This window comes from Taudactylus pleione, unplaced genomic scaffold (genome assembly GCF_031769625.1).
Source record: "Taudactylus pleione unplaced genomic scaffold, aTauple2 ptg000814l, whole genome shotgun sequence".
Lineage (NCBI taxonomy): Eukaryota > Metazoa > Chordata > Amphibia > Anura > Myobatrachidae > Taudactylus > Taudactylus pleione.
In genome coordinates, this window is record NW_028285216.1 from 2,378,499 (window position 1) to 2,666,856 (window position 288,358).

The 288,358-nt window shown below is 43.3% G+C and overlaps 1 protein-coding gene across 3 annotated transcripts; it reads right to left on the reverse strand.

Moving 5' to 3' along the window:
- Nucleotides 1-29,385: 29,385 nt before the first annotated feature.
- On the reverse strand, nucleotides 29,386-231,843 carry PIK3C2B (phosphatidylinositol-4-phosphate 3-kinase catalytic subunit type 2 beta). 3 transcript variants are annotated; one of them, XM_088458178.1, is made up of 33 exons: nucleotides 231,688-231,843; nucleotides 187,952-188,777; nucleotides 185,284-185,384; nucleotides 184,784-184,938; nucleotides 183,280-183,400; nucleotides 160,132-160,243; nucleotides 159,062-159,141; nucleotides 158,716-158,779; nucleotides 156,374-156,520; nucleotides 155,521-155,554; nucleotides 135,108-135,303; nucleotides 129,657-129,779; nucleotides 120,558-120,725; nucleotides 119,747-119,855; nucleotides 108,223-108,365; nucleotides 97,669-97,857; nucleotides 96,594-96,687; nucleotides 93,966-94,060; nucleotides 92,032-92,212; nucleotides 89,693-89,800; nucleotides 88,625-88,717; nucleotides 82,648-82,777; nucleotides 78,683-78,819; nucleotides 76,547-76,716; nucleotides 69,678-69,834; nucleotides 58,473-58,582; nucleotides 56,016-56,217; nucleotides 55,386-55,510; nucleotides 51,424-51,541; nucleotides 42,095-42,176; nucleotides 39,915-40,021; nucleotides 34,023-34,148; nucleotides 29,386-31,014 (listed from the first exon to the last, which is right to left on the reverse strand). In XM_088458178.1, exons 2-33 carry the CDS (start codon nucleotides 188,681-188,683, stop codon nucleotides 30,826-30,828), a joined length of 4,698 nt encoding a protein of 1,565 aa, XP_088314304.1. In that variant the 5' UTR covers nucleotides 188,684-188,777; nucleotides 231,688-231,843; the 3' UTR covers nucleotides 29,386-30,825. The 3 variants fall into 3 exon arrangements, with proteins under 3 accessions (XP_088314304.1, XP_088314306.1, XP_088314303.1); XM_088458180.1 differs by lacking the exon at nucleotides 231,688-231,843 and adding an exon at nucleotides 231,479-231,549; XM_088458177.1 differs by lacking the exon at nucleotides 231,688-231,843 and adding an exon at nucleotides 231,179-231,193.
- Nucleotides 231,844-288,358: the final 56,515 nt, after the last annotated feature.

Genomic DNA, 288,358 nt, shown 5'->3' on the forward strand with positions numbered 1-288,358 from the left:
TTACACATATTCCTGAATTAGTTCATCTGATTAAGTTCAGATGTTGCTGCCAAATCAGACTGCAGCATCCCACATATTCCTACATTCACTGCTACTTCAAGTTCATCTCAAGTTGCTCCTTAATCAGACTGCAGCATCCCACATAACCCTGCATTTACTGCTACAGTACTTCAAGTTCATCTCAAGTTGCTCCTTAATCAGACTGCAGCATCCCACATAACGCTGCATTTACTGCTACAGTACTTCAAGTTCAACTCAAGTTGCTCCTTAATCAGACTGAAGCATTCCACATATTCCTGCTACTTTAAGTTCATCTCAAATTGCTGCCTAATCAGACTATTGCATTCCACATATTCCTGCATTTACTGCTACTTCAAGTTCAACTTAAAAGCTCCTTAAACAGACTGCAGCATTCCACTAATTTCTGCATTATCCCAAATTGCTGCTCAGTCAAATTGAAGAATTCCGCATATTCCTGAACTAACAGTTTTTACAAGATTATCTGAGTAAGTCCCTGCATCATTTCACCTATTCCTGCATTCACTGCTACTTCAAGTTCAACTTAAAAGCTCCTTAAACAGACTGCAGCATTCCACTAATTTCTGCATTATCCCAAGTTGCTGCTCAGTCAAATTGAAGAATTCCGCATATTCCTGAACTAACAGTTTTTACAAGATTATCTGAGTAAGTTCCTGCATCATTTCACCTATTCCTGCATTCACTGCTACTTAACGTTCATCCTAAATTCCGGTGTAGATCATCTCAGGAGCCTGCAAATCCCAGTGTATTGTGACATGCTAGAACAACGGGCGCTTCTACTGGATTCCTGCCATACTGAGAAATTGGGCCAAGCGTAGTCAATCATGGTACCAGAAATAAAGATGGCTGCCGTCTTCTGGTCTACAGCACTAGTAATAGGGTGTTTTGTTAAACCCACCTGGCGTTTGTTTAAAGGATTTTTTCATTCTTGTGTATTTCTTTAACAATAAACAATACCAATAAAAGTATTTTTATATTTCTAACCTTGTCTGACTGATAAAGATGATTCATCGCACAACCTATTCTGCATCTCACACATAATGGAGTGATTTTTCTAATAGTTCATCTCAGCCCAAGAAGTTTTTTCTATTGTAATCGACACCGGCACTAGTTTATCATAATACAGCTGATGCAGCTTATTGTAGAATGTAAAAGACTATGTAATGTGCATATAATGTATGCTGGTGGACCAAAAAAGCTATCACCACACCACATATACACAATATATAATATTGTGTATATGTGCACTCCATTGTGTGACTGTACCAGTGCCTATATAAAGGAGTCTTCTTATCACTCAGAGGACAAAGGAATAAAATAGGCAGAGTCTTCCTCACTGCTCCCCAAAGAGAAAGAGACCATCTGTGTGTATATACAGGATGTAGTTATAATCCCAACAGTTGGTGCCGGCATCTTGGCGGTATGTACTGGGGTTAGGGGGAGCGTTAAATTTAGGCAGCAGAGATGGAGGGTCAGGGAGAGGGGGAGGGTAAGGATACTGACTGACAGGTGTCAGTATCCTAACCCTGTCGAGATGCTTGTTCCAGGTTCCTAAGCGCTGGCATCCCATACCCAACTCATATAGACTGTTATCACAACATCACTGCCTCCATTTTTAATGTTATTCACAATATGATTTCTTGATAACTTGCATATCACAATAATATTGTTCCCCAGGGTTTCATCCTCTCTAAACAGGGATGTACAGGACCATTCCTATAAATCCAAATTACAAAGGATGCTATTGTGTATTACCCTGAACATTTATGGGTTCTGGACTATAGATAGACAGTAATTAGACAATGTCTTGATAGACACCAGATGTTAGACAGTCAATAGTTAGACAGGGACAAAAGGCAGACAGGGTCAGGCACACTAAAGTTAGACATGTATTAAGGTCGACAAATACAAAAGGTCGACAGGCTCAAAAGTTCAACTTGAAAATGGTCGACACATATATATAAATATATATATATATTTATTTTTGTTGTTGTTGTTGTTTAGGTTTAGGGTTAGGCACTTACTGGAGTGTTAGGGTTAGGCACTTACCCAGACAGTTAAGGTTAGGCACCAGGAGGGAGGGTTAGGGTTAGGCACCAAAGGGAGGGTTAGGGTTAGGGTGAAGATTAGGGCTAAAAAAAAAAACACTGTCGACCATTTTTGTGTCGTACTTTTGACCCTATCGACATTTTGTACCTGTCGACCTTTTTACATGTCTGACTTTAGTGTGTCTGACATTTGTCCCTGTCGACCTTTTGGTCCTGTCTAACTATTGACTGTCTAACATCTGGTGTCTATCTAGACATTGTTTATCTAATTACTGTCTATCTCTTATACCACACCCAACATTTATTACAGTACAATACAAAACAAGTAGAATAAAATCTCCCACCCAATGGGGATATTGTGCCTACCGGAATCCAGCAGAACAGTAATAATCACAGTATTCCCCTGATGAATGTCCCGGGATAAGGGGTAATAAACTGCCACAGTCACCACTCCAGCTTAGTGTCCGGAGAGCTGGATCACCTCAGTCCACCACTGATGCATTTCCAGCTGCTGTCTCTGCCAAGGTTATCCTAGAACCTACATAACATATAGAGATGTTGCAGACCGTGAAAGCCACACAGTCCTTATGGTCATATCAGTGTCAGATTATGGTTCATAATCTGGAGCTAAATTTATGAAGGGCGAGAGGGTATGACTAGTGATCTGGGGGTAACACCAGAGTTGCAGGGTGTGGTCTGCACAGGGGGTGTGGCCTCTGTCATGGGTGAGACTAGCACCCACCTTCAGAAACCTCAATCTCCCTCCCATATTCACTTATATCTGTAGTGTAATGTGAGAGTCTACAAATTAACAAAAGGGAAACCCCCTTAGGGAAGGCCATCAATACTCAACTTTTTAACTGTTATCAAAGGTTTTCTACTGATGGTCGTATTTTCACCATTGGATGGCGGATTTCTGATGGCTGCCGCCATCCAATGGTGTGGAGGCGATGACCATCTGATGTTATAATTCAGTTGAATTCAATTGTTTAACATGAAGAGCAGCCACAGGTGGCTGTTACGCATATGCAGACTTGGGTTTTGCGCTTCTGTAAACCATTGCAATGTTTTTTTAATCAAATTCTTTTTATGTGATGGGTAGTTACCATAGCATAGAAAGTTTTAATGGCAGAAGCCCAGCCACCATTTCATGGTGGGCTTCCAAGTATCATCCATAAAGACTACTTGTCTCGGTGACCCTAATATGAAAAAAATAAACATGTCACTTAATGAAGACATAAACTACTACTTTAACTTGTACATATATAGAATAATCATTAGTATGGCATTGGTACAGATTATTTTTCCACACAATCCCCAAACCTCTCTAAGCATTTGTTCCAATGGTTCACCAAGGCATTTATCCCGACATCGAAGAAGTCTGTGTCAAGTGCCTGAAGCCAGGACATGATGGCTTGCTGAGCTTCACTGTTGGTTGCAATTCGCGTTCCACCCAGGTGCTTCTTCAATGGTTCAAAGAGATGGAAACCACTCGGGACCAGGGCAGGGATACCAGGGGTGCCTTGCGCCCTGGAGCTTGCACACCCCTCCCTACGGCCCTGCTAGGGTAGTCTTTAATTAGTGAAGAAGTCAGGAAGTCAGCATCAAGAATGGGATCGGATGCGTCTGGGGAAAAGTCCAGTCAGTCTTCAGGCATAAATCTGTCAGAGAATGTGGCTTTTGCGGAGCTAGGAACAAAGCAAAAAGGGGCTGCAAAGGTAAAATGAGTAGAGAAATTTAGAGTTTTAAACTCTGTCCTAGCTCCATTGCAAGTGTCAGTGTAGAAACAAACCTACCCCAATATGCTAAGCCAATACAAAGGAGGAATATTGAATCCATGAATATTGGTTTAAGATCTGATGCCCTAAGTGTTTTATACGCTATGGGCCCTGATCCCAAACACAGATTGTGACTATGGGGTTTGTTTATGATGTGTTGGTTTGTAAAACCCAGCACTTCTATTCCTATTTATGCCCGATATTTAAAAGGACAATGCCTTTACTAGCAAAACACAGCTAGTAAAAGCATTGCCCTGTTAAATATCGGGCAGAAATACGTATAGAAGTGTAAAGTTTTACAAACCGACACTTCGTATATAAACCCCTATATATCAAACGTGCATTACGTGGCTGATGCTATTACACTGGGGAACAGTCAATCTGTTACCAGGGATTTAAGAGTCAATTTCGATTAATTTTGTGCTCCTGACCATGAATATACCATGCTTATTTTTCAGTTGGCTCTAGATTTTGAGATATGCATATGTATTTAATATTTATGAAAAATTAAATTAAACAATGTTAAAAATAGTTAAAAAGATTTTTGTTTTTTTTCTGATTAAGTTTGATTCATAAAATGTTACAAAAAGACACAGGATAATTACATACATAAGTGTTAGGAAGCTATGAGAACCATTTTTTGTAGGATTTTCTTTTCTATTCTTGTTGCGGGCAGTCCCTCTGCAGACTCCAACAGTAATCAGCCATCATGTGACGATCCCATCTTCCTTGATATCTCTTTTCCATTACCTGAATATCCTGGTGGAACCGTTCATCCTGTTCTTCACTTAAATCTCCTAGATTGGATTGTAAATGGCTGTACAAAAAATGGACTTTAATACTCATGTTGGCACCTACTTTCTCTAAACATTTTAGCATGTTGTGAACTAATTCATGATAGTTGTCCGATTGCCTAAAAACTTTTGAATGACAGACACATAACTCAGCCATGCTTCAGATTCGGTTTCAGTCATAGATGTGATAAAATTTGGATCCTTCACCAGTTTTCGTATCTGTGGGCCATCAAAAATTCCTGTCTTTAATGTTTCAATACTAAGAGATGGAAATGTTCTAGAAATATACTTGAAACAATCATCTGACTTGTCCAATGCTTTTGCAAATTGTTTCATTAAACCCAGGCTCTGATTCAGAGCCGGACGCTCTGACAGATCGCTCGCTCTGAATCAGGGCCAGGCATTTTTTTTTTTCAGAACGGCCTCCTGTGCCGCTCGCATAGCTGTGGGTGACCACCCACAGCTATAGCGAGCAGCCATGATGATGGTCGCGATGGTCGTGACCATCGGGCTTGCGACGAGACCCTTGTGGTAGGGTCTCGTTGCCGAAAGCCCCAGAGAGCTTTCGGCTCTAACAGATGATTGTTTCAAATTTATTTGGAATAGAGGGACTTTCTTCAAAATCACTTTCATCTTTGTTGTCACTTGCACTGGATAAAATTAACATTTCCACATCATCACATTCATCTTCACACAAAGAACTGAATGATGGTACAGGTAAATCTTCGCTATGTGGTATCGGTTGTTTTGCAGAATTCATACTTGTGTATTCCCATTTGCGTTTCTTAAATCGATTCATACCCTTCACATTTACAGCACAAAAATAGCAGTCACTCAAGTGATTTTTTTGGCTCACACCACATCATAGGTAAGCTGAAATTAAGTCCTTTTTGATCACCTTTAGTCCAATTGCGGAGTGATTCCACGCAGGTTTTACAAACTTTGTGAGGAACCCAAATCTTGTCTTGCTGGCTCATGTGACCTCCAAAATAAGCCTGATATGCTTGTTTTACGAATACAGTTATATTTTTTCTTTCTTTTGCAACACTATATTTGCCACAAATATAACAAAAAACATCAGGGTTGTTAGTACAATGTCTCCGAGAAGAACTAATTTTTACCGCAAAAATGTTTTGTTTCACACATTCAGTACTAACTCCCAACAAAAGCTGACAACGTACTGAACAAAACAAGCCCAACTGGTGGGAAATTGGTTGTGGTGGGACAGAGAGAGGGCCGAACAAAGGAACGGGAGGTGTGCTAACTGCGTCACTCGGTCCTCTCCGTTGTTCCTCTCTGTATGCTGGGAGGAGGTGTGGCTGTGGTTGGTGTGAGGATGTCCCAGCAGGCTAAGCAGTCGCTAGGGATGGTCGATGAGGTGCTGCTTATGGATGGGCTGACTGGATTGGCAAGGTACATAATGAATGTGAAGTATGGCGTGTACGCAACAGCATACTGCATCATATGGGTCAAGATGACCAAAGGATGTATGAAACCCTTTCCAAAAGTTGGCAGTTTCGATTCAGAGGTACTGAGTAATGTTAGAGACAACATATGTTTATTCAAATCTTTGAAGAAAAAAGTAAAGTATAATGATTGTTTAAAGTTGTGGCTGCATGAAGGGAACACGTGGCAAAATAGCACGCTGCCAGGTAGCGTACCCATGCTGCAAGGTACCGTTACCGCGCATAAAGAAGATAACGCATGCAGACCTCCACTGCCATATGCGGCTGCAGGTGAAAGTACAGCCGATACCAAAAATAAAAAAATCGTATTAAGTAACTTATACCCTGTTTTAAGTCACCTCAAGGAAAATGTTATTGTAGAAGATGACAAACCTACTGTAATTGTAGCCATTGCACATGCTGTTAATATATTAGATGTTCCACAGAGAGGAAAGGCAGTGATCCAACCAGCAGGGCCAGCAGCTGAAATTAGAGAGATTAGTGGAGACCGTAATAGTAGAGGTAACATCCCTAGTACCGAAACAATAAGTCCAATTATTAATCCTGAACATAGTGATGTGGTAGGTGCACATCCTGTCTGTACAATTGCAGTTCCCAATGGGAAACCGGACAAAGATGGTATAATTCCCATCAGGAATGTAGCAATGCATTGTCCATGGACGAGAGCAGAATTGCATTCAATTATGTCAGACTTCCCAGACCCTAGGAAAGAGTTAGCCAAATGCCAGAAATTTGTTAAAGATTTAGGTAATGCTCATGAGCCAGCTAATAAAGATTGGCGAGTGGTGTTAAGGGCCTGTCTCTCTTCCAATACTGATGTACAAAAGTTTATTAAGGATTGTGCATTGGAGGAGGATGAATCCTTAATGGATGAGGATAACTAGGTAAATATAAAACGTATAATCACACAATTGGCTATATATTTTCCAGTGGTAGTGAACTGGAGTAAAATTTTCACTATTAAACAAAAAGATAGTGAAGCTGCAGCAGATTATTTCGCCAGAGAACGTCTGCTAGCAATAACCCAGTACACCGGGATAGCAGATATTGAGGATGATGTACACCACAGGGAAGTAGCTGTAATGGCACTAATTGATGGTCTCAAAGATAGTCTAAAGACCAGGGAGCAAACCTCTCTACCTAACTGGAGAGGAATTACTGTAGATGCACTTAGAGAATCTGCCATAGAACATGATAAGAACATTTTGAAAAAGGAAAGAAGCACAGAGTGAGAAGTTAATTGCAGTGAGCATTCAGGCTTTAGAGGGGTTACCCACACAGTCACATAACTACAACACATACCAGCAACGAAGTTATACAGTAAGGTGTTATAATTTCAGTAAAGAAGGACACATAAAAAGGGACTGTAAAGTGAGAAATTGGGAACCACCAAAGAAGGGAACACCTAGGCACACTCAGAGAGGGCACTCACAAGATTCAGGAAATTTCCAGCGGTTACCCACTCACATAGTGACAGCCAACGCTCTGCTGGAGGATGATAGTCAGTGCTAGGGGTCAGGTCATACCTGTATCTACCACCAGTCGGGTTAACTGAGAATACTAGGGAAGAACCTACAATGACAGTCGATATATCTGGTACTAAACATACTTTTCTTGTAGTTTTAGGGGCGACCAGATCCATGATAACTTCTCCATTTAATTTACAGCTTACCAACAAGACCATACCAGCAATGCGAGTAACGGGGAGGGTACAGCATTACCCTTTAACCAGATCTGCAGATGTTACTATCGGGCCGCTTCAAACCAATCATTCCTTTCTCCTGGCAGCGGCGGCTCCTACTAACCTGCTGGGAAGGGATTTGCTGTGTAAAATGACATGTGTCATATATTGTACCCCTGATGGTATATTCCTAGATATACCAGAAAAGGTTGCGCATGAGGTACAGGATATATTGGACACACCACAAAGATTAATGTTGCACTCTGCCATTCTAGAATAAAGTCCATCTCAGGTAAAAGAGATGTTATTGCAAATACCGGGTTCCCCCTGGCCCAAAGATGGACAGGACACTGGATTGATGGCAAATGTAGCCCCTGTAATGGTTAACTTGAAGAGTGGTAGGCAGGCTCCAAAAATCCCTCAGTACCCATTAAAGCCTGGAGGTGGAGCTAGGGGTGTATCCCATAATTGCGAGGTTATTGCAACAAGGGATTTTAATTCGTACAGCTAGTCCAGCCAACAGTCCCATTTTTCCAGTGAAGAAGACTGGGGGGAGGGGCTATAGATTAGTACAGGATCTTAGGGGGTTAGCAAAGTTGTTGAAGCCAATTCCCCGTAGTACCCAATCCAGCTGTCATCCTCATGCAGATTCCATCATCTGCTACCCATTTTACTGTCATTGATTTAGGTTCTGCTTTCTTCACTGTTCCTCTTCACCCTGACTGTCAATATCTATTTGCATTTTCCTACAGAAGGGTACAATAAACATGGACATGATTGCTCCAGGGTTTCATAGACAGCCCCAATATTTTCTCTCAGGCCTTACACGACTGTTTGCAATCTTTTCAACCAAGCAATGGGTCTGTCCTCATTCACTATGTAGATGATTTGTTGTTGTGCTCTGATTCGTTTATGTCATGTTTAAATGATTCTAAACTGTTGTTGCTTCATCTTTCATAAACAGGGCACAAGGTTGCAAAGGACAAATATTAGCCATGCCAGACTAGGGTCAAACACTTGGGCCACTGTCTAACCCAGGGGCTAAGACACCTGACAATGGACAGAATTCAGGCCATACAGACCATGATACTGATGACACTGCCGCAAAACTAGCAGCAAATCCATACCTTCTTGGGCATGTGTGGATACTGCAGGACATGGATCCCAGGTTTTTCTATTTTGGCATTACCATTGCAGGACTTCGTTTAATCCTCAAAATTCGACCGTGTCATATACACTGAGGAGACAGAGCAGGCTTTCCTTAACCTTAAGGATAGTCTGACAAGAGCACCTGCCTTGGGAATACCAGATTATGAAAAACCCTTTGAGTTATATTGTACGGAAGCTGATTGCTGTGCAGCAGGTGTCCTCACACAGAAACATGGTGATGCTAGCAGACCTGTAGGATACTACAGTGCACAATTGGACACTGTAGCAAGATCACTCCCGACGTGTTTAAGAAGTGTAGCTGCAACTGCTCTTCTGGTAAATAAGAGCGAGGATGTAGTATTAGGGCATGATACAATTGTCTATACACTGCATGCAGTATTTGCTTTGATAAATTCTGCCCAAACCAGACAGGTCTCTTCAGCAAGGTTCACGAAATGTGAACTAGCACTGATGGCACCTGCAAATATTACCATTAAACAGTGCAATACATTAAATCCAGCAACGTACTTACCATATGTGCCTCGAGATGCACATAGGGTGGAGGAAGGTGAGTCTTTGGTTGAAGGTGAGTTTTGCAGGTATACTGACACACATGATTGTATGGAATATTTGAATCAGACCTTTACTGCAAGACCAGACATATGTGACACACCGTTAGAAGATGTAGATTTGATGTTTTACATGGATGGAAGTTGTCATAGACAGACAGACACAGGAGAATTATGCACAGGTTATGCTGTTGTAAATGACGAGGATGTTGTAGAAGCTGAACCACTTGGTCCACCTCACTCAGCCCAGGTGGCTGAACTGGTGACATTAAGGAGAGCATGTGAACTGGCAGAAGGTAAATCAGCTAACATATACACAGACTCGAGGTACGCCTTCGGTGTAGTACATGATTTTGGGGCTCTTTGGCGTCTTAGGAACTTTGACAGCAGCACACCAGTAGCACATTCACAACACATAAAAGGACTTCTGACAGCAATCCAGCTACCAAAGTCAGTAGCTGTCATCAAATGCAAAGTCCACACATGCGAAGACCCGGTGTCAATGGCAGCAGGGTTATGCATAAACATAATAACTAACGAAGTGATGGTCTTCCAAACAATAGACACACAGAAATTAATTGAAATGCAAGATTTGTGTTCCCTACAGGAAAAGGTGGTCTGGAGATCGAAGGGATGCTCCCAAGGCATACTACCCAAGCTTGGCTGAGGTAGTGCGTGGTCTGACTCACCAGGGAGAAGAAGGTATGTGCAAGTTGTTCAGAGCATATTGGTGTGCACCAGGCTTGTTTTCTCAAGCTGGAAAGAAAGCAATGTATTGTCTGACTTGTTTGAGGAAAAATGTCAGGAAGACAATACCAACCAAGCCATCTCATATCCCTCCAACAGATGGTCCTTTTAAGGTAATACAAATTGACTTCATTCAATTACCACCTTGCAGGAATCTCAAGTATGTATTAGTTTGTACTGATGTATTTTCTAATTGTGTAGAGGCATATCCAGCTGCCACTAATACTGCTGTTTTTACTGCTAAGAAGATTGTTCAGGAGTTTGTATGCAGATATGGTATCCCTAGAATCATAGAAAGTGATAGGGGTACTCATTTCACTGGTGATGTGTTCCAGAACATGTGTAAGCTTATGGGAATCAATAGTAGACTTCAATAGTAGACTTCACACCCCCTATCGACCGCAAGCCAGTGCAAAGGTGGAGAGAGTGAATGGTACTATTAAGAATAAACTGAGTAAGATCATGGCTGAAACTGGATTAGGATGGCCAGAAGCCTAACTGCTAGTCCTCCATAGCATCAGAACCACTCCCAGATCTCCTCTTAATCTGTCCCCCTTTGAGATACTGTTTGGAAGGCAACCTCATTTGATTATAAGTCCATAGGATGAGTTGAAGAGTAATAATGAGGCTACTGTGCGATATTTTACAAAAATGAGTAGACAGTTGAAACAACAGCAACAGAATCTGAAAATGTTGTTACCTGATATACCAGAAACAAACTGTCATGATGTTGAACCTGGAGAATATGTTATGATACGAAATTTCTTATGCTCAGGTTGTTTGACAGACCGGTGGGAAGGTCCTTACCAGGTGTTAATGACAAGTACCACATCGTTGAAGGTAGCAGAAAGAGATACCTGGATCCATTCCACTCACTACAGAAAGGTCAACCACCCAAAGGAAGTACAAGGCGAAGTCGAGACAGACTAAAGACTGCAGTGAAAATACCTAAGCCAGAGACGCATACAGATTACTATTCCAGCAATGGATTGGCGATCTGTTTCTTTATTTCGTTCCAGGGTTCTTCTCATTCTTATTTGTTTCAGGATGTCTTATTTCTGTGACGGAGAACAGATGACGGATATGGAGGCCGATAGTGATGTCGATGGAGTGGAGTCGGAGGAGAGAGCAATAAAACGATTAGGGCAACCTATGGTCAAACTCAGTTTAGGGATTGTTAAGAGATCTGTTAGCCATGTAACTCGGAGACAGTGTGAGAAGCAATTGTCTGAGGAATACTGTATTTGTGAGTGCTGTGGATCCCTAGTTGATGAGAAGTGCATCCAACGATGCCAGTCCAAGAGTAATCTGTATTTGGGCGAGCATCCTTTAGAGGATTACCATTCCTTAGTGGGTAAGGCCTTAAACAAACAGAATGTTGGGTGTGTTCACAAGTACCTCAAGGACAGAGTAATTTGGGATTAATGCCATAGCCATTAAAGTTAGCAGAGGTGCTTGAATTACATGGGGGGTAGAGCGGGGGGAGAAGAAATATAATATATCTAGATGCCCTAGCCTTAAGCTCCACTAGTACTATGTAGATAGATCCCTGGTATGCTTAAATCTCACAAATTTCAGAAAACCAGGAAATTGGGAGGTGATCTGGAACAATCAGACAATGACCTATTCACGCAGAGCTGGTAATGAGCCTATCGATTCTGAACTTCTACGCAGAATTACTGCAAATGGGAGATACTTCCGGTATAGGAACATGCGTAGTTACGTCAAAGTAATGGTTGGCAGAGTATCATTAGGGTACTGTGCAAATATTATAAAACCAGAAAGGAGGGCAGGATTCTTTGTCAGAATAATGTGTTCAATGATAATCATACATTCTGTTCCTTACGTTCTCTCAGATGATGTGTATTTCATATGTGGAAGAAAAGCATACAAGTGGCTCTCTCCGAACTCTGAAGGTTTGTGTTATCTTGAAAGGGTGGTACCAGAAATCATGACCCTTATACATGATGAAATGATTGGTATCCATAAAACTGCACCAATTCCATACATACACACGCAGTATGAACATCATGACACAAGAAATATGATCCCTTGTGAAGAACATATAGCCACACAGTTGATTAGTGAAACAACTGGCTTCCAAATTTTGGTAGCATTAGATCCCACCAGGATCACTCGGGGAACTTTAAAGTTTAGATATATCCAAGACCTGGCTAAATTAATAGACAACATCACCGAGATGTATGATGACACTTTCAGGTATACGGGTAAGGAGCTACAGGCTTATAAAAAGGAATTGGTACAACACAGGGTAGTGTTAAACTATCTGACAGCTATTACTGGTGGATATTGTGTGACTTTGGCCACCCAATTTGGTGTCAAGTGTTGCACGTACATCACCAATAATACTAGTGACCCCAAAGAGGTGATTGACCGGAAACATGGATGAAATCCTACAACTGAAGTGGGAATTTCAGAAGGACCATAATACTTCCTTGTATGAGACTGAGGTAAAGGTAGAGAAGTGGTTCTCGTGGTTAAACCCTGTCACATGGTTAGCCGGTCTGGGAGAGTGGGTAAAGGAGATGGTTGCTAGTATAGGTAAGCTCCTTATTCTTATACTTGTTGTTATTTTAGTAATTGGTTTATGTGTCAGATGTGTTTTTATTGTGGTAAAATGTGGAAAACATACCACCAAGTTAAACCGTGAAAATTAAATCATGATGGTGGTGAGTGGTGGTGGTATAGGTACTAAGGTTGATAAAGAACTGCATTGCAATCCTGAAATTGAATGTACCATCAGATAAATAACATGTGAATAGGCTTGGTCATGTATAATAAAATGTATTGTAAATGTTCCGTTAAACATCATAGATAATGTAGTCTCAATTCCCCCCAAACTTCCTTTATAGGTTCGATGAGGTCCCACATCCTACCAATGGTCCCCTATAGATCCGCAGATGGCGTATAAGGGTTGTTTTACCCTTTCTTGAAGCACATTATTGACAGTTCAATGACCAAGTTGTGTCATACCGTTTAGAACATTGAATACTAATTAATTATGCATGACTAAAAAGGTTAAGAATAAAATGTGATAGTCTTATGTTTGCTATCAAAGGGTGGACTGTCAAAGTCAAATAATTGTATATGATCGCTTACAATTATTATCTGACAATATAGTCCTCAATTGTCGGATGATGTGTTACTAGGACGCTACTTCGCAACGCGCAATCCAATGCGCACAAATGCAAATCCACAACACACACATAACGCATATATATATATATATATATATATATACACACACACACACACATACATACATACCCACATTTGCTATTTCAATACACAGACGCACATATGCGAACGCATACATATGAAATGGTTCCCACACATTATAGTTAATAACCAGGAGTTATTAAAGGTTTTGTTAGCTAATAATTATGATGTAATATGTACTTAAACGAGATCTAAGGTTCAGAATACAGTGGACATGTCATGTTTGGTATCATACTAAATCCCTGTTTATTTGCAGACATCCGTTTCTATCGGCAAAGAAGTCGCATCATGCGTCTGCTAGTTATGGATGTTAGGGTGGTGGTGATTTAATATCAATTCCTATAGCTGGGAATACCTCATCTGTAACCTGATCTCACAGACCTGACATGGAACGTATGTGACATATATGGGGCAGATTTACTAAGCTCTAGAAAGTGATCAAATACCAAAAAATCAGCTTCTAACTATCATTTCTCAAACACAGCATGTAACATAACAATTAGGAGCTGATTGGTTGGTAGTTTATCACTTTCCAAAGCTTAGTACATCTCCACTACAAACTCAGGAAAGAAAACAGTCCTTGTGGTGTAATAGCTTTTAAGCAGAGTTTAACAAGCAGGCTACAGGTAAGACAGTCTTTGCAAAGTAACACTTTTAACAGAGAGTTCAATAACAAGCAGGCCATTGTAGTACTTGTAGTGCACCAAGGTAGCTGCAGTGGCAAACGCAGGATTTCTAGAGGGGGGTTTCCAAATGCTTGATTTTAGAGCGAGTGTGGCCAGTCCATGAAGAGGGCAGAATTAGTACTTAAACAGCTTTATTATGCGTCATACATACTGTATTGTGTGTGATAATTCCAGCGATCACAGTAACCCATTATATGCAGCAGTAGGGCCATCCTGCCTGAGCTGAATGTTTTTATTTTAGATGTGTGCACCATTCCAGAGCATTGGAGCAAGTTCAGGAGCCTGGAGGAGCAGCAGAAGGACCTAGCACTGCCCTGGACATATATGTACACTTTGGGCTCTATAGCAGTGCATCCTTAACATTACATGTTTTCCAGATCTCCTAGTTGGTGCACAGGGTATTTATCACTGGCTGATACATGTTAAAAGATCCACAGGTGGTGCTAATTATTTTATTTGTGATACTGAGAATAAAACGCAGCACTAGTAACATTCTATTATATTACTATTTCTATTGTGGTCATGGTGTGGGCTGGGGAGGGGGGTTTCCAGGCAGACGGAAAGTCCCCCTGCGCTTGCCTATGAGCTAAGGAAAAAAAAAAAACAGTCTTTGCGGTGCAATAGCTTTTAAGCAGAGTTTAATAACAAGCAGGCTGTTGTAGTACTTTTAGTGCACCAAGGTAGCTATGAGAAAACAGTCTTTGCAAAGTAACACTGTTAAGCAGAGAGTTCTATAACAAGCAGGCTATTGTAGTACTTGTAGTGCCCCAAGGTAGCTACGGTAAAACCAGTCCTTGTAATGTAACAGCTTCTCAGGTAAAAACATTTAAGTATAACCATTTAAAGAAACCAGTAGCATTTGGTATAACACATAACACATGTTTCTCAAACCCCTATCTGTGGGCGATATTAACTAAAAACTCTGAAGATGGGAGTACAAAGTGGGAACACTCTAGCAAACCTCCCAGTAAAACCCCATTTCCACTCTCTAAGGCAGGGATGGGGAACCTCCGGCCCGGGGGCCGTATAAGGCCCGCAGAATCATTTGGTCTGACCCTCTGGGTATTTATCTGCTAGACTCATCTGGCCAGCAGGGTGCCTAGAATGGCACCCTGCAGCCAGAATCTATGCAGCAGTGCTGCCTGGAGTGTCCTTAGGATGATTCAGATGGTCACACCGCTGCCCTTACAGCTCCCCGGAGTATTCTCAGGATGCTCCAGGCATTGCTGTAATCACCGGCGATTGTGGCGTGTCCCTGTGTGATGACAAGCAGAGGGGGCGTGGCCAACACCGGCCCGCGAATAATGTTATATATATCAAAATGGCCCTCGGCAGATAAAAGGCTCCTCACCCCTGCTCTAATGGATGAATGCCTAAACAGTGAGAGATGATTCCGCACCGGACCACAAAAATTTTACAATTCAAGAATAGTTTTATATGTAAAAAAAACAACAATATCCAAAATCAGAATCCTACAAAAGGATCATATAAATGCAGGTGTTGGTGGTGGGCCCATAGTCAGTAATGTGCAGCTATCACAATTGGAGGAAAAAGAAAGACTGTTTGTTGGGGCGCTCTTCAATTGTAAAGCCGCGTATCCACTACGCGATGTTACTGAGCAATTGCACGATTACGACATCATAATCGTGCAATCGCTCAGTAATCGTGCACAAATCGGGCACTATTATGTCGGAAATGACCAGCGATGCACGCTTCCGCTGGCCGTTTCCGACATCAATCATCTACCGAACATGCTGGTCAATCTGCTGATAACGACAGATTGCCCATGTTCAGAGATGATTGATGTGTCTACACTGAACAATCAGGCTAAGAGGGAAGGGGAACGACGGTACGATTACAATGTCGGAATCGTACTGTCGTGCCGGTATATGCTAGTGGATACGCGGCTTTAAACAAGACATAAATAAAATATAACTTTTATTGCGTTGATGTAAAACTTATTAATATTAGTATCCATTACTTAATAAGGGAAAATAAAATGGGAAAACAAAATTGAGCAAATACTTAGGTGGACATTCAAATTTACTGTATATTAATTATAATCCCCTCTAATGTCAGAAAATTAGACCATGTGTGACGAACAGGGAACTATTCTTTCACAAATTGGGTGTTAATCTGATTTGGTAATAATATGTTAAGAATGGTGTAATATAGTTCTTATATTTCATGTCCGTATATATATATATATATATATATATATATATATATACACACACACAAACACACCAACGGGGGGAGGGGGTCGTAGCACTCCAGGCGCTTTTAAAATGACACGACACCGGCATAAAGATAGCAACTTTTCAGTGCACGTTTAACCAGGCATGGTCATCAGGCTAGCAAACAATATACAGCATTCACCTTAAATAGACATATAAACCACACCATGTGCATACTGGTGCCGGACACGGTATCACTCACCCGTCACAGTCGCGCACAATATGTGACGTCATCGTACCCGCTGCGTCACTAGTAACATACCCATCACCATAACAACGCTAAACAACTTGAGCAACAATATATATAATATATTATAAACATAACACCTAGGCATCACTAGGTACCATATCTTTTTTTAGAAAAGCTGTACTGCCATATAGTACAGTATATACGTATAGTATAGTGACTCATAATACACATAAAGAAAGCAACATGTTATATAGTACATAATTACTAATGGTACTATAAACATAAATCACAATAATAAAAGTATACCAACATAAATAAAACTCCTAATAGCTATTACACGAAAGTAAGCCCAGCTAGATAAGTAAACTTATAAGAAGTAATGGAAACCTGTTTGCTCATTTTGGGGTCTATTTACAAAGCTGTGTTAGGAGATAAAGGGGTCTATTTACTAAGCAGTGTTAGGAGACAGAGTGAAAAGTGATAAGGTGCCAGCCAATCAGCTCCCAACTGTCATCTCACAGGCTGTGTTTGAAAAATGACAGTTGGGAGCTGATTGGCTGGCACCTTATCACTTTACACTCTGTCTCCTAACACTGCTTAGAATAGACCCCAAAGTGAATGGTGTTTAGGTACCAGCCAGTCAGCTACTAACTGCCATGTCACAGGCTGTGTTTGAAAAATGACAGTTAGGAGCTGATTGGCTGGTACCTTATCACCGTTCACTTTATCTCCTAACAAAGCTTAGTAAATAGACCCCTAAGCCCCTTGGGAACAAGGGTTCCAAACCTGTGGATCCATCTGCTTTCGACTTTCAATCATTTGAGACCTCGATTACGACCCCGTATATCTCAAGAGATATGGTCAATCATTCTATAGCGGAGTGATGAAAAAGTTTGCTTGGCTTTCAGAAAGTGCTTGCCAACGTGCTGATCACTATTCCCGCTGTTAAGTCCTGCACTTATTGCAGATCTGTGGACTGTCATACATTGTTTAAAGGAACACTCTGTCTTCCCTATGTACGACAGCCCACAGGAGCAAATAACCTGATAGATGATAAATTTAGAAGTGCAAGTTAATGCATGATTAATGTGATATTAGTTTTAAGAAGACGATCTCTAGATTATGGCCTTTTCTATAACTCACCATCAATTTAACATGTTGGAGCCCCAATTCACTATCAGGCTGTATCATAGGCCATAGATTTTTCGAGGCCCTGTTAAGAATACCACTAGTGGGGTTATATTGTGTTACCGATTGCAGACTGAGTCCCTACCCGATGGTTAGCGCACATCTCCAATGTTTGGAGGACTGTCCATGCGCAGCAGGTGTACTGCGCATGTCCAGCCCTCTGATTGTGAGCCCACTCTCAGTGTGTTCCAGCCGCAGCCTGATTGACTGGCTGCGGCATTTGGGAGGCGGAGCGGGGGAGTTCTCTGGCAGCGTTCCCAGAAATGGGGGGGGGTCACCCCCCAGTTTTCCAGGAGGGATGATGACAGAGTCTGCGTGGGTGCACGCTAGCTACCAGGTCCCAGCCAGGCTGCGGGAAGTTTTGGCTCCCGCAAGGCTGGCCAATGGTACATCAACAAAAATCACGACCGATGGTCGCGATTGTTTTGATAGTGACCGCAGGCTGCGACCTGGGTCGCAGCACTGGAATCACACAAATGTAGCAAGGAGGTATGCGACACCTCCTTCTGCATTTGCATTTTAAATGGACGGAATTAAATAGCTGCTTGTGCGAGGCTGTGCAATTCCGTCCATCTCTGGATCAGGCCCTAAGTCTTTATTCTTATCCAATGCTTGATGTTCCATTTTACTGAAATAGTTTCTCAATGGTGAAGTCATTTTGGTTTGTGCATCAACTTCCAGGTCAAGTAACCGCATGAATGTCTTGATCGTTGCATTGGATGATGGAGGATCAAATGACGATTTAGGTAATAATTTAGTTAATGTTGGAGGTATAGGAGTTTTGGTAGAAGGTGGTGTGGGAGATTTAGTAAAAATTAGAGTTATGGTAGACTCCTTTATTTCAAGGTCCATAGGGTCCACAGGGATACTATGGGGATATTATGGTTGGAGAGATCCAGGCACTAAACATTTAAAGCTTCAGCTCCCAGGGTCCTCCTCTATATATAACCCACCTCTAGCCATAGGCTTTCAGTTTAGTTAACAAGCCTCAAGGAAGGAGAAGGAAAGAGAAGGAAGAGCAATCATACACCAGAAACAAGCACAAAATGAAGAAATCTGTGACCGAAAGAAAAACAACTACCCATGCAACCAGGTGCATCAGGGTGGGTGCCCTGTGGACCCTATGGACCTCGAAGAAAAGGAGTTATCTAGGTAAGTCTACCATAACTCAAATTTTCTTCTTCAGGCTGCATAGGGATCCACAGGGATACCATGGGGATGTCCTAAGTAGTTCCCCTAGGGTGGGCGACGCTCCTGAGCAGAAAGGAGAACTCGTAGCCCAAAGGAAACATCCTGAGAGGCAAAAGTATCAAAGGCATAGAACCTAAGTGTGGAGAGAAGACCACATGGCTGCCTTGCACAACTGTTCAGCAGAGGCACCACGACTAAATGCCCATGATGACCCTACAGACTGAGTAGAATGTGCTTTCAACCATGCTTGGGACAGGGAGATCAGCCTGTGTTTACACCTGAGAGATAGTGATGCGTAGCCATCTCACCAGAGTCTGCTTTTTAGCTGGCCATCCTCGTTTATGAAATCCATATAATACAAAAAAAGCATCTGATTTCTAACAGAGTTTGTGCGCTCCACATAGATGGAGAGCATGAACTACATCCAGGGAGGCTTCACCTACAGAAAGATCTGGAGCCTGAAAAGCTGGAACTATAATGTCTTCATTTACATTTCCTTTGTATGAAGAACAGCTTTATCCTGGTGAAAAATCAAAATGGAGAATGAAAACAAAACATTGCCAAATTAAAGAATCTACGAGCAGAAGAGATAGCAAGAAGAAAATGTGTCTTCGCTCTCAACCACTTCAAATCTACAGAGTCCGTTCAAATATGGAAGCTTGTAGTCCCTTAAGAACCAAAGACAAATCTGACGGTGCTACCGGTAGACCAAAAGGAGACTGAACTCGCAGATCTCCTTGAAAAAAATTCTAACATCTGGTAATGAGGCAATCTTCCTCTGGAACAAGACTGAGTGCAGAAACCTGCACTATCAAAGTGGCCAGGTAGAGACTGCTGTCTAACCCTGCCTGAAGAAAAGCCAGTACCCTGGAAATCCTGAACACATTAGGATCATACTTCCTATGGGAACACCTTTGACCAAAAGAATGCCAAACTTTGCAATAGATGCTGGGAGAGGCAGGCTTCCCTGCCCTAAGCATTGTTTGAATTGCTGAACTAGAAAAACCTTTGCTCTTAGGATGGAAGATTCAAGAGTCACGCCATCAAAGCCAGATAAGGTAAGTCCGAATGCCGGCAGGGACCCTGCGTTAGCAGATCCTGACATAGAGGAAGAGGATATGGACTGTCTACGGACAGATTCTGTATGTCGGTGAACCAATGTTTGTGCTAACCCGGAGCCATCCGTATTACTGTTCCGCCTTCCTGCTTGAATATCCTGAGAACTCTTGGAAGGAGAGAAATCGGAGGAAAGAGATACGCCAGTTTGAAGTCCCATCTTACTGCCAGTGCATCCAAGAAAGCTGCTGATGGGTCTCTGGACCTGGACCCATACCTAGGGACCTTGTGGTTGTGACATGATGCCATGAGATCTATTTCTGGTAGAGCCCATTTGTTTACCAGTATCTGAAACACTCCTGGATGGAGAGACCACTCTCCAGCGTGTATGTCCTGGCAACTTAGGAAGTCTGCTTCCCAATTGAGTGCTCCCGGTATGAATATTGCAGAGATGGCCGTAAAATGACGTTCTACCAAAATCAGAACCTTTGCCACTACTTTCATGGTTGCGTAACTTCTTGTGCCTCCCTGATGATTGAGGTAGGCCACTGTAGTCGCATTGTCGAGCTGAATCTAGACCGGCCTGCCCTGGAGCAGGTCCTGTGCCATGATAAGTGCCTTGTACACTGCTCGCCGTTCCAGAATGTATATTTGCAGATGATTTTCCTGATTTGTCCATCTTCTCTGAAAGATGTGATGACCTGTCACTGCCCCCCATCCACGTAGACTGGCGCCTGCAGTGAGAAGCACCCAATTTTGAATCCAGAATGGGCGCCATTTGTTCAGATGATCCTTTCTTAGCCACTATTAGAGAGTGACGAACCTCTGGAGAGAGAATGATCCTCTGAGACCTTATTAGATGATACTGTCTGTTCCACTTGGAAAGAATCAACTTTTGCAGAAACCTGGAATGGAAGTGAGCATACCCCGCCATGTCGAAGGTGGATACCATTGATCCCAGGACCCGCATTGCTAACAGAATGGATACCCTTCGCTTGCGTATTCATAATGATAGTGCCACAATCTTGTCCTCTGACAGAAACACTGTTTGTGCCCGAGAATCTAGCAACGCTCCCAGATGTACCATCTACTGTGTTGGAGAAAGTGATTATCCAGCCATGCTTTCGTAGGCAAGCTATGATCAGTTGAAGATGGCTTTGTAAAACAACCAGAATCTGTGCCAATATCAGAAGGTCATCCAGATATGGCAGAATTCTGACTCCCTGACGCCTGAGATAAGCCGTCATGACTGCCATTATTTGAACCATAGATAGGCCAAAGGATAGAGTCTGAAATTGGTAATGCTGCTGAAGGACAGCAAACCGTAAAAATTGTTGGTGGGATGGTACAGTATAATAGGAACATGCAGATATACATCCTGAATGTCCAGGGAAACCATGTAATCCCCTGGCTCCATTGACAAAATTATTGACAGGAGAGTTTCCATACAGAACTTGAGTACATGGATAAGCTTGTTGATGGGTTTTAGATTTAGTAAAGGGTGATAAGCCCCATTCAGTTTCTGAACCAGAAATAGATTGGAATAATAACCCCATGCCTGTTGCAACACAGGAACTGGGACTATTACCCCCACCTGCAGCAGGGAGTGAATGGCTTCCTGAAAGGCCAAGGCCTTGACCGCATCTGATATAGGATCTGTGCAAAGGAACTTCTGGGGAGGATGCCTCCTGAAAGTGAGGGTATACCCCTCAGAGCCCACTTCTCAGACCCAGGCATCTGTTGTTGCTTGATGCTAATAATCCGCAAACTGAAGAAGTCGGCCTCCCACCCTGGGATCCCCCAGGAGGAGGCCCACCCCATCAGGCCGAAGGTTTGTCATCCGGTTTAGAAGATGGATGTCTTGCCGAGCCAGATCTCTTAGTTTGTCGCCTTGTTGTCTTGCGAAAACTAGTTGACCTAGAGGAAGTCTGTTCCCTTGCTCGTCCCTGAGGACGGAAGGACCGAAAAGAAACCTACCTAGACTTTAGTCACCGTATATGGCAGACCTGCTGATTTTGAAGCCGCCTAATATCTATAATTTTATCCAACTCTGCTCCAAAAAGTACCTTTCCATAGAAATTTAAGACTTCTATTGCCCTCTTTGATTCTGTATTAGCTTTCCAGGATCTTAACCAAAGGGCCCTGCATGCCACTATTGAAGCTGCTGATGCTTTAGAAGCTAAAATTCCAGCATCTACTGCAGCTCCTCCAAGATAGGAAGCTGCTTCCCGAATGTGGGAGGTATACATCCTCTGTTCTCTGGTAGCATCTGGTAGAGAGTCTTCCAATGTCCCCATCCATTCATCAACAGCTTTGACTACCCAGGCTCCAGTCATAGCTGGAAAAGTAACAGCTCCAGATGGTGAAAATATTGCCATAAGATACTCTGCAATCCTCTCATCTGTGGAAACCTTCAGAGAAGATGCTGACGGAGTAGCCAATGTAGCACTTCTGATTAAATGCATTGCATGATTTTCCACAGTAGGAGGTATCTCCCGCTTAGTACATACAGAACCTGGGAAAGGGTACAACGATGTTATTCTTATATTCACATAAAATGGTTTATCTGGGTTACCCCATGCCTCATCCATAAGCTCAGTGAGCTGTTCAGATACAGGAAACTCCATCTTGACCCTTCTGGTGATGATTAAATGTTGGAGCCTACTTACTATGAGCTGGTTCATCATTTTAAATATCTAGGACTGATTTAACTGCCCTCATCAAAGAAGGAACATCTACTGTGGATGGATGGTTCTCCTCTACCGAGCTAGACCCTGGAAAAGAACCCTGTGCATCATCGGATTCCTCTGATGATGTGTCTGAATCCAAAAAGAGAACTTGCGCTTATGCGCCTTAGTAACTACCAGTCTGCTTTCAACATTAGATGGTGCCATACTCTGACTAGAATGGCCATAAACATCTTCCAGGAAGGTGCAAACTTAGCATGCTGTGGACACACCATCCAAGGAGGCATTGTGGGAGTAGCCATACGATCCACAAACTGCTTCATTACCTGAGACAAAGAGGATACCCAAGATGGCTCTTGTCCAGAGACAGGTAAACTAGACTGGTGAGATGGCTCTTTATAACAGACAACACACAAACCATCCTTTACATCCTGAGAGGACATATAGGCCATACATGATTTACATGAAACCAGGACAGGGGGGCTCCCCCTCCTGTCTCCCTTTATCCTTTGACATGTTCATAAAAGGTAATAAATGCAGTCTCAAATGAATGTGAAGTACTCAAAAAAAAACCCTCCACCCCAAAGGATGGAGAGAAAAAATAGTAATAGTTATAATTGACAGACAGAAATAAAAGACAGTGTCAATAGCAGCTAGCAAACAGTCACATACAATGCATATGTAATATAATTACAATGGACTCTAAATCAACTACACAAACACCAGGAATGTTATGATATAGAGACCTGTATACCTTAACCACAGGAGAGGTATACACGGAGACTGACCCAAATCCTCCTGAGACCAACAGCTACAGCAGCGCACTGATAGTGGACCGTGAGCGTCTCATATACACATGGAGGGTAGACGGAGCAACCCAGATGCGTGAAACCCTTAGTAGGGACTGCGTCTGTGTTGGAGGAGGAGCTGCCGGGGAGTGCCTACTTCCCCTAAGCTGCGTTAACCAGCCAGGTATGCTGGCCTCATGGCAGCAGAAGCCTCTGCTGCCGATCCCCGGTGTCAGATGATAAGGCCCCGGTGGTGTAGTGAGGATGCAGATAATCCTTGACCCTGACTGCAGCAGTCAGGGTCAAGGATTATCTGCATCTCTGCATCTCTGACACCAGAAGCATGGACAGCCACGTGCGATTCCCCGTAAGCAAGGAACCACCTTACCCGACATCTCCGTGCGTGCGGTTGCAGTCCAGGTCGCATTACTGCTAGCAATCTCAGTTGCAACCCGCTGAAATCACCAGCCCAGATATTGGTGTTGCGGCCTGGCGGAGGTAGATGGAGTCGCAGTATATGAGTCTTAATTCAGACGCTTAGTACTGACAACCCAAAAACAAATATAAAATAAAAGCTTAGGACTGCCTGAGCAGTCCCCTGTTAAAAAGGTGCATCTTGATCCTGCCGCACCAAAAGTACAACTGAAGGTCTATGGCTTGAGGTGGGGTATATATGAAGGAGGACCCGAGGCATCCTGGGAGCTGTTTGGTACCTGGATCTCTCCAACCATAATATCCCCATGGTATCCTATGGACCCTGAAGAAGAGAACTCTTTTAATCTCAATTGACGTTGCAGCCGGTGTTTTTCAATAGCCCCTTAGACAAAGGTTGGTTCTCTAAGGGAGATAACTCATAACTGGATAAATTAATGACTAAATTTTGCAACTCCGTTGTGGCATTCCACCACGTCCTCTGCCTCTTCCATTGTTCTCCGCGTCTGGTATAGCGTCTGCACCTTCTCCCAGCCTCTTTGCCCTTGTTGTAACACCAGGAGATAGCGCCTATTTTTTTGTTCCCGCTGGAGTGTCTGGTTCACTATTACATGCTGTGAATTCAGTAGATGGCTTCAGGTCATGACTGCAAAATCATTTTCTCTGGCAGAATGCATTTCTAGACTCAGCAGGGCGGGTATTATCTTTCCATCATTATACATAGTGATTGTCATAGTCTAAGTAAACCTTAATGCGTTTATCCTTTTTGAATATTATGAGGTCTCTCTTATAGATTTGTAATTAATTATTCAATTTTTCATACCAATGGGTATCGGTGTCATTTTCAAGGTTAGGTACTTTAAAAAAGGTTAATTTTACTTTTCATAGAATTCATTTCTTTTGTAGACTTTGATAATTAATATGAGATCCATTGAGCATTTATTAAAAATGCCAACACATTTTTTTTTACAAAAGGTTGGATCATTACGGCCGATTGTAGAGCAATTGCGCACTCGCAGACCCCGAGGAATTTTTTTAGTCCTGTAATAGTCACTTAGGGAGATACATTGATAATAGAATTCAACTTTTTTTTTTTCATTCTGATAAGTTTACTTGTATAGCTGGTCTTACTTTTGTGTAATAGCTATTAGGAGTTTTGTTTATGTTGGTATACTTTCATTACATATTTATAGTACCATTAGTAACTATGTTATGTATAACATGGTGCCTTCTTTATGTGTATTATGAGTTTGCTATATGGCAGTACAGCTTTTCTACAAAAAAAATATGGTACCTAGTGATGCCTAGGTGTTATGCTTATAATATGTAGTCTATATTCTTGGTTAAGGAATGAGTAGAATATCAAGGTGTATGTTTAGATGGCATTTTGGTATGTATTGCGTTACATGCTTATTTATTTCCCAATATGTATGCTCTATGTATCCAGAATCATTAATTACTTCCAAGCATTTTAGATACATTTTGGCACGAGTATACTTAGTATCATCATGCATAGGACTGCTGCTATATTATTGCTCAAGTTGTTTAGCGTTGTTGTGGTGATGGGTATGTTACTAGTGTCGAATCGGACGCTATGACGTCACATATTGTGCGAGACCGTACCGGGTCCAGCACCAGCGCACGTGGTGTGGTTTATAAGTCTATTTAAGGTGAGTGTTGTACATTGTTTGTTAGCCGGATGACAGCGCCCGCCCCCGTTGATATATGAAATGTTTGAACAGGAGAGATGGACCATAACTTTAATGTATGTGTGTGTATATATGTATACATAGATGGTCCGGCACTCCGAGAAACTCACTGTAACTGCAGCCGGTGCCCTCACTATAATGGTAAGATAATTGGCAGAAGGTGCGGCACTCTTGGCATAATAAAATAGGAATGTTTCTATTTTATTATGTCAAGAGTGCCTCTCCTTCTGAGATATATATATATATAGTAATTTTTGGCTCGAGGAATCTGCACACTGCACGCGCCGAGTATCAAGCATCTGGTTTTTCCTTCTTCTCCCTGATGTCACATTGAGATAATACATACCTCTGTTTCTTTCTCGGTGACTAAGCCATACAATATTGAAGATGCAATCCAAATTCAACCTGTAGTTTTTGCGTGATGTCGGAGCGAACAGACCAACAAAAATTCCGATTTTTTGTTTTTAACTCCATAGTTTAAACACAGTCCCAAGGAGTACATTTCTGCTAAAAATGTCTATGTACAGACACAACCATTACAACTTCATTATAAGTATAGATTAAAATGCTTGCCAGGCCGTTTCATGGTTTAGATAAAAAAAAAAAAAAATACAAATGAATAACCGTCATCTGAGAGAAAACGCATCTGCCTACTGTGGGATATTACAAGTTGATTTCCTTATGACTAAAGGCCCCTACACACTGAACAATATTGCACACGATCCGACGCATTGGAACTACAAAACAGCAATATCGTTCTCTGTGTATGCACAATATCATACATTGCACGCTCCCATTGGGTTGTCCATCGTTTCGCCTGATCTTTCTGCGTGTAGAACTGATCAGGCGAAGCGACTGACGATCCCATGCAGTGCACTGCGGGGGGGGCAGCATATCGAGCGGTCGGGCGCCGGATAGCCCCGTGTGTAGGGGACTGTCCGATGTCGGCCCTCGGATCGTCGGTCGCATCGGTGGGTACACAATGTGTTTCCACCTTAAGATTTTATCTTACTTGCTAGTGCTTAATTTTTTTTATTTTCACAGCAACTATTTACTATCAGTTGTTGCCTGTTTTTTCTCACTCTTTAGATCTCTCCCCTCCTTTTTTACTCCTTGCTTCTTACTCCATCCTTCTCCTCTCAGTCTATTTCTTTCTCTCCCCATCTTTCTCGCACACAAAAAATTCTGTCTCTCTTGCCTCCTCTCTCACTTTACCCCTTGTGTCTTGATTTATTACCCCCTTTCACTCTCCTGCTCCTATGTTTCTCTACAGCCCCTGCTTCTTGCTCACTCCTCTTTTTTTTTTTTCTAAAGACTTCAGTACCACCACCTTCTTGCAGTTGTTGTGCTGTTCAGACACCGGCTGCGGCATGCACATCACTGCGGACAGAACACGTGCATGCCTAGATTGTGTTTTTTAACTTTATGGTGGGCTAGTGTAATTATTTAGTATTTTTTTTTAGGTGGGAGCAGGGGTGGGTGTGGGGGCGCTGAGGGTGTGTGGAGTTTCTTTGTCTAATAAGACTTCGCAGTAGGCATGCAGACTGCAAGTTAGATCCAATGTGCACACAGCAACGTGATGACATACTTTTAGCAGCACTTTATTTTATTGTATAGATTATCCTTAGCATTATCAGTTTTGTTCTCTATATGACAACAAAACATTCAGTGAAAGTGCTCCAAACTGACAGCTACTTCTTCAACCTCTGACTAAAACCACAAATTCAGCAAAGACCTATGTAAACAGAAAAAACAAGGTAGAGTAATGCGCGCTAGTGAAAAAAAACCGCACAAAAACAATGAAATGATAGAATGACAGATCGCGGCTGCTTGTGCATTATCTTAAGTCAAAAATGTATTCACAAACACATGTAAAGTAAAAGTGGAAATGACTACAATCCCCAACTAGAGTAAATGAGGGTACTCCTACCAGAGTGTGATGGTAAAATAGCATATAGGTAGAAGTCCAGGACCCAGGATTACACCACGACAACCATGCTGATCACTCCTGAAAACTGACCTTCCAAGTAAAGGAACAAGGAACACTGTATCTACCACTGGTGCGTTTGACAAAGACACCTAGAGAGTAGAAACGCGTCAGCATAGATGCAGTGTCTTGCTCCTTTACTGGGAGGGTCCTTATGCAGGACTTAAAATAATGCACAAACAGTCACTGTCATTATATCAACCTCTGCATTAGGTGCCACAAAGACATTTGAGAGATGACGTTTATCATATCACCTGTATACTTTAACATGTCTACAAAGCATTTTGCTAGCAAACTTTGAATTGGAGGTACTTTGTTTTCCATCTATTATATCATTCTTTCACCAGCTCTCATAACTCATGTCTCATTTTCTTTAGAAGATATTAACATCTGAAGAACTTATTCATAGACATGGATTCATCTATTTCTTTCATTCATTGACACTCATTTATTTAGGTGTTGTTTCCACTTTATTTTTCCTCCACTAGCGCTCATTACTCCACCTTGTTTTTGTGTTTACATGTGTTTTCTTTTCATGTTTGCTATTGTATATTTTGGGTAGTCCTCACCTTTTCTCCTATATACGGTTATACAATTGTTGGTTGTGGATGTTTTTCTTGGTTGATTTTCAGGAGTGTGTTTAATTTATCATGAGATGGTATGTAATGAGAAAGGTGGCTATTAAATTAGCCAAAGGACTTACCACAGGTTTTAGCTCCTGGGTTAAATGCCTGGAGCTATTCAATTACTTCCAGTGATCAGCCCTTCGGGAACGACGGATTGGGCATACACACTATACGATGTGCATGATATATCATTCCAATCAAAGTCAGAACGATATATTGTATGGTGTTCCCAGATTTAGCTGAAGGTGCCTATGCTCACCTAACGTTACCAGCTGACACAAGATTCAGAATAGCTTCCACGCTCTAGACAAGTCTTCAGTTGCTTATTTTATTAATTTTTTTTTAAATGATTTCACTGATTTCCAGAAATACTTATATGGATTACCAATTAGACAATAAAAGGTGCTGGTACCCCAGAAAAGAAATAACGCTGTTATTAGCCAAACACCAAGAACCAGCTTATAATGATGGTTATTCCAATATTTTTTTGGGATTATCCACTTTGTCATTGAGACTTTAACGCACTAGTAATAGTCTTTCACTTTAGAAAAGTTTGTTATTGTGTATTCATGTTGATATTTGATATGATTACTATATGAGTATATTGTCTATGTTTTTTATTATGCCCCATGGGACCCATGCATTAATGTGATCATTATTATATTTCTGAATAAATCATTCAATTATTTTAAACCATTGTGTACACATGGTGATTGGTCAAGCGCAGGTCGTTATTCACAATTTATGGTTATAATTTTCTTTGGAGAAACTACGTAGTTTCTTTGGAACAGCAGCTGTATCGATCCCATTGTATCAAGTCCTGCTCCACTTTCTGATAACTAGCGCTGACTGGTTTATTTCACTGATTTCTTCTGGTTTCCAGAAGTACTTCTATGGATTACCAATTATACAATAAAAGGTGCTGGTACCCCAGAAAAGAAATAACCACCAAGAACCAACTCATAATGATGGTTATTCAGATATAACCATAAGGACATACAATGTGATTTGTAATTGAAAACCTTCCCTAGGATTATTATAGGACAAATACTGTGGAAATGAAACACAAATTTTGTTGAAATTAGAACAGCAGCTCATTTATTCAACACATACACATCATCATAAACTTTGCATTAGTGGTCAGTAACAGGCAGGAACCAATACACTACTGCCCTCTATAAAGAAGCTCTCCTTGGGAAGCACTGTCTTTAACTTGTCCACAGCATTAGAGCACAAAATCCTGCCATACAAGAATCACCGATCCAACTTCCACCTCACAAACCCCAGGATGTCTTCATATGTTAGAGAGACTGTACTATTATTACCTGCAGGCATTTCACTGCGTGGTGAAGTTTAGGTGAGCTAAACATAAGTGTATGTCACGTATGTCAGAAATGTCCTGATATTCTTTCAAGTATAACATTTCAATAAGTTTCTTGTTCTTATAAACTGTCACAATTTCTTGGCATCCTAGGAGTGCAATCACTTTTGCAAAGTCAATACCACTCTGGAGATCACTGAAATGGTCCCCTTGATTCTCCCAACATATTTATTATTTTATCATGTACTTGCACTAACAAAAAAAGTAATATTTCTAAATACATCTATAAAAAGCAGTGCTATTGGATGAGTAATGGGTGTTTATTACGGTCCATGTAAGGGAACCTCAAAATTAGAACAATGCAGGATTCACGTATCCCACAGAGCTCAAAGAAATACAGGTTGGAAGCCTATGTCTAATTGCAACCTTACGGTTGTACATAACGATTTGTAAGTGAGGTACTAGCCCTAATAGAAACAAATGTTCTGCATGACACATTATGCTATGCTAGGTACAGTTCTTATTGGTCCTATTATATACTGTCAATTTTCACTGTTTTTACTTTCAAGAACTTATTTTGGTTAGATTAAGGGGACAAATCTACTTAACAGAAGTAGTTTCGCACAAACTATGGAAATTAAATAAATAAGGAAACAATGACACAACAAAATTTACAGAGTAGGTGTAAAACATACATACATACATCTTCAATGCAACTGCATTAAAAAGGTGCTTAGATCTGCCTGCACTAGTAATTTTACTCACAATTTCCAGGAGAAAATTCATGAACTGCTAAACTGTTCCCACCCACCCCAATGCCATGTTATGGACAAATCCCATTGACATATTTAAAATAAAATGAATTGCAATTCTAGACTACTACATCCCCCCTCACCCCAGAAAAGTAATGGCTAGTAAGCGATTTCTGCACTAGCCTGGTTCCCTTGACACAAGGTAAACTTATTTATGTTACTGTAATATTTCCAGTCTTTCTTTGAAACCCTTCTCTAGAAGGAAGCCTGTAATTATTTGCAGTTTCTTGAATTCCCTTGGAAAAAAAATATAATATATATTAATATTAGCTGTCAATTAAAATGAAAACTCCTTGAGCTCGTTTCTGGATACAATAACCTTATAAACAAAACAAGGCATTGTAGAGCTGTCACCAAAGAGGTGACACATGCTATTTTCCATGGTAGAATTTGCTCAGTGTTATTTAGTTAGCCGTTTGGCTAGCAGAACCAAGCTTGAACCAGCACATTTTCTCTTGACTGAGATCCAGGTCTCTGAGCAAAATGGTGACTTCTCCGAGCAGGATGTTTTCCCAAATTCCTTCCTCGCTAAGCACAGTCAGCCAGATCTCACGTTGTTTAAGATCTCCTTTAGGAATTCCATCATAAACTAACTGTAAAACAGAATTAAGAGACTGTTTTTTTAAAGAAATAAATAAGACATTAGTTGTACTACAAACAACGGTTTGACAGTATCCTGATTCCACGGCACTAAGGGCCTGATTCATCATGGATCGCAATTGCAACTGCGTAGGCAGATTGGTCGATGTTGTGTACACACCACAGTGCGCATGCATGAGTTAGAATTACGATCGCTCTGCGAATACCTACGCAGATACAAAGCCATCGCAGTGTGAGTGACGTCAGGTCAGCGTTTGGGGGTGGTGATGGGAGTGGTCGAAGAAACGCAGATGTGCCTGTCCGTTTGAACGCTGTTACTTGGGCTTGCATTAGCCACTGCGATGGCATACGCAGCTTGTATACTCCCTGCCTGCGATGGGGTTAGCAATTTCTGTGTAAGGTCAGACCTGTTGTAATTGTAAACGTGAGGCGCCGATATTACTCGATGGTAGCAATGTATATGCAGGTTTGCAAGGTATTACGGACGTGCGAAAGCGGTAGTGGGCTTCTCTATGCTGGCTTTGGGCGTCTCTATACTAGCTTTGCGATTGGAGTCATTAGCATATTGTGCAGCATACCTGCATGCATAATGGCAGCTGCGATCTGTAGTGAATCAGGCCCTAAGTCGCCTTTCCTAAATTTAGTACAATGAACGGTGGCAGTGAAACCTGAACAGTTTGTTACCTACTTACAATAATAACATCTCTAAACGGCTGAAAGGCAGAACAGAGAGAAACCAATTAATTCAGTTAGAAAACTAATCACATTTAGAGGATGAGTCGCACTAAGTTTTTTTTAATTTTCAAAAGAGACCCAAATAATTGTATTATTTATACTTGTAATTTTCTGGTGCTGCTACCCTACCTAGATTACCAACATCAAAAGAAAATTAGAAAAGAATAGGTATTAGGTATTATGGTTGCACACCTTCTCTTAAAACATAATTTTTATTACATTTCATAAAATGTAGTCAACCAATAATTAAAAATGAAATAGAAGTGAACAAAATATAAAGTGATTAAATAAACCCAAACAACTTAAGACTTGCAGTAATCTAGTGACCGGTATCCTGACACACAGCTTTTATTTTAGTCAGTTTTCTCCCATAAAGACATCTATCTATCTAATTATTAGGATTGTTTTATTTGTGTATATGTGTGTATATATATATATATATATATATTTTTTTTTTTTTCAAATATCAAAATTAGTTTGTAAAGTTCTCCCTTCTTCCATTGCTCCATGGTTCAGTTCTAACACTCATGTGTCCATTGTAGGCTCTTTCGGCAGTGGACAGGGGTCAGCATGGGCACTCTGACGCCTTTCTATCATAGCCAGCATTCATTATTTCAAATCTTTTTGCTATACTAGCTCTTCTATGGGCTCAAACCAGACAGGTTACCCTTCACTCCCTATGAACATCATTGAGCCTTGGAGGCTAATTAACCTGTCTCCGGTTCACCAGTTGTATTTCCTTGGACCACTTTTGCTAGGTACTAACCACTTCATTGCGGGAACACCCCACAAAACTTGGAGTTTTGGAGATGCCCTGACCCGATCATCTAGCCATCACAATTTGTCCCTTGTCAAAGTCGTTCAGATCCGTACGCATGCCCATTTTTCCTGCTTCTAACTTCTTATCTTTAAGAACGGACTGTTCACTTGCTGCTTAATATTTCCCACCCTAGAGAAGTGCCAATGTAACTAGATAATCAGTTCACTTCACCTGTCATGAAAGGCGTCGGAACGGGGTGGGCAACATTTGAAAAGCGTCAAGCCGGCTGCTGACAGTCAGGGGCTGTGCTTTAAAGGCCCTGCACTGCAAAGAGGTGGTGTAATGTGCGGCCTTTAAGTTAAAAGACAGCAAATACACCTCCTCCATGCGGTGCAGGGGAGCACAGCCTCTGTCTGCGGCCACTGTTCATCCAGTCCCGTCCCGAGTGTGAGGGTGGAGGTGCGGTTTCATGGACACGGTGGGGGTTCATTCCCACGGAGCTCTGGCGCAACAGGTAAGTTGGGGGTGGGGTGCGGCGAGGGGAGGAATGATTTTATGTTGCCCCCTCCAACATAAAATCGTTCCGACGCCCCTGTCACACACACACACATATATATATATATAACAAACTATCAGGAACATAAATATGTTAAATTAACCCACACCTTTGTATTCCTACATTGGGTCATCTAGTTACATCTGTATTTGTATCATGGATCTATTATTGATAGACTATGTGGACATCTTTATCAAAATTTATATATACTTTGTTTAAAATTTCACCAATGTTTTACAGTACTAACATATCAAATGGAGAGAGGAATATAAATGGTGTACAGTTCATGTATACCACCTTTAGCCCACACAAATAAAAGGTTCAGTAGTGATGGAGGAAAAAAGTTTTTAAACAAATTTTATATATTGCAAAATTGATTTATATTATGTATAACATATACAGGGGCAGATGTATCAAACCTTGGAGATAAAGTGGAGAGAGATAAACACAGCATGTAAAATGACAGTTAGAAGCCGATTGGCTGGTACTTTTTCTCTCTCCACCTTATCTCTCTCCAAGCTTTGAAAAATCTCCTCTACAATGAGCAATTCCACAAAGCTGAATAACATACTGAATAATAACTACTGAAAATTGTACCATCATGAGCATAAAACAGAAAGATTATTTACAGTGGGCAATATCTCCCAGTAGTGTACATGTGACTTAATTACTAATTCTGCTGATGATCAGTGCTCATGTCTCACTGACTCCTGCATGCTCTACCCGATATGCACAGGAGGCACCTGATTGGATGGAGCACTGGGCAGTCATTGCTGACCACTGAGCTGGAATGTTGACGTCACCAAAACTAGATTTTACATCCCATCCTGTTATATTTAAACTGCCAGAATGAATGTGCTTAGTCCGTGCCCCACCCTGTCTACCAGAACCGGTGTGCCTGCTTAAGCTTTTGCCAGACAGTTTGTAAGCACTCATATGCAAATAAATACCATTTCATTATATGTTGGGTTGCAAGTTTTCTTTGCCACTTTAGTTTTCCTCTTTGTTGTTTTTTGTGGATCTGGTAAAAGATAAATCTTCACATATGGATTTGGCTCATTGTTATCCTGAAGAGGCTGCTCAGAGAAAAATGTTTAAAATAAAAAAGAACAGATGAAAGTGACATTAGTAAGTATAATGTCATCAGAGCATACAATTAATACAGTCTTAATATTACTCTAATGATGCAGTACCACCTAAGAAAATTGACTATAATGTCCCCACCTGGGGTTCTGCCATTTCTGTAAGACAGAGCCAATAATTCAAACAAACTAGCCATGTTCAAATGGGGCAAATACAAGCTAAGATTGTTTTTTATTCACAATTTTAGTTGTTTAATATTTGAAAGTAGGAAGGCAACAAGACTGAATAGATAAACCTCTTTCACTTTCATTAGTTACAGTAATGCTGCAAATTAATCATAAAAAAACCTCTCTTTTAAAAAGTGTCTCTATTAAGATGGTCAGGACGAGTTACTAAGCAAGAGGAGTAAGCTTTCTACTAGCTGCTCCATGAGCGAGATACATGGAAACTCTAAGGATCTTGCAAAGAGCATGCAGATTAAGCAAGGGAATGTTCAGGACTGAATCACAATTATTTCCTGTCAGAATTCCGGCGCCGGCATCCCGAAGGTAAGTAGCGGGGTTAGGTTAAGGTTAGGCACTAGGGGGGGGTAAGGTTTAGGCATTAGGGGGTGTGCTTAGGTTCAGGCACCGGGGAGGGAGGGTTAGGGTAGGTAGTCTGTATCCTAACCCTGTCGAGATGCCAACATCCAGCTTTTGACCCCCAGGATCCCAAGCATCAGCATCCAGTCCCCATCCCATTTTTCGCACTTGGATTCAAGCTTTTTTTTTTGCTATTTTTTTCTTTGAAAAGCTTTCCCAATTCCTTTATATAAGATCAATGACAAAATTTTTAATTGAATATAACATAAGCTATGTTGAAATATTTTTTTTTCAATTTACCCTTAAATAAAAATAGTCAAAAGTTGAAAATTTGGCCTTTTAAGAAAATGGAGGATGGATCTAGAACACAGCAAGCACAACTTTTTGCCAGAATAGATCCATTCTCAATTATTAAAAACAAGTGCACAGTGAAGATTTGTCTAATACTGTAGAAAAGGATTTCTGTTCCTGAAGCCAATCGGCTGCTGTATTGCTGCATTTACATGGGGTATAATGCAGCATTGAAAAGGCAATGAAACAGCGACTGTGTCCAAGGCTGTGACCTTTCAAACAAGAGTTTGAGGCTAACTCAAACGTATATGGAAAATAGAGACTGACCATTTTATTTTATTAGCCAATAAGTTTATTTTTTTTATGAACTGCAAAATCTGCAGCCCCCAAAGCTTGTTTATGTGCGCAATTGCATCTTTCCTTGGGAACACCTCTGTAGTAGCGAAAAACATCTCATCAAAATCCACACTTTTCCGTTTTTCTCCTATACTGCTCCTTGGTGCAGGCTCATATACAGTGTATTGGCCCCGATATTTGTGTAGCGCCCCTGGGAGGAGACATTTCCCCATTCCTTCCCTCTAAGGGAACAGGGGAAATGTCTGTCAGTCGGCCGTGGCTGGGCATACAACTTACAAAATATCGCATCGGACGGGCATGTTGGACGATCCGGCATGCCCGACTGATAGATATTTTACCATCGGTCGCCCGCACACACAGTACAATTATCGGGGCGATCCGCTAATATCGGGATGATCGCCCTGATAATTGTATAGTGTAGGTCCAGCATAACTTGTATGTTTTGGCATTTTTGTAACATGGGTCTGAAAGCATGCTTTCCTGTAAATGTAGAAACTGAAAGTATAAAATATGTGTCCTGTTCCATGTATAGCACTGGTCCTCAACCTAGGGAACCCCACAGGGGTACTCGCTGTGATATTCAGGGTTATTTCAACAATGTTCTGTTATGGTGCGGTGGGACTAGTTTTATTGTCAATTTCACATTCTTTATAAACTGTAATATGTAGGAGAAACACACACACACACATATATATATATATATATATATATATACACACATACATATACACTGTACATATACCACAATATAGTCTATTAATTTATTACTGTCATTTAAAAAAAAAAAAAAATTCTTCTATATGGTGTCTAAACATTTTATCTAATAGCAATTATTTTTTATTACAAATGTATTGTTTGGAAATGTTGGGGGTACAAATAATGCGAAAGGCCTGCCAGGAGGTACCCTGATTGAAAATGATGGAGAACCACTAATTTACAGAGATGAGAACTTATCTCTGGCATCTCTGAAGTCATAGAGAATTCAAGGCTTACAAAAAGTCTATATACCCTTGTGCCAATCAGAAAACGCTCCTTTAAATCACCTTCTCCATCCAAATTAGGGGCATATTTATTAAGTGGAGAAAAGCCCTTTCTCTGGTGATGACAGAGCATCGCAGGTGGTAACCATCGCTGTCAGCAGAAACGTACTTGATTAGTTAAATAAAGCATTTATTATTTTTTTTATTATTTTTTCTATTTTCTTCATCTATTTTTTGTTTTATTTTTTAAAACTTTTTTTTTTTTTTTTAAACAAAAATGGTACTGGAAGGCCAAGCTGGTCTTGCAGTTTCAATGTGCATGTGTGAACCAGTAATGTGGGCACACACATATGCAGAGACTGCCAGCCCTAAGCCAGGCAAGTCCTAATGGTAAGAAACACAAGGAAAGAATTGTCCTGTGTGGTGTATGTGCTATACTATTTAAAACATAACTTTTATTGTACCTTTAATAGAACTATATAAAAGCCAGCAAAATAAAATGGATAGAAAGTAGAAAATGTGAAGAAAAAAAATGTGATTAAAAAAAGCTATGCACTCCTTACATATTCTGCCCATCACCACATGAAATACAATTATATTCTGCATTTTTTAACTATTCTTGAGTCTGTTTCAGGAAGAGCAGACTTATTTATTGATTGTTTTTTATGTATCATTATTACTATCATACTAAGCGCAGTGAATTCTGTTCATATTGTTTTAAAAAAAAAATATTTTGAAGCTTCAGCACAAACGTCTTTCATTTGCTGCATGTATGCTATACAAACATAACTAATTTATTGGAGTGCTAGGTTGTTCCATTATTATTTGTTATGATTTTGTTAAAGGTTTCTACCCTTTCTATAAATAATAGTCTGCTTAGAAAAATACATTTGTATTTAATTTCCCTAACATTTTTTATACTTTTGCACCTTTCCCATTTCTGCCAAAGCTTCAATAAAATTGTATTGATGGAAAAGTGTCTAATAAGGTTTCTTACGAAATCCCTTTTCTGTTTGCAAGCTCACACTTTCTGCCCCACCGGGTGCTGGCTATTCCCTTGTGATTTTTTGATCTTGCTGCTATATGATGTCATTATAGAGCAATACACAAAACAAAGCAGCTGATGTAATTAACCTGAGTAAGTATAGAGCAACATCAGTGTAAGTCGCAGCAGATTATTTGTGCCTGACACATGCAGCTTCCCTAGGAACTCACACTGTGCCACAGTGTAGGTGAGCAGTAATCAGGACATCACACACGAGTAGAACGGAAGTTGTCACCACTGCTATTTATACATCATTAAATGAAAATGTAAGCTGCCTTTAGGATTATTCAGGGCCTGATTCAGAGGACGCAGTGTTGATGACGTATGCAAGTGGCTGATGTATTCAATCTGCGCATGTGTAAGCGTTGCACTGAGCAGTGTATCCCCATAGTTACCATCGGGAGACGCAGATGGAAATTGCACACAGAGATGCCATTTCGGTGGGCATTTCAGGGCGGTATCGGGGTGGCTAGCCAAAAGTGGGCATGTTGCATTCAGTGACCGTGTCTGCACAGTTGCATTGACACCGGCAGCCATGTTTAGACAGAGAAACTGAACCTGCCATAGGGTAGGTGCAATTTCCGATGGTGCTTCTTAATCTGCTACAGTAGCGTGCATCTCTGAATCAGGCCCTCAAAGTTATACATGGCTACCAGTTTTAGAAGCTTTTTGGAAGTGAAGATATTGCTGATGTTAAAGGTGCGTACACACTAGACGATTCGCTCCATGAGCGATATTGTCTAGTTTGTCCCTGGCAGGGGTGTGCTCAATGTTACTAACAACATTGAGCACACATACTGAACGATATCATTCAGTGTCGGGCACCCTCCCTCATCCCCGAACATGCAACAACCTGACAATATCGTCAGGTTGGCCTGCATGTTCGGGCGATGAATGACAATGACCAACAACCCGCGGGAGCGCGCATCGCTGGTTTTCCGTCGTCATCAATCATATCGTTTTAGCGTACACAACTGGCCGATATAGTGAATGACTGAACGATAATGATATCGTTATCATTCAGTCGTTTAAAATATCGGCAAGTGTGTACGCACCTTAATTTATCTTAAAGGAGATGCCCACAAAACTAAATGAAAGACCAGCTTCTCTGCAGGTCGTAACAAACTAACAAGAGTTGTGGCTGCCATGTTCCATTGTAGTGAATAAGGAAACAAGAGGCCTGACTAGGACCTCTTCCATCAGCACGTTACCCACTATCTGTAACACACAAGTAATCTTGTGTTTACTATTCACAAAGCAGGAGCAGAAACTACAGAATTGACTCTTTTTTTTTTTATAAACTGGAGAAAATTAATTTGAAACAATACTGAGCCTAGTGTTCCCTTTTTAACTCGTGCGATCTCCATGCCCGCTCCCCATGTTGGATAGGGGAGGGTGTTTGTGGGTGGGGCTACACAGCGTTGCTGTAGGCACTGGGCGGGGGCACTAGCTCCAAGTGGTAATAGGTGTCTTCCCCACTTTCATATCTGTGTCCATCACCCCATCTTTATCTCTCATCTCTGTTCATATTTCATCCCTCACCGTGTCTTTTCCCTCTCTGCCTCCCTATACCCATCCCATTCTTCTTTGCCCCCCCCCCCCCCTTCCTCCATCTCTATTTCCAACACCCTCTCCCTTTCAGAAGTTGAACTGCATATAGTGGTTTACAGGCTACACTACAAAATTTACACTTAGAAGCTGATTGGTTGATATTTTATCTCTTGCCACTTTATCTGCCTCCAAGATTTGAGTAATCTCGCTCTAGGGGGACATGCATCAAGCCTTGGAGAAAGATAAAGTGGAACAGTTGCCCAAAGCAACAAATCATCTTATTACTGCCATTTATCCGGCACAGTCTATAAAATGACAGAAGCTGATTAGTTGCTTTGAGCAACTTCTCCACTTTATCTCTCTCCAAGTCTTGGTACATCTCCCCTTAAGATAGTAATAGAAAGACCTCTGCCATATCTGTCCTTACAATCAACACTCCCCTAATCACTCTTATCCCCAACACTTTAACCTCTCCATTTCATATGCCTCCACACTGTTTAGGAAAACCATTTCTTACTACTGTAATATTTGTGTTATTCTATTATTTAATACTAATTGTCCGGGTTTAAATTCTACAAGTTATTATGTGATGTCATCCTAATCCATCCAGTGGAAGGCCCAGAACAGGCTCCTGGAGTTATTCTGCCTGGCGCACTCTGCTATGAGGTCTGACCGAGACCCAAACCACTCCATTAGGCATCCCAGACCAATTGCCACCCCTCTGTGACGTTTTCATCCAGTGGAAGGACCAGAACAATCTCCCCGGGTCAAAGTTCTGCCCAGCACACACTAACGGGCGGTCCAACCGGGACCCTAACCCCCCTAAAACCTGGCCGGAATACAACTGGAACACCTTGCATTGGTTTCATCCCAATCGGTGCAGGGGTGTCCGAATGCATAACCGTACAAACAAACAGACCAAGTTTATATACAAGATACTATGTATATATTTACCAGGCTACGGATATGCATCACCATAATGAACAACTGGTCATTCTTATAGGAGATGGAAAGTTTGACCTCCCCTCCAACTTTGCCCACTGGCACATACCATGTTGCATCTGTGAATACAAACCAAAAAGGTTTATTAAGCAGAAAAAAAAAAAAAAGATTTAACTTTCCAACAATAAAAAAAGTTCCATATATACTGGATGTATTATTATTATTTTATTTTTAAATTGTGACAAATTTTTTACTGGCATAAAAAAAAATAAAAAATCAATAAATAATAAACAAAACTACACAAGAAAAGTTGCAGCATTTATCAAATTTGCAAACAAAAATACAAAATCTCTTCATATCCGACACATGTCTGATGTGAGACCATGTATTCTTTACTTTATTAGTGTGTTTTATGGTTTTCTAATGTGTGCACCCCTCCATACTTTTAAATGGATATATACACCGAAGAGCCAAAAGTCATGGGATAGACGCCTTGTATAGTGTAGGACCCCCTCTAGCCCGGCAGCAACATAATGAGGTATCAGTTCCACAAGTGGATAGAAGACCACTGTAAAAATGATGATCCATGTTGTGTTGATAGCTTCCCACAGCTCCCTGATATTTGTAGGTGCAGGATCTTGGGTGCAAATGGACACACCATTCGTTGGAACTCTCCACGAACCAATTCTGGACAACTTGGGACCGATGACACGGGGCATTATCCATCGTTGTGGGAGTACATGAAGTCCATAAATGACTGCAAATGGTCAAAAAATCAATTACCGGTCAATTACGTGTTCAGGCGGACCAACGGACCCAACCCATGTCACGTGAACACACCCCACACCATTATGGAACCACCACCAGCCTGCACAGTGCCTTGTTGAGAACTGGGGTCCAGGGCCTTGTGTGGTCTGCGCCACACCCGCCCCCTACCATCAGCCTGAAATAACTGGAACCATGACTCTTTGAACCATGGGCACATGTTGCCAGTCCTCCCGGGTCCAATCAGCAACATTACAAAGCCAGGTGAGGCGCTGTGTCTGGTGTCACAGTGTTAACAGGGACACTCTGGTGGGTCTTCTGCTCCCATATCCTATGGAAGCTAAAGAATGCTGGATATGAGTCTAGTACCTCCTGCATTGAATGTGGATGCGATTTGAGTCAGTGTTGCTTGTCTGTTACCTGGACAATCCTGGCCAGATGACGCTGGTCACGATCATTAAGCACCAGTGGTCGGCCACTGTGCTGTCCATGGTGGGTGGTAATACCTTCCATGAGGTATTCCAGGTGCACATGTAACACCAAAGATCGAGGAATGCTGAATGTCCGCACAACTTCAGAAATGGAATGTCCCATCCGTTGGGCACCCACTATAATGCCCCGTTCGTACTCGGATAATTCACATCACCTTGCCATGAGCAGCCTAGCCGGTGTTCAAACTGACTCTCGAGATATCTGTTTACAACTGATGCAGGTATGGGCATTTCCAAGATGTCACAGTACGGTGATGCCACCTGCCATTACCTTTACATACTGCTATCCCAGTGTATTCCTTGTCCATATCGAACAGTTGGGCTGGCAGTACTGATAATTTTAGGTGGCCTTATTTAAAATGGTCATTGAAAATATACCAATCCTCCCAAATCTATAATTCAAATCGTAATAGTTTAGAATATACAGTATCTCAGCAGTGTGTGGAACCCTAATAGAAATAATGTGGGTGACTGAGTCACATGGATCTCTCTTCACGAATGTAGATGGCGAGTTTCTACAAACAGTGCAAGTGCAAAAACGACTTTACGAATTTTAGCTCTGCGCGATTCTCAGTTGGGCGTACAGGGGAAGGGAAGCCTGTTTGTGACACACCTCTTGCACCTACTGTAGCATAGGGCTTGGGCAAGTGCAAATACTATTAATGACGGTTGCAGCTCCCGGTGTAAACTCAATAGGTGGCATGGGTTTCCTCTTGCACGCGTACAAACACCAACATAAGTTGAACTAATACTCGTATTAGTATACGATAGTAAATCAGGCTTCCGCGGCTGCCTGCAAATACAGTCACTCTGAGTGAGACTAGGAATCAGTCCCAATGTGTTCAGTTCAGCGTGTCTGGTCTATTTTTACTGTGTTCTTTTTGTTCACTTGTGTGTTATAAGTGAGGGATACAAAGCAAAGAAAACACAATTCACCTGATGGCCTATGTGCTATAGTGTTGCTGATGTTCTTCTCATCACGAGGGAGGGAGTGGAAAAAAGTGTAAACCAGATCACACTGTAAAAAGAAGATTGAGGATTGAGCGAATTAAAAAAAGCAAAAAAAACCCAGTGATATAGTTATAGAGCAGAAACAAGATTTAGTTTTGCGGATTGGGACCAGGTGCTGGAGTATGAGATTGTAGATGTGGCTAACAATAAGGAATACAAGCAACTTTAGAATTAGTCATTTTCATTATACTTACAACTATGATGAACACAACAAATGAAGAGAGCTACATTTCCCTTTAACACACTTTTAAGGCAACACAGTACAGAATCTTTTTTATTTTTAAAAGGGATATAAACCTTTATGAAATCATTAACAATAAAGCAAAATATAAACCCAATACAGCCCCATGTTGAATGATTATCCTTTCCTGCCTGCTGACTCTCCACCTATCACATACTGCATTGTCACTGCTGGTCGTTGCCTGCCTCATACTGCATGTCACTGCTGGAAGCTGCAGTCCTGCCTGCTGACTCTCCACCTGTCACATACTGCATTGTCACTGCTGGATGCTGCAGTCCTGCCTGCTGACTCTCCACCTGTCACATACTGCATTGTCACTGCTGGTCGTTGCCTGCCTCATACTGCATTGTAACTGCTGGATGCTGCATTCCTGCCTGCTGACTCTCCACCTGTCACATACTGCATTGTCACTGCTGGAAGCTGCAGTCCTGCCTGCTGACTCTCCACCTGTCACATACTGCATTGTCACTGCTGGAAGCTGCAGTCCTGCTTGCTGACTCTCCACCTGTCACATACTGCCTTGTCACTGCTGGATGCTGCAGTCCTGCCTGCTGACTCTCCACCTGTCACATACTGCATTGTCACTGCTGGAAGCTGCAGTCCTGCCTGCTGACTCTCCACCTGTCACATACTGCATTGTCACTGCTGGAAGCTGCAGTCCTGCCTGCTGACTCTCCACCTGTCACATACTGCCTTGTCACTGCTGGATGCTGCAGTCCTGCCTGCTGACTCTCCACCTGTCACATACTGCATTGTCACTGCTGGAAGCTGCAGTCCTGCCTGCTGACTCTCCACCTGTCACATACTGCCTTGTCACTGCTGGATGCTGCAGTCCTGCCTGCTGACTCTCCACCTGTCACATACTGCATTGTCACTGCTGGAAGCTGCAGTCCTGCCTGCTGACTCTCCACCTGTCACATACTGCCTTGTCACTGCTGGATGCTGCAGTCCTGCCTGCTGACTCTCCACCTGTCACATACTGCATTGTCACTGCTGGAAGCTGCAGTCCTGCCTGCTGACTCTCCACCTGTCACATACTGCATGTCACTGCTGGAAGCTGCAGTCCTGCCTGCTGACTCTCCACCTGTCACATACTGCATTGTCACTGCTGGATGCTGCAGTCCTGCCTGCTGACTCTCCATCTGTCACATACTGCATTGTCACTGCTGGTCGTTGCCTGCCTCATACTGCATTGTCACTGCTGGATGCTGCAGTCCTACCTGCTGACTCTCCACCTGTCACATACTGCATGTCACTGCTGGAAGCTGCAGTCCTGCCTGCTGACTCTCCATCTGTCACATACTGCATTGTCACTGCTGGAAGCTGCAAGTCCTGCCTGCTGACTCTCCATCTGTCACATACTGCATTGTCACTGCTGCAGTCCTGCCTGCTGACTCTCCACCTGTCACATACTGCATGTCACTGCTGGAAGCTGCAGTCCTGCCTGCTGACTCTCCACCTGTCACATACTGCCTTGTCACTGCTGGAAGCTGCAGTCCTGCCTGCTGACTCTCCACCTGTCACATACTGCATTGTCACTGCTGCAGTCCTGCCTGCTGACTCTCCACCTGTCACATACTGCATTGTCACTGCTGGAAGCTGCAGTCCTGCCTGCTGACTCTCCACCTGTCACATACTGCATTGTCACTGCTGGATGCTGCAGTCCTGCCTGCTGACTCTCCATCTGTCACATACTGCATTGTCACTGCTGGTCGTTGCCTGCCTCATACTGCATTGTCACTGCTGGATGCTGCAGTCCTGCCTGCTGACTCTCCACCTGTCACATACTGCATGTCACTGCTGGAAGCTGCAGTCCTGCCTGCTGACTCTCCATCTGTCACATACTGCATTGTCACTGCTGCAGTCCTGCCTGCTGACTCTCCATCTGTCACATACTGCATTGTCACTGCTGGAAGCTGCAGTCCTGCCTGCTGACTCTCCACCTGTCACATACTGCCTTGTCACTGCTGGAAGCTGCAGTCCTGCCTGCTGACTCTCCACCTGTCACATACTGCATTGTCACTGCTGCAGTCCTGCCTGCTGACTCTCCACCTGTCACATACTGCATTGTCACTGCTGGAAGCTGCAGTCCTGCCTGCTGACTCTCCACCTGTCACATACTGCATTGTCACTGCTGGATGCTGCAGTCCTGCCTGCTGACTCTCCATCTGTCACATACTGCATTGTCACTGCTGGTCGTTGCCTGCCTCATACTGCATTGTCACTGCTGGATGCTGCAGTCCTGCCTGCTGACTCTCCACCTGTCACATACTGCATGTCACTGCTGGAAGCTGCAGTCCTGCCTGCTGACTCTCCATCTGTCACATACTGCATTGTCACTGCTGCAGTCCTGCCTGCTGACTCTCCACCTGTCACATACTGCATGTCACTGCTGGAAGCTGCAGTCCTGCCTGCTGACTCTCCATCTGTCACATACTGCATTGTCACTGCTGCAGTCCTGCCTGCTGACTCTCCACCTGTCACATACTGCATTGTCACTGCTGGAAGCTGCAGTCCTGCCTGCTGACTCTCCACCTGTCACATACTGCATTGTCACTGCTGGAAGCTGCAGTCCTGCCTGCTGACTCTCCACCTGTCACATACTGCATTGTCACTGCTGGATGCTGCAGTCCTGCCTGCTGACTCTCCATCTGTCACATACTGCATTGTCACTGCTGGTCGTTGCCTGCCTCATACTGCATTGTCACTGCTGGATGCTGCAGTCCTGCCTGCTGACTCTCCACCTGTCACATACTGCATGTCACTGCTGGAAGCTGCAGTCCTGCCTGCTGACTCTCCATCTGTCACATACTGCATTGTCACTGCTGCAGTCCTGCCTGCTGACTCTCCACCTGTCACATACTGCATGTCACTGCTAGTTGTTGCCTGCCTCATACTGCATTGTAACTGCTGGATGCTGCATTCCTGCCTGCTGACTCTCCATCTGTCACATACTGCATTGTCACTGCTGGAAGCCGCAGTCCTGCCTGCGGACTCTCCACCTGTCACATACTGCCTTGTCACTGCTGGAAGCTGCAGTCCTGCCTGCTGACTCTCCATCTGTCACAACCCGCAGTACTTCACTATCATTGCTTGATGCTGCTGTCCAAAATTTAAGGAGAGAATCTGGAACAAGCATACCCCTTTCAAAGGTCTTATGCACATATATGATGTCACATACTAATTCTGTGCCTATTCACCCATTCTTATGGGCAAGCACATGACTTTGCAGCCCAAGAAAGATGGCGTATTTTAGAACTTTTGCTAGAAAAAGGTTGGCTGCCCAGGGGAATTGTTGCTGAGGGCTGGCTTTTGCTATGCATTCACATGCAAAAATATATTTGTTTCTGCAGGGGTGGAGAAGTCACTGTTATTGGTATTTCTGGTTTAGCAAAAGTGTGTTCTTCACTCTGTAATTTTTTTTTAATTAGATATCCTCAGAAGTGGTGAAAACCAAGTATCAGGAGAGGCTTACAAAGTCAGTAAGTACGGCCGAAGCTTTCATATAGGACATCTTTTGCACCTTCCAGGTGCATTTCAACTACTGTAATAAGAACTGTAAAAACGCATAAAAGTGAAGAATGACCTTAAAGAGGGAACCTTTCCACAATGCACATTTCCAGCAGAGAATTCAGCCGGTTGATGGGGTTTATTGGGATAAGTGTACGTTTCTAATGGTCTTTGTGTCGTTAAAAATATTTGGTTCACACACCTATGTGCCCCCTCCCTCAGCTGTGTGTATCCTATTTCCCGAACTACCTCCTTATGGCTGCACTGTGTTTTTATTCCCAGCCACTTGGACTGTGTGACAGGTGTCCGTGGAAGTCTCTTGCTCCCACTGTAGAATGGGATAAGCTCTCTTCACTTGTTAATAAAGAGATGAAAAGTGCATCAAAATAGGAATCAATGGTGTCGTTCCCACCATTGTGTTTCTAAATTAAAATGCCACATCTTAAAACTTAGATGGCATAATTCCCTATTTATCATGTATTAACAGGAGCTACCAGTGCAATAGCCTATGTTGGTAAACCCGCATAGCATGGAAAATGTGTTACCATACAGCATATTAAGTTTCCATGCATACATTTTTTTTTGCTTAAATAAATCACATTTGCACAATTGAGTTTAAAAAAAAAAGAATATGAGAATTTAGTCATGCAAAAAGCATAGTGCATTGTGTGTAGGAGGCCACAAGGGAAGTGTTCAGCCCGGTCTCTAGTAACAACAGACAATGGAAAGTCTCTTCATGTAAATGAGGTAGGATTACAGTGCAGTGGTACAGCACAGGCAAACAATGTGACAGGTGCAGCTTAGTCAGAAGGAAAATGTGGTGAGAAAATCGGGAATCGCTATATTTCTCTGTGAAGAATGCATTTTGCTTAAATATTTATGAAAATAATATTAAAAAAAGAATCTAATCTAAATATGATATACTTTAATTAAATATGTATTTTATTTTGAAACGGCTATCAGAAATGAGTGTTTCCCTATCAAGAAGATGTGTACAAAACATGCATTTTCCGGAACAGTATTTTTAGCACTGCAGACATTTACGAATCAACTTGTGTACTATCGTTTCAACACGTTTACGGTTATTCCATTGCACTAATAAATATTCAGGGAGAGGTGTATCATGCAAAAAAAAGAGTGGAGAAGTGGGCCAGTGGAGAAGTTGCCCATAGCAATCAATCAGCTTTTACCTATCATTTTATAGAACAACTGATCAATGCTACCTCAAAGCTAATTGGTTGCTATGGGCATCTACACTATTATCACTGCTTGATACATTTCCTCTCAGTTCTAAGCAGGGCCGGATTAAGGGAGAGGCGACAGGGGCGGTTGTCCCTGGGCCCCCACACACAGAGGGCCCCCACACTACTGCATGTAGCAGCACAGTCAGTGCTGCTGCATCAGCTTGGGGCAGGACGGTAGTGTGGACGGCACATAAGTGCCGCCCGCACTACACAGCACAAACACACAGCCGCCGGCGCCAGCAGCTGTGTGTTTGTTTTAGCAGCCGATGAGAGTCACACAGACTCTCATCGGCTGCTGCGCTGTTGCCGAAGCCTCCGTCTTCCGGCTCCCGCAGTGGCTGATGGGAGAGACAATGACGTCTCACCCATCATGCAGAGCGGGCCGGCCTGGGAGGATGCCGGAGCGGGGCTTAAGGTAAGTGGAGAATTTTTTTTTTTTTTTTCAGTGTGTGTGTCTGGGGGTGGGGACAACTACTCCTAAGCCCAAGGGCACTGCTGCATTTGGACCACTACTGGGGGCACTGCTGTGTGTGTGTGTGTGGGGGGGGGGGGGGGGGGGGGGGAGTACTACTAGGGGCACTGCTGTGGGGGGGGGGGGGGAAGTACTACTAGGGGCACTGCTGTGGGGGGGGGGGAAGTACTACTAGGGGCACTGCTGTGGGGGGGGGGGGGGGGAAGTACTACTAGGGGCACTGCTGGGGGGGGGAGGTACTACTATGGGCACTGCTGTGGTAGGTGGGTAAATACTACTAGGGGCACTGCTGTGGGAGGGGGGGTAATACTACTAGGGGCACTGCTGTGTGGGGGGGGGGGGAAGTACTACTAGGGGCACTACTGTGAGGGGGGGGAAAGGACGACTACTACTAGGGGCACTGCTGGGGGGGGGAAGGATGACTACTACTAGGGGCACTGCTGTGGGAGGGGGAGGGCTACTACTAGGGACTTCTGGGGGTACTACTAGGGGCACTGCTGGGGGGGGATTGGACTATTACTAGGGACACTGCTGGGGGTACTACTAGGGGCACTGCTGGGGATACTACTGGGGGCAATGCACACTGCTGCGACCACTACTGGGGGACACAGCATAGAGGGTGATTATTACTAGGGGTACTCCTGGGGGGACTACTGTTGAGGGGGGACTGCTACTGGGGGCATGGCTGGGCGGCTTGAAGGGGGCCCCCGCAACTTAGTTGCCCTGGGGCCCCCACAAGCCTTAATCCGGCCCTGGTTCTAAGAAACAAAAAATCAAAGTGCTATTTTTTTGCTACTACAAAAGAAAGCTGTTAAGCTAGGATCAGGTGTTTAACGAAATAAATATATTTACACTCTTATTTAACTGTATTCAATTGTAGGCGGGATTTTGAAAACCCCAGTAGCCGCAAGGTTTTTCCTATTCAATTGCCTGCGAGAAAATGATTCACGTTAATTTTGTATAGAAATTACAGCTGCTTTTTTCTCGCAGCTTCAGAGCAAGTCCAATTTTTCCTAAAATCTCTATCTTAAAGAAAAATTATCTGGACTGGTTTTAGAACCCCAAAGACAACCCCCTACTGCAGTGGTTCCCAAACTGTGTACCGTGGCACCCTAGGGTGCCTCGGGACACTTGCAGGGGTGCCTCAGGTTGGTGCTCCAGCACAAAATCTAAAAATTTATGGTCAATGTAATGTAAATGTGTGGACAAACAGACGTGCAAACCTGTGCACCATTACATAACTGAACCTAAGGATGACAGGTAAGCACAATTTACTTCACTTTACAACATTTTTTTCTTTATTTCTCAATAACAAACTTTTGACTTAGGGGTGCCGTGGAAACAATGGTGACATTCTAGGGCGCCATGATTCAAAAAAGTTTGAGAACCACTGCCCTAATGACTAATTAATCAATTGGTAGTTTCCAATAAGCTTAATTAGTCCAATAATCACATGTCATAATTGGTTGTTAAAACCAATAATGGCCTTAAATCACCCCCAAATCAAATTTTTCATTAATTTATGCACCCCAAACTTAATTGAAGCATTTAATCTGAAAATAATTGCTTTATATTTAAAAAATAAATAAAAATTGGCCTAAATATACCCTTAAGCGCCTTTTTTTTTTTGTTTTATTAGTTTGTAATAAAACAAAAATGGTTAGCTTTTAAGCATTTTTTCACTTAAAAAAATGCTCAAAACAGCCATTTAATGTTTTTTTTTAAATCTATTTTTCTCTGAGGCATTAATAACCCTTATTACTGTTACCCAATATATAGATTTAAAAAAAAAAAAAGTCCTGCTGGACTTTACCTGGAAAATAATTTGTAAACAATTTTTTTTCCCATTGGTTAAATGCATGTTCCCGAAAGCTAAATTTAGGCCAGTATTCAATTTGAAGCGCTAAGTTCGGATCCGCGTTGCGTTACCGCCGATGACGTCATTATCGCCTGTTTTGGTTTTACCCTGTATTCAATTTGAAAGACTTTCCGCCTAGGCGGAAAGTCAATGCAATGTAATAGGCGGTAAAGTATCACCTATGAATGGCAGGTGGAAAATAGTGCAGAATTGGGGTTTTGGGGTGCAACGTTTCGGGAACCCCCGTGCAGCCTTCAGACAGTCCCCCCCAAAGGTAATCTGTGTCGAAAAAAACCCCAAAAACTTAAGGACACCCCAAAAATTTACTTTGTACCCCAACATAATTTTTTTCGCCCCCTTTTTCAAAGTTAAAAACTAGCGAACTTGACTCAGGGGGGGTCCCCAAGTATGCCCCAGGTGTTTTTTTTATTGCAGGTGTTTGCGGCAGGTGAATTTTTCACTATTTTTTCAACTTTAAATATGCTGACCCCCATTTTCAAGTATTCCAAATTTGCTGGGATAAGTTCTTTTCTGGAAAAAATACTCCTAAATATTATTTATTCGGCATCAGGTATAGAAAAACGCTATGTAGCAGCTATTGAGCCCATTTAAAAACACCAAATACCTTCAGCAAGCCAAATCGGGGGGTACCATAGTGAACCCCCATGTCAGAGCATCATTTGGGGGGTGACAGGCTGATTTCCCCAAAAATGACAGTACTTTCCACTTGTTACAGTATCGCCAGGTGCCATTTACGCGTACTTTGAAATTGAATATGGGGTAAAGCATGCGTGCGCGCGATACTTTAACGCCTACAAAACAGGCGAAGTCGGTGTTAAGTCCAGGCCCGCTTTAGCTTAACGCAGCTCGGCTCAAATCGAATACGGCTCTTAGTCGGAAAAAAAAACGGTCCCAAATCTTTTTCAGTCACAATAGAAAATTAGTTGCGATACCCACGTGAAAACAGGGAAAACCTTGTGGCCAACTGAATATGCCCCACTGACTTTTTTATAACCTTTATGTCCTGGGGCCCAGAATTAAAATTCATATACCACTACAAAGAGTACAAACTACACAACTAGTCAATATCTGATGAAGTACACATATAATTAATCTTAGTGCACTTTGACAGATTGGATGACTAGCAATTTAGAAACAGAAATAAACACAACCAGTAAGAACAACCTGCCTCAAAGCAGAATAAGGAAGTAAAGTATCAGTGTGCGGTTGTGTTACTTAGTACATCTGCTGATGCACTGAGCCATCACACTACAGTGCACACTCCCTATGACACATGATTGCATCAGATGTACTTACATGTATCCAGAGCAACTCCCTAGACATACAGCCTAGAATATCACTTTTCATCATTTAGCTAGATCCATATGTGTAAGACTTAAGGCGAATCAACAGCAAATAAAGTAAGAGTTTTCCTTAGAAACTGATCAGAAAGCACCAATATGCGTCATTCTTAGTTCTAAATTGACTTGAACAAAGACAATTTCATGTAAGCAATGACTAAGGTTAATTGTAAGCAAATCTATAGGTCAGCGTTTTTCAACCACTGTGAAGCGGGACACTAGTGTGCCTCGAGCGATTGTCAAGTGTGCCGCGGAGGTCAGCTCAGAGCACTTGTACTGTAGTGTGTTTTATTGCTAAGGAGGCCAAAGTAGTGTGTTTTATTCCTATAGAGCCAATGTAGTGTGTTTTATTCCTGTGGAGGCTAATATGTGTGTATTTTTTTTTATGTGGGAGCTAATGTGTATGTTTTTTCATTGGTCACGCATGCCGCATCGCCGGATAGTGTGCCTTGGCAATTTTAAATCTTGTGTAGTGTGCCTCGAGTCGAAAAAGGTTGAAAATCACTGCTATAGGTCATTAACTTCTGTCCTGTGAAAGGCACTGGCTACAGCAATACTTTTGTCTCACCTCCGCCACTTGAGGGGGTGCATGGATCAAGTGCCAAACATATCCATTTAATTCTTCTTTTCGGCGCTCTGCTGCAGCCTCTCCACGGGACCGGCCAATCACAAAGCGGCTTGGGAAACTGAAAAAGATGTAAACATTGGTTACAAAATCTAATGTTTCAAGAGAAATACAACACGAGTTCTTACTAACAATATACAAAAATGCACTGACCCAGAGCAACTATTTAGAGATTTGATTTCAATGTGCAATTTGCACTAGACCATTACTTCTCAAACAATGTATTGAGATACATTTTGTATAAGCATAATATGCTAGATTGGGATTGCAAGTCTTATAAGAGAAACCTCCTAAAATAGGTTGAAATAATGCAATGGGGTTGTTAGGGGCTATTGTGCTGTGTGTCACAACATTATGAGGTTGGGGGCAGCTACACCTGACTGGTCAATGCTATTTGCTGATTGTTTCCTACTGCTTACAATGCATTCGCATTTTGTTATTAAAGAAGCCATAGTAAGAAAATGTAACTGTATATAGTATGTTTTCCTGGAATGTGCATCAATGCGTTGTATGTAATTATGACAAAGTGGTACTATACGCTAACCAGAAGGAGAAATCACAAAATGATACATTACTTTGAAAGGTAATACACTGTTTTGATGGAGCATAAGTACTATTTTCCCATTCAAAGCAGGAGAATCCTATTGTTTCAGCCTCTCGACTAGCAGCTTGCAGCATGGTGGTGTGTCGCAGGCTCGGACTGAGCCACTGGGGATTCGTGGAAATCCCAGATGCCCCCCCCGGACTTGTAGCTCTGTCCACTCACATGGGTGGGCGGGGCCAAGCTTGCCTAACATCTTTCACATCCAGCCAGCGCATGCATGCTGCAAGCTGCCACTGGCCGGTGAATGAAGTGTCACTCATCTCCACTCTGCTCTGAGGGTTGTCACCCGTCCCTCCCACCCCAATTGTAGCTCCGCCCACTTCGGTGAGTTGATGGGGCCAGGACTGCCTCCCTTCATTCACAACCCAGCCGGCAGGGAAACAGCTGCACTTACAGTAATATAGTGGTGCAAGCTGCCGCCGGCTTGTGAATGAAGTGTGACCTCAACTCTCCTCTGAGGAGTGCCCCAGACTTATAGCTCCGCCCACTTCCGCACAGTTCATTCACCACATCCGTCACACCAACAGGGAGATCAGCTGACAGCCAAGTTCACCAGTTGGATCAGAAGACGGGATATGGACTTGGAGCCAATAAAAAGGTAAGCATTATACTGTAGGCTGATGGAACCAGGTAACACGGCAGCGGGGGGCCAGTGGCCAGTGAGGGTGAGGGGGCAAGTGCTTTTAAAACTCTCAGGAGTCTGCCACTGCTGGGATTGATGGCTTTGGTTCCTCTCTGCAGTGAGTCAGGTTACTCTCTCCCTGTCTGTGAGAGCTCACAATGGGAGCAAGGAACAAGCAAACTACATGCCACTTTGCAAGTATATTTAAACACTGTTGAATACACATGAATAGTGGCAAGTAGTTTTTCTGACTGCCCCTTGCTCCCAGCATGAGCTTTTGCAGACAGGGAATATGCAGAGAAGCTGCCCAGTAGCCAGCCATTATTACCAGTGTAATGGGCATTTGTGGATTCAGGAGAGCAGAGGGGGGTCATATGTCATTCTGTGCTTCTATCCCATCAACCTGTGCTAAATCCAGATTACCTCTGTGTTCCTACTACTGCCCCGCCTAGCCCCTCCTATGACTAAGACCATCACAAACTCCTTCCCTTGTGTACATCCGTGTGGCGGAGTGTGCAAGAACCACTTTTAGCAAGCTGTGATACTGATTGGGGCATCCTTATATGCCATCGGTTGCACCATCCATAGTATAACGCTCCTATGATGGCTGGCCACACCCCTTAGTGGGCCCCTATGATTGCATTCCGGGGTGGGGTGGGGTGGGGTGGGGTGGGGTGGGGTGGGGGGGGTGTGTGTGTGTGTGTGTGTGTGTGTGTGTGTGTGTGTGTGTGTGTGTGTGTGTGTGTGTGTGTGTGTGTGTGTGTGTGTGTGTGTGTGTGTGTGTGTGTGTGTGTGTGTGTGTGTGTGTGTGTGTGTGTGTGTGTGTGTGTTGTCAGCTCCAATTAGGCAGGGGCTGATGTGAATAATTACATAGACCAGAAACTGAGCAGGCTCAAGATGGCTGCCTCCCTCACAGCAATAATGCAAAGTGCTTTTGGTCCTACTGGAAGAAAGGCGCGATATAAACAAAGTGAATAAATATCATTCTGCTTAAAAGCGCCAGTGAGCAACGCCTTTAGCTATTGAAAGAACCTAGGGACTGGTTAAAAAAGGGGAAAATGGGCAATAATTAACAACCTCTGCCCTTTTTTTCCCCCACAAGTCATTATTAAAGGGAGAAAAACATTCGAAATATATAAAGATTTATCACTAATATGACAAAGCATAAATATGTCGTATCATCTATTGCAGGTAGCAATAAATAGATTAAAGTGCCTACTTGGTTATGAATAAGACATATAACCAGTACTCTAGAGGATTCCTCTATTTCAGAGGTTCTCAAACTCTGTCCTCAGGACCCCACACAGGTCATGTTTTATAGGTCACCCAGCAGGCAGGTGCACGGGTGTACTCATTACTCACTGACACATTTTAAAAGATCCACGGGTGGAGCTAATTATTTCACTTGTGATTCTGTGAGGAGACTTGGAAAACATGCACTGTTTGGGGTCCTGAGGACCGAGTTTGAGAACCTGTGCTCTATTGGTTATAGTCACCCACAATAGAATGTAATATAATAAGACAAGATGTATCAGCTATGCACAAAAACAAAAAAATGTTTAACAATACACAAATTAATTTGTACATAAACTTCCAAACTTCATGAGCTCAAACAACAAACCTAGCTTTGTTCACACTAAAATGGGCATACTGCAAGTCTTGACTTACCTGTAACTAGAAATTCTGTATACAGAGATCAATGCAGATGTTTATGGATTAGAGTAGCAAAGTTCTCTTTAGGATGTAAAGCATAAGGCAATATAATAAAATGATCTCCCAGCTGTGTTAGTCCGCACATACTGTACAATCACTGGTTATTCACTCAAAGTGATACCACAGCAGGCAACTGTATAATCCTGCACCATCATGCAGAAAAATATACAAATCAGACCGTATAGCACAGAATAAAATCTCCTTTCCCAAGGAAAGATAATCAGCAGCTAAGGTATACACAGGAACCACAATTCATGCTGGGCAATTGGAGTCTGCCATCAGTCATTAAAAATAGCAACTCACTGGATAAAAAAGGTACATTGATACCACAAAAAGGTTCAAATTACCCGGGAAAGAAAGGTATTAGTTATGCTGGGCATACACTAGACAATTATTGAGCCGATCCGCCCGATATTGGCAGATTGCCCCAATAATTGCACTGTGCGCGCGGCCAACTAATGCCAAAACATCGATCAGTTGGGCATACCAGATCTGGCCAGCATGTCCGTCGCAATATTTTGTAAGTTAAAAGTGATAATAAGGTTACACATCTCATTTAGGGTCTGGTTCTGAGTCAGGTCCAAATACGCACAGATCCCGTGGATACCTGTAAACTATGCATGCAATGCAGAAAATAATCGCACAGTGCAGACAGACTGATTGTCTGTTGAGGGATCACTATTTCTGTGAAATTGTGTTTCTGGGTGGCAACCATGCGGTCACATGGAACTGATCCACCCTGTGGGGGGAGTCATGGGGGTGTAGGCAGACTTCCCTGCACATTTGTAGAATGTATACGCAGATGGGACATCTGTTTCAGACAGATATTTTGCACCCAGCAGGAGGTGCTGCTGTGGACAGAACAACAGTGGGCGGCCTGGCCTTTCATGTGAAGATGGACGGATACACGCATTAACTTAAGGTATCACTGGAGAGCGTGATCCAAAGACCCTGCTTCTAAGTTACCTGGGAAGTTGAGATGATGGGAAAAGGAGCCTGAGTTTGCTGTGCAGCTCCTGGAATTCCTCAAAGGACCTCTGGATGTAAGTGGTGGTGTGGGGGCTCTCTCGTTCCACCTTAATTACATAAACCTGCGGAAAGAACAAACATCTATTATATACAAGAGATATATATATATATATATATATATATATACATACACACATATATACACACACATACATACACACACACACACGTAGACAGTCCCCTGACGAAGGAGGTATGCAAAACAGCTGTCGGGACTTGCTGGGATACTGAGCATTGCTCCCCAGCTTCTTTCTCTATTGCTTACTATGTGTCAAGTACCATGCTAAGTATCATGCAAATCGTGCAAAGTGATCTGTAAGATGGCATGTTTTATTCTGAATTGTTTTTGGATTGTTAAATTTGTGGCTATTTTTCAAATGGTGTGCTGGTTCCGGTCCTTGCTAAAATTGGACTATATATCACTTATATGAAAGTTATAACAACTGATGGTGGAAAGTCTATGAAGCTGGTGCCACTTGGGGAAGAATGACATTTATGTTTGCTAAATGCAAACTAACACCCAAAATAGTTTGAAAGACAAAGATATAGTAAGAGGCATTAACTCACATATCCTTTGTTAGGATTAAATATCTTCTTATATCTGGTCAGGAAAACGTCACAGATTCTTCCATTCATCTTCATTGTGTGAGTCCTTGGAGCAAAGGAAAGTGCTAACCGCTCATCTGAGCCGCTAAACTTCAGCTGGGCCAAGTTGTGAATGAAGAAATTCAACTTTGTGGCCACTGATCCCAGACTGGACTCAATGAGACTGGTGCAGGAAAACAAGACAGGGGAGTTGTACAATACAATACTCTGTAATTATTGGAGAAAGAAAAATTCTGCCGAGCTGTGGCAATAAATTAGACGTTCTATCAAAAGTATTACAATTGTCTCTCTTCTTACATCCCTCAATACTTTTTCTTCTTTTATACTTTCTCAAAGTGTCATAGGTGGGAATTCAATTAGACCTGATAACTTTGCACACGTGAAAAAGGGAGGTAGCCTCGGGCTTTATTGCCTGAGGCTATTCAATCAGACTCCCTATTTCAACAGAGTCACTTTTTTACAAGTGTCAGAAAGGGGTGTTGAGTACGGTTAACGGGTATTAACGCAGAGTGTCCATGTTCCCGTATCTATGCATTAACTGCATGCTTATCGGGGATTTCTGTGTCTTATGAGACCCAAAAAGCAATCCCTGTTAAATCAGGCTAACTGAATAGCCTCCGGCGCTCAATTAGCACCAGTTAATTTAATGGGGCTAAATGAATTCCGCCCATAATGGTAAGATAATCTATATATAAGCAAGAAAGTGTGTCTGTCTGTTCTTTATGCATGGCCAGATTTTTGGACCAAGTGCCACGAAATTTGGCATGATAGTGTAAGTTGACCAGGATTAGGTTTTTGCCTAGGTTTGAATTTCATCAGGGTTACACACTGTCACAAAATCCCTAAAAATGGGGACACTTTAATTTCAGTTCCAAATTGGCAGTCTACAAAAAACCTGTGTGAAAGCTATAAAAGTATCCTTTTAACCACAGTCTGAGCAAGTGTCAAACTTTAGGACTCATGCAAGTTCACTTTAAATCCAAAGTTAGTCCTTTTTAAAGTGACCATACATATTAGTCAGCCCTCTGTATTTACATGCAAGGGCATAACTAGAACTTTGTGGGCCACATAGCAAGGTCATAAAAGGCCGCCCCAGGTAAAAATAAATTTTGCCCCCAAACAGAGCCCATTTTTGCTATGCATTCAGGTTATGTCACACAGTAGTGCCCCTTATACGCATTATGCCATGCAGTAGTACTACTACTGCAGTAGTAGTAGTAGTGTCCCTTACACATCATGCCACACAGTAATGCCCCTTACACTGCACAGTGATGCACCTTACACATTATACCACACAGTAATGCCCTTTACAGATTATTCCACACAATAGTAGTACCCCTTACACATTATGCCACACAATAATGCTCCTTACACACTATTCCACCCCCCCCACACACACACACAGAAACTCACCTCCTAGTTTACCCTCAGCAGCCAATCACCTCCCCCTGTGTGCCATCAGCAGACAACAGGTGTGAACTTGGTGCCGGGCCACCAGCTAATTCTAGCTGGTGCACTGGCAGGCAGCGGCAGACATGGACAGACAGCATCGGTGCAATTCAAATTTGGCGCCGATTGCAAGCCAATCGAAGCTCGAGGATGGGCAGCCAATCAGGAGCCGCCATTGCCGATTGGCTGCCAGTCTGCAAGCTCTGATTGCCTTGCGTCCAGCAGCGCTGTCTCTCCAGGTCTTCCTGCTGGTGCAAATCAACACCGCTGACACCCAGGCACCCCTCCGCAACACTGACTGGACCGGCCCACAATGTGTGCGTGACTGGGTGCAGGAGGAGTCGTGGGTCACAGAGGCAGCTTGGGCACCAAAGCAGCCGCACCCCTCGCACCCACAGTAGTTACGTCACTGTTTGCATGCATGTTATCAAACAGTGGGGTCCTTTTCAGGATCAATGGAATGAGGTTATAGGCGAGAACAATGTAAACAAATAAAAGCTGCAGGTGTACTTCAGGGTCCAGCCTTCAACACGAGCAACGCATCAGGCAGTGTATGCCCAGCCGCAGCCGACCAACAGACAGACATTTCCCCTGTTCCTTCCCTGCCCCCTTCCCAGGGGCGGAGCGCAGATATCGGGACCAATACACTGCGAGATATCTCAGTGTATGCCCGTGATATCTGCTGGGTGTCAGGCTGACAGATAAAATGTCTGTCGATCTGACAGACACTTTATCTGGCAGTGTTTGCCCAGCATTACTAACAATTTGCAGTAGGTGATAGTGTAGCTTTAGCACTGCCTGTCATCTCACCATCTTAACTTGTTTGTAGGAACACTCCTGATTGGTAAACTGGTATTGCAGTTAAACTTGTTTCTAAACTGCAATACTGTATTGCACCCTCAGCATATCTGTTATTCAGTACATCATGCAAACAAAATGCAGCTAGAGTGTGTTTCTCTCTCTGATTACCGGGTAAAATAGGTGGTGGCATCGGCTTCAGAATCTTGTGGGCGCAGAGCATCATAGACATACTTCAAATCTTGCAGGTCAGACAATTCCGGAATCCCACACGACAGCATCTAAATGCAGACAGACGGAGGTCAGGCCAAGAGCTAATATTTCAATAATCATAGGCTGGAGAGGCATTACTGAAATGGTTAGAATAGTACTTAAGAAAATAAATTGTCTGCTGGCTGTGGTAGCTCAGCCCCAAATGAATACAATAAAGCAGTGACAATCTGTACAGAACATGTAACCCTTTCAGTATGTTACAAAATATTATCCAGTACTTTTTGGCGCTAAACAGAAATTTTGGGGACTAAAATATTTACCCAGTCTAGTGGCTAATCATTAAAAGTAGGCATTCATTCTAATAATGAAGCCTCATTTATACATCTCTGGTGTATAGTAGTTATATCAGATATCCAATCTGTTGGCTAGTATAATAGCAGTACCAATCTAATAACTAGTATACAAGGCAGTCCTCCAATATGACGTATAGTTTATGAAAATATGGTGGAAAGTATATAAAGCAGACCTTCAATCTAGTGTAGAACTTCAATTGCTGGTTAGTGTACAACACACAACTATTGTTATAGTTAGAATACAGCAGATCTCCAATCTGGTTGCTTGTACGTCTTCCTATGAAGAGTACACTGAGCCCCATTCTGCCATTTCACCATTACTATTTGCAGTAGGCACTTAAAGTAGTCAGTAACATCTAAGAGACAGCTCTCCGTATGCTGATTTGGTCAGAGTCAGAGGGGTGTGGTATATTTTGTAGACCTTCATAATGTTGAAATGAGAATGTCAACATGGTCGTCGCTATGCAGTACTTTAACTTCGACCATGTTGGCATTTATCATGTCGACAATGATGAAATGTCGACAAATTGGAGTGAATCGCCTGGTTTAGCGGCTCCAGCATTATTTTCTGGGTCCGGCAGTGACGTTATGATGACTTTCGGCGGCTCCTGCGGTGAAAAATCGCTAACACCTAACTCTCCCCTAGTAGAGGGGTTTTGAAGGTGCTTGTGTGGGCGCTTCTAGCGTTAAAGCAAGCCTAGCTATGACTGTGGGTTTCCCTAATAAAACTCACAGGGATAACAATAACAGGCAAGAAAACATGTCGTCATAGATAAATGGCGCTGCCCAGTAAACCACATGAAGAAAAGCTTAAAATAGAATGAGGTATTTTATCTTGTAAGTTTTTTTTTTTTTTTATACAAGAAATCAAATACCTCATTATACATCAGGTGTGGTATATACACAACAAACATAGGGTAGCAGTAGAATATAATATATAAAAATGAGATCAGAAAATATGAACGTGTAGAAAACACAATCATTCTATTTTGAGACTTTTTTCATATGGTTTACTGGGCAGCGCCATTTATCTATGACACAATTTTTTCTTAACTCTCCCCTACTGCCTAACCCTAACCTCTCCTCCGGCAACCTAACCCTCCCTTCCTGTAGCCTAACCCTCCGCTGCTGCAGCCTACCCCTAACACTCCAATGTTGTAATTTCAACATGTCAACATCATAACTTTTGACATTGTGGTGTCAACATTACAGCCCGTGTTGGATAGGAAATTTTATACTGTTTTCTATCTGATAATTAACAAATCAAAACACAGGGTGTGGCTCTGCCCCATAGCAATAAATAAGCAGCAGAACAAAGGCCCAATGCTACTAACATAAGGAAGCCGACTATTGCCAAATTCTGAGGCTTATTAACGAGCTGAACCCATCACCTCTCTGTGGTAGCCTTGGATAATTTCTTTAACTACATTGTTTGAAAATATGCAATGCGTCATCCCTTACCCTTATCAAACGAAGCTATAACAAGAACTATAAATAGATGCAAATAGAAAGTGTATTTGCATTAAACACCATAAGATTTTGAAGTTTTTTATAATACCTAGAGGTAAGTTGGTACAATACCTAGAGGTAAGTTGGTACAATACCTAGAGGTAAGTTGGTACAATACCTAGAGGTAAGTTGGTACAATACCTAGAGGTAAGTTGGTACAATACCTAGAGGTAAGTTGGTACAATACCTAGAGGTAAGTTGGTACAATACCTAGAGGTAAGTTGGTACAATACCTAGAGGTAAGTTGGTACAATACCTAGAGGTAAGTTGGTACAATACCTAGAGGTAAGTTGGTACAATACCTAGAGGTAAGTTGGTACAATACCTAGAGGTAAGTTGGTACAATACCTAGAGGTAAGTTGGTACAATACCTAGAGGTAAGTTGGTACAATACCTAGAACTTGGTACAATAACTAGAAATAAGTTGGTACAATAACTAGAAGTAAATTGTTACAATACCTAGAAGTTGGTACAATACCTGGAAGTAAGTTGGTACAATACCTGGAAGTAAATTGGTACAATACCTGGAAGCAAATTGGTACAATACCTAGAAGTAAGTTGGTACAATACCTAGAAGTAAGTTGGTACAATACCTAGAAGTAAGTTGGTACAATACCTGGAAGTAAATTGGTACAATACCTAGAAGTAAGTTGGTACAATACCTAGAAGTAAATTGGTACAATACCTAGAAGTAAGTTGGTACAATACCTGGAAGCAAATTGGTACAATACCTAGAAGTAAGTTGGTACAATACCTAGAAGTAAGTTGGTACAATACCTAGAAGTAAGTTGGTACAATACCTGGAAGTAAATTGGTACAATACCTAGAAGTAAGTTGGTACAATACCTAGAAGTAAATTGGTACAATACCTAGAAGTAAGTTGAGCACACTCTCTAGATCCAAAAAAATCTGGTAGCGTGGCACTTCAAAATTTCCAATTGTATTACTACATATCTCAGTTGACACATTTATGAAGCAGTGGGGATCAGAAATTACACTCTTTGCTGGTGCGACAGGGTTACAGTGTAGGTGTTGTTGGATAAAGCAATTCAGGTGCATCACCCAATTGTGCAGATGGGTGGTGATTAACACATACCTTATTGGGTGGTAGTTGTGGTATATACCATTCTGTCCCTTAGTGGGGATCCTTCTGGTTGTGTAAGATGAAATCTAAGGGAGGTTTTACTCTCTGGCCTCAGAATGGTGTGGTGGGACAAATGTTTGTGCACAATACTCTGAATATGTTTGACCAACTTAGGGGAGAATTTGATGTACCTATTCTTTAGATATCTCCAGCATAGGCACACACTGGTGGTACAATTTGGGGGTGAGGCGTTTGTTATACTGGAGTCACCATAAAGATTTGCCTGTGAGCTGTAGGCTAAAAGTGATTTGTATATCAGAATACAGTAAATATACCTTTACAACTCTTAGACTGCAATGGAGGGAAATTTAGTCCCTGTATCAGATGAGGATTGGACAACAGTGTTATTGCAAAATTCTACATCGTCCACTACATTTCATCAGATTCAATTAGTGTACTACACCTGTTAATATAGTTAAATTTGGGGCTGGATATAGCTCACAATATCTGTATTGGGGATGCCTGGTTGGTTTGTTTGGACATCTTTTATAGTCATTTCCAGTCTAAGGTTACTGGGTGCATTGCCAACACAGATTATTATACGAAGGCGGAATAAGCGTGAGTATAACTAAGAATACTATGTTTTTTGCTGTATGGCTGTTGATGACAGCCTTGTTGCTGGGCAGATTATAAGGCTGTCTGGTCAGCTGGTTGGGTGAGCCAATGATATGGCTTGAAGGAGTGGTCAGATGATCAGTATATATTGGGCTGTGTGAGCATGGACAGCCTCTTGGTTCCTGGATCTTTGAAACAGGATCAGGCTGAGTATCTTAGCCCTTTTTATACATTCTTTCTTTCTTTGTATTAACAGTTTTATATGCCTTTCTTTGGTCTCCGTGTCCCTGCTTTCTCACTTGTGCTATCTTTAAGCCAGCTATAGTGTCCACGCCGGCTGTCCCATCCCACCCATCTACACCTCCTTGTCTTAGTTCCCCACCTGCTTCTCTTCTTTCACGTCCCCCCCCCCCCTCTCCTGCCCAGGTTTTCCCTGGCGCCTGCCTGCGCAAGCCCCAGCAGCTCACTCGCTGACACCCTGCATTTGTGCCAGTGGGAGCGTCCGCTTCCGCATCTCCCCCTGACTCTGCATTTGTTACCCCCCCCCCGGAGGTTAGCGCCATTGCGCATCTCTCAGATCCCTCACTTACCCTCTGTCTGCCGCCGGCCCGGGCCCTGCCCGCGCGGCGGGCTCGGCGGACATTTTCTCTCCCGGCGGCCATTTTGTCGGCGCTCCTCCAGCATTATCCCGGCGGCCAGTACAGCGGTCCCCTCCCCCTCCTCCATCGCCCAGTGCGCTCCTCCGCCCTGCCCTCCAGACTCCCTGTCACATACCTCTCCGGCGGGCGTGAGCTCCCCCGCTGCGTCCCCCTCAGGCCTCCGCCGCTATTCTTTCTCCTCGACGCCCCGCCCACTCGGCGGCTCCCTCGCTGTCCGGGTCCCCTGCACTTGGCGGGCCTTTCTTTCTTCCCCAGTTCACCAGCGGCCCTGCTTTATCTACATGCCCAGTGGCCATTTTACATGGCGGCCGTTTTGGGTCCCACATTTGTAGGGGGACCCAGCCCCAGCGTGTAATCCCAGGCTGTTTCCCCAGCTGCGCTGTCAGCTCATCTACACACCTGCCGCCCACCCTAGCCACCGCCCCAGTTTTTCTCCCCCCATCTCCTGCTCCCTGTCTTTTTTATGTCATCCTCACTGCCTCTTACCCCTTTTTCTCTTCCACCAGCCCCCCCCGTTCCCCCCCATCCTAGGTTTATGTGTTTTTGTTTCTGCCCCCCCCCCCCATATTTTTCTTCTGTTGCATCGCTCCCCCCCATTCTTTTGGCTAACCTTCCTTCCACCTTTATCCCTGCCTTATTTGTTTACCCCATTGGCACACTGCCCCTTATTTCGGGTCTGCCGCCCGGCATTTTCGCACCCCATCTTCCTATTTCGTTTCAGCATTCTTCCACCCCGGTTGGTCCCCTGTACCCCCTCTGCTTGCAACCCCTGCTCCTGCACCTAATGTTTCCCCCCCCCTGTGCCTGCACCCTTTTCTTCTGCTCACCTTTCTCCTTTAGTTACAGGTCTGCCGGACTCAGATGTGGTCACTCAAGTCAATGCAGTAGTTTGTACGGCTGCTGTTACAGTGCGCGTCGAGATGGCCCGGGATTACGGAAGAGTGTTGGGAGTAGACTCTAGTGATCCGGTGCGTTTGGAGACGGTTATGGTGGTCGAGCTGGTGGCTCCGCCGCGTTAAAACATCAAAGATGGCGCCTTGCAGAAGCATGGTAGAGGAGGTTCTGGGTCCACCTGGTGCTGGCGAGTATGATTGTGTCACAAATTTTGTTATGACTCCAGTTTTTGTTTTACATCTAACATTTGCCTGGCGCGCTCGCGTTAGATTGACAGGAGTGTTGCGCAGAGGTTAGAAAGGGGGTTAGGCGGTAATTACAGGGAGGCTTATGACACAGTTATGGGGGTTAGGAAACAGGGGTACTGTTCATTGTGTGAATTCAGCTTTTGCTGTGCTTTTTGCGTTTCAGCGAATAAGGATCTGCAGAAGTAAATTTGCTGATTTTTCTTGTGCAATTTTGGGATGTCATAGTGTGGAATCAGGCGACTTAGGCGAGTGTCGCAATTTTTGTGAATATAATAAATTGGGTTGGGAGTGGAGTTACATTCTCATCTGTGCCATGGGCTATTTGTTGAACAGAGTGCGGATCACAGGTGGATTTATTATACATTTGTGTTGTAGTAACATGTTTGTCTAGTCCAGGAATTTGGCATGGGGCGATTTCGATGCCCAATGTGGGCGGAACCATGGCGGTAGGGTGGTTATGCCTTTTGGGTACAAAGGGTGTTTCAATTTGTTTATAGGTCACGGAGTAGCGTCGACCCTCCTTGGTCACGGGGCTGCCTCCGCATTACCTCTTCGAAACAGGGGTAATCCTGGTTTATTAAGGTATATATTTCGCCAGTTATGGTCCCCGATGCGTTGTAGGTTGGGCTGTCGTTTGCCCTCATGCCGCACTTGCGGGGGTAGCTCCTGTCCAAGGATAGCCTATGTGTATAGGTGGTTTTATCTCCCGTCTCAGGGGTTAGCTCTAAGTTAGCTAGTCGGGGTCAGGCGCCTTTTTGTTTGGCTGTTTTTCTCTGTGCAGCGCAGGTGGTGTGGTGGTTAGCGTTCCTCCCTCCCAGCGAAGAGGTTATGGGTTCGGTTTCCACCTTGGCCTGATATCTCCCTCTGTTTGTGTTCCTACATGTATTCTGTTTCAATGCGTGGGGTTTTAGTGGTGTTCAGGTGAATTAGCAAAATAATGTTTCCTTTCAGGCGGTGCGGTTTCCGGGACCTATATGGAGAAAGCCATTTTTCTTACTTTCGCATGTTCAGGCCGGCACTGACCAGGTCGGTGTAGCACATCGTCCGTACGGATTTCTCTTCATGGGGGCGGGAAGGAGTGACGTCTGTTTGGACCTCCTCTTTTGGCACAGTCACCTTTTTTCCGTGTGGGTGTTCCAGTTGCGCGTGATATGTTGATAGGTTTTTGTGTCCAGTTGGTAGGTTGGAGAAGGAGATAGTCACGATAGCAGGTTATGGTTGTTTGGTAGATTTTGTAGCGTAGTGGGAAATGTACTACATATCACACTAGGCATTTAAGGTTTTGAGCCTCAGTGGAAACATATAAAAAAAAAAAAAAGAATGATGTACGGGGTTGGTAAGTTGTTTGTTAAAATGCGGCTGATTTATAGGTTTACACAGTTTGAGCAAGCATTTCGTTGTTAGGCATGGTTTCTTGTTCAATTTAACGTGAACTAATTTGTACTTCAGCGGCAGTTGTTGCTGCAATTTGTTTACCAATGCGGCTGGCGGGCCAGGTGTTTTGGGCTTTCAATTGGAGGGAAATTTTTCAGCGTGGTTTATTACGATACAGGTTTTTTCGAGTAATTGTTGCTGTTGGAGCCGTTCCCAATTTTCATGGCCATATAAGGCTGGTCAGTGCGCTGAGGATTAATTATTTTCTAATCTACGGAATTGGGTGCAGCTCATGCCATCTACAACCGAAACTCGTTCCTTTTGCATTTGTTTTGTCATTTAATTTTGTGCGTTTAGGTTCAGAATATTATATTTCTACATACAAATTGCACTTCGGTCTCTCGTCCCAATGATACCTAGGAGGTATTCGTCTAACTGGCAATTTTGGTGAGTTTATGGGCTCAGCCATCTACGTTTTTTCAATATTTGCTTTACTTCTTTGTTTGGAGCCATTCATAGTGGAGCGGCTTCAAAGTCTCTGCGGTGGCGGCGCCAGCGGGGATCTCATCTATTGTAAGCTTAAATGTATTCATGTACATACCCAGTCAGTTATTACATGTTGGGTGAATGGTTTCCCCGTTCGCGTCGTCTCCCGGCGGCTTTTTGATGTGCATTTTTGATGCGTTGCTTGTGGTTAGGGGCAGGTGGCTTCTGACGGGTGGTAGGCCTCGTTTTTACATTTGAACTTTCCAGCTGCAATTTTGGAGTTTTTAGTTTCTTCAGGGATTTTGTGTAAAGATATTGTTTTTCAGGAGATTAGTGGTGCTTTGCAAGTTTTTATTGGGCAGTTCAGACCATAAAGGTGGGGGTGGATAGTTTCCGTTTCTCAACATCCAGAGGTTTATTTGCCCAGTACACCTTGCGGTGCATTACAGATGCGGTGCCCTGTTAGTGAACACAAGGAAAGTTTACATGCCAATCTTACCCTGCATTCTACAGTTCACCTAGAGCACGAGGGTGGTTTACAAGCCACTCTTATCCTACGTACTACATGTTAGTTTTCTGCGGTTTTTGGCCTAAGTTTTTATTGGGGCAGTTTCTATGCTTCAGTTTCTAGTACTCATTTTCTTCGAATCGGCGCAGCGATTGCGGGGGCATTTTCCTGCAGAGTTTAGGGCGTACAAATGGCTTCCTATGAGACAAGTATTCAGTTGCGAATAGAACTAGTTGCGCACCTGGCGACAACCTGAAACGTTGTTTACCAACCAATCATTGAACGACTAGCATTCAACAATTGGGGGGTGGTGAAGGGATTTTTTAATTTTTCCTCCCGGAAGCCTTGATCCGGCCCAATTTGGTTCACGGGTAGGTTTTTTAGTTTTTCCCCTTCACTCGGGTTACTTGTTTCCCCTCTTATGCATCCCTGCTATTTAGTTGCTATGTGTTTTTTAAAGTTGTGCCGGGATGGTTTGGGTTTGGTGCGATACTCATGGTACAGGTCTTTGTGGCTCACTGGGATTGCAGCAGTTGACAATTTGGGTTGTGAATGATGTGCGCGGTTTTGGTGTTGAGTTTCCTGCTTGGGTTTCTTGTGTCCTCAGTGACTAAATAGGATGTGTCTGACTAGGAGGTGTTGCCTGTCAGGAGCAACAAGGTGCGTCAGCAGAAAGGTGCGAGGTGATCGTTCGTAGTGAGAGATTTTGTGGGCTTCAAGCCAAATGGGAGGATGTATGATCTGTATGGTGCATAGTTTGACTTGGAGAGTGGTGTATAAGCACGGTGCGTTAGACAGGACGAAGAAGAAGGTGAATGTGTCAGAAGACTGTCATTAGGAGTCACTGGGTGGCTTGGTTGTGAGTCATAGCTTTTAGTTGGAGATTTAACTCGGTATTTTTCAATCCTGATTGAGGGCATCTTGAGGACTTGGATTCAGTTTCCTTATTTAGGAATTCTTGTTTTGGGCTAGGTCGTGTTGGGTGGCGGGCCAGTTTCCTTTGGAGTCTGGCTTTGGCGGGAGTACGCTGCAGCTCAGTGGCTTTATGTGGCGTAAGATACGTTGTGGGGGCACTTGCCCTCGATGAACCTGGCGAATTTGTCCTGCTCCGCACGGGGGGACCCGGGCGCTTTTTGGTACGGAAGCGCCTCGGATTGGCCCAGGAGGGAAGTGGGACCCTCGCAGCGTTAGTGCGTCTAGAGGGGGGACGTGTCAGTCGTTCCCCGAGTATTTGAGCAAAGAAAAAGCTAGAACTGAGTCTGCAGCGTCTCTTTGCCACCCTGGTTAGGTTAATTCATTATAAATAAAAGCTGTGACCTTTTTAGCCAAGCTCTTGTTGTCTGTGTCGTTATTTATTAGTTTAAGTTAAGTAAGCTATACAAGGTTGTTAAGGGTTAGAAGCAATAAACCAATGTATTTCTTAGTTTCTTATCTGTTTATTCCTTGGATTTGTATATTTGGATTGACTATGTGGAAACAGGTTAATAGGGATGTTGCTCAGTATGTTCTCTTTGTGGATGCTGACCAAGGTGTGTATTGCAAGAAAATGGATGGCACTGATCGTTCCCAGTCTTTCAGAGTAGGTGCCCTTACTGAATGATACAACTAGTCATGGTAGATGTGCATATACCATCAGGAACTGTGTCCCTGAGTATGACCATATCTGGAGCCATTGGTTCAATTCCTTGTATATATCGGGGTTGCCGGGCAGTGATCTGACAGTGGATGGGGCTTTGAAGTCATCCTGGAGCATAGCTTCATAGGTAATGTGATAATATTTTTACGTTCTGTATATACTATAGAACTTAAATGTCCCTTACATATAAACTATCCAGTATTCATTGCTATAAATGAAGATGTGTTGTTTCTTGCACAACTGTAGATAACATAATAAGTGATACATCTCTTCTTTTTATGTGTATTGAGGGAGTGTTTGGGGTTTTGACTGTAGTGTTATGTGCTTGGATAAAATTAACAAAAAATAAACTTGATAAACCAAAAAAAGTGTAATACTCTATGCAGTCAGTTCCGTCAGTATTACTATGGGCAGCTTACCAAGGAGCAGATAATTGAATACTTTCAACCACTGACTGAATGGGAGATTTGGTCACTCTTATGATATAAGGGAAAGACTTTAATTTACCATCAGACAATTCTTCCTACTCTGCCTCCAAACTTGCAATTTATGCTGCAACACAAATTTTAAATGTCAAAGAGGGGTATTCAATATTAAACGTTAACTGTCGAAGTTACCGTTTCATATCAGAGTTTTTTTCTGCGTTAAGTCTGGTGCGCGATCCCGCTTATCCCCGTATTCAATATAAAATTAACGAAAACGGGAAACTCCAAAGTTGGATTTGCATAAAGTTACGAATTTTTCCTTAAAATAATTGTAAGACCCCCCTAAAGTTGTAAAAACATGGGGGAACACTATGGGTACCCCCATTTTAGCCTTTAATTGAAAGTCGGGGATTTAAATAGCCGCAGCAGGTGTCTTTTTCCCGACATTGAAGAAGTGATGCAGAAGAGCACTTAGGTTATTTTTTTAGTTTTTTTAAGTGGTCCCATCAAATTTGGGGTACATGAAAATGGGTACTAGCATATTTTGATGTCCCTAAAGTCAGTTTTTAAAAATTCTGCATTTGTGCACCTGCCGCTATAATTCTATTCTTCAAAACACCTTCCGCATACATGCAGAATAGCCCTGAACCTATTTCCCTATTGTTTAACAATTTTTCCCCATTTTTTTTTTGCACCCCAATTTTTAAGTTTATTTTTTGGGGTGTCCCTATTTTATTTTTTTTTACTTTTTTTGACACAGTTCTTTTTTAAATGTCATTCTCATGGGTGCAGGCTATTTTTTTTAAGCCTGCACCCTAAACCCCAATTCTGCACTTTTTTTCGACACCTATTCAATGGTGAAAACTTATCACCGTTTTTTATCAAAGACTTGTCAAAACTGCGATAAGTCTTTGAAATTGAATAGGGTGTAAAAGTAAAACCTGCGATAATGACGTCATCATTGCGATATTAACGCAAAAACGATGTGTAAATATTGAATACCCCTGTAAGAGACTTTTTACAAGACTTATGATGCATTTATAAGCTGACAATCTGTTTATGATATTCTCTATGCTGAATTCTGATATATGAAGTCTGCTTTCTGCTACTAATTAGTGTGACAAAATTTAACAACATTGTTATGAATGAATATTATGTGTATCTATTCTAATACGAATGAATTTGATTGTTACCAATATATTAGAGATTTTTACATTTAATTCTTTCCATTCGTTTATACTTGTTGTGGATTACCAGCGCAGTTCTTTTTCTATATTTGCTTATTGTAGGGTTTGCAATTTCCCTTTCTTTATACTGCGGCAGGTAATTCCTCCCCATAGATGTGACTCAGGCGCTGAGAAATTAAGCTTACCAATCCCAGCAGGTTGAGAAAAAGGTGAGTATGCTTGCGGATGAGGTTGTAAGCCTGGCAGCACAAGTCTACAAAGTCATGGAAACGGCTGGAAGTCTTGTCTCCTCCATTAATAACATATGCCATGTCTGATGTGAAGACAAAAGGGGCACGGTCCCTGCAGTGACAAAATAAAGTGTTTTGATTTGTTTATCAAACAGAGAAGACTCGTGTGCGCAGAAGTATTTTTCTCATGTACAGTATGTTTTGTTCAGGTACATTCCTTGTCACATGACGTCTACATTGAGAATTTAATTTCATGCACAGGACTAGTCCTAGAACAACAAAAATATGAGATATGGCAAGAACTTACCCTTGTTATCTCTATTTCTACGAAGTCCATAGGGTTCCACAGGATTCCTTGGGGTATAGGTGATGACGTCAGGCATCGGGCACCATAGAGTTAAGTTTTCAGCCTCCCAGGATGCACTAGGGTCCCCCTCCTATACCCCACCCTCGAGCCAAGGCTTCTCAGTTATGTACCAAGCCATAGGCCGGAGGAGGAGAAGGAAGAGAGAGAAAAAAGATCTGGACACACACAAGAATCACATTCTCACCAGAGGGAGACGGAAAAACCGGTGACCAGAGTAAAGCCCATCTGCAGCACAGGTGCGACAGGGCAGGAGTCCTGTGGAACCCTATGGACTTCGTAGAAATAGAGATAACAAGGGTAAGTTCTTACCATATCTCATATTTTCTACTTCAGGGTCCATAGGGTATCCACAGGATACCTTGGGGATGTCCCAAAGCAGTATCCTTCAAGGGTGGGGACGCACCTGTGCTGAAAGGAGAATCCGCCGCTCGAAGGAAGCATCCTGAGAGGCAAAGGTGTCAAACGCGTAATACCTCACAAATGTATGGACCGAGGACCACGTGGCAGCCTTGCAGATCTGGACTGCAGAGGCACCACGTCGAGCTGCCCACGAAGGACCCACAGACCTAGTGGAATGAGCCCTCACAGAGGATGGAACCGGCAGGCCTTCATGAAGATAAGCTTCTGAAATGGCCATACGGATCCAAGCTGCCAAAGTTTGCTTTGAAGCAGGCCAACCCTTTTTACGGAAGCCATAGAGGACAAACAAGGAGTCCGACTTCCTAAACGAAGAAGTGTGGTCAACATAAATCCTTAAGGCCCGCACAACGTCCAAAGTGGCCTCACCCACCAACAGGTCAGGTGAGTTAAAAGCCGGCACAACTATTTCCTCGTTGATATGAAAACGGGAAACAACTTTGGGAAGAAGATCAGGATGAGTGAGCAGCACCGCCCTGTTCCCATGAAAAATCAAGAAAAGGGGGTCTACAAGAGAGAGCCCCTAAATCAGAAACACGTCTGGCTGAAGTGATGGCCAGAAGGAAAATTGTTTTAGCTGTCAGCCATTTAAGATCCACTGAGCCCAGTGGTTCAAACGGCGGTCCCTGAAGAGCCACAGCTAAATCCCAAGGCGCCACCTGTGGAACAAATGGCGGCTGAATTCTAAGAACACCTTGCATAAAGGTGCGCACATCAGGGATTGTAGCAATCCTACGATGGAACCAGACAGACAGGGCAGACACCTGCACCTTCAAAGAAGCAAGGCGAAGCCCATGGTCTAGTCCCGCCTGTAGGAAGGCTAGCACTCTAGACAGACGGAACTCCCGAGGTGCAATGGAAGAACGTATGCCACACACGATGGTATATTCTTGCAGAAGACAGTTTAAGAGCTCTCAGCATAGTGCGTACTTCAGAGCTGGAAAACCCTCTGGACCTTAACATGGCCGTCTCAACAGCTACGCCGTCAAAGACAGCCGAGTCAGGTCCAGGTGAAGACAAGGAACCCGTGACAGTAGGTCCGGTCGTAGCGGCAACCGCAGAGGGATGTCCACGGACAGACCCTGGAGGTCTGAGAACCAGTGCCGTCTGGGCCACGCGGGAGCTATCAACAGAAGCGTCACTCCTTCCTGTTTGAATTTCCGGATTACCCGTGGAAGAAGGGAAAACGGAGGAAAGACATAAGCAAACCGGAACGTCCACTGGACGGACAGAGCATCCACCAGAGACGCCTTTTCGTCTCTTGTGCGAGACCCGTACACCGGCAACTTGTTGTTGTGCCGTGACGCCATAAGGTCGATCTCTGGAAGACCCCACCTGTCCACCAGAAGTTGAAAGACGTCCTGGTGCAGAGACCATTCCCCCGGATGAACGTCCTGGCGACTGAGAAAGTCGGCCTCCCAGTTGAGGACTCCCGGGATGAATACTGCTGATATGGCCGGGAGATTGCGCTCCGCCCAAATCAGGATGCGGGACACCACTACGAGTGCAGCCAGACTTCGGGTTCCTCCTTGCCGATTTATGTAGGCCATGGTGGTGGCGTTGTCCGACTGGACCTGCACGGGATGACCGTGGAGAACCCGGTGGGCGTGCTGGAGAGCATTGAAAACGACGCAGAGTTCCAAGATGTTTATCGGAAGCTCCTTTTCTGCCTGAGTCCATCTGCCCTGGAACAAGTGTGGACCCGAGACCGCTCCCCAGCCCCGAAGACTGGCGTCCATCGTCAATAGGACCCAGTTCGCCACCCAAAACGGACGACCCTTGTTGAGATGGGTCGTCTGCAACCACCAGGCAAGGGACAGGCGAACCTCCAGAGTGAGCACCATCGTCTGGGACTTGAGACTCTGAGGCATTCCATTCCATTTGGACAGGATCAATTGCTGCAGAGGTCTGGAGTGAAACTGGGCATATTCCACCATGTCGAATATGGACACAATGGAGCCCAGTAACCTCATCGCCGAATGCAGAGACACCCGGCGACTCTGCAGACAACTGCGCACCCTCAACTGTAAGGCAGAGATCTTTTCCCTTGTCACAAAGATCCTTTGCTGTCCGGAGTCCAATAAGGCTCCGAGGTGCAGAATCCTCTGAGACGGGATCAGGGTGGACTTCTGCCAGTTTATTAACCAGCCGTGCCGTTGGAGTACCGCAATCGTCAGGTCCAAGTGGCGTAGAAGGAGCTCTGGAGATCCTGCTACCAACAGAAGCTCGTCCAGATACGGCAACATGCGGACTCCCTGCAGGTGCAGGGAAGCCGCCATGACCGCCATAACCTTGGTGAACACACGTGGTGCTGTCGCCAGCCCAAAAGTTAACGCCCGGAACTGGAAATGATCGTTGCGGATTGCAAACCTGAGGAACTGTTGATGGCGTAAAAGAATAGGGACAGGCATGTAAGCGTCCTGTATGTCCAACGACACCATGTAATCCCCAGGTTCCAGCGCCAGGATGATGGACCGTAGGGTCTCCATCCGAAACCTCGGCACCCGCAAGGACTTTTTGAGTGCTTTGAGGTTGAGGATCGGACGGTACGACCCATTGGGTTTCTGCACCAAAAACAGATTGGAATAGAAACCCTGGCCCCTCTGGGAGAATGGAACAGGCACTATAACTCCAGCCTGGAGCATAGTGTGCAAAACCTTCCGCAGTTCCATGGCTTTTTTTCCGGTCTGATGGAAGACCCGTGGTGAAGAATCGGGATGGGGGCCTGTGCCGGAAGGAGAGGGCATACCCGTGAGAAACCACCTCGAGAACCCAAGTGTCTGCGTGGTAACCGACCAACACTGGGCGAACTGCAGCAGGCGGCCTCCCACTCTGGGATCCCCCAAAGGGAGGCCCGGACCGTCAGGCCGCAGGTTTGTCATCGGACTTAGATGAAAGGACGACGTACCTGAACTGGAAGGAACTGCAGCAGATGGGAGACATGCCGATTTGGCTGCCGCCAGCGTGGCTACAATTTTGTCCAGATCCGGAACAAATAGGACTGCTCCATTAAAAGGCAAAGCTTCCAAACCCTTTTTGGAATCAGCGTCCGCCTTCCAAGATCGCAACCATAAGGTGCGACGAGCCGCCACAGCTGCCAAAGAAACCCGGGAAGTCAGGGTACTGATATCTAAAGCCGCTTCGTTAATGTAAGTGGCCGAATCCCGGAGATTGCCTATCAACTCGGTCTGTTCAGCCGAACAGTCGGAATCGAGAGACGCCTCCAAACTATCAGCCCAGCGCTCCATAGCTCTGGCTACCCAACAAATGGCCATAGCCGGCCTGGCTGCCCCCCCCCCCCCCCCCCCCCCCCCGCCCGCGAGGGAATAAGCGGACTTCAGGCAGATTTCCACCTTGCGGTCCGTGGCATCCTTTAAGGAGGACATGGAGGGCATGGGCAACGTGGCACTTCGGACCAGGCGTGTCACATGAGAATCCATCTGTGGCGGGGATTCCCACTTAGCAAAATAATTGTCCGCAAACGGATAAGCCACTGCTAAACGTTTTTGAGGCTGATACCGTCTGCCAGGATGTTTCCACGCTTTCTCTAAGTGGTCCACCAATTGACCCGAAAGAGGAAACACTGTGGCGTCACCCGTAACATCTTTGAAAAAGGCATATTTGGATTTTGAGACCGGAGGTTCATCATCCTCAATAACTAAAGCTGTGCGGACTGCACGAATAAGGCCAGGTATATAAACCTTACACTTAGCGTCCGACTCTTTAGTACGGAGAGGTTCTTGGTCCGACAGATCCAGAATCTCCCCATCATCGGTCGTCCCCTCGTCATCCTCATAAGGAGTAGACAGAGACGCCACCGGCCGCTTGTGAGGCCGTAACACGGACTTCCCTTGTAACACTTCTGACAAATGCTGCACAGAACTTGTCAGAGAATTAACCCACGCGGGCTCCTGAGAGACCTGAGGGGAAATAGGGAGACTGTGGGGTACCATCAGTTGTCTCGGGGACCCCTGCATGGGTGACGACACCACTGACTGCTGGGACAATCCCATTTGAGGCAACGCAGGTTGCGGAGCTAACTGGCCCACTAGGGTTGTAAGCGCTTTAGCGAAACAAGCCCAGGGCGGTTCCTGTACCGGAGCCGTGACAGTAATTGGCCGCGTCAATAAAAAACACGGCCGACATAGCCCCTCCGCACTACCCTCCCCCTCAACTATAGGTACCTTACATGTAGTACACAGAAGCTGGAGAGGAAAATCACTTTCAGACATGATGGCAAGTATGTGACCCCTCTCACTGATACGCGTTAGTATAGTGAGAGAACCGCCCTGCAATCACCGCACCACAAGGGCTTTAGCAGAAGAAGATCAGGGACAGTGAAAAGGCTGACAGTAGAAAGTGAAAGTACAGGCAGCAGATGCTAGCAGCAGTCACATACAATGCAAAGAAATCAATACCTGCACTATCAGCGCTGATCCTCAACTACGCAGACACAGGGCCTGGTAGGACTCAGCGCTGCATACACAGACCTGTTCCAACGGAGGAGAGGGACCCAGACCACGATGCCACCAATCAGCAGCTTCCAACAGCGTTCCCCATGTTCCATAAAGATGGCCACCGAGGAGCAGAGAGGAGGCCGGCTTGGGGGAGGAGCGCTGCCACAGGGCCAATCGGCAGGTGCAGAGAGGGCTGTGTGCAGCGGGGGAGGCGCCGGCTGTGTACAGCGAAGGCACGCTCCCCTGGCATGGAATTAACCCCTGGGACGCGGCAGCGCTACCGCTAAGCTGCGGTCCGCTGTCCCAGGCGGGTAGTGGAAGCGCAGGTCCGAAACCTGGCTCCACGCTGCAGCCAGTCCTCAGGGAGCCCCCTGCCTGGGGACTCTGGACCATGTTCCAGCGGGGACCCACCGCGGGACCCCGCTTGCTTACCTGCTGTCCCCCTTGAATCCGGCCATGGTCCCAAACATCTGGGGTCACCGCTAGCTGTGACCCTAGATGCCTACCAGCATCCCCGGATCAGTACCGGCGGGGGTGTAGGGAAGACAGCATGGACGTCAAGAATGACTGTCCATGCTGTACCTCCAGATGTGCAGCCACAGCTGCCTAGTAGAAAACTTCAGGGGCTATCCTTAGCCTCCCTCTAAACAGGTGCATCCGACTCCGGCCGGGCACCAACGAAACAGATGCCTTGGCTCGGGGGCGGGGTATAGGAGGGGGACCTTAGTGCATCCTGGGAGGCTGAAAACTTAACTCTATGGTGCCCGATGCCTGACGTCATCACCTATACCCCAAGGTATCCTATGGACCCTGAAGTAGAAAATAATTATTATTCACATATGACACTTTCTATACTTTTTGTTAACCATTTAAGTACTGGATTGAATAAGCACCATTTTTATGTCTTGCAGATCTTTGTGTTTAACGGATGTGATGTCAAAGACACACATATTTGCTGGTACTGGGGTTTTTATTAGACATTTGGCCAACACTATTGAATGTCTGCTCAGCTTATTGATAGCATGGAAGTATTCTCACACCGTCCACGGAACTACCATAGTATTGGATTGTATGATACAGGACTGTGCGAACTCTAGCAAGATTTATATGTGCAGGAATGAGATCTTTATCCATTGGGCAGTCAGTTTGTCCATGTGAGAGCCTACCCCTTTTCTCAGGGCATCTAGCTGGTAACACACCTTCATACCTCAGCATCATACAGTTTGCCAGGACAAGGGATCTATACATTGCGGTCAGGGACTCTTGCTAATGAACCATCGTTAAGAATTCCTCATACATAACTTGGGACACTGGCTCATGCTTCTCATAATACAGCTTACAATACATTTCTGCCGGTGTGGTACTATTACACTGCTTTCTTATTTATTTAGATTTATTTTTTCTTTATACTAGAGTGTTGGCCTCATGTTACTGATTTATTTGTTCTTATATGTTGTTTTTCGTATCATGTGCTTGTTCAATAAATAGTCTTGTTCAAAGTGATATAATCACAGTCTGTAGTTTTCACTGGATTGCAGTGCTGTGGTGCTCCTCTTTTTTGTCATACATGATCTTGCACTCACCGTTTTATGTTCCCAAACATCTGTGCATGTCCCAGGAAGCGGCCAAAGTCTATGTGAAACATATGGCCACTGGTCTTCAGCATGATGTTGTCGTTGTGTCGATCACAGATCCCAAGCACGTAGGTGGCTACACAACATCCTGCACATGAGTAGATGAAATTCTCCACTGCCTGTGAAATACAAAGATTGCCATGGTTACCAACATCTATCTGTACAGGTTCTATTTGGAGTAGGATTTACACCTGTTTATTTGATTAATGATATATGGAGTGTGAAGGAATATAACAAGTAGATAAACTATATTTATGTGATAATGTAAGAGTTTCTCTTGCAGATTTTGGGGCTTTAGACTCTTATCTGTTATTTTAGAAGGACACTAAATAATCCTGTCAGTGATGTGGGCTGATTGTGAACCTCATGGTGTAATCACACCCTTTTCAAATTTGTGCAATGCATCAGTTTCACCAGGAATAATTTGATTTTGTATTTGAGCTAAGCAAGCTTTTTTCCCTGTAAGATAGGGCTTTATTTTGTTGCAATAGATGCGAAAACATCTTTTGCATTGATAGGAAGAATATAGGCATAAAGTAAAAAAATAAAATCTGCGACATAGAGGCTAACTTCGTTAATTGCAATGTGCTGCCAGTACAGCTTCTGGGGGGTTTACAGGATTGGTCTCTCTAGCTGGAGGCACGAGTAGAAACACAGCTACTGTAATTGTGCCCCATAATATTTATAGCAATATTAGATAGGCCAAGCTTTTTAAAAATACTTATGTTTGCAGGCTATAATAAAGTGTAAAATAATACACAATTTTTTTCTGTGTGTTTATGGGCTTTTGTTAAACTTTGCATCACCAATAAATTTCCAATAAATGACATACATTTATATTAAACAGAACTTCTTAAGATGCTATAACATAGGCTTGTACACATGATCTAAGATCATTAGAAATACTGTGGGGTACCAAAATAATCCCACTATAACCTTCATGTAGTGGTTTCAAAACAGAATCATTACCACTTTGTTCACACTTCGGCCTCTTGCATTTTCTGTACGACACTCATTTGTAATAGATCTAACCTTTTAGGTCTTCTGCACATTTATTAGGCTAAATTATTTTCTACTGGTAAAACAATACTTATTGAATGTCCTGAATCTTGCCTCTTTAGCACTGTGCCTGTTTGTCCAGTATGTCTTCATACAGCTCTGCAAAGTTATGTGGCCCCCATATAAATAATAAGTGTTCCCTATGACCCTTAAAGTATTGGTAACTGGACATATCACTGCTTTATAGCTTCTTTGTTAGAAGATTGGGGGGGCTCTATAACATTGAGGACAACATTGGAAGTATCCCTGGTGCAGATACCTCTCTGAAAGCACACACAATTCCTTCCTGTATGTGTGCTGGGTTCATCACCGAACCTCACAATAGTGGTTTAATGACTGATCATTAGAACCTTGAGGATAAACTCGTAGGACGTAGCATGCAGGTGTATGACAATCAAAGGGTTAACACATTACATACATCTTGATATAATTCAACCTACAGGACAATAGCTATAGTAAGCAGGTGTGCTCAACAGGTCTTCTTACGTTAGCTATAAAATGGGTCAAACACTAAAGTATGACATCGGATTTAAAATTACATGTAAAGGTTGTTACATGTGAATATGCTAACAGGAACGCTACACAAACCACCGCTATAAAGCACATCTGAATTAAGTTAAGATTTAAGTTAACTTTCAACCTGCTATAACACAAAACTACATTCCAATTAATAGTACTCCCGAGATGTCAGAATCAACTAGGGAAGCATTATGTTCTAATTATGGGAAGTAGTCAGGATCCCGACGGTCAGAATGTTGATGGTCACAATACTGACAGTGGCATCCTGACGGTCACAATCCTGTCAGATTCCAATGGTGAGTATTAAGGTTAGGCACTAGGGGGAGGGTTAGGCTGCGGGATGGGACGGTCAGGGTTAGGATTGGAGTTACCAAAATCCATCAGAATATTGATGCTGCTGTGAGTATTCTAACTGCCAGTATTCTGACTGTCGGCATTATGAACTTCGGGATCCCATACCAAATCCTTAATCATAGGCTGCTACCAGAACAGAACATATCACATCACCTTGTCATACTCATCCTCTGTGGGATTGTGCTTCTGTAGCCAATCAGCTAGTGGTCGGTCTTTAAATGAACCAGTCACTCCATGCTCCACCTGGATTTTCCTCAGGGTTTCTGCAGATGGGATCATCTCAACCATACCTGCAAAAATGAAAATCAAACTACTGACATGGATCTACACAAGTGAATTGGACATATTTTATGAGGACAGCATTTTATATTAATATGAATAATTTATGAGACTTCAGAAAACAAAAAGGTATTATATGACTAGGACAATTAGAAACAAATGCTCCACACTGCTGTTTCTGAAAGTCATTATATTTAATTAAATGCATCATATTGTCGATCTATTGTTCAACTAAAATCACAGTAATTTTAGTCGACAGCAAATGGAATTACCAGGGCCGGCTTGAGGCACGTTCAACCAGTGCGGTCGAACAGGGGCGCCACCCCATAGAGGGCGCACCCCTACCAATTTCAGCAGGACAGTCCCATTTTTCGGGCACTGCCCCGCAGTTGTTTCACCCGCGGGCCGAAGTGTCCCGCCGCTGGTCGGGAAATTGGGTCCCGAAGAAGAGGAATGGATGCCGTGCGCATGTGTGCGGCACCCATTCGGTGCAGAGAGAGGACTGCGGGCAGCACAGCTACTGACGGAGTGCTTGGCTCGCCCCAACCTGATGTTAAATGGGAGGCGTGCCATACGGGCACGCCCCCAAGTAGCGTCATTTAGGGGAGTGTACCTGTGGTAATTAGGCCATGTCCCCTTTTCGGACGCTCGCAGGGTAAAGGGGCGTCGGATTCCCTGTCTGCACAGGGCGCGGATCTTCCTGGAGCCAGCCCTGGGATTTACTCATATAAATAACATATAAAATTATAGTAATGTTTAAAAACTGCACCTCACTTCAGGTGTGCAGTGTAATATGCAGGGGAGGCATTGACTATAGATGACACTGTTCATACAGCAGCAGAGCAGACACTTAGTTTTATTAATTGTATTTATTTTTCATTTTACTGATGTTTTGATGCAGCCATGACCAGGGGTAGTTGCCCATTTCTCCATACAATAGATACACTAAGCATTGAAGCACAAGATTTGGATATGAACACTAAAGCAGCAGAAATTGGCGTGTCTCTGGGCTTAGCATGAGTAGGTTGTGTAGACAGAGGGAGCGCTCCTGCTAAATATCTGCCAACTTATTATGTTTTACGGAAATATTCCCAGATTTCAACACACGGAATGGAATCACTTACTAACCTGCCTCTATCTTTTTTAGCATTCCATTATTTGTGGCTCCCAGTGGCTGCCCATTTTTCTCTGGCTAATGATATTGCACTGATTGGCTCTACTGCCTGAAGACTGATCAATATGGCGGCTCCTTCTCTCAGAGCCGCCGCCACTTCCTGGCTGCTGATCAGCTTCTGCCTTTCCTCTGACCTGCCTGTCTGGACCCTGGCTTGTGTGGACATCCCCTGTGTTGTGTGCACTCCTGCTAGAGACACCATCTTGGAAGCACAGGCTACTGTACTTCTTGTTTACTATTGGCTCTCCTCAGCCGCTGACCAATGGCTGGGATTCCAGCAGTTGGCCTTCAGGTCTTGTCATTTTAAAGGTCTGTGCCCTGCAGTGTGAATTTAATGAGGCTGATCTGGTGCTGTCCTGGGACTGCTGATCGCGGGCCTAACCTGTGGCTGCTGAAGGGTGTATATCCTCACCACAGCTACGTCTGTGCTAATTCTTCTGCTACAATATCCTGCAGATGTTTCTACATGATATCCTCAGTATTCCCGAGTCCAGCTGCTGTTTATTGTGTGCTGCCCTGTCTGTGTCCGTGGTGTTGCTACCTCCGTTGGTGAACCCATGTTGGTCAGAATGGGCAAACCAGGTCATGCTGCAGTTGCAGCCTCCAAACTAAGAAAGTAAGCTGGGCAACCTGCTGCAACTCCCCCCGAGGTGCCTGCCATTCAGGATGAGCGTGCACCTGTAGCTGCCCCTCTTGTGGATGTTGGTGTCCCAACTCTGCAACAAGTGTTGTAGGAGTAGAGGGTCACGGACAAGTTTGGCAAGGTGCAGATAATGTGGACCTCTCTCTTATATGCCATCACCTACAGAAAATGAGGGAGAGAATGGGTGAGGCTGAACATCCAATCTACACTTGAGGATTTCATAGCCCCTATGCAAGTTCAAATCTGGTCTCTCAGATGTCTAGGTCCGACATCAAAAGATGTTGGACCTGGTGGCACGGCTTTGGAAAAATAATGTTCGTCTTGTTGGTCTGCTAGAGCGGACTGAGGGATCTGCCTGGAGGACTGGCTTGTACAGGCATATGGAAAAGACACTATGTTTTCTCACTTTGCTGTGGAATGGGCACATTGCTTGCTAACACAGTCACCTCATCCAGTTGCAGCTGCTCACATTTTCCTGGCTGTATTGCTACATTTTCGAGATGGTGATGCTGTTTGTCTAAAAGGCCTCCTCAGGGGGTTTTGTAAATTTGTTAGACATTCCTAATGTCGACACACTGTTTTTCTTGTCCTTCTGTTCTTAACCCTAACCCGCATGGAAATTATGTGATTTTGACAGTGTCGACATTTCCAATGCCAATATTCAGTAAATGATGACATTTTGTATGTGGCGAGATTATGTCAATATTTTAACCATGTCAACATCATTAATGTCTACCTTTCCTAGCCTGATGTCCACAAAACTTAGGGCCTGATTCATCTTTGGGAATAGAGTGAGAATTAGCACTTAACTGTGAACCTGGACAAACCATATTGCAAAGCAAGGGGTGTAAATATATAAAAAAAAAAATTGCATGTGGGGTAAATACTGGCTGCTTTTGAATGTAGCCTACAAATATTGCACAGTTTTATTATTACTTTACTATTTACATGTCAGTTTGGACACCTCCCTCCCACATCTAAATCTCCCTGCACATTTTAAATCTGCCCCACCTGCAGTGCAGCCTGGTTTCACTAAGATGATCAGTTGAGTGAGATATTTCACTCTATTTCCAAAGCTGAATCAGGCCCTTAGTTCTTTCTGGGAGCCGGCTTTAACTGACAATTGTTTCTGTTTATTTATTTTCATTGTGATTTCTTCTCTTGGATGTATCACAAATGTTAGATATGTTCTTTCAGCAGGAGAGTTCTTACTAATGCTGGCCATACACGCTACAATTATCGAGGCGATCCGCCTGATATCGGCGGATCGCCCCGATAATTGTAGTGCGTGTGCGGGCGACCGAGGGTTAAATATTGCTTGGTCGGGCATGCAGGATAGTCCAGCATGCCCGTCCGATGCGATATTTACCCGGTAACTGTCGGCCACATTGGGCAGTGTATGCCCAGCGCGGCCGACAGACAGACATTTCCTGTGTTCCTTCCTACGGAAGGAACAGGGAAATGTCTCCTCCCCCGGGGGCAGAGCGCGGATGTCGAGCTATACACTGTGAGATTTCTCTCACAGTGTATGCCGGCGACTCTGCGGCTGGCAACCGGCCAGATAAAATGTCTGTCGGTCTGACAGACATTTTATCTGGCTGTGTATGCCCAGCATAAGGATAGCTTTATCTGTTTAGTCCGCCTCTCCCTTGGGTATGCTGAAAAGTGCTCTGGACTTGTACTTTATTTTCCAGGGGATTACTAGTGTCTAATTATGGCTGTGAATAGCAATGGTGTGAGGGGATTCCATATGCTTGCTTGTAACATACAAGACTTAATGATCAGGTTAAATGCTCCCTTGTTATGGCTCAACTTAAAAAATATAATTCCGATACCACTTGTGTCTTAGAGATAACTTGTTATTTTGACTGAAAATTCTTTTAATTCTTTGTCAAAATGACAATGGGTATATTGTCAGACTACACTTGTAATGACAGAGATAGAAACAACTCCTGGAGAAATAAAATGCATCCATGTACCATGCCTCTTAGATTATTAGAGAATGTGGTGCATTGTAGGTACCTCGCCCCCGGCCTGTGGAGAAGCAGCGGAAAATCACCATGCGCATATCTAGACCCTCTTGAATCCAGATTTTATTCATGATTCTGATCATCTGCAAGGTCAGCATGTCCTGTCGGAGGTCATCTCCACACTGGCAAAGAAAGGATAGCATTTTATTAAAATTATTTCACATTTTCAGGGCAATGCACAATATCACAAATAAATAGAAACCCCAATATACTGCATCTACACTGTAAAACATCACAGCAGAAGGGGCTGATACGGAGCTGAACGTTACCACGTTTGAGGAGCGTATCTACACATGCTCCGGAACCAAACGTATACAAGTCTTAGCGATGCAGCTGTGATTGAAGAGGCGTCACTAGGCTGCAACCAGGTGTTCCCACACAGACAAAGCTCAGGCAGGGGGTTCTGATGGAACAGCAGGATATGCAGAGATGGGCAGAACCATAAATACACCTGTTTTAGATGGAGCTTTTGCATCAGGGATAGGGCTGCTGCAAATGTGCACTGATCATAATGATGGATATCACACACATGAATGGGGCGGTCCCCTTGACCAGATAAGTACAACGCTGCATATAGTTCTATATATGCTTTAAACAGGAGCAATTATGGCCGCCTTATGTTCCCTAGACATACACTGAATAGAAACATAAGCTGATCACTGCTAACTAGTCAGGATATACAAATAGCCAATGGGATGATTCATTTGTATGGCTACTACCACATGAGAACTGTGTGACTGCGGTTTCCTTGCATGTGAATGTAAAGAGCAGCTATGATGCAATGCACAAAGAAGCCTTTGACCATTTGCATTGCCAATGCCATTTACACGTGTTCAACCTGCAGCTGATTCATGTAAATACACGGCTGAGAAAATATGCTTTAGCCACTACTTGTAATAAACAGTCCCAAAGCTGTCCCAAACACAGGAAGAAAAATATATTATTTTTCACTGTAGCTGAAGAATAAACCACAAGGGTATAGAGCTACCGGGTTGCAGTTATTATACCTCTGCATGGGATGCCGGCTGTAGAAACCCCGGTGTCTCCCATACCCAACCCGAGCTATCGTGCAAGAAACGTATTGGGAGCTAGTGCAGTGTGACTAGTGGAGCTTTTTGTTGCTGCAAATATAATGCAGCTTTCACATCCAGTGTCCAATGGCTCCATAGCTGTGAAATGTGCAGCGTTTGGCAAGCAGTAAAGGTGGACGCAAACGTTTTGCAGACAACGTTGAGCAGTTGAGAGACTCAGTAGCTCATAGCTGCCATCTCGTTCTGGTTTCTGCAATCTTGCTCCTAAATAGATTGTGGATATACAGCTGCTCTGACAGCCAGAGACTGGAATGCTTGTTGAACAACTTTCAGTATAATGTAAGGGGCTCCTAGGACACCTGCCGATAATGTTGCATTATGCGTTTTTATTTTCAAGTTGCTTTACTTTTGTTATTGCATATATTTTGTATGTATTTATATTATTCAATGTATTGATTTTAGCATATCTGCAGCAAATATTTTATTTTATTATGTATTTTATTATCTCTATACAGTTTCTAATTATTGATTTTTAGATTTGTTAGATGTACGCAGCCCTGTTTTTTTCTTTCATTCACATTTTAAAATAAGCTTTAACTGAACAAAATGTTTAGAGTGGTGCTGGTGGTCTCGGTGGGAATACAGGCAGCCTTATGGTAATGAACACGTGATCAACAGCCATTCCAACTATGCATCTAACAATTCTATTAGTGTCATTGGACTTTCTATTTACAGCAGACAACATTCTTCATCACATAATAAGGAAATGTTACAAAACAACTTTGCATGTAACCTTGACCACAATAAGGAAACAAACATATTTTATTTGCATTCCAAACATTCTAAAATGAAACTGTAGAAGTACAAACAGCTGCACCTTTACCATTCTTACATAATTTAACCTAAATGATCACTTTCTATCAATCTAATTGTATTGGTGTGAGGGCTGAGAGATGGAACTCAATTTTAAAAAAATATGAACATATTTCACAGCGGTTAAGTGCATCTAACAGAATACACCAAAGCCGGAACACAATGTACAATGGTTAGAATCACAAAGAACGTTAAAAAACATTAAGGATGATGTAGTATACCAGGCATAGGCACCCGGTGGCACATTAAGGCATGCTAAATATGTGACAAGTAATGCTGGGATGTGTAGTTCCACAGCAGTATTGCCAAGCGTTCCTACCCCTTATAGTATCACAGATCTTTATAAATGTATGCATGGCTAAAACAACTATATGTGTGAGAAGGCTGGTTGAGGAGTTGTATTTCAAAACCTATTAACAACTAACTCCCTTATTCCTTCATCCTGAAAACACTACTAATGTACCTTGGTGCCATCTGAACACACATCACATGCAGTTGCAAACGCTTCAGTGTAAATTTCCAGGCAAGGTATTGAGGTTTATCATTACAAAAGTAAAACACAACAATCAACTATTTAGCATAATTGTTATTATTGCTATTTTTAACCTACTTTTAAAAGTTTAACCGCCATTTAATGAACTGATAAAGTTGACTCAATAGTATGGATATGTTGTGTCACATGGCTTTAAATACCTACTTCATAGAATGAAATACAGGTTGAGTCTCCCATATCCAAAATAGTTGGGACCAGAAGTATTTTGGATATCAGATTTTTCCGTATTTTAGAATAATTGCATGCCATAATGAGATTTCTAGGGGATGGGAACCAAGTCTAAACACAGAAACATTTATGTTTCATATACTCCTTATACACACAGCCTGAAAGTACTTTTATACAATATTTTTAATAATTTTGTGCATCAAACAAAGTTTGTGTACATTCACGAAATTCATTTGTTTCATATACAGAAAAAACACTCACAACAATGAAGAGCGCTGTGATTACAACAATAATAAAATAATGATCCATCTGCTGCTCTCTGAGTGGTGACTAACCACTCTAATGGAATAAACCAAAATAATAGAAATGGAAGAAAGTGCAATGGAATCAACAATACTATGAAAATAAATTTAAACATCAAAATACATATAAAATAAATATACTGTATGAAGTTTAGTGGTCAGATTATAACTCTGAATATATATCTGTGGAACATATGTCCTTATACCTCAATCCAATCTTAGAGGAGTATAAATGTTCCCAGATGATGAGAAAGGAAAACTATTGAATAGCTTGATCACTTGTATATATTACACTATGAATGTTAGTTTGAATGGTGGTATTGTGCACAATACAAGTTGACCTGTTTGTTGGCTCCCAATTTTTCCTCCAAATAAGAACAGAGAGCAGTGTCCGGAATGCCACTTTGATGTTTATTGTCACCGCACAGGGGGATAGTCTCCTAATGGTGTGATGGAGATGATAAAGCACCAGGAATGAAACAGTCCGGGATAACCACTAGTAGTGGAGCCGCCTGATGGGAGACCTCCGACTGGTCTGTGTTTCCTCACAATAGCCGCGGCAGCTGATAATCATTGCGGTCAGCGATCGGAGCTCCGTGTAGAGGAGAGCCAAAAGGAATGACAAGCCGGGTATCAGCTGGTCTGCGGCTGCTGCTGATCGCTGTGGTCAGCGGTCGGAGCTCCGTGTATAGGAGAGCCAGGAGAAAAGACAAGCAGAGTGTCAGCTGGTGTGCGGCTGCTAAATAAGAGCTATATTACTGCTCCATGTTCCGTCTGGAACTCAGCCGCAGAGGATAATAATGAGCTACCACAGTAGATGATCAAATGATCCTTATGGTGAATGAAGAAATAAGGTGGTCTAACGCGTCTCTTAGCCCTCTTGTGTCTGGCCATTTCCTCAGAGACAATGATCCTTATTTCACATGGAGTCCAATATATACCTTCAGTCATTAGTAAAGTATATGCAGGTGGAATCTCTGCTGATATCTATTAGTTAACAATCCTAGCCTTAGATTAGCCCAGGTCTCATAGCCAGTGTGTTTCAGTAAATAGAAAACCTGGGACCCACACACTAAATAAATATTACATATAGATATTTATATACAGTGCATAATTAATAGGGACAAATATATATATATATATATATATATATATATATATGTAATAAACCCATTATAAATTAGACTATTAATAAACAAACCTCCTCCCAAATATTTAATAATGTAAATATATCTCTCTGTACTTTACAATTTGAATAAATAAAAAATATGAAAAATAATAAATGATAATTAAAAATATATAATAAATACAAAATGTATAAGATATAAAAAATAAAAATGAAACAATGGTCAAATTACTGATGTGATTAAATCTATAGAACTCACATGTACATGGAAATTAATGATATATATATATGAGACAATATCTATAAAGATTATTCTAAAGGGACATACACTCCCAATTGATGTCAGTAACTCAATTAAAGCAGGGAAAAAACAGATATAGGAACTGGGTATAAACATGCAATAGTCCTATATATGGGCAATAATCTATGTAAAGAAGGGGATACAAACGCCTAAACAATGTCTAATTTCATATCGATATCTGATTTACAATAACCACAAAATATATACAGCAAAAAGAAATGTGATGTAATATAAATGTAGCAGATATACATTTTTTATTTATTTCATATTTTTTATTTATGCCAATTGTAAAGTACAGAGATATATTTACAGTATTAATTATTAAATATTTGGGAGGAGGTTTGTTTATTAATAGTTTAATTTATAATGTGTTTATTACATATATATATATATATATATATATTTGTCCCTATTAATTATGCACTGTGTATAAATATCTATATGTAATATTTATTTAGTGTGTGGGTCCCAGGTTCTCCATTTACTGAAACACACTGGCTATGAGACCTGGGCTAATCAAACGCTAGGATTGTTAACTAATAGATATCAGCAGAGATTCCACCTGCATATACTTTACTAATGACTGAAGGTATATCTTGGGCTCCATGTGAAATAAGGATCATTGTCTCTGAGGAAACGACCAGACACAAGAGGGCTGAGAAACGTGTTAGACCACCTTATTTCTTCATTCACCATAAGGATCATTTGACCATCTACTATGGTAGCTCATTATTATCCTCTGCGGCTGAGTTCCAGACGGAACATGGAGCAATAATATAGCTCTTATTTAGCAGCCGCACACCAGCTGACACTCGAGTTGTCTTTTCTCCTGGCTCTCCTACACACGGAGCTCCGACCGCTGACCGCAGCGATCAGCAGCAGCCGCAGACCAGCTGATAACCGGCTTGTCATTCCTTTTGGCTCTCCTCAACACGGAGCTCCGATCGCTGACCACAATGATTATCAGCTGCCGCGGCTATTGTGAGGAAACACAGACCAGTCGAAGGTCTCCCATCAGGCGGCTCCACTACTAGTGGTTATCCCGCACTGTTTCATTCCTGGTGCTTTATCATCTCCATCACACCATTAGGAGACTATCCCCCTGTGCGGTGACAATAAACATCAGAGTGGCATTCCGGACACTGCTCTCTGTTCTTATTTGGAGTAAAAATCGGGAGCCAACAAACAGGTCAGCTTGTATTGTGCACGATACCACCGTTCAAACTAACTTTCATAGTGTAATATATACAAGTGATTAAGCTATTCATTAGTTTTCCTTTCTCATCATCTGGGAACATTTATACTCCTCTAAGATTGGATTGAGGTATAAGGATATATGTTCCACAGAGATATATTGAGATTTTAATCTGACCACTAAACTTCATATAGTATATTTATTTTGTTTCATATACACCCTATACACACAGCCTAAAGGTAATTTTATACAATATTTTTAAGAATTTTGTGCCTTAAACAAAGCTTGTGTACACTGAACCATCAGAAAACAAAAGGTATCACTACATCAGCCGTGCTAAAAAAAATCCGGATTTTGGAATATTTGGATATGGGAGACTCAACCTGTAACCATTTATCCATTTTAATGGAGGGAAAATACCTTAAATATTATGGGGATATTCTCTCCAAGTGGGTCCACGTTCTGGAACGTAAGCTTTAGAGGTACAGCATTCGAGTTGAAGTGTGAGCAGCCCTGGGAATACATATACACAATTATTGCAGGTAGTGTATTTGCAACTAGTTATTTCATCAAAATACAGAAGAAGCAGTATTTAGAGGAGAAGCATTCTGTAGGGGGCTCTCCACATAGGAAACTACACTGTTATTGGAATGTAACCTCCAGCACTGGAAGCCAAAAGAGAGACAAGCTCTCAGTTCTTTCCAGCAGAAGTGGAGGAATAAACTTGGTTCCTGACTGTATTAGCTATAATTCTGTTTAACTAAAAGCTGCCATTACTGTATACATTCTGATTCAGAGAATTGCTACTATCTCTCACTTTTTTATTATCTTGCCTTAATTATTCCGGTCTCACAGTCAGTATGTTGACAATGATAATGTCGATAGTTATGATGTCGATGCCATAAAAGTCGACATTATCATTGGGGTATGGGTTACCTTCAAAAATAGACTTAAGTAAAAAACAGTGTCGACATTCTGGCTATGTTGACATTTCATCAGTGATTTGATGAATATCGACCCAATATACCGAACCTGTTGTCACACCCTACTATGTTATTGATTTATTTTACTACCAGTTTTCATTGCGTTCCATCTCCAGGCTATCACTGCAATCTTGTAGTTGTAACAATAAGTGGACATAACCATTTAACAAAAAACAATTCATATAGTTAGATTAAAAAAAATTATACAGGTAAAAAAATAGCGACTAGTAGAAAGGTGTAACAGTGATATTTCTGGGTTTGAGTAGCTGCATTTAAATTAAAACACTGTAATGTAACTGTGATGTATTATTCTGAGCATCCACCATACATAAGGTTTCTTTTTCCAGCTATTCAGTTTACTATTAATGAGAATTAAAGGACATTAGTTTGCTGAAAGTCAGTGAAAATGCTCAGTTTGTTAATCCTGTGACCACTGGCAGAACCCAGTTAAGCTGCAGGATCAATATATGTGCTTAAAAATCTAAATAGAAATGGAAACACATACCTGTGGCACAATGCCTTTCACAAGGAGGCTGGGGCTTAGCGGGAGACGGCATGATCCATTCAGAGCAAAGAACTGCTTGACATCCTCTAAGCCATTCTTCAGTATATCCTGCGAGAAGTGAACCACCGCTACTAGTTACTTGTATACAAAATACGATGATTGGCTGTAAGATACTCAGGATAATAAAAAGGGCTTTCTATTTATCTGTTTTTTATTCTCTCACACAAGTCTGGAGGGTGTTTGGATGCGTTTCAGAGGACAGTTGATATATGATGTTGCTCAACCTTTCCCACTGTGTTTCTCTCGCTTTATGGACCTCATGCAGAGTTGGACAGGAACACAACTTGTCCCTTTTTATCCCCGCACTTTGCTCTTGCATCTTTGGCTGGGTACACACTGACAAATATATCGCCAGTTCCATTGAACAGAAGATATATCTGTAGTGCATAAGCGGGTGTGTACAGACAATATGTTTGCGAAAGACGTCGTTCACCTAATATCGCATCTGCCCTGCAGCACAGCCGATGCATTTTGCAGAAATATTGCCCGCCGACCGCCCGTACACTTACTGCAGGGACCCACCGGTGACTGACATCTCCACTAGGCAGGCAAATTTAAATGCCCACCCAGTTGTGATGTCAGTGCAGACACATCGGTGGAATGTATGGTAAGTGTGTATGCACTTACCAATTGTTATGTAAGTCAGCAGGTCGTCCCACCCGTCGGCCAGGTGTGTACTCCCCATCTTAAGACACACTCAATTAGGAACATATAATATAAGTCCTGTGGCTACAATCTGATAGATGGATTGCAGTATATGGAACACAAGTTTTTAAAAAATAAAGCCGATTTCCTACCCAGTTTGGTAAAGGCTGCTGATATGCTTACTAGGGTGGACTTAACATTTTTTATAAAAATAATAGATGCATTTGTGACCTGTGTAATTACTTTTAACAAACCCCTTGCAACTTGGGTATTTACATTTATTAGCCACATCTTCCTGCCACTTACTGTAATGTGTAAGAACTGTGTTTTGCGTGTTACCCATCTTTTATACTCTCAGTGATACTACATCTCCTGTCATATACCTGGCACACCTGCTGCTGTTACTTGCATGGGGAGGGACGCTCGTCTGCTTCCTATACAGAGTTGGTTGTATCTCACGTTTGCGCCCAACTCTGCATAGGTAGAAAAATGTAGCTCTGAATGAGGCCCAATGCCTATCAATATTTACTCCATTTACAACATTGTTTTCTCTGTTTAAGGTTCTTGCTCTGGCCTCCCCCAAGCACCAGGTTCCATCTTCCTGCTCAAATCAAGCCATTTGGTTCCACTATTGGGGCCTTTTAATCATCAGTGCCTGTAGTTTTGAAGTCTAAAGCAGTGAATGCAAAATGTTGGAAACCTCAAAAGTTAATGCTGGGGGACCGAAGCCAAAAGGGCAGCATTCAAGACCAATTATGTGAGAGGCATAAACTTAATACAGCACCTAATGGGATAGCTGCAGCAGTCTGACATGTTTATTACCTGCTTGAGACCTGTTATATATATATAATGAACGGTAACATACAGAAGTGAATCTGTGTAAACAAGCTTATCAGTGGCAGTACCATGTGTAAAATTCTAAACTAAGGGTTAATTACTGCTTGCTAGCAGATACACATTCAGAACGATACGGTGTCTATATTATTGTTGGACAGACAGCTTGTCATATATAATCATTGTTTTCTGAATCTTTAGCTAATGTGTTAACTACAATAATATGTTATCGGGATTGACATTTAAACAATGTTACTTACCATTGGATACTACAATTGCTACTAATGGAAACAAGTTGCAAAACAGTTAAATTATGCTCAGAGATCAGTGCGCCTTTTAGCTATCAGATACCTACACTGAGGGCAAGTGTTTTTGAATCATAGGCAATCAAACCCTCTAAGAGAGTACCTTAAATTGAGTATGCTTCTGACACACATGAAATAAGGGATTACTTTATAGCACAAGCAACCGGAATTAACAAAAAAAATATTTTACTGAGATTCCAATATAAATGCTCGTTGTGATACTTACCTGGATTTGAATCACAATCATAATTCGCTATTATTTCATATAATTCACAATTGGTTAAATAATTATACTTCAATATATAATTAATGTATATTTGTTTATTATGTTTGTTTTTTACCCACTAGTTTAAGTGACTTAATAAAAGTTAGATTTTAATTCTGCAAATAACTCAAATAAAGTGCGTCCTAATCAAGAGTCTGTCTTTCTCTTTTACTGTATATTTAATATGGTACGTAGTTTGTCAGATATAAAAATCAAACACCGATACTTACTGGTCTGGCTGACGGAGTTCCCTCTCTGACCTTCTGAGCCAATTTAGTTAATGTGTTCACCAACCAGCATTGACGGTCAAATTCCTCTCTCAGGCCTTTCCCGCAACAGCAAAGGAGTGCAGCAAGCAGGTACTGATAGCGGATACTGAACTGAGAATCCTTCAGACAATCCTTCAGCAGCCTGTGAGTAGCAGTCATAGTCTCAACATCATAACACTATACACACAAACATATATACAGTATAAAAACACACACAAACTATATTTTATATATATTATATTCACACACAATACCTTTCAAAAGTTTGGGGTCACTTGGAAATCTTGTTATTTTTGAAAGAAAAGCACTGTTTTTTTCAATGAAGGTAACATTAAATTAATTAGAAATACACTCTATACATTGTTATTGTGGTAAATGACTATACTAGCTGCAAATGTCTGGTTTTTAAAGGAATATCTACATATGTGTATAGAGGCCCATTTCCAGCAACCATCACTCCAGTGTTCTAATGGTACATTGTGTTTGTTAAGCGCGTTAGAAAACTAATGGATTATTTGAAAACCCTTGAAAACATTTGTGCAATTATTTTAGCACAGCTGAAAACGGTTGCTTGTTAGAGAAGCTATAAAACTGGCCTTCCTTTGAGCTAGTTGAGTATCTGGAGCATCACATTTCTGGGTTCGATTATATACTCTCCAAATGGCCAGAAAAAGAGAACTTTCATGTGAAACTCGACAGTCTATTCTTGTTCTTAAAAACAAAGGCTATTACATGCGAGAAATTGCCAAGAAACTGAACATTTCCTACAACGGTGTACTACTCCCTTCAGAGAACAGCACAAACAGGCTCTAACCAGAGTAGAAAGAGAAGTGGGAAGCCCCGATGCACAACTGTGCAAGAAAACATGTACATTAGAGTCTCCAGTTTTGAGAAATAGACGCCTCACAAGTCCTCAACTGGCAGCTTCATTAAATGGTACCCGCAAAATACCAGTATCAACATATACAGTGAAGAGGCGACTCCGGGATGCTGGCCGTCTAGGCAGAGTGGCAAAGAAAAAGCCATATCTGAGACTGGCCAATAAAAGGAAAAGATTAATATGGCCAAAAAAAAAACAGACATTGGATAGAGGAAGATTGGAAAAAAGTGTTATGGACAGACGAATCGAAGTTTCAGGTATTTGGATCACACAGAAGAACATTTATGAGACGCAGAACAAGTGAAAAGATGCTGGAAGAGTGCCTGACGCCATCTGTCAAGCATGGTGGAGGTAATATGATGGTCTGGGGCTGCTTTGGTTCTGGTAAAGAGGGAGATTTGTACAAGGTAAAAGGGATTTTGAATAAGGAAGGCTATCACTCCATTTTGCAACGCCATGCCATACCCTGTGGACAGTGTTTGATTGGAGCCAATTTCCTCCTCCAACAGGACAATGACCCAAAGCACACCTCCAAATTATGCAAGAACTATTTAGGGAAGAAGCAGGCAGCTGTTATTCAGTCTGTAATGGAGTGGCCAGCACAGTCACCAGATCTCAACCCCATTGAGCTGTTGTGGGAGCAACTTGACCGTATTGTACGCAAGAAGTGCCCATCAAGCCAATCCAACTTGTGGGAGGTGCTTCAGGAAGCGTGGGGTGAAATTTCTTCAGATAACCTCAACAAATTAACAGCTAGAATGCCAAAGGTCTGCAATGCTGTAATTGCTGCAAAAGGAGCATTCTGTGACGAAAGCAAAGTTTGAAGGACAAAATTATTCTTTCAAATAAAAATCATTATTTCTAACCTTGCCAATGTCTTGACTATATGTTCTGTTCATTTTGCAACTCATTTGTTAAATAAGTCAGTTTTCATGTATGTATCTCCAGTCGATCCATATTATATATATATATATATATATATTACAGACACACACACACACACATTACGACTCACCAAAAGAAGTAGTGTGTGATCCTTAGGTCACAGATGGCTCTTTTCAGTAGGAACCTGACAAGTGGGCTATCCAGGTAACATTCATATTTCAAAGCCTGAGTGGGAAAGCGACAGAATAGATTAGGAAAAATAAACAACCTTAAACCTAGATATTAAATATAAGCAATGCAATTTTTTCGTCCTGATGCAATCATGTTGCACTAAAGCAGGTGTGGAACAGAGTTAGCATTAGGAGGGGGTTGCATCCTAGCTCAAACCTACATTATAGTGTAAAACCAAAGCTGCTCAATAAGGGGCTGATCTAGAGTTGAAAATACGCCCATTTGCAGGACATATCTTGGGAGATGCAGAAATGTACGCATTAAGCTCGCATCTACACTTAAAACCGTAGAAGCGGACCTAGTGTTATGCTAGGCTATGATATCACAGCCAAGCACCACACACCCAAAAAAAATAAATTGCCATCCCACCCGAGTCTAAACTAGGGATGTGCAGGCTCGGTTCTACTCGGTTCCGTTCGGTTCTTTTTACCGAATCTTATTGGCTATCCAAAACTCGTGACAGCTGAAACCCAATAAGATCCGGTAAAAAGAACCGAACGGAACCGAGTAGAACCGAGCCTGCACATCCCTAGTCTAAACTACATAAGTAGTGTATGTGTGAGGGGGCACAGAGGACCTACACACTGGCCCTGTCTATTACATAGGGCACTATGCAAACTATAAATGCACCTAGGTATGTTGGTAAGCAATAGTCCTGAATTGTGCATAGTTCTGCAGTTTATATACAGTGTAGCCAATTTTTAAAGGTTAACCTCTTTTAAAAAAAAAATGACATTTACTGATTTTAAGGGTTTATATTATATAAAAATCATTACCTACCTATATATTGGTTATGCTGGGCATACACAGCAGATAAAATGCTTGTCAGGCCGACAGACATTTTACATGGCACCCTGACACCTTTCAGATATCGCGATAATACACTGAGATAGCTCTGTGTATTGGCCCTGATATCTGTGCTCCTTCCCTGGGGAGGAGACATTTCCCCATTTCTTCATTGTGAAGGAACAGGGGAAATGTCTGTCGGTCAGCTGCGGCCAGGCATACACTGCTCGATGCGGCCAACTTTTAACTTAAAAAATATTTAATCGGACAGATGAGCTGGACGATCCGGCATGTCTGACTGGTTGGATGCACATCGGCCAAATAATTGTATAGTGTATGCCCAGCATTAGATATATTGTAGTCATTGGGCATGCCCCATTATTTGTGGTTTTTGGCTTCAAGTACATGCCTACTCTATTGCTAATGTGGTTAATTATGTCCCTTTTACGCCGGAATGGGCCTTGTTTGGTATAATTCCTCCCAACATTCGTATTACTCAAGGTAGCAGATGCCTTTTATTGGCATTAAGTGCAGCAGCTTGTAAGGCTGCTCTACACACCTGGATAAACCCTCTCCCACCCTCACTTTCTCTTTTTAAAGCCAAATTACATTACTTGTTTAGAATGAATTGGGTTGAAGCCATTTTAGATAAAGACCTTAAAACTGAGAAATTCTTCCTTATATGGGAAAGTTATATAGACACACTTTTTACCTCTATGCGTTCCCAAATCCATAATAGTCTACAGAACTCGTCCTGGAATCTGTTACAACTTGCAGCTAATGACCGTCCGATAAGATTGCAGTATTGATTTTTCTTTTCAATAACTTGTTATACAGTCAAGTGCATAAATATTGGGACATTGACAGAATTTTCATATTTTGGCCTCTATTCACCACCACAATGGCTTTGAAATGAAACAAACAAGATGTGCTTTAACTGCAGACTTTCAGATTTAATTTGAGGGTAATTACATCCAAATCAGGTGAACGGTGTAGGAATTACAACAGTTTCTATATGTGCCTCCCACTTTTTAAGGGGCCAAAAGTAATGGGACAAACTAAACAATCCTAAATCTAACTTTCACTGTTTAATACTTTGTTGCAAATCCTTTGCAGGCAATTACAGCCTGAAGTCTGGAACGCATAGATATCACCAGATGCTCTGTTTCATCCCTGGTGATGCTCTGCCAGGCCTCTGCTGCAAATGTCTTCAGTTCCTGCTTGTTCTTGGGGGCATTTTCCCTTCAGTTTTGTCTTCATCAAGTGAAATGCATGCTCAATCGGATTCAGGTCAGGGGATTGACTTGGCCATTGCATAACATTCCACTTTTTAGCCTTAAAAAAACTCTTTGGTTGCTTTTGCAGTATGCTATAGAGGCCAAAATATGAAAATTCTGTCAATGTCCCAATATTTATGCATCTGACTGTATGTACATTTGGTGGAGTATGGGGGGGCGGGAGGGATGGCGAGCTATCTAGTTTATTTATATTTCTACTGTGTCCTTACAATGATTTGTTGTACTATTCTAATTTTCTTATGTATGGCAATTATTCCATATGTAAATAGAACCTCTTTGCTGTTCGGATAATATTATACACCATTTGCACTACAATACAACTATTGTGATCATTGCATTTGTATCACGGTGATGTCTGTAAATGATACAGTACATTGTATTCAGAGGGTGGGAATACTTCAATGATGATCATGTGAATCTGCATGGTTGGGAAACATATTCACCTGTACAAGCTGTGGTAGGTAATCCAGGAGCTCAGCATCAGATATGGAATCGATCCACTGCACGGCTGTACGTCTCACTTCTTGATCCGGGAACCTGGTTAAAAATAAGGTAAGTCACAGATCAAAATAAAACGCAGGATTTAGAATTAGCTGCCAAACATCTATGATAATATTGATTAAAAAGTGATTCAATAAGCCACCGATACCACTTCCACCAGCTTTATATGTTAGGACAGATCGCGTGTAATTGAATCTGCCCCTTTTATGCCCATTTGGTATCCATTTTTTACATGTTTAATTACAGAAATTTATATTGCTAGAAAAGCAAAATAGGTATGATAAATATAACAGATCAGTTGACAAATCACAGACATAACAGAAGAATACAGGTTTAATCAGCTGTACGTCATCCATATTGCAGAGCTGATGGGCCCCATTCATCTGCGATGGATTGCTGCGATCCTGCGATGCTGCAACCCGGCATCGCAGAAATGTTGGATTTTCCCAATATGACGATCGCGATCAAAAATGTATCGCGATTGTCAAATCGGAGACATTTAACATGTAATATTTCAGCGATCCTGCGACGGATTGCTGAACATCGATGTTGGCCGGCGTTTCCACCCAGCAGATCGGCATTTCCGATCGCGTCGCAGGATCGCGGCAATACCTGTCAGATGTATGGACACCTTGAGTTAGATTGGAAGCAGTCAGAAACACCTGTGTGGAGGAGTCCATTATATCCCTTAACAATTAGCAGCATCCAGACACCAGGAAGGGGACAGTATGAAAATACTCATCCAACATTTAGAAGTATGTTGCAAGACCTGTTTCTGATCCTTGTACAGCAGAGCAGATTGCTAATGCTATAGGTTAACACTTAATGTAAAATTTATTTTAAGGATGTTATGTTCCTACTCCTGATAAAATACATGAAACTGAAACAGTCGATATATGATGGCCAGTTTATAAAACACACAGATGTGGGAGGTGAGACATTTTCCAGCCAGTTACAGTTAATCATTGCCGCAAACTAGAGATAGATAGATAGATAGATATCTGTACTTGTACATACGTAGCATGAAGCAGACCCAGCGCATCCTGATGTTTCATATGAGTCCATTGGCCTAGTAAAGCGTAGATGTCTGGTAGGCATGCCCACTGCCAGCTAGGTGCACTGGCCAACACCAAAGGAAGGGAGCTAATCTCAGAGTGACAGTAGTAGCGCATCTCCCACAATCGTTTCTTATCCACATCTGTTAGCCTGAGAATGAAAATCAGAAGGTAATGTAATTCCATGCCTGATAAACACACCTGCAATCTCTGCTATTCTGATCCAAGCCACCCTGCTGTATTACATTTAATATGAAGCATAAGATCACATAATACTGTATTAATAACCCAAATTTTCCCAACATGGAGAGGAAACTATACTTTGTGTTATAAAGTCTACAATTATCTGTAGAACGTAACTAGACACAGTAATAAAAAGAAAAATAATAAAATACAATATTAATAGAGCAAGACAACTTATAATGGCTTTAACAGTTCATGAAGGCGCCGAGCATGGGGACTAGAGATCTGAAGTCTCAGACTGACCTGAACTAACAATACCAGATACTCTGGGAAGCAGATTTTGTTCATTCTACTCATAACTTGACCCAGAAAAGGTTGAAAACACAGTTATTTAATGAATGGCTTGTACATACTTGGCATGAGGCAGGCAGAAATGTACATCTGGTATAGTAGTTGCATAAGGCATGCACAAGGTTGTATTTATCAAAAGCAATTTATCACAGCCCCTGTTGGTGAAGACTGTACGTCTATAATATATATATATATATATATATTAATACAGGCTTCCGGTTACAGTACGCAGGAGCTCTAACTTTAAAACGTTCAAACAAACAGATTCACATAAATTTCTTCATTCTAAATCTCACTGTACTGAAGATATTTTATAAACAATACATTTTTTCATAGCTCTTCTTCCTGCATAATGTCTGAGATTGTTCACTTAAAGAGGAACTAAACCCAAAATGCTCCATTTAATAATCATTGCTGAGTGGAGTCATTTACAATTGTTTTGCTTATTCTCCATCAAAATTATGTCCCTGACAGTTTTTTTTCTCAGAATCAATTGCATATTCAATTACTGTATTATTTTGCAATAAGGATTATTATTACTGAGGTCTACTTTTTTCCATTAAGGGGTACAGGCTATTCATGCAGTGCTAAGGTTAAAAGTCTGTCCAAAATACGACTTATACATATTGCAGAGTGTACCACAAAGGCCTGTGTCTTGCCTGTCACACAGATGCAATGCAGGTGATGTGCCGCCCAGTCATTAGTCAGATGGAAAAGCTTTTGGACAACAGACTGTCTAAAATTGGCGAACGGTGACCCCCACACTGGAAACACATGTAAATATCACACAAAGCTACATAGCAAGTAATAAATTAATTCATTCCTAGGACCATTATACATTTATATTGTATGTTCTATAATTTTAGAAATGTTCAGCAAATTACTCTGTCACGATCCTGACAAATTTTTCCCATATTCGCTTATGTTTTACCTCTTCGGTGCTGTTCCAGCTAGCGCCGAGGTCCGCTCACGCTGTGACCGCACATCACTCCCGGATGAGACAGAGGCCCGCCTGCACAGCACATCGCATCCAGCTAACTATGAGGTCTGTCCACACGGTTCCTGCTCTGCGCTTTCACTGTGTTTACCCGGCATGCTGCACACCAGAGTTCCCTCCAAACTCAGTATGGGCGCAGCCATGTTGGATTCAGTCACCTGACTCTCCTCCACCACTCAGAGTTCTGCTCCCAGACCAACTGATCACAACATCCAATCCCTGGGGATCCACCTCTATCGCTTCCATTTCCTGACTGGCCTCCACTGCCAGTACAACATCGCTTCTGCTGAAGTTACAGCTCCCTACTAAGCTCCCAGGTACTCTGTATTTGAGCAGTTCCAGTCCGTGTGATTCCAGTTTCAAGTATGGTTGCAAGTCTCCATTCCATCTGTGCTCCAGTCTGGGTTATCCACGGACACTTGTTCCCAAGTACAACCATTGGTCCCATTCGATCTCTCAAACATCGGTCCCAGCTGATATTTCCAAACATCGGTCCAGACGATATCTCCAACCATCGGTCCCATCCAATACTTCCATAATCTGTTCCAAACCGACCCAGTAATGCAACTCATCATCATTGGTCCCAAACTGATCAAGTTCATCAATTCTTCAACATCGTATTCAATTCCATCAAGTTCTTCAAATCAATATCGGTCTCAAACCGATCCAGCTCTTAATCCAGCATCATCGGTCCCAATTCCGATTCTGCTCATTCACTCAGTATTATACATTCAGTTCCATTCCAACCTGCTGTCGAAGCCGGATAATTGGCAGGATCGGTTTAAAATTAGATTGGGACGACACCATTTTGTGACTGGCCGCCTAGCGCCATTTTAGTGAATCTCGCCATTATAAGTACATACGGCGATGTTATTATATAGCGTCGTGCGATTCCCACGCAATAGAAAGAAGTTAAAAGTCCTCACCATGTAAATACAGTCATTAAAACATATAAAATGATTAACCCTGCAAAACACGTACCATGGTGTACTCAACAAAACACAGTCGCACAGCGCTAACTAGCATCTTTTCTCAATTCCCCAATACTTACACACTTCACACTTACATAAAAGGTTCCCTAGCATTAAAGTGTAATATTCAAGGTTTATTCAGTAATTATTAATGTTGTGAAATAAAGGTTATTTGATATCTAAGGTTTAGTACATGGTAAGCAGACCGTGTTTGGTGTTGTACTGATCCACTTTGTCTCAACAGATTTCCGGTATCATCGGTGAGAAGATCGCAACATGCGTCTGCAAACTATGGACTATAGAGAGTTAAAACATTAAAATATACTCTGTAATGTTATCAGCTTAGACTAACAAGCAGCGGGAAAAAGGACACAAAGGGCTGTTGGAGGCTGACTTGTGTCAATTTGAATTGACCTATGAACTATCCTGTAACAGAAGCACCTTTAAGAAGAACCAATGGAATCATGCCAAACTTGTCTATTGTATTGCCTATCCCTGTAAAGAGTATATATGTGGGCTCTCTGAACTCAGACCTCAGTCTTCTTGCTGTGCTGTTGACGGAGGTTTCTTTTACTGATGCCGGTATCTGGGCCCAAAGCGCGTGCGTATGTAACAACTGAACCTTGGTTCTGTATGATTTATTTGTGCTAATTGTCTTTAGATCACAGCGTGTAACCATCTGTTTTTATATTCAATAATAACTTTTTGTGCTTTGGAACCACACCCAAAGTCTGAGACCATTTATTTACTGTGCGACTCATTACTCTAAATAGCGACAATTTTAGAAGGTATAGACAGGTTTGCATAGAGGTTTTAAATAGGTATTGATACTGCTGTTGGGAGGTATCCAATTAGCTCCGAAACATTTTCGGCCGCAAAAAACCCCAGTGTTTTTTGCAACTGATGTTCGGGTCTTTTTTGACGATTATTTTTTGTGCTATCCAATTAAATTCCGTTTTTTACATGTGAAAATGTTCTGTTTTTTTCACGAAAAGACATAGGATCCGCGAAAAAGTCGCAGGCCTATTTATTTTCACTGCCGCGATCAGGGGGAAAAATAGCTTCTTACCAGGGATATCAGAATCCGGATAAGTGCCGGCATCGGAGCTAATTGGATAGCCCTAGGAGAGGTAATTTACCGCGGCTAATTGGACATCCCCCATTATATTTCTGTCTTCGTGTCTATGATCTACTGTAGTGGTTCTAAAACTTGGTCCTCAGGACCCCAAACAGTTCACGTTTTCCAGGTCACCCAGCAGGTGCACAGGTGTACTCAATACTTACTGACACATTTTAACAGATCCACAGGGGGAGCTAATTAATTCACTTGTGATTTTGTGAGGAGACCTGGGAAATATGCACTGTTTGGGGTCCTGAGGACAGAGTTTGTGAACCTGTGATCTACTGCCATATCTCGATCTCCTCACATCATTACATGAGGAAGCCCTAGCTCAAGCCACCCAAGTTCCTTTATGCATCTCTAAACTCCCTTTCAGCCTCCCACGCCTGTTCCTACCCAAACTAACCCTCAGGCGTGACATTCTCCAGTTGACAAGGCAATTGCTCATGTAAGTTAGACCATTGGGAAGCACTATTCCTTTCTATGAATATTTATTTCACCTTGCCAAAGTAAAAGGTAATACAGTATGTCAGCTTCCATTCATAGTATACAAAAAATATTCAGATAAATATGGCTTTATATAGAATATTCATGAATTATTCTATACATAAACACATACAAGACCAAGTTTCTGAATGCCAAATATTCTTACTTTTGATACAAGAGATATGCTAACAATGGGTGGGACATGTTTTCAGGGTTCCTATATTAAAATGATGGCATCAGAATACAGTGAAGGCATGGACAGACCTCAGTTTACAGTTTCCCAGAACCCCTCTGACTACCCCATTCCTGGTCCAGGACACAGTTTGCTCCCTCTCCTGGGACCTCCATACTGTATGGGGCAGTGGATGGTCCTGATCGTTTTTTTCCCTCCCATTCTTAACTTGTTGAAAACTCAAAAAATACACAGCTACATATTTTTTTACAGTGTCGCATACTGTATGGGACATTTCATGGAATGGCACTACTCCATTTGTCTTCATTTAATAGTATGTATCCATAATTTTAGGAAAAAGTCAGTGTATAAAGAACAACCGTATTTACACTACCGTTCAAAAGTTTGGGGGTCACTTAGAAATTTCCTTGTTTTTTTTTTTTCAATGAAGACAGCATTAAATTAATCAGAAATACTTTATACGTTGTTAATGTGGTAAATGACTATACTAGCTGCAACCGTCTGGTTTTTAAAGGAATATCTACATAGGTGTATAGAGGCCCATTACCAGCAACCATCACTCCAGTGTTCTAATGGTACATTGTGTTTGCTAAGCGCGTTAGAAGACTAATGGATGATTAGAAAACCCTTGTGTAATTATGTTAGCACAGCTGAAAACGGGTTTGCTCATTAGAGAAGCTATAAAACTGGCCTTTCTTTGAGCTAGTTGAGTATCTGGAGCATCACATTTGTGGGTTCGATTATATTCTCCAAATGGCCAGAAAAAGAGAACTTTCATGTGAAACTCGACAGTCTATTCTTGTTCTTAGAAATGAAGGCTATTCCATGCGAGAAATTGCCAAGAAACTGAACATTTCCTACAATGGTGTGTACTACTCCCTTCAGAGAACAGCACAAACAGGCTCTAACCAGAGTAGAAAGAGAAGTGGGAGGCCCCGATGCACAACTGTGCAAGAAGACATGTATATTAGAGTCTCTAGTTTGAGAAATAGACGCCTCACAAGTCCTCAACTGGCAGTTTCATTAAATGGTACCCTCAAAAAACCAGTGTCAAAGTCGAACAGTGAAGAGGCGACTCCGGGATGCTAGCTTTCTATGCAGAGTGGCAAAGAAAAAGCCATATCCACTTAAAGGAAAAGATTAATATGGGCAAAATAACCCAGACATTGGACAGAGGAAGATTGGAAAAAAGTGTTATGGACAGACGAATCGAAGTTTGAGGTGTTTGGATCACATAGAAGAACATTTGTGAGATGCAGAACAAATGAAAATATGCTGGAAGAGTGCCTGACTCCATCTGTCAAGCATGGTGGAGGTAATGTGATGGTCTGGGGCTGCTTTGGTGCTGGTAAAGTGGGAGATATGTACAAGGTAAAAGGGATTTTGAATAAGGAAGGCTATCACTCCATTTTGCAACGCCATGCCATACCCTGTCGACAGCACTTGATTGGAGCCAATTTCCTCCTCCAACAGGACAATGCCCAAAGCACACCTCCAAATTATGCAAGAACTATTTAGGGAAGAAGCAGGCAGCTGGTATTCTGTCTGTAATGGAATGGCCAGCGCAGTCACCAGATCTCAACCCCATTGAGCTGTTGTGGGAGCATCTTGACCGTATGGTACCCACGAAGTGTCCATCAAGCCAATCCAACTTGTGGGAGGTGCTTCAGGAAGTGTGGGTTGAAATTTCTTCAGATTACCTCAACAAATTAACAGCTAGAATGCCAAAGGTCTTCATTATTGTAATTGCTGAAAAAGGAGCATAATTTGACGAAAGCGAAGTTTGAAGGGCAAAATTATTATTTCAAATAAAAATCATTATTTCTAACCTTGCCAATGTCTTGACTATATGTTCTATTCATTTTGCAACTCATTTGATAAACAAAAGTCAGTTTTCATGTAAAACACGAAATTGTCTGGGTGACCACAAACTTTTGAACGGTAGTGTATATCTACATATCTAGTCAAAATTTATAGAAAACTATAGTGAAACTAGGCTTTGAATATAAATAGCATATTCTTTTTAGCATTGAAGGAATGGCAAGAATTCTTATAAAAAGTGCAGTAATGTGATGTCTTGGGCCACTAGAGGGCAGTATACATGTACATCTGCAGAAGATGGGCCCATGACTAACCTGACAAGAACAATCTGACAGGTTCATGTCACAGAATGAGGTTACAGGAAGCGACTGTTACACCTGCTTTTACCATATTTAGAAAGTATTAAAGTACAAAAACGGTTTATAACCAGAATTTCTTTAAAAGCAAAGACTACTATTTCAAAACGTGGAAACTATTTTTGACAAACTGCTTAGGTGTAAAAGTGACCAGGATTATAACATACAGTACAAGCCTAATACAAACAAAGACAACAAAACTGAAATGAGGATCATTGAGAACCAGAAGTCTGAGCTATCACTTTCAATCTCAATATCGCAGGAGTATTTAATTACAGGTTTTGAAGTCACAGAGACAATGTCTTTGTGAAACATGTTACAATCTTTCTTGCTGTATTCCCAGACCAGTCTGGGTGTTGCGTTACCAGGAAACAGCTGCAACATGCATGGGAGTGTGTGTAACTCTCAGATCACACCCATGACATGTCACAAACTGCCCAACGTTTGACATCTGTAGTCAGCTATTGGGCACATTTGTACAGAACTGGAGAAGCGTGGGGAGACTAGTGTAGAGGGCCTGAAGTTGAAGTGTTTGTAGCTATGGAAGAGGGAAGTTCACTAGTTCCCTATAGTAATATTACATACAGCAGCCAGGTAATACTGGTGATACTTAATCTGGCAAAAGTTGCTGGCATCTCAAATCTGGGTCATTTCACAATTCCAAACTATTATAAATACAGGCTGGGAATACACTAGACATGTGTAGTCCCCATAACATCATTTGTTAAGGTCCCAATAAATAAAATTGAGAGCATAAAATATTGATCTGTATGAAAAACACAGCCAGTGAAAAGTGCATTATTAATCGGAGAAGTAAAAGCACACTGCTGTATTTTAAGAGAAAGAAAATATTGTGCAATAAAATCATTGGTAAAAGCTATGGTGGAAGTAAAATACATTGCTCGGCGCTACTTTACATTTTAACACGGCTCCAGTGAATAGCAAAGTATTATCTCCCTGCTCCCTTACAGATAGCTGAAACTCTCTCTACAGTGTATTAATGTGATCATACAGATCAAAAAGCTGATCCTGCAGGCACTTTAGTTGGCCCTGCCACTGTGTGGATCTACAAACACATTCAGGAACCCACGGAGAGAGAGCATTGTACCTGAGCGCGTAGTATAAATTGATGAAATTTTGCTCTGCGCATGCCCGGAAAAGTGATGCAGGCAGATGCGCCCATGTAGATTTGTGTGGTTCTGCCACTCACACGTGAATGGGCGAGGCAGAGATGACATAGGCTAAGTTCAGTAAATAAGGGCCTGATTCACTACCGATCACAACTGCGAATGCAACAGCGATTACGCTCATTCATTGCGATCGCTATGCCGTTGCAGCACTACACAAGGACGCCCACTTTACCTTACACATATCCGTAATGTTTAGCATGTCTGCGAAACCATCGGTACAATCGAGTACCATCGCAGCCTCAAGCAGACTTGCACCAGCTCTGACCTTCTCAGAAATTGCTAACCTTGCCACACGCTATGAGACCTCAGGCTGCGTAGGACATCGCAGTGGCTAATTTATGCACTCCCCTACAACAGTGTTGAAACGCACTGGCACTCCTGCATTATCGCCGACCACCCCCGTCACCACCCACAAATGGCACTTCCTGTCACTTTGCTATGTCACTGCGATCACAGTCCCAATCACAGTGGCCTGCTTCGCACACTTCGATGCATACGCAGAACGCAACAATCGGATGATTGCGTGCATAATAGCAGTTGTGAACGCTAATGAATCAGGCCCTAAGTGTCCTCACAAATTGTGAATACATTGAGACCAGGCAACAAATGCATATATGCCTGAGACAATCGTATCTGCGGGGTGGTCAGGGGAAAGTGCAAATAGCAGATGATAAGGATGGCTGTTTGTAAATGTTCTGCTGAAGCTAATTGGTGTTTTCTTTGTTACTAGTTTAGTGCATATATTATGCTTTTGTATTTATGTTTAAGCAAATGTTTTGGGGGGTTTATTTGATACATGAGGTAGGAAATTGCTTGTGCTGCACTAGAGAGGTTTTCAGAAGTTTTATGGATACCGAATATAAAAAGCATTTGTTACAAAAAAAGAATGGTTAAAACTATGGGCACAAGTGGGACATACAACTATGCAACGGGTACAGGATGCCGGCGGTCAGAATAACCGACAGCAGCATCCCGACAGAATCTCGTCGCATGCAGGTAAATACCCTAAAATCCTCCCCCTAACCCACCTTCCCCACAGCCTAACCCGAACCCTCCCTTCCCACTGCCTAACCCTAACCCTCCCCCCCGCAGTCTAACCCTAACACTCCCCCCGCAGTCTAACCCTAACCCTCCCCCAGCAGTCTAACCCTAACCCTCCCCCCGCAGCCTAATCCTATTCCTCCCCTCCCACAGCCTAATCCTAACCCTTCCCTCCCACAGCCTAACCCTAACCCTCCCCCCACAGCCTGATCCTAACCCTCCCCACCCACAGCCTAGCCTTAACACTCCCCCCTAGTGCCTAACTCTAACCCCAACCCTCTCTCTAACCCTAATACTTACCGTCGGGATGTCAGTGGTTGAGATTCTGGATCCGGGATTCCGACTGCCGTCGGGATTCTGACACCAGTATTCTGACGGCTGGTATGCAGACTACATCCCATATGCAACACATTTCTGGTGTAGATAGGACACATACGCTACTGTTGTACACTGGCAAACATCTTTAGATAGTTGCAACTTGGCATACAGTCGCAATTGCAGCTTTTTGAATAAACGCAAATTTTACCTATTTGCTGCAATTGTGCGAAAAACACCTTAACGACAGTGCGACACAGTGACCCGATGTAACGATATATTACATCTCAGTACACACTATATGATCTGTCATACGACAACGTAATATTTTGTTACATGCATCATGTAACACCACGTCGTCCGTGGAATCGTCCCATTGATCATACAGAACCACCTATGGGACGATGCAACGAACAACAGGTGAAAAACGACAGATCGGGGGTACACATTATAAGATGGTCTTGCAAATTGGTCGAAAGTACATAGTGTGTATTCAGCTTAACTCTGCATTAGTACAACAATAGATTTCTGCAAAGCCAGACTGCAAAGATGTTGCTCAAACTCTGCATGCTCAGGTAAAGTATCACCTCCCTTCTAACAAGGCACCCTGTGGCACAGCAATAAGAGAGTATGGTGGACATAAACATAGTTATTTCAGTTATATTAATCTGCTCGTAGTACACAGCCTTTGCTATATATTAATGTCAAATAATGGTTTTACATACTTTTAAACAGTCCTTAAAATGGAGCTAAAATATCTCCAGGGCACACCAAAGCTGTGCTAAGCTGCAGATTGTGCAATGATATATTGTTATATTCCAGAATATGTCATTCATTTAACACAAATTTAAATCAGTTTATCTCCACTTTCTGGTTTCTTGACTCTTATAGAATACACCCATTAATACAATTACTCTCACCAAGGTAAGAGGTATCACTACTTGGAGAGAGAGAAAGTGGAGAAGTTGCCCAAAGCAACCAATCAGATTCTGTCATTTCCAATCCTGTGCTAGATAAATAACAAAAGCTGGGGTCCAAGCTGATCTGTACCTAACTGGTACATGGCATTCAATTAGTCATCTGAGATTGCTCTACAAAGTGTAGAAATATTACCTCTCAAAAAAGGATCCTGCTCAATGTAGGGAAATCTACCAAATTCTAAACTCTGAACCTCCATATAAAATGGTAAAAAAATCTTATAGTGAAAAAAAAAATGTTGTCTTTATTAAATGGCCTTAGGGCTAATCAACGTGATCCCGGAATTCTGAGACTTCATTGCCCCTTCTCCCTGCTCTAAGCTCAGCATCATCCACTATTACAGATCGAGACAGTAATCCAGCAGAGCAGCCCAGCTGTTAGTACATTTTACGCTACCATTAGGCAAATGTCTAATAAATATAAATGCTCTTTTTAACTATTACCAAAGTGCTAATTTGTAAGCTTTTAACCAAATGAAAAAATTCAGTTCTTGTGATGGAATCCAGGAACGCACCAGTATAAGGACTCTTTCTGCATGGCCTCACGCAGCTTGTTCCTGTCCTCCTCAGACAAGCTGGACAAGTCGTAACTGGGACTAAAAGCCTCAATTTCTGGCTTTGTGAATTTCACATCAAATGCAGAAGTAGGGAAGTCGATCTGTAGAGAGATAAAAGGGGAGAGAGAGGGGAAGTTGTTTAGGAAGTTTAGGCAGCCTAGGGAAAAACAAAATCTCAGAAAACCAATACTCACACAAGTTTTATGTACAGATGCAGGGATATAGTCAGTACCAAACTAGTCGGTAAGACCGAAGCCTTACATTACTACCACTGTGCTACTGGATGGCAATACTCCTTTCTCTGTCTAAGTCGGTAACTTGCCATTGGCCTATATTCCCACTCTTTATGCCCCTGCCCCTTGAAACCTGTTCTCAACAACAACATTACTTGAATAAATAGGTCACTGCCTACCGTGTGAACAGCTCACGGTATCCCTAGTCTAAATGTTATTAATTGAGAAATTTTGCAAAATGTTTAAATTAAGTAAATTGTGCTTATATGTCTTCCTCAGGTTCAGAAACGTGATGGTAAACAGGGTTGTGCTCAGTTTGTCCAAATATTTTATGATTGGCAGCCACCAGAACTGGTTTTGCCTATCACACTGACCATAAATAATTTGATTTGGTTTTGGAACACCAACCTGTGGCACCCCTGCAAGTGACCCGAGGCATCCCAGGGTGCTACGACACTCAGTTTGTGAACCACTGTATTAATGGGCAAATTAGTGTCTGCTTTTATCATTATTATTTATGAATTATATTATTTGTTGTTTAAAAATATTTTTTAATGACGAGGGAGGCATTCATTATTTAAATGCTCTAAAAATTGTGCCCACAGCATAAAATAAAAAAATGCTTCTCCCCATCCTGAGAAATATTTTTAAACCCCCAATTATCAATTAATTAATATTGACCTTTTAATATAATTCATGAAGAATATTGCTCTCAATAAAATGAAGCATAATTTTCCCCCAATTTATAAATAAAATAAAAATTATTAATGTATATGCAACCTTATTCAATACATAATGATGGCCTTCATTATAAGTGTATTGTGATTTTTTCTCCTTTTGAATGAAACTGGTATTTCTATACATATATAAATGGTGCGTCGAAGTTCTATTGCAGTCTAAAGTCTGGATTCTCGGAGGTTGTCTGGCGGTTTAGGCTCTAGTAAATCAGACGGATGCAATCCTGCCAGTAAACCACCAAAAATTAAAAAAACACCGCTTAGTAAATATACTCAGTAGATATCTAACAAAATGCTGCTCTCCAGCTAAATGCATCTTAAAATTAAAAAAAATATGTTGCTGCATCATAAAGCTTGGAGACTGTGAGCAAAACCTCAGCAATTATGTTTGAAGTATAATCCATGCTTATGCCCATTTAATGTTTATACAGAGTACAAAGAACACACTTATTGTGTTCCATACTTTGAAGTCTATTTTTTTTCCCCTGTAAATGCATAAACCAGTGGAATTTCTAATTATATTACATCACATCACATGTCGCACGTGACCCCTTTGTGCTGGGCCTGATTGGCTGAAACCAGATAGGGCTTTCAGTGTTCATCTAAACAAACAGTCAGAGGTGACCATTCAAGAGGCACATAATAAATGTTAAGTTTACATTTCTATGGACAATGATGTATGGGATTATCTTTACTTCTAAAGTAAATCTTGTGTATATTTACTATAGATCACTCTATCACCTGTCATAAGAATGAAGGAGACTGGTTGTTTTCTGCCCCATGCAAGAATAATAAACATAACCAGAGCATGGCTCACAGCTACTTTACTGAGATTATATAATAAATATCAAAACCTAGATGGAGCTTAGTCATTTTTAGCAATGCAGCAGTTAAAGAGGACAGACTAGTTTCTTGGTAATAAAAGTCTGGTTTTGTCAAAAATTTTAATATTACACTCAGAAGACCTTGTACTTTCTGTTTCCTGGCAGGGGAACCTTAGCAGCTGTTTTATATTCACTCTTAATCCAGGGAATTACTGCTCCAATTCCAGATACAAAGAGTGGAAGACGTGGCAGCATGCAGCCTGTATTTAACCTCAACCTGGAGACTAAGGTCCTTTTGACACAGGTAATTGAGGCCGGTTTTCATTTGCACAGGTAACAAAGTGTTGTTTGCCTCCTATTTGCAGTATCATCAACTACATTTAATTATTTGTACCATTGTAGTACATTGTAAGAAATTAGAGACAGCTGTCAATGTAAGGATACTCTGGACACTGTTAGACACCTTTGAAAAAGCTGCATGATAGCAGCGAAACGCGTCTGTGATTAGACCTTGGCACCAGACACTTCTTGTGAGAAGCTTCTCCACGCAAACGATGACACGGTCCATTATTGGGTTTACCAGCACATGACCTTCAGGACTGTGGATTTCCTCTGCAGCATAGGACCACCACTAATTAGGATTCCACCCAACCAATTCCATGAATTGCATATTGTGCACGAACTGCATATCGAATTGTGCCTTGGTTCCATTGAACTTTTTTTGAGTATCATATTTTAATGTTAGCTACTGTCTAAGTTTATGTATCATTGTGCTATTAGTCATAACTTATTTTATTACAATCTTTGATTGTTAGCACTGTTTTTTTATATTTCTAACACTTTAGTTATCTGCCCATATGAACTTCCTTATAACCCCATCAATTTTTGTTGCTCCTCAAAGTTAATTTATTTTATTATTATAAGCTTTATTTATATAGTGCCAACACATTATACAGCAGCTTGTGTTAGTTACCATCTTCTTAGGATGACAGTGTAGTATAATTCCTACATAATTCCTGCAATCTACACTCAGGCCTACAGTGTGTAATAACAATACTTTCCAATGTTATATGTACACTATCATTGCAATCAAATATATTTTTATAGTTTGATCCATAGAGTTTGGCAGACTGTAGATAATGTCACTTGCCCCTAAAAAGGAAAGACTGCTGAACCCAAAGGCAGACGTAGTGAGGCGCTTACACAATTTGCCTGCATCCAGAGTATGGTAAACACATAAAATAAAGCTGTGAAAACACCAATGCAAGCTGGGTACACACTAGACAAGATTATGTTGTCAGATCCAGCGGATCGGAGCAACATATTAGGCACATTGTATAGCGTACCTGCTATGTGCGCTCCCACGCATCGTAAGCAACATTCTCCGTCGGCACCTACATGCAGGGCCAACAGGGGACGTCATTAGCGAGGGCCATGCTTTCGAATGCAGCATGGCTCCCGCTGTTGCTGCCCGCAGTGTGTGTGCACTTGCCGATGCTGGCTCCCTCGCCAGGTCCAGTCGCTGCCGAAGTCTGGCTGGGTACACATCGTCTAGTGTGTATATCCAGCCTTACAATAATTATTTAGTTTACTGGAGACTTCTTACTTTGCATCCAGATATATACAGTATATAATGCACCACAGGCTCTGGAGGACCAAGGAAATGGAAGAACTGTTCGTCAGGAGTTGGAAGCTAGTTTTGGAGACCTTACAGTAACTCCCTAACTTGTCAGACTGCATACCTTTTAAGCCACACACTTTAGGAAAAAAATAATTATATTAAAAGCTATATAGCCAGGGAAGGATGCCAGCCTAGGCCATGTTCCATGTTTTGTCTGCCAGCTCAGCAATAGATGAAAGAGAGATAATTATGAGAATGCTGAAGCCCAGCAAAGTCTTAACATCTACCCCAATGTAACGTAAAGGGTGAGTTACATGTCTCTGTCATACCTAGTGCCACCAGCATGTAGAACAGTTAGTAAGTGCTGGAATCTTTAATAGTTTTTCTTTTATTCATGTTTCTCTCCCAGGATGAAGAGATGCGAATCAAACTACATGATGGAATGATGATGTCTGCTGCTAGCCAGGCAAGAAATAAATACAGGGAAACAGTGACTAAAGAGGCTTATAAGTGAAAAGGAGTCTGAAACTGTTTTATTGATGAGTATAACTTCCATAACAAAACACATGGGGAAGACGTACTAAGCTTTGGAGAGTGATAAACGACCAACCAATCAGCTCCTAACTGTCATTTTTCAAGCTAAGCCTGTAAGATGACCGTTCGGAGCCGAGTGGTTGGTATATCACTCCCCAATTTATCACTTTCCTGAGCTTAGTACATCTCCCCCTCCACTGCCCACTATATAAATAAATGTTGAAAAAATAAATATATATATATATATGTGAAAATGTGTGAAGGGACAGCGCACAAATAAAAGGATTCTCTCAGGTTAAGTTAAATAATAGATACCATGCAACTCGTGCAATATATTGATTAAATAATGTTATAAAGTCAAATAAAAGTCACTGATCCTTAAAATAAAAGGCGGCAGCAGTCTTCTTGAGGTCCCGTTTGGCCAACGGTTGGAGTGGTTCTGGAAGGAGGGTTAAAAAGACATGCGTCTGATAGAGTAATATTGTTGATTAAAGTGAAAATCAGTGCTCAAAATAATTGTGCGTGCTAAAAAGAAAATCTTTAAAGCTTATCTGAATTCCAAAAGGTACAGGGCTCACACTGGATAGGGTGGACAAGATGTCATCTGCTGGATCACCTTAGGAAGAGCCCATTCAAGCCCAGAGGAAAGGAATGATATGGTGTAGGACAGAACTACAAATAATATGAGATATGGTAAGAACTTACCCTTGTTATCTTTATTTCTACTAAGTCCATAGGGTTCCACAGGATACCTTGGGGTATAGGTGTGACGTCAGTCATCGGGCACCAAAGAGTTAAGCTTTCAGCCTCCCAGGATGCACTAGGTCCCCCTCCTATACCCCGCCCCCGAGCCAAGGCACCTCAGTTAGTTACCAAGCCATAGGCCGGAGGAGGAGAAGGAAGAGAGAGAAAAAAGATCTGGACACACACAAAAATCACATTCTCACCAGAGGGAGACGGAAAAACCGGTGACCAGAGCAAAGCCCATCTGCAGCACAGGTGCGACAGGGCGGGAGTCCTGTGGAACCCTATGGACTTCGTAGAAATAGAGATAACAAGGGTAAGTTCTTACCATATCTCATATTTTCTACTTCAGGGTCCATAGGGTATCCACAGGATACCTTGGGGATGTCCCAAAGCAGTATCCTTTAAGGGTGGGGACGCTCCTGTGCAGAAAGGAGAATCCGCCGCCCGAAGGAAGCATCCTGAGAGGCGAAGGTGTCAAACCTGTAATACCTCACGAAGGTATGGACAGAGGACCACGTAGCAGCCTTGCAGATCTGGACTGCAGAGGCACCACGTCGAGCTGCCCACGAAGGACCCACAGACCTAGTGGAATGAGCCTTCAGAGAAGGAGGAACCGGTAGGCCTTCATGAAGATAAGCTTCAGAAATAGCCATACGGATCCAGGCTGCCAAAGTTTGCTTTGAGGCAGGCCAACCCTTTTTACGGAAGCCATAGAGGACAAACAAAGCGTCCGACTTCCTAAACGAAGAAGTGCGGTCAACATAAGTCCTTAAGGCCCGCACAACATCCAAAGAGGCCTCACCCACGGAAAGACTCGGTGAGTTAAAGGCCGGAAACAACGATTTCCTCGTTAACATGAAACTGGGAAACAACTTTGGGAAGAAACTCGGGCCGAGTGCGGAGCACTGCCCTGTTCCCATGAAAAACCAAGAAAGGGGGTCTACAAGAAAGAGCCCCTAAATCAGAAACACGTCTGGCCGAAGCAATAGCCAGAAGGAAAACAGTCTTAGCTGTCAGCCATTTAAGATCCACTGAGCCCAGTGGTTCAAACGGCGGTCCTTGGAGAGCCCTCAGGACCACAGCCAAATCCCAAGGCGCCACAGGTGGAACAAAGGGCGTCTGAATGCGGAGAACACCTTGCATAAAGGTGCGCACATCCGGGATTGTAGCAATCCTACGGTGAAACCAGACAGACAGGGCCGAAACCTGTACCTTCAAAGAAGCAAGGCGAAGCCCATGATCTAGTCCCGCTTGCAGGAAGGCGAGAATCCGAGACAGACGAAACTCCCGCGGTGCATAACCTCTCGGTCGACACCACTGGAAGAACGTATGCCACACGCGATGGTATAACCTCGCGGAAGACGGTTTCCGAGCTCGCAACATGGTACGCACTACAGAGCTGGAAAACGCCCGGGACCTCAGCATGGCGTCTCAACAGCCACGCCGTCAAAGACAGCCCAGTCAGGTCCAGGTGAAGGAAAGGACCCTGAGACAGAAGGTCCAGTCGTAGCGGCAACCGCAGAGGACTGTCCACGGACAGACCCTGAAGGTCTGAGAACCAGTGCCGTCTGGGCCACGCGGGAGCTATCAACAGGAGCGTCCCTCCTTCCTGTTTGAATTTCCGGATTACCCGTGGAAGAAGGGAGACCAGAGGGAACAGGTATGCGAACCGGAACGTCCACCGGACGGACAGAGCATCCACCAGAGACACCCCTTCGTCTCTTGTGCGAGACCCGTACACCGGCAACTTGTTGTTGTGCCGGGACGCCATGAGGTCGGTCTCTGGAAGACCCCATCTGTCCACCAGCAGTTGAAAAAAGTCCGGGTGCAGGGACCATTCCCCCGGATGAACGTCATGGCGACTTAGAAAGTCCGACTCCCAATTTAGCACTCCCGGGATGAAGACCGCTGATATGGCCGGAAGATTGCGCTCCGCCCATACCAGGATCCGAGAGACCTCCACGAGAGCCGCCCGACTTCGGGTTCCTCCTTGCCTGTTTATGTAGGCCACGGTGGTAGCGTTGTCCGACTGGACCTGTACCGGCCGACCCTGGAGAACCCGATGTGCCTGCTGGAGAGCATTGAAGACCGCACGGAGTTCCAAGATATTGATTGGAAGCTCCGCTTCTGTCGGCGTCCACCTGCCCTGGAACAAGTGTGGACCCGAAACTGCTCCCCAGCCCCGAAGACTGGCGTCCGTTGTCAACAGGACCCAATTTGGAACCCAGAACGGACGTCCCCCGCTGAGATGGGTCGTCTGTAACCACCAGGCAAGGCAAAGGCGAACCTTGTCTGGGACTTCAGAGACTGCGGCAGCCCGTTCCACTTGGACAGAATCAGGTGCTGCAGAGGTCTGGAGTGAAACTGGGCATATTCCACCATGTCGAACACCGACACCATTGAGCCCAGTAACCTCATCGCCGAGTGTAGAGACACCCGGCGACTGAGCAGACAACTGCGCACCAACGACTGTAAAGCAGAGATCTTTTCCTCCGTCACGAAGATCCTCTGCTGTTCCGAGTCCAATAAGGCTCCGAGGTGCAGAATCCTCCGAGACGGGATTAGAGTGGACTTCTGCCAGTTGATTATCCAGCCGTGCCGTTGCAGTAGCGCAATGGTCAGGCCCAAGTGGCGTAGAAGGAGCTTTGGAGATCCTGCCACTAATAAAAGGTCGTCCAAGTACGGCAACATGCGGACTTCCTGCAGCCGCAGAGAAGCCGCCATGACCGCCATCACCTTGGTGAACACACGTGGTGCTGTCACCAGGCCAAAAGGTAACGCTGAAACTGGAAGTGGTCGCTGCGGATTGCAAACCTGAGGAACTGTTGATGGCGCAAAAGAATAGGGACATGCAGGTAAGCGTCCTGTATGTCCAATGACACCATGTAGTCCCCAGGTTCCAGCGCCAGAATGATGGACCGTAGGGTCTCCATCCGAAACTTCGGTACCCACAAAGACCTGTTGAGAGCTTTGAGGTTGAGAATCGGACGATACGACCCATTGGGTTTCTGTACCAAAAAAAGATTTGAATAGAAACCCTGGCCCCTCTGGGAGAATGGACCAGGCTCTATAACTCCAGCCTGGAGCATAGTGTGCAATACCTTCCACAGCTCCGTAGCCTTGTTCCGGTCTGATGGTAGACCCGTGGTGAAGAATCAAGCCGGGGGTCTGTGCCGGAAGGAGAGGGCGTACCCGTGGGAGACCACCTCGAGAACCCAAGTGTCTGTCGTAGTGACCGACTAACACTGGGCGAACTGCAGCAGGCGGCCTCCCACTTTGGGATCCCCCAAAGGGAGGCCCGGACCGTCAGGCCGCAGGCTTGTCATCTGGCTTGGGGGCCGGACGTCTGGTACTCCATGCCTGCTTCCGGGGCTTGGCCGATTTCTTAGGGCCAGCCTGTCGAGGAAAAGACTGTGGTTTGGGCCTGCCCTGGGCCCTAGATGACCGAAAGGACGATGGTCCAGAACCAGAAGGAGCAGCGGCCGACGGGAGACAAGCCGATTTGGCTGCCGCCAGCGTGGCCACAATCTTATCCAGATCCGGACCGAAGAGAACTTCTCCGGTAAATGGCAACGCCTCCAGACCCCTTTTGGAATCTGCGTCCGCCTTCCAGGATCGCAGTCACAAGGTGCGACGAGCAGCCACCGCTGCTGAAGAAATTCTAGACACCAGAGTACTAATGTCTAAGGCCGCCTCGTTGATATAAGTGGCCGAATCACGGAGATTACCAATCAACTCCGCCTGTTCGGCCAGACAGTCGGAAACAAAATTTGCTTCTAATGAATCCGCCCAGCGCTCCATCGCTCTGGCAACCCAGCAAATGGCCATAGCCGGTCGTGCTGCCCCCCCCCCCCCCGCAAGGGAATAAGCGGACTTCAGGCAGGTCTCCACCTTGCGGTCCGTAGCATCCTTAAGGGAGGACACGGATGGCATCGGCAATGTGGCACTACGGACAAGACGGGTCACGTGAGAATCCACCTGTGGAGGGGATTCCCACTTTGCAAAATAATTATCCGCGAACGGATAAGCCACCGCCAGGCGCCTCTGCGGCTGGTATCTTTTGCCAGGCTGTTTCCACGCCTCCTCTAAATGGTCCACTAACTGACCTGAAAGAGGAAAGACTGTGGCATCGCCCTTCACATCTTTAAAAAAGGCGTACTTAGATTTAGCCGCTGGGGGAACTTCGTCCTCAATCACCAAGGCTGTGCGGACTGCCCGAATAAGTCCAGGAATATATAACTTGGACTTAGCGTCAGCGTCCTTAGTATGGAGAGGTTCCTGATCGTAAGGATCCAGAATCTCCCCATCATCAGACGTCCCCTCGTCATCCTCATAAGGAGCCGACAGAGACGCCATCGGCCGTTTATGTGGCCGGATCACAGACTCCCCTTGCAACACATCCGACAAGTGCTGTACAGAACTCGTCAGGGAGTTAACCCACGCCGGCTCCTGAGAAACCGGGAGCGGGGAAATAGGGAGACTGTGGGGTACCACCAATTGTCGTGGGAAACCCTGCATGGGTGACGACACCACTGACTGCTGGGACAAACCCATCGGTGAAAACGCGGGTTGCGGAGCTAACTGGCCTACTAAGGTTGTAAGTGCCTGAGCGAAACAAGCCCAGGGCGGCTCCTGTACCGGTGCTGTAACCGTAAGAGGCCGCGCCATGGACAAACACTGCCGGCAGAGGCCCTCCGCGCTACCCTCCCTATACGCTAACGGTACTTTACACGTAGTACACTGTAGCCGGAGAGGAAAATCACTTTCAGACATGATGGCACCAAGTATGTGACCCCTCTCACCAATTATATATCAAATAGGCGAGAGACCACCCTGCAGCACCGCACCGCAAGGGCTTAGCAGAAAGAACAGGGATAGTAATAAAGCTGACAGTTTAGAAGAAAAGTTACAGGCAGCAGCGCTAGCACAGTCACATACAATGCAAAGAAATATCAATTCCTTCACTAACAGCGCTGATCAATCAACTACGCAGACACAGGGCCTGGTAGGACACAGCGCAGCATACACAGACCTGACCCAAATCGGAGGAGAGGTATGCGGGGGGACCCAGACCACGATGCTTCCGTCCAGGCTTCCAGCAGCGTTCACCATGCGTTCAGAGGAAGATGGCCGCCGAGGAGCAGAGAGGAGGCTGGCCTGGGGGAGGAGCGCTGCCACAGGACCAGTCAGCAGCGTGCAGAGAGGGCTGTGTGCAGCGGGGGAGGTGCCGGCTGTGAGACAGGGAAGGCGTGCTCCCCTGGCATGCATTTAACCCCTGGGACGCCGCAGCGTTACCGCTCTGCTGCGGTCCGCTGTCCCAGGGGGTAGTGGAAGCGCAGGTTGGTCGCCTGGCTCCACGCTGCAGCCAGTCCCCAGGGAGCCCCCTGTCTGGGGACTCAGGACCATGTGATTAGCGGGGACCCACCGCGGGACCCCGCTGCTTACCTTTGTCCCCCTTGAATCCGGCCATGGTCCGGAACATCTGGGGTCACCGCTAGCTGTGACCCCAGATGCTCACCAGCATCCCCGGATCGGTACCGGCGTTCTGGTACCGGTGGGGGTGTAGGGAAGACAGCATGGACGTCAGGACTGACTGTCCATGCTGTACATCCAGATGTGCAGCCACAGCTGCATAGAAGAAAGCTTCAGGGGATCTTCTAGCCCCCACTCCGACAGATGCACCCGACTCCGGCCGGGCACCAAACTAAACTGAGGTGCCTTGGCTCGGGGGCGGGGTATAGGAGGGGGACCTAGTGCATCCTGGGAGGCTGAAAGCTTAACTCTTTGGTGCCCGATGACTGACGTCACACCTATACCCCAAGGTATCCTGTGGATACCCTATGGACCCTGAAGTAGAAAATGCTGTATTTAAAGCCTGGAGTATGTGATTCCAAAGTATCTCCTAGTATCCCTTTTTCCTCAGTATTTCTTGGAAATGTGTGTGGTGAATACACACAAGCTGAGGTGACAAACACAGTGGGCAGAGCGTTACAGAGCCCTGTACCTTTGGAATTCAGATAAGCTTTAAAGATATCTTTTTGCTACACACAATTATTTTGAGCACTGGTTTCCACTTTAATCAACAATATTACACACACAGGCACATGTCTTTATAACCCTCCTTCCATATATACTGTATAATATATATATATATATATATATATATATATATATATATATATATATAATTTCCTATGATAATGGTACAATGTGTCCAAACTCATGCAATTGTACCTATAGATAAAAAAGGTATGCAGGGTCGGATGTACCACCGCCCAGACCAGTACCAATGCTAGACCCCCATAGTTACAGCTATATTACATACACCAGTGATTTGGGTGTAATGCAGGGACAAGAGCAGACTGGGGTCTCTTGTGTTGTTTGTAATTAATGTGTGCCTCATGCGAGGTATTGTTGCTGGGTAAATTAATACTTTTATTTATCAAATCCATCATCATTATTTGTTTATTTATTTGGAAGGGGGGGGGGGGGGCGCACTGTGTTATTCTTTGCACTCTATAACCTAAAGCTTCTAAGATGTTTTATAATTTGCAGAACAGCCAGCAAAATATATTTTTAGGGATCAGGAACATTGACAGAGGGCTACAAGTTAACTTTAGTTATTTGTAATTCTTACCAGTAGATCTGTGTAATCTGATCCAGTAACAACTGGGGAAAGAGTATGTTGAGTACAAAGCTAGTCATTTTGGACTAATTAATTTATTGTGCGCTACAAACACACAAACTATAAGCTACACATTCATTATGCGTATATGTCAGTTTTACCTGAAGAATGATGCTGTCCGGCTGGTTCACATTTGGTGTACTGAAGCTAGTGCTGCCATGCTTTGCAGTCGGCCAGAGACCCAGTAGGCGACGGCCACAAGTTAAAAGTCTTCAGGAGATTAAACAAAAAAAATAATGGTGTTATGAAGATATGTGGAGGCCTAGTGGACAATAACCCTTCTTCAACCACATCTTTGCAGTATTGTCCACAAACACACAACTTGGCAAAGGTGACTATCTAAAGTGCTAGACAATTTCAAGAGAGAATTCATGTAAGTTTTATCACTTGGAAATAAAGATCCCACAACATAATCGTCTTTGTCTCGCATACCCTTACCAAATAATGACCATGGTAATGGCTGCAAGTTGCACTTTTCAAAACCAGATTTTCTAATAGCACTTACAGTTTAAACCAATCAGTTTTGCATCTCCTGCAGGACTATATAGAAATGTAAAACGTGACAGCTGGAAAAAGAACCTCTTGATCAAACCTTTCCATTATTATGCTTATCCACTATTGTTTTTCCCATCTTGATTTTCTTTGTACATATTGTAGGTTCACATCTAACCCACAGTCTATACAAGCTGACAATCACAGGAGACCTTTGTTCCTAGAGAACACAGACTCAGCACCAGTGGGAGAGATTACATCCCTGCAATCACCCTTTGTGTATAAAAAAAATGCTTCCCCTCCATTTACACCTTTAGAGATTCATCCGTAATATGATTTTGTTCTAGATGGAGACAAGTAGTTCAAAGTATTTTGGATGATTGTGGGTGGTACTGAAGGGAAATAAATGAAATGACTTACTGCCTAAAGTTAAACAGAGGAGTAGTAACCCAGCCCAGTGACTGAGGACTTCGCCTTTGCTTGCTGGCTTCAGAGGAGCTCCCAGGATGGGCAACAGGGACGGCAAACAGTGTAACCGTCAACAGAGTCTCTCGGGGAAGGTGGTTTATCTGGACCGGAAAACAGATCCTAAGCAGAAGAAAAGAGCCTGTGAAATCCAGGTGGTCCCAGCCTCACACAGGACTGTGCTGTGCTGATGCAGATTTTACTTCACTCTAACATCAGTAGAAAAGTCACAAAGACATAGCAATAAGTAAATTATGAAATGCTTCTAAACAATTTAGCAGTAAAAAGTGTCTATTTTTGTACTATTCTAACTTCAAAGATGTTACCAAATCCCTTGGAAGCACTACTCTGTAACAGCAGAGTTTTCTCTGACTACAGATTTCTCCCATTATTCTAAACAAATGTTTCATTTTCAGAACATAATATTATTTGTTACTCTCTTGTGAAACACAGACATGTGGATATTATTGAATACAGGAAGGAAGTGAAAACAATGAAAGAAAAATCAAACACATGGAAGCTATAAATGTAATAACAGCATTTCTGACAGATCATTACATAGTACCCTCTTGTGCATCTCCTTACTATATCTTCATCTACTTCTTACTCTCTACCAGGGCACCTAACACTTGATTGCTTTGCATTGTTGCTTATCTGGGTGTTATGGTTGTGAATGTAGCAATGTATATTATCCATGTCCTGTAATGTATTGTATTGTATTGTACTGTAAGTCACTGTAAATCAATCTATTTGTTTATGTACTTTGTAAGGCGCTGCGGAAAACTTGTGGTGCCATATAAATAAACAATGATAATAATAATAATAATATGAGACTAAAGGGAAATCACAGGCAGAAATAATCTCATGAGCTCAAATCTGGGATTAAGTATGGGCATGGAGAGGGGTTTGGTTACTTTCTGACAAATTAGGGAAAATGTAATTCTAAAATCTGACACCCACGTGAGATAGCCACTCAATGTTGTTATACCTTATTATAACATTGTTCAAAAAGAGAAAACAAGAAGGCGCACCATAGTGTAGTAATTTACAAGTATAATGTTTTACGCAAAGGAATAAAAAACTCAAATAGGTGTATGTGATAGTGTATAAAATATTGCAACAAACGCTCAGTAACACAAAACCCGGTCCACAGCAACGGCCGGACCCCCAGGCGTCCTTTCGTGCTTCCAAGTTTCGCTCTGGACTATGACGTCATCATGTCCACATCTCAGTTAGCTCCGCCCAAATGCATTTCGTCACAGGTGGACTTCGTCAGTGGGTATGTTAGGGCTGAGCCCTGGCCGCGCTTATATACCCATGTCACGATACAGTCAATCAAGATACAGCCACATGATCTCAACAACCAATTGGGCTAAGCTATAGGCATTCACTGGAGGGAAAACCAATATATTTAATTATAGGTGCCATATTGTTGTAGATCAACCATGTTTCAGCATGGTATACTACGGCCGCCATTTTGTTGTGGTATTAAATAACAATAATTTAAAACAAAAATTATTCAATTTTTACAAGCAAACCACCCATTGCCCACATCTTAATTGATTAAAAAAAATTATTTCATGTACCTAAAACCATCGCAAAACACATTCTAAAAAGATCTAAAAACAAATATAAACTTGAATACCTAGAGCGGCTTGATTGTTTATTATATTGCATACTGTGTAATGTGAATACTGTTTTTTACACAGATAAATAATTCTAAAAATATATACTCTTTCAAATATTAATATAATTGGACCACTACGAAAATGTGCCATTTACACAGGGATTAATTCATCCAACAACTGTGTTACACAATCGTAGCGGTCACAATTACCAAAAGGGAAGAAAAAAGAGAAAAAGGATAAAATAATACTGTAGAAGCAAATCAACTTGTCAAAAAGGGTACAATGTCACAGTTCTCATTTAAACCACAGGGAATTAACGTATTTAACCTGTGTATCCACCATGTTTCTCGTTTAGCTAGTTTTTTTCAAAAGATCTCCATTTCTTTCATCTTGCACGACATGCTCAATTGATTTGAATGTGAAATTGGCCAATGAGAAGTTTTGACACCTCGCAAAGTGTTATGGGACACTAGGATTCGTTACCTTGTTTAGTACCTTTCTCATATGCTCCAAAATGCATCAATTTAGCTGACGCTTCGACCTTTGAAGAAAGGTTATGAAGGGGAGCAGTACTGTATTTTAAAGCTTTCTGGATGAAATATTGTGAATATACCAGACTGTGTGCAATAATAGGAACCTATGTTTTATATATATCTTATTATAACATATTGACCAGTTATAGCTGAAAATACAGGGGCAAAAGCGCAAACACAAACACACACATTATTATTATAAAAAAAAGACAGAATGGGGCTTAAATTTGTCCTTGGCATTCTTAACATGTGTAAACGTGAAAGGGGTGCATGGTCATGTATCATGGAGTCATGGCCGCATGTCACGGGGACATAGCCTCGCGACACACACTCCATCTAAGCATGCCAGCCAAGAACAGCGCCGGGAGGCGGAACTGCGTGTCCAGGCCTTCAGGCGGCTGCATGGGCCCATCAGCACTGCTGGCATTTGCCAGATGGCTTGCCCGGCCATGATTTTAATCCTTTTCTTTTATAAATAGCCGACATGTTACGGCAACAGAATAGTAAACCAATTTATGTACAAGGACATAATGAGACTCTGCCCAGGGTCAGTGTAAGAGCCATGGACTAGAACAAATGTTGTTGTAAAAGTGCTCTACTGCAAGTATGTGTGTGTATAAACAAATAAGGGTAGAGAGGGGTCTACTTTTACAGCAAATAGTGTTCAAAATATGAAATAGGCCTCATTCTGAGTCACAAGCAGAAGCGTACACAACAGTGTCTATAGTGGTCATCCGTCCTCGGGTATGCAAATGCTGCTACAAAATCCTTCACTCGTGTACGAATATGCAAGGACTGACATTGCTCACTTTAGCAACCATGCATGCTGTCATACCGATTGGTACATCTTGATACGCCACTACAGCTGACACTCCCATAACACTCCAAGTGAACGTACCATTTGTGTGTGCATTTCTAACCACCGCCCAGGAATGCCCATCATTTCTGCACAACATTTCAGATCCCATCTGTCTCAATCGCAACAGCGGTTTTGTTTATACACACTGTGCAACGCATTAGTTGTAGGAGATTTTATTTTTTACGCGTGTGCAGTTGGGAAAAATGTTCTCAACTACATTAAAATTGGCATTGCATGTAGCTCTGAAACAGGCCCATACAGAGTAAAAACACCCAGTAGAGAACAAAGAGCAAGGGTAGTCCCAAAAAGTATAACCGTAAAGATGAAAAGAAACCAAGTAATATTAAGAATAATCTATAGAATAAAATAAAGTGCTGGTAAACATCATGTCATCATGGTGCTGTGTGTGTGTGTGTGTGTGTACATGTTGGACCTAAAGTGATTGGCATTCACCTATTGTTGAGTGTTATAAAAAAAAAACTTCAACACACAATTGGCACCTCACAAATCTGCCCCCACTCCCACCTAAACAAAGTAACTATACAAGCCTGCTATAAATTTGAAAAACACAATGCAGGCCAACGAAGTGATGTGCACTGCGCGTGCTGCAGTTAATGTCAGGTTGGCATGACAACAACTGGAAGTACTGAAAACGGAAGAGAAAAAAAAAAAGAGGGGGGAAAAGGGGAATGTCAGAAGGAAAGAGAGAAATAGAGGAGATGGAGAAGAAACAGATGGAGTGAGAGGGGGAAAGAGAGGTGAGGAGAGTGCTGAAGTAATAGAGAGGAGGGTACATTGGCTGAAATCTCCAGCTTCCAAGTAGATCATTAGGATGCTCACACACATTCTGTAAGACTGGTGCATGCACCCTGAACATCCTAAGCGCCACTCTACTGCTTCTAACGTTATGTGGAGTAAGGTGGCATATTCTCCTTTTGGGAGTGTGGCCATGGGCTATGACATAATATAAATGGGATTATGCTTTAGAAGAACTGTGCGCAGCAGCCGTGATGTGTGTTAACCTAAACAAGTCACCCAATTTTTCAAAATAATACAATAAAATCCCCTCTCCAGCTTAAATGGGAGACAGATCTTCAACATTTTTTCACCCATAAACAATGAGAATCTATTAATCTTTCTTCTTTCTCCCTATCTAAATGTACCAACCACACCAAAATGCATGTAAAACATTTAAATAGACTGTATTTGACCCCTACTAGACTACATAAGATATGGCCCAATGTTTCCAAACTCTGCTGGCATCTTTGCAACTCTGACGGTACCATTTACCATGGTTTTTGGTATTGCCCCATCTTGCGCCCTTTTTGGACGGAGGGATTTGCACTTATACAAGATGATTTAGGTCTCACACTACCCCCATACTCCTATTTAGCCCTTTTACATTTTTATCCCACCACTTTTCCTAAATATGCCCATTATGTTCTTGGTCACATATTAATTTCTGCTAGGGCTACCATAGCTCAACATTGGAAATCTCCTCCCCCCACCCTCCTCCTTCATTTGCTAAGGTTATAATGCAATTTCATTCTGAAATGGAGACGAGAGAGGCTTCTTACTCCATGGCCCCCTCCTCCCCTACAGTGACATGGTATCCATGGCATTTGTATGTCACAGGTGATTAGGATGCACCCCCTGGATACCCTACCTCACAGAGTCCTACCTCCTCCCCCTTTAAGCTTAATCAACCTCAAATGGTGGATTTGGATGCTTGATTTATCTATTATAATGTAACTATAGATTTAATGTTCGTTTGATGTCTGTAGATGACCTGTTACCCTTCCTTTTATTTATTCCCCTTTTCCTTCCCCCTTTGTTATTTTCTTTTCTTTTTTTCTGTATCCCTATAATTGTTTGCATATAATCAATAAAAATGTATTGATGGGAAAAAAAAACCTCAAGATTATCAATGTTTTATTTGCCAGCACAAAGTGAATGGTTAAGTATGGCTAGCATGAATAAGATAGGGGAATTCAATTAGCCACGATAACCCATTAACAGGTATAAATGTGACTTTTTACAGGAGACGCAAATTTGAAACTATTCAAATATAACGTTAGTTAATTCATCTTTTTATCCTGGACCTTCTGTGCAGGTGAATAGTTGGAGAACCACTAGGACACCCTCCTTAATGATTAATTAGGTACTTAGATGTTTTTAATTAGATTCATTTGGCCAATAATTACATGTCACTTTGGGACAAAATTCAGCAAATTGCAGAATAATGGGTTACAAAATGTTGGTCAGGTATAAGGGGTGCTCTATGAATGGGGCATTTACTTTGCAGAAAAACACTTGCTCTCTAACTTTTTCACTGTTTTTGAAAAATACAAATAACAGGTATTTGACACACTTTAAGAACACCAAATACTTTGCTTTTAGCCGCTTACAGACTTTTATGCTGTTATCCAATATTAGTTTGCATTTTTTGGGGTGCAGGCTGATTTCACCATTTCACCCACACTTAACATGGGTATTACCAGCAAGAATTACAGAGCGAACGCCAGAATAAACATTTTATAATTGAATTGTGCATTAAACGGGAGCGCGCGAGTGAAATTACTGTCTGGTATGCCCGATCATTTTTTTATAGCAGCTAATTGAATATAATTAGTCGACAGTTATCATGTTGACATTTATGTCTACACGAATGATATGTTGACATGAAGAACTGTCCACAAACTGTCCCTGGTGGTCTAGTGAGGTCTTAACTTTTCCTGACTCTAGCGACAACTCCAGTGTCTTCTTCTGGCCCCCGGTGGTCACATATGTTGCAGTTCCAGCAGCAACGTCTCAGCAGCGGCATTCCAGTGAGTATTCTACCCCCAATCACTAACCATCCCCCTAGTGCCTAACACTAACACCCCGCCTCTCCCATAGCCTAACCCTATCCTCCACAAGCAGCCCAACGCTCGGCATCCTTAGAATGGCGACAATCCACATTGAGAATGTCGACAATCTGAGGATGTCAACATGGAGCCTGTCGATATTCTAATGTCGACTTGATTACTGTTGACCACCTGACCGGATAACACATAATGGGGCAGATGTATGAAGCTGTCGAAAGTGATAAAGTGCAGAGTGATAAACGACCAACCAATCAGCTCACAACTGTCATGTTACAGGCTGTGTTTGAAAAATGAGAGGTGGGAGCGGATTGGTTGGTCATTTATCACTCTGCACTTTATCACTTTCCACAGCTTCATACATCTGCCCCAATGGATTTACCCTTTTAAAGCATAGTTGTTCTCAGCACCTTACTTACAATATTACAGTTTATTTATAATGAATTCTCCCTGGAAGCTGATTCAGTTGCAGGATACCTGAATATTGCATCAGCCACTGCACTATCTGCTGCTCTCCCACATCGGTAAAGGGAAACCTGGACATGAGTCAGCAAGATCTGCCATAGTGAGAAGTAGGTTTGTTTTTCTATTTACACATAGGGCCTAGTTCAAAAATAGAATAAATATAGTTAGAAAGTGTAATTTTGCATATTGGAAAAATCATGTTGTGCTGCAACTGAGAGTGAAATGGATGGATGGAGGGAAGTGCTACCCAAATAATTCTCTCTGCATGCAGCCAAAAAGCTGCATGTCCAAGTGCAAATTTGCTGGATATGCTCTTTAAATTATATCCGCAGGTCTCTATAAACAAGTGATGTAGATATGTAAATGTAGTAAATCTCTGTGGTTCCTGAAAAAAACACTGCATTTTACCTATGCTACATACATAAAATGCAAACAGATTTTTATATACATATGTGTGTTCATGTGTTTTTTTTTATAAGTTGGCTCATTTATGTATTTCAAAACACTATACAAAGCCACAGACTGGCCTAATAAAAGAAAACAAATGGGTAGTCGTGTATCTCACATAAGTTTAGGAATGGTTCGCATCCAAGCATGCAAGTCATTTAGGACAATGTAAGCGTTCTGTGATATGTGTACAGACAAACTCTGTAACCTCAAGAGAAATGAACATTATATAACTGAACAAAAATCATACAAACAGCTGGATAGAAATCAAAGCAAGAATAAATAAAAAAAAAAAAAGACTATATGGGTGTTGAGATGAATAAAACTATAGGGTACAAACACACACACACACATATATATATATATATATATTAGTGTGTGTAACCAGGTATCCCAGATGACGGGCTTGAGTCCGAAACGTCGGATTGAATTATATTGACCATTAACTAAGTCGCGGAGAGCTGGCACTAATAAATATATATATATATATATATATATATATATATATATATATATAGTGGCAGCTCTCCGCGACTTAGTTAATGGTCAATATAATTTAATCCGACGTTTCGGACTCAAGCCCGTCATCTGGGATACCTGGACTTGAGCCCAAAACGTCGGATTACATTCTATTGATCATTAACTTAGTCGTGGAGTGCCGCCATTTGTTGATCGTTACTATGGAAGGCACAGACACGGTAATATACCTTGTTTAATGAGTGCCGGGACTTTGCTGCGCTATATTATATATATATACACACACACACACATATATATATATATATATATATATATATATATATATATATACATACACATATATACACACACACATTATATATATATGTGTATATATATATATATATATATATATATATATACACACACATATATACACACACACACACACTGACAGGGCATGTCATGAGATACCAAAAACTTATTTTTGGCGCATTCACACAACCATACTATACTTCCCGGAATAATACATTATAACCTTACTTATAACCAGTAAAGTAAGATAAGCCACACTGTATAGCAGGTATTTAATGTATGAATTAGATATTTCTGGTGACCTCCCTGCTGAACTTTTGAACAATTCTCTACAAAAAAAATCAGATGTTTGATGAAAGCTTCCCAGTTGAATCCAGAGAGAAACTCAATTACTACACACAATGTCATTACCTTAATACAGGCTGGCTGCCCTCCCAGTGTCAGGGACAGTAGGGTTAATCTCATTAAACATCAAATTGAAAATCTGGGAGAGCTACAGGGAACCACCATATCTTCTGATCCCTTTAAATCAATCCCAAGGTTACATGAGGCCCAGTTTAGTAAAGTTTTGGAAGCAGAAAAATACTGAACAGCTTTCAGCACAGTCCTACACAACATCAGACGCTGCTAGTCTTGTATTCTCACCAGAAGGAAGCAGCAGTACTTCATTTGTCTTCACAGGACGGTAAAAGTCTCCATGGTGTATTTATAGCTCTCTCAAATCTGCCTAGGTTATTTTGCTATACACCCTGCCGTTCTGCTGCTATAGTCTCCTGCAGCACTGCCTTCTCCTTTCTCGTCCTCTGTATCAGGTCCTCTCTTCTTCCAGCTGAAGTCCTCTTTCTATCTGTTTCTCCTCTTTATCTTCCCCACTATTCTTCTAGAAGGCCATCAAGCACCTTCTAAATTTAAATGTTTTCCTTATGCTGCCCGTTACTCCTCACAGGATTGGGAGGGAAGAGGGCTTGGACTGAGTCAATCCCTGGCAGGCTATTTTGGGAGCACAGCTGAGATCAAAGACACTTTGGGGGACAGAATTAAAAAGGTGCAGCTCAGACACTCCTAACAGGATAAATATAAAGTGTCTGAGCTCTACTACCAATGTAGGAAGGACAGGACAGCAGGTATTGTTCTTGGAGCGTAGCAAGGGCTGAAGTTCAGCAGGCTGTGCTACAGAAAGGTATTTCTGGGTGCAAGCACAGATAAATCAGATCACCAACACATTCACATGTGGTTATGGGAAAGAATGCATGTGCACATACATATGTAGAGCCTGAAGCTATCCCCTCCTGCAGGATAGCCATTGGCTAGTTCCTCACCTGCAGCATGGTGGGAAAATCTCCTTGTGTGACTGCGGATATGTCAAGAGCCTAATAGATACATTACAAAGTGGCTGCACTGCAAAGTACATAAAAATTCCACCCTATTGATCTACATAATCTCCATCAGAAGATAAGTACATCATTACATTAGTATATACTTACATCTGATCCCAAACAATGAGGTGGAACAGGTATTTGTACACGTGGATCTTACGGGTCTGCAGGGGACTGCACAGCTCCTTCCCACCATGACTCAGGGAGCAGGATACATAGAAATCCTCATAACTGCAATGACACAATACAAGGAAGACATTGTATCAATAACATTTCTATTGCCTGTGACAAAAGAACAGATTACAGTTTTGAAATGTTGGAACATTGGTACCATCCACTGTTTGTGTGATTGCTCTGCTCTGATTGTATACCTACTTTACTCTTTAAACATATTCTGCATGTACAGCCTCCTTATAATTTATTATTTTCCTTACTCTAGTAATGTTTATTAGCATTTTAATAATATACAACAAAACCCCTGGTACACTTATGTTAATCAACAAAATACAAGGTACTAAGAACAGTCAGACAAGAATCGGAAAATATACATCCATGCAACAAGACATGCAGCAAAATACAGAGTTTGATTCAGAGTTCATGAAAAAGGAGTGACAAATACAAGGGCAAGCCATGACAGATAATGGCACCAGCAAAAAGACAGTCACTGTATTTAATGAAGAAACCAAAGATCACAGACAGATAAATCCATGAGGATTGTGAGAACACCATCACTGAAGCCAATTTAGACAGACAGCTATGAGAAATGACAAGCGAAAAGAAAACCAGCAGACTGAGAGCAGGTAACCTACTGTATGCAGAGGGTTCATCTCTTGACCATACCAGATTTTGTGCTATGTTGATATGGAAATCCTGCTAGAGCAAGTAAATGCCCCACTGTCATTCACCAACACCATAAACCTATGGCTACACAGACTTTCAGTGGCCATCCAGGTTCTAGCTGCAATTACTGTGGCTAAAACCAGTAAGCTAAGCAGATACCAAGAGGCTGATTAGTCTAAAATGAGACCAAGAGAGACTCGGGTAGAGAAGAGAAATATCAAAACTAGGGGTGAGCGGATTCGGTTCTACTCGGTTCCATTCGGATTTAAATACCGAATCTTATTGGCTATCAGCTGTCATGAGTTTTGGATAGCCAATAAGATTCGGTTTTTAAATCCGAACGGAACCGAGTAGAACCGAATCCGCTCACCCCTAATCAAAACCGGTATTCTGAATTCCATATACCACAGCTGACCAAAACAACTGTAACCCCAGGGTGCATTCTACCTTTTGGACAATCAAAGTTACTGTTTCTATCAGATTGAAGGAGACGTAGAGGAGTGTAATACACCCTATGTAAAATGTTTACATGCATCTGCCCACAGATGTGTCCTCTCTCATCTTTGCCGCTGATGTGGCAAATGTGCGCATACACTGCGGCATGCAATTTGCCGTACACGTGTATGCCACAGTAAGCCAAAGAGTGGAAGCATTCGCACCATGACAAATGAGGCGAAAATGTAGAAAGTGTTGGAAATCTTTTGGTTTGGTGGGCTATATGGATGAGACAGGTGCTTTTGAGATTGCAGGCGGCTGCAGCAGGTGTGTTTTTACGTTATTTTAAATCTTCATTTTAGAGACATCAAAATATACTAGTACCCATTTTCATGTACCCCAAATTTAACTACAGAACTTATTATTCTGAAAAAAACAATCTCATTTTTCCCACACAAATGCAAATATGTTAAAACAGCCCTTTGCCTCAAAATAAGTTCACTAAATATTTTCCTTAGGGCTCTAATACTATTCTACACTGATTCCCAGGGTCACAAGCTGTTTATGGGGTACAGACTGAATTCCCTCCATTTCGCTAGTTTTACTTTGTAAAACATTCGCCTATCCACGTTTTCGCCTGTTTTACAATTGAATAGGGTGAAAAGCGGGGACGCGCATGGAGAATACATTGCGGCAAAACAGGCAAATGAGGCGAATTCATTCCACTTTTCACCAGACGGCACTTTTCGTGGCTAATTGAATTCGGCCCTATGTTGTAATGCGATGGGGATGTACCAGCAGACTGTACTGATCAGGGCCGCAATTGGGTGGGCGTGGGGGACATGTGCCCTAGGCGCTAGACTTGGGGACGCAGAGAAAAGGCCCAGGTAGCTGCCTGCAAGTGTGGCGTTTTGGAGATGCACTCAGGGACCTGGAGGCAGCCGACCACAGCCCTTGAGAGACACAGGGGCATTACCGTCATACTCATGTGGCGCCGTTCACGAGCCAATCAGAGCTTGCGGACCGGCCGCCAATCAGCAGCTGCAGGTCCGTCCGCGACCGGCGCCATGAGAATGACTGTGGTGCCGCTGTGTCTCTCAAGTGCTGCGGGCGGCTGTCTGCGGCTCCAAATCCTGGGGACAAAAGGAGAAGCTTTAAGGTGGGTGGGGACATAAAAGTGTAAGGGTCATTACTGTGGCACAATGTTTAAGGAGTATTAAGGTGGCTTAATGTGTACGGTGTATTAAGGTGGCTTAATGTGTAAGAAGCATTAATGTGGCTTCATATGTAAGAGGCATTACTGTATGGCATAATGTATTGTAAGGGGCATTACTGTGTGGCATAATGTGTTGTAAGGGGCTTAACTGTTTAACGAAACCACGCATCCTTTTCAGGAGCGCGCGCACACGCGCTAAAAGATTGCGCAGATAAATGTCCTTTTTGTTTGTTTTTTGGGTGTGGGTGGGCGACAAATTACTGCCTTGCTCCGGGTGACAAAAATCCTAGTTTCGGCCCTGTGATGATCAATTTGATATGCGACACTTGTATATCTGTGTGCGACAGAGTCTGTATATGAAGCAAAACGGAACTTGGAATGAAAAAAGCTGCGGCAGCTACATTGTAGAACTTTGCATACAGATTCAGAGACTCAGTCGCACACAGACATATAAGTGATATACAAGTGTTGCATATCAAATTAATCTGCACAGTCTGCTGGTGCGTCATAGTCGCATAAAATTGCAACTTAGATGCAGTTTTGCCAAAAATTACGTGAAAAAGGCGCCCAAGCGTGCCAAGAGGAGTTTTTTGGCGTGATTGCAGCAAATATGTGTAAGGACACATCTGTAGGTGCTGGCATGCAGGGACCTCTGGCACTGTGTGTGAGCAGGGCACATGTGCTGGCATGCAGAGATCTCTGGCACACTCTGTATGTGAGCGAAGCACACATCTAAACCGAAGGAGAGACAGAAAGGAGACAAGAGAGACTGATATGGGACAGCATGCACGTTAGATGTGGTAGTGGCAAGTGGAGCCAGTGCCCAGCTGCATGCCGCACTTCCCCACCCCTTCCAAACACATACACACAAGGCAAGTTATAACAGATTTATTAAGGGAGGGTGAGGTTGTAGAAAGAAATACCAAAGGTCACACTATCCTCTATTTCTTCACCTCTTCTAGTCTCCTCCTCTTCAAATAGCACAACAGAGAGAATAAAAGGAACCTTTAAACAAAGGGGATCCCCCACCCACTTTTCAACCTCCCTGATGCAGCAGCCTGGGACAAGCAGAGCCTGGAACTGACCATCTGTCACTGCACATTGAGAGGGGGGAGGGCTGGAAAACTGAGTGGAGGGAAAGGCTGAGAGAATGAGGAAGCTGTGGAATAAGACCAGAGAATTCCAGCACAGCTGTGAGCGGAGGGGAGCGGTTGAATAAAGTGCTCCCTATTCATTCCATGACAGTCATGGTTGGGGGAGAGAAAGACTGATCACATGGGGAGCGACTGGCAACATCTACACTCTTCATCAACCCCCTGCAGTCAGCGATCCAACGATGCATTACAGCATTTATACTCACAGAAGCAAATCTCCTGTGCTCATTACCTTTTATCCTTTCATTTAAATCAGCACTGACTAACTTGACAAGGAAATACAGTATCTGAGTCCATATATAATATATTAATAGGAAGTTAGAAAATTCAGAAACAAGAAAATAAACAGCAGGATTACCCGAGTGACCTGAACTTTGTTCAGTATATAAAAGCCACCTCATGCCAGATACTGTAAAAGAGCTACAGGAGACTATTTCTACTAATTATAGTAACCTGGATGCAGTCTGAATTCCAAAAGAGTAAAAGAACACAGATTAGAGACTCCCATAGAGGAAACCATGGCCTTTACAGAGAAAAAGAGGACAAGTGAGCACATTCTATCAAACTTCGCATATATTACTACCTTACAAAATTATAAATTGGTATTAAACATAGACTTATGCAGGTTACAAAGTCTAACCGTTTGGCACCACCGAGGCCGACTAAACTCTACAGGTATAAATAATTATTCGGCAATCAGGCCATATTACTATATCACATGTGTGGCAAACAGTGTCACGACCTAACAGTTGCACACAAAATAAGAGAGCGGTTATTGGCCAAAGACTTATTCCAGTATGTTTGATAAAACCTTCACTGATCCAGGTCATGTTAGGTTTTTCTTCTTGTTTTGTCATTATATAAAGAAAAGTCTGGGCAGTTTGAGTTCCAGTCAATAGACAGTAAAAAAATGTATACCTAGATAGAAAGAAGTTGGACAGGCAATAGTTCGACATGGATAATAGGTTGACAGGGACAAAAGGTCTACATGATCAAAATGTCGACATTAAAATGGTCGACATAAAATGGTTGACACAAACATGGCCGCCACATGTTTTTTAGGGTTAGGCACTAGAATGGATGGTTAGAAAAAAATAAAACGCGTTGACCTTTGTACCTGTCTACCTTCATCCATGTTGATCTTTATGGTGTCAACCTTTTGTCCCTGTCGACCTAATGTCTGTCTTATGCTGTGTACACACTGGCATATATATTGGCTGATCAAATATAATGAGTGCCCGTCAGCCAGTGTGTACCAGTGATATGTCTGAACGATGTCATTCACAGGCATATCCCGTCGGTTCTGCTGCACAGCCGATTAAATATATATCTGCAGATATATCTGTCCATCGCACAGTGTGTACGGGCGGTCTGCAGACTGTACGTAGCTTACAGCAGATGCACGGGGAGGGGGAGAAAAGATGATGGTTGTTCTCACACACTCAATAACCATAATCTGCAATCACTCGATCTGCAGATATAGCTGACAGGTTATTACCCAGCTTAACATCTGTTGTCTATCTAATTCCTGTCTATCTTTTATACCAACCCTGAGCACTTTTGCCAAAAACAATCACTCCATATCTGTGCAGCTTTAAATTGGTTCTACACTTTAACCTTTAAAAATTGCTGTACAATAAAAGGTTCTACTTACAAACATACGTTCACAGAAATATGGATGAATCCCGAAAAAAAACAAAAAACTTTTAAAGTACTTTTAAAATACAGTCCCTTTCCATTACAACATGTGAAAAATATGTATTTTTCAATTAGTTTCTGTTTAAGGAACTCTTGTGAACTGTGATACTGTCACACATACCTGGGGATGGTAAACGTTCCATAACCTGTCTAGCAACATCAGACTTTAATAGGTAGAAACATTTTTTTCAGGACAGCAGTTACCCTGCATCTCACCTGGCAGCCCATGTAATAGGGATGCGATGTGCAGCATAGATAGTGAAGGCGAGGGGGCTGGTGAGGAGTGACGCGTCCTGAGTCATACTTTGCTTGCGTTCAGCATGTACCACTGTCTGGAAGTCGGCATTGAATGTACTGCAATATAGCTGTACCAAATCCAAGATGGCTGCCGTAAGGCTCTCTACAACTTTCTCTATAGGACAGAAACATATTTGTGAGATCTAGGCTTATAAAAATGTGCATCAATATAAATACAGTTTAAAGAAAGACTGTCACATGCTACAATTTATAAGGAAAGTTCAGTTTGTCTCACATTTTTACATATACAAAGACCATTTCAGGTGACTGGGGTTACAAAGGGTGTACTAGATATTTATTTTATACTGACTTTCTAACAAAGTCTAATAAAAGGAAATTATCGTATTTTCATTGTAAATGTGTCCTATTAAAGTTTAATAGATTTGACAAATAAAAATATATTTTGCATTAGATAGATATAACAATACTCAATCTTTGTATTCTGAAGCATTTATGCTCATGTTGTGTCAATAGATATTTGTGATGCTTAAGATAAACTAACTGAGTACTGAACATACTGTGACCAGGTACAAACAAAATGATTATATAGATAGTTGATGGGCATTTGCAGTGTATTTCCACATTGTCCAGTATGGTATGATGATACCTGACCTAACATACGTCACTCCCATAAAATGATTTCAGCAAAATAATTATAAACGAAACAGTCAAGTGTTACAAACTCTCCTTGCACTTTAACCACTAGCACCACCCACCTTCCCAGTGTTCTAGTGACCCCATTGTAATATTACCGTCCCCCCCCCCTCTGGTGGCAATAGACCCCCACCACACCTTCCGTGCCTTTATGTAGCCATTTAAGCATTAGCCCCTCCCAGTGGCAATAAACTTCTGTGGTAGTAGTAACCTTACCCGAGTGGTAAAAAATAGTGCTAAGAAGGGAACTTTAGACCCTCTTTGCACTACATCATTGCTGGGTGGGGGTGAGGGTGGGGGCGTGGCTGGAACAGAGCAGGAAATCAGTTTTGCACAAATGTACAACTGATTTACATTTGAAACCATGGGGGATGGAGGAGCAGGCGTGGTCGCATGGTATGCTACTGTGTCAGAGAAAGCCCATCTAGTAGCAGGCACTGCCCATGTGATCATGACAGTTAATTGGTTAAGGCAGGGGTGGGGAACCTTTTTTCTGCCGAGGGCCATTTTGATATATATAACATTATTCGCGGGCCTGATGCAGACCACGGCCCCTCTCCGCATGATGGTACAAGGGGCGGCGCCACAATCACTCGTGATTACAGCAATGCCCGGAACATCCTCAGGATGCTCCGGGAAGCTGTAAGGGCAGCTGTGTGACTGAAGCATTCTAAGGACGCTACAGGCAGCACTGCTGCATAGATTCTGTGTGCAGGGTGCCATTCTAGGCAAAGCTCCAAGGGCCAGACCAAATGGCTCTGAGGGCCTTATACGGCCCCCGGTTCCCCATCTCTGGGTTAAGGGGTCACGTATGCTTAAAAATTAATTTACAAATGAAAGTGACATAAAAGGGCTGATTCTGAGTCGCACACAGCTCTGTAGGTGGCTGCATTCGGGATGTATATATTTTGCTAACGTAATGCTAATGCAACTATACACGTGTACTCATGTACCATTCACTGTTTTCTGTTAGCAGACGCAACCATCATCACTAGTATTGAGACTTACATATACTGGGTGCAAGAGATCCATATTAAAAAGGCGTCCTTTTGTCATAAGCACGCAACTCTGGCTACACGCCCGCAACACTCCACACAACACTCCCGGAATTTTCTAGAGAACGCAAAGGTTTGTGTTCTCTCCAAAGTGTATGCAGAATTTGCTGACATTCGATAGATGCAGCTGCATAACGAGCTGCGTGTGACTCGGTATGTCCAAAGTGTTTAAAGGGGCATTACAAGGAAATATGTGTATTCAGAAAATATGTAGACTAACCTTATACAGTATGTACAATACCAACTTTTATTTTACTTTATAATTGACAAAAGATAAGATAAAATGTTGCACATACTGCAGTGATGAGTACAGGATTATATACACAATACATTTCATTGAACATTTAAAGAAAATGCATAAATATACAATGTATTTGTAGCTAATATACTAAGGCTATAACAGGATGACTTATTTTGGAACTTATTAGAACAATGACACTTTATAAAAGCATATATTATACTGCCAATTTCAGAGTTTAACTATAGGTGGAACATTATGTTTCTTGGAAATATTAAAGTAGTGTTCAATTACACCACCACCCTCATGTAATAACCACCCAATGTAACAATGATATCTGCTCATCCCATGGCATTTACAATGTTATTACCTGATGCCACGAGATAGATTGTTCTGTTTGAGAGATCGTAAAGAATGCAATTTTCAGAGCAGGACAGCCAAACATGCAGTTAAAATATAACCAGGTATGAATACTACAGAGCACTTTATTGTTCCCCCTCCAATTCAGGGTTCACATTTACTTCTTCCTGCTCATCCTAGCTGATCCAGTCATTCGCATGGTATCAGCCCATCAGCTTAAAAAGCTGTTTTAGGGGTCTATTTACTAAGCAGTGTTAGGAGAAGTGAAAAGTGATAAGTGATAAGGTGCCAGCCAATCAGCTCCTAACTGCCATCTCACAGGCGGTGTTTGAAAAATGACAGTTGGGAGCTGATTGGCTGGCACCTTATCACATTTCACTTCTCCTAAAACTGCTTAGTAAATAGACCCCTAAGTCTTTAAAAATCAAAGTCCAGCTGCTATCTCTCGGACTCTCATGCTACCCTTTGAAATAGGATAACCTCTCTAAGGTACCTTTAAGAACCTTTAAAGGTGCCCATCCACTAGAAGAAAGACAAAATACTGCACGATTACAACATTGTAATCGTGCAGTCGTTTGTCAGTCTGTGATGTGCCTACACTGAAAGAGCAGTCGTTCAGTGTAGGCATAATCAATCATCTGCAAACATGCTGAACCTGACGTTATTGTCAGGTTGACCAGCATGTTTGCACGATGATAGATGTCTAAAAGACCAAGGGGTCTATTTACTAAGCAGTGTTAGGAGACAGAGTGAAAAGTGATAAGGTGCCAGCCAATCAGTTCCCAACTGTCATCTCACAGGCTGTGTTTGAAAAATGCCAGTTGGGAGCGGATTGGTTGGCACCTTATCACTTTTCACTCTGTCTCCTAACACTGCTTAGTAAATAGACCCCCAATTTTTTAAACAATCTGCAAACGATTTTCAAACTATTATCGAACGATATAGTTATCATTCAATCACTCATTTTAATTGTCTATTGGATTGGCACCTTAAGAATGGCACTTAAATGTCAAAGCAATCACATTCAAAAAGCAGTGTTTGTATGATAGTATAAAAAAAAAATGTTGAGCATGCACAGTAGGGAAATCGCAGGGAAAAAAGCTGTAGTGCCATTTTTCCGGAGACCTGCGCATATGCAGTAGACTCTGGCAAAGCGCTAGAGTCTACTGGTGCACAGAGTTTACTGCGCTGACGTGTAGAGAGGAGGGGGCCTTGGCTGGAGACTGCACACGGGACTCCTTCTCTCTTAACACGCCCCTGGCTTGCAGTTGGCCCCTTGTTGGTGATGGGCTGGCACATGGCCCATTTGAGCAAGATGGCAATACTGTGTGTAGGGCCATTCTTTCTTCGCCGCCATGCTTTTTCCCTCCTTTCAGTAAAGAATTAAACTTGACCCTTTTCTAAGTCAATATGTCTGTCTTTATTGTAGGTATGTTTTTTCTCTATTCAGCTGGTATAGAAATGTATGCAGACATCAGCCAATAGAAAGTTCTACATATGTAAGCATAAAAAAGTAAAAGTTTATAATTTCCCATTAGGTGTATTTTTTTGTGCAATTTTATGGTCAGCATATATTAATGAAGCATCCTTACATTATGATTAACAGACACCTCTCAAAAGGACAATTTTGGAGGTTACGACTCCAGCAAAGTCTGTGAGACTCCGATTGTGTCTTACAATAAGTTGGTCACTATATAAGAGGAATTTGGCTGTTACAGCATCTACACTATTTGTTTTACACAGATTAGAATTCAAAATGGTCAACTTTATAATAATAATATTTATAGGAATAAAAGAAATGAACATAAAAACAAAGCAGACTAAAAAAAAAAATATATATATATATATATATATATATATATATAGTGGAGGTAAAAACAAAACAAGGAGGGGCGCTGCATAGTGCATAAAAGTATTTAATAGATTGCTAGCAGAAATAAATAAAAACCACAGTAAGAGATGTACTCGTACCAAGTGCAAAAACGCTGTGGACTGATTACCACATGGCAATATTGTGAAACAACCAGGCAAGCACCAACCGTCAGCCAGGGGAATTCCAAGGACACACACCCCACGCTCCAAGCCACTGGAAGAAGCAGGATCGTGCCGGTGCCACGGAGACCGAGGAGACAGGAGGAGATGCCGGGCAGTCTGTAGGTTGCGTCACTAAGGCCATGCCCTAACGCGTTTCATCAGATGACTTCGTCAGAGGGCTGGCCTTAGTGACGCTAGGTTTCAGTTTTAACCTGGCGTGCAGACAATCAGGCCGTTAGTTGGGCGGTATTACTAATGTAAACAGCGCGTACATTTACATGGTACGCTCGTGTATACCAATCTCAGCCCATTGATAAACTCCATAATGCAACACTATTAGATCGCTTAGTCTAATAGATTAGCACATCTACAGAACAATGGTACAATAATAACACATTTACATCAACTAAAAATTTTTGCATGCTAATATCAGTTCAATCATACCAATATCAGCCAATTCAATATACAGCAGGCTTGATGGTACAATCCAATCAAATAGTATTAGATTACATAAAGATATACAACAGGATTACAGTAATACATACATACATATAAATACAGATGATATCATAAAAAAATACATAAAATAATACATAAAATACAATATAACACATCTAATAGACCAAAATTGAAGGAGCAAAAGGATATAGACAGCATATCTACTTAAATGAAAGGAGTGATCTCATAACCCTCATTGAGACCAACCGGTGTCAGAGTATTTAATGTTAAGATCCAAAATGTTTCTCTTTTTAGTAAAGCCTTCTCTCTATCACCCCCTCTCCTAGTCGGGGGAACTAGTTCAATACCCTTGATTTTCATACCGTGAGGATTACAGACATGACACATTTTAAAATGCTTAGAAACACTATGATTAGTCACACCGTTCTTAATATTACGCATATGCTCAAGTATACGTATTTTGAGCATACGCTTAGTTTTACCAATATACCTCTTCCCGTAAGGGCAGGTAATAAGGTAAATCACAAAGGTCGAATTACAATTTATAAAACTCTTAATAAATCTATTTGAATAACCCTCACCTTTATCCACAATTTGAGGGCCTTTATCTATAAAAGGACAGACTTTACATTTGCTACAGGGAAAACAACCTGAAATTTCCAAGAAACTTTTAGAAATCCGATTGCTAGATATTTTTAATGGTTCTAACTGGCTCTTAGATAGAATAGATTTAATATTTTTAGCCTTCTTAAAGATTATATTTGGATGTCTTGGGAATTGATCAGATAGAATAGGGTCCAATTTAAGGATATGCCAGTTGTTATTCAAAATGTTAAGGATTTTATCAGAATTATGATATTGGGTAACAAAGCAACAATCCCTATTCTTATTCTCTAAAAGTTGATCTCTGGTAATAGCCCTTGCTCTCTTAATAGATGAGCTAATCACTTTCTCTGGGTACCATCTTTCCTCGAATCTCGTTTTATATACTTGAGCTTGTCTGTCAAATTTATCTAGATCTGAACAGTTCCTTCTCAACCGAGAGAATTGAGAAAAAGGAATATTATCTTTCCATCTAGGTAAATGGCAACTAGAATATTCCAAATAGCTATTGCTATCTACATTTTTAAAGTGAGTATAGGACTCAACAGTTTTTATTTAAGGAAAATTCTCAACATCCAACACTAAGTCAAGGAATTCAATTTTTCTTGGATTAAAATGGGAAGTGAATTTAAGATTAAATTAGTTAATGTTTAGGTTATCAACAAATACATTAAACTCATCCTCGGTCCCCTTCCAGATGATTATAATATCGTCGATGTAGCGTTTAAATACTACAATGTGTTCCATCATGTCATCCACAAGGGTACAGTTTTCCCATTCCCCCATATATATGTTTGCCAGACTTGGCGCACAAATCGTCCCCAATGCCTTGCCGCACACTTGGAGGAACCACTCCCCCAAGAACTCAAAATAATTGAATTTGAGTACCAAATTCAAACAGTCACATATAAAATTAGTCAGATCATCTGAAATATTCTCGTCCTTAGAAAGAGTTTTCCGAATAGCACTAATCCCTTGAATATGGGATATAAAGATATAAAAGATAAAGATTATATATAAAGATTGTATATAAAGATTGTTCGTCGATGGTACCCCATTTAAACTCTTGTTCCCATTTTACATTATTGATTATTTGAAGCATATGGGTAGAGTCTCTGACGTATGATGGTATGTTAGGTACATATTTCTTAATAAAAACATCAACGTACTCGATACTCTAGAAGTCAGTGACCCAATCCCAGCCACTATAGGGCGGCCTGGTGGTTGGGTAAGATGTTTGTGTAATTTCGGCAAATGATAGAATGTAGCAATGTTGGGGGTAGTATTGTACAAATATTTAAATTCCTCCATTGTTAATACCTTATTTTCAAGTCCTTTTTTAAGAAGTTTATATAATTCTTCCACAAAAGGTCCTGTGGGGTCTTTCTCAAGTTTAATATAAGACTTTTCATCGGACAGCAAATTATATGCCTGTTTCTCATAGTAGTCCCGATCCATGACTACTATGCCACCCCCTTTATCGGCATTTTTAATAACTATATTCGTATTAGCCACTAAACCTTTTAGGGCATCAAATTCTTTTTTTGTTAAATTGTTATATTTTTTATTACCATTAATAGAGGACATTTTTTCAATTTCTGTTTTTACCAATTGTGAAAACATTTCCACATATGGACCCTTTGATTCTATTGGAAAGAAAGTGGATTTTGGTTTAAGACCAGAGAGAGAATTAAATTTTTCACTTTCCCAATTCCTAACGGGTGCATCATCTTTTTTAAGAAAATTACGCTTCAAGGTAAGTTTCCTAACAAAAAGATTAAGGTCAATATAAAGGTCAAATTTATTCGGTCCTCGTGATGGAGCAAATGAAAGGCCCTTCTTAAGAACCTGTATTTCTATGTGTTTTAGATCAACTTTAGAGATGTTAAAAATTCCCTCTGTCTTTATCATAGGTGTCTTATTTTGGGGGGTTTTCTTGGTAGCCCTCTTTCCTCTCTTTCTTTTTCTCCCCATCGTCTCTTTATACTGACTAGGGTTCTGTAGATGGAAGGGGCAGACTACTGACCGGGGCCAGACTTTCTTTATTACTTATACAACAATTAAATTGATACAGAAAAAAAAGACATTTAACTTAAGTCAATATGATAATAGTGACTCCGACTACATAAGAGATTTATAAAAGAATATATATTTGAGCAGAAATCAGTAATGTTGTATATAAACTACCAACCCGGGTCTAGAACTCGTACTTCATTCATACTCAACCTTCTTGGATCCCGTGTCCGCTTTCCAGGACCATAGCCAAAAGGACCTGGCGGGCGACTACCGAGGTCGCAGATGCCTTAGAGGCAAGGAGTCCAGTATCCATGGCAGCTTCTCCCAAATAAGAGGCCGCTTCCTGAATATGAGAGATTTGGGCCAGTTGTTCCCTGGTAGCATCTGATGTCAGGCTGTCTTCCAATGCCTCTGTCCATCCTTTGATAGCCTTAGCTACTCAGGATGCTTACCTGCATGTGCCTATTACTCCAACCCACAAACGGTTCCTACAATTTGCTGTCCTGCAGCAACATTACCAGTTTCGGGTGCTGCCTTTTGGTCTGTCAACAGCCCCTTGGGTCTTTACCAAAATAATGGCAGTTATGGAGGTCCACCTCAGGCATCAGGTAGTCAGAATCCTGTCATACCTAGACAACCTCTTAATCTTGGCACATTCACCGGCTGTATTACAGCCGCCAGAAAGCAAGTAAACTGACTTGAGACAAGTTTCCAGTTTTCGATCCGTGGCATCCTTAATGGAGGATGTAGACGATAAAGGCAACGTAGAGCTTCTGGCTAAGCATGCCACATGCGAATCAACAGTAGGAGGGACTTCCTACTTAGTACACTCACCAGTGTGACAAGGGTAAAAAGACACTAGTCTTTTTGGGACCTGGAACCATTTGCCAGGAGTACCCCAAGCTTCCCCCATGAGCTCAGTAAGCTGCTCTGATTGAGGGAATACAGCATTAACCACCTTTTGACGTTTTAAACATCGGGGCTTTAGGCTTAGGGGCCAGTTCAGCATCCGCTATATTCAGGAACAATTTAACCGCCCTCACTAGTGAAGGGACATCCACTGTTAAATGACGATCCTCCTTGCCCAAGAGCGACCTGGGGAGAGAACCTTGTGCATTATCTGCCTCCTCAGATGATGAGTGAGAATCCGAGAGCTGGGTGGACTGAGAGGATGATACAGTCCGCCTATGTGCTTTGGTGGCTAACGGTCTGTCCGCCTGTAACATTTGCTAATAGGGGGCAGATGTTTGAGCCATATTTTGAACTGAGTGGGCAAAAACATCCGTCCAAGGAGGAGGGGGTACCCACATAGTAGGCTGTAACAGCTGTGGGTACCCCATGGTGAGAGGCAGCGTGGGGGCTGCTGAGCGGTCCACTAGCTGCGTCATAACCTGTGATAAGGAGGACACCCAAGGTGGCTCCTGGACAGGGACTGGTAAGGCGGACTGGAGAGGTGGTACATAACAAATAGCACAGACCATCCTGTACGGAATCCTGAGGGGACAAGCCAGCTGAGGAGGATCTGCAAGTAACCAGCATAGGGGCCGCAGGTCCTGTTTACCCTTGCCTTTAGAATATCTAGTAATAACCAGCCAGCATCACACAATCAGTGTATAGCTAGTAATGCAGTGTGACAGACTTCACAAATACATGTAAATGTGAAGTAATAATGAACCCCTACACACCTGGTAGTTGAAGATTAAAAAAGAGCAGCAGGGATAGATATAACAGAGTCAGAAAGTTTTAAGACAGTATATTACAACAGCAGAGCTAGCACAAGTCACATACAATGCATACAAATATACTTGTAATGGGCACTGAATCAACTACTCAAGCCTCAAAAAGCTGTTAAGATTGTGTGCTGTATAACATGGCCACGGGGAGAGGTACACAAGGAGACTGGACCCGAATCTCCGGAGACCTGTTGCTTCAGAAAATCCCTGAGTAATGGCTGAATGAGTGTCTCATATTGTGAGGAGGAGGAGGAGCAGATCAGAGGTGAGAACCTCTTGTGAGGGACTACGCTCTGGGCTGGAAGAGGGGCTTCAGGGGGAGAGCCTACCCCTCCACTGCTGTAACACCCGCCGGCCTCAATATGGTCCCCGACACCAGACTTAACTGCCCCGGTGGTTTAGTAGGTATGCGGACGAACAGAACGCCCCACTACAGCTTCCTCCGGCTGGTCTCCACAACCAGAGGTAAGGAACTGCATAAACATGCGATTCCCCACAAGTGGCCTTCCCAGTTTGTCCAGCTGCAGCCCTGGGATCCAGTGAAGCGGCTAGCTCTCCGTAATCACCAGAAAGCTCACCGCTGTTGATGGAGCAGTAGCGCAGGCGCCCATCAGGACGTCTAGCGCTACTTGCTCTGATGTAAAAAAGAAAATAAACTCCTAAATATAAAGCTTGGGGCTGCCGAAACAGTCCCCCAGTCTAAAGGTGTGACTGTTCCTGCCGGCACCAAACGTAAAAACTGTGTGCCTGTGGCTGGGTATATGTGGAGGAGGACCGATGCATCCTGGAAGCTAAAGCTTTGACTGATTGGTGCCCGGATCACTCCAACCACACACACCCCATGGTATCCATGTGGATCCCTATGGACCCTGAAGAAGAAAGTGTGTGTGTGTGTGTGTGTGGTGTGTCTCTCTCTCTCTTTCTGTCCTTTATGCATGGCCAGAATTTTATACCTAGCTTCACATTTGTCAAGGTCATGGAGGTCTACATGGTGCCCATTGGCATCAGAACAGTCTTATGAAACGTTTTGTTTTTTTGTGTGTGGGGGGTATGTCGATCCTCGCCCCCTCCCCCCAAAAAAACATTTCAACGGACTGTCAGGGCTGTGTAGCTTTACAGTAATAGGCAGCAGAGCCACTGCACCGCATGGAGGAGGAAGAGGTGTATTTGAAGTCTTTACGTTAAAAAAACTGCACATTACACTTCCTCCTCCATACTGTGCAGGGCTGTGCAGCCTATTACTATAAAGCACAGCCCCTGACGTCCGCGGCCACTGCTTAGATAAGATGAAGAGGATGTTGCCTTCCAAGTTGGCCATGGAGTCTCTGATTTGAAATTTTTGTTTAAGCAAGTTCACTCAGGATGTCTTCCAGTGCCTAAAGCCACATACACACTACACGATAAGTTGGACGATATGAATGATAACGATATTGTTATTGGTCACTATCGTTCAGTGTGTATGCAAGACATTGTTAACGATGAGCGCTCCCGCGGATGGTTAATGATGTCTTTCATCTCTCGTACTTGCAGGGTAACCTGACGAGATAGTCAGGTTCTGCAAGTACGGGGATGAGGGAGGGTGCGGTCACTGAACAATGTACTGTAGTTAACAATATCATTCAGTGTGTTAACGACATTGAGCCCGGCAGTGGAGGGGAGACACTTAACGGTATTGCTCATGGAGCACTTCGTTAAGTGTGTATGCGGCTTAAAACTGCACTGATCTGAAGGTACAGGCAGAGCTCCAACAGAAGAACAGTGAATTGGAGGATCAACTGTCACACTGCACCGACAGTTACTAATTTCCTCCAAGCACATTTTCATATGCCATAGAGAGAGAGAGAGAGAGAAAATACCAGCCAATTAGCTCCTGTCATTTTTCAAACACAGCCTGTAAAATTACAGTTAGGAGCTGAGTAGTTGGTACCTTATCTCTCTCCACGGCTTATTACATCTCCCCCATGCGGGCATATTCAATTAGACGTGAAAAGAAAGGTTTCGCCTGCCGTATTTTTCGCCGCCTTCGCGTGTTTTGCCGGCTAAAACTTTTCGTGCGCGTCCCCACTTTTCAATACCAAGGAACGCAAAATCAGGACCCGGCGACTCGCAAACAGGTGAAAAGCAAATCAGCCTGACACCCCCCAAAAGATGCAATAACATTGAGGATTAATGTAGTTGCCCCCGAATAGCCCTACCGAAGCTATTTGGGGTACTTAAATGCTCTCAATAGCTGCTAATTAGCATCTTTGCACAAGTGGTGAAGAATAGCATTTAGCAGTTTTTTTCGGGTAAAAATAACTAGTCCCAGCAAATTTGGGGTACATGAAAATGTGTGCAAGCATTGTTAAAAATCGCAAAAGTGACATTTTAAAAAATTTGAAAAACGCACCTTCAGCAAGCAAATGCAATCAAATACCTCTCCCATACTTGCAGACCCCCCAAAAGTCTATTTAGCTAGTTTTTAAGTTTGTACCCCAACTTTGTACTTTTTCACCCCCATTTTCAAAGTAATTTTTTGGGGGTGTTCTTCAAATATTTTTAGGATTTTTTTGATGGTTAACCTGTGGGGACCTGTCCCAAGGGAGCAGGGAGCTCCGTCGTGCGCATGCGCGAGACCCGGCGAGCGAAGGACTTTCCATCGCTCCGGGTCTCGCACCAAAGGGGGCGTGCTGTCGATGTTGATGGTAGGCGTTCCCATGGGAACGCCTACCGTCTGAAGCCGGCCCCACTGACATCATTAGTGATGTCACTAGTGATGTCAGTGGGAGTGATTTTGTCTCTGATAAGAGCCAAAATCACTCCTGGGCTTGTGGTTGAGAAACCCGACCACAGGGTTTCACTCGCAAGTCCAATGGTCGCGATGGTCAAGACCATCGCGACCATCTTGTTGCACGCTCGTATATGCTGTGGGTGGTGACCCACAGCTATACGAGCGTCCAGGAGGATGCTCCATATTAATGGAGGAGGGCCCTGATTCAGAGCGAGCGCTCTGGTCAGAGCGTCCGGCTCTGAATCAGGGCCCATGTTAGCAAACAGTGGGGTTCTTTTCAGGATCAATGGAATGGGGTTATATGCGAGGACAATGTAAAAAATGAAGACTGCATATGTACTTGAATGTCCATTCTTCAACCCGGGCAACGCCGGGTATCCCAGCTAGTGCTTAATAAATCTGTTACAATCTCACCAATCCTGAACTTTTTTTTACCTATTATTTGCACTTGAACAACTAACCAGGATAATAAAAATAATAGTTTATATTCAATCACCGGTGATCACCACAATGCTAGAATAACATTTTGAATGAAAATTAAACCTTGTACTTATAAAAGTACATTTCAACTGCAATACATTTGTCTGTTCATTTCAAACCAACCTTTAATGTAAATCTTAGATTTGTTGATTTTAAATCCATATTTCACTTAATTGTATATTTTGTTTGGTCACTCAACATTCACACTGATCTAGCCATAAAATAATCCTGCTTTACCGGTTTCACTACTGTATGAGTCAGTTTTAACTGGTAAATACTGAGAAGGGTAAGACGTGGATATACAGTACAACCTGTATTAGTGGTGTAGATTTTATCTACTGTTCATCTCTGTGATGAGTACTTCAGATCTCATCATTTTATATCTACGTAATAATGTTTTGTTCCATTCTGAAAAGCATGTCAAGTGCATCTAAAGCACATAGATGTAAAAAGGCTCTGGAGAGGCAAAAATGCTGTATACACACAGAGGCATATGCACTTCTATGTATACTGCATCTATGGGATATGTAGTGCACACAATACTTTACCGTCCAGCACAACGTTGTCTCTATAAATGACACTACAATACGCCATCAATATCATCACCAACACATCACTCAAAAGTGCAACGTACTAAAATCCACATAATCAACACTGACACAATGGAATATGTTACCTACACTAACAAAATTAGAACATTTTGAAAGAATTATAGACCATACCACCCTAGGAAAAATTTGCAAGTGATCCTCTTCAAAAGGATCAGCGACTGAGAGTTTATATATATTATGTACTATAACATACTTTAAAAACACAGGCCTTCTAAATCAAAATAAGGGTGCTACTTATTGCTCTCTTTTTTTCAGTATTTGTATATTATTATCGGATGCCCTTAAATAGGGTCACATAAAGCGACATATAAAAGGAGTAGATATAAAGGTAAAGACTGAAAAAGAATGAAATGAATGTGAAGGAAATAAAGTTTAAAAACAAAGCTGTGCGTTGTCCATATTTATAAACATGTGATACGGTTCTCTGAACTGTGTGTGTTTTAAGCACAAAGAAAATTATCAATCCTGAGTGTTAATATCACAGTTTACTTATCATGACATTCATGAGATATAGAAACCGTTGTAATTCCTACATCGTTCACCTGATTTGGATGTAATTACCCTCAAATTAAATCTGAAAGTCTGCAGTTAAAGCACATCTTGTTTGTTTCATTTCAAAGCCATTGTGATGGTGAATAGAGGCCAAAATATGAAAATTCTGTCAATGTCCCAATATTTATGCACCTGACTGTATGTCCTTGTTTAACGACCGATTTGTTTAATGACCGAGTCGTAGGAACAGAACTCGGTTGTTAAGTGAGGAATGTCTGTATGTGAAAACCACACATTATGATGGTATAACCTGCACTCTGTTACATGTGATGTATAATCCAATGTATGTATAGTAAGACTCAGTCTATGAGACAGGCAATATTGAAGGGATATCAGCCACTAATACGGGGATAATACAGACCCGACTATATGCTGATACTAATTACAACATGTAATTATCTAATATAAATCGAATTTGAAATACGTGAAACCTCAAATTGCACAGACACTGTGCCAGTTGAAATATTATAATTCATGACCAAATGAATATTAAATATAAAGTCCACTTAATTACTGGATTATTTATGCCATGTTATATACATTGGACCATAAGTGTGCAGCAGATCAAGGGCCTGATTCAGAGCCGGACGCTATTTGCGGTCGTTCGTCCAGAAAGTAGGGGTGGCTATTCAAATGAACCGGTCGCTCTTTGCGGTCTGTTCACGCCTCTATGTCTGAACGAGCGAACAAAACTTGCGGTCGTTTTTTTAAAAAATACGCCCCCTGGCCGCTTGCATCCTACGTCATGTCCGCTATTTATTAGATTAATCGAGTACATCGACCAGCGTATGAACTGCTCGCTATTCTTGTGGTTGGTTTTTGCTACCACAATCTTGCGAGCAGTTCTGGCTATAAAATAACCCAGTGACGTGGTCAATGACGCTGTTGTATTAATTATGCACACCCTTAAAACGCCCGTTTTGACCTTTAAGCACGCCTGCGTTCGGATCTCAACTCCCCGTTTTCAAGCACCTTCCCGTTACCACCCACATACGCCTCATTCTGTCACTCAAAATAGCAGCAACGATTTTCGGCCGCACTGACTGGTTCGCGCATGCGTATTACGATCCGTACGCATGCGCAGTTGGGCAAACATCGCTCGGAGCGTACGAGCGGCTCTGAATCAGGCCCCAAGTCTGAATTTTGAACAACTAAACATTGATCTTCATTTTACAGCTAATAAGCCCACTATATTATATTAGAAACTCAGCTAAGATATCTGTATGGTATCCTGAAAATTATGAATAAAATCTAGGAACTGATAATAGTGTGCAGTAGTTTTTTTCACTACATGATCATTGTAAGAACTTAACACTATACTTGCTAAACTTTGTCCCACCTCTCTGATTACACAAGACCTCAAAGCTCACTGTATTCTGTACCAATTTCAGTTTTCTTCTAAAGCTGGGCATACACGGCAAGATAAAATGTCTGTCAGACCGACAGACATTTTATCTGGCCGGCTGCCAGCCGCAGATGTCCGCGGCATACACTGTGAGAGAAATCTCACAGTGTATAGCCCGACATCTGCGCTCCACCCCCGGGAGAGGAGACATTTCCCTGTTCCTTCCGTAGGAAAGAACACAGGAAATGTCTGTCTGTCGGCCGCGCTGGGCATACACTGCCCGATGCGGCCGACAGTTACCGGGTAAATATCGCATCGGACGGGCATGCTGGACAAACCAGCATGCCCGACCAAGCAATATTTAACCCTCGGTCGCCCCCCCCACGCTACAATTATCGCGGCGATCCGCGGATATCGGGCGGATCGTCCCGATAATTGCAGCGTGTATGGCCAGCATTAGAAATAATGTCTTGTTACCCAAGTCCTATGCCCTGCCACATGTAATCTAGCTTCTAAAACAGTCTACTTTAACATTCATTTTCTCCACCTATTAAATCTCCACTTTTACTCCCCTCAGTAAAAAACTTTTGTTATTGTGCAGACACATTTTATCCACTGTATTCTCACTTGCTTTTCTGCAAAACTCCTGCACTGTCACTCACATTCATACTTTATTCCTTCTTCCAGTTTTCCTCCCCCTAACCACCTCTGCCACACCATGACCATGTTTTCTTCCACTTCTACCCTCACTCAGTGTGTCTACCTAATCCTCTGTTCTGCCCCCTTCTTCCACCTTTATCCTTTTCCCTTTTCCTCCTTCACCTTCTCCTTCCCTTATCTTCCCTCCTCTGTCTGCCTTTCTCCCTCTCCTCTCCCACTAATACACTTGTATTCTCTTCTACCCCCACTATTGTCCTACTCTACCCCACTGCTAATCTCTCCTCCAACCCTCCTCTCCATGCCACCTCATCCCACCTCCATCCACATCTCGTTAAACTCCCTCCCTACTCACCACCTAAAAGTTCCCTTCCCAGCATTGGTGCCCGCACAATCTCTCCACTCTATTCATCTTGGTCCCCAAAATTAATCTCACATACTCGTTACAGTAATCCTGAAAATCTCATTCACATCTCTCCCACAAACACTGTCCCTTGACCCTGTGCCCTCTGGAACGCCGGATCGGTCTGTAATAAACTGGTTCCCACCCATGACCTTTTCATCTTCAACAACTTGCATCTCCTAGCCATTACTGAAACCTGGATTTCACCTTCTGACACCACTTCTGCTGCAGCCCTCTCCTCTGGGGGACTTACCTTCTCTCACACCCCTCGACCTGGGGGTCGCCATGGTGGTGGTGTTGGTGTCCTTCTATCCCCTGGTTACACCTACAACTTATATCCCTTGAACCATCCCTTACATTCTCTACATTTGAGGCTCATGCTATACATCTTTTACAACCAGTACACCTGCGAGTAGCTATCATTTACCGTCCCCTGACCCTTCCTCCAAATTCCTTGACAACTTTGCTTCCTGGCTCCCTCATTTTCTCCCCTCAGACCTTCCCTCCATTATCCTAGGTGACTTCAATATTCCAATTGATATAACCACTGAATCCTCTGCTTCCAAATTCCTTACCCTCACATCCTCATTTGGTCTCTCCCAATGGACCTCCTCATCCTCCCATGTGAGTGGGTATTTGCGTGATCTGGTCTTCACTCACCGTTGTGATATTTCTGATTATTCCAATTCCCCATTCCTGGCTATCCTCCTACCTCTCTGACTGATCCTTCTCTGTCTCCTCTCATGACTTATCTTACCCCCACATCCTCTCACAGTAGGTGTTCCCCAAGGTTCTGTTCTTGGACCACTCCTTTTCTCCCTCTATATGTCCTCTCTAGTTGAACTTATCAGCTCTTTTCACCTCCATTATCATCTCTATGCTGATGACACTCAGATCTACCTTTCCTCCCCTGACATATCTCCCTCTCTCCTCTCTCCAACTGTCTCTCTGCTATATCTTCCTGGATGTCCCAGCGATTTCTTAAACTTAATATGTCTAAGACTGAGATGATCATCTTCCCACCCTCCCACAGAACCTCAATTCCCACTATTTCTTCTTCAGTTCAGTTGATGGCACAACTATCTCCTCTAGCCCCAAAGTGCGCTGTCTTGGAGTTATCCTGGACTCCTCCCTCTCCTTCAAACCACATATCCAGAACCTCTCACAATCCTGTCGTTTCCATCTTAAAAATATTTCCAGGATCAGACCCTTTCTCACCCAGGATGCTACTAAGACCCTAATACGCTCACTGGTCATCTCCAGATTGGATTACTGTAACCTTCTCCTATCTGGCCTCCCCAACTCCGACCTCTCTCCTCTCCAGTCTGTCCTCAATGCTGCCGCTCGACTCATCTTTCTCTCCAAACGCTCTACATCTGCCTCCCCTCTCTTACAAGCCCTTCACTGCCTCCCCTTCCCCTTCAGAACCCAATTCAAGGTTCTCACACTTGTTTACAAAGCCCTCACACACTCTTCTCCCATTTACATATCTGACCTCATCTCCCTTCACTCTCCTGTCCGCCCTCTTCGTTCAACAAATGCACACCGTCTCTCATGCCAACTGATTACTTCCTCCAACTCCAAGACCTTGCCCGTGCTGTTCCACACCTTTGGAACTCTCTCCCTCTCCCCAACAGACTCTCCACCTCTCTACAATCCTTCAAACGGACCCACTACTTCATCAATGCTTTCCAACTCTCATCCTAACTTGCTACTACATGCTCCCTCCTCCCTGTGTTCCCCATCTGTATCATGCCCGTCTGTCTGCCCATCCCCTTGAGAATGTAAGCTCTTGCAAGCAGGGCCCTCTACCCTCTTGTGCTTCTCCTTACTTTATTTTCATATACTTCTTACTCACCACTAGGACACTGTTGCTTAATTGGGTGTTATGGCCACCAATGTACCAATGAATATTATCCATGTCCTTGTTCTTCATTTTACTGTAAGTCACTTTTTTTGGTTATAAACCTTGTAAAGGCGATATAAACGATAATAATAATAATAATAATACTAATAATAATACAAACCCTTTATTCCTGTGATAAAGAATAGCTGGCCTTTACTCCATTTGTAGGATTTTGGCAACAACTGTATCAATACCTGACAGTGTATAATTTAATAGATACTGTTTACACTAAATGTAACAATACCACATAGTTGAATCTCATAAGTAAACTTATATTTACACTGATATTAACACTCAGAATTGCTATTTTTTTTCATGATTAAAGCACACACAATTCATAGAACCGTATCACATATTTATAAATAAGGACAGCGCACAGCTTTGTTTCTAAACTTCATTTCCTTCACATTAATTTTATTCTTTATCACTCTAAACCTTTATAATATGTACTGATTTTATATTTTGCTTTATGTGACCCTATTTAACAGCATACGATAATAATATACAAATACTGAAAAAGAGAGAGCAATAAGTAGCACCCTTATTTTGATTTAGCAGGCCTGTGTTTTTAAAGTATACCCAATAAAAATTTGATTTCATTATTCATTATGAGGGATTGAGTGCACCCAATCTATGACTGATTCCCTTTTTTCTCTGCATCAATTGTACAGATATTCTCTAATCAGTGAGTGTCACCTGAATTGCACCTATAGAAATATATAACTTTATTCTATAGGGAAAGACCAAAAGAAGACATTCCTCATGTGTAAATATTATTTACTCTTAGTAATCTGGTGCGGGATGTTCATTTTCTATAAAAAAAAAAAATCATAAACAGTGCCAAAGGGTACAGTTTCCTGGCCATCCCTTGACTCAGTCACTCTGGTGTGGCAAGGGTCTTCAGATCCTCATTCACTGCAAGCTTCAGCTGGTCTTTTACACTAATGCTGCTTTTATACCTAAATTCCGGGTCTGACCCGGAGGTTGGACCATGGTTCCAAACCGGATCAGACCCAGAATTTAGCTGGCGCCAACCCAGGAAATTCCCGAGTCGGCGCCGTTCACACCGAAGCCGGGTCTGCAGTGACCCAGCTCTTCTGGCGTGTAAGTTTCGAGATGACATCATCTCCAAGCGCCACTGAAGCCGGCATGCGGCCAGCTGCAGTTCATTGTGATCCGGATCACGCAGTTTACACTGCAAGGTTTCACAGGTCTTTCCCATGTTAAACCCTGCAAGTTACGTGGAATGGATTACCGTGTCACTCAAACGGGAATCCAATCCTGTCCCCTTTTATACCAAGGAGCTACCCGGGTTAACCCTGCAATAACCCGGGTTTTAGCTCTAGTGTAAAAGGGGTATAAAATTCACTGAAGTGTTACCCAGAAAAAAAAAAAATCTCCAGCTTCTCCAAAATGAGGTCAGGAACGTGGGAATGTCAGGGTCACACCACCTCTTCTAGTACTAAAGGATGGCATTCATAATGGTAAACAATGGCCATCAATTCCAACTTAATTTCAAGGCTACATCTCTCTAGGAACAACATGCTAATATGCCTCTGTATAAAATAATCCTCAGTAATACCATTTACATGGCATGTATTTGCGTAAATGCATTATCCAGACATTCACATGCTAACACCCCCATAACACACACGTGCCGCTACCCTTACAACTGAGAGATGCCATCACCAGCACTCCAATAATGCCACCTCAATACCTGACACAGCAACTAGACACTGCCCTGCAATCTACACTAATCTCAACTCACACTGCAGATAAAGGCTGCCACAAAAACAGAAACAATAGGCCACTACCATCAAAGATTAACACAATCCTGATTCTTACTCAGATCGAGCTATTTTTTGCCATTGCACATGCGTGTAAGCCACAATGCACATGCGCTGCAATTGTTTTGCTATTACGTCCGCATAGAGCATGCATTTGCTTATTGGTTTGTGACTGGTCAGACTAGACGCATATGCTGCTTGGCTGCAGAGTCTGCATCGATATTCCCGATGTTTACGCTGATGCACGTCGTCGGACGGATATGAGAAGGACGGATATGAGAAGGCAGAAGTGGGCATCCCTATGCTCGGGTAAGCTTTAGAGACATTAGCATTTTTTCACAGCTGCGATTGCATTAGTGTATATCTCTGAATCATGCCCACAATGAGAGGCAACACTGTAGTCATGAGTAATTTTCTAATATAAAGGCAATCCCCTACAATCAACCTTATCATATCACTGACTGCCTTAACTGGCACCATTACCCTAAATGTGACATGTAGGTAACCGCAAGACACTGAAACAACCCACGCAAGTACCATCCACACTTGCCACATTCAGGCATCCTATAACAAATACCGCTAAACTATGAAACTATGACAACAAAAATAATCTGTGCTTGAATTCTGTAAAAAATTATAATATAAACCACACATATAATATAGTATTACCTCTGTTCTCTCTTTGGCCCAGAAAGTTGGGATCCTGCAAAAACAAATTATTAAAAAAAAATAAAAATTAAAACACATGTATTGTAAATTAGTTTGTTTGGCAAGATGAGAAAATACAATCTGTAAGCCTTTACACATACCTTGTTGATTGCCTCGCCTAAAAACATGTAAATTATCTGAAAGAGTCAGCAGCCTTGATACAAAAATGCCAACTATATGCAGCTGAGTGAATAAGACCTGTAGCAGGCCATACACGGTGCAATAAAAAGACGTACAATAGGTCTTATAAGATTTCTCTTTAAATTTTCCCTTGAAATTTTACATACGATGTGTTCAAAAGGAGTACGATTTTTCATACAATCATACGATCCGATGCTTCGTTTCACAACGCCGGCTAGGGATTTTTATACACCTCGTAATCAGACATCAGATCATCTGCCAAAAGTGATACGATGTGTGTCACATCGTGGTAAGATAGGTCGCACTCATACGGTTTTCCCGATACGAGAGGCGATTCAATTGTACGACTGCGGGGACGCGCATCGCCATCATATGTACACCAAAACAACATACATGTGTACGATCGCTCATTACTATCGATCGAAATCGTACACATCGTATAAAAAAATCTTACCGTGTATGGCTGCCCTTTCTGTATTCAACTTGCCAGTCGGTGCCCACCCACCATTTAGTTTCTCCAGGCATTAGCAGATGTAAGGAGACATGCATACCCATTTAAGGTGCTCATGCAAAGTATGTCCAGCATATGCCCGATTGTAAATGAGCCCTTCATAAACAATTGTTTATATTTTATTGCCCTGAATGGTTGTGTTTCAAACCCAACATTCTGCACCTTATTGAACTTGATTTGGACTCTCGAAGGACAGGGAGGCAGCTGGTTGAGGGCATTGCTGATTTCCAGGGTCTCAACGGCTGCCAGTGCATTGCAGATTGCTTTCACCGACTGTACCACCCTCTCTGCTCGTAGGTGGAAGTCTACCTATTGGTAAGGAAAATGAGACATGGAACATTGCATCACAGACAGTTCTGGACAATAGTGGAGAACATAAAAGCAGTGAGATTAATAATGGAAAAAACAAACAAGAGTTGGATTTTAGGAAATGGACAGCAGGAAACTATTAAAAGAAATCTTTTGTGATACCTATTTTTATTTTCACATGGCTGGATTGTCAAACTGCATTTTATATAAAGTTGTGATATTGGGGACAATTTTATATATGAATACACATACATGTACGTGTTTGTGTGTGTTTGTCAGTGGATCCTGAAAGAGTATGGGCTTGCAGGAGCTCTGTAGGGAGACTCCCTGAAATAGTAGCACTCTCCCTGACTCCCTGAAGTGTCTGCCAATCTCCCTGATTGCACCTTACCCCCATTATGTAGCTGTTATATATAAAAAAAAAAACAGAGATATATACATTCAAATGGGATCATTAGTATAATTTCTCTGCATTGGTTATAAGGTACAATGATCCCTATAGGTACATGCATTTTCTGAAAAGTATCAGTGTGTTTTCATCAACAAGTTGACTTTACTAACTGCTTTGGGGCTCAGTTGCATTTGGATGTAAATCAGTCTATGACACCTCTCAGATGTAGCAGTACACGCCCATTTTAACGCCGTGCGCATGGTGTTACTTTCACAATCTCTCTGAAATGCATTTTCAAAAGTAGGAAAGCACGCTCTGCTTTCTTGTGCTAATCACTTCATTATATATATATATCTATATATATGTATATATATATATCTATATATATGTGGTGTACACGTTGGATGTTTTTCATACTTGCCTACTCTCCCGGGTAGGTCGGTAGCCTCACGAAAATTAGGTGGCGCTCCCAGTGCCCCCGGAAAGGTGGCCAAGTCTCCCGGCCTGGCGCCACATCCCCCTGCACACCCTCCGCCGGTGTCCGCTCCGGCTTGTAAGTGCCAAAGTTGGCGGTCCGGGGGAGCCGGTGATGCGATTCGCGAACGAATCGCGTAATCGTGGCCCCACCCCCGGCTGCACAATGCCGGTAATCTTGGCATCGTGTGGCGGGGGTGTGGCCGTGATCGCACACACCCTCGATCCACCCCCAAATTAGCATCACGCCCCCCTGCTGTGCAGATTGACAGCCTCCTCCCGGAGGAGGCAGCCACATTGTCGGCATGTATGATATTTTTAGAGCTGCTCTTTATACCATACAGATTTATTTCACTTTGACTATAGATCTGCTAAGCTGGAATCTGATTAAAGAGGGGAATCTGCAGGTCTATATTTCCTGTTATTACGATACAGTAAACATTGCCTTTATGAGGTGGGAGCAAAACTAAACAATGTTTTATTACCATAACATCCTAAGGTACCTTGTCTTTAATTGACTCTCCCCCTAGTGTTGGTTGGATTTTTCAATGAAACTTTAAATTTTAAAGAAACATTTGGGGGGAGATATATGAAACGTAACAAAAGAAAATAATTGGAGAAATTGCTCAAAGCAACCAATCAGCTTTTAGCTATCATTTATCCAGCACAGTCCATAAAATGAGTTAAAAGCTGATTGGTTGGTATGGGTAACTTCCCTTTATCTCTTGAAGATTTGATACATCTCCCCCTTAGACTAAACAGTTTTACTGAATGACTAGTCACATGCAGAATTTGTTACACTCATTTCTGCATTAATTATTGCCTTTTCATGACAGTAGTTATATTTTATATGTATTATTTCATTTTTAATATAGAATAAAATGATGGGGGGGGGGGAATTCAATAAGCTATGGTAATGAACCACCAGGGCCTATTCAATTAGCCCCAAAGCACAGCCGCCGGCAGCCCTTATCTGGGATTATTTCCAAGAGCTCAGCAGGCTCTGAAAAAAAAAACCCATCCCCGATAATGACCCTGTTAGTGGGAAGCTGGCTCATGGATCTTATGTGTATTCGCCTGAAAACAGGTCATTTTTTTGGCGGATAAAACAGGCTTTAATTGAATTGCCCTAAGGTAACAAAAAAAATAAATTCCGTAAGTCCCGTTTTATCCACCCGAAAAATTATCAGGGCTAATTGAATTCCCCCCAAGCGTGTTACATATTTATTACAAAACATATTGCACTATGGAACGTCACCCTTTCTTATCCTTATATAGAATACAATACAATATACACAAAGAATTAAAGGAATGCAGTGAATACACTCACGTCTGATGCAACAAATTCATCCACCTCATTATGAAAGGTATCAAAGAGCAGAGATAGCGCCTGTCTGAAAGGAGACACATCAGGTTCATCCACAGAGGTTCCCAACTACACATCTTATTACAAAATTCTGCAAATGCATAGACTACAGGAAACAAGAAGCAGAGCCTTGCAGTAACACTAAACATAATAAAACCACTACTGATTTATCTACAAGAGAGCAACAACATGTAAAACAATAATATATCAATTATAGTTTAAGAAAATATTTAGACATACAGTTCTCGTGTAAAATAGCAGAATGAGACTGCGTGCCTGTGAGATGTCTCAGACATCCTGTGTCTCCTACCTGGTGATGGTCTGTTTGACTGGTCTCTCCTGGAGATGGACATGATGGTTCAGAGTAGATGGGCTCTGGATGTCACTGGCCTGGGAAAAGAGGATTTTAATTGTACACAATACACACTTAGTTCCTTAGTCTGTAAGCTCTCACAAGCAGGGCCCTCCTCCCCCTTGTTCTCTCCCTGCAATATCCATGCCCTCAGGATTTGTCCTGTTCGGTATTTAACTTGGAATATTACTGTCCAAGAATTGAGTCTCCACCTGCATTTATCACCGCAAAGTAAAAGGGAGATAATTATAGACTGAGCAAACCCATGTCACTTGTGCTTCTCAGTGTTTTATATCTGAAAAGAAGGCCCGAGTTTGGTTCTTCAAACCCAAGCCATATCGTTCTTTACAGCAAGAGACACGTAAAGTAGTGCAATCCTGATATTAATTCACATGTCAAAGCAATGCCCTGCCATTCCAGCTGTGATTACTGAAAAGATATCAGCATTTCACATAGGGAGTAACCAGGTCTGACATTTTGGTAGCTCTCAACCAAATTTAGGTGACATCACCACACAGCTGATTCATTTTAGTGTGCAGGAAATATCTGCACATGTTTTGTCATCAAACCATCCAATAGGATCTCTTATTAGGGCAATCTGGCAAACCTTGTGTATGGTCAAACTGGACCGGGATTGCTTGCTTGTGAATTACACCAAACAGGATCTGCATAATCAGTTATAGGTTGTTAAGTCCTGCAATGATGGGACATTTATAAAAGCTATCACAGGAGTCTGTATCTAAAATGAAAAAAGTAGGAGCAGTAATTAAAGTGTAACACCTATATTTATAATAGTAGTTACATTTGTGAAAAATATACACCAAAATGCACTTCGCACAATATTTGTGATATGTACTATAGTAAATGGGCACCTAAAAGCTAGGCAAAGCATTTCTAGGTAGGGGTATGAGGATTCTCACTGATCACTGTAAACAGAGTGTCTAATACTGGAGGAATTTATTGCCAGACAGGCAGAGAGCTTAGAATTTAGTATGACACAATATTTGTTAGGTGTGTTCTCCTCTTACCGATCTTGCAAGATCACCCAGCACCATCTCCTTTTTAATCAGCTGAAGCCGGACGTCTGTGTTAAATTTCCTGCATTGTTGGATGTATTCATGACTACCAAGAGGCTGTTCACTGTAGAGAAAACCACATACTTTACATTAGGAGGGCAATTAGAATCTATATAATGAGCAAGTTGTGGTAAATGTATTCCATTAGAAAAGGACAAAGAAGTGTGTGAAATAGAGCAGAGATTTTAAAGGGACACTTTTATAAAAAAAACAAACAAAAAAAAAAAAACAGACTTTACTGATTTGGAATCATGGTGTGTACAGCTGTAGTGTCGCTCTACAATAGACTTGTACACAAATCAGGTGATGTAACACTGTAATATCGCTTTATACACTCGCTGATAATGTCGAAATTCATGTATATTTTTAGGTTTCCTAAAAAGCAGCTCAATGATGATTCTGATTATCCGGATGTATCAAATTTGACCACCCACACGTGACCAACACTGGTAACAGATTCCACTGATCAAAGCTCAGACTGCACAACTTCATGCATATGGTCAGATTAACGCTGTTTGTGTAGAAAAAAATTAGACAACATTCAGACAAGTAAAATCTTTTCTTTTTCTACATATTATAAATGATATGCATTAGTTATAATGGGTAAACAGTCCCACATTATAAATAATGCACATCTGACAATGTAGTGTGATGTAAAACACAGGGCTTTTTTCTTTCACAAAATACTGTTAACAGTTATTCCCCCTACAAACCTATGTTTAACCCAAAAGCAATAAACTTTGGAGAGTTTTGTATAAAGTCTATCTTTAAAATGTAAAACCAAAGGGAGATGGGGGATACGTATTTACTAAATTTACCTTTAGCAAATATACTTCAATGTGGTCAATCCAATTAGGAGCGATGTTCTCACCCCCGTGCTAAGTGCAGCTGGATGTTGCACTTACAGTACTTTTGGACCCGTATTTGCAGCCCCATAGGACTGCAAGCAAAAAAGTGCGAGTCCGACGTGAGATTGGGCCGCGATGGGAGGTGAATTGCCGCACCGTTGCCGACGTTTCTATGCCATTGCAACGGCAATTTGCCTTCTTTGGTCCTAAATGGACTGACCCCAATGAATCATTGTTATTAGAGGTACAGCAGTGGTGCCAGGCAGAATATTGACATTCAGAACATGGTCAAAATGTCGACATGTTCATATGTCGACTTCAAAATATCGACAGTACATTTAGGTGTTACTTTTAGGGTTAGGTTTAGACTAAAATATGCAAAAAACTGTGTGTCGATATTTAACAATGTCGACATTTGTGAATGATGACATTTTTCCTGTTGAACTAGCGTACATGACAACATTCTGAATGTCAACTTTTCATACCACATCCACAGCAGTAAAAGTAGCACCTGCTATATGCTGCACAGAGTAAGGGCTGCTTCTGTTTCTCGGTCTCCGAGATCACACAAGCTACTGTACTATTACCATCATAGGGTATTGTCATTTTGAAGTTACCAGAAATGCAAGCAACAATGGAAAAACATCTGTGTGTGGTGGGTGTTATTAGAGGTGGGAAGATGTGAGGGGCTCTGGTTTAGGCTTTCACTGAGGACTATACTTTATACTGATTTATGATTGTTATTTAGCAGAGTAGAGAAAGTCACTGTTATCTACCACTACCTAAAACCCAGGTCTGGCGTATGCATGAAAGGTGTGACGAGGGTTGACAGTCGCAGGTTCGCAACCTTGCTCACTAGCAGAGTTTGAAAGGTGCAACCCGGGTCACGCCTGACACAAATTGACTGGCCGGGGACAGTGGCGCTTGGAGATATCATGAATGCTGGAAGACCCAGGAATAAACCGGGACATCCCTCTAAGAGTGAAAGGGGTAACATAGCTTTAACGTGTGATCTGTGTCTTGGATGCGAGACGGGTTGAAGCCGGAAATTTATGTCTGAAAGAGGTATAAGTCATTACAGGCTTTGGCTTGCTTTCCATAGATTTTATTCAATAAACTTAATACAGGGTTTTTGATATGCATAAAAATTAGGGGTGAGCGGGTTCGGATTTCTGAAATCCGAACCCCCCCCGATCCGAGGCAGATCCGAGTCAGGCTCGACTTTTCCCGCCTGACTCGGATCTGAAATCGAGGCAAAACGTCATCATCCCGCCTTCCGAGTCTCGCGGGTTTTGGAACCTATATAAGGTACCCGCGTCGGCGCCATTTTCTCACTCGGCTGTGGACAGTGAAGAGGGAGGGTGGGAGTTAGGGCTGGCTGGGCTGTGTAGTGTAGTGCAGACTAGTGTTGTGCTGTGCTGCTGTTGTCCAATACTTCAAAGTCCATAGGGGCTGGCTGTGTTGTGCTGTGCTGCTGTTGTTAATAGGGGCTGTGTCCACTACTTCAAAGTCCATAGGGGCTGGCTGGACTGTGTTGTGCAGTCAGTTCTCCATAGGGGCTGTGTCCACTCCAAAGTCCTGTGCAGTGTCCCAGTCCTAAAGGGGTGCTGTAGTGTTGTCCAAGGGGTGCTCTGTCCATCAGGGGTGCTCCCCCCAAGTGCTAAAAAAATAATATTTTTTGTGTGTTTGTGAATTGTGTGCGCAGTAGCCGCACGTGCATCAACAAAGTAGTGCCAAGCGTGCACCTGTGTCATAAGTAAAGGGCCGGCTGGCTTGACCGTTAAAGGGTGCTGTAACCCCCAAAGTACACTCCAGTCCAAACCAAAAAAAAAATTATTTTCTGTGTTTGTGAATTGTGTGCACTGTGGCTGCACGTGCATCAACAAAGGAGCAGCGCCAAGCGTGCGCCTGTGTCCCATAAGTAAAGAGCCGGCTGGCTCATTTCTTAAAGGGTGGTGTAACCCACAAAGTGCACTACTCTCCAGCAAAAATAAAAAAATATTTTCTGTGTTTGTGTGCGCTTTAGCCGCACGTATATATCAATATAACATAAATGGAGGAACAAACTTTCTCCGATAAAAATAAAATAGGGAAAGATCAAGAACCACTTCCTCCTAGTGCTGTTGCTGCTGCTGGGAGTTGTTCATCATCCCAGAGAGGAAGTAGGAACATCACTACTTTTACTAAACAATTGACCCTCCAACAGTCCCTAGCGATGAGGATGAAGTACAACAGCAGTCATCCTGAAGCAAAACGTATAACTGAGGCCTTGACTGCTATGTTGGTGTTAGACGTGCGTCCGGTATCCGCCATTAGTGCAGTGGGATTTAGACAATTGATGGAGGTAGTGTGTCCCCGGTTCCAAATCCCGTCTAGATTCCACCTGCATCCTCAAAGCAGCAGCGACAAGCGTGCGTCTGTCTGTTAAAGGGTGGTGACACCCTCAAAGTGTGCTACACAAACAATAAAAATATTGTTCTTTTTTTTTCTGTCTTTGTGAAATGTGTGGGCTGTAGCCGCACCTGCATCCTTAAAGCAGCAGCGACAAGCGTGCGTCTGTCTGTTAAAGGGTGGTGTAACTCTCAAAGTGCTCCAAAAAATAAAAAACTATTTTTTTAATGTGTTTGTGACTTGTGTGCGATGTAGCCGCACTTGCATCCTCAAAGCAGCAGCGACAAGCGTGCGTCTGTCTGTTAAAGGATTACATCGGTGACAGCATCCAAGTAGGCATGTCAGACAGTCCGTACCTGTACTGGCAGGAAAAAGAAGCAATTTGGAGGTCCCTGTACAAACTGGCTCTATTTTACCTGAGTTGCCCCCCCTCCAGTGTGTACTCCGAAAGAGTATTTAGTGCAGCCGGGAACCTTGTCAGCGAAAGGCGTAGGAGGTTGCTTCCACAAAATGTGGAGAAGATGATGTTCATAAAATGAATTATCAACTCTTCCAGGGAGACCAGCCTCCAGAACGTACAGAGGGACCTGTGGTTGTGGATTCCAGCGGGGACGAATTAATACTCTGTGAGGATGAGGATGTACACAACACTGAAGAGGGTGAGGAATCGGTGGATGAGGAGGATGAGGACGACATCTTGCCTCCGTAGAGCCAGTTTGTGCAGGGACAGATTAATTGCCAGCTTGATTTGTGGGGGCCCAAACGAACCAATCATTTCAGCCACAGTCGTGTGGCAGACCCTGGCGCTGAAATGTTTGGTTTGTTAAAGTGTGCATGTCCTGTTTATACAACATAAGGGTGGGTGGGAGGGCCCAAGGACAATTCCATCTTGCACCTCTTTTTTTTCTTTGCATTATGTATAGTTTGGGGCCTAGTTTTTCAAACTGCCATCCTGTCTGCCACTGCAGTGCCACTCCTAGATGGACCACGTGTTTGTGCCGCCCACTCGTATCTCTTAGCATAGTCATCCAGCTACCTCGATGCAACCTTTTGGACATAAAAACACTATTGTGAGGTGTGAGGTGTTCAGAATAGACTGGAAATGAGTGGAAATTAAGGTTATTGAGGTTAATAATAGCATAGGAGCAGAAAAACCCACAAATTCTGTGATTTTAGCTGTTTTTATGCTTTTTTTCAAAAAAATACAGATCCAAAACACAAAACCCAGAACCCAAAACACGGAAGGGTGGTTTTGGCAAAACCAATCCAGATCCAAAACACGAAGAAAGATCCAGATCCAAAACCAAAACACAAAACACGAAAAGTGGCCGGTGCACACCCCTAATAAAAATACAATTCCTTCACAAATCACATGACTTAACATACCTTTCACACATAGACCAAAATCTGGGTTTTTGCACATGAACGCACATCGACCCAGGTTTTCTGCTCTTTTCAAGGGTCGGACTGAGACCCGAGGAAATTCACTTGTTGATGGACCTGTGTATTTCCCAGGTAGTTGGTCTGTTAGTTGCGCTTTTTGTCTAAGCAACTTGCCAGGTGGTTCTTTGAAGAAAACACACTGAGATAATGAAAGAGAGGCCAGCATAATTCAAGTGTCTGTATTCAGGAGGGACAGTCCTTCTTTGGATAAAAAATCTGCCAGTCGGTTTTCACCTCTTATAGTTCTGTATAGACACACTCCTGTAGCTCTAGCTCCTAAATGTGACATATTGGAGAGCTGTCAGTTGCCTGTTGCTGCACGCAGTAAGATAAGCTATGTGATCTTGTTGTAAGCTTTCTTTTCTAACCAATTTTATACAGAGAGCAATTAAAGATCTTTTTATAACAAATATGAAATGTCCATCTTTGGCCATAGTTTTTTTCTTAATATTAAATTTGCAAAAATCTCAAAAAAACTTTTTACATGTCATTATGGGGTATTACGTGTAGAATTTTGTGGACAAAAATATGAGATATGGTAAGAACTTACCCTTGTTATCTCTATTTCTACAAAGTCCATAGGGTTCCACAGGATACCTTGGGGTATAGGTGTGACGTCAGTCGCAGGGCACCAAAGAGTTAAGCTTTCAGCCTCCCAGGATGCACTAGGTCCCCCTCCTATACCCCGCCCCCGGGCCAAGGCACCTCAGTTAGTTACCAAGCCATAGGCCGGAGGAGGAGAAGGAAGAGAGAGAACAAAGATCTGGACACATACAAGAATCACATTCTCACCAGAGGGAGACGGAAAACCGGTGACCAGAGCAAAGCCCATCTGCAGCACAGGTGCGACAGGGCGGGAGTCCTGTGGAACCCTATGGACTTCGTAGAAATAGAGATAACAAGGGTAAGTTCTTACCATATCTCATATTTTCTACTTCAGGGTCCATAGGGTATCCACAGGATACCTTGGGGATGTCCCAAAGCAGTATCCTTTAAGGGTGGGGACGCTCCTGTGCAGAAAGGAGAATCCGCCGCCCGAAGGAAGCATCCTGAGAGGCGAAGGTGTCAAACCTGTAATACCTCACGAAGGTATGGACAGAAGACCACGTAGCAGCCTTGCAGATCTGAACTGCCGAGGCACCACGTCGAGCTGCCCACGAAGGACCCACAGACCTAGTGGAATGAGCCTTCAGAGAAGGAGGGACCGGTAGGCCTTCATGAAGATAAGCTTCAGAAATAGCCATACGGATCCAGGCTGCCAAAGTTTGCTTTGAAGCAGGCCAACCCTTTTTACGGAAGCCATAGAGGACAAACAAAGCGTCCGACTTCCTAAACGAAGAAGTGCGGTCAACATAAGTCCTTAAGGCCCGCACAACATCCAAAGAGGCCTCACCCACGGAAAGACCCGGTGAGTTAAAGGCCGGAACAACTATTTCCTCGTTAACATGAAACTGGGAAACAACTTTGGGAAGAAACTCGGGCCGAGTGCGGAGCACTGCCCTGTTCCCATAAAAAACCAAGAAAGGGGGTCTACAAGAAAGAGCCCCTAACTCAGAAACACGTCTGGCCGAAGCAATGGCCAGAAGGAAAACAGTCTTAGCTGTTAGCCATTTAAGATCCACTGAGCCCAGTGGTTCAAACGGCGGTCCTTGGAGAGCCCTCAGGACCACAGCCAAATCCCAAGGCGCCACAGGTGGAACAAAGGGCGGCTGAATGCGGAGAACACCCTGCATAAAGGTGCGCACATCCGGGATTGTAGCAATCCTACGGTGAAACCAGACAGATAGGGCCGAAACCTGTACCTTCAAAGAAGCAAGGCGAAGCCCATGATCTAGTCCCGCTTGCAGGAAGGCGAGAATCCGAGACAGACGAAACTCCCGCGGTGCATAACCTCTCGGTCGACACCACTGGAAGAACGTATGCCACACGCGATGGTATATCCTCGCGGAAGACGGTTTCCGAGCTCGTAACATGGTACGCACCACAGAGCTGGAAAACCCCCGGGACCTCAGCATGGCCGTCTCAACAGCCACGCCGTCAAAGACAGCCGAGTCAGGTCCGGGTGAAGGCAAGGACCCTGAGACAGAAGGTCCGGTCGTAGCGGCAACCGCAGAGGAATGTCCACGGACAGACCCTGAAGGTCTGAGAACCAGTGCCGTCTGGGCCACGCGGGAGCTATCAACAGGAGCGTCCCTCCTTCCTGTTTGAATTTCCGGATTACCCGTGGAAGAAGGGAGACCGGAGGGAACAGGTATGCGAACCGGAACGTCCACCGGACGGACAGAGCATCCACCAGAGACGCCCCTTCGTCTCTTGTGCGAGACCCGTACACCGGCAACTTGTTGTTGTGCCGGGACGCCATGAGGTCGATTTCTGGAAGACCCCACCTGTCCACCAGTAGTTGAAAAACGTCCGGGTGCAGGGACCATTCCCCCGGATGAACGTCCTGGCGACTTAGAAAGTCCGCCTCCCAATTTAGCACTCCCGGGATGAAGACCGCTGATATGGCCGGAAGATTGCGCTCCGCCCAAACCAGGATCCGAGAGACCTCTACGAGAGCCGCCCGACTGCGAGTTCCTCCTTGCCTGTTTATGTAGGCCACGGTGGTAGCGTTGTCCGACTGGACCTGCACCGGGCGACCCTGGAGAAACCGCTGTTGCTGCTGGAGAGCATTGAAGACCGCACGGAGTTCCAAGATATTTATTGGAAGCTCCGCTTCTGTCGGCGTCCACCTGCCCTGGAACAAGTGTGGACCCGAAACTGCTCCCCAGCCCCGAAGACTGGCGTCCGTTGTCAACAGGACCCAATTTGGAACCCAGAACGGACGTCCCTTGTTGAGGTGGGCCGTCTGTAACCACCACGCAAGGGACAGGCGAACCTCCTGGGTGAGCACAATCGTCTGGGACTTCAAAGACTGAGTCAGCCCGTTCCACTTGGACAGGATCAGGTGCTGCAGAGGTCTGGAGTGAAACTGGGCGTATTCCACCATGTCGAACACCGACACCATGGAGCCCAGTAACCTCATCGCCGAGTGTAAGGACACCCGGCGGCTGTGCAGGCAACTGCGCACCCTTGACTGTAAAGCAGAGATCTTGTCCTCCGTCACGAAGATCCTTTGCTGTCCCGAGTCCAATAAGGCTCCAAGATGCAGAATCCTCCGAGACGGGATTAGAGTGGACTTCTGCCATTTGATTAGCCAGCCGTGCCGTTGCAGCAGTGCAATGGTCAGGTCCAAGTGGCGTAACAGGAGCTCTGGAGATCCTGCCACCAATAACAGGTCGTCCAAATACGGCAACATGCGGACTCCCTGCAGCCGCAGAGAAGCCGCCATGACCGCCATCACCTTGGTGAAAACACGTGGTGCTGTTGCCAGGCCAAAAGGTAACGCCCGAAACTGGAAGTGGTCGCTGCGGATTGCAAACCTGAGGAACTGTTGATGGCGCCAAAGAATAGGGACATGCAGGTAAGCGTCCTGTATGTCCAATGACACCAAGTAGTCCCCAGGTTCCAGCGCCAGAATGATGGACCGTAGGGTCTCCATCCGAAACTTCGGGACCCGCAAAGACTTGTTGAGTGCTTTGAGGTTGAGAATCGGACGATATGACCCATTGGGTTTCTGTACCAAAAATAGATTTGAATAGAAACCCTGGCCCCTCTGGGAGAATGGAACCGCCACTATAACTCCAGCCTGGAGCATAGTGTGCAATACCTTCCGCAGCTCCGTAGCCTTGTTCCGGTCTGATGGGAGACCCGTGGTGAAGAAGCGAGCCGGGGGTCTGTGCCGGAAGGAGAGGGCGTATCCGTGGGAAACCACCTCCAGAACCCAAGTGTCTGTCGTAGTGGTCGACCAACACTGGGCGAACTGTAGCAGGCGGCCTCCCACCCTGGGATCCCCCAAAGGGAGGCCCGGACCGTCAGGCCGCAGGCTTGTCATCTGGCTTGGGGGCCGGACGTCTGGTACTCCATGCCTGCTTCCGGGGCTTGACCGATTTCTTAGGGCCAGCCTGTCGAGGAAACGACTGTGGTTTGGGCCTGCCCTGGGCCCTAGATGACCGAAAGGACGATGGTCCCGAACCAGAAGGAGCAGCGGCCGACGGGAGACAAGCAGATTTGGCTGCCGCCAGCGTGGCCACAATCTTATCCAGATCCGGACCGAAGAGAACTTCTCCGGTAAACGGCAACGCTTCCAGACCTTTCTTGGAATCTGCGTCCGCCTTCCAGGATCGCAGCCACAAGGTGCGACGAGCAGCTACCGCTGCTGAAGAAATTCTAGACACCAGAGTACTAATGTCTAGAGCCGCCTCGTTGATGTAGGTGGCCGAATCACGGAGATTGCCAATCAACTCCGCCTGTTCGGCCGGACAGTCGGATTCAAAAGAAGCCTCTAATGAATCCGCCCAGCGCGCCATCGCTCTGGCAACCCAGCAAATGGCCATAGCCGGCCGTGCTGCCCCCCCTGCAAGGGAATAAGCGGACTTCAGGCAGATTTCTACCTTGCGGTCCGTAGCATCCTTAAGGGAGGACATGGATGGCATCGGCAATGTGGCACTACGGACAAGACGGGTCACGTGAGAATCCACCTGTGGAGGGGATTCCCACTTAGCAAAATAATTATCCGCGAACGGATAAGCCACCGCCAGGCGTCTCTGCGGCTGGTATCTTTTGCCAGGTTGTTTCCACGCCTCCTCTAAATGGTCCACCAACTGACCCGAAAGAGGAAAGACTGTGGCATCGCCCTTCACATCTTTGAAAAAGGCATACTTAGATTTAGCCGCTGGGGGAACTTCGTCCTCAATCACCAAGGCTGTGCGGACCGCCCGAATAAGTCCAGGAATATATACTTTGGACTTAGCATCAGCGTCCTTAGTATGGAGAGGTTCCTGATCGTAAGGATCAAGAATCTCCCCATCATCAGACGTCCCTTCGTCATCCTCATAAGGAGCGGACAGAGACGCCACCGGCCTTTTATGAGGCCGCATCACAGACTCCCCTTGCAACACATCCGACAAGTGCTGTACAGAACTCGTCAGGGAGTTAACCCACGCTGGCTCCTGAGAACCCGGGAGCGGGGAAATAGGGAGACTGTGGGGTACCACCAATTGTCGTGGGAACCCCTGCATGGGTGACGACACCACAGACTGCTGGGACAAACCCCTCGGAGTAAACGCGGGCTGCGGAGCTAACTGGCCCACTAAAGCTGTTAACGCCTGAGCGAAACAAGCCCAGGGCGGCTCCTGTACCGGTGCTGTAACCGTAATAGGCCGCGCCATGGACAAACACTGCCGGCAAAGGCCCTCCGCGCTACCCTCCCCCTCCGCTAACGGTACTTTGCACGTGGTACACTGAAGCCGGAGGGGAAAATCACTTTCAGACATGATGGCACCACGTATGTGACCTCTCTCACCAATTAAGTATTAAATAGGCGAGAGACCACCCTGCAGCACCGCACCGCAAGGGCTTTAGCAGAAGAACAGGGACAGTAATAAAGCTGACAGTTTAGAGAAGAAAAGTTACAGGCAGCAGCGCTAGCACAGTCACATACAATGCAGAGAAATAACAATTCCTGCACTAACAGCGCTGATCACTCAACTACACAGACACAGGGCCTGGTAGGACACAGCGCTGCATACACAGACCTGACCACAGCGGAGGAGAGGTATGCGGGGGGACCCAGACCACGATGCTTCCGTCCAGCGCTTCCAGCAGCGTTCACCATGCGTTCTGGAGAAGATGGCCGCCGAGGAGCAGAGAGGAGGCTGGCCTGGGGGAGGAGCGCTGCCACAGGACCAGTCGGCAGCATGCAGAGAGGGCTGTGTGCAGCGGGGGAGGCGCCGGCTGTGAGACAGGGAAGGCGCGCTCCCCTGGCATGCATTTAACCCCTGGGACGCCGCAGCGCTACCGCTCTGCTGCGGTCCGCTGTCCCAGGGGGTAGTGGAAGCGCAGGTTGGTCGCCTGGCTCCACGCTGCAGCCAGTCCCCAGGGAGCCCCCTGCCTGGGGACTTAGGACCATGTGATCAGCGGGGACCCACCGCGGGACCCCGCTGCTTACCTCTGTCCCCCTTGAATCCGGCCATGGTCCGGAGCATCTGGGGTCACCGCTAGCTGTGACCCCAGACGCCCACCAGCATCCCCGGATCAGTACCGGCGTTCTGGTACCGGCGGGGTGTAGGGAAGACAGCATGGACGTCAGGACTGACTGTCCATGCTGTTCATCCAGATGTGCAGCCACAGGTGCATGAAGAATAAGCTTCAGGGGCTCTTCTAGCCCCCACTCCAACAGGTGCACCCGACTCCGGCCGGGCACCAAACTAAACTGAGGTGCCTTGGCCCGGGGGCGGGGTATAGGAGGGGGACCTAGTGCATCCTGGGAGGCTGAAAGCTTAACTCTTTGGTGCCCTGCGACTGACGTCACACCTATACCCCAAGGTATCCTGTGGACCCTGAAGTAGAAAATGAATTTATTCCATTTTGGAATAAGGCTGTAACATAACAAAATGTGGAAAAAGTGAAGCGCTGTGAAAATACTTTCCGAATGCACTGTATACGGCGCCACAAGTGTTCCGCAGCGCCTTACAGAGTACATAAAATCATAAGTGAAAAAGAAACGAATAACTTACAGTACATTACAGTGCAGGACAAGGACACGATTTATATACATTGCTGCAATAGCGATTAAAGCACTCACAATAAGCAGCAGGGAGTTAGCAGTCACCTGTTAGGTGCCCTTATGGGAAGTAAGGAGTGGAAGAAACTGTAAAGAGAAGCACATGAGGGAAGAGGTCCCTGCTCGTGAGAGCTTACATTCTAAAGGGCAGACAGACAGGCGTGACACAGAAGGGCTAGATAGGGAGGAAAGAGCATGAAGTGGGTTAGAATGTTCTATAGCTTTGTGCTAAGGTCAGGGCAGAGTTACCATGAGGATAATAAAACATGCAGAACTCGCATTTCAATATAAAAGCTAAACACATTGTTGTCACTAAGTGACAAAGCTGTTTGTGGGTGGTGATAATGGCTGGTCGATGAAAATGGAGGTGTGGTGGTGCGAACGCAGGAGTGTCTGAGCGTCTTAACGCCGTTTAAGAGGCGTGCATATTAATACATGTCACATGGTTGAAATTCACACTGAAGCACTCGCAGTGCTTACAGTAGGGTATGGTCAGCCACAAGTGCTGCGATCGCTTCCGATGGTACTCGATGTTACCGATGGTTGCATACACTTCCTGGAGATGAAGTGCATAAGTGGGCGTCTTCAGACAGTCTGGTGGGCATCTGCATACACACCGTGATCGCACACCAGGACACAGTGGGCGTGTTAATGCCTTGCCGTGCGATCGCGGATTTGCATACTTTCGCTCCGTGCGAACCCATCTAGCGAGCGGGTCTGAATCGAGCCCTCTGTTCCTAGTAATTCATGCTTTCTAGACCACCTCTTTTAAATGTGATATATGTGAGTTAGTAATGTATACATTTGTGCACCAGCTAGGAAAACGTGAACGAGTTAGGGGTCCTGAGCACCCAGGGGGTGAATACCTAACAGTGAACAGAGTGGAAAAGTGGACAAGTGAAGAAAATGCCCATAGTAACAAATCAGCTTTGAGGTAACATTTATCAAGTACATAAGGCCCCCATACATCAGCAATCTAAAAACCACATTTGAACAATTTGAAGATGTAATGCCTGATCTTAGGATTTCCCAATCTAGCAATCTGCGCCCATACATTACAGATCTTTTCAGTAATTTGCAGATAGTTTTCAGCAAACACAGATCAGCCAATCTTGATATACCCATCATTTTACTAGTAAAGGTCTGTAAATCTGCTGATCATCTCCATACACTAGCAATCTACAGCCCCAATTGATCTGTGAAATCCAACACGTTGGACAATCTGATATACCAATTCCAATCACTTTTTGGTTGAAATCTGCGAAGCCGATACATTGCAGATATTTTTGTACACAATCATCTGCAAATTCCACGATCGATTGCTGATGTATGGGGACCTTTAGAAGCTGATTAGTTGCTATATGCAATTTCTATGCTGGTAAATTTTTACACTGTTTTCACTGCTTGATACATCAACCTTCAAGCTTGAGAAACACTGCAGTAATCTTTCCTGTTCAACATCTCTTAACATCAACATGCAAAGTAGCATATCATTTACCTACATATTAAAGTCATAACCCACCCTCTACGACTTCTCTGGAAAGGGGTGGGGATCGGTAATGACTGTGCCACATTAGGAGCATGCCCATGTTAAACTGGGCATGGCTACACTCAGGGGGCATGTATTGCTCTTCTGAATCCGTAGGCAGCCCCCAAACCACATCACCTGTCAAGAAATAATCTTGAATTGCCACACGTACCATTGGCACCTACCTCTATTGCAAGCAGTACCAGCTCCCTCACTTCGTCCTAAATTCCTGTGAGCAAAAACACAAAATGTGTCAACCCACAGAACAACAGTATGGCCCCCCTCAAACCGGGACTGGCTTGCCAAAACAGAGATAGTTGCGAGGTATTCAGTAATGATGTACTACCATGTGATTCTCACAATACCACAGCTCCACTTGTTAAAAGGAACAAGGAAAACACATCCCGTTAATCATAACAAGTATAATTACAAGTACAAATTTGCACAGTCCCATAAAATGGAAATGTCGCTATGCTAATAATGAATCAGAATTTGTGAAAATAAATTCAGATCCTAGCACTTGCTCTATATATGGATGGTTATCTAATGCAGGAACTGGGTGGTACACCAGAAATTGTTTGCCTAGACTTAAATCGCAGCACCTCCTGCATCCTGAGGTGAGCAGCCTTGAAAATATAGGGGCGGTGTATTTTTACTGCCGTCCATGACAACAAATTATTACTATAATATTTCTAAAAAATATCATACAAACTCGGCACTCACATGCTTTTCAAACTGCAACTCCTTTGAACATAGGGAATGTTGGTTCCAAAATATTGCAATAATTTGTTAAGCTGGCCACCACTTAGGTGATCAGTGTAGGGACTGGCTAGATGGGAATGACCGTGAAGCGGTGGCCAGCTTAACAAATTATTGCAATATTTTGGAACCAACATTCCCTATGTTCAAAGGAATTGCAGTTTGAAAAGCATGTGAGTGCCGAGTTTGTATGAGATATACATATATATACATACACACACACACATATACATACATACATACATACACACACACAGTCAGGTGCATAAATATTGGGACATTGACAGAATTTTCATATTTTGTCCTCTATTCACCACCACAATGGCTTTGAAATGAAACAAACAAGATATGCTTTACCTGCAGACTTTCAGATTTAATTTGAGGGTAATTACATCCAAATCAGGTGAACGGTGTAGGAATTACAACGGTTTCTAAAAGTGCCTCCCACTTTTTAAGGGGCCAAAAGTAATGGGACTATCAACTCAAAAGCTATTTCATGGACAGGTGTGGGCTATTCCCTCGTTATTTCATTATCAATTAAGCAGGTAAAAGGTCTGGAGTTGATTCTAGGTGTGACATTTGCATTTGGAATCAGTTGCTGTTGACTCTCAATATGAGATCCAAAGAGCTGTCACCATCAGTGAAGCAAGCCATCATTAGGCTGAAAAATCTAAACAAACCCATCAGAGAGATAGCAAAAACATTAGGTGTGGCCAAATCAACTGTTTGGAACATTCTTAAAAAGAAAGAACGCACCAGAGAGCTCAGCAACACCAAAAGACTCGGAAGACCACGGAAAATAACTATGGTGGATGACAGAAGAATTATTTCCCTGGTGAAGAAAAACCTTTTACAACAGTTGGCCAAATCAAGAACACTCTCCAGGAGGTAGGTATATAGGTGTCAAAGTCAACAATCAAGAGAAGACTTCACAAGAGTGAATATAGAGGGTTCACCACAAGATGTAAACCATTGGTGTGCCTCAAAAACAGGAAGACCAGATTAGAGTTTGCCAAACAACATCTAAAAAAGCCATTACAGTTCGGGAACAACATCATATGGACAGATGAGACAAAGATCAACTTGTACCAGAGTGATGGGAAGAGAAGAGTATGGAGAAGGAAAGGAACTGCTCATGATCCAAAACATACCACCTCATCAGTGAAGCATGGTGGTGGTAGTGTCATGGCTTGGGCATGTATGTCTGCCAACGGAACTGGTTCCCTTGTATTTATTGATGATGTGACTGCTGACAAAAGCAGCAGAATGAATGCTGAAGTGTTTTGGGCAATATTATATGCTCATATTCAGTCAAATGCTTCAGAACTCATTGGACGACGCTTCACAGTGCAGATGGACAATGACCCGAAGCATACTGCAAAAGCAACCAAAGAGTTTTTAAGGCTGAAAAGTGGAATGTTATGCAATGGCCAAGTCAATCCCCTGACCTGAATCCGATTGAGCATGCATTTCACTTGATGAAGACAAAACTGAAGGCATTTTCGCCCCAAGAACAAGCAGGAACTGACGACATTTGCAGTAGAGGCCTGGCAGAGCATCACCAGGGATGAAACCCAGCGTCTGGTGATGTCTATGCGTTCCAGACTTCAGGCTGTAATTGCCTGCAAAGGATTTGCAACAAAGTATTAAAAAGTGAAAGTTAGATTTAGGATTGTTTAGTTTGTCCCATTACTTTTGGCCCCTTAAAAAGGGGGAGGCACATATAGAAACCGTTGTAATTCCTACACCATTCACCTGATTTGGATGTAATTACCCTCAAATTAAATCTGAAAGTCTGCAGTTAAAGCACATCTTGTTTGTTTCATTTCAAAGCCAATGTGGTGGCGAATAGAGGCCAAAATATGAAAATTCTGTCAATGTCCCAATATTTATGCACCTGACTGTATATATGTATATATATATATATATATATATATATATATATATATATATATATATAGTAAGCAAGAACGGTCACACAATCCCATATACCTGAGACAGACACTCTTAAATTACACAAGTTCTGGGACTGAGGGGCTGGCTTCATACACACAATGTTACACTCTCATCTCTTCCAAAGTGCTGTGTTATATCATCACTTTTCCAACAGCCACATACATGAAATACGCAGTTAGTCAGTGCTCTGTGTTTACATGCTAAACTTTGACATAAACAGTGTGAATTATCAGCATTTCACTCACTGTCTCATCTTACAGCAACAGTCCCGGGGTCTTGGCAGAGTGCCTGGCAGGCTCATGAGCAGCTCAGCACATGAACCATTCAAAATGTGGCATACAGTATAATCAATCCACAATCTTTGATCCTGGCAAAGCTTAGTATACAGAGATTACAAACAGCAAGGTAGATTGATTGCACCCACACAGTGCCACTGCGGACAGGCTCCCTTCTGTCCGGGACTCAAGTCCCAGCATTTACCGCCTGATGATCCCACACGCAATCTGACTGTCAGTCTACTGCTGTTTCTGGGCAGGGAGGGGGCAGCGATGGCCTCCATTTCCCAAAATAGAGGCATGTTGCTGCCATTGGGGTGGGGTCTGTGGAGTGGAGAGGCCAGGATCTCTGTCGGCTGACGGAGCTTTCCTGGCTTCTTCTACTTATCTGCTGTGGCCGGCTTGCGTGACCCCATGGTCATTACTATATTACAGCTGTTAGCAACTGCGATAACATTTCCGTCTGCAGCTGAATCACCCCCTCTGTTCTGCAGTGATTTGTGAAACTCAAGTGATTTTGAAAGCTACACTGATTTCTGTTCTGTAAGTCAGTCTGCTGCTGACATGCCCCATTCCAAACGGTATGAGAATACGCCTGCCTGCACTGTCATTTACTCCAAATTTGCAGAGTTATCCAGGTTACATCCCCAGTATCATACAATCTAACGTGTATGTAGTGTGATCGATGTGTTAGAAGAGTATCAAGGAGGAGAGTCCTGATCCATCTCCCAGTTACCTACATTAGCATGCTACTCTCCCACATCTTAGACTCTTTCTACAAAGGTCCCAAAGTTCAGCAAACAGTACCTGCTCAGATATCAGAAAAGGTCTCTCCATGTTTTCAATGGACCCCAGTGTTGCCAGTTGCTCATTCAGATCCAGAATCTGAGATTTGCTCACATCTTGCATAGCGCAGTTTTAGCTGTACAATGTATGGCATTACTAATCACGAAAGATGTCTGGCCAGCAACTGGGCCAGTTGTCAAAGAATACCCCACAGACTTCAGAGCAATTTTTGAATCATGAATTTAAAATGTATTGTACTTTGTGTTTGTGCCACAGCCCTGGGCTGACTAGAGCAGCTGCTGAGATTCAGTGAGGGAAAGCAAATGTATGCTACTGGCATGAGTGTGGGCTACCAAACAATGGGGGACCGTATACACCCTGAGCGCTGGAGAATGGAGGTCCCAGCGCATTGGCATGAAACCCAGTGCGATGTATTTTATTGAGGAAAGATGGGGACTGTAGGACTAGCTTATGGTGCCCCAGCACTTAATTGATTGAAGTCCAATAATTATAGACTAGTGCAGTCCGAGTGTTAATTGAATGTACACTACTTTACGTGTTGGACAGAGTCAAGTACTGCGGCAGTGAGAGGGTGTCTCAGTTAGCTAAAATATTAATCCCAAAGCTGTGTAGTAATAGCTGAGTGCAGGGTAAAGGAGAACTTGTGCTTGCTGACCAATGTAGGTGCTGCAGTCGGGAAAGTAGGTCCCTGGCTACAGTGCCGAGAAGGTTAAAGGCTTGTGCTGTGCACCATGCACAGTGTGTGAATAGCGGTGTCCCAAGTATCACATGTAAATAAAATGGATTAAAATGGATTTTACTGTAAAGCAATCCTCCTTATTTTGTAAAGCCTGGTAAAGAGGGTTTACATCAGAGGTTCCCAAACGCGGTCCTCAAGACTCACCAACAGATCAGGTTTTAGAGATATCCATGGTTAAGCATAGGTGGTTAAATCAAATTGACTGAGGTATTAATTAAATCACCTTTGCTCAACCATGGATACCTCTAAAACCTGAACTGTTGGGGAGCCTTGAGGACCATGATTAGGAACCTCTGGTTTACATATTTAACATGTAGTTATGTATTGAAGTTATCAAGTAAAATTGTGCTTACATTTTCCCTGGTGGTGTAGGGGGACCTGGAGCCCTCTGTGGGGTGCTAGTCCCGCCAGTCCCCACATCACGTTACTGGAATGCCTCACATTGGAACCTCCTGAGTCTGAGTGTCTTTAAGATGTGCATAGAGAGCTGCCCATCAGTGTCAGCTAATTGCTACACCGGTACCATTAAAAACTTCAGCTCAGTAACAGGGAGTCTCCTGCCTGTGGAACTGGTCACCCTGCCTCTGGAGCCCAAAATCATCTATAGGATGTGATTAGATCACAAAGCAGAATCCTGGAAGTATTGGCAGGATCCCCTCCCCTCTTTCCAGACTTACAGGCACCAGAGGAGCAACTACTCCCCACTGTCCATTAGAGACAATGGGCCTTGTTCAGAGTTGTACGCTATGCCGATATTTTCGCAGTTGAGTGATTACCAGTACACTGCCCATGCTTGCAGCGACTATTTACTCGGAGTGTGACCGACAGTCGGGAAGCATTTGGCAGTGGTAACAGGTAGTGGCAGCAAAGAACACAGGCGTGTTTGCAATCCTGTACACAAGAAATATGGCTCCAGTGTCTCAGTTCCCGCACCCATTCTGTGCTACCATAGGGTTACTCAGAAGATCTATAAAACAAAGGATCTGCGACCGTTGCTGCGACTTTGTATGGAGATGCATGGATTTGCAAAGCCGCAGGCGGGCGTCTCAGTATATTCACTGGCTTCTGCGATATTCGCGTATTTTCGCACATCAGTTGCATACAAAGACGCAGCAGCAGCGGTGGCATCAGCGTACAACTCTGAATCAGGCCCAATGTTAAATGTCCAAGCTAACTGCACAGACACAGCGAATGCACATAGTTTGATTGAGTAAAGAGACCATGGCGTGCTTACACCCTACAGTATTGTGTGTTGAAAATGAAAAAAAGGGGCTTTGTGAGCTCTTCAAATAAATCTCCTTTGACCATCCTGAGAGTAGTGTACATACACCTAACCTAAGGGTTTGCATCATATGGCACAATGCTCATGGGTTGTACTTTTTCCTCAACTCTGCAAAATTTTCCTTAATTGTGTGTCTTAGTTTTGCAAATAGTGTACTAGGCACTACGGATATCTTTTGGAACAAAATAATTAGTTGAAAGTTTCAGATTCTCAGATTAAGCATATGATTCATGGCGAGGGTCACTCCAATGGACCTATCTATTTAGCCTGGATTGTCTACTTTTTACTCCATTTTGTGTCTTAATCCGTGTATATTGTAATAGGCATTTGGAATTAGCATTTAGGCATGGCTAAATAGCAAAGGCCGTTTCACGTTGAAATGGGAAATTTGGAGCGATATGAGGTTAGGTGTATGTGGATATATCTGTTTCATCTTGTATGCTATGGGGCATACATACTACACGATAAAAGTGAACGATATGAACGATATCGTTGAACAACATATTGTTCATATCGTCCAGTGTGTATGCACCAAACGACAACAATGTTTGCTGTCGTACAAACATGCAGGCCAATCTGACGATAGTGTCAGAAAGTGCCTGTTCAGGGATGTGGCAGGATGACGTCACAGAACGATATTGTTCAGCGTGTACACCCAATATCTTTCACCAAAGTCTTTCACCAATATCGCTAAGCACATCGTCTAGTGTGTATGAGCCTGTACAGAGATAACGGTCTTCTGAAAGACATCTCATTGGAGCATTAAACTTAAACTTCTTGCAAGAGCATATCAGGCTTGCATCCTGTGACCACCAGTGCAAACCGCTATTCCGCGCTCCATCTGTCTGTTCAACCCAGTGCCTCCATGCTCAAGTCTGCTTGCTATCAAGCGCACACTGGTCCATTGTGAGGGACCACTGGGAATTAGCGAACACCAATCAGGAGGTTTTGCTACAGTGTAACCACACATACCCAGAAGTAAGCGATTGTAGATGCTGGTAGTAGGAGCCTGGAAGAAGTGGTTCCAGGTGCCCGTGTAGCAGCCTGGGCGGAACAAATGGTTTCAGGTGCCAGGGAGGTACCCACGATGCAGTGGGAGGAGACAGTAACAGGGTGGTATACTGATGGTAAAAGGGAATTCCTAGGAGTGGTAAAGTAAGTCCACTGAGACTGCTCAAGGACAAATAACCTCCTCTATGTACGACACAAATCTGTGATCAGTTGGCGAAATGAGGTCATTCGGTTACAGACTGCAATCCACTTTTTTATTAGGGGGAACACTTGTCCTAAAATGAGAAGTAATTACCTTGAACGAGATTACCTACAAACTACAAAAGTAATATTTGAAAATGTACATTAGAAAAAAAAAAAAAGCAACACACCAATAGGAGTACAAAAATAAAATCACAACAGTTTACATAAAGTAATGAGGATGAAAAGTAAAAATATATCTCGCTTTCGTTCTTCCTTGTGTTGATCTCTGTCCTTGTTATTCTATGCATTTCTGAGAAACATTTGCATTTTTCCCACAAATGCCAGGAAGTGAGATACCCTGCACATCAACTTATTTTTGCACTTACAGATATGTCCACATACACCTATCCTCAAATCACGATGAATAGCCCCATTTAGCACGCCGCGAACTTTGCAACTTAGCCGCGCCAAAACTCTAATCCCAAGTACAGTACTTGGGCTTCATTCAGAGTTGGGAATAGAGTAGGAAAGTACAAGTAACTGTGCATCTTGGTAAAACCATACTGCACCGCATATTTAAATGTGCAGAGAGATTAGATTTGGAAGAAATCCAAACTGAAAACTAAATTGCAGTGTAAAAATAAAGCTGTCCAGCATTTGTGGGCTACATGCAAAAGCAGCCAGTATTTACCCCACATGCAAAAAAAATTATGTATTTGCAAACTTTGTCCAGGTATACAGTAACTTGCTCTATCTTACTCTATTCCCAAGTCTGAATCAGGCCAATAGTACACTATAAGCAAACTAAGGCGCTAAATTAAGGTAAAACTATGCAGTATGCTGTAGAACATACTTGCCGACATTCAGTAAGAAGTCGGAGCTGAATGCCTGCATACAACGGGGGCGTAGCCGGGCAATGGGTCCGTATTGGGCGTGGGACCGGGGCGGGGCCACATGATCGAGTCATCGTGGCCCCACCCCCTCCTCACATTGCCGAAAATAAAGGCATTGTGAAGCAGGGGGCGGAGCCACGATGACGCGATTTAGCGCGAATCGAGTCATTGGGCCCCCTCCGCTGCGGGGGGTTTCTAGTAGGTAGTCGGGGGGGCAGGCGGCAGGCTTGCCAGCCTTTCTGGGGGGTCGGGAGCGGCACCCGATATTCGGGAGGCTCCTGACCAAGTTAGGCAAGCCTGCTGTAAAGAGAAAAAAAAGACAGGTCCAATACGAGTAACCTGTGCAATGCATTGTAATGCTTAATCTGCAACTTGATGCCAATTCTTTTGCTACAAAAATACTTATTCCAAGTTCCTCATTAACTAAAAGCAAAGTAAGATGCAAAATTTGCAGAAAGGAGCAAAGTTGAGGAATTAGTATACAGTAAAAAGACGGGTCCGACATGAGTGACCTGCGCCATCTGTATGGTTTATCTGTGACTTTATAATTCCTTTGCGGCAAAGAAGAAAAATGAATCCCAAGTACCTAATACACTATATATAATATAAAAAGGCGCAATAGTTAGGAAGAAGTAGAAAAATTGAGGCAGGCAACTCGCTCCATTTGGTGCAAAAACATAGGTGTACGAGGACACATCTGTGAATTGTAGTCTGTTAGATAAAGTTAAATGTTACTGATAGACCGTGAAGTGTTTCAGTGGTCAAATGTAAATCTTGGAGATTGTATAGGGCTGATATAGAAGCACAGAGTGCACATCTAAATTAATGCCCTCAAGGGGAAAAAACATTGTGAGGTTCACATTTGCTGTAAGAAGTTTTTAAATTACAAAAGTTTATTTTATTACAAAGATAAACAAAGAAACTCTCCATGGAAAAATACAAGGAAAATACATATCCAAAGAGATTATGGGATATATACTGAAGTGCCAAAAGTCATGGGATAGCAGTATGTAATGCAATTTTAGGTGGCGTCATCATACTGTGACATCCTGGAATTGCCCAGACCTGCATCAGTTGTTTTCTGACATCTTGTGAGTCCGTTTGTACATTGGCAAGGCTGCTCATTGCAAGGCGACGTGAATTATCAGAGTCCGAATGTGACATGATAGTGGGTGCTCGATGCAAGGGATATTCCATTTCCGAAGTTGTGCGGTCAATCAAAATTCCTCGATCTACAGTGCCACATGTGTACCAAGAATACCTCATGGAAGACATCATCACCCACCATGGACAGCGCAGTGGTCGACCATGGGTGCTTAATGATCGTGACCAGCAGCACCTGGCCAGAACTGTCTGTGGTAACAGACAAGCGAAACTGGCTTAAATCACATCCATATTCAATGCAGGATGTACCAGACGCATATCTAACAAGTCAGTGCAGCATTCTGTAACTTCCATTGGATATGGGAGCAGGAGACCCACCAGAGTGCCGCTGTTAACACTACGACAACGAACATAGCACCTCACCTGGGTTTGTGATGTTGCTAAGTGTACCCTGGAGGACTGTCAACATGTGGCGTGGTCATACAAGTCATGGTTCCAGTTGTTTCGGTCTGATGGTAGGGTTTGGGTGTGGTGCGGACCCCATGGGGCCATGGACCCTAGCAGTCGTCAAGGCACCATGCAGGCTGGTGGTGGTTCCATAATGGTGTGGGTTGTGTTCACATGGCACGTGTTGGGTCCGCCTGAACACATCATTGACCGGTAACCGCTACGTTGCATTGCTTGATGACCATTTGCAGCCCTTCATGAACTTCATATACCCCCACAATGATGGAATATTCCAGCAGAATAATGCGCCGTGTCATCAAGCCCAAATTGTTGTTCCAGGAGCATTCTTTAGAAATCTGACTAATGGTGTGGCCACCACAGTCGCCCCAACATGAATCCAGTCGAGTATTTATGGGACATGGTGAATAGGTCCATTCGCACCCAAGATCCTACACCTACCAAAATCAGAGAGCTGTGGGAAACCAGACAGATTGGGTCAACATCTCTCCAGAGGGCTTCCATTCACGTGTGGAATCGATGCCACGTCAAGTTGCTGCACTTCGTTGGGCTAGAGGGGGTCCTACAAAGTACTAGGAACTTATCCCATGACTTTTGGCTCTTCAATGTATTTTAACATGTTCCAATTTGCAGGAACTGGCATGATTTTGGTGATATAGCCATAACTTCAAAGAGGTAATGTGGCTTAAGGCAAAACTAGGTAATTCCTATAACTCATCTATACCTTAGCATTGATTACTTATGGTACTTACTTCTGCAGGAACTCCTCCAAGCCACAGAGTTTGAGCACATAGTCAGATACACTGAGATCCTTCAAATCATCAATAGTGTAGCAAAGAGTCTGGTATATAAGTAGATCTACAGTAGAAGAACCTGGGAGACAAACAGTGGATATCATTAAAGCAGCATGCCCACTTACTAGCATTTTCCCTTAGTGGAGGCCTATGAGCTACATGCAGAACTAGTGTTCGCTCCATCATTGGGCGGTAAACCACTGAGAGGGTGTAAGAGGACCGACAAATGTTTTAAAATTACGACTTCAAAATATTTGCGGAAGTGGGTGTGATCAAGAGGACAATAAAAAGCAGTACTTTTGCCCATCTGAGAGGCTGAAACAGAGCAGGTAAAAATGGGGGGAGGGGTGTTTGTGGGCGACAGCAGAGAGGATGACGGGGCTTTGCAGGAAGCAGAGACTCCGGTACCACATATATATATATATATATATATATAAAATATTCTATACACTGTGTGTGTGTATATATATATATATATATATATATATATATCTATCAACAATATGAAGGATTACTGAAACACTGCAAATGACAGGGACTGTATGATAAATCATTGATTTCTATGTGGTAACCCTGCTGATAATCATGAAGTGCTTGTAAGTGATTCCATTGGTATAAAAGCCAGAGAAAAAGTTTTATCACTGCTTGATTAATAGACCCCTAAGTGTCCACACAGTATGACCCGCCAAAAAATAGGAGATCTGTCTTAAAATAGGTTGTAGGAGTTGTTTGACTCAAGTAAGCTGAAGATGCATGGCTCACACTTTAAAATCAGGCAAAACGAACATACATTTTTTAATAACTAGCGCAACCCATAGTACATGCAAAAGTCCCAGATTGCAATTATGAATATATGTAACAGTTTTGTATATATGTAACTTTGCAGTACATTCGATCCCCTATGGTGCAGCAGAACCGTTGTGGCTCCTTATAAATTAAGATTAATCCGAATTAATGTTGTTTTGTGCAGAAGAAATAAAGGATGGTCACGTCAGAGTGTGGCATTATAAAATGTTGTAGTATAAAGAGAGCAATACATAAATATGAAATGTTTGTTTTTAACTAAGATATTGTGATAAACATAGTAACGCTGGTTTTGGAGTACATATGCAATGTGTGGTATGACTAGGAGTCTCACCATTTTAAAATGGGTTACCCATGAGATTTGAGGGTTGTTCATAACTCTAAATCTACCTCGTACTACCTTTTGGATTCCAAATAAGATCAGACATTTATCGGGACCTATAGATCACACTTTTTCTGTCATTTTGGTGGATTAAGAGTCATGGGGGAAAATAGCATTGTTAAAATTTCCTATTATTTAATAAGAAATAGGCACCCTGTCCTTGGAAAATCAGACTTGAATCTTTACAAAAAGAAAAAGTACATTACTACAGCTTTAATTGTCCTGCAACATAATACACATGGTAAGTGGTAGATGGAGGAATGGATGTAAACTCACAATCACAGGTGAACGTCAGAGGATCTCTCAGTTGGTCACTTATCACTGTAACCTTCAAGCTCACACCAGGACCCAGGTGCTCAGGACTGAGGTTAACAGGACTCCAGACAATGCCTGTGTGTATTTGATCGGTCATACTTTGTCCAGAGCGCAGACTGGGAGAAGATACATAGGAGAAATGGATTATTCAGTATTTTACAGCATTGTGCAAGTTTTGAGATATCTCAATGCAACTAATCCATTTACCCATGAGAGAAAAGTAATTGTGTAGCAACAGAAATGCCATGTTCTTCTCTATATATTTTTATCTGAGCTGTTCTCTATATTCTTTTGCCTGAGCTGTTCTGACCTTTACCAATGGTTAACAAAACATACAGTAGTTTACCCTCTTCTACAACATATAAAATATTTTTGTGTCATTTATAACTGCACAGACAATATTCCCACCCTTCACATGTGACTCCTGCCTTCAGGCATAACGGAATGCTGTATGTACTCACACATCCAGCATGTGACAAAATGCAGCCGTGTCCTCATCCCTCTGCTCTGACATCTCAAACAGCTCGCAGCCGTTCTGCTGGGGGTACGGCCGGATCGAGTCCTGTACAACAGACAACATTAATAATCAGGCAGAAAAAAAAAGAAGGTTCATGAAGTATCCCTTATAAATAATATAATGTATCACTCATGCTTCTTAGTAGGGAATTATTCCTCACACAGACTAAATGCTGCAGATAATATAAGAGAGTGTGCAGAAGTGACAGAGCAGCAGGCAGGTAGGGTAAAAAAAAAATGTAGCACAATATGGTCTTCCATGAGAATAGAAAACTATTCATGGAAATGCGCAGTACATTGAAATAGGTCCATACTTGAGTTACTTTATTTATTGAATACACTTTTCATAATACATAATCAACAGGAAACAGAGGTTCTCAGTTCCCAGCTTTACAGTGCATCTCCCCTTCCTTCCCCTTCATCCTCCCTCCTTTCCGCTCTCCCTGCTGCCCTCTCTCTCTCATACTACTCCTGTGCAGGTAGCACTTGGGGAGGGGATGCCAGATAAAACACAAAGCACTTCACACAAACTTCCATGACCTGATAGGTCACTGATTCAACATTCACAGATTCAATCTACTTCTGTTACATGTTGGGGGGTTCTCAACAGTTATGATGCCCAAACCTAACATTTATACACTTTGTGGTGCTAGAGATACCAACAGAGAGCTAAAGTAATAAACTGTTAAAAGAGGGTTTTACCAGTGGCGTAACTAGGGTATTTGGAGCCCAGGGCAAATTTGAAAATTGGCGGGCCGGTACCGTGGCCGGCAGCGCGGCCACACACCACCCCCCACACACACCCCCGCGCACCGCCGGTCCCACGGCGCCCAAGGCATGTGCCCCGCTGCCCTGCCCTAGTTACGCCACTGGGTTTTACAAAAAGAGATACGAGGTGGGACTTGTGAGGGCAGCGTATTTGAAAATACCTTCAGCTTGGTGCACTAACTCCAAAACAGTTGGCAAGTAGCTGGTAAATCTGGTTATCTATGCATCTAATGTGTTATTCAGTAAGGAACTATGGGGAAAATGTATTAACATGGCGAATAAAGATTCCAAAATGCAGCTCCTGCTTCACACATAATTGAGGCAAAGTAGGAACAAATATTGCCAAAATGTATGATAAAATAATTTGCCAAAGAGGGAGAGTGTTCATTTAACTCTTCGGTAATGCTAGCCAGTCCCAAAGCCCTATGGGGACAGGCAAATAGCGCATTAGCGAAAATTAACTACTCGGCGGCAGTTGTGAGACTCATTTGGTGAATGCGCAAGAGACCCGCCAGTGGTGCTCACATTAAATTTACATCATGAGTCCCAATGTGGGATGACAGATACCAGCAGGAGGACCTGCAAAAATGTTTTGAGGCTGCCAGTCGGAATGGTAAATGCCTAGTGATTTCATAAGCTATGATTCTCTATTGCTCCCATTGTAAAGTATGGCAGTGCCAATAATGACAAAGGTGCTGGAGATATTTGTGTGCGATTTAATACATGTTGGGAAGTGGTAACTGCTGCACACAAAATGAGCATTTACCGACTTTGCATCTATCACCCGTTCAAATATTTACCCCTATATTTCCTAAAGGCTCTCACAATTGATTTCCCTTAAAGTGCTCCAATTCCAGTTCCAAACACAAACATGGATATTAAAAGGCAGAATTGTAGAACAGAGATTAACATTTTGCTAATCTACAGATTTGTCCACATACATCTTACTTCCTTGCGAGTTAAACAGCCCTTCAAGTCGCACAGTGGCGTGAGTCGGCAGTGACGAGCATCTTTTCATGCAACTTTTTACCTTCAAATGTGCCTTATTCGTACAGTGATGTGAATATGACGGAAACACGTGAGCAGCTTCTGATGATTAAAATGATATGCAGCATGCCTATATTCTGTGTGCAACTGCGGATGTATCCATATGTGATATGCTACTTTACAGTGTCAGCAGCTGTAAGTATGTATATGGACACATTTATTATATAATCCTACTAAATGTGCAAGTGCAGTAAAGAGCTGCAGAGCCATGACCCCTCCCCTACCAGATCTCACTGGCTGCCTGACTCCCAGACACAACCTCTCTTCTCCCACCATCACAGCGCTGTTTGCATGCACAGTACTGTTCCCTCCTGCCAGCATCTGTAACCAGCGCCCCACACACCCAAGCACACAAAGGACCCCACTTGACGGGGTGTTAAGAGACATAGATGAGAAGGTAGCATAGATAACAGAGAGAATGTGACTGGAGACAAAGACGAGAGAGAGAGAGAGAAAGAGACATAGGGGGGAAAAGAGATAAGTCAGACAGATGGGGAGGGGGCAGAAATGAAAGAGACAGAGGCAGAAGGGGTAGGGGTCTGAAATGAGAGAGACAGACAGAAAGGAGAGTGGCAGATGAGAGAGACACAGACTGGGGAGAGGGGAAAGGTGAGACAAAAATGAAACCGATGGGGGAGGGATGGGGTAGAGATGGGAAGGAGAGGTATGACAGAGGAAAAAAAAACCTGCAACGTTGGCATAATAGTTAGCAACCTGGTGAATATGCCCAAAATACTGGTAACATAACAGAACAACTTTAAGAGCATAAAAAAATATTTTGCCGTCTTCGTAACTTACTGGTCCAATAGAAAACCTGGTGTTCCTGGATTGTTTCTGTACATAGGTACGAGGTGGGACTTGTGGTGGTAACGTGTTGCTTCGAGCCACTGGTTTTCCAGTGACACCTTTTCGTAAACCTACACTCTTCCAATGGCCTTCAGCGTTACGCAGTAGCTCAGAATCATAAGTAGATGTCAAATTGAGGCGAGTGATTGTATCATTTATTCCCTCATAGTCTAAATCCGAGAAGCCAGCTCTCCTATCCAGTAAGTTTTCATCCTCCTCCTCCATTTCTGAAATCCTGCGACTGAGCAGCTTCCCTCCCAAGTCTCCTGTGTACACATTTACATCCCGTGAGTGAGAGACTTTTGTACTGGATGGGGACAGCTCTTTGCATTGGTTCAAAATATGTGTACGAGGTGGTAGAGGTGGAGGCGAAAGATTTTTTGGGGACCTCCTTCCTTCGTCACATCCATTGCTATGGTAATCATCTCCATAAATATACAGGTAGTCTCCAGTAGGTGGAGGTTTGGTTTGTGGGAGTGATGAGACAGTAGCTGGTGTCTGTGAGACATCATCCCAGGAGATGAGATGGCTCTCATTACTCAAAGGAGGTTTATTATCTTTGCGGAGTCTGGAGAGGGCATCATACTCCATTTGCAGAGCCTCTGCTAGAGCCAGTTCTTTTCGACTCATTCCCAGTGATTCTAGGCCATTCCATTGCTCTTTCTTACCACCTGAAGTTGACATTACTGGTGTTGGGTAGGCAATCGGAGAAACGGAGAGGTCTATTGCTGAGAAACTCGCTGATTGCCGGTCAAGACATAATGCTCCAGGACTCGACCTTCAAGAGACAAAATAAATTGCAAGTTCAGCATGAAACACAATTATGTCACACTACAGCTTCGATTACCTCTTCCCCCTTTGTATTGACCGTACAACATTAATTCAACTATATATAACAGTAAAATAATTGGAATAGTGAACATTTTCTAGCAGGCATTGAAGCTTTATGTCTAGCCAAACCACTATTTAATTTGCTAACTGATCTAAGCCAATACCACATTTATCTGGAGGATATTCTACATACTCCCTCTGTAAAGTAATGTTTCCTTTCCAAACCCTCGACTGCCTGGAGTATGTATAGCACATTCTGTGCCAGTCCATTATTGGGCACTTTTTCTTTAAACGTAATATCATCATCTTCATCACAGCCACCACTGGATATTATGTATATAACAGACAAAGGCTGAATGCATAAGGACAATTTATAAATATATTTTGCCTGTGTATTTGTATATACGTAACAAACACTGCCTGGGAGCAGGATGTATCAAGCTTTGTATGTTGAATGCAATACATCCCACCACATACCATATGCATGAGGCATTTATTAACGCGGTATGCATGAAAATTGCGTAAAAACGCAAAAAGGACAGCTCTTCTGATCTTTGCGATATGATGACATCCGGGTTTAAGTCCAGGGAGTCCTACTGCGCCTGTGACGAATATACTAAGCATCGCATCCGCAATGGCGCACATTCCGCCACTTATCATATGGATAATATTGCCGGTATGTACCTAGAAATGCATTTAAAATGGCAAAGGAAAGCTCTCCGTAAGAGCTGTCATTTGCGATAGACTTCTGGGTTTATGACTCATAAGTCCCTTTGTTGTCATTCTGCACATGTGAAAAATGAATCGTGCACTGCGGGGGGTGCTGGGAGGGATCCGATGGAATCGCTCTCAGGGGGCAGTGCGTAAGAAGGCAATAGGCTTTTATTGGGTAATGCCATCTAAAGATGGCGTTACCAACCGGGTCCATGCTCTGGAATGTATCACTTTCCGGAGTTTGGTACATATGGATATGCGGCCAAGACTCAGAAATCAGGGATTTTCTGTGTTTTGACCGCTATATAGGCATTAGTATATTCCACCCACTGAGAGGAATCCTATCGGATCCATCTCTGGAATTTATGCAGAAAGAAGCCTATAGATGGCATTGCTTATCAGATACATCTCCGGAAAGTTTCATTTTCCAGAGCTTCATACATATGGGGAATGTGGTCAAACCTCTAACCATATTTTGCCCTTAGTACATTGACCACATTTTGCTACAGCTAAGGGAGAATCACTTTCAAAGGGATGTAGTCAATGTTGGCATTCAAAATGTTCACATGATCTGAATGTCAACATTCAGGATGTCAGCATGTTAAGAATGTCAACATTTAACATCCATATCAATACCAACATGTCGACATTGTCAAAATGTCAACATTATGTTGTCGACACGTGAAATTAGGTTTAGGCTGCTAATAGGGTTAAGGTGCAATTAGGTTTACGGTTAGACTAAAACAGGAGCATTGGCAATTCTGCAAAATGTTGACATGTCGGTGTCAACATTCTGAATGTTGACATCCACACCATGATGAATGTCGACATTTCATACCGCTCCTTCAATAAACCCAGTCATTTAGGGATTGTACACATGGATGTTGAAACACAAAACTAATCTACTTTGTCATTGCTTCAATAAAGCACATTCATTACATGTCTCAAAGCTTCCATGCAATGTAGTGTCCTGTGCGCTAATTAAATGTTTACATGCACCTTCACAGTGTGCTTTACCGAGCGTTAAAGCTTCTAAAGCTAAAGCTCCTCAAAATTGATGCAAAGCAACGCTTGTTTAATAGGCTTTGAGAATGCATGTTAAATGCTGGGAGTATGTGTACAAATATACAGTTTTCTCACAAGGATAAATAGTAAATGAACATACAATTACATAGAAACCAAAATAATACTCAGATGTAATATAATATATACATACTCAAAGGCATAGGAATGTATACAGACATCATTTAACAAGCCAGCAAAGATATGCAGAGAGAAAATAAAAATAAATGCACACACATAATTACACTAATTCTAAAAAAAAGAATTACAGACTATAGATTAAATATAAAAAAAAGAAAGAAAGAAACCAAAGTCAAAATATCCTCTTAACACGGTCAAATACACATAAACAAAGCAGACCATAGACAATTAGGAGCAACCTCAATATACAAACAGGCCACAAGAGGTTTCTGTGGCAAGACCGCCAAGTGACCCAGTCTTGTGCCAGAATAACACCACAGGCAAACTAGACATGCAGTACAAACACTTTAGTACAGACAGAATCATACTAAGGTGCACATCTATCTATCTATCTATCTATCTATCTATCTATATCACAGAGGAGCACTAAAATAAACACCACTAGGAATCTAAGTGAAAACCCAAAAGTTAAAATGGGACTAGCATATATTAAACAACACATATTAACAACACAGGGGATGCTCATCCAGGTGCAAACAAGTTAATGTACTGTACAGTATTATTATCTAATTAGGTACGGTCAAAGTGGTCATATTCCTCTAATACACAGGAAGAGCAGGCATGCACATCCATAATCCATATAGTCTGTTAGACAAAACACACCTACCCATGATGCTGGACCACTATTTCATCCAAGACCGCTGTACCATATAGCCTTTATCGAGACTAATGCATGCAGCACTGTCCCCACACAAAGAGATTCCATTACAACAAGCTAGATCTTCATTGCTTGGAGGTATTATTAATTCGCTATGACCAGCTACAGTACTGGTACTAAAAAAATGAATAGGAACAATTTTTATTTATTTTTTTCATAATAGCCATGAGGCTAAATGTAATAGATTGCAATCTTCTTATGCTCCAAAGATTTATGAGAGTCTCCTCGCATTTTTAAAGTGACAATCATTTTAAAAGCTAAACCGAGATGGTTTAGCCCAGTGGTTTCCAAACTGTGCGCCGTGGCACCCTGAGGTGCCTTGGGACACTTGCATGGGTGCCTCAGGTTGGTGGTCCAGCACCAAATCAAATTATTTATGGTCAATGTAAATATGTGGACAAACAGAAGCACAAACCTGTCCAGCACTACATATCTGAACCTAAAGCTGGCCACACACACAGCGATATTTTACCCGATCTGGCCGATTCAGACACATTGGAATGACAGATCATGTAAAATATGGCCAAATCCTGAGTAAATCGTGAGTCCCCACTCACGATCACGATGCGACGCATCCCCGCTGGTCGCACATCGCATCGTCGGATCTGCCGTGCAATAGGGCAGATCTGACAATTTAGGAAAGTGATGCACTGTGAAAGTCTGGATGCAGGAGAGATCGTATGAAGATTGGACACCAAATTGTGTGGAGATCGTGTGCAGAGCTGCTGGGGAGATTCAAGGGAAATCGTACACATCGGCTGATCGTGTGAAGATCGCCATGTGTGTGGGCACCTTAAGGATGACAGGTGAGCACAATTTACTTTCACTTTAATACTTTACTACATTTTTACTGAAATTCTCAATAACAAACTTTTGGCTTAGGGGTGGTTTAGCCTTTAAAATAATTGCCACTTTAAAAATACAGGGGAATTTGCATAAGTCCCTGCAACAACCTATAACATTTAGCTCTAGATCTTTTAACAATAGATTATGTTTATATTCCCATTTTATGCAGATTATTTTTCCAGTATTAAAAAAAATTTCTGTTCAGATTCTGTGCAATGTTTAGCTACAGTACAGTAAATAAAGGCTGTGCATTCACTTTTGGCTAGGGCCAAATTCAGTTAGGAGCGTTTACGCAGGTTAACCCAGGTAAATGTGATTTTACATTGTGAAGACGTCTTTACATATGCGTTTTGATTAAACAACATAATTTCCTGTTGTCAGCATGTCGAATGACATGTGGGAGAGGTCCAAAGGAAGTTTTGGAGATAGAGTTGATGCGGCATCTGATGGGATGTGGGGCATTTTGAGACAAGTGACTTCTCTTTCTTTTAATAATGTACTATTTGTTACTTATTACTGTGAATAAAGGTACTGTGTGGCCCCTCTAACAATAGATACCTCTGTGACCTGTGCCCTAAAAATCACAAGGTGCTCAAGATTGAGATTCTTCAGAATCAGCATTATAATAAGTATTTGACTAAACTCTGATTTGAATAGTACCGTGTTTCCCCGATAATAAGACCTACCCCGAAAATAAGCCCTACCCTTACTTTTGTAACCCGGTCCAAATTAAGCCCTACCCTGAAAATAAGACCTACCAAAATCCCATGTTGAGCTGGGAACGCTTCAGAGGCCAGGGTTCCCAGTCATGCAGTGCGCGGGGGACTTCATGACGTCACCCACGCGGCCGCGCCTGCTGGATCATGTTAGATCCAGTCAGCGCGCAAGTGAGAGGGACATCCCGGACGGCGGCAAGTCAGGTAAGTACTGTAGTGTACTGGTGGGTGGGGGATCAATTACAGGGGGGCTTGCACTGCAATAAGGGAGGCTGCATAAGGGACACTGCTACAGGGGGGAGGGGGGGCTGCATAAGCGGCACTGCTACCGTACAAGGGAGGCTGCATAAGGGACACTGCTATAGGGGGGGGGGGGGACGCTGCATAAGGGGCACTTCTACAAGGGGGCCTGCATAAGGGGCACTATCATCACTGCTAATTAAAATAAGCCCTACCCCGAAAATAAGCCCTATGGTGTTTTTTTGAACAAAAAAAAAAAAAAATAAGACAGTGTCTTATTATCGGGGAAACACGGTAGGCGTCAGTTCCCAGATTCCCGTTTTAAAAAGACTTGATGAAAAAAATCTTTGCACTTTTGATAGATTTTCCCACAGTACAGTGCTTTAACGTTTCCAGCAATGATGCAGTACAGTGCTTTAACGTTTCCAGCAATGATGCAGTACAGTGCTTTAACGTTTCCAGCAGTGATGCAGTACAGTGCTTTAACGTTTCCAGCAATGATGCAGTACAGTGCTTTAACGTTTCCAGCAGTGATGCAGTACAGTGCTTTAACGTTTCCAGCAATGATGCAGTACAGTGCTTTAACGTTTCCAGCAGTGATGCAGTACAGTGCTTTAACGTTTCCAGCAATGATGCATTCTCTCTTTTATAACTGCATGGTTTTTTCCATTGCTTGTTGAGGTTGGTCTGTGCATACAAAACACATCTAAACTATAAAAAGTGCAAAAGTTTGACTAAATGCTAACAGGATGGCAATACATATTTCCAAAGAATTCAATTATAAATGTTTTTCTATTTCCCAAATTGTTGAAAAAAATTATGAAGAACTCATAATAAAGCTTAGCATTTTTATATAGAAAATGTCAAAGGTCTCTGTCCTCTGCTTTTCAGATTACAGGTTTCCATATAAGAATGCAGTTTGATTATTTACTCAGAAGAACAGCATTTCATCACAACCCCTCCCCCATATTCCCAGGGTACCGTCTTCTGAAACTCCCAGCATCTCTCTAATGACCAGCAATAAGAGAGGAGGAGGGGGGTGCCCATCTGTAGAGGAAAAAGCACAAGTCAGGGAGGGGTTGGGGGGTTACACTGTATGATCACAAACCCCCTCCTCCTTCTGATGCTTGTGTCCTGCACCTGCTGCCTCAGCTCTGCAGCTGAATCAAGCGGAAAATTCATGACAATGTCTGGGGGAATGTTTATTCCTGTAACGTAGATTCTGACCACATGCCCAAAACACAGTGCTGAACTGAACTGCGTACACCGCTGTAATCTTACCAGGCACTGTGCGAGGGTACGGATGCTGGGCGAGTTCTGCAACACTGGTGATGGATGAGAACATACACACCATCATCTTTCGTCTTCTCAACAACACAGTCTGAGCAGCTATGGATCCTTGTTGGCTTTCAGATAAAGATCTAAGAATATCTGTGTGAAAACTAATTAATGTATACTAGAACTCATTCATAAGCTCCGTAAAAACGGAGCGATCAGACAACGATCAGATATCGTTGTCTGATCGTCCTGCATGTGCTGGATATTCGATATCGAACATCCAGCACATGCACCAACCCCCAAACAACTATAATGACCCACGATAGTCGATCGCGGGTCGTTATAGTTGTTTGGGGGTTGGTGCTATAGTAACCAGGCTAACCTGGTCGATATCGTCCAGGTTGGCCTGCATGCTTGGGCGATGGTCAATATCAACCATCCGTGCCTGTGTATCGACCATCGTTTGGGGGTTGGAAGGGCCCAAAAACAGGACATGAACGATGATACATCGATATCGTTCTTATCATCTTGTTTATTTTATTTATTTACTAACAGTTTCTTATATAGCGCAGCATATTCCGTCCTGTTATATCTGACAGTGTGTACGCACCAATATAGCTACAAATATAGATTCTGACCTGATGCAGACCCATCACCCACACACAGTGTAGCCAGCAATTTTGTGGGCTGTACCAATATTCAACCTATCAAATCACTAAACATAGTGCACTTCAATAAGGCACAAAGCAAATTTTGCATCAGTAATTTTGCTAGTCTCTAGGTCGTATACTCCATAATATTGGTTTAGGCTACCAAACTTTTGGACACCTATATTTTGCATAAGGCCAATGAATGCACAAAAAATTGGATTTGTAATAAAGACTCTGGGAGAAAGGCACCATCCATCAGATATTGCATGTGATACATCCCGCCACTGATATCATGCAGAGCCGCATTTATTAATGCCGTATGCATGTATAATTGTGATTCCTGATAAGAGCTGTCCTTTTCAGTTGTGAGGACTTCCACATGTGCAAGCCACACTGGTAAGAGAGGGATCTGAAGAGGAAATCTGCAGAAAGAAGCCCATATGCTTCTATAGGCAACGGCATCGATAGCATATACACAAACTCCGGAGTTTTGACTACATTTTACCCTTAGTACATTTCTCCTTAAATATTATAAAATTAAACTGTTGTAAAGGGGTTGGGTACAGGATGCTGGCGCTAGGGATCCCGGCGGTCAAAATCCCGACACCAGCATCCTGACAGGGTTAGGATACCGACACCTGTCGGTAGGTATCCTAACCCTTCCCCTACACCTAACCTCCCCCCCAGTGCCTAACCCTCCCTGCCTAGTGCCTAACCGTAACCCTCCCCCCTAGTGCCTAACCCTCCCCCCCCTAGTGCCCAACCCTAACCCTCCCCCCTAGTGCCCAACCCTAACCCTCTCCCTAGTGCCCAACCCTAACCCTCTCCCTAGTGCCCAACCCTAACCCTCCCCCTAGTGCCCAACCCTAACCCTCCCCCTAATGCCTCACCCTAACCCTCCCTGTCCCCCCACTACTTACTTTTGGGACGTCAGCGGTCAGAATGCTGGTGCCAGTATTCTAAGCGCTGGCACCCCATGTGCCCGGATCGTGACTACAACTTAGTGCAACCAACAGATGAAATTCCATGTCAGTCCCAACTTTGAGACAAGTATTTGTCTGTCTAGCAGAAGCAAGGAATATACCACCACTGATTAATAGAGGGGACACGGTTTCAGCAGAGTTTCTCTAATAGCCAGTTTCACACGTATTTGAATGTATTGACTCGCTTGTATAAACAAATCATAGCAATGAAAAGGTTACTCTGAAAAAATATGAGATATGGTAAGAACTTACCCTTGTTATCTCTATTTCTACGAAGTCCATAGGGTTCCACAGGATACCTTGGGGTATAAGTGTGACGTCAGTCGCAGGGCACCAAAGAGTTAAGCTTTCAGCCTCCCAGGATGCACTAGGTCCCCCTCCTATACCCCGCCCCCGGGCCAAGGCACCTCAGTTAGTTACCAAGCCATAGGCCGGAGGAGGAGAAGGAAGAGAGAGAACAAAGATCTGGACACATACAAGAATCACATTCTCACCAGAGGGAGACGGAAAACCGGTGACCAGAGCAAAGCCCATCTGCAGCACAGGTGCGACAGGGCGGGAGTCCTGTGGAACCCTATGGACTTCGTAGAAATAGAGATAACAAGGGTAAGTTCTTACCATATCTCATATTTTCTACTTCAGGGTCCATAGGGTATCCACAGGATACCTTGGGGATGTCCCAAAGCAGTATCCTTTTAAGGGTGGGGACGCTCCTGTGCAGAAAGGAGAATCCGCCGCCCGAAGGAAGCATCCTGAGAGGCGAAGGTGTCAAACCTGTAATACCTCACGAAGGTATGGACAGAAGACCACGTAGCAGCCTTGCAGATCTGAACTGCCGAGGCACCACGTCGAGCTGCCCACGAAGGACCCACAGACCTAGTGGAATGAGCCTTCAGAGAAGGAGGGACCGGTAGGCCTTCATGAAGATAAGCTTCAGAAATAGCCATACGGATCCAGGCTGCCAAAGTTTGCTTTGAAGCAGGCCAACCCTTTTTACGGAAGCCATAGAGGACAAACAAAGCGTCCGACTTCCTAAACGAAGAAGTGTGGTCAACATAAGTCCTTAAGGCCCGCACAACATCCAAAGAGGCCTCACCCACGGAAAGACCCGGTGAGTTAAAGGCCGGAACAACTATTTCCTCGTTAACATGAAACTGGGAAACAACTTTGGGAAGAAACTCGGGCCGAGTGCGGAGCACTGCCCTGTTCCCATAAAAAACCAAGAAAGGGGGTCTACAAGAAAGAGCCCCTAACTCAGAAACACGTCTGGCCGAAGCAATGGCCAGAAGGAAAACAGTCTTAGCTGTTAGCCATTTAAGATCCACTGAGCCCAGTGGTTCAAACGGCGGTCCTTGGAGAGCCCTCAGGACCACAGCCAAATCCCAAGGCGCCACAGGTGGAACAAAGGGCGGCTGAATGCGGAGAACACCCTGCATAAAGGTGCGCACATCCGGGATTGTAGCAATCCTACGGTGAAACCAGACAGATAGGGCCGAAACCTGTACCTTCAAAGAAGCAAGGCGAAGCCCATGATCTAGTCCCGCTTGCAGGAAGGCGAGAATCCGAGACAGACGAAACTCCCGCGGTGCATAACCTCTCGGTCGACACCACTGGAAGAACGTATGCCACACGCGATGGTATATCCTCGCGGAAGACGGTTTCCAAGCTCGTAACATGGTACGCACCACAGAGCTGGAAAACCCCCGGGACCTCAGCATGGCCGTCTCAACAGCCACGCCGTCAAAGACAGCCGAGTCAGGTCCGGGTGAAGGCAAGGACCCTGAGACAGAAGGTCCGGTCGTAGCGGCAACCGCAGAGGAATGTCCACGGACAGACCCTGAAGGTCTGAGAACCAGTGTCGTCTGGGCCACGCGGGAGCTATCAACAGGAGCGTCCCTCCTTCCTGTTTGAATTTCCGGATTACCCGTGGAAGAAGGGAGACCGGAGGGAACAGGTATGCGAACCGGAACGTCCACCGGACGGACAGAGCATCCACCAGAGACGCCCCTTCATCTCTTGTGCGAGACCCGTACACCGGGCAACTTGTTGTTGTGCCGGGACGCCATGAGGTCGATTTCTGGAAGACCCCACCTGTCCACCAGTAGTTGAAAAACGTCCGGGTGCAGGGACCATTCCCCCGGATGAACGTCCTGGCGACTTAGAAAGTCCGCCTCCCAATTTAGCACTCCCGGGATGAAGACCGCTGATATGGCCGGAAGATTGCGCTCCGCCCAAACCAGGATCCGAGAGACCTCTACGAGAGCCGCCCGACTGCGAGTTCCTCCTTGCCTGTTTATGTAGGCCACGGTGGTAGCATTGTCCGACTGGACCTGCACCGGGCGACCCTGGAGAAACCGCTGTGCCTGCTGGAGAGCATTGAAGACCGCACGGAGTTCCAAGATATTTATTGGAAGCTCCGCTTCTGTCGGCGTCCACCTGCCCTGGAACAAGTGTGGACCCGAAACTGCTCCCCAGCCCCGAAGACTGGCGTCCGTTGTCAACAGGACCCAATTTGGAACCCAGAACGGACGTCCCTTGTTGAGGTGGGTCGTCTGTAACCACCACGCAAGGGACAGGCGAACCTCCTGGGTGAGCACAATCGTCTGGGACTTCAAAGACTGAGTCAGCCCGTTCCACTTGGACAGGATCAGGTGCTGCAGAGGTCTGGAGTGAAACTGGGCGTATTCCACCATGTCGAACACCGACACCATGGAGCCCAGTAACCTCATCGCCGAGTGTAAGGACACCCGGCGGCTGTGCAGGCAACTGCGCACCCTTGACTGTAAAGCAGAGATCTTGTCCTCCGTCACGAAGATCCTTTGCTGTCCCGAGTCCAATAAGGCTCCAAGATGCAGAATCCTCCGAGACGGGATTAGAGTGGACTTCTTCCAGTTGATTAGCCAGCCGTGCCGTTGCAGCAGTGCAATGGTCAGGTCCAAGTGGCGTAACAGGAGCTCTGGAGATCCTGCCACCAATAACAGGTCGTCCAAATACGGCAACATGCGGACTCCCTGCAGCCGCAGAGAAGCCGCCATGACCGCCATCACCTTGGTGAAAACACGTGGTGCTGTTGCCAGGCCAAAAGGTAACGCCCGAAACTGGAAGTGGTCGCTGCGGATTGCAAACCTGAGGAACTGTTGATGGCGCCAAAGAATAGGGACATGCAGGTAAGCGTCCTGTATGTCCAATGACACCAAGTAGTCCCCAGGTTCCAGCGCCAGAATGATGGACCGTAGGGTCTCCATCCGAAACTTCGGGACCCGCAAAGACTTGTTGAGTGCTTTGAGGTTGAGAATCGGACGATATGACCCATTGGGTTTCTGTACCAAAAATAGATTTGAATAGAAACCCTGGCCCCTCTGGGAGAATGGAACCGCCACTATAACTCCAGCCTGGAGCATAGTGTGCAATACCTTCCGCAGCTCCGTAGCCTTGTTCCGGTCTGATGGGAGACCCGTGGTGAAGAAGCGAGCCGGGGGTCTGTGCCGGAAGGAGAGGGCGTATCCGTGGGAAACCACCTCCAGAACCCAAGTGTCTGTCGTAGTGGTCGACCAACACTGGGCGAACTGTAGCAGGCGGCCTCCCACCCTGGGATCCCCCAAAGGGAGGCCCGGACCGTCAGGCCGCAGGCTTGTCATCTGGCTTGGGGGCCGGACGTCTGGTACTCCATGCCTGCTTCCGGGGCTTGACCGATTTCTTAGGGCCAGCCTGTCGAGGAAACGACTGTGGTTTGGGCCTGCCCTGGGCCCTAGATGACCGAAAGGACGATGGTCCCGAACCAGAAGGAGCAGCGGCCGACGGGAGACAAGCAGATTTGGCTGCCGCCAGCGTGGCCACAATCTTATCCAGATCCGGACCGAAGAGAACTTCTCCGGTAAACGGCAACGCTTCCAGACCTTTCTTGGAATCTGCGTCCGCCTTCCAGGATCGCAGCCACAAGGTGCGACGAGCAGCTACCGCTGCTGAAGAAATTCTAGACACCAGAGTACTAATGTCTAGAGCCGCCTCGTTGATGTAGGTGGCCGAATCACGGAGATTGCCAATCAACTCCGCCTGTTCGGCCGGACAGTCGGATTCAAAAGAAGCCTCTAATGAATCCGCCCAGCGCTCCATCGCTCTGGCAACCCAGCAAATGGCCATGGCCGGCCGTGCTGCCCCCCCTGCAAGGGAATAAGCGGACTTCAGGCAGATTTCTACCTTGCAGTCCGTAGCATCCTTAAGGGAGGACATGGATGGCATCGGCAATGTGGCACTACGGACAAGACGGGTCACGTGAGAATCCACCTGTGGAGGGGATTCCCACTTAGCAAAATAATTATCCGCGAACGGATAAGCCACCGCCAGGCGTCTCTGCGGCTGGTATCTTTTGCCAGGTTGTTTCCACGCCTCCTCTAAATGGTCCACCAACTGACCCGAAAGAGGAAAGACTGTGGCATCGCCCTTCACATCTTTGAAAAAGGCATACTTAGATTTAGCCGCTGGGGGAACTTCGTCCTCAATCACCAAGGCTGTGCGGACCGCCCGAATAAGTCCAGGAATATATACTTTGGACTTAGCATCAGCGTCCTTAGTATGGAGAGGTTCCTGATCGTAAGGATCAAGAATCTCCCCATCATCAGACGTCCCTTCGTCATCCTCATAAGGAGCGGACAGAGACGCCACCGGCCTTTTATGAGGCCGCATCACAGACTCCCCTTGCAACACATCAGACAAGTGCTGTACAGAACTCGTCAGGGAGTTAACCCACGCTGGCTCCTGAGAACCCGGGAGCGGGGAAATAGGGAGACTGTGGGGTACCACCAATTGTCGTGGGAACCCCTGCATGGGTGACGACACCACAGACTGCTGGGACAAACCCCTCGGAGTAAACGCGGGCTGCGGAGCTAACTGGCCCACTAAAGCTGTTAACGCCTGAGCGAAACAAGCCCAGGGCGGCTCCTGTACCGGTGCTGTAACCGTAATAGGCCGCGCCATGGACAAACACTGCCGGCAAAGGCCCTCCGCGCTACCCTCCCCCTCCGCTAACGGTACTTTGCACGTGGTACACTGTAGCCGGAGGGGAAAATCACTTTCAGACATGATGGCACCACGTATGTGACCTCTCTCACCAATTAAGTATTAAATAGGCGAGAGACCACCCTGCAGCACCGCACCGCAAGGGCTTTAGCAGAAGAACAGGGACAGTAATAAAGCTGACAGTTTAGAGAAGAAAAGTTACAGGCAGCAGCGCTAGCACAGTCACATACAATGCAGAGAAATAACAATTCCTGCACTAACAGCGCTGATCACTCAACTACACAGACACAGGGCCTGGTAGGACACAGCGCTGCATACACAGACCTGACCACAGCGGAGGAGAGGTATGCGGGGGGACCCAGACCACGATGCTTCCGTCCAGCGCTTCCAGCAGCGTTCACCATGCGTTCTGGAGAAGATGGCCGCCGAGGAGCAGAGAGGAGGCTGGCCTGGGGGAGGAGCGCTGCCACAGGACCAGTCGGCAGCATGCAGAGAGGGCTGTGTGCAGCGGGGGAGGCGCCGGCTGTGAGACAGGGAAGGCGCGCTCCCCTGGCATGCATTTAACCCCTGGGACGCCGCAGCGCTACCGCTCTGCTGCGGTCCGCTGTCCCAGGGGGTAGTGGAAGCGCAGGTTGGTCGCCTGGCTCCACGCTGCAGCCAGTCCCCAGGGAGCCCCCTGCCTGGGGACTTAGGACCATGTGATCAGCGGGGACCCACCGCGGGACCCCGCTGCTTACCTCTGTCCCCCTTGAATCCGGCCATGGTCCGGAGCATCTGGGGTCACCGCTAGCTGTGACCCCAGACGCCCACCAGCATCCCCGGATCAGTACCGGCGTTCTGGTACCGGCGGGGTGTAGGGAAGACAGCATGGACGTCAGGACTGACTGTCCATGCTGTTCATCCAGATGTGCAGCCACAGCTGCATGAAGAATAAGCTTCAGGGGCTCTTCTAGCCCCCACTCCAACAGGTGCACCCGACTCCGGCCGGGCACCAAACTAAACTGAGGTGCCTTGGCCCGGGGGCGGGGTATAGGAGGGGGACCTAGTGCATCCTGGGAGGCTGAAAGCTTAACTCTTTGGTGCCCTGCGACTGACGTCACACCTATACCCCAAGGTATCCTGTGGATACCCTATGGACCCTGAAGTAGAAAAGAACAAAATAACTGTTGCGAAAAGCTAATAGAAAAAAGATTTATCAATGCCAAACAAATTTCACAATAGAACTGCAAATCTTTCTTGGACTTTTGTGATACCAGTTATTAAGGCTATACCTCAAGTCAGTCCGCTTCATAAGCTGATAAGCAATGTTTCTGGTCAGGAATTCCTGTAAACATTATGAAATCTAGTCAACTAAATAATAATCTAGGAATCAGGCAAGTGGCTCTACAATAAAACCTGATGAGGAACTGTGATTTAAAAATTAAACCACCACATCTGATATGGCAGATAATAAAGATATCAGGGCACTCTATATTTGAAAAAAAATAAACATGTATTTAATAATGCAGAATGAAAGTCATATACAAATAATAATCATACTAATAAAATGCACATATGTATCATACAAATGCTTGCAAACATCAAGGATATATCTATATCATATGTAAAACACACCTGCTGCAGATAAAAATGATTTAAAAGAGTTACAAATGTAACTAATTCAGATAAACTATAATCTAAAAGTGGAGCTTCACAACAAAAATATATAGAAATGTTCTTTGTGGAAGGCGCCCGTCACATTATATAGAAGGAACTAATCAGTCCCAATAGCAACTGTAGCTAGTAGTTGAGTGGTAATAAAACAGTCTGTACCTGGACACAATTAGAGTGGATGTTTGGTTACCAGAATGTTCTCCGGTTGAATGACACCTCCTCGGTCTGGCACATACGCAGTGGTGGCCACCTGACACAGCCCTGTTCAGTGGATGTAAAAACCACTAAAGCTGTGAAAACACACTGTACCGATGAATCCGCTATCACAAGGCCGATCAGGTAAGATATACAGACTTACCGATCAGCCACTCGATGTATGTTCCCTGACATCACAACTGGACGGGCATTTGAGATGTCAGTCTCCGGTGGTCCCTGCAGCAAGTGTACGGGAGGTCGGCACATCGTCTGTACACACAGGCAGATGCGCCAATATATCGGCCATCTGCTGTGCCGCAAAGTAGACGCAATATGTCTGTGAACGAGTTGGGAGTACACACTTGCTGACGCACTCTCTATATATATCGGCCGTTCGATTGAACAACTGACATATCGCCCAGTGTGTACCCAGCTAAAGACCACACCATGGACATGCAAAGTGCTCCTGCACCAACAACAAGCAGCAACCGCAGCACTCGAATGAAGAGGGCTCTGGCAGCAGTGGCAATCACAAACAGCGGTACAAAGCAGCTGTGGCAACGGTGTATAAAAGTCTCCAGCAGCAATACTCAGAAAGGGGCACCAGCAGCTTTATTTTTACACTGCAATATACATTTGAGCCCCTCCCACCTCCAAATCTGAATCTCTTTGAACATTTTAAATCTGCCCCACCTGCAGTTAAATGTATGCTGTATACCGGCAGTATAGAAAATACTATTATAATGTATAATAAACAGTAAAAAAATTAAAATAAATTGTGATAGAAGTCAATGATTATACGCTATCTGTACTAAGAGAAAAGGGATGTTTATAGAATGTTGCAGAGGTTGTGAGCTCATATTTTTGTCACTCATATTGCATCCTCTTCTGTCACTGTCCCATTTTCTCAGTCTTTTTCCTGCTGCACTTGGGAGGTTACAGAGCAGTATCCAAAGCTATTGGAGGCTATGATTACACAATTAAATTATAGTTCACAATGTAGTGTAATTACACAGTGTGTTATTCCAAGTCCTTTGGTAAACAACTTGCCTCTTGGCACTAAGGTGTCCACTGAATTAATATCCACAGTGGAACCAATTTTGTGCACCTGTCAAACACACAAAAAAAAAATAGTTGGGAGCTTGAGGTTATATGGGGCATTACACTATGCAGAACTGGTCCCAGAGCATAAAAGAGAGCAGAATATATGTGAGCATATTTGCTCAAGAAGTATGCGGTAAAACTATAGAAGTACTAATAAATGTCACAATGCAATTGGCCCTCTCTTAAGCTGGGTACACACTGATAGATACATAGTGCATTGCCGGGTATGTACAGCGGATATGTCTGAACAACATCGTTCACAGACATATGCGCTGTACACACCCGGCGATGCAGCACAGCAGACGGACAATATATCTTAAAGACATAATCGGTCATCTGCTTGTGTGTATGGACACATGCTGCAGGACTCGGCGGTGATTGACAACTCAAATTAAATACCCGCCCATTTGAGCTGTCAAGCCCGGCACATCGGGCAGACGTTAGGTTGGTAGGTCGGCCGGCAACCTAGTGTGTACCCAGCTTAACTGAAGCCTCTGTGGTATCTGATTATACAGTCAGGTGCATAAATATTGGGACATTGACAGAATTTTTATATTTTGGCCTCTATTCACCACCACAATGGCTTTGAAATGAAACAAACAAGATGTGCTTTAACTGCAGACTTTCAGATTTTATTTGAGGGTAATTACATCCAAATCAGGTGAACGGTGTAGGAATTACAACGGTTTCTATATGTGCCTCCCACTTTTTAAGGGGCCAAAAGTAATGGGACTATCAACTCAAAAGCTATTTCATGGACAGGTGTGGGCTATTCCCTCATTATTTCATTATCAATTAAGCAGGTAAAAGGTCTGGAGTTGATTCTAGGTGTGACATTTGCATTTGGAATCAGTTGCTGTCGACACTCAATATGAGATCCAAAGAGCTGTCACTATCAGTGAAGCAAGCTATCATTAGGCTGAAAAATCTAAACAAACCCATCAGAGAGATAGCAAAAACATTAAGTGTGGCCAAATCAACTGTTTGGAACATTCTTAAAAAGAAAGAACGCACCGGAGAGCTCAGCAACACCAAAAGACCCAGAAAACCACGGAAAACAACTGTGGTGGATGACATAAGAATTATTTCCCTGGTGAAGAAAAACCCCTTCACAACAGTTGGCCAAATCAAGAACACTCTCCAGGAGGTAGGTGTATAGGTGTCAAAGTCAACAATCAAGAGAAGACTTCACAAGAGTGAATATAGATGTTAACCATTGGTGAGCCACAAAAACAGGAAGACCAGATTAGAGTTTGCCAAACAACATCTAAAAAAGCCATTACAGTTCTGGAACAACATCCTATGGAAAGATTAGACAAATATCAACTTATACCAGAGTGATGGGAAGAGAAGAGTATGGAGAAGGAAAGGAACTGCTCATGATCCAAAACATACCACCTCATCAGTGAAGCATGGTGGTGGTAGTGTCATGGCGTGGGCATGTATGGCTGCCAATGGAACTGATTCCCTTGTATTTATTGATGATGTGACTGCTGACAAGAACAGCAGAATGAATTCTGAAGTGTTTTGGGCAATATTATATGCTCTTATTCAGTCAAATGCTTCAGAACTCATTGGACGGTGCTTCACAGTGCAGATGGACAATGACCCGAAGCAACCAAAGAGTTTTTTAAGGCTAAAAAGTGGAATGTTATGCAATGGCCAAGTCAATCCCCTGACCTGAATCCGATTGAGCATGCATTTCACTTGATGAAGACAAAACTGAAGGGAAAATGCCCCAAGAACAAGCAGGAACTGAAGACATTTGCAGTAGAGGCCTGGCAGAGCATCACCAGGGATGAAACCCAGCGTCTGGTGATGTCTATGTTTTTCAGACTTCAGGCTGTAATTGCCTGCAAAGGATTTGCAACAAAGTATTAAAAAGTTAGATTTAGGATTGTTTAGTTTGTCCCATTACTTTTGGCACCTTAAATAGTGGGAGGCACATATAGAAACCGTTGTAATTCCTACACCGTTCACCTGATTTGGATGTAATTGCCCTCAAATTAAATCTGAAAGTCTGCAGTTAAAGCACATCTTGTTTGTTTCATTTCAAAGCCATTGTGGTGGTGAATAGAGGCCAAAATATGAAAATTCTGTCAATGTCCCAATATTTATGCACCTGACTGTATGTTCAGCCAACCAAGTTGAATAACAGTTATAACTTGTGGTAACGTGTAAATAAATTAGATTATTTATGCAAATATCCCATGCCCATATGTTTTACTGTGCTGTACATGTAAAGAAAAACCCAACCTAAAAATAGAGTTTCTTTTTCCGGCTGCATACCAATTGCCATGCAAAGCAAACAAAGAAGAAAATATCATGAAGAGCCTATAATGCTGCACCTCCTAATGTTTTAGCAGCAAGCACCATTGCTCCCTTTTGAGAGACCTGTAAAATTATAATAACAACAACAACAGTAATAATAATAACAACAAAACTAACAATAACAATAATAAAACCCTCTCTTTTCCATCACGTTAGAGCAACACCAAAGGCAGACAACATTACCATTAGACTAACCTAGCAGCTGCTTACTGAGCCAGTGACTAGTGGGCACCTAAAACAATGTCACATATCTAGTGTTTGAAATGCCTCCACTGCACTCAGAGCACCGGCCGCTGACATGGAGGGAAAGCAGCCAGCAGCTACTTAGATGTGCACCTACCAGATGTCTGCGGAGGGCTGGTGCCGATCCCTGGCTACGCCAGTATCAGCTAATTCAATCACTTCGTTAGTTTTGCATCACAGCAATATGCATTTAGGGCATCTTATACAAGACGACACACATGAATAATGTTTGGGAAAATGTATAATATAGGAAAATTTATAAATATGACGACATACAGGGGACAACTTAGCTATGAAAAAAAAAATAGTGTAAAAGAAAGAAAAACATTAAATATTCCATACTTTGGGATACCACCCCTGTCAGCTAAAACCACAATATCCTGGTGCACAAAATGCATGGACTGATGTTTTAATGAAACCAAACCCAACTTTGATTTTTAGAAATAAATAGAAAGCTAAGCATCTTCTCTTATGTTGTCCAAATAAGGCTGCCTCCTTCCTCAACCCTCAGACTCTCCCTGCTGTCTGTACCAGCCCATAAATTCCTCTGAATGTCTGCTATTAATAAGGAAAGCAGCAATTAGCTTTGAGGAAAAAAAATTATAACCATTTAATGTAATGTGAATGCTGATGAATAGACAGAGAAATACACACATACCCCTCAGGAGCATGTGCAGGTAGTGACATACAGGATTCTATCACCCTGAAGAACAGTCAGAAAGTCCATTAGACTTTCACCAGCTTCTACTGAGCCACAAGTAATGCTTGGTACACATTGGACGATATATAGTTCACCCGACGAATGATATTTCATCTCGACCGTCAGCCGGTGTGTACACACGATACACCTGTGAACCATGTCGTTCACAGACATATCACGCCAGCTGTGCAGCAGGGCAGATTGTGATATATCTGAAAGATATGTCGTGCACCTTTGCCAGTGTGTACGAGGGACATACCCATATGCTGGCTTCAGAAAGCAACAACAATGATGCTACAAGTGGTTCCTGCAGCCAGACATATCTTGCGGACGATTGGTAAGTGTGTATGCACATATAGTTTGTGCAGAACACTTACCAAATCATTGTATCGGTTGTTCCGTCGGTCTGATTTTTGACAAAACAATTATGGCAAATCATAAACAAAGTTCACCGCCACTGTAAGCTAAAAGTCCACTTAATAGACACTGTTAAACCAGCACCTAGATCCTGCATGCAGTGAGTAGCATGAATCAACATAGTACACTATTCCCAAGATCTATAGGTCAAATCTCACGCACCTCCAAATCTCACGCACAGTGCAGTAACTGCTATTGACAAGGGTACTAATTAACACTGTCCTTTAAGTCATTCATTAAACTAATAAAATCCATATAGAGGTTCCGCATTTTGACCTTGGAGCATGGGCCGACTATTGTCTTCTGCCTGCTCAAACAGCGGTAATCTTTTCTCATGGATATATTTTTCTGTTTATTCTAACAAGACTATTTTTTTGTTTTTTTTTATTACTATTTTATTTCTTTCTTTTATTATTCTTGTTTTTATTTAATTTTTTTTTTTTTTTTCCCTTTTTAGTCGCTTTGTCTCTACTGCCCCTGTACATCTTTATAAGAGTCATATAATGCCTTACTCTCTATATATGATTAACCTTTCCAATAGCCACTTTCATGGCCCCCCTTAAGCCAGAAAATATAAAATTATGCTCCTTTAATGTTAAAGGTCTTAATATTCCTGAGAAATGTTCCACCTTACTAAGAGAACTTCATCTAGAGAGGGTAGATGTGGCTTTTGTGCAAGAAACACACTTTAAGCAATTAGTTACTCCTAAGCTTGGGAATTATTATTATCCTCATGTGTTTTGCAGTAATAACCCTCAGAGTAAGTCCCTGGGAGTGGCTATACTCCTTTCTCGTAGGCTTGCCGTTACAGATATATCTCATCATATTCTAGTGGAAGGCAGATGTCAGATATTGAAATGTAAGATATATAATCAAGTATATACTATTGTGAATGTTTATTCTCCTAATCAGAAACAGAGGCAATTTTTTAACAAGGTCTTCAAACTTTTGGAGCCATTGAGGGAGGGGTGTGTAATACTAGGTGGGGACTTTAATTGGTCCTTAGACCCTGTGTTAGACTGTTCTTTGGGATCGCCCCGAGTCTCCTTGCGAGACCATCGTAGAGTATGTCAACTCTTTTCTGAATATCAATTGATAGATTTATGGAGGACTCAACACCCAACGGTTAGAGATTATACGTTTTACTCTAACCCACATTCTGTATACTCACGTATTGATTACTTTCTTGTAGATCATAGAAACCTTCAATATTTTTCCCATAGTCAAATAGGTCATATCACATGGTCTGACAATGCCCCAATCTTCGCAAATATATGTTTTCCTAACTCGACTCCCAGACCATGGACATGGCGCTTTAATGAGCTCTTAATTAGTACTAAAAATGACCTTCTCAAAGCCATTACTGAATATGTCGACATTAATGACGCTCCAGATGTATCTAAAATAATGGTGTGGGAGGCACACAAATATGTGATTAGAGGTCATTGTATTCAGTTAGGTTCCAGACTAAAAAAGGAAAAGATGGCTCAACGGCAACAACTCCTAGCCCGTTTTAAGTCCCTGGAAACATCCCATAAATCTTCTTTAGATTAAACTACATTGCGAGAACTTACTGAAGCAAGTCAGGCTCTTAATAAGCTTCTTCAACATAAAACTAGATTAGATTTACAGAAATGTAGGCATAAATTTTATCAATGGGGAAATAAGCCTGGAAAAATACTTGCTAGAGCCCTAAAAACTCAGAGGCTAAAATCTTATTTCTCTAATGTTCGGGACTCCGGGGGGAGCATTGTCCACACCTTTCCCCAGATTGCAGCTGCCTTTCAAAATTATTATATGAAACTTTATAATTTACGAAAGGAACAATCACCTACTCATTCCTTAACACACCAGGAAGCGATTAGAAATTCTCTCTCCTCGGTTAACTTCCCACAAATTGATGAGAGTGATCTGACTTCTCTCAATCGCCCTTTTACTTACGAGGAACTAGAGGTTGCTCTGTCAAATACCCCACTTGGGAAAAGCCCTGGCCCCGATGGCTTTCCTGTGAGTTACTATAAGACGTTTCGATCTATGCTGTTGCCACTTTTTTTGAAGGCTTGTAATGAAGTGTCCGATAAGGTAGGTTTTTCCCCTCAAACACTAGAAGCCCATATTTCAATAATCCCCAAAGAAGGGAAGGACCCTGCTCAATGTGCAAGCTATAGGCCTATCTCTTTCTTAAATAATGACTTAAAATTATATGCTAAAATGCTGGCAAATAGGTTGAGTTCTCTTCTCCCTGGCTTCATACTCGAAGACCAAGTGGGATTTGTTCGAGGTAGGGAGGCTAAGGACAATACCACGAAGATTATTGATATAATCCATTTTGTTAAAGGTACTGGGTCCCCCTGTTATCCTTCTCTCAACAGATGCAGAGAAGACCTTTGACAGGATTGATTGGCAGTTCATGGAAGGCCTTCTTCGATATATGGGGTTAGGCTCTCACTGTCTTCATCGTATTTTAGCCCTTTATAAATTTCCCACGGCCAGAGTGCGGGTCAATGGGGCCCTTTCAGAGCCTTTCCCTATCAATAACGGCACACGTCAAGGATGCCCACTGTCTCCTCTTATATTTGTACTTTGCATGGAGGCATTGGCGAGGGCTATCCGCTGCAACAGGGATATTAAAGGTGTGCAGATTGGAGACCATGAGTACAAATTGGCACTATTTGCCGACGATCTCTTTGCTACCATCTCTTTACCGGTGACCTCTCTGCCTGCCCTTATGCATGAGTTTGATAGATTCAGTGGGATCTCTAATTTTAAAATCAATTATTCCAAATCTGTTGCCATGAATATATCAGCCCCTGACAGCACTGTGACAGGTCTTAGAGGTGCATTTCCCTTTGCTTAAATATTTGGGTGTTCTTCTATCCCCTTCAAATAGTAATTTGTACCAACTAAATTTTCCCCCTCTTATTCAACAATTTAGGACAGACTTTCAAAGATGGTCTCTATTGAAGCTATCTTGGTTAGGTAAAATTAATACGGTTAAGATGACTATTTTACCTAAGGTCTTATATTTGATGCAAGTGTTGCCTATTACCATACCAGTTTCCTTTTTTAGGGAATTACAAAGTTTGGTGGGTCATTTTGTTTGGGGCTCAGGTAGATCCAGACTGTCACAAACTGTATTAACCCAAAGTCGCTTAAAAGGTGGTCTACAACTACCCCACTACCTTACTTATTATTATGCAGTCCACTTGTCTAGGATTGTTGAAATGTCTAAACTATCTGCAACAATTAAACAATGGACACGTGTAGTGGGTTACACAGTCGGCAAACCACCTCATGTTCTCCCTTGGATTGTTAAATGTCCGCATTTATCTCACCCGACACTAGGTCCCACTCTCCGTTGTTGGAACAAATTTAGGAACTCCCCCTCGTTTAGCCCATGCGCTTCATTGCCTACTCCGCTGGTAGATACTCCAGATTTTCCCCCAGGTCTTATGTCGTCAAATTTATCTGGTTGGTCCAGAAAGGGTATTACGCGTATATCCCATCTAGTTACACCTAGTGGAATGCAATCCTTTACAGATCTCCAGCAATTATATAATCTCCCATCCCGTTCATTTTGGGTATATCTCCAATTAAGACACTATGTTAATTCTCTTAAGGCTAGTGATCCTCGCTGGACCCCAACTAAGTTTGAAGTTTTATGTATGGCAGAAGACCCACCAAGGCACCTTATTTCTTTAATATATCGACTATGTCTTGAGTGCTCTAACCCATCTTTACATTCTTATGTCTCTGCTTGGCATAGTGAACTAGGAAGGGAACTAACTGAAGATCAGTGGTCACAAATATTTGATTTTACTTTTGCTAGTTCCTCTTCACTCCAAGTTCTGGAAACCCAATATAAGATCCTGGCTAGGTGGTATAGGTGCCCTGTTCACATTCACCAGATGTTCCCAAATTTATCTGACCTATGCTGGCGTTGTCAACAGGCGGCGGGCACTCCTTTCCATATTTGGTGGCAATGCTCAATAATAGCTGACTTTTGGGGGAAGGTTCGACAATTATTGGAATTGATCACTGGTCTTCCTTTATCTGATAAACGTGAATTTTGGTTACTAAATTTATCTGACCTCCCGATATCCATATATAAAAAATCCTTGTTGCGTCAACTGGTGAATGCTGCGAGGGCTACTGTACCATGTTATTGGAGGTCTTCGACTTGTCCTCCCATCTCTCGATGGTTCCAGAGAATAGATCAGTATATGTGTATGGAAGACCTCTCATTGTCTAAATCATCTTCCTCAGATTTTACAGACATTTGGCATTGCTGGCTGAATTTTAAAGAGACTCCTGAGTACAAAATAAATACTCAAATGCCTCTTAGGGTATAGCGACATCCTTTCTTACTTACTTTTCCCCATTATTTTTCTTTCTTAATTTTTGTGTATCTTATTTTATTAGTTATGTTGGTTTTTGCTCTTCTATTTTATTTTAACTAGCAATGTTTGAAAGCACGATCAATACTAAGCGACCTGGGACGACTTCTTTTTTGCTCTTTTACTTTATGCTTCGTGATTATTTTTGTCCATTGACTTTGTATTGTTATTTGTACTTATTTGGTGTTTATGTAGGCCGTTGTAGGCCATATATCTACTGTGCTGTTTTTGTTTTCAATAAAAACAGATTACGTTAAAAAAAAAAATCCATATAGAGAACACAGACCTATGAAGGTAACACCTAGTGTGCCATTCTCCATGCATGGGTAATCTCCATGATGAACTTTTTTTTTTTTTTTACACAGTTTAATGCTTGTGGTGTGCTGCTTCAAGGGGCTAATTCAACATTGCACGCTAGTGCAATGCTGAAAGCAGGACCCGTTCTCTGCATGTGCAGAACAGGTCCTGCATGATCGCACGCAGCGCCTGCTTTGCCTCTGCCTGATTGACAGGCAGAGGCATTTACGGGGCGGTGCGGCGACAGCCAGCGTTCCCAAAAATGGGGTCACGTTGGCCCCATTTTGTGGGAGTGGCAAGGCCAGGGGCTGCATCCACGGACGCAGTTTCCTGGCCTTGCAAGCCGGCCAGCCTGAGTAAGCTGAGGCTTACTCAGCTGGCCGGCGCCATCCACGACTGCAACCAATGGTCGTGATGGTTATCCCAGCCTGCGACCTCGGGGTGTCTGACACCTCCCGCTGCATTTGCATATTTGCAGGGACGGAATTCCAAACTGCTTGCGTTCAGCAATTCTGACCACTACTGAATCACCAAGTCAACAATAGGAAGATATTCATTATTTACACACAATAAAAATAGGCCCAATACAGACGTGGACACATTTGTTGGTCCCTTAAACAGCTCATTTGAAACAATGCTTCAGTCCACCTGAAAAGTGCTGAAATGAAAAGCTTGTGCATACCTGCATGCCTTTGCCATGTCATAGAATAAAGCAAAGAAACTGTGAAAAAAGTGATAATTATTGCTTATTCTCCTAAGATATTATAAAAGGACATAGGCACATTTGTTGATATCACTTAGAAAACATATAAACAATAATTGGAATATAGTGATATTTCATATTCATTACTTTCTTGATTTAGTATCACACGTCTTCAATTTTCGAATCAGCGATTCAGTGTATTAAAAAGGGGAAAAGTTGTCACTCTGCTTTTTGGCATCATTGTGTGCACCACACTAACATGGACCAGAGAAAGCAAAGAAAAGAGTTGTCTGAGTAGATCAGAAAGAAAATTATAGTCTAGTATGTTAAAAGGTAAAGGCTACAAGACCATCTCCAAGCTGCCTGATATTCCCAGGACTACAGTTGCAAATATTATTAAGAAGTTTAATGTCCATGAGACTGTATCCAACTTCCCTGGACGTGGCCGCAAAAATAGACCCTGGATTAAACAGAAGGATTGTGAGAATGGTAGAAAAAGCCAAGGAAAACTTCCAAAGAGATACAAGCTGAACTCCAAGGTCAAGGAAGGTCAGTGTCTGGTCGCACCATCCAACGCTTTTTCAGCGACAGTGGGCTTTATGGAAAAAAAACAGGGATAACTCCACTTTTGAAGAAACTACATAAAAATGCCAGACTGGATCTTGTATAAATGCATATTGGCAGGCCACACTGTTTGTGGGAGAATGGCCTTTGGACAGATGAATACAAAACTGGAAAAATTTGGCAACTCACATCAACTCTATGTTCACAGACGAAAGAATAAAGCTTTTAAAGAAAAGAACACCATACCTACTGTGGAATATAGAAGCACAGTTATGTTGTGAGGCCGCTTTACTGCATCTGGCACAGGGTACCTTGAATCTTGGAAGGGTCAGGTCGGCGACAGGGGGTGTGATAGGGGCACGGTTGTAATGGTCCCCAAAGTTCTAGGGGGCCCACAGAAAAACCTAGCTGTTACCACTGCCTGCAGTTATCAGCAGAGCGCAGGCTGCCATGTACGGGATTTGTCCGGGGAGCCGCTTTATTGCACCAGCGGTTGCCGGTGCAATGAAGTTATATTTGTTTATTGTGACACAGAGTGTGCGATGTCATGATGCCACGCAGTGTTGCACCTCTGAAAGACAGAGCATAGGAGCTGAGGCCGGGCAGCCAGAAGACATAGAAGAAGGTAAGTATGGGGGCTGGAGAGACACTGTGGGGACTGGGGCTGGAGAGACAGAAGGGGTTTGGAGGTGAAGAGACAGAAGGGGTCTGGGGGTGGAGAGACAGAAGGGGTCTGGGGGTGGAGAGACAGCAGGGGTCTGGGGGTGGAGAGACAGAAGGGGTCTGGGGGTGGAGAGACAGAAGGGGTCTGGGGGTGGAGAGACAGAAGGGGTCTGGGGGTGGAGAGACATAACAACTGAGTGGGCATTAAAAGTTGCCCGTCCATATTTGCAACTGTGATGTCAGTGTCGGCAGTTCCTGCAGACAGTGCAGATGCACCGATATACTGTAGCTGCATGATATATCAGCATCAGCTGTGCTGAAGGGCCCATCTGAATGACGTAGTTCATAGACATATCGAGTGTACACACCCGCCGATCTGCTGCCGATATATCATTCGTAGTTCGATCAAATTAAATATCTACTAGCTTGTCGAAGCCGGATGATTGGCTGAGACAGAATCTGTTTAAAATCAAGATCTGCAAGACGCCATTTTGCGACTTGTCAAAAAACGCCATTTTAGCTACAACTAAAATAATCCATACATTAGATATTCAGTGATGAAAAGACAGGTTTTGTAGATTTGTCTGTAACAAATAATTAAGAATACACAAAGATATGGTAAGCGTTTGCTCTGCATACAGAACAGTATGCCTATGAAAATTGAAGAATACACAAAAACACTGATATACTCGACTGAGTGAATTTGAAAACAATAGTTAGGCATTTAAGCTATCGTTAGCCATTGTAAGCATGGTATCTGATGGGGTTAAGCTAAATAAACCATTGTATTTAAGTCTGAGGCTAACTTGTTTAATAGGGGGTATCCACTAGACGATAAAGTTGAACGATAACGATAAAATCGTTCGATAATCGTTCGAACATAGTTTGAAAATTTGGTCTTTTAGAAATTTTTTAGATATCTTTTAGACATCTATCATCGTGCAAACATGCTGGTCAACCTGACGATATCGTCAGGCTCAGCATGTTTCCAGATGATGGATGACCCTGCACTGAACGTCTGCTCGTTCAGTGCAGACACATCACACGACTGACAAACGACTGAACGATTACAATGTCGTAATCGTGCAGTCGTTTTCAGATCTTGTAGTGGATGCCCCCCATTACTGTGTGATCTCATCAAGCCTCTTTTGATCACATGTGTAAACACATTGCCTGTCATTGTTGTAGCCCAGTAATATCAAAACCAAGTAATGCATAAAGAGAGATATATATGTGTATCTCTCTCTCATATATATTTATCAATTCATGATAAATACATGCATGCACATAGACAATTGCATGTGTACCCACAATGCGTGCATATATATTATATATTATACACAGTTGCTATTTCAGATATAAACATACACACAATTACATTAAAGGGTTCCGCAGTATTGTAGGTTAATATTCAAGGTTTTATTTATGTCAGCAATGTTGTGAAGTGCATGTTATATGATATCTGTGGTTTAGTACATGATAAGCAGACCATGTTTGGCGCCATTCTGATCCGCTGTTTATTTGCAGATCTCCGGTTATATCAGCAACGGAATCTGATCATGCGTTCGGGAGTTATGGACCATAGTGAATTATTGGTTGAAATATAAAACTCTGTATGCTTAGCCTGTGGTTAATTTAAATCAATTAAAGAAATACAATGCAATCTGGAGAAGATTGGACATACCCCAAGAACTGCCCAATAAGAAAATCACCTACAAGCAAGATCCAATGGAATTATGTTTGTCTGTCTACATTGTTGTTATCATGATCTGTAAGGTATATAGCCTACGTCCCGGCCCCAGTTAGTAGCCATTCTTCTTCTTGGATGACAGCAGGCTTCTGGATTGATGACTAACTGGAACCGGTGCGCTGGCGTCTGTATATCGACTGTGCCTATATTGAATGTAACCTTTGCACGTATTGTCTAGATCATGTGCGTTTAAGAACCTTTTTCTTTTATGCTGAATAATAACGTTTTGTGCTTCGGAACCACAACCAAAGTCTGAAAGTGTTTATTGCTGTGTGCAACTATTCATAACGCTAATTAGCGTCACATAAGGGTTAGAGGTTATAGGCAGGATTGCATAGAGGTTTTAAATAGGTATCCATAGTTGGGGGCTCAGAGTGAAATCACGCTACCACTTACACGGTAACGCATGGTTAGCAATCTTTCATCAAAAGGGTGGAAAGGCGCCATAAGCAGGAAAGAACGCTTTACCTTCGAAAACCTGCTACCACTTGGTTGCTGAGAGAGCGCTACAGTCATTGTGTAAGATCAAGGAGCGCTGATTAGAACCAGGGACGAAGAAGGAAAAGGTCATTGTGTTTTGTAGCGTGATTACCTGTTCAAACCTCTGAATTGTACTGCTATATTTTGGGAAAAAGTTTTATTGTTCTGCGCAGAAGTAGGGTATGTGATTGAAGTGTGCATGTGTGTGGGGGCTACTGTCTAGTTAAGCCCGAAAAGCTAAGGCTACTGTCTAGTTAAGCCTGGTAGAGGTTACTGTCTGTTAAACCTCAAGTGAAACTCAATAGGGGCCTGACGAGGCAGTGCAACTTACTGGGCCAGTGTACAAAGCAGGTACATTGTGGTTTCGGGTAACAAGGAGTTCTTCCCGGTCCAAACACCCATTAATCGCAAAGTCCATTGATCGGTTAGGTTCCTTTTGTGTAAATTGTGATTGTGAAGTGGATCGTCGTGGGAGTGAAACTGCTGGCAAGGTTAGGAGTTATTGGAACTTTTAAATGCTACCAGTGGGAATAAACTCAACGTAGGAAGTGGTTACCATGAGGAAAAATAAATAACTCACAAAGCAAGTTGTTTTCTTTCCTCTCTTTTTGGCTATACTAACGGTCCCAAAAGGGTGGGAAACCGGTGTATAGCTTGCAGAAGCGAGCGGTTGAAGCTTGGTAATACAGCCGCAAGTAGAATAATTTCAATAGGTGGTTATCCTGCTCCTCGTTGTGCAAGCCGACCATAACGTCAGACGGGTTTGCTGTGCATAGCGGGAGGGAGTGCGTGAACGTAGCTCTTTGAAAATTGTTCACCGGTCGACGTTTTCTGGAAATTGCTAAGCATTATGGGTGCTAAGCAATCTCTAGTAACGATCGATGAAGTGCTGCTGATGGAAGGACCGCAGGGGTCGGCAAGGTATGTAATGCTTAAAAAGTATGGTGCTTATGCTACGGCGTATTGTAACATATGGTTCAAAATGACCAAGAAATGTAGAAAGCCTTTTCCCAAGATAGGTAGCTTTGATGTGGAAGTCTTGAACAATGTTAGAGACAGTATATGCTTGGTGAGGTCTCTAAACAAAAGGGTAAAGTTCAATGATTGTTTGAAGTTGTGGCAGCGTGAAGGGAATATGTGGCAAAGTGGAGTGCATGCGACGCAAATCAGCGCCGCATGCATGGCGCAAGGGAGCGCTGGCACAATGCAAAACAGCATTGTGCAAGTGACGCCAGGGAACGAGCACGCACTGCAAAGTAGCGTTGCCAAAGGTACTGTTAACGCACATGCACCACAGCCGCCCTATGCGGATAGTGGTGTAGGTACAGTCGATCACAAAAATCCTAAAAATGTAACAAGCAATGTGTACACTCTTCTGAGTAACTATAAGGAACATGTTTATGATGCAGATAACGAACCTGTTGTAATGTCCGCTCTTTCCCATATTGTGACTCCCGCAGCTCCAGAAACTGCTAATCCCATATGTAGTAGTCAGAGGCTGAACCCTACACAAGGTAATAAAATCACAGGTAGTTATGCATTAGGCATTCACCCCGTCCGGACAATAACTGTTCCAAATGGGAATCCGGACGCACAGGGTGTAGTGGTCACAAGGGACGTAGCGATGCATTGTCCATGGACACGGGCGGACTTACATTCCATAGTGGTAGATTTCCCAGATCCAAGAAAAGTACTAGCAAATTGCCAAAAATGTGTTAAGGATTTAGGTAATGCTCATGAGCCAACCAACAAGGATTGGCGAGTAGTATTACAGGCATGATTTCCACACAATACCGACGTGAAAAAGTTTATCACGGCCTGTGTATTGGATGGAGGTGTTCCCATAACTGATGAAGGCAACCAAAATAATATAACTCATATTGTAGATCAACTGCCTATATTTTTCCCTGTAGTAGTTAACTGGATTAAAATTTTTACAATTAAACAGAAGGAGAGTGAGTCTGCAGGAGACTATTTTAACTGAGCCCTGCAGACTATTACCCAATATACGGACATAAAAGATATCAAAGGTAATACCCTTTACAGGGAAATGACAGTCACAGTACTTATGGTGGAGGGGAATTACTGTGGATGCTCTCAGGGAAGCTGCAATTGAGCATGACAAAAACATCCTTAAGAAGATAGAAATGCAGAGCGAGAAACTAATGTCCATTAGTATTCAAGCTCTAGAAGTAATACAACAACCACCGCAACACTTCTACCACACACGGCCAAAATACACACACCCCACACAACCTCCAAACTCATATCTTCAACCTCAATCTTTTCATACTCCCAACAACCTTTCAACACACGTCACATACGGAGGGGTTTTAGATGTAACAGGGAGGGTCACATAAGTAGGTTTTGTAAAGTAGGTCAGGGAATCCCTAGGTACCAAGAGGAGGGACACCCTCAACAGTCACCTGCTAACACCATGACCATGAATGCTGTCTTAGAAGAAGACAGTCAGCTCTAGGGGTTAGGTCACACCTGTAGTCTACAGCCAGTCAGGTTAATTGGGGATACTAGGAAAGAACCAGTAATGGTAATTGCTGTAACTGATAACCAACCTCTGTTCTGCTTTCTTCCCTGTTCCCTAACACCCTGACTGTCAGTACCTCTTTGCTTTCACATAGGGGGAGGTGTACACTACACATGGACACGAGTGCCCCATGGTTTCATAGACAACCCCAGTATCTACTCCCAGGCCTTATATGACTGTTTACAATCTTTTCAACCTGCCAATCAATCTGTTCTGATACAATATGTGGACGATTTATTGTTGTGCCCTGATTTATTTATGCCATGTTTAAATTATACTAAACTGTTGTGCTTCATCTTTCACACACAGGACACAAGGTTGCTAAGGACAAATTGCAGCCATGCCAAGCTAAGGTCAAGTACTTGGGATACTGTCCAAACCCAGGGGCTAAGACACTACCTAGAGCAGTAGCTATTAATAACAGGGTTTAATTGTACAGAAGCTTGTATACAGATACGGTATCCCTAGAGTATAGGGATACTCATTTCACAGGTGATGTCTTTAAAAAAAAAAAAAACATGTGTAAGTTGGTGGGTATTAATAATATCAAGATCACCCAAGACCGTCTTTTTATCTGTCCCCCTTTGAAATACTGTTTGATAGGCAGCCTCATGTGAAAATATGATAATGAGGTTACTGTGCAGTATCTCACAAAGATGAGTAAGAACAACAGAAATTGAAAGCGTTATTATCTAACATGTCTGATGCAAACTGTCATGATGTCAAAACTGGAGAATTTGTTATGATCAGAATTTTTTTACGCTCAGGTTGTCTGATAGACCGGTGGGAAGGTCCGTATCAGGTGTTGTTGACGAGTACCACATCTTTGAAGGTGGCAGAGAGAGATACCTGGGTCCATTCCGCTAACTGCAGGGAGGTTAACCAACTGGTGGAGATACAGGACGGAGTCGAGGTAGATAACGAGGACCTGTCAATTGCGAACCTGTTCCAAGAGGATTTAAAGGTGGCAGTGAGATATCTCAGCTGAAAAAAAAAATTGTAGATCAGTGTTGCAGCAATGGATTGTTCTGCTGTGTTCATTTTTGTATTTTCTTCCAGAGTTTCCATCATCTTGGTTTGTCTGGGGATTTCCGGTTTCTGTGACGGAGGACAGATAAAGGAGTTGGGAGCTGATGTTGATGTTAATGGAGTGGAGTTGAAGATGGACAAAATTCTGCAGTTAAAGTTGGAATTCCGAAAGAACCATAATGCTTCATTGACTTAAGTTGAGGAACAGGTAGAAGAGTGGTTCACTTGGTTGAACCCTGTGAAATGGTTCTCTGGTCTAGAAGAGTGGATCCAGAAATTGGTTGCTACAGTGGGTAAACTTCTGATCCTCATAATCAGTGTCATCTTAGTAATTGGCTTGTGTGTGAGATGTGTTCCTAATGTGTTGAAGTGCAGGAAACGTACTAGGGCGAACCGAGGAATTGAGATGGTGGTGGTAAGCGATAGAGATATGGATACCAAGGTTAAGGAAGAACTGTATTACAACCATGAATTAGAATGTACCCTATAATGATGATGTAATCTAGATTTGTTTGGTCATGCATAAATATACTGTTGATGGTAGATTGAAACATCTTAGATAATGCAGTCCCAATCCCCCTTCAAGACTTCCCCTTATAGGTTAGGTGCATCCCCAAATCTTTCCCATGATCCCTTATAGATCCGCGGTGTGCGTATAAGGGCAGTTTTATGTCCCTTCCAGAGGCGCATTATTTAATGGTTCAAATGACCAAACTGTGTCATACCATATATAACATTAAACAGTATATTCTCATGCATGGATAAACAGATTCAACATAGGTTGTGATAGCGTTTGATTGACTATCAAAGGGTGGATTGTCGAAGCCGGATGATTGGCTGAGAGAGAATCTGTTTAAAATCAAGATCTGCAAGAAGCCATTTTGCGACTGGTCAAAAAACGCCATGTTAGCTACAATTAAAATAATCCTTACATTAAATATTCAGTGATGACGAGACAGGTTTTGTAGATTTGTCTGTAACAAATAATTAAGAATACACAAAGGTATGGTGATCGTTTGCTCTGCATACAGAACAGTATGAAAATTGAAGAATACACAAAAACACTGATATACTCAGAGTGAATTTGAAAACAATTGTTCGGCATTTAAACTACCGTTAGCCATTGTAGGCATGGTATCTGATGGGGTTAAGCTAAATAAACCATTGTATTTAAGTCTGAGGCTTAAACAAGTTAGCCATACCTGTGTGATCTCATCAAGCCTCTATTGATCACTTTTAAACACACTGCCTGTCATATTATATATATATATATATATATATATTTATATTTATATATATATATATATACACATATATACACACACACACACACATATATATATATATATATACACACATATATATACACACACAGTCAGGTGCATACATATTGGGACATTGACAGAATTTTCATATTTTGGCCTCTATTCACCACCACAATGGCTTTGAAATGAAACAAACAAGATGTGTTTTAACTGCAGACTTTCAGATTTAATTTGAGGGTAATTACATCCAAATCAGGTGAATGGTGTAGGAATTACAACGGTTTCTATATGTGCCTCCCCCTTTTTAAGGGGCCAAAAGTAATGGGACAAACTAAACAATCCTAAATCTAACTTTCACTTTTTAATACTTTTAGGGGTATTCAATATGGGTGAGATAACATCGTTTTTTGCGTTAATATCACTGATTTTAGTTTTGCACCGTATTCAATTTCAAAGACTTATCGCAGTTTTGACAAGTCTTTGATAAAAAACGGTGATAACTTTTCACCATTGAATAGGTGTCGAAAAAAAGTGCATAATTGGGGTTTAGGGGTGCAGGCTTAAAAAAAATAGCCTGCACCCCTGAGATTGACATTTAAAAAAGAACTGTCAAAAAAAGTTTAAAAAAAAATAGGGACACCCCAAAAAATGAATTTAAAAATTGGGGTGCAAAAAAAAAAAAAAAATGGGAAAAAATTGTTAAACAATAGGCAAATAGGTTCAGGGCTATTCTGCAAGTATGCGGCAGATGTTTTCTAGAATAGAATTATAGCGGCAGGTGCACAAATGCAGAATTTTTAAAAAATTACTTTAGGGACACCAAAATATGCTAGTACCCATTATCATGTACCCCAAATTTGATGGGACCACTTAAAAAAACGAAAAAAAATAACCTAAGTGCTCTTCTGCATCACTTCTTCAATGTCGGAAAAAAAACACCTGCTGCGGCTATTTAAATCCCCGACTTTCAATTAAAGGCTAAAACGGGGGTACCCATAGTGTTCCCCCATGTTTTTACAACTTTAGGGGGGGTCTTACAATTATTTTAAGGAAAAATTCGTAACTTTACGCAAATCCAACTTTGGAGTTTCCCGTTTTCGTTAATTTTATTTTGAATACGGGGATAAGCAGGAGCGCGCACCATACCTTTACGAAGAAAAAAACTCCGATATGAAACGTTAACTTCGCCAGGGAAGTTAACCTTTCATATTGAATACCCCTCTTAGTTGCAAATCCTTTGCAGGCAATTACAGCCTGAAGTCTGGAACGCAGAGACATCACCAGACTCTGGGTTTCATCCTTGGTGATGCTCTGCCAGGCCTCTACTGCAAATGTCTTCAGTTCCTGCTTGTTCTTGGGGGATTTTCCCTTCAGTTTTGTCTTCATCAAGTGAAATGCATGCTCAATCGGATTCAGGTCAGGGGATTGACCTGGCCATATTGTAACATTCCACTTTTTAGCCTTAAAAAACTCTTTGGTTGCTTTTGCAGTATGCTTCGGGTCATTGTCCATCTGCACTGTGAAGCGCCATCTAATGAGTTCTAAAAGCATTTGACTGAATATGAGCATATAATATTGCCCGAAACACTTCAGAATTCATTCTGCTGCTTTTGTCAGCAGTCACATCATCAATAAATACAAGGGAACCAGTTCCATTGGCAGCCATACATGCCCAAACCATGACACTACCACCACCATGCTTCACTGATGAGGTGGTAGGTTTTGGATCATGAGCAGTTCCTTTCCTTCTCCATACTCTTCTCTTCCCATCACTCTGGTACATGTTGATCTTTGTCTCATCTGTCAATAGGATGTTGTTCCAGAACTGTAATGGCTTTTTTAGATGCTGTTTGGCAAACTCTAATCTGGTCTTCCTGTTTTTGTGGTTCACCAATGGTTTACATCTTATGGTGAACCCTCTGTATTCACTCTTGTGAAGTCTTCTCTTGATTGTTGACTTTGACACATATACACCTACTTCCTGGAGAGTGTTCTTGATTTGGCCAACTGTTGTGAAGTGGTTTTTCTTCACCAGGGAAATAATTCTTCTGTCATCCACCACAGGTGTTTTCCGTGGTCGTCCGGGTCTTTTGGTGTTGCTGAGCTCTCCGGTGCGTTCTTTCTTTTTAAGAATGTTCCAAACAGTTGATTTGGCCACACTTAATGTTTTTGCTATCTCTCTGATGGGTTTGTTTTGATTTTTCAGCCTAATGATAGCTTGCTTCACTGATAGTGACAGCTCTTTGGTTCTCATTTTGAGAGTTGACAGCAACTGATTCCAAATGCAAATGTCACACCTAGAATCAACTCCAGACCTTTTACCTGCTTAATTGATAATGAAATAATGAGGGAATAGCCCACACCTGTCCATGAAATAGCTTTTGAGTTGATAGTCCCATTACTTTTTGCCCCTTAAAAAGTGGGAGGCACATATAGAAACCGTTGTAATTCCTACACCGTTCACCTGATTTGGATGTAATTACCCTCAAATTAAATCTGAAAGTCTGCAGTTAAAGCACATCTTGTTTGTTTCATTTCAAAGCCATTGTGGTGATGAATGGAGGCCAAAATATGAAAATGTTGTCAATGTACCAATATTTATGCACCTGACTGTATGTATGTATGTATATATATATATATATATATATATATATATATATATACTGTACACATGTAAAAACGGCTGTTGTGATTTTATCCCACTATCAGAAAAAAATAGCGGTCAGCGTTCACAATGATGATAGTGTCAATTATGTCTTGTTTGGAACTCAGTTACATCTGACATTTGACAAGGCATACCATCACACATACAGTGGCTGCACTGTGAGAATCAGTAACACTTCTCTTCGACAGGCATAAGGATCTTGATAGGCTGCGATACAGTGCAAAAAAAACAACATTCGGGGACACAAAATGGCGCAGTATGTTCACAACAGATGAAGTAGGTCAGGATAATGAGTGATTCATATAAAAACGATAGAAAACTGCTTGTCTGGGAATGTTGTGCGGCCCTCAGGAAGTGGACAGCGCTGCCTATGGAGAGCCCTGAAGGCCAGAGCCCAAGACAGTTTCCAGGGACAAGAATAGACTGTTATTGTCTGCTCCATGTGAGGGATTCCTGGGGACTGCAAGACATAAGCACATATTTGCCATTTGGTATGAATCCTCTCACCATTTCATAATGAACTCCGTCTATTCTGGGTTCCTATAATGTTTTCCCCTTACATATTTCAACAGTTGTGAAACGAAAGTGTTTAAGGACAGGTGCTGACATCAAGTGAGTTTATTGCCTTATGCTTTATTTTATATCACCTCATTTCCAGGACACCTAAAAGGTGAAAATCCTACCTCTGATTCCTATATTTATTAAAATGCCAGTTTGTTTCCAAGTGATCTTTATCTACCCAATAATTGTTAACTAAAGCTGGTATCTACACATGTCAGAGAAGATGGCATTAACAGTAAACACACCTTAGGTAAACACACAATGGAAAGAACAGGCATAACAGCAGTCATACTGTGTGCACAGGCATCCTTGGGTTTACAACTCCTACACAAAAGATACACTCCCTACAACGGCTGTAAATCCTGCAACATTAGCTTGTGTTAGACAGTATAGGTTCCGTAAAATGGAACACTCAACACAAAAACTCCAAATATCTCTGACGCCTAGGTGTGTTTTCTGCTAATCTCTGTAAATGAACAAACCCCGCAAAAGACACACACTTAAATCATAGTATTAGAGAACAAAGCATTTCAGATTTTTTTTTTTGGTGTTTACCATAAAAGCCCTCTGTCTTTAATTTTACCATATACAGTAACACATTCGTGTACACCAGGGCTTCACAAATTCATTCCTCAAGGCACCCTGACAGTCCAGGTTTTAAGGATATCCATGCTTGTGCACATATGGTGCAATCAAACTGACTGAGTTACTAATTAAGTCACTTGTGCTTAACCATGGATATCCTTAAAACCTGGACTGTTCGTTTACTGTTTCTTTGAGGACCAATATTGGGAATCACTGGTCTACATGATTTATATCATGAATAGACCCTAAAAACACAGATACACCTTTATGTACTATATGCCTCTTTATCTAATTTGTTCATACACTGGACAGGACAACATTCAACTGCATTATACCCCTTTCAGATATAAAATCCCAGCTTCAACCCGGCTCGTATCTGAGACATTGAGCATAGGTTAAAGCTGAGCTACCCCTTTCATACAAGGGTGACGACCCGGGTTATTCCCAGGTCGTCACCCTTCACACTGGACCTGTGTCTTACAGTGACCCGGGTCTTTCAGGATTCAGCGGGCGCTTGGAGATTATGTCATCTCCAAGTGCTACTGTCCCTGGCCAATCAATTTCTGTTAGGCTGCCCGGGTCATCAACCCAGGGGGTTGCAAGTCCCGGGCAAAACCCTGATAGCGACCAGGGTCGCGGACTTGGGACTGTTAGCGGGGGTCAGACCTTTCACACTTATGCCAGACCTGGGTTGATGCGCGTTCATGTGCAAACACCGGGATTTTTCACTTAAATCCCTTTCACACATAAATCAAAGAAAAAAAGGTATTAAATCGATAAAAATTGCAACATGTTGCTGTGGGATAAAGGTGAAATTGTGGCTTCGAGGTGGCAGTCTAATAATTTTTAGTTTTTTTTTTATTATTGTTATGTTTCTATAAAATGGATTCAAATCACAATCAGAAATGACTGCCTATTTCTGCATAAAATAGTCCAAAAGCAATGCTAACGCCATTTGAGCATTTGTGTGTTTATTCTTGACAACAATAAACAGCATTACATAGCATTAGCTTTATAATGCAGATATTGTAAACAGGATAGTATCTGACATTTTTTTTTTTTTTTACGTCACAATTCACTAGAGGGACCTTTTACTAGTTAACAGTTTATACAGATATTGGACATCTAGCTGACGGGTCGGACCCGCTGTTCTATCTAACAATTGCTAATTGCATGTACACTTACCAATCGTTCCGTCAATATATCTGCCAGCAGAGATATTTAAATATGACCACCCACTTGTAACGTCATATTCAATTGCTTCTGCTGCAGACATATTGGGCTGTCAACAGGTCGGCCATACAGACAAGCAGATGAAATGATATATGTGCTAGATACATCATCATCTGCTGCAGGGCTGATCAGATATGTATTTGAACAACATAATTCACAGACATATTGGGGCGTACACACACACTGATGCACTACAGATATATCGCTGGTTCAATGGAATGGGCTATATATCTTTCAGTGTGTACCCAGCTTAATACTTGCGGTGTACTGTAACTAAGGGCTTTTACTAAGGAAAACTCTGCTATCTAAGAAAGAACATTAAAAACTAAAATTAGAAGAGGACCAAAGAGTTGGATATAATTACTCAATGGCACCATGCATTTCTAGACTGGGGACTTGATTTTAATTTGGGAACACCCAATGCCACTTGGGGATTTATTTATTGTGTGTATATAGAGGTCTAGTTCCTCTATGGTACTAATACAGGATACATAAGCAGGGATAAGACTTATCTTTATTTCAAATTGAGCTTTACCCTGAGCAGCAGGACCAGTTCCCAGTCATGATTATTTAACTTGCCATGTTAAAGATGAACCAGTGGGGGGAGGGGCGATTTTGCAGTGAGACGGTAGGGCCAGCAGCCTAGTAAATACACTGTCACTGCATTTCCCAGTGTTATTTATTTATTATCAGTTACGTATATATAGCACCTGCATATTCCATTGCACTTTTCAATTGGGAACACAGTAATGGAACAAGAGTGGGTAACAACAGACAGACATAGATGTATGAGGGCCCTGCTGGCAAGCGTACATTCTATAGACATAAATTTCATACTAAACAGAAGCATTTGAACATTGGCATGAAATGCTTAAGGCCACCACACACAGAGCGATATAGAGGCCGATCCGACGGATTGGAGATATATCGCAGCTATATCGTACCGTGTGTGGGCATGATACTGTCCGCCGCGCGCTCCCGTGGGGTCGTCCTTCGCTCCTCCAGATCTTTCTGCATGCACAAGATTTTGGGTGCGGGGTGGGGGAGGTTAGGTTTAGGCACTTGGGGGGAGGTTAGTGTCAGGCACCAAGAAGAGAAGGTTAAGCTGGCCGATATATTGGGTGATCAATTGATAGGCCAATATATCTGGTACCCATCGGCCAGTGTGTACCAGCGATATGTCTGTGAATGACGACGTTCGCAGACATAACGCATTGGCTGTACTGCACAACCGATGGACAGATATATCTGCAGACATATCTATCCATCGGCAAGTGTGTACGACCCATGCAGCCGCAGGGAGGGGAGGGGACCCCCGCCCCGGCCAGCGGGACCTGCGGCTACCTGTAAGATGATGGCCGTTCAGTGTGTATGAACGACCATCATCTACAGATATATCTGCAGATCACTCGATCTGCAGATATATCTGTTCAGTGTGTAGCCAGCATTAGGGCTAGGGGAGGGAGAGGGGAATGTATAGAATGCCTACCGACAAGTATCAATATCCTAACCCTGTTGGGATGCCGGCGTCGGGATTTTGACCGCTGGCATCCCGTTCCCGCGCGTATTCAATCATCCCCGATAGTTGGCACCAACAGGGATTTTTTTTCAAAGAAGCGAAATCCTAGATAATTGCTGTATATTGCGGCCGCAATTGCGAAAACATGCATTTTTTTGTGCGGTACAAACAGGGGGGGGGGGGGGGGGGTTGGGGAGTAATTAAATTGCCCGGAAAAAAAATCTGCCGTGAAGTCCCATTTTTACCGCACGAAAAATCATGTGCAAATTAATAAATGAATTCCCCCTTTTATGAGGCAGTGGTGGTCCACAGGTGGGCATCAAGAGTTACATGCAGCCTACCTGACATACTAATAACCAATTTGATTCTCTTCCTTGTGACTGAAATGGGCAACGTAGCCACAGGTGTTTTGCATGTCTTTTTTATCGCTAGTAAAAATAAATTCAAATGTATTTGCGTTTGCCCAGAACAAGTGGTGACCCGATAAACACTACCACAACGCAACACGTAAAACACCCATAGGGATGGAAACACTTTAAAGCAGAGCTTCCCAAACTCTGTGTCACCCTTATGGCCCATACACACGGGACAATCAGAAAACGATCAGATATCCTTGTCTAATTGTCCTGCATCCAGCAACATGTGCCAACCCCCAATCGACTATAACGACCGGCGCTTAACGATCGCGGGTCCCTATAGTAAACAGGCTAACCTGGTCGATATCGACCAGGTTGGCCTGCATGCACGGGCGATGGTCGTTATCGACCATCCAAGCCCACACATCAACCGTTTGGTGTTTGAAGGGGCCAGAAACTGTTCAATTTGAACGATAAATCGATATCGTTATCGTTCAAATTGACAACGGAAATCTTACCATAACAGAAGTTTTAAGGATATCCATGATTGACCACAGGTGACTTAATTAGTACCTGTCAATTTGATTCAACCACCTGTGCTCAACCATGGATAACGCTAAAACCTGAAGTGTTGGGGTTCCTTGAAGACTGCGTTTAGGAACCTCTGCTATAAAGAATGATTTATAGAATCAGAAGTGTATACGTGCATTTAAAAACACTTTTAAACTAACATCTGTGGATAAGGCTTAATAGAGCGAGAGCAGGGCATTAACACACACTCTGCTGCAAATTAATCCATGATTGGATGCGATGTTCCTCTACAGCAGGGGTTCCCAACCACGGTCCTCAAGGCACACTAACAGTCCAGGTTTTAAGGATAGCCATAGTTGAGCACAGGTGACTTAATTAGTACCTTAGTTATTTTGATTTAGCCAACTGTGCTTAAGCATGGATATCACTAAAACCAGGACTGTTATACCCCTTTCAGACATACCGAGAATCCCGGGAATTTCCCCTGCCTCAGCCAAATTCCCGGATTGCAGCGTATGTCTGAAAGGTACCTACCCCGGGAACACGTTCCCAGGTAGCCGACCCTTCAATCGACCAGGGAATTTCCCGGGACTTAAGTCCCGGAAAATGACCCTGCTTATGTCTGAATGGTGCTACCCCGGGAATTTACTACTCCCAGGCTGCACCAAGCAGCTTTTACATTGAGTTGGCAGCGCCGAGCGTCCTATAGGACGTTCAGCACTGCTGCTTTGAGTTGGCAGAGCAGGGCGTTCTATAGGACACTCAGTGCTGCTGCTCACCACCCACCGTGCCAGTGGCTGCCTACAGAGAACCCCAGCCGGAAGCTGGGAACACCCGCCGATGGGTCTCTGCCACAGCGGGCCGCCCGCACTCCCGCTGGACCACCAGGGCAGATTTAAATAATTTAATAATAAAATAAAATGGTGGTAGTGATTGGTCGGCTGCCTGCTGCATGATGATGACATCATCAGCCGGAGAGGCAGGTAATATTAAAAACTAAAAAACCCTGCTTATGTCTGAAAGGGGTCTACCTGGGAATTTCCCGGGTAGAAGCTGTAGTGTGAGAGAGGGGTCTTGACCAAATACCTGGGATTTTGCACAGGAGAAATTCCAGGGTCTGAGGAGGAAATTTCCCGGGTCGTATGTCTGAAAGGGGTATTAGTGTGCCTTGAGGACTGAGGTTGGGAATCACTGCTCTACGCCAACTACATTCTCATGATTGAATCTCATTTTCTCTGCTGACTCTTCGTCATGACCAGTACAACAATCTGTTCCCAAACGTCCAACACCTGTCTAAAGGTGCATACACACGGTCAGATTTGTCAGACAAACGACTGAACGAGCAAACGATTGAACGATTTTTGACTGCATTAAAATGAATAAAATATCGTTATCTGACAAATAGGAACGCGCATCGTTCAGACATGTCAGATTTTCCTTCAGATATGAACGATTTTTTAAATAGTTATCATTCAGATCTGAAGCAAAATCTGACCATGTGTATGTACCATAATTGATTACTTCAGCCCAGGTTACTACAATAAGAATGGATATGTGGAAAATGTGTAAGCAGTACATTTTGTAGCATGCATAGTTTGTCATATTAAGGGGTCTGGGTAATGTGCAGTACCCTTTGGGACCAAGAGTTATTTGTAAAGCTATGAAAGTCACCATGTTATGACTTTTTTAAAGTACAGTGCACCTGCCAAGACCTGTATATAAATGGGAAATCACAGGATTTTTAGAGGATTGTTTGTCCTTCATGGACATTAAAAATGTAGATTCAATAGATATCTTATACCCTGGAAAAAAGAACTCACATTTCACTGCAAAGGGAGTTTCTGTGGTGCCTGAAGTTATATTACACAAAAAAATTTACACACTTTAAACTATTATTTCAATCATTTTGAGAAACTGTGACCCGGACAAGTTAGTATTTAAAAGTACACCAGTGGTTTTAATCTAACCCAAGTAAGCATTGCTTGTACACTGTTCCTGGACATTGCAGATTTCCTCTACTCAGATACCAGGACTGCCAGCTTAACAGTAACAGAACTCAGCATTACATACTACAAACTGCATATACTGTACAACCTACAATGTAACAGGAACACAAACCACACAGCCCTCTGATCCCCCAAAACACAGCTACAGCCCATATAGTTATCCCTTCAGTACAATATGAAGCATAGACATACTCCACCCTCATTTTCAGCAAACACCACAGTAAAAGATCCATACACAGTGATACCATATTTTAAAACAGCTGCGTTTTTTTAGCATCACCATTGCTATCTGACATTCCAATGGGATACATACATTTACTAAATGGCTATGCATAATAAATAAGTGCACATCATTTACCACCTTGCATACATACATACATACATCGCCCTTAAAACCCTGAGATATACAAATTGCCTCCAATTTTAAACAACTCCAATAACCAGGTTTAGTTCATGTACACCCTGCAACTATACACCCCAAATCATTTTCACCTCAAAAGCAGCTGATCTTCAAATCGAATTAAAAAAAAAATAATAATAAAATAAAATGACCAACTGCACCACTGCTGATACCAAGTGATATGCATTTCCGAGCATGAGCCCTAGAGCAGCAGAGGGGTTAAATAATATACTGGTAATTGAAAACACTGGAACATCACAATTCCCAGTGAATTTCCCGTTCCCAAATTACGCCCTCTCACCTGTTTTTTTCTACAGTGGTCCAGTGCAGACCTCCGTGGGGACCAGGGAAAATCCGAAGGAAATCCCAGTGATTTCCCCGAAGGATGTTATTAGCTTCTGTAGTAAAAGGAAGCTGTGTATGTGCAGCAGACACGGAGCACACTGAGCGATGCACAGGGCAGACAATAGAGTGCAGTCACAAGTGGCACCATCTGGTGGACGCATGTGAAACTACAGCCTAAATAAATTACAGTACACATCAGTTACAGCACTGGCATATGTATCAAAGCTTGTTGTGAGATATATATCACCAACCAATTAGCTTCTAACTTACATTTTGCAGGCTGTGTTTAAGAAATGATAGTTTGGAGCTGATTGGTTGGTGATATATATTTCACAATTTTATCTCATATCAAGCTTTGATATATATGCCCCTAAGGGGCATCTGTATAAAGCTGATTTTTACATAAAATTATGCAGAAACTAGTTTCTGCATAATTTTATATATCGAGCCTATGTACTAATAGCACAATGCAGGAGATTTCTCAAAAATCTCCAGCAAAGTGCTAATTAGCATGGCAGATCGCGGTCCACATTATTATGTTTAGCATGGGTAGTTTACACCATCTACAGATGGTGTAAACTACTGTTTGTCTATTGGGTCTCCAGGGGAAGGAGGGAGATCTTTCAATCTCTCCCCTGCAGCCCTTGGCCGGCTTCGGAAGCTGACACATGCGCGGTATCTGCTTCCCCCAGGGAAGTCTTCCACTTCTGTGAAAGAATTCTCATAAATTCCGGGGATATATGTACCGCAACCATTGTCCCTGTGAGTTCCCAGTAGTACATAGCCGGGATATTTTTGTTAAATATGAAAATATACCCAGCGAGTTGGACCATTAATAATCGCGGCAGTACTGCGATTATTTTTACATAGATCCCTTAAAGTACATAGGTGATTCACCAGATAACCATAAGTAATACAAAGAGATCTTTTTATTAACATTATTTTTACAAAAATAAAGTGAAAAAGGGTGTTTTCACACCCTTTTCACATTACTTTAGTTTCACATAAATTTACTATAGGGCAATTAAAGTAGTATGTGTAAAAATTCAACTGTAAACCCTAATTATCACATATTTTTAGTAAGCAGATTGCATTTCCCATAATATTAATGGGAAATGTGACCTGTCCAGAGTTACTAAAAATAAATTGTGAAAATAATGCCATCTGGAGATGGCATTATCCATGGTTTTACCAGGTTCCCCGACTCCTGCTCTGCTCTGACAGACAGAGCAGAACTGGGAGCCGAGCCCCAGTGATCAGCTCTGTGGTGTAAATAGACCACAAGCTGATTACTGGAAAAAAAAATAGTTAAAAAAAAACCCTACCTGAGTCCAGGGCCGGTGACCAGGGTCACAGCACAAGAGCCGGGAGACCAGCTGACCGAAGCCCCAGATGACATCACCGGAGCACCAATCACTGAGGTAAGTGTAAGCGAGAGCGGGGGGGTTGCGATTGTGGGGGGGTGCGAGGGGGCGAGATCGTGGGGGGGAGTTGTCGCGGCAGCAGGACGCCGCATGCACGGACACATACTCACTGTATTTTTTGCAGAAAATAAAGTGAAAAATATGTGAAGATGATTCGCAGGGACAGAGCTTTATTGAAAGCTCTGTCCCTGCATGCGGATATTAATACATCCATGTGATATGCAAATTTACTCGGAAATATCACATTACAACCGCATTTTAAATGCGGTTTGTAGTAAATAGAGCCCAAACTGTAATGCTGTAGCCTTCAAAATATGTGATGATGATGACAGTGGCGTCACTAGGGGGTGCAGCCCTTCAAGGGGGTGACACCAAAAAGAGCAGCACACCCGTGGGCCGCACCCCATCCACAGACACGTCCGCTACCTGCACACCCCCTTCCCCAGCACCACCGCACCCCCGCAGACCCCAAACGGGCTGGCCCTGCACGCAGCCGCCGGGGGTCAGTTCATTCTCTCACCACAGCCGGTCCAGAGCTACACACCAGGCACAAAGCAAAGAGCATCTCTCTGTGTCTGTGTGTGGCTCTGGACGCCAGACGTAGTGACGTCATCACACACGCGGCACACCGACTCAGCTTGTGGTTCTGGGAGGGAGAAGAAGAAGGAGGTGTGTACCCTGACACCCCAAGTGCAAGCCAGCCTGGACATCGTGAAGAGAGGCAGGGGCAGAACTATGGGAGACAATGGAGGCGCCTGCCACTGGGCTCCAGCTCTGAAGGGGCACCTCCTCCATTGTCCACAACATATTCACCCCACTTAGGGCATTAACTACAGTATGTAACCAGAGTGTCACGGCCGCCCAATACATGGCACCACTTCCTGGCACCTGAGAAGCCACCATACACTAGTAGAGAGCTCCATGTCAGACCATCAGATGCTGCCTTCATCTATTTATAGCCTGTCTGCATGCGAATTGCTATATTACACTGTCAGTGGCTGTGAAGGGGGCACCAAATTATAACTTGCCTCCAGGCGTCTGGAATGAACTTACGCCACTGAAGAGAGGTAAGTAGTACTGCACAGGGGAGGGGGCACAGCATAATGGGCATTACTGGGGGTGTAAGGGGCACTACTGTCTGGAGGAACTACTAGGGGCACTGCATAAGGGGAGCTCCTGGGGTATTGTATAAGGGGCACTACTGGGGGCACTGCATAATAGTACTACTGGGATACTGTATAAGGGCACTACTGGAGGCACTGCATAAGGGGCGCTACTGAGGGTACTGTATAAGGGGCACTGTATAAGGGGCGCTACTGGTGGCACTGTATAAGGGGCACTACTGGGGGCACAGCGTAAGGGGCTCTAATACAGGAGGCATTGCATAATGGGTTTTAATACAGGAGGCATTGCATAAAGGGCTATAATACAGGGGGCATTGCATATTGGGCACAACTACAGGGGGCATTGCATAAAGGGGAACTACTAAAGGGGGAACTGCATAATGGGCACCGTTACAGGGGGCATTGCATAAGGGGCACTACTACTGGGGGCATTGCATAATGGGCACTACTACTGGGGGCATTGAATAAGGGGCACTACTACTGAGAACATTGTGTATAAGGGTCACCAATGTGGACATTGTGTAAAAGGACCACTAATGTGGGCATTGTGTAAAAGGGGCACTATTGTGTGTCGTAACATAAATAAGGGACACTACTTTATGGTGTAATGTGAATCAGTGGCACTATGGACCTGATTCAGACCCGTTCGCAAGATGCGGCCGCTCGCTCCCTGCGTATGCAAATTTGGCGGCATGGCAGTCTATCGCTCGGCAAGACATAAGCATGCCCACTATGTAGACGCCGATTAGCGTATGTTGAGATGCCCACTAGCGCACGTCATCTCAAGGAAGGGAATGAAAACATTGGAACATCGAGGACCATCGGAAGCAATCACAGCGCTTGTGGTTGCCTCTACCCTACCGTAAGCACTGCGAGGATTTCAGTGTAAAAAAAAGGCTGGTGACGTGTATTATGACGCTGACTGTTAATTATGCACACCTCTGAAACGGCGTTGAAACACTCATTCATGCCTGCGTTCGCACCTAAACTCCCCCGTTTTTACTGGCCTGCCCCTGTTACCACACACAAACGGCCTCTCCTGTCACTCATTCCACTGGGCTGTGTTTACAGGGCCAGCGAGCGTTGCCCGATCGCTATGAGTGATTCACTCAAGTGCACTGCGATACTTAAGCATGCGCAGATTAGCGAACATCGGCAGCAATGAGCGGACACTTGCTATGAGCAATGAGCTCCTATGTGCGGTGTAATGTGAATAAGATTGTGCTACTGTGTGGTGTAATTTGAATTGGGGATAGTATTGTATGACCATGCCCCTTTCTTTTGAGATCACGCCCCTTTTTTGCACCACGCGCCTTAGGCGCACGCTGTTCTTTTATTGATAAATTGCTGAGGAAGGGGGTGGGTGGGGTCGTTCCACCACGTCTCTAAGACTACTTTAAGCACTGCTACCCAGAATACCGGGCATGGCGTCATCACGTCCGCCGGGTGCGCCCGGCATTCTGGGAGGAGCACAGTGTGACTTCTGGACTGGTAAGTGGGAAGAGTTCGCAGAGTTGTGCACCTTGGTCCCTTTTTTTTTGGAGGGGACATAAACCCTAGTGACGCCTCTGGATGATGATTATTATTTTAGGTATGTAAAACCACGGTAATAGTACTGTTTGCAATGTTATAAAGTAAACATAGCTGAAACTTTCCACATAAGCTTACACGATGAAAAAATGTATACAAAGTAATCTGATTTATTTCAACTTGTGAACTGTATTCGTATTAATAAATAATAAAAAAAAACCTGTACAGATTTCTAACAGTTTCCACTATTTATAAAACATAAAATAATCAAAAGTCACAAAACTTCAAATGGCCAACAAGTTAAAATAGACAGATAACATCTCTCAGTACAACATATCTGAATGCACTGAGATTTGAGCTTTTAAGTTGTGCATCATACCTCTAGTGTTCCTAGTTATAAGAACTGCACGGATTCCATTATGTTCCTTCAGGGAGACTTCATTCGCTGTTCCAAGGGAATCAGTATGATTCTAATCCCGACAGGGGCAGCCCGGCAGAGGTGGAAATCCCGATCGTCCATTACGGTAAGTATAGCTAAACTAATTTTCCCCCCTAACCCTCCTTTAGGGGTGCCTAACCATAACTTCCCCCCAAGTGCCTAACCCTAACCCCCCTCTAAGTGCCTACACCTAACCCCCCCTTCCCCACAGCCTAACCCTAAGTCTCCTTAGGGGTTCCTAACCCTAAACTCCCCCCAGGGGTGCCTAACCCTAACCCCCCCTTCCCCTAGCCTAACCCTAACCTCCTGGGGGGCTGCCTAACCCTAAGTCCTCCCCGGGAGCCCGTAACCTAACCCTCCCCCCCGTGGCTGTCCGCGCCCGGCTTACGTTCGATCGGTAAGCTGGGTGTCTGGCTCCCGGCATAGGTCTAATGACAGGCGTCGGGATTTCGATGCCTGTCATTTGTACCTTGTTGGGATTAGACAGTCGGGAAGCCGGTGGTCGGCATTGCGACCATCGGCTTCCCGACTGCTTTCCATTCCAAGCACAGTGTGTCAGTACAGAGACTGATTCGTGTACAGAAGCTGCATAGTTATGGCTGCAAGAAGCATGCACACAAGAGTTACACATATTTTGAGGTTTATTAAATTGAAAGGTGTAGATAATTATACAACCTGGAAGTTTGCTATGAAAATGCAAATAAAGTTTAAAAGGTTGTGGAAAGTCACAGTAGACCCAGGTGCAGATCCGAGCCCAGATGATATAGAGAGAGCCATAGGAACCATAAGCTTAAGTGTAGAGTAACACGTGTACTCTATTATACATAGGAAGACGTCAGCAAATGACATGTGGACAGCATAGAGTACCAAGATAGAAGTCTCATGAGAAGAATTAACTTAAGGAGAGTGATTACATTGACAGAATGATGTCTGTATCTAAGCCACTATTGTCTGTTGGAGTTAAAGTAGACGATGAGGAGATAGCTACAGCCAGACATTGGTTGCTATGGGCAACATCTCCACTTCTATAAACCTGCACTTTAGTAAATATACCCCAAAGAGACTAAAATTTAAAAAAATTAAGTTTAAGTTTTATAAATGTCACAAGATAGGACTCAAAACATTTGAGTGCAAGCAAAAGAGTGTGAATCCTATGCAAAGCAAGAAATGCTTTGCATAGGATTTAGGTTCAACAAGGCATTTCAGCTACAATGAGGAATGGTTCACTAAGTTGCATGTGGCCATATCACAATCAAAGGTATTGGCAATCAGATGCATACAGAACAAATTTTATGGCAATCAGTGTTTTAGAATAGAGAGGTCACAGAGTTCACTTCACTAAAGTAAAGTGCTTTGTGTGAAACAGAAAAGGGACAGTAACAACTACAGGCACAATGTGTCAGCAATTGTACGTCCTAGATACACAGAACTGTTACACAACAATGACAACTGATTCACAGTCACTTGAAATCTGGCACAGAGGGTTTGGTCACCTTGAATATGACAAATGTTACAGAACGATATGGTCACAGGAAAGTCAGTGACTGATACAGAGAAATCCGTATGTGAGAGCTGCATAGTAGAAAAACAAAGTCAACAACCATTTCCCAATCAACAAACAGATCTATAGTACTGTCACGACCCTGTCTAGTTGTCACCTTTTTGCCTTGAGACTTACCCCTGTCAGCTGTCCCATGGATCTGTGTTTGTAGTTCTCCTGGGGGATCTGCTCTGACTTCTCTATGCATTCCTGTCACAGTAATTACTGCACCTGGTCTCTCCTGTCTGTGAGCACTGCTAGCCCTGATTGGAGTCGCAGGTGTGGTTCTGATTCTCAGAGCTGCAGAGATGAATACTCCCTCTGCATGTTGTGCCTTCCACCACTCAGAATGCTACTGCCAGACCACCTGTCCATATCTACCAATTGCTGCCAGACCCAGGGTATATGTTTCCTCCCCTGATAGCATTCTGGGCCTGAACATCTCGTCTTCCCGTGGTGTATGGTTCATGCTGTTTCTGTGTTCTAGTATATCCCTGAAGCCTGCTACAGCAATCCCTGGTGCTATCCAGAAAACCTGTTACAGCCAAACCTGGCAATCCAGTAAGCCTGCTGACACCAACCTCTGGTGCATCCCGAAAACCTGCTACAGTAATACCTGGCATCCAGACGTCCTGTTACAGCAATACCTGGCCTGTGCTCTGCTGCTAGTCCTACTCCTGGTTGGTCCCTGGCACTCTGTAACCTGCATCGTGTCACCCTGCCTTGCTTACTGCTGTGGATCAACTCCTGCTCCTTTTACCTACCTACTCCCTCCCTGAACCTAAAATTCCCAAACCTACCCATTCCTTCCTGAAACCTGTTATTCCCAATTATCCAATCCAGCCTTGTCACAGCATTTCCGGATCACCCTGTTTAACCCTCGTCTCAGCATTACCTGATTTCCCTTCAGTGATTGTCACGTTATTCCAGTCCAGAGTCAAGTTCCAAGCTCATCAGTTCTATCCACGTAGCCACCCAGCTACCAGCATCTACCCACGGCTATCCAGCCGTTCCACATAGCCACCTAGCTACCAGCGTCTACCCACGGCTATTCAGCCGCTCCACGTAGCTACCCAGCTACCAGCGTCTACCCACGGCTATCCAGCCGCTCCACGTAGCCACCCAGCTACCAGCGTCTACCCACGGCTAACCGGCCACTCCACGTAGCCACCCAGAAACCAGCGTCCACCCACGGCTATCCTGCCGCTCCACGTAGCTACCCAGATACCAGCATTTACCCACGGCTATCCAGCCGCTTCACGTAGCCACCCAGCTACCAACGTCTACCCACGGCTTCCCAAGCCACAACAAGTAGCTTCCACGCTACCATCCGTCTGCAAGCCCATCTACTAGTAACCCGACCAGCTCAGCCAGCCTACCTGCCGGTCCCAGTCCGGTCCCTCCAAGCTCCTTCTGGTCACATTCCAACGTCTCAAGTATCCAGTTCCAGTCACTCATCACCAAAGTCAGTTCTCACTGCTACCCACTTCTTATAATAAAAGAGCTATTCATCTACATCATCTGTGGTTCCAGTCATGCCGGCCTCCGTTGAAACCCGATCACCACCTGAGACAGGTAACACGCAGACACCAATTGTGACAAGTACCACTTAAGATAGTACATTCAGATGTATGTGGTTCAATGGAGGTGCAGTCAGTACGTGGATACAGATACTTTGTGACATATATGGACGACCACAAGAATGACACACATTTACTTCATTAGGGAGAAATCTGAGGTAGCAAAGAAAATTGCAGACTATAAAAGACTTGTAGAAAATCAAATTGGTCACAGAGTCAAGATACTGAGATCTGATAATGGTGGAGAATACCTAAACAAAGAGGTGGAATCTTTCCTAAGAAAATATGGAATAGACTAGAGCACAGGTTCTCAAACTCTGTCCTCAGGACCCCAAACAGTGCATGTTTACCATGTCTCCTCACAAAATCACAAGTGAAGTAATTAGCTCCACCTGTGGATCTTTTAAAACATGTCAGTGAGTAATGAGTACACCTGTGCACCTGCTGGGTGACCTGCAAAACATGAACTGTGTGGGGCCCTGAGGACCGAGTTTGAGAACCACTGGACTAGAGCATTAGTTGATTATTGCCTATACTCCTGAGCAAGACAGTGTGCCTGAACTAGCAACCCGTACAGTAGTGGAGAAAGTAAGATGTATGCTGAAGGATGCAGGCCTAGACAAAAAACAAAAAAACATGTGTAAGATATCTCAGAACATTTGAAAGAACTGCCTATGGGCCTGATTCAGAGCCGGACGCTATTTGCGCTCGCTCATTCAGAAAAAGGGGCCGGCTATTTAAATTGAGCGCTCGCTCTTTGCGGTCTGTTGACGCCTCTATGTCTGCGCGAGCGAACGAAACATGCGCTCGCTATTTTGTAAAGACGCCCCCTGGCCGCTCGCATCCTACGTCATCTCCGCTACTTATTAGATTAATCGAGTACATCGAAAGGCGTATGAACTGCTCGCAGTGCTTGTGGTAGCATTTTCCTACCGCAATCATGCGAGTAGTTCAGGCTAAGAGACAACCAAGTGACGTGGTCGATGACGCTGCTTTGTTAATTATGCACACCCTTAAAATGCCCGTTTTGAACGTTTGGCACGCCTGCGTTCGGATCTCCACTCCCCGTTTTCAAGCACCTTCCCCTGTTACCACCCACAAACGCCTCATTCTGTCACTCAAATTAGCAGGCATTCGCTATTTTGCGAGCACACAATTTCCGACCGCAATGACTGGTTCGTGCATGCGTATTACGACCCATAAGCATGCGCAGTTGTGCGAACATCGTTCGGAGCGAACGAGCGGCTCTGAATCAGGCCCTATGTACATATACCAAAAGAGAGAAGACGCAAGCTGGATTCAAAGTTAGTAAACTGCATCCTGCTTGGCTGTTGCCATGAAAGCAAAGGCTACAGATTATGAAATCCAACTACTATATAACTTGATAAGTCCAGAGATATTCAAAGAAACAGCGCAAGTTGGGGAAAAGCTGGAAATTGATATGCAGAACAAGTATGTGTCACTGGACATGCCAGCAGCTTGAAATGTATCTGAACCATAGGCTACCAGCGTTACAGTTCAACCACAGAAAAGGTCTTCTGCAAGATCAAATATCGGCATACCATCTAGGAGGTATGAGGAATTTTAAAATATTGCATTCAGGATCCTCTCGATATTTAAGAAGCCAAGTAAAGATCTGATTAAGGTGAGTGGAAGTCCAAGAAAGGAAAAGAGACTTTGCAAGATTTAACAACCACAAGTGTGAATGACATCAGAAATCGTGACAGTGACCGCAATTCTGAGTTTGTAAGTCAAGAGGCTGTTGATATGGCCCATGCTGTCAGTGACGGGACCCTTGCTAATATATCTACCATGTTGATGCCTTTTAATGTGTTCAACCCTGTTTCCCTGTTAGGTTGCTACAGAGAAGCTGGAATTAAATGTTTGTGCAACATGGAAAGCTTGTAGTGAATGGGGGGGGGGGTAGAGAATGGGGGGGGTCAGCAACTGTGCAGACTCCATTATGTTTCTTCAGGGAGGCTTCATTCCCTGGTCCAAGATGGTCTCTAAGGTTAGTATAGGGCATGCGCATCACCCACTTTCCACTGTGTAAGAGTGACACAAGTCTCCCACTTAGCTCCAATAGAGACCTGCGATATACAAGGTATTACCGCTGTTACAACATTCTGCACCACTACCCACTAGAGCTATACAATCACCGGCTGGAGAGCTGTATCGCACTTCGCACCGTATCAAGCAGTGTATCACAGTGAGTACCATTGTACTTCACCTATCTCCAAATAAACCATCCAACTGTTAAAGCAACTGAGCTGTCTGTAGTATTAAGGCATGGGTCTTCAACCCGGGTGGCCCGCGGAGCCATTCCCCATGCACGACGATGTTTTAGTGTAGTGCGGACCACAGTGAGTGCGGTCCGCTCTACACAGAAACAAACACACTGCTGCCATCACCAGCAGTGGTGTGTCTGTTTTGGCAGCCAATGAGAGTCAGACAGACTCTCATTGGCTGCTGCACCCACTGTTGGAGCCAGGCACTATGGGGGCACTGCATAGGGGGGACTACTACTGGGAGCATTATAGAAGAGGCACTACTGGGGGCACTGCATGGGGAGACTACTACTGGGGGCACTGCATAATGGGGACCACTACTGGGGCCCCTGCATAGGGGGAAACACTACTGGGGGCAATGTATAAGGGACACTACTGGGGGTACTGCAGAGGGGGCAGTTATGGGACATAATTGTTTGAGGATGGGTGCAACTATCTGACATAATTAATGGAGGAGGAGGGACAGTTATGGGGTATAATTATAATTATGGGAGGAGGGGCCGTTCTGGGACATAATTAAAATTGTAGAAAGGGGCAGTTATGAGACATAATTGTGTGAGGAGGGGGCAAAGTCTAAATAGGCTTTGTTGATTTTTTAATGTAGCCCACACTGTCTTAAAGGTTGAAGACCCCTGTATTAAGGCATTCCGCTGGTGTATACATAACTCTTCCATACCACCTGTACTCACATATTTCCAAAAAATCCAACTTGACTGACATGACTGTAATTGTAGGAATAGGGAAGTTAATGTGGCCCTGAAAAAAATCTGAACGTGGTCATGTGGGTGGTCTAAAGTGTAAAGACATGTTTGTTTTTTGATAGCATGTAGAAAGGTGTGATGGACATATATAGGACACATTGGGGATCTGATAACATGTAGGCAGTCCGATGGGTATGTAAGGGACATATGGGGGAGTCTGATGGCGTGTGTGTGTGTGTGTGTGTGTGTGTGTGTGTGTGTGTGTGTGTGTGTGTGTGTGTGTGTGTGTGTGTGTGTGTCAGGGACATGAAGTCAGGGGAGGCAGCAGTCATACTCCTGAGATATGATATAAAAATTATTAGAATAATACAAAGAAGATATTTATAATTTATAAACATCTTCTTTGTTTATTGTAATCATTTTTATATTAAACACTCACCAGCTTTATGGAGCTCTGCCAGGGAGACAAGAGTGAGGCAGCAACAGCTCAGCCTTCGCTTCTGTATAGTCAGACACAGCTTGCAGAGCTAGGGGCAGAGCCACACCACGGGCAGTAAGCTGCACAGAAAGAGAGCTAATAAAGGCATGCCTGTGAGTATGTGGGGCGTGACTTGAAAACTGATGGATACCTTGGATGTATCATGTGACCAGGAAGTGCACTGCAGTGTTTAGAGATCGGAGCTCAGTCAGCAACAGCAAGAGAAGACACAGTGATGCAGGTATGAGAATCAATGGACACTGGACACCTCCTCCCAATCTGCTCTGTCCCATCCACCACCCCCAAAAGGAACAAACGATTATGTATCTGCACACATAAATCATGAATAGTATGACTGAGGGGTGTATTTACTAAGCAGTGTTAGGAGACAGAGTGGAAATTAATAAGGTGCAGGCCAATCAGCTCCCAACTGTCATCTCACAGGCTGTGTTTGAAAAATGACATTTGGGAGCTGATTGGCTGGCACCTTATCACTTCTTTATCACTTTTCACTCTGTCTCCTAACACTGCTTAGTAAATAGACCCCTGTATAATAAGTACCTAATCTAAACCCCAATCAAATATATCAGAAAGTCTGTATCTGGGGGTACAGCCCAAACAACCAAACATATTGATTACATGGGAAAAGGAAGGGGAAAAGTGGTTGTTGTAATAGGCACACAAAAAGTAGAATATTAAAATATAACTTTTATTAATTACTATTAATGACCATCCACCTCCCCCCATATGGGGCATTCTTCATCATCAGTAAAAGGTCCAAGAAAGCGAATTGATATGTTTTTAACTGTTAGCTCAGCTACTGACTAGAGAAATAGGAAAAATTATCTGTTTCTCTTCAACCACAGATAATTATGGTGGGATTAGTTACCTTTTCCTCCACAATTTCATAACAAAATAAAAACTTATGGCCTGATATAGAGTAGTAGTATGCCTGTTTGCACACGCTCTAGAATTAAGCGTATGTGAGTATGAGCAGAATCATGCTTTTCGATCGCATCTCAACTTACGACTGAGGAGGTGTAACTGGGAAGAAGCAGGGGTGTCCTTCCAAAGGCAAAGTTTAGTGCGTGTATACTGCTGGAAATGAGGGTTATGCATAGTTGCACTTAAGCAGAAGGTGTACTATTTGCACCAAAAATACAAAGTGTACTAGTACACAATATAAGGCGCCACCATAAGTCAACTCAATTGCGTATAAAGTCAATAGTAGCTACCAAATATTTTTTTTATATATATATATATATATATATATATATATTGTGATAGGATCACTGGTAAAGTGGTCTGTGACAGGGACATTTATCCCAGATTCCTGTCTTATGTGTTTTAAAATCCCCAGGAGAAAGTCTGCAGTGTAGCAGGCTTGAGTTTCGGCTTTTTGAAAAGCCGATTTGGGACCTGGGGGTTGTGGGTGAGAGGAGAGGGAGGGCTCCACCCACGGCCACTCCAGGTTTTGGTTCTCGCAGCCTGGTAACAGGCTTGATTGGGTTCCTACCTGAGGGTGGCCAATATAAGCCTAGTGTGTTGAGGGCTGATTGTCTCACCTGGGAGAGCAGACAGGGAGTTTGCTCAGAGACACTTGGAAAACCTATCTGTAAGTACTGTGCTGTGCTTTGTTGCTGGTGAGGGCATTAGGCCCTGCCAGGTTCTGGTAGTGAGGGAACTACCTGTGAAGTTAGTGCCCCGACAGGGCTAGGATTTATGTTTATGTTTTCTTTATGTTATTTCTGACATTGTACAATAAAGACTGGCACCGACCAGCTTATACTTGCATCCAGACTGGTGTGCTGCTTCCCTGCTGCTCTGTGTGTCTGTAAGGAAGGAGTCCCCTACCCAGGAGAGGGACCCCCTAACCTAACTGTGTCACAATATGGTGGAGAATGCGGGCAACCACACACACAAAAGTTGCAGCAAGAGGAAAACTTTCCATTTAAAAATTAAAGGGACAGACACCCAATTTGTGAGTGTGGAAATAACACTGTGTCCTTGGAGTCCCATAGAGGAGGCGTCAGCCAATGCTCAGAGAGGCAAGGTTCAGCTTCCAACCTACACCCCAGGACAAAATGGAGGACATTATTAAAGCCTTGCTCCAAGCTACAGCAGCTCAGCAGGAGACAAACAAACTTCAGCAGGAATCTACCAGAGCTCAGCAGGAATCCACCAGGGTGCAACTGTTGGCCTTGGAGACAGCCCAGAGGCAACAACAGGTCTCCATTGAGGAAACCCGCCAGGCCTTAGCAGAAAACAGCCAGGCCATAAGAGAGGTGGTACAGCACCTGGTCGCCCGGCCCAGAGATGTTGCTACTGGTCCTCCCACCCCCACTCACTCCGTACGAGCCAGTCCCTTCCTTCAAAAGATGACTTCGGGCGATGATGTGGAGGCCTATCTCGCCGCATTTGAAAGAACGGCCGAAAGGGAGAGTTGGCCCAAGGAGCAGTGGGCAAGTCTGGTGGCACCTTTTTTGTCTGGGGAGCCACAAAAAGCATATTTCGACTTATGCCTGGCTGATGCCAAGGACTATAAAAAACTAAAACAGGAGATCCTAACTCGCTTGGGAGTCACCACCTTTGTTCGTGCCCAACGGGTCCACCGCTGGGAGTTCCATAAGGACAAGCCTCCACGTTCACAGATGCATGACCTCGTCCATCTGTCCTCAAAATGGCTACAGCCCGAGACGCTGACGGGACCACAGATCGTGGAAAGGGTCGTGATGGACCGGTACCTGCGATCATTACCCGCGACTCTGCGCAAGTGGGTGAGCCATGCAGACCCTAAGACCGTGGACCAGTTGGTCGAGCTAGTGGAGAGGTACGTGGCGGCTGAGGAGCTGATGAGTATGCCCCACCGAGCCCCGATGGCGCACCGGCGAACTCCCACAGACACTGGTAAGACTGTTCCAGGGGAGCAGGGTGCTGGGCGGTGGAATGTACCTAAGACTGAGGGTGTAGAACCTGGAGACAGGCCTGCCAGGCCAGGAAGGTTCTTGCCCCGTAAACAACTAGACATTAATATGATTCAGTGTTTCCGGTGTGGTGACTTCGGCCATATTTCCGCTAATTGTTCACTTACAATTGAACCTATGCAATGTGATACTGCTCATGTCTACCGCAGGGCGTCTTTCCGGCAGGCTGAGACTGATAAGCACATGTGTGTACTCACTGTAGATGGCAACCGAGTAGAGGCACTGTTAGACTCTGGTAGCTTGGTGACACTTATAAAAGCTGAGCTGGTGAACCCCTTGAGGCATAAGGGGAAAACTGTTGGTGTGACCTGCATACATGGGGATAATCGATATTATGTTACTGCCGAGGTGAACATCGAGACACCATGTGGCTCTGCTATAGTTTCTGTGGGTTTGGTGCCTGGTCTGATGTACGATGCAATATTGGGGAGAGACTTTGCTCACTTCTGGAAGTTGTGGGAAAGCCGTTTTGTTCCAGAAGTGAACAACCCCGATCCATTTGAGAAGGTTGTCGATGTAGTGGAGGAGGGAGTTTCTTCTGAGTCAGAGTTATTCCCTTTTTCTACTATGATTGGCGAACTAGAGAATGCGGAGCGTGACGGTGGCCCGCCAACTGATGTGCCTCCCATTGAGGTGGGAAGTGTTGGGCCAGTTGATCGTCTGCCTGATTTAGAGGTCAGAAGAGAGGTCTTTGCCGTGGAGCAGTTGAAAGACCCTACTTTGGAGTGCTGCTTCCCTGCTGCTGTGTGTGTGTGTGTGTGTGTGTGTGTGTGTAAGGAAGGAGTCCCCTACCCAGGAGAGGGACCCCCTAACCTAACTGTGGCACAATATATATAAAATCTGTAAAAATGGAGCATATACTGTATTCCTAATGTAGTTCAATGGAATCGGTATGTAATGCAGGCTGTCCGGATGCCACCTGTCAAAATACTGACAGCGACATGCCGATGGTTGGTATTCTGACAGGGGTCGGGTAAGTATACTTACCCTCCCCCTTCTCCCCCAAACCCTAACCCTCCATTTTTATAGCCAAGCCATAACCCTCCCCACCCCGCACCCAAACCCTAACCTTTCCCGTTAGTGCCTAAACCTAAGTTTCCCCCCTTCGTGCCTAAATCTAACCCTCCCCGCTTAGTGCCTAACCCTACACCCCCAGTGGTGCCTGACCCACTTGGGGTGCCTAACCATAACCTCTCCCCACCAAAACTTAACGCTAACCTCGCTATGTTACCTAAACCTAACCCTCCTCCTCCAGCGGCTAACACTAAGTGCTCCCCGGCTTACATTCGTTCGGGCTTGCGTCCATCTGGATTCCGGCATTGGGATTAAGATAGGCATCGGTATTTCAATGCCTATCTTAAGTACCTTGGCGGGCTTCCAGCGTCGGGATTGAGAAGGGCGGAATTGCGGCCACCGGTCTCATAATTACATCCCAGTTCAATTTATGTAGTCATTATCACCCCTATTCGGCAGGGTATAGTCAACCCTAAATGCTGCGATGTACCAATTGTTTCATGCACTTCCAGGAGATGACGTGCGCAAGTGGGCGTCTTATGAATGGCTGGTGGGCATCTGCATACACAAAGTGATCGCACGCCAAGACATAGTGGGCATACTAATGCCTTGCCGTGCGATTGCCTGCCTTGCTGGGCATGCGCTGGATTTGCATACGCAGGTTGTGAGCGAACACATCTAGCAAGCGGGTCTGAATGAGCTCCTATATGTATTTACCTCTGCAATGTTGGTGGTATCCCCCACTATAGTAACGTATGTAAATATACTAGCTCCTTGTTGAATAAAGATTCTATGTATGATCTAGTTACTATGGTAACAAAGAAATCAAGGGGCGGTATGCCTATTTCTGTACTAATGGCCTGATTCAGAGCCGCTCGCTCGCGCTGTGCATTCGCAAGCGGCCCGATGTTCTGCGTACGTGCATGCGCACGCTTCATTCTGCACGTGCACGAACTACACACTGGGATCGCAACCCTCTCACTCGCCCAGCAAAGGCAACCCAGGGTAATGAGTGACAGGAGAGGCCATTTGTGGGTGGTAACAGGGGCAGGACACTAATAACGGGGGGGTTGGAGATGCGAATGCAGACGTGCCTGGGTGTTTCAACGCCGTTTAAGAGGCGTGCATAATTAACAGGCAGCGTCATAGTACACGTCACCAGCCTTTTTTTTACACCCGCGATGAGAGGAGCCTGCCCTGCTGGATCTAGTTAGATCTGGTCAGCGGCAGCGTCTACACTGGAGCAGTGCCCAGCGGCCAGCGTGAAGAGAGGTAAGTACTGCACAGGGGGTTGTTTTATACTGGGACCCCCACAGCATAGGGGCCATTACTGGGGGCACTACTAGGGGCATTATTGGGGGCACAACATAAGGGGCGCTACTAGGGGCATTACTGGGGGCACAGCATATGGGGCACCACTAGGGGCATTACTGGGGCACTGCATAAGAGGCACTCCTGGGGGCACTGCATAATGGGCACTACTGGGGGTACTGCATGAGGGGCTCTAATACACAGGGCATAGAATAAGGGTCACTGCATAAGGGGCATTACCGGAGGCACTGCATAAGGGGCACTACTAAGGGCACTGCATATTGGACACTACTGGGGACACTGCGTAAGGGGCTCTAATACAGGGGCATTACATAAGGGGCTCTTATAAAGGGGGCATTGCATAATGGGCTCTTATACAGGGGGCATTGCATTGGTTATTATTAATAATAACACTTTCAAAATTGCATATAAGCAGGGGTGTAGCGAGGGTGGTTCCAGTGGAGCATGAGCTCCGGGTGCCAAAATAGACAGAGGGTGCTATCCAGGGTTCCGGAATTCATGGGGCACTGCACAGTATGACGGGCGCCTGTTAGTTTTATCTCTGTTTGTTTGCTCTATATAGATCTGAGATCCGCTTCTACATTTCATGCTCCCTCAAGCTGCCCAGATTGCCTCCCCTCCGGCCCTCCCTCCTCTGTGATCATCTTCTGTCACCTCCTCTTTCCTGTCAGATTGATTACATTCACTTCTCACCTCTATAATTACCTCCCCTCTCTACCCTGTGATCTGCTCTTTGCCCCTGTCCACTCCTTTCTTATTGGCTTCTGTCACCTCCCCTCTCCTCTCCTTTTCTTATTGACTTCTGCCCCTGGCCCTCTCTGATGGGCTTTGCCCCTCCCTTCTCCTTTCTTATTGGCCTCTTTCACCACCCCTCTCTGATCAGCACTTTCCTCTCCCCTCTCCTCTATGATCCCCTCCCTCCTTCTCTCTGCATTCATTCATTCATTGTGCTTCAATGGACTTAATAGATACACATCTGAGATAAAATCCTAAACTTCAATTATATGGTATGATTTTACAAAGAGTCACTGCTTTACTATTTAAAGTAATGGAGGTGTTCCCAAGCATGACCATACAGTATTATTTGAAGGTCTATTTGAAAGGAAAATATTAGCAGACCTAAAATAATAATAATGGTGGTAGACAGAACATGGTTAGTAGTACTCACATTAATATAGGTGCAATGTAAATTTGCAAAGTAGGAGCATAGTTAAGAAGGGAGCTTTCCATGGATTCAGTATGATTGACCGCCGGCCGTATGGCTTGAACCACATGGCCGGTGGTTCAAATCCTGACAGCGGCATCCCGGCAGCAGTGAAAATCCTGATCATCCCAAGGTAAGTATGCTATCCTAATTCCCCCCCCTAACGCTAACCTCCCCCCCAAGTGCCTAACCCTAACCCCCCTCTAAGTGCCTTAACCTCTCCCCCTTCCCCACCGCTTAAACCTAAATCCCCCAGTGGGGTGCCTAACCCTTACCTCCCCCCGGGGTGCCTAACCCTCCCTTCTCCTAGTCTAACCCTAAACTCCCAGGGGGGTGCATAACCCTAATTTCCCCCCGGGTACCTTAAACCTAACCCACCCCCCCTTGGCTGTCCGCGCCCGGCACCCGGCTTACCTTTGATCAGCAAGCCAGGTGTTGGGCTCACGGCGTAGGTAAAATGACAGGCATCAGGATTTCCACACCTGTCATTTAACCCCTTGCCGGGATTAGACAGTCGGGAAGCCAATGTCGGGATTTCGTCCATCGGCTTACCGACTGCTTCCCCTTCCCATAGGTGTTCCCACTCCATTGAAAGTTGTTTGGAGCCGTAACTGCGGTCATAAGCTGTGCACCCTGTTTAATTTCACTATAGCACATGTATTCTGTCAATTTAAGTTAAGTGATCAGAATATATAATATACACAATCTCCTCTATTGACTAATAACAATGATTCAAAGGAGCAAAAGTCAGACCCTAGGTGCTATACATAAATAAAGCAGTGCCAAAGGAGCTACCCCTTAATGTCAGTACATCACCGAAGCATTCTATTCCCCCAATGGGACCTCAACACCAGGGTCTGGCTGGCAAAGTTTAGCCTGCTATTTACTAAATGTAACTCGCAAAGACAGCGGTATTGATAACCATTGTCCCAGGGAGTTACTTCCCTGGCATATCAGAGGAGTCTTTTGCATTTTGCTGCAAGGAGATGGGCCTAATGACACCTAGTCCCGCCCTCATCTACAACCTGCAGCTCATGCATAGTAATGTGAGTGTGTGTAATGTGTACCATATACATGCGTGTTATACATGCTGTATCTATCTATATATTTATATATATACACACACACACAAGAAGCATAAGAGATGGCACTCAAAAAAATTGTTGGCAGGGAGGTGCTTGGTCCAAAAAAATTGTAATATAAACACCTTATCACTAGGCAAGCTAATAGCCTGCAAAGTAAACAAAAAAACCAGCACTCACGTTTAGATGAATCCACAGATTTAATCACATGGCATGAACAAGACACACCGCATCAGCTAATAGTGGCCCGACGATCGTTTCAACTATCGTCCAGTTTTCTTCAGAGCCCCTATATAAATATAGATAGAAACAGCATATATAACATATATATATATATATATATATGTATACAGTATATATATTGTGATAACTTGGGGGTTAATTAGTTCGGTAGACTGGGGTCAGTGGTTCAGTGAGTAGGTGCAGAATTGGAGTCCACACGTAGCGTTCCACTTTAAATAAACCTAAATGGTGCTTTACTTCCAGCATATGAAATCAGGAAACAGAAAAATAATAAACAACTTAACCCTTGTTTAGGGCACTACCTAACTTCTTGAGCCCTCTCTATTAACGTGCAGCTAGTCTGCCAACAAAGTCCAAAGTCAGCTTAGCCCTGCTTCATGCAGGTTAACACAGGCTGGTCTTTAGTTGGCTGGCTGCCACAGCCTCACAGTCTGGCCTGCTTCCTTGCAGGTACCATAGCTCAGTCCCAGAGTTTGAAAGCCTTCCCTGTTTCCCACAGGTCTAGGCTCAGGCCTCCAGGCCCTCAATGGCTTACTAGCACAGTGAGCTCTGTCTGACTGGTCTGCCTCAGTCCTCCCTGGACTGAATTCAATGGGCAGCCCCTACACAATTTCCCAGAATCATTTTCTTCTCTGTGTGGGTGAATCTCTCCTGCCCCACACAGAGCCTGCTGCTCACCAGTTCCATCTCTGGTGATACTGCCACAATATATATAGTGTGTGTGTGTGTGTCATACATGCCTACTATTGATTACTATTAGTCGCTGCAAATCGCTTAAGAAAGAATTGCTTTCCAGTCCAATCGTGTGGTTCCAAAGCACAAAAAGTTATTTATGTAATGAAAAAGTAACACGGTGAAAGATTTAACACTTAGAGTAAAAAGCAATCAATAATAGTACAAGCCGATACATACGCATGCGCACTGGTCCCAGTATACAGTCATCAATCCAGAAATCTGTGATTATCAAAGAGGATGTCTGAACACTGGGATCAGGAAGCAGTTTATATACCTTACAGAGTTCTACGTTACCAAAGGAACTAGTTTACAGGTTTCCATTGGTTCTTGCTTCTGGATTGTCTGGTCATTGGTTGATTCATATGGTGTCATCAGGGGCATGTCTCAGTTCTCCAACAGTCTTTTTGTGTAGTTTCCCACCAAACAACTGGTTAATACTAGCTACAACACTGTATACTGATAATAACATTCTATGCAAAAAATCCCTATCATCCATAACTAGTGGATGCAAGATGCGACACCTTTGCAGATAGGAACGGGAGTCTGCAAATAAACAGGGATTAAGTATGATACCAAACATGACATGTCCACTATGCTCTAAACCTTAGATCTCATTTAAGTACATATTACATCATAATTATTAGTCAAAAATACCTTGAATAACACTGGTTAGTAACTATTGTGAATGGGAACCATCTTGCACATATGCGTCCGCATATGTGAGTCTGTGTGTTGAAATAACTATATACAAATGAGCATCCATGTGTGAGTATTGTTTGTACGCATATGAGCTTCCGTGTATATAAGTATATATACATTTATATGTGTGTGCGTTATGTGCATCAGTGTATGTGTGTTTGTGAATTCGCAGTTTAGTGCATCGGATTGCGCGACGCAAAGTAGTGTTGTGGTTTTACTTGACATCGTCAGACCATAGACGACCAAATCGTCAGATAATAATTGTGTGCGATCATAACCAATTATTTGACTTCGACAGTCCACCCTTTGATAGCAAACAAAACTATCACATTCTAATATTAACCTACTTAGTCATGCATAATAAATTATTATTCAATGTTCTAGACGGTGTGACATGATTTGGTCACTGAACCGTCATATAATGCATTTTGAGAAAGGATAAAACAACCCTTACATGCACTCAGCGGATCTATAGGGGACCATGTAAGATGTGGGACCTCATCGAACCTATAAAGGAAGTTTTGGGGAACTAAGACTACATTATCTAGGATGTTTAATGGAACATTTTACAATATTTTATCATACATGACCAAGCCTATTCACATGTTATTTATCTGATGGCACGTTCAATTTCAGGATTGTTATGCAGTTCTTTATTAACCTTAGTACCTATACCATCACCACTCACCACCATCATAATTTCATTTTCATGGTTTACCTTGGTGGTACATTTTCCACCCTTTGCCACAGTAAGAACACATCTGACACATAAACCAAGTACTAAAATGACAACAAGTATAAGAATAAGAAGCTTACCTACACTAGCAACCATCTCCTGTACCCACTCTCCCAGACTGGTGAACCATTTTACAGGGTTTAACCATGAAAATCATTTCTCTACCTTTACCTCTGTCTCATACAGCGAGGAATTATGGTTCTTCTGAAACTCCCACTTCAGTTGTAGGATTTCATCCATTTTCCGGTCTATCACCTCTTTGTGGTCATTAGTATTATTGGTGATGTACGTGCAACACTTGACACCAAATTGGGTGGCCAAAGTCACACAATATCCACCAGTAACAGCTGTCAGGTAGTTTAATAGTAGCCTATGTTGTACCAATTCCTGTTTGTAAGCCTGTAGCTCCTTACCAGTAGTGCTTGAAAGTGTACTCATACATCTTGTTGATGTTGTCTATTAATTTAGCCAGATCTTAGATATATCTAAAATGTAAAGTTCCCCGAGTGATCCTGGTGGGGTCTAATGAAACCAAAATTTGGAAGCCAGTTGTTTCACTAATCAACTATGTGGCTATATGTTCTTCACAAGGGATCATATTTCTTTTGTCACGATGTTCATACTGTGTGTGTATGTATGGAGGTGGTGCGGTTTTATGGATACCAATCATTTCATCATGTGTAAGGGTCATAATTTTTGGTACCACCCTTCCAAGATAACATAAACCTTCAGAACTCGGAGAGAGCCACTTGTACGCTTTCCTTCCACATATAAAATACACATCATCTGGGAGAATATAAGGAATAGAATGCATCATTATCATAGAACACATTATTCTGATAAAGGATCCTGCTCCTATTTCTCTCATCTGACTGGTACACGTTTTTGGCTGTATAACATTTGCACAGTATCCTAATGCTACTCTGCCAACCATTAATTTGTAGTAACTACGCGTGTACCGATACCGGAAGTATCTCCCACTTGATAAAATACTGCGTACAAGTTCAGAATCGATAGGCTCATTATCTGCTCGGTGTGAAAAAGTCTGATTGTTCCCGGTCAACTCCTAATTTACTGGTTTTCCAAAATTTGTGAAATTTGAGCATACCAGGGATCTATCTACGTGGTACTGGTGGAGCGTAAGACTAGGGGCAGTGCCGTAGCAGGACGGCAGTGCACCCTGTGCAGCACTGCCACCCCTCTCGCTCACCCCTGCTCCGCTCCTCCCCCTGAGTGCTTACCTTTTCCTCTGGGAGGTGGATGGAGGGCGGGGATCTTCGTCAGCATTGCTGGTTTGCGCCGCACAGCACTGCAGGTATCTTCCTGCAAACCTCTCTGGAGCCGAGCAGTTAGTGGTCAGTGCCGCTAGAGGATTCCACGATGTGCGGAGGCACCGGCCACTCCACTCTCCCTACGGCCCTGCTAGGGGGTCTAGATATGTTACATTTCTTGTCCACCGTTCTTCTCCCATGTAATTCAAGTACCTCTGCTAACTTTAATGGGTATGGCACTAATCCCGAGTTACTATGTCCTTGAAGTACTTGTGAGCACACCCAACATTCAGTCTGGTTTAAGACCTTACCCACTAAGGAATGGTAATCCTCTAAAGGATGCCTGCCCACATACAGATTACTCTTGGACTGGCATCATTGAAAGCATTTCTCATCAGTTAGGGACCCACAGTATTCACAAGTACAATATTCAGACAATAACCCATCACACTGTCTCCGAGTTGCATGGCTAACAGATCTTTTAACAATTCCTATACTGAATTTGACCATATAGCGCCCTGATTGTTTTATCGGTCTCTCTCCCGACCCCACTCCATCGACATCACTATTGGTCTCCCTCTCAGTCATCTGTCCTCCGTCACAGAAACAGGAAATCCCAAAACAAATAAGGATGAGGAGAACCCTGCAAGGAAGCACAAACACAAACCCAGCCGCCATTCCATTGGAATAGTGGTCTGCACATGCCTCTAGCACAGGTGTTTCACTGCAGTCTCTAGCTCTCCCGGAACAGGCTCGCAATCGACAGGTCCATGTTATCTGTCTCGACTCCGCCCTGTATCTCTTCTGGGTGGTTGACCTTTCTGCAGTGAGTGGAATGGACCCAGGTATCTCTTTCTGCTACATTCAACGATGTGGTACTTGTCATCAACACCTGATATGGACCTTCCCACTGGTCTGTCAAACAACCTGAGCTTAAGACATTTTGGATCATAACATATTCTCCAGGTTCAACATCATGACAATTTGTTTCTGGCATATCAGATGACAACATTTTCAGTTTCTGTTGCTGTTCTTTCAGCTGTTTACTCATCTTTATAAGATATTTCACAGTAACCTCATTATTACACTTTAAATAATCCTGTGGAGTTATAATCAAATGAGGTTGTCTCCCAAACAGTATCTCAAAGGGGGACAGATTAAGAGAAGATCTCGGAGTGGTTCTAATGCTATGGAGGACTAGCGGTAAGGCTTCTGGCCATCCTAATCCAGTTTCAGCCATGATCTTACTCAGTTTATTCTTAATAGTACCGTTCACTCTCTCCACCTTCGCACTGGCTTGTGGTCGGTATGGGGTGTGAAGTCTACTATTGATACCCATAAGCTTACACATGTTCTGGAAAACATCACCAGTGAAATGAGTACCCCTATCACTTTCTATGATTCTAGGGATACCGTATGTGCATTGAAACTCCTGAACAATCTTTTTAGCAGTAAAAACAGCAGTATTAGTGGCAGCTGGATATGCCTCTACCTAGTTAGAAAATACATCAGTACAAACTAATACTTACTTGAGATTCCTGCAAGGTGGTAATTGAATGAAGTCAATTTGTATGACCTAAAAAGTACCGTCTGGCGGAGCGATGTGGGATGGTTCAGTAGGGATTGTCTTCCCGACAATTTTCCTCAAGCAAGTCAGACAGGACATTGCTATCTTTCCAGCTTGAGAAGAAAAGCCTGGTGCACACCAATATGCTCTGACCAACTTGCACATACCTTCTTTTCCTAGGTGAGTTAGACCATGCGCTGCCTCAGCCAAGCTTGGGTAGTATGCCTTGGGAGCAACAGGCCTACCTTGTCCATCTCTCCAGAGTCCGGAGGACTCCTGAACACATCCCTTCGATCTCCAGACTGCCTTTTTCTGTAGGGAACACAAATTTTGCATTTCAATTCATTCTCATGTCTATTGTCTGGAAGACGATTACTTTATCAGTTGTGAAGTTTATGCGTAACCCTGCTGCCCGTTTGGCAGCTTCATCTGCTCTGTTATTGCCCCTTGACACTGGGTCTTCTTCACATGAGTGGGCTTTACATTTGATGATAGCTACTGCATTTAGTAGCTGGATCGCTGTCAGTAGTCCTTTTATGTGATGTGAGTGTGCGACTGGTGTGCCTGCTGCTGTCATAAAATTTCTAAGACGCCAAAGAGCCCCAAAATCGTGTACTACCCCAAAGGCGTACCTGGAGTCAGTGTAGATATTAACGGATTTACCTTCTGCCAGCTCACACACTCTCCTTAATGCCACCAGTGCAGCCACCTGTGCTGAGTGAGGTGGACCAAGTGGTTTAGCTTCTACAACATCCTCGTCATTTACAATAGCATAACCTGTGCATAATTCTCCTGTGCCAGTTTGTCTATGACATTTTCTAATGGTGTATCTCGTATGTCTGGTCTTGCAGTAAAAGTGTGATTCAAATATTCTATACAATCATATGTGTCAGTATACCTGCAAAACTCACCTCGAACCAGAGACTCACCTTCCTCCACCCTTTGTGCATCTCGAGGCACATATGGTAAGTACGTTGCTGGATTTAATGTATTGCACCTTTTAATGGTGATATTTGAATGTGTCATTAGAGCTAGTTCCCATTTCATGAACCTAGCTGAAGAGACATGTCTGGTTTGGGCAGTATTTAACAAGGCAGATACTGCATGCGGTGTATAGACAGTTGTATCATGCCCTAATACTACATCCTCACTCTTATTTACCAGAAGAGCAGTTGCAGCTACACTTCTTAAACATGTTGGGAGTGATCTTGCTACACTGTGCAGTTGTGCACTGTAGTATGCTACAGGTCTGCTACCGTCACCATGTTTTTGTGTGAGGACACCTGCTGTGCAGCCATCAGCTTCCGTACAAAATAACTCAAAGGGTTTTTCATAATCTGGTATTCCCAGGGCAGGTGCTCTTGTCAGACTATCCTTAAGGTTAAGGAAAGCCTGCTCTGTTTCCTCAGTGTGTATGACACGGTTGGGTTTTGAGGATGAAACTAATTGCTGCAATGGTAAAGCCAAAATAGAAAAACCTGGGATCCACGTCCTGCAATATCCACACATGCCCAAGAAGGTATGAATTTGCTGTTGGTTTTGCAGCAGTGTCATGGTCTGTATGGCCTGTATTCTGTCAGTTGTCAAGTGTCGTAGCCCCTGGGTTAGACAGTGTCCCAAGTATTTGACCCTAGTCTGGCATGGCTGTAATGTGTCCTTTGCAACCTTGTGCCCTGTTTGTGAGAGATGAAGTAACAACAGTTTAGTATCATTTAAACATGACATAAATGAATCAGAGCACAACAACAAATCACCTACATACTGGATGAGGACAGACCCATTGCTTGGTTGAAAAGATTGCAAACAGTCATGTAAAGACTGAGAGAAAATACTGGGGCTATCTATGAAACCCTGGGGCAATCGTGTCCATGTATATTTTACCCCTCTATAGGAAAATGCAAACAGATATTGACAGTCAGGGTGCAGAGGAACAGAGAAAAATGCAGAACATAGATCAATGACAAATAAGTGGGTTGCAGACGGTGGAATTTGCATGAGGATGACAGCTGGATTGGGCACTATGGGGAATTGGCTTTCAACAACTTTGTTAACACCCCTAAGATCCTGTACTAATCTATAGCCCCTCCCCTCAGCCTTCTTCACTGGAAAAATGGGACTATTGGCCGGACTAGCTGTACGAATTAAAATCCTTTGTTGCAGTAACCTCTCAATTATGGGATACACCCCTAGCTCCACCTCTGGCTTTAATGGGTATTGAGGGATTTTTGGAGCTTGCCTACCACTCTTCAAATTTACCATTACAGGAGATGCATTTGCCATCAATCCAGTGTCCTGTCCATCTTTGGTCCAGAGGGAACCTGGTATTTGCATTAACATTTTACCTGAGATGGACTTTGTTCTAAAACGGCAGAGTGTAACATTAACCTTTGTGGTGTATCCAAGATAAGCTGTACCTCATGCGCAACCTTTTCCGATATATCTAGGTATATACCATCAGGGGTACAGTATATAACACATCTCATTTTCCACAGCAAATCCCTTCCCAGCAGGTTAGTAGGAGCCGCCGCTGCCAGGAGAAAGGAATGCTTGGTTTGCAGCGGCCTGATAGTAACATCTCCAGATCTGGGTAGATGGTACCCTCCCCGTTACTCCCACTGCTGCTATGGTCTTGTTAGTAACCTGTAAGTTAAATGGAGAAAGTTATCACGGATCTGATCACCCCTGTATCTACAAGAAAAGTGTGTTTAGTACCAGATATATCACTGTCATTGTAGGTCCTTCCCTAGTATTTTCAGTTAACCTGACTGGCTGTAGACTACAGGTATGACCTGACCCCTAGCACTGACTATCATTCTCCTGCAGAGCATTGGCTGTCACTATGTGAGCGGGTGATCGTTGGAAATTCCCTGAACCTTGTGAGTGCCCTTTCTGAGTGTACCTGGGTGTTTGCTGTTGGTTTTGCAGCAGTGTCATGGTCTGTATGGCCCCCGATTTCTCAATTTACAGTACCTCTGTATGTGTCCTTCTTTATTACAATTAAAACACCTTACTGTATTACCTTGTTGATGGTATGTGTTGTAAAACTGTGGCTGAGTATGTGATATCTCTAGAGCCTGAATGCTCACTGCAATTAACTTTTCATTCACTGCCTCTTTCTTCCTGCTAATGTTCTTGTCATGTTCTATGGCTGACTCTGTAAGTGCATCTACAGTAATTCCTCTCCAGTTAAGTAGAGAGGTTTGCACTCTGGTTTTTAGATTGTCTTTGAGACCATCCGTAAGTACCATAACAGCTACTTCCCTGTGGTGTACATCATCTTTAATATCTGCTATCCCAGTGTACTGGGTTATTGTTAGCAGTGCTTGAGCAAAATAATCTGATGCAGATTCACTATCCTTTAATAGTGAAGACTCCAGTTTTACTCCAGTTAACTACCTCTGGGAAATATACAGCCAATTGTGTTATTAATATTATTAATTTTATATTTTCCTGGTTATTCTCATCAGTTAAGGATTCATCCTCCTCCAATACACAATCCTTTACAAACTTTTGCACTTCAGTATTGGAGGGGAGACAGGCCCTTAACACCACTCGCCAATCCTTATTAGTTGGCTCATGAGCATTACTTAAATCTTTAATAAATATCTGGCATTTGGATAACTCTTTCCTAGGGTCTGGGAAATCTGACATAATTGAATGTAATTCTGCTCTAGTCAATGGACAATGCATTTCTACATTCCTTATGGGAACTCTACCATCTTTGTCTGGTTTTCCATTGGGAACTGCAATTGTACGGACAGGATGTGCACCTACCACATCACTATGTTCAAGATTACCTCTCCTAGTACGGTCTCCACTAGTCTCACCAATTTCAGCTGCTGGCCCTGCTGGTTGGATAGCTGCTTTTCCTCTCTGTGGAACATCTAATATATTAACAACATGTGTAATGGCTGAAATTATAGTAGGTTCATCATCTTCTACCAAAACATTTTCCTGGAGGGGACTTAAATCAGGATACAAGTTACTTATTGTTTTTTTTATTATCTTTAGTATCGGCTGTACTTTCACCTGCAGTTGCATATGGTGACTGAGGTGCGCTTGCGATGTCTCCTTTATGCGCAATGATGCTATTTTGCAGCGTGGGTACTCTACCGGGCGGTGTCTTGCTTTGCGGCATGAGTACGCTGTTTTGCAGTGTGCTACTATGCTATGTGTGTGCACCATTTTGCGGCGTGAACACGCTACTTTGCAACGTGAGTACACTGCTTTGCGATTCACATACACCACCATGCCACACGTTCCCCTCGTGCTGCCATAACTTTAAACAATCATTATACTTTACTCTTTTCTTTAGAGATTTGACTAAACATATGTTAACTCTAATTCAGTACCTCCAAATCGAAACTGCCAACTTTAGGAAAGTGTTTCACACATCTTTTGGTCATTTTGACTCATATGTCACAGTACACAGTTGCATACGCGCCATACTTCTCATTCATTATATACCTTGCCAAACCAATCTGCCCATTCATAAGCAGCTCTCCCTCGACCATCCCTTGCGATTGCTTAGCAACCATTTGGGCCCATGCTTTTGCCTCTCACTAGGGATTTCGGCGTTGGACGAATTAAATAAGATGCGTTCACTCACTTCAACCCGTTATGCGCTGCCGACTGCTAAGTATATTTCCGTCAGCGTGCACAACGAGGGAACAGAAAATAGCTTATGCAATTGTTCTGCTTTCCGTACAACTGCAACTTACCAAGCTATCAAGCTTCCAACTTTGAGTGCCTCTCCACTAGTAGAATTTAAGTATTCCAATAACACTTACCCTTTCCAGGGATTTCCTCCCACGACCCCCAAGTCACAATCACGGTTTACACTACCATGCGGTCCAATCGCATTGCCCAGAGACACTACCTTTTTATCAATGGACTTTGCGATTACTATTGGGGGTTTGGCTGAAAAACTACTCCCAGTTTTCCGAAACCACAATATACCTGTTGTGTATACTGGCCCAGTAGCAATTTGCCTTGTCAGACACCTACCGAGTTTCCCTGTATCTTTTCAACAATAAGATTTTTCACATCACAGGCACACGTTCACATTCATATACCTTTGTTTTCTGGCCAGAAAAATGCTTTCCCTAATGGCAACACCAATTCAGAGGATTTTAACAAGTGATACAAGACTATCTATTACAATGATTGTTTAAACATGTGGCATCAATACAGGGAAGACGCATACGCTATTTGCGAATCACCTATTGCAGCGCAAAGTGACAATAAAAGAAACTGACTTTTCTCTCTTGTCCCTGGATCCTAATAAGCGTTCCTTAGATCACCCAAAAATGGATATTAGATTTCACAACACTGAGTACAAAACAGGGATAAAACACATTGCGTTCTTACCCATATATGAGACATCCACCGTTTGTTGAGGAATCGAAATCCAGTCGCTTTGAGTAATGTCCGGTAGCGTGACCTCAAGGCCAAGCCCCCATCTATTGATTACTATTAGTAGCTAGTCACTATTTAGCTGCAAATCGCTTAAGAAAGAATTGCTTTCCAGTCCAATCGTGTGGTTCCAAAGCACAAAAAGTTATTTATGTAATTTATTTATTTATTTATTTATTCACAGTTTCTTATATAGCGCAGCATATTCCGTTGCGCTTTACAATTGGAAACATTGATAGAACAAAACAGGGTAATAACAGACAGACATAGAGGTAAGAGGGCCCTGCTTGCAAGCTTACAATCTATAGGGAAACAGGCATTGATACACAAGGATAGGTGCTATATATATTGCAATTTGGTCTGGCCAGAATGCAGAGTTTCTTGGTGGGCTGCTTGATCCAGTCACATAGGAATGTCGGCAAAATGTCAGGAGTATGTGAAAGAAAGACAATATGTGAGGTTATGTATGGACTGTGAGAGGGGATGTGATAAGACATGGAAGCTATGAAGGTTATGTGGTCGGTTCTGGAGTCTGATAAGCTTGTCTGAAGAGGTGAGTTTTCAGGGAACGCTTGAAGGATTGAAGAGTAGAGGTAAGTCTTATTGTGTGTGGTAAGGCATTCCATAGAGTAGGTGCAGCCCGAAGAAAGTCCTGTAACCGTAAATGGGAGCAAGTAATGCGTGGGGATGAGAGACGCAGTTCTTGTGCTGAGCGGAGAGGTCGGGTTGGGAGATATTTTGAGATGAGTGAAGAGATGTATGTTGGTGTAATTCGGTTAATGGCCTTATGTGTAAGTAACAGTATTTTGTATTGAATACGGTAGAAAACTGGCAACCAATGGAGGGACTGACAGAGCGGGGCAGCAGATGATGAACGTTTGGCAAGGAAGATAAGCCTCGCAGCTGCATTCATAATGGATTGTAATGGCGATAGCTTGTTTTTGGGAAGACCAGTAAGGAGACTATTGCAATAGTCAATGCGGGAAATAATGAGTGCATGGATTAGAGTTTTTGCAGTGTCTTGTGTGAGATATGGTCGAATTTTGTATATGTTTTTTAGATGTATGTAACATGATTTTGAGACAGATTGAATGTGGGGAACAAAGGACAATTCAGAATCAAGGATGACACCAAGGCAGCGAGCTTGTGGGGTGGGGTGGATTGTTGAGTTATCAACAGTGATAAAGAGATCAGATTGGTAACTGTTATTGGCCGGTGGAAATATAATTAATTCTGTTTTAGAAATATTAAGTTTCAGGTAGCGAGATGACATCCAAGATGAAATGGCAGAAATACATTCAGTGACACGGACCAATACAGATGGTGATAAATCTGGAGAGGATAGGTAGATTTGAGTATCATCCGCATACAGATGGTACTGAAATCCAAAAGAGCGGATTAGTTTGCCAAGAGAGGTGGTATAGATTGAGAATAGCAAAGGACCTAAGACAGAGCCTTGCGGTACTCCAACTGATAGAGGTAGCGAAGAGGAGGCAGAATCAGAAAAACGAACAGAAAAAGAGCGATCAGATAGGTAGGAAGAGAACCAAGAAAGGGCTGTGTCCTTAAGACCTAGGGATTGTAATGTTTGTACGAGAAGAGAGTGGTCAACAGTGTCAAAAGCAGCAGAGAGATCTAGAAGAATTAGAAGTGAGTAATGGCCTTTAGCCTTGGCAGTGACCAAATCATTTACTACCTTAGTCAGTGCTGTCTCTGTGGAGTGCTGGGAACGGAAGCCAGACTGAAGTGGGTCCAATAAGTTGTGGGTGTTAAGAAAGTGTGTGAGGCGGGTGTAGACAAGTCTCTCCAGTAGCTTGGAGGGGCATGGGAGCTGGGAGATAGGACGGTAATTAGAGAGAGTGTTAGGGTCAGAATTTTGTTTTTTCAGAATGGGAGTAATCACTGCATGCTTGAACAGTGATGGAAAGATGCCAGTAGAAAGAGAGAGATTACAGATTTTAGTTAGGGTTGGGATGAGCACAGGAGACAGAGCTTTACTAATTTGTGAGGGTATAGGATCTAGAGGAGAGGTAATAGAGTAGGAGGATGAGAAGAGTGTAGATACTTCATCTTCATTTGTGGGGTCAAATGAAGAGAATGTGCCAGAGGGTTCAGGTAGGGAATTGAGTAGGTCACTAGCTGAGGAAGAGAATAACATTTCATTTCGGATATTATCAATCTTGTCCTTGAAATAGGAAGCAAGATCTTGTGCACAGATAGTAGCAGGTGGCTTGGGTGAGGGAGGGGTAAGAAGCAGTTTAAATGTATTAAAAAGTCGCTTGGGGTTAGAGGCTTGAGCAGAGATTAGAGATTGGAAATATATTTGCTTGGCAGTGTCCAGAGCAGTACGATAAGAGTTGTAGATAGACTTATATGTGAGGAAGTCACTTGGAGTGCGAGACTTTCGCCACTGACGTTCTACTTTACGTGAGAGTTTTTGTAGATGCCTTGTTAAGTTAGAATGCCACGGTTGACGTCTGAGTCTACGCGGAGTGTGATGGGTAGCTGGAGCTACTTCATCGAGGGCTTTTACTAAAATCTGGTTTAGCTGTGATGCAGCATTCTCAGGAGAAGTGAGTGCTGAAATTGGTGAGAGTTGTTGTTGTAGAGAGGTAGATAGTTGTTGAAAGTTAATCACATTAATATTTCTGCGGGTTTTAGTAGGTTTGGTTGATTTCACTGACATTGAGGTTGATGTAATGGAGGAAAGTGTGCAGGTGATAAGATTGTGATCTGAGAGAGGGAAAGGAGCATTAGTGAAATCAGAAACTGAGCATAGTCTGGTAAATACAAGATCAAGGCAGTGGCCCTCCTTATGAGTAGAGGAGTCAGTCCATTGGGAGAGGCCAAGAGAGGAGGTTAGAGATAATAGTTTGGTGGCATGAGGAGATTGTGGACTGTCAATGGGGATATTGAAATCACCCATAATGATGGTGGAGATGTCTGAGGATAGGAAGTGAGGGAGCCAGGCTGAAAAATGTTCCAGAAATTGGTGCGGTGGCCCAGGCGGGCGATAGATAACAGCAACTCGCAGAGAGAAAGGGGTGAAAGTCCTGATAGAATGTACTTCAAATGATGTAAATGTGAGTGAAGGTACCTGTGGGAGAACTGTGAATGTGAAAGATTGGGAGAGTAATATTCCTACCCCACCTCCTTTACAATTGCCAGGCCTGGAGGTGTGTGAGAAGTGTAGGTTACCATGTGAAAGTGCAGCAGGGGAGACAGTGTCTGATTGTGTTAGCCATGTTTCTGTTATTGCCAGAAGGTTGAGGTTGGTTGAAATAAAGAGGTCATGGATGGATGTTAGTTTGTTGCAGACAGAGCGTGCATTCCATAATGCACATTTTAGTGACTTGGATGGTGAAGGGAGGCATGCAATATTTATGAGGTTAGCTGGATTTATAGTTTGTTGTGGGTGTGGCATGTGAGTTGGGCCTGGATTTGGAGATATGTCACCAGCTAATAGAAGCAACAGGAGCGAGATATAAATATATTTGTGGGATTTGACAGAATGTTTGTTATGGCGAGAGGTTGTGGATGTTATTGTCAATGTGTTTAGATAAGTTAAAAGCTCATATGTGTTTGTAAGAGAAGAGGAAAGTACTGAGGCAGCAATATGTACAAAAGGATGAGCTGTAGGGAGAGTAAAGGATGTAGTAGTCTTAGAGATGATTCCATGGAGTGAGATCATTAATAGAAGTTTTTGATACATTTTTGCAATACAATCAATAATGTACAACACACAAACTACTGGTAAGGAATTTTATTGTAATTACCTTGTTGTAGATGTTGTTCATTGTTTGTTCAACTGTTTTTTTTAACTGTTATATAATTACACTTTGTGTTATAACACACTTAGTGCTTATAATACACGGCTGCCATCGACATCCACGGCTGCCTCTATACTGATTCTAAACTTAAAGAAAGTCTGATTGAGACATGCTACAGCTGACCACAAATGCTAACTAATCAATGAAGAAATTTGGCACTGGGTTTGTGTAAACACAAGCAGTATCCTACCATAAACTAGGCATCACTGAACAACATCCCCCACCCAGGTAATACAAAATACAATCAAGTCATTACATCTATATCTTTGCTAACAGAAATAAAATCCATTATGCAGAAATGTAAGAGCAATATGTTGCTTGCTAGATTAGAATGGGTAACATACTTTTTAAAATCCAAACAGCTGATCTGAGTGATTGCAAAGCACTAGTTAGACTATGCAGCTTGTAGAATGGGTAACATACTTTTTAAAATCCAAACAGCTGATCTGAGTGATTGCAAAGCACTAGTTAGACTATGCAGCTTGTAATGAAAAAGTAACACGGTGAAAGATTTAACACTTAGAGTAAAAAGCAATCAATAATAGTACAAGCCGAAACATACGCATGCGCACTGGTCCCAGTATACAGTCATCAATCCAGAAGTGTGTGATCATTAAAGAGGATGTCTGAACACTGGGATCGGGACGCAGTTTATATACCTTACAGAGTTCTACGTTACCAAAGGAACTAGTTTATAGGTTTCCATTGGTTCTTGCTTCTGGATTGTCTGGTCATTTATTTGATTCATACGGTGTCATCAGGGGCATGTCTCAGTTCTCTAACGGTCTCTTTGTGTAGTTTCCCGCCAAACAACTGGTTAATACTAGCTACAACACTGCATACTGATAATAACATTCTATGCAATAAATCCCTATCATCCATAACTAGCGGACGCAAGATGCAACTCCTTTGCCGATAGGAACGGGAGTCTGCAAATAAACAGGGATTAAGTATGATATCAAACATGACATGTCCACTATGCTCTAAACCTTAGATCTCGTTTAAGTACATATTACATCATAATTATTAGTCAATAATACCTTGAATAACACTGGTTAGTAACTATTGTGAATGGGAACCATCTTGCACATATGCGTCCGCATATGTGCATCTGTGTCTTGAAATAACAACTATATACAAATGAGCGTCCATGTGTGAGTATTGTGCGTATGCATATGAGCGTCTGTTTATATAAGTATATATACATTTACATGTGTGTGCGTTATGTGCATCAGTGTATGTGTGTTTGTGAATTCGCAGTTTAGTGCTTCGGATTGCATGACGCAAAGTAGCGTCGTGGTTTTACTCGACATCATCAGACCATAGACGACCAAATTGTCAGATAATTGTGTGCGATCACAACCAATTATTTGACTTCGATACTACCCTTCCAGTTTTCGCGGGAGGCTCACGATTTTTCGGGTAACCCCCTGCACCCCTGGAAGGGTAGGCACTTCTCCCGCATTCTGCCCACTTCCTAGTGAAGTGGACAGAATGAGTATAATTTCCGCAGCGATCGCAGGTCCCAGTGTAGGGGGTAGGGCTTAATGACGTGATTCTCAATGAATCGCATCATTTAGCCCTGCCTCTATTTATAGTTAAGCCAATCGTGGTGATTTGCCATGAAGGGGGTGGGGCTTAATGATGCGACCCATCAGGCCCAGCACCCAGCACAATGCACCTGCTTCTCCTCCCCAGGCTTCTCCTGGAGAGGAGAAGCAAAAGGTAGGCAAGTATGGTGTGTGTATACTGTATGGATTTTTTCTTTTACCTTTAAGTTATTCTTTGTGAACTGGATGGGGCAGTGGTGCTTTGACTCTGGCTGCATTTTGTTATGGCTCCTCTTTGGAGGAGGAGGGGTAATAGGCATAAGAGGATGGCCAAGGACAGGAGGAGTAGGCTGGGAGAGGAGGAGGAGGAGGGGTGCTGGGTATGAGAGGAGAGCCCCCTTCTCGGTGCCCATGCAACTGAGCATTAGATGCTTTGAGGGGACTGCTGGGGCCAGGCGTGCTGCGGTACTACCTAGCATATCTTCTCTGGGACAGGCACTGAAAGAGCATGGCCGTTTGCCCTTAGAAAGCAGGCAGGGGAAGAGACCGAGACTAGAGCCGGCGCATAAAGTTGGTAAGGCCACGCATCTGCAGTATTCCTAAGCACTGCCAGGCAAAGCCAATTCTGCATGGACGAGTGCTAAGTGCTGAAAATGGGACTGGTCTGGGAGACATCTGTCATCCTGCCCCTCGGCTCATGCTACTCCTCTGCTTATTAGACTTTTTTATTCTTGCAGACCACACACTCTTAGACCATGAATATTTGGCCCAATTGGTATTTTGAGTTTGACATGCCTGGCCTAGAGTCTACTGATTCTGCAGTGGCAAGCCAGCTATGTCAGTCGGCTACCGGCTGCCGAGGTGAGAGGAGGGGGCCTGTGACGGGGGACGCACACTGGCCCCTCCTCTCTAAAGATGCCCCTGCGTCTGTGACAGGGAAACGTGTCAGGCCCACCACCAGAGGACTCTCCACCTATTGCTGGACTATACACTGCACAATACTTTCCTGGGAAAAAGATCCATATCATTAAAAGAGCTGGATTATTTGGAAACAAGGCACCTTGGCTTTTTTGTGGCTTTTTTTGGAGTAAATTACAGCCAAGGGACTGCACGAGCTGCAGCTTATTAGGAACCCAGCTGGACATTGCTATTTTGATCCCATTGAACTAAGTGGTACCGGTAATTATATGCAGAGCTGGCCCTAACCAGTTTGATGCCCTAGGCAAGATTTTGGATGGTGCCCCTAGCACCATTGCTAGTTACGCCTCTGATCCAGCAACCCTTTCGAAGCACAGCACCAATCAACCAGCAGTACAGATCACAGCAGCAGCCAACAACATCCAACACCCCGCAATCCACAGAGCTTTAACAAGACATTTTAGTGCCCTGTGCCAGAAAGAAGATTGGCGCCCCCACCCCCCTGTTTGTATTTCTGCAGACAGGCCCAGCCTACTGGACTCCACAAAGGTCCATGGGAGGATGAGCCGCTGTGGCTGGACATGCCCAGCAGCCCTCCTCCAGTGGCAATTTTTGTTACTGCCCGCTGTCTCTGCTCGCCAGTCTCGCTGCTGCCGGCTGTGTGAACTGCCACCTGATCAGAGCTGAACTGAGAGCTCCGATCATGTTAGGTCAGCAAGAACAGAGGTGTGTCCGCTTGTCCCGGTCCCATCATTGCCCGCTGTTAAGCTGAGTTGGCCCTAGGCTTGGAATGCATAGGCATTTGCCTAATTTGTCTATGCCTAGGGCCGATTCTGATTATATGTGATATATGGACCCAATGTTTACATCATACAGTGATTCTGTATTTGTGGAACTGTTCTTTCCTCTGGTGGACGTCATGCTTACCCCCACACATGATTAATTAGATGCAATATTTGATATTATTTGCACCAAGCTTAGGCTGGTGCAAGTACCACCGCTAATGATGATGAGTAGCAAACCAGTCCAGAGAGGCCACCCAGCACCATTGCCAGCAGCTGCCTCCATCTGCTCCCTGTACCTTCTGTAGGACAGCGCCTCTGACAGTGACAGCTGCCAGCCCGGACTGGCCCTCCTGCTGTCTTGCAATAGGCACCTGGGGATCTGCACCTTCAATGTGGAGTCCGTGCAACCCCTGCCATGGAGATTGCTCCAAAGGGGTTACACTGCTTCTACCTGCTGGTTTCTGTGCAGGCTGCTGCGAGGAGGATTTACTCCCAGCATCAGCACCAATGAGGGTACTGACTGCATCATCAGCATCATAGGGGGTAATCCCAGCAGCAGTAGCTACAGGGGTATTATCAGCAAGGGGCCCCTCTCTAGCAACAGCCAGCATCTCCTGCAGGGCCAGCTGGCTGCAGCCATCACTCCTCTCTCTCTTCAGGTCAGTCTTCTCTGGGGGCTGTGGGAATTATAATTTTTTAGAGGCCAATGTGTTTTTTTTTTTTTCTTCTGGGAGCTAACAGGATTTATTTTTTCCTGTTGGGGTCAAAATGCAGGGGCCAATGTGTCTTATTTTTTCCTGTGGGGACAAATGTTTTTGTTTCCTCTGAGTGCCAATGTGATTTACTTTTATTCCTGTGGGGGCCAATGTGTTTGTTTTTTATTTTTTTTTATGTATGATCGGGGGTCTGGGCGGTAATTGACAGGGGCGCTATTCTACAAGATAGCAGCGCCGATAGCCTGGGCTATGTATGAACGGTCACAACGTCTGACCGTTTGGCCGGCTGTAGCTGTCGTTATCGACAGCTACAGCCTGGCGCTAGCCTATCTCCACAGCAGGGACAGCGCTGTCCCTGTTGCGGTAGCTGCCGGCTCCACGCGGGGATCTCGCGATACTTGCGAGATCCCGCGCATGCTCAGTGGAGACGGCCGGGAAGAGACACAGCGCATCAGCACTAGGCTGATGCGCTGTTGTCTCTAGCGGGTAGCGCCGGAGGGGGGAGTTAACGCTCCCCCTCTCCGGCCGATGAGATGTTTATACATCTCATCGGTAGTGCTTCCTGCTTCGTCTCGGTAAAGAGGCGAAGCGGGAAGCGTTATAGCGGCACGGTAAGTGCCGCTATAATACATCTACCCCATTATGCCATTGTGCTGTGGGGAGTTTTGACTGAATCAAGGGTGGGACTTTTTTTTTATCCCTATGTGATGTGATATTATCCCTATGTGATGGCTTCTCATAATATATGGATCAATTTGAGCATTTACGGCATATTTTGGAATTCTGCTCAAAGTACCCATCACATTTTCGTAAATATATCAATTTTAGGAACAATGTACCCTTGAAAAATATTTTTAAAGTGTTGCCAATTGTTAATAAAGAGTAATTTACGAAACTTCACCAGAAATAAAATTTTATGATGCCACATTATTACCCGATTTATGTATAAGTATACTCATTTTATTGGGAAAGCACATAGCTATATATACTGTAGTACTGTGCAAAAGTTTTAGACAGGTATGGAAAAAATGCTGCAAATTAAGAATGCTTTAAAAAATTGAAGTGTTTATAGTTTATTTTTATCAATTAACAAAATTAAAAGTGAATGAACAGAAGAGAAAGCTAAATCAGATCAATATTTTGTGTGACCACCATTTGCCTTCAAAACAGCATCACTTCTTCTAGGTACACTTGCACAAAATTATGGATTTTCTAGGATAATATGCCTGATTAAGTAAGGAAAGCTATTCTGCTTATATGCACACAACGCAGTTGTTAATATCATTGCTGGTATGTACAATTTTGCTTTCGCATTGCATTCGCAGCCTAACATAAAGATGCCCACTTCCCCTTACTCACGGCTATACTTTGACAACATAGCTAAACAATCGGTAAGATCAAGTAACATCAGGCCCATACGCACAGTTAAGGCAGGTCAGACCTCACTCAGGATTTGCTTACTTCAGCGCATGCTATGAGTTCTCAGGCGGCATCTGATATCGCAGTGGCTAATTTATGCACACCCATGCAACGCCGTTGAAATGCACTGGCATGCCTGTGTTCACCCGACCACCCCCACCCCCCGTCACCACCCACAAACGGCACTTCCTGTACATGCCATGGTTCTGCGAAGCCTCTGCGATCTCAGTCCCGATGCACTGTCTGGTTCGCGCATGCGCACTGCAATGCATACGCAGTGCAAATTAATCGGCCAATTGCATACGTATAAACAACTGGGTTCCCTGCTGAATAGGGACCATAGGCAGGTGTTAACCAATCATACCAAACAGGTGATAATGATCATCATTTTCATATGTAGGTTGAAACACAGTAATTACCTGAAACAGAAACTGCTGTGTAGGAGGCTTAAAACTGGCATTGCATTCCATTCAGAATCAGGCCCTGAGCATTTCTAGGAACATATATAGGGGTATTCAATATGGATGCGATAACATCGTTTTTGCGTTAATATCGCAATTATGACGTCATTATCGCAGGTTTTACTTTTACACCCTATTTAATTTCAAAGACTTATCGCAGTTTTGACAAGTCTTTGATAAAAAACGGTGATAACTTTTCACCATTGAATAGGTGTCGAAAAAAAGTGCAGAATTGGGGTTTAGGGGTGCAGGCTTAAAAAAAATTGCCTGCACCCCTGAGAATGACATTTAAAAAAGAACTGTGTCAAAAAAAGTAAAAAAAAAAATAGGGACACCCCAAAAAATAAATTTAAAAATTGGGGTGCAAAAAAAAAAACGGAAAAAATTGTTAAACAATAGGGAAATAGGTTCAGGGCTATTCTGCAAGTATGCGGCAGGTGTTTTCTAGAATAGAATTATAGCGGCAGGTGCACAAATGCAGAATTTAAAAAAAATTACTTTAGGGACACCAAAATATGCTAGTACCCATTTTCATGTACCCCCGAATTTGATGGGACCACTTAAAAAAACGAAAAAAATAACCTAAGTGCTCTTCTGCATCGCTTCTTCAATGTCGGGAAAAAAACACCTGCTGCGGCTATTTAAATCCCCGACTTTCAATTAAAGGCTAAAACGGGGGTACCCATAGTATTCCCCCATGTTTTTACAACTTTAGGGGGGTCTTACAATTATTTGAAGGAAAAATTCGTAACTTTACGCAAATCCAAATTCGGAGTTTCCCGTTTTCGTTAATTTTACATTGAATACGGGGATAAGCGGGAGCGCGCACCAGACTTTAACTCAGGAAAAAACTCCGATATGAAACGTTAACCTCGACAGTGAAGTTAACGTTTCATATTGAATACCCCTCTTTGTCTAAAAATATTGAAACACACCAAAGTAACATGTATATATAATAATGACAATCCTTAAGTTCAGTAGGCACAGATTGATTTTCTGGTTGCACTTGCATAAACTAGGATATGGGCGTGAATGTGCTATGCATACAATTACATGCAGCTGCACAAATAGAAAAGCTCTGTATACTCCATGTTTTGCACTTTTATGACCTGATTCTGAGTGTAACACTTGTTACTAATAATTGATAGTGCCTCCACCCAGATTATGTTTGATGCTGCTATCTCGGCTAATCTGGGAAAACCTATGATGAGAATATGTTAACATATGTATTGCTAAGCTATATATGAAATGTCAGCACAATACATATTTATTAATTATACTTATACCACTGTACTTTTCTATGTCTTCTTTCAGGTTCTTACGTTGCTGTCCCCTTGGACACTCCTCTTCCGGTAAGTAGCCACACTTGTAAATTTCAGCTATTAGTTTATAAAAAATAACAACACACACATTTGAAATAAAGCATATACTTTCTTATTGCATTCTTTTGAAGTCCATAGGATATATTGTATAATTACATGTAACACGCTTCCATCACAATTTATACAAATACATATGTGACTTAACCTTTACTCCCTCTTCTCTAATGGGGCCCATCCATCAGCGATGGATTGCTGCTTCCCGCAATGCGGCAACGCGGGATCGCAGAAATCGAACATGTTGGATTTTCCCGATTTGAAGATCGCGATCAAAAAATGAACGCGATCGTCAAATCGCTGACATTTAACATAGAAATAACTGTGATCCGGCGACGGATCGCAGAAAATCGATGATGGTAGGTCGGCGTTTCCACCTGGAAATGCCGGCACTTCCCATCGCATAATCCGGTCTCTGATGTATGGCCACCTTAATGTTCAGCATCAAATGTTGGTGTAACGGTTCCAGAGAGTAAATTACTGCCAATTTCCAGTTCAATAGTCCAATCTATGCTTCCCCAGCAGTGAGACAATAACTAAAGGCCCCTACACATCAGCAATTGATTGCAGCACTTGTGCAATTTGCAATCGATTGTGTATACAAATATTTCCCTTTTTCAATCGATTGCAAATTGCACGATTGCTGCAATCAATTGCTGATGTATGGGGCCTTTATGCAGTCCTTCAACAGTGTATGCAATGTAGCTCTACACAATTTTAATGCAGCCTGTGGAGGTTTGACACTCCTTTCCCTCAAGTATATTGTTACAGGCTTAAATGAAGAGAGGCAAAAGACAAAAGTTTATATGTGAAATGGTTAATAACCCCTTGGTGCTAGGTTGTTGACTAATAACTTTAAATATATCACTGTCTCTAGTTATTACTTGCACAAGCAATTATGTTGCAGCTCCCAATCCATTGAGTGCAAAATGAGTTACTCTGTTATTAGAGAGGACTGGATCTGTTATAGTATTATACTATATAACACCGAAATCCCTTTTCTTCTCACCCAGCACTTGCTTTTACTTCAATAGTTTCTAGCAATTTGGTAAATGACTTCAAAAAACAGTGCTGTACTTATGATTTTATTCCTTTAAGGATTTCCACATGCCTCACATTTCTCCTGTTTAGACTTGTAGCTGATCCTCTAAGTCAGCTGCTGACTGTAATATAATTATGGATGTATTCCAGATAATGTGAGTGGTACTCACTACATATGTATAGCGCTGCTGCTATACTAAATGCTATCCCTGTGTGTGTTCACTGACATGGTCACTGTAATTGGCTATATTCAATATGTAAGGGGCAGCCAGAACAATAACCGACATGTACCTCAGCCAGCCCAGCCTCCGTATCAGCTGCTTGCCTGTCTGTCACCTGTCACCTGTCATCTGCAGCTGTAGGATCTGGAAACCCCACCTCTGAAGCCTCTGGCTTTCTATACTGCCGGGGACTGCTCCACTATAGCCACAAGGTAACTATAAAAGACGCACTTTCACGAAAGCTGCTGGTATGTGGGGTAGTACACCCCAGAGAAACAAAGAGAAAAACATATATAGATAGAACCAGCGCTACTAAATTAGTGAGTATAACATATGATGATGGACAGGTATCTCTGAGTTAAATCAATATATTATTTATTAAAACTAAAACACACGTGCAAAAACTTGAGATCTCTAGTTAGGAAACATCAATAATAATGCATATAAAATTAGAAAAAAACAATTTAGATACACAGTGCGCAATAAATACTGAGGTGCAGCAGGTGATGAAGACACAAAAGGAGTAAACACCCACACAACTTCACATATTATTGTTATTTTAAATGCATATAAAATTGACACAGAAATAAAAACAATAAAAAAATCAAGGTTGGAAATAGGACTCTCTCCTCAATGTTCCAAGATAATGGGTGCTAGGGCAATATAACACTCCTGAAGAAGCTGAGCGGTCATTGCTCAGAAACAAGTTGAGACTTTACTCACCACCTATTGGATCAACTATTTGTTGGATATACTTTATTCTGGATTTACATTGAGATTATGGACGCACTTCGGAATACATCGCACAGTGATTGACAGGTTGTCAGCATTTGGGGGTGATGACGGGTGTGGCAGAAAAACGCAGGCATGCCTGTCCATTTAAACAACGTTACATGGGTGTGCATAAATTAGCCACTACGAGTGCATGCGCAGCATGAGAGCCCTCTGCATTAGAGGAGAGCTCCAGAGTCTGCGGCTGGTCATGCCTGCCACAAGGGCAAGATGACCGCCCAAGGGCATCAATGGTACCAATATTTACGCAGGTATGCATCATCATACGCAGGTAAGAAGGCAGCAGTGGGCTTATTTATGCTTAGGTGATCTTAGCATTTTTTCGCAGCTACTGTACATTATGAATGAAAACTTCCATATGCGCACATGAAGTCCCAACTCTAGCTAAAGGAGAGGAGAGGGTGCATGTTTTAGGACTTCAATTTTGCACCATGTAAAGGTTTGTGGACTTCTGGTCGGTTTTTATGCAAAAGGTCGACAATTATTTGGTCGACACCAGAATGTCAACATGGAAGAAGGTTGACATGACAAAAAAACGGGACAGTACAGTAGGTTGACAGATACAAAGCGGCGACATGGAACTTGTCGACACAGAAATGGTCAACACATGTATATTTTTTATGGTTAGGTTTAGGATTAAGGTTAGGGATAGGTACTTACAAGAGGTTTAGGCATTAGGATGGATGGTTAGGGTTAGGCACTAGGAGGGACAGTTAGGCACCAAATGGAGGGTTAGAGTGAAGATTAGGGTTAGAAAAAAAAAAATAGTTCTGTGTCGACCATTTCCATGTCAACCTTTTGAACCTGCACCTTCTGTACTGTCTAACTTTTGTCATGTTGACCTTTTTCTGTGTTGACCTTTTTGTATCAAACCCCTTCGGGTATTGCCCTGTAATTTTAATACTACCACCCTTAGCATTGGTGCCTAAAGACGTGTATGGCCCAATGGAAGTGAAATTGATAAGTGGATACCAATGTTTCCTAACATTCATGGATGACTTCACAAGAATTACACACATTGGGGTATATTTACTAAAGTGCAGGTTTTTAGAAGTAGAGTTGTTGCCCATAGTAACCAATCATATTCTACTTATCATTTATCTAGCACCTTCTAGAAGATAATAGTTAGAATCTGATTTGTTGCTATGGGCAAAATCTCCACTTCTAAAAACTCTCACTTTAGTAAATTTACCCCATTTACTTCATCAAAGCAAAAAGAGTGAAGTAATAAGAATGATTGCAGATTACAAGGGATCAGTAGAAATTCAAACTGGTAAAAAGCTAAAAGCCTTCAGATCTGACAATGGTGAAAACTACAAAATGTCACGATCCAGTGCAAGAATTCCTCTGTGGAGGACGGTGAGCCGAGGGGTTCGGGTGACTAGGGGAGTGACTAGACTAGGTCTCCTAGTTGCGGCCAAACCCAGGTTTGGCTAGACCTGCCCAGAGGCGCGGAGTCTAACCCACTTGGTGGTTTTCTCCAGTGACCCCCTCCAATTGGGATTTGGTTTTCAGCTGCACCAAGTGAGCAGGTCGCGGCCCTCTGGACAGGTACCTGGGAATGGCAGAAGACCGGAAACTATAATGAATGCAATAGCACTGGAGGTGAATGGAATGAATGAACTCTGGAAAATGGAACAGAATGCTATAACACAGGCATGGACTGGTAACAGTTAAATATGCAGAAAAAGACAGACATATACTGGGGATTGCAAAGGCAAGAGCAGAGTGGACTCAGGGAATATATGGGAATGCTAGAAATGATTGGAGCTGATTACCAGAGACAAGACACTGGGCAAAGAACACAGACATATACTGGAGATTGCACAGACAAGAGCAGAGTGGACTCAGGGAATATATGGGAATGCTGGAAATGATTGGCAGAGACAAGACACTGAGCAAAGAACACAGACATATACTGGGGTACTATAAATGTAGATGCTGGCTGCACAGACAAGACGCAAAGAGAAGTCAGGCATACACTAGGAGAAATGCAAGTGCAGATTTGCACTGACAAGACACAGGGCAGATTGACACAGACATGTGCTGGGAGGTCCAGCTGTGAGCTAATTAATACCAGCAGGTAATCTGACACCTCAGTGACACAAGGAAGCTGCAATAGTAGCAGCACATATACAAAGACACACAGACATAGAAAACAAAACAGTCTGGATACTTGAGAGAACTACTCTCAGACTATGAATAGCTAGGAAGCTAATACTGGAAACTGGAGAACTGTGAACAGGCTGAAGTAACTCTCTGAAAGATTAGCACAGAGCAACGCTGGTATCACTGGAACAGAGAAGAAGTTGAACAGCAACTTCCTGGAGTTCTGGAGACGGATTTATACCCAGGGGTAGCAGATTACTGGAGCACAGCATCAGCTGACTGAAATCATGCTACCACAGGTTAGGAGTACTGTCATATGAGAGGAACTGTCATCGCGGCGCCCATGATGGGAACTCCGATCCCCAACACACAAAGTTGACCATGGAAGCTCGCAAAAAGCACCTAAGGCAGAATACTCAGCCCCACATCCATCACTGCACCAGACGTCTGACCACAAGGAAGTCAGGGGAAGCCGGCAAGGAGGTGAGAGAGGCCGATCCTAGGCTGAACCCTGACACAAAAATGCAGATGTAGCAGCCTTAATAAAGAAGTACGGCATTGAGCAAAATGGTGTCAGTGAGTGTGCCAACAGTACAATTGTGGAAAAAGCGCTGACTATGCTAAATGACGCAAGCCTAGAAAAATGTGTTTGAGCAGAAGCAGTGCCTATGACAATACACCTAAAAAATTGTGCTGCCACAGTTGTTGTGAAAGGCAAAACACGTTAGAGCAGAGGTTCTCAAACTCTGTCCTCAGGACCCCAAACAGTGCATGTTTTCCAGGTCTCCTCGCAGAATCACAAATGAAATAATTAGCTCCACCTGTGGATCTTTTAAAATGTGTCAGTGAGTAATGAATACACCTGTGCACCTGCTGGGTGACCTGGAAAATGTGAACTGTGTGGGGTCCTGAGGACCGAGTTTGAGAACCACTGCCTTAAGCTGGCCACACATCTAAAGATTATCTGTCCAACCAGCCAACTAGTTGATTGGTTGGAATGAAAATTTGGTAAAGTATGAAAGCAAATGACAATCAGCAATTTGCTCCCAAACGCCGAAAAATGGACAAAAACTGTTGTTTGAACAAATAGTTTAGATCAAATATTTAACAAACTTGTCTGAATGACCATTTTCATCTGTTTTCTGGCATTTAGGAGCAAATTGCTGATCATCATTTACTCCCATACGTTACCAGATTTTCATTCCAACCAATCAACTAGTTGGCTGGTTGGACAGATAATCTTTAGATGTGTGGTCAGCTTTAGAGGTGTGGTCTGGTAATGCATTAATCATCTGAGTGTTTGGATGCAAAAGCATACGTTCACATACCTAAAGATAAAGTACTTGATCCCAAATCAGTGGAATGTATTATGCTTAGATATTGCCAGGAAAGTAAGGATACAGATTCTGGGACATTACAAGGGATGTTGTATTCCATGAAACAGCGCCACCTAAAATAAAGCTGGAACAAGAATTGCAAAGCCAGCAGCTGGAAGCATGGGTGTAACTACCAAAGGTGCAAGGGGTGCAGCTGCTATGGGGGTTTAGGGGGGGTCCATCTTCCTTTTCAAAGCTACATGTGTTATATACATTTTTCTCCTTTGGGTGGTACATAGGGGCCCTTACAAACTTTTGCTATGGGGCCTTCAAATACCTAGAACCGCCCCTGTCTGGAAGCGTGTCAGAGTTAGAGACTGCCAGTATGGATACCCAATCACAGAGCAGGAGTTATGTGAGAAACAATAAAGGACCCCCCCCAAGAGATATTATGAGGAGTTTGCAAATATCACCTTCTGTGAACCCCACTGTATCCAAGAAACAAAGTCAAGCCACAACTGGGACAAATGGAAGTCAGCAATAAAGAAATGGTATCACTGAATGACAACATTACATGGACTGTTAATAGGTGGAATCACCGCAATTAAAAACAAGTGGGTCTTCTGTAAAAAGTTGAATACAGATAGAACAATGCCCATTATAAAGCCCGTCTTGTCGCAAAAGAATATACACAGAAATCTGGGATTGACTACTGTGAAACCTTCCCATCTGTGGAAAGATACTGTACATTGTTTAGTCATTGCCATATCTGCCATGCATGATGTGTTACTACCTGTATACCAATTAGACTTTGACTCAGCTTTCTTAAATGGAGAATTAATAGAAGATATTTACATGTAACCCCTTGAGCATTATTGTGAAAATATGTGAGAAGTCTGTTGAAGAAAGCTTTGTACAGTTTAAAGTAGAGTGGTCATTGTTGGTACATTAAGCTAGACTCTCTGCTATTAGAGATGGTCTTTGTATATTCAAAGACTGATCACTACCTCTGCCACAAATTGAGCAAAAGTTGTTCATCATTGGTGCGTATGTGGATGATCTGTTGCTAGCAAGCCTGGAGAAGCACATAAGAAGTGTCAAGCAGTTGTTAGAGCAGAAATTCAAGTTAAAAGACCTAGGGCCTTCACATCACATTTTAGGCTTGAGGATCTTACAAAATATCGAGACAGAAACAGTCACTATTGAGCAAGAGAAATACATTGAAGCAATACAGCATAGAATGTCAGATGCAAAGCTAGTGAATACTCCCACTGATAATGGTACTAAATTAACTGGAACTGTCACCAACAAGTGAGGCAAAGATAAAGGACATGAAAACGATTTCTTGTTAGAAGGCCATTGGGAGTTTAATGGATGCAAGTGTAGGAACTCATCCAGACATCACACATACTATGAGCTGGGTAAGACCATTTGCCATTAAACCTTTGAAACAAGATTGGACTGCAGTTAAAAGAATCCTTAAATTCCTGAAGGGTTCAGCGTCCTTGAAATTAGAATTTTCAAAGTCTGGGAATTCTACATTAACAACTTTCTGTGATGCCGACTGGTGATCAGATCAGGGTGACCATGGTTCATACATGGAATATCTATTTGTGCTAACAGGCACAGCCATCTGCTGGGCATGTAAAAGGCAACTCACTTTAGCCCTATCCACCATTGAGGCGGGATACATGACACTTACATAAACAGCCAAGGAAGCACTATACCTTTAAGGAAGATGTACTAAGTTCTGGAAAGTGATAAATTGCAGCATGATAAACTATCAGCCACTCAGCTCCTAACTGTCATGTTACAGGCTGTGTTTGAAAAATGATTGTTAGAAGCTGATTAGTTTGTAGTTTATCACTCTCCAATTGATCACTTTCCAGAGCTTAGTACATCTGCCCATTTGTGTGAATTGAGTATTCTAAGTAAGGATGAGACTATATACATGGAGTATGACAAGAAAAGGTGCCATTGACTTCTCCTACAACACAAAACACACAATGGACGTTCACAATGGTCTGCGCTGTGCTGCGGCGCTGTCTGCAAATAGTAATGAATGATGTCACAACGTCATTAGCATGATACTGCACCTGCGCTGGCCCTTCATTTCTGTCCATGCCTCCATACTGGGACGGCCATCTAGGAGGAGCAGGAGGTGGCGAACGTAATCGGGCACAAGCAGAAGCACTGGCTGCAAACACTCTCCCCACCCATGAGGCAGATGCAGCAATTTAGAAAAAGTGGTAGAGACGACTTTGAGTGGCAATGACTGGAAGCAGCCTGCATGTGGTAAGGTCTCTCCCTCTCCCTCTCTTTTTTTTTTTTTAATGTATAAAAAAAAAACCCATACATTGCTGAATTCTTTCTTTCTTCCCCTGCTGTTGGCCATGTGACCACGAGTGCAAAATTATTTCTGTGTATGTATATGTGTGTATAATATATATATATATATATATATATATATATATATATATATATATATTATGGGATGAGCGCCAGACCATTTTTGCCGGATTTGGTTCTAATTCGTCGTCCGGCTTTGGATGTCGACTTGCCAAACTGCGGTGACTGGCTTTGGATTTGGATTTTTTTTTTACAAAAATTTACAAAAAAAGCTAAAATTACATAAATTGGTCCTTTTATTTTTCTTCTTAGAGTATCATTAACCTCAATAATATTAATTTCCAGTCATTTATAGTCAATTTAGACCATCTCACAGCTTATAATATTGTTTTCAACATTATTGGCCAAAGGTTGCAGTGAGCTGACTGGTTACTAAGCGACAAAGCAGCAGCGCAGCGGCACAGACACCACAATTTAAAGCACATCTATGAAACATTGCCACACAGCAGTGGCAGAAATGAAAAGTAGTGCACCCACCCAGTGGGGTACGGCCAGCAGAATCCCAGTACTTGTTTACATAGTGGGCTACGGCCCAAGGAGTCACAGTGCACAATCTTATTCACATTCCATCACATAGTGACCCATTTACACAATGCCCACAGTAGTGACCCTTTTACACAAAGCCCACAGTAGTAATGCCCCTTATACAATGCCCACAGTAGTGACCCTTATACACAAAGCCCACAGTAGTAATGCCCCTTATACAATGCCCACAGTAGTAGTGCCACTTATACAATGCCCCCAGCAGTGATGTCCCGTACACAATGGCCCCAGTAGTGGTGCCCCCTATGCAGTCCCCTTAGTAGTAGTGCCCCCTATGCAGTGCCCCCCAGTAGTAGGGCCCCCATTAGCATGCCCCAAGTAGTATGCCCCCCACTAGTAGTGCCCCCATTAACATGCCCCCAGTAGTAGTATGCCCCCCCTTAGCAGGTCCCCAGTAGTAGTAGTATGCCCTCCCTTAGCAGGTCCCCTAGAGTAGTAGTAGTAGTATGCACCCCTATTAGCAGGCCCCCAGTAGTAGTATGCCCCCCCATTAGCAGGCCCCCAGCAGTAGTATGCCCCCCCATTAGCAGGCCTCCAGTAGTATTAGTGCCCCCCCATTAGCAGGACCCCAGTAGTATTAGTGCCCCCCCCTTAGCAGGCCCCCAGTAGTAGTATGCCCCCCCTTAGCAGGCCCCCAGTAGTAGTATGCCCCCACTTAGCAGGCCCCCAGTAGTAGTATGCCCCCCCAGTAATGCCCCCTTACACACACACACACACACACACAAAGCAAAAAAAAACTTACCTGAATCCTCGCTCCCGCCACCATCCAGTATGCTCTGCTGTATAACGCACTGAGGGAGCCAGAAGACGGAGCTCATGAGTGAGCTCCAACCAGCTCCCTCTGTGCAGCAGCCAATGAGAGTCTGTGTGATGCTCATTGGCTGCTATTACAAACAGGCGGCTGTGTGTTTGATCTGTGTAGGGCAGACTGCTATCACAGCGTTCTGCCCTACACTAGAGGAGCCCTGACGTCGGATTCTCTAGCGAGAATCCGACATCAGGAGGCTGTGGCTCTGCCTCAAACGGGGATCCGAGTCAGGCAGGGAACAATGTTCAGGTGGACTCTGATCCCCAATGTTATATGTATATATTTAGAAATTTTCGCACATGCACAGTTGCAAAAAAACACTAAACTACATGAACAAATACCTGCCGACTTTCTGGCTGCTCCTTCCGGGAGGGGAGCAGTCAGGACGGGGGGACGTGGCCAGGCGGGTGATGGTCACTTGTGGGCATGGTGGGGGCGGGGCCACGTGATCGCATCATTTTGGCCCTGCCCCGCTAAACAATGCAGATAAATTAGGCATTGTGAAGCAGGGCTCGGAGCCAAAATTACGTGATTCAGCGTGAATCCCTTCATTACTTCCCCCAAAGGTTATTGCGGGGGGATAGGAGGGGTGGGCTGCAGCCGGGAGGATTGCCTGCCTTCCCGGGAGGTCGGGAGTGGCACCCGATTTTTGGGAGGCTCCCGACCAAATCGAGAGGGTAGGCAAGTATGCATGAGTGGAGATGTTGCCCATAGCAACCAATCAGATTCTACTTAACATTTATCTAGCAATATCTCCACTTCTAAAATCCTGCACTTTAGTAAATATACCCCTTAGTGTCTAGTCTGATCCTTCAGATTTTATTACACACACGTGTGTCTATGTATGGCTAAATCTGATAGAGATCTGCTTCTCAGGTTAGGTGCAGTAGGTCACATTCACTCAAGCTAAAATGTAAATTTGACAAGTTTGGGGAGTGTTTAGTTTTGCGTAGGTAGGAGCTAGGTAGAAGATGAGGAATAAGATACTTCCTTCTTATAGTTTCAAACTTCAACTTTTTCATAAAAAGACAAAACATTGCTTGTAAAAGTTCATTAACATTATTGTCACGACCAGCCGTCTGATTCTCCAGATACCTCAATCTGAGAATCGCCACCAGTGACTTATGGTTACCTCAGCACGTGCGGTTACTATAACACGGTTCTGCCACCACCAACGAAGTTAACGGGAGTCATTAGGTTCTCCGCTCAAATCTCAATTTGCACACTCACTTACATATAGGTACGTAGCTTTGACCTCACAGGCTCGTGAGTTCGACAAGAACACAGAGAATACACTGGATTAAGAATGTTTAATCCGAAAAATATTTCCAAGGTTACTGATTACAGAAAAAGGTAGTACAAATATGGCCAATACAAATATATCACAAATAGGTTTCAGAAAATAAAAGGAATTAAAATGAAAAAGAACCCAGAGTCTTTACTTCTAGACTCCGTCGTGAAGGAGACACAGGAGCATTGGATTCCGGCCAGTCGTCTCAGACTCTCCTTGCGCACAAGAACACTTATCACTGAGGGAGATGCATAGTTATACCCTCACAGCTTCACTAGCCCCCACCTTTGGGTTTTTCACTCTTTCATTGCTGTACACTGGGCATTAAGAAATCGGCCACACCCTTCCATATTGTCTATAGGAAGTGGGGGTCTTGAAACAGTGTGAAGGGGTCTTTAGAAACCAATAAGCAGGTAACATACCTTACATCTCTGTCATCTCCCTCCTAAAGGATTTTATATCCCATGACCTGGCTTGACCAGGTCTGACCATCTGCATTAAGGATGTATCTCTCCCCAAACTTTACGGCCTGTAGAGATAAGAGATGGTTATCTAGATGCCTGGTTACAGGAAGACAAATCTCTTCCAAGCTTTGTATTCCTACAGGTTAAATACAGGACACTGCCTAGAATCCATGTTGATACACACATTTATATATATATATTTACATGACATCATTCCTGGCGATTATTCTCAGGAATAAGCGTCACAATTATATATTACACAAAAGAAGTGGCACCACAATACATATCCATATCTGTATATGAATGTCTGCAGCTTCCTGTCTGTTGCATTCTGCACAGTCTCCTGACCCTACCATTCTACTCCAAGTCAAAGGTTACAAGGAGCTCAATATAGCATGAGAGTGAGAGCTCAAATTAAAACAAATACATTCCAAACCAATATTTCACAGCAGTCCCCTATGAAAATAAGAATTTACCAAAAACAAGAGACCTAAGGATCCTGATAATTAACATTCTAACTCACCGCGGATTACGGAACAATTCATCATCGCTCCCGCGCGGTGACAGCTTATGCGAAATCAGCTGTCCCCACCAGCGGCTTCACTGCTCCTTTTCGGAGCAGTGAATCTCTTCACTGCTCCGCAGCAGCAGTGATGGCTGGTCACGCATGCGCACAAGAGCCCCAAAATCTGGCAGAAAGAGCTGGACAGGGGTGGTGGGATCCGAAAGGATCCCTCTTTGCGACCCGGGACTCCTTCCCATAGGGAAAGAGCGGGACCACTAGCCATCTGAAGATGGCGAATGCTCCCGCACTCAAGCTCCGAAAATATTATATATTCGGAGCTTGATGAATTATATCCTCATACTAGAGTATGGGGACAGCGGGTCATTCCACCAGAGGAAGATGAGCAGGATATATCTGTGATAACTCCTGTTTTACCTTTGTGATGAATGGCCCGATAATGCACATTTTCACCTGCTTTTGTAAAAATTAAGTGATGATGAATAGGCCCCCTAGTGTATACAACACTTTTGTATGTTCACCCATATTGCAGTTTAACCTTTGTTTTGTTTATAACATATTGCATATTACATAATTACTGCAAAAGTCTTGCAATACCTCCAATAATATAGTAAAGGATGAGCAGCCTCAGAGCCCAAAAATTTGTCCATCCCTTTTGTAGGCCTATATATGCATGGTGGGATTGGGTACGGGATGCCTGCTCTCGGGAGATGACGGCATTCCGACAGGGTCACAATCCCGACACGACCCTCCCCCCCTAGTGCCTAAACATACCCCCCCGAGCAGGGCCGGCTCCAGGGGTAGCCGCTCCCTTTGCCGAATGGGTACAATGTGCCCTCTAGTACGCTGCGTGCAACCGAAAATAAGGGCATGGCCTGATTACCATAAGTCATGCCCCCTAAGTCACGTTATTTGGGGGCATGCCCGCATGGCATGCTTCCCGTGAAACATCAGGCTGGGGGCAAGCCCAGCACTCCGTCACTAGCTGGGCTTCCCCCAGCCCTCTCCCGGCACTGAATGAGCATCCACTCAGCTCATACTTTCCAACTCTACCTGAATGTCAAGGAGACTCCCTGAAATACCAGCAATCTCCCTGTTTCCCTGAAGAGTCTAGCAATCTCCCTGATTTCACCTTACCCCCATTATGAAGATGTTATATAACAGATCTATAGATTTAAATGGAATCTTTAGTATAATTTCCTTGCATTGGTTATAAAGCACAGTGATCCCTATGGCTACATGCATTTTCTGAAAAGTATCAGTGTATTTCCATCAACAAGTAGATCTTACTAACTGCTTTGGGATGCGTGTACATTTGGATTTAAGTCAATTTTATGACACACCTCTCAGATGTAGCAGTACACGTCCACTTTAACGTGCGCTCATAGATGTTGCTTACACAATCTCCCTGAGAAGCTTTTCAAAAGTAGGCAAGTATGCTCCTACTGTCTCCATCCCCAGCCCTGATTACTAACCTGTTATCCTCCCGATCCTGTAGAGCTGCTCTAGTGCTCCATAGTCCCCTCATCAGCGTAACTGAGGGATGTGTCACGTGACACCGATGAGGGGACTCTGGGCCTGATTCAGAGCCGGACGCAAGTGGCCGTTCGCTCGTCCGCCATACGAGCGGAAATAATAAAATTCCTGCGCTCGCTCGTATGTTCATTCGCAGCTAATTTTCCGCCCCATAGTCTCCCAACCCCTCCTCTAGCTAGCGAACGTTCTAAATAGCGACCGTCCATCTCCTCTTTGGTTGCAGGCAACGCTCGCACAAGTCAATTCCGGAAGTGGCCCTGTCAGTTTTCGATTGCCTGCTATTTCATTCAGCAAACATACTTGAATCGATTAATGGCAATCACTATATTAATTAGCGTAATTGTTATTGACTTGTTTGCAATCCTTTTTTTTTTCTCAATGTCAATAAACTTTATTCTTGTTAGTGTGTGTCATTGCTTCCGCAGAATACGTACGGTTGTACCAAGGGGATGGTTCTTCAAAATGAAAATTTGGTTTGAATGCTACTATTGTTTTTGCGTTTTTTTTTTTTATAGGCCGATTTATCTTCTTTTTTTTTGATAATTAAATTAGCTTACGTATGTCACTGCATCAAGCCCATCATAACTCACATTATATTTGTGAGGGTGTAGGTCACATGACTCATACAATAACCAATAGAATGGTTTCTGTTAATTTACAAAGTACATTAGCCAATCAAATTTTTTCTAGAACCTTTATTATTTAATTTGTGTAAAAAAAAACATTGCCATCATGAGAGCCGCCGCTTTTTGTCGCCGTGAACTCCTGGTCCTCACTGAAGTGATGGACCAGAGAATCACCAATTACCCACGGCCCATCACTAACCTCCGCAAGCAGCTGGCCTACGCGGAGGTGCGGCGCCGCCTGCGTGCGATCGGCTACCGCCGAAATATCGGCCAACTGGAAAGAAGGTGGTCCGATCTGAGGCGCAGATCCCCACGCCTGTTGGCCAATTTGCGACAGCAGATCCAGGAAAGTAAGTGTTTTTTTATTTGTATTTAAAATGTAAGCATACCTGCGTGTGCATGTTTACCGTATAGCCCTGTTTCTTTATTTGGGACATACCTGCGTGTGCATGTTTACCGTATAGCCCTGTTTATTTATTTGGGACATACCTGCGTGTGCATGTTTACCGTATAGCCCTGTTTCTTTATTTGGGACATACCTGCGTGTGCATGTTTACTGTATAGCCCTGTTTCTTTATTTGGGACATACCTGCGTGTGCATGTTTACCATATAGCCCTGTTTCTTTATTTGGGACATACCTGCGTGTGCATGTTTACCGTATAGCCTTGTTTTTCTTTTTGGTTTTTTTTGGTGTGTAGTTTTTTTCACAAAAAAAAATGTAATAATAATTTTTCTACATCATTTAGGGGCTGAGCGCAGACTCCAGCGCCAGCGACGTTGGGTTCGTCCCCTATCCCCCACTCCCACCCAAACATCCTCGCCCCACTCTTACCCAAATTCCCCCTCCAACCCAGACCTTGCCGACCGTTAGGCCCCTCCCTCTCCTCACATTCCCATCTCTCCAAATTCACCCTCCCCTCCACCCCCCTATCTTTTCCTCACCCTCAACTTCCTCCCAAATAACCCGTCCTCCATCCGTGCTGCACTGGCCCATCTCTGATGAGGACGATTTTGGGGCTCCAGGCCCAGTCATCATTATGACCGGTATGTTTCCCTTTTAAACTATGGTTGTTTTTTCATTATTTTGTTTTTGGTTGATGTTGTACTTTTGCCTGTGCAGTTCAAAATTGTAAAGTATTTCTAATATATCTTTGTGAAACAATGTCTAGGATGTTTTCCCCTTGCACATATGACACATGTCCAAACACTCATACTTGTGTCTTTCTTGTTTACGGTACCAACAAATGTTGTATTTTTGCGTAGTTGTAACTCTCTTTTGTGTTTTTTTTTAAGAATATTTTTTGACTTTTTTTTTCAACAATCTTTTCGTTTGGCATTCCTTTTTTTTTGGAGATGTTTTTTTCCACCTTTTTTTGTATAGTCTGATTTTTTACTTGTTTTCGAAAATATAAATTAAGGTGCCATTTTAGTAATCCACACATTTTTTTTACCCACAGAGGACCAGAGGCGTAACGCAGAAATTTATGCTGGCTTGCAGATTTTGAGGGGCCATGTCGTTGCCATGCTTGTGGCCTTGGATCACATTTTGGCGCGCCTGCGCCACTAATTTTTTTTATTTTCGCTATAAAAATGTTGTTAAAAATAAAATTTATTTTGATTTATTTAAGTCTCATTCCTTGTGTGTAAATCTTAGATTGTTGAACCTTACATAAGTCTACTATTTGTCCCTGATTTTTAAAGAAATGTAAATTTGTTTGTCGAAAGCTCAAGTAAGTATGTAAGCTTTCACATTAAACATATAACAATACCAATAGGTTTGGAGAAGTAACCTCAAAATGTGATTATTTTTTGGTGTGGGTAATGTTAAATTTAAAGCTACCTGCTTAGGCCTCTAATTGCAAACATACTGATTCACCATAATACCTTTGGGGTTTGTTTTTAGCAACAAAGCAGGGTACTTCACTTTTCAAAATAAGAAATGACAGTATTAGGCATTAAGCAACTTTGCATTTTTAGAAACAGGTTACACTTGGTTGTAATTTACGATGGAAATGGTTGGTGAACGTAAAATAAAATTTTAATGCACACAAATAATAAACACCAAGTGAATACACACAATAAATTCAAAAATTCAAATCACACACAAGTCAAAAACACACCAAAACCCCCCCAAAAATTAAATCATGAACTGTTTGAAGAAGCAGCATGCCAACATGAATCCACAAATGAGGAGAAGAAATCATTGTTCCCGAAGTTATATCCAATGTGTCCACATAAAGTCATTTGTGTTGATCAGATAGTAGGCATGGATTTTTATGGTCATTTTAGGGATTAAAAACAAACAAAAAAAAACAGTTAAAAGTGTACTTTAAAATATTACATGTCTACATTGTGGCATTTTTAAACATTATGAGGAAATAATTACCTAAAAAATCTGGCCACAACTTCATCGCATATGGCCCCCCCACATACTGATCTCCGACCAACCTCGGGGGGGCCGTCCTCAGGCAAGGCATCCTCTGGTTGCATTGGGACACCACTCCTT

Coding starts and splice junctions, on each gene's coding strand:
- PIK3C2B (XM_088458177.1), bottom strand. Junction 108,366..119,746: donor CGGACAGCATCATTCTTCAG/GTAAAACTGACA, acceptor ATCTCTCTACAG/ATCGACTTCCCTACTTCTGC. Junction 58,583..69,677: donor TTCTCAACCTGCTGGGATTG/GTAAGCTTAATT, acceptor GTCTGCATTTAG/ATGCTGTCGTGTGGGATTCC.